The sequence below is a fragment of the Hermetia illucens genome, chromosome 2 (assembly GCF_905115235.1).
Source record: "Hermetia illucens chromosome 2, iHerIll2.2.curated.20191125, whole genome shotgun sequence".
Lineage (NCBI taxonomy): Eukaryota > Metazoa > Arthropoda > Insecta > Diptera > Stratiomyidae > Hermetia > Hermetia illucens.
In genome coordinates, this window is record NC_051850.1 from 73322057 (window position 1) to 73610414 (window position 288358).

General features: G+C 43.6%; 1 protein-coding gene across 5 annotated transcripts; it reads right to left on the minus strand.

Moving 5' to 3' along the window:
• Positions 1–2096: 2096 nt before the first annotated feature.
• LOC119647796 (choline transporter-like 1) lies at positions 2097–160591 on the minus strand. Of its 5 annotated transcripts, none has more exons than XM_038049003.1 (9): positions 160132–160591; positions 109894–109951; positions 109683–109840; positions 109410–109624; positions 80961–81252; positions 2993–3272; positions 2776–2938; positions 2400–2621; positions 2097–2335 (listed from the first exon to the last, which is right to left on the minus strand). In XM_038049003.1, exons 1-9 carry the CDS (start codon positions 160181–160183, stop codon positions 2168–2170), a joined length of 1608 nt encoding a protein of 535 aa, XP_037904931.1. In that variant the 5' UTR covers positions 160184–160591; the 3' UTR covers positions 2097–2167. The 5 variants fall into 5 exon arrangements, with proteins under 5 accessions (XP_037904931.1, XP_037904928.1, XP_037904927.1 ...); XM_038049000.1 differs by having other exon boundaries at positions 109894–110273; XM_038048999.1 differs by lacking the exon at positions 160132–160591 and adding an exon at positions 160048–160113 and having other exon boundaries at positions 109894–110273.
• Positions 160592–288358: the final 127767 nt, after the last annotated feature.

Sequence of the window (288358 nt, forward strand, 5' to 3'; positions counted from 1 at the left end):
TGAAAGACACGATCCACAAAGCGGCCTCTGTAACCTTCCTGGTCACCAAGCCGGGGAAGCGGTACATCAACCGAGATACTTGGCTTTGGAATGATGAAATGAAGGTCCGAGAAAAGAAACGCCTCTACCACAAGTTTCTCGACGATAAAACGCCTGCTAATTGGCAAATTTATAAGAATGCCAACCGGGAAGCAACGAAAGCGGTCGCTGTCACCCGAGCGAACCATTTCAAAAATCTTTACGATAAACTGGACACTCGGGATGGCGGGAGAGATCTGTATCGACTTGCTAAAAGCCCTAATGAACGCACACAGGGTATCGAACACTTCTGTTGCATTAATGACAACAACGGTACTTTGCTTACCAACTGTCGAACCGCAACGAATAGATGGCGTGAATACTTCGAGCAGATTTCAACTGAAGAATTTGCTCATCCTCCACTTCCACAATCATTGCCGACATTTGGAGCAGTTCCACCCGTCAGCACAACTGAAGTCGAGGAGGCAATAAAACAAATGAGCAGGACCTGACGACATCGCATCTGAGCTCTGTGAATTATTCAGGAGGAAAGAACACCATCTCACTGGCAAGAAAGTACCACTGTTCTAATACGGAAAAAGAAAAATAGTCCAGCAGAATATTCAAATTACTGTCCGATCCGGTTACTTTCCCGTACCATGAAGATTTTTGAACGCATTCTTGACAACCGTATTCGCGAAATCGTTGAAATAACCGTGAATCAAGCCGGATTTGTCAAGAACTGCGGAACTACTGACGCAATACACGCTGCGCGGTTACTCAGCGTGAGAAGCATCGCCCTCTTTACATTGCCTTTCTGGATCTAGAGAAAGCGTTTGTCCATGTACCACACGAACTCATCTGGTATGCTTTACGACAACACTTCGTGTCAAAAGAACTCGTGCCCTGGGTTCAATTGCTCTACCACGATCCGAAAAGTAAAGTTATGGCGGGTATATAAAAACCGCTTCGTGTCTCTGTTGGTGTTCATCAAGGAAACGCCCTCTCACCACTCCTCTTTGTTTTTGTTATGGACACCGTCACACGGGATATCCAACGTCCAGCGCCCTACACACTGCTTTATGCAGATGATGTTTTCCTAGCATCTGATAGCAAAAATGATCTCGAGCAACTTGTACAAAAATGCAATGATCGCCTCATGCAACACGGTCTCAGATTGAATCTAAACAAAACTGAATTTTTGACGACCGATCTCCATGAAACAGGCATAATCACTGTCAGCGGCAGTGATCTGGCCAGAACTGAGCGATTTAAATACCTCGGGTCGACGCTATCAGCCAATCGAGAATTGCTTCACGCATTAACGCAACCTGGATGAAGTGGCGTTCCACTACTGGTGTTCTTTGTGATCGACATATCAACGAACGTCTCAAATCTAAAATTTACCGATATGTTGTCCGTCCAGTCGCTCTCTATGGTTCTGAGTGTTGGCCAACTATAAAAGACAATGAACGGCGTATTGCGGTAATGGAGACGAAGATGCTACGTTGGACTAGTGGCGTCACACCTTTAGATCACATCCGAAATGAGGATATCCGTGATCGTTATGGGGTTGCACCGATCGTGGAAGAGCTGCGAGAGAGGCGTCTTCGATGGAATTCGTGCCAACGAGAATTCATTTGCCAAGATTGGTCTGAACATCGAAGTCGATGGTAAACGACCAAAAGGCAGACCTCAACAACGGTGGGTTGATACGCTAGATGGGGATTTGAAAGCCTCGAGATTGCACACAGATCAGGCATTCGATAGAGCCAAATGGCGAAGCCGATCACGACGAACCGACCCCGCTTGTGAACGGAACAAAGGCTGAAGAAAAAGAAGAAGAAGAACTGCTGGATATCTTGCAACTGTGGCAGATAAAATCGTACTTGGCTGAGATTTGTATAACTCGGAAATAATGAAACATAAAGCTTATCAATAAAAATTCCCATGAAAAAAAGCGTCCAAAATAACTTGACTATCGCCTAACTATTATGTGTGAAATGTAGCAGAAGGTTCAAAATAATTTATATTTCATTTAGAAGAAAAACATAAAAGAGATGGTAATGACTACCATATTAGCAATAAACGATTTATTAGAAAACGTACAATTCAGGTTATTTGCTTTACGTAAGTAAAAGACAACTTGTTAGTGAGCCATCATTAATGTCATCTCAAAAGGCGATACTGTCTCATTAGTTCCAACTGCTGTCTCTATTTCAATGGGGCTTACGTTCTTGTTTAGTGGCCATCGTCTAGACTGATTGTTCATAATTTTTCTCTCGCAGTCACATAAGGATAGAGTGTCAATTACAGCCTAGGAAAAAGAATTCACTTAGAAAAAACTTCATATTTAGTTTTTTGACTTTTTCTATACATACCTTATATAATGTCAAAAGCACTTTTCCTATCAAAAAGCCAAGTGCGAAAGAGAAAAGCCAGAGTAGCGATGAAAGATCTGCAATTTTCGAGCCTCGTAGTAGTAAAACGCTCATGAAGCTAGAAAATATTGCTACCAAGAATTTAGCGAGTAGGAGTACAAAATCCGCTATGTGTCGCAGAGCAGTGCTTTCTGTTGAGCCGGATACAATGGAATTCCATGCCTACTTAAAATGAGTTAAATTATTTTCTACATAAACCAAAAACAAAAAAGGTGTAACTAAATCAGATTTGTTGGAGGGATTTTTACTCCATTTAATTGTTGAACGAATTGAACAAACTTGTTTTCAAGCACCATAAAGCTGGTAAGCAACTCACTATACCACCTGCAGGGTAAAGATTTATAGATTCTACTGCAATCACAGCATATGCATCGGAATTTAAATATCTGATAAATTTGTCCAAAACCCAGAAACAGCAAACACAGCTCTGCAACCCACATCCCGCGCATCTAGAACCTTTGATTTGTTTTCTCTTCAATCTGTAATATGTAATTTTCATTATCAGGAACCAGTGATTAATTCATATTTAAAACCTTGTGTATGAATATGTAAGCATAATACGAATTGGTTGGAATATTGTAATTAGCAACGATCCTTTAGCAATAGATCCCAAATGATATTTAATTAAGTTTTTAAATATATGGGTAATGGGTGTTTTCGTATATTTGCCGAAATACCAATGTGCTACAACACCTGCGATGGTTAATTGCATTCCCGCAAAAACAAATTCGATCAGCCAGAATAGCCCAAATATGTAAAACCATATCATCTTTCGGAGACAGTATGCATCAACATAGTCGATAGTGTGTAACGCTGGAAAATATCAAAAATAAAGTACATTTTATAAAGTTGTCCTTACCAAAACTCATTATTATCCAAATTTTTTGATTAAAAAAGAATACGTTTTATACCAAAATGTGGATAAAACTTCATGTACACTATAGTAGATTTACTAAGGATTTTGACCTCGGTTTTGTATATTTCTTCTATAAAGACATTTGAGTGTGCATTTGTCCCATTAGTATGTAGCACGTAATATATATATTTTGTGAGAAGATCCACATTCGGGTGATATTGACATCTAAAGTGTTGATTTTACACAGAAGCGACAACTTTGACCTATTATAACTTTCTTAGTAATAGCGTGATTTCCACTAAACTTGGTAGAATCATGCTCTATATTCTAACCTATATTGTTGTTGTAAACTAAAATGAACTTGCAGCCAATTATTAGAAATTATAGCAATATGCTCACTGTGTGGGTGATCGTTTCCATCATTTCCACCAAATTGCTGGTGACGGACACACAGACAGCGAATCTTACCGCAATAATAAGAGCGGTGCTTGGACTGCCAATGCAACTAGCAAGGCGGCAATATGGGCGTGTGGAAATCGAGCCATTGAAGAAGTAATGGAGTTTCCCGAAGTTGGATTCGTTAGGGCAAAAATAGCTGGTCTCTACATATACAGTTGTTATGCTCCACCAAGCAGGACGATAAAAGAATTCGAGGGAATGCTAGACATGCTAGTCGAACCCTCAAAATCATAGCAGGTAATTTCAATGATTGGGGCAGTCGCACTACGAATACCAGGGGCCACATCCTGCCCGAGGCTTTCGCGGAGCTAGACTTGGTGCTTGCAAATACGGGAAATGTTTCCATTTTTCGTGAGACAGGGTCGGACACAATAGTCGATGTGACATACATGAGTGCCAGATTGGCGAGGAGAATGACATGGTTTGTCAGTGAGCATTATACTCATAGCGACCACCAGGCAATTTTCCTCCAGATCGAATATGGGCCATGCGGCGATGTGCTTTCCCGCGGAGCTGAAAACCAGGGCTGGTCCGTGAAAAGATGAGAAACGGCAAGTATATGTGAAGGGTAGTATAGGCCCTAGGGCGAAGCGTGGATTGGTGCTCACAATGGAGCATAAAACCTGGGAAATGCCTGCTGAACCAACACCAATAGCTCGACTACCAAACCCTATCTCCACCTCCACGCGGTGATCGCTGGGAGTTCTTTCTTCATGAAAAACTGCAAACGGAGAACGATGAAAGCCAGTCTCTCACGCCTAAAAACGGGGGCTGACAACCCTACACGGAAAACCGAAGTTACGAAACCACAATAGGAGCATCGGATAGGATGGATTTCAAAACGACGAACCAGGCAACGACAACGCAATAACGATTTGCGCATTTTCTCAGTGAACGTGCGCTGCCTGTACAGCCCGAATGTTGTTGAGCAGCTAGCCTACATATGCAGGGTCGGAAAAATATATATTCACGAGGCAGTTGAGCGGACTCTCGAAGTCTGTCCCGAGTATGATATCAAAATCATACTTGGAGATTTCAACAGTCAAGTAGGGACAGGCGATACGTCGGCTCGCATAGCTTACATAGGGATACCAATGATAACCGATTGCGAATTATTTAGTTAGTATTATCGCAAGGAATGGTTGCTGGAAGTTACCTCGTTTGCGCGGAAAGTGGTCCACAAACATACGTGGGCCTCTCCAGACGAGATCACTTTCAACCAAACTGACCACGTGCTGATCGAACGCCGCCACCTCTCAGCTTTGATGAATGTCTCGTTGGCATAGTTCTCCGAGCTCGAATCACGACACCACCTACAATCCCATCTGACAGTCATGTGAAATTGAATACTGAAGCCATTCAGAAAACAGCCCTCCTTAACACCTATAAGGGGGAATGGATGCTGCAATAACCGCAGCTAACATATGTCCTGGAGATGAAGCATCAACAAATGATCTTTACAATCACCTGATACGGCCACAAAGATACTTGGCCCTATCCACGAGAAAAGTCGAAACGGAAGAATGTTGCATACCGAGTAATATTGAATTCTCAAAGAATGCAGGCACGCGCAGAGAGTTATCACGAACTCCGTCGAGCGGAGAAGCGACTGCATAGACAAAAAAAGGAAGCCTGGGAGAACCAACCAGTCTGTGAACTAGAAAAGTACAGGGAGCAACCGCACCAGGCGCGGACATTTTACCAACAAGGCAGCAGGATGAATCCCTATACACCTCGATGCTCATCCTGCCGAGACAAAGAGGAAAATCTGATTTCCAACATCGTAGGTTTAAACAGGCTATACGAACCAGCAAGCGAGAATGCTTCAAGGAACTTTGCGCAGAGGCAGATCAAAGCCCCTGGGGAACAGCGTATAGGGTGGTTAAGAAGAAGATGAGACAGCGAACACCACAACTGACCTGCTCGCATCTTCTCCTCGACTTCGTCATGGCGTTCTTCCCCCCGAATAGAGGGTAACGCTAGCAATACAAGTAAGCATTGGATTTCCACACCATACCTGCGGTAACTGATGAGGAACTTGCTAAGCCAGTGGGCGGGTGTCCCTAGTTATTTGACTAAGTCGTCGAAAGTTACCTCTCGGAGAGGAAACTTTGGTACGATACGGACGAGAGATCCAAGCAGTACACCGGGCTCAGTGTTGGGTCCTCTCCTGTGGAACGTCATGTACAATGAGGTCCTTGTCAATCCCGTGCCAAAGGAGCACACGATAATGGGTTTCGTAGATGATATAACTGTGGTTGTCGTCGCGAAACAACCTGAAGTCTAACGAAACCATTAGCGCCATAAAAGCGTGGCTGGAGATAGTTCAGCCTTGCGGAACAAAAGACGGAGGCGGTCTTGATTACCAACCGTAGGAAGAAGAATACGGTTAGTATTCGTGTTGGTGGTCACATCATCACTTCGAAACCGGTTATCAAATACTTGGGGTGATGATTGACTCTAAAATCAACTTCAAGGAACACCTGGACTAAGCCTGTGAGAAAGCGGCAAATACCAGCGTATCATTAGTGTGGTTCGCTCCACACGATTATGCGTGGCACCAGTGTGGGAGCAAACATTAGCGTGTGAGAGTAATTGAAGGAGGGTAAATATGACTTACCGCCTAGCGGCGCTAAGGTTGTGCAGCGCCTTCAGAACAATATCACGCGATGCAGCGTGGGTTATTGCAGGAATGATCCCGATAGACATTCCGCAAGTGAGACACGTTGCCTGTATGAGAAAAGGAAAATGAATTCATATGTCCACGATTTTACTCAGAAGGGAGGAGCCTGGAAGACTCCCTGAAAATCAACCTAAATCCGGAGAACATCGTCGGGGAAATGCTGAAGCCTGAGGAAGTCTGTGCGGTAAACTCCGCAATCAAAAGTATACAGGAGAAACTTAGGAAAACGGAGCGCAAGGAGGACGCGAAGAACGGAAGATTTGGTCGCTTAAAGCGCAGCCCACCCCGAAGTAATGCTTTGCGGCGGTTCCGCGGGGAAGGAAGGAGAAAGTGGGGTGGCTTTAGTGGGTCATAGTGGGTCAGAATCCCACACATTGCTGCAACCTGGCGCGGCAGTGGCTTTGTAAGATTTCCACCTACACCCATAATGGAGGAAGCCTATGCTGGTATCAGCATAGGCGATAATATAGCACATAATTCTGCAAAGTTTGAATGCAATCCAATTATTATTAACAAACTTATAGAGGGTCAAAATTTCGCATTTCAGCTGAATTTATTGCACCCTAACACGTGTATGACGTCATCATTATATAAATGAACTTTCATGAACGGCCATGAGGAAGTTTCAGTTTTCCTTTTTTGTTTTTTTTTTAGTTGTTTGCATATCAGAGTCAATTACTCGCGGGAGACATGTGTATGTATCTGTATGTGTAATAAAGCTTCCGGGTAGTAACCAATATATTATAATACACATTTATGTACCTGGTTACACTATGTAGGAATGGAAAACCATGCATAGAGAGTTTCTCACATAAAACGACCACACAACTTTTATATCCGAAGCATCCAGCTTCCGGTATCCCGACTTGATTATCATTTCTGCTTATTTTTTGAGAATGCTATTACTTTGTCTCCAGTGGTCCACAAATGTTCGAATAAATTTAAATCTGATTAATGTTATTTTTGATAAAAAAAACTGTTTTGCCATTTTTGAACTTCTCCAGTAAATTTTACCAGCTTTTCAAACAGTCAAACTGATAAAATACTGATCACCTAGGGTAGGTGACGTGTGGTCTGTCAATCCTTTTACATATAGCGAATGGTATCATTTTGCACTTGATTTAAGGGGGCTTCCTATACATGCGAAAGAGGTGTGTACACAGAATATGGTCATGTGGGTTATCAAATGAAAGAACTCTATTAGTACTTTTCGAAACTGATTTTTGATCTGAGTGTCATTACGTGGTATTTCTAGCGATTAAATTATTTGAAATAATAAAAACTTGTTTTTCCTATTCGCTAGTGTTATGTTATTCCCTTCAACAAGAATTTTCAGCACTGATGAAGGGAGCAAGTGGTTCCCGAAACATCGGTATTAGCAAAATATAAATAAACACTAGCGAATAGGAAAAACAAGTTTTTATTATTTCAAATGATTTTTGATACTATATGAAACGTAGGGGTGTGAAGACCCCAAATGTGTGTCCCGAAAAGTGTAACAGTCTCGTTCTCAAAACCCATTCAATCGAAAAACCGAAAAATAATCACAATGGGGCATCTATACAAGATCTGGGCCATAAAATACATCCCCCAATCTGCTTAAATAAAGTCAATAATGGCATATAACCATATTTTAAAAATTTACTCCCAAAGCTCTATTCATCACAGTAGCATAAACGGCATCAGTATAAGCGGTCATATGAGCCACAATCCGGAAAATTTGAAGGAAATCGAATTATTATGAATAGAGTTATAGTCGATCACAAAGAACACCAGTTGTGGAACGTCATTTCATCCACGCATTAACGGAACCTGGATGAAGTGGCGTTCCATAACTGGTGTTCTTTGTGATGGACGTATCAATTAACGTCTCAAATTTCAAAATTTACCGCAATGTTGTCCATCCTCTCGCTCTTTATGGTTCTGAGTGTCGGCCGACTACAAAAGATAATGAACGACATCTTCCGGTAATGGTAACGAAGATGCTGCGTTGGACTAGTGCCGTGACACGTTTTGATTACAACCGAAATAAGAATCTTCGCGTTCGATATGGGGTTGCACCGATCGTGGAAGAATTGCGAGAGCGGTGTCTTCGATGTTCCGGTCACGTAATTCGCGCTAACCAGAATTCACTTGCCAAGATTGGTCTGAACATCAAGTCGATGATAAACGACCAAAGGGCAGGCCGAAACACGGTGGCTTGATACGCTGGATGGGGATTTAAAAGCCTCGAGATTGCATCCAGATCAGGCATTTGGTAGAGCCAAATGGCGAAACCGATCCGGACGAGTCGACCCCGCTTGTGAACGGGACAAAGTCTGAAGAAAAAGAAGAAAGAAGAAGTTATAGAAGGTGAAAATTCTATTTCGGGGCGTGTATGACGTCATCATCAATCAGTACCACAATATTTTCGGTTTTTGGCTTGCTTTAATTGTTTGTATTTCATATGTACATGCTAATGAAGTTTGTGGGTAGTGCCCAATTCAGATGAATTTGTATGCACGTCATTACTAGCGGTATTTAATTTACGTTCATATATACGGATGTATGATTTTGGACATGGAATGCAGCGGAAGTATTCAGATGCCTGCGATCAATGTAGGTGAGTAAACCTCTTTTAAGTTCAACCTAAAAGTACAAAATTGCGTCATTTATAAGGATAATATAAGGCATAATCTGGAAAGTTTGAAGGAAATCGAACTATTGGTAATAGTTATAGAAGGTGAAAATTTTCTATTTCATGTGCAATCCAAGGCATGTATGATGTCATCATCAATCAATAGCTCATATGAACGGTCGGCCGCATGGCAGCATCTCATTTCTCGTTTTTAAAGTTTTGTGTAAAATAAAACCTTATTAAAATCGGTTCATTGTGTCTGCCTGTTGGTTTGTCACACGTACTTTTCCCGTAAATGGCTACATCTCAGTAGATCTTGTGTCAGTATACAAGATTTTGTGGGAAGGTGGGAACGGTGAACCCCTACGCATTACATCGTTCTAGGGGAGTGTATTCATTTATGGAAAGATATATGGTGAGGTCTCAAATGAAATGAAAGAGGGACCGAGGGGAAATGCGAGAGCTGGAAAGTGATTATTCCTTTCGCGGACCCATTCTCAGAAACCACGCAACCGAAAAATCAGAAAAAATTCAGGAAGCTGCCACTATACGATCTCTAAAACTCAAAATACACTCCATACCGATACCTGGTTAACCAAGTTAAATAATAGTATGTTACCATATTTATTATAATTACATTAACTAGAATTTTTCTGGAAATCCCTTAAGTTTATTCTAGAATTATCAGTATTATAGACTCTACTATAAAGCATTATTTTATCAAGTGTGGTCGAAATAGCACTAGGTCAAAGTTGTATCTATTGTGCAAATTTATTATATTCCAAGGCTTGGAATGTCAGTATTACATTAAATTGCCAAACTAAATGCGTGAACATTACAAGCGGGCTAAATGCCTACTCAAATATTCTTATAGAAGAAATATAGAAACCCTTTCATACCTGCTTTCCCGACGTATTTGGCTTGATTTAGTTATTTTTATTTCATATGTACGTGGTAATGTACAAGGTAGTGCCCAATTCGAATGGATTTATGGACGTCAGTATGTAAGAAGTCAATTTACGTATGCATGACGCTTTTGCACATGCAATACAGCGGAAGTATGTATATGTATATGGTCTGTACCATCAATGAGATGAGTACATACATTTATATGCACCAGTATGCGGTAATAAAGGATGTTTGTTTTTCTAGGGTTAACATAATATTTATAGCTTTAACATGTATGTACACATGTACATAATTTGGAGTTTAGAAATAATATGACGGAATATTTCGAATTTTTAACTATGCGCGAATAGGAAAATGTGTAACGAAAGTTCCCCACATAAGATAAACACAAAACGTTTAAACCGGAGGTGAATCATTTCTCTAGAGAAACATATAATATAGTTTTCAACAAATAACTGTTATTTTTTAACTACCAGTAGAATTAGAAGGTTGCCATAATTTGGCTTCAAAAACAATATGTGAATTTTTTATCGAATTATATTGTATCTAATGATTTAACTCCTTTTGGATTATATTAATACCCTCTAGAAATATGTATAATGAAAAAATGTTCTTATTAATTTTACACTTTTCTTCTTCTCCCTCAACCTTTGTTTAGTTCGTGTCGGCCAAAGGCCTGATGTGGATGAAGTTTCGAGGCCTTGAAATCACCATCCAACCGATGTTTCGGGCGTCCTTTTGGTTGTTTAGCGCGTGTTGGCACGAATCGCGTGATTACACTATCGAAGACTCCTCTCTACAAATTTTTCCACGATCGGTGCAACCACCTATCCAGCTCCCAAAATACATCCCGCTCTGATGTCTCTACAAATCAAGTTAATAATTAGCAGAATTTAGAAATTTAGCCGGAACCCCCTCCCTCCCTCTAAATGCACGCTGGAAGTACCAAATTTGCCACTTGCATAAGGGATAACGTAACATATAACTTTGGGAAGTTTGAAGTAAATCCAACTACTATTAACAAAGTTATAGAAGATGAAACTTTTACATTGTGTGTAAATTTCGTGCATTTAAAAACGTGTATGACCGAAACCGATCACGGCGAGCCGATCCCGCTTGTGAACGAGACAAAGGCTGAAGAAAAAGAAGAAAGAAGGTGTAAATGAAACTTTGGGATAGTGCTTACTTCAGATAAATAAATTTGTACATTGAAGGAGCGGTTTTCAATATACGTACTTTATATATATGTACATATGCATACTATTGGTATACTATTGTGGAAGAAACCAACGCCCGGAGGCCCGAACAATGGACTAAGGTAAGCAACAAGAGGAAAAAGGACAAAAAGAAGCTTCGCCCGGAAATAATAATTATTTCCAAGAAGAGAAATATGTCCTATGCCGACATCCTCCGAAAGGTGAAGTCAGACCCGGAATTGAAGGATTTGGGGGATAGTGTGAGCCGTATCAGGCGAACACAGAGAGGGGATCTGATGCTGGAGTTAAGTAAATCCGCTGACAAGTCGGCCGATAACTTCCGCGGGAAGGTGGAAAGTGTACTTGGAGAGGAAGCTGAGGTAAGAGCTCGGAAACAGGAGATAGTGGTTGAATGCAAGGACCTAGATGAAGTCACCTCACGGGGGGACATCTGTGCTGCGCTAAAGCAGCAGTTCAACCTTGGCGATATAGACCAGAGTGCCATAAAAAGTATGAAGAAGGCATATGGTGGCACACAGACCGCTATTATTAGTTTGTCGGCGGAATCAGCTATTAAGTTAATTACCGCGGGCAAGGTAAGAGTAGGTTGGGTCGTGTGCAGGCTCAGGGAGCAAATATCTCTAAAGAGATGCTTCAGATGCCTCGATTTCGGCCATTTTGCGGCGGCATGCACTAGCCAGCATGATAGGTCGAGGAGTTGCAGGAAGTGTGGGGAAGAGAGCCACCTCATCAAAGATTGCACCGGAGATCCACGGTGTATGTTACGTAGTGGGAAAGAGGGCGTGGACGGCCGGCATGTTGCGGGAAGCAGCAAATGTCCGGTATATAGGAGGAAACTGAACCGCACAGGCAAATGAGCTTGATACAAATCAATCTCAATCACTGTGAGGCAGCTCAGGACCTGCTCTCGCAAACCATTCGAGAGTCGAATGTCGATGTCGCGGTTATTTGCGAGCCGTACAGAAACTACGGCGGTGCGACTTGGGCGGTGGATGCGTCTGGCAACGACGCAATCTGGGCGTGCGGAAGACAGGCCATTCAGGAAGTCATGGCCCCCCCGGCAGCCGGTTTTATAAGGACGAAGGTCAACGGTGTCCATATTTACAGCTGCTACGCTCCTCCTAGTGCAACCTTAGCACAATATGAGGAGATATTAGACAGTCTTGTGTTGGACGCTAGAGACCGCATCCCTAAAATCATTGCGGGCGATTTCAACGCGTGGGCCCTGGAGTGGGGAAATCGATCGACGAATACCAGAGGTCAAATTCTGTTGGAGTCATTTGCGGAGCTGAACATCGTGCTGGCCAACGTTGGATGCGTGCCCACCTTTCGAGGAAGAGGGTCGGGTTCGATCGTTGACCTGACATTTGTTAGCACTTCACTGGTGAGGGAGATGGTTTGGCAAGTGAGTGAGCACTACACCCAGAGTGACCACCAGGACATCTTCCTCCGCATTGGGAACCGGAGAAGCAGTCAACGACGCTCTGGAGGTGGAAAGGCTAAGGCGGTTGGCTGGTCTATCGGAACTTTCGACGAGGAGACATTCCTGGCCGCATTGGAGGGAGCCCATGATCCGGATGGAACAGCGGTGGAAAGGGTCACACAGCTGTCTCAGCGTGTAACCGAAGCATGCGACGCTACGATGCCACGACGACGTTTGCACCACGGCAAGAGGCCAAACTACTGGTGGAACACGAAGATCGCTGCCTTGAGATCCTCTTGTCTCCGAGCGAGGAGACTTTCCCACAGGACAAGGGGAAGGCCGGAGCACCAGGAGCGTGAGGAGGAATACAGGGATCTGCGAAGCAACTATAAGAAGGCCATTCGGAGAAGCAAGCGCGAATGCTACCAGAAGCTCTGCATGGAGGCTAATACGAATCCGTGGGGTACAGCCTACCAAGTTGCAATGAAGAAGATTCGCGGGCGAAAATCACCTCAGGTGACATGCCCACGGCTCCGGGATTGGACGGAATTCCGAACGGGGCTCTGAAGGTGGCGGTAAAGGCCAGATCAAGGTGGTTCGCAAGCACATTCGAATCGTGCATGGCGGAAGGAGTGTTTCCCGCCCAGAAGGTGGTGTTGCTACCGAAGCCCCGAAAACCACCCGGCGTGCCCTCTGCATATCGCCCTATTTGTCTCTTAGACACCATGGGGAAGATGTTGGAGAGGGTGATATACAACAGGTTGCTCCCGTTCATCGAGCTTGCGGGTGGTCTTTCGGAGCGGCAATATGGGTTTCGGCGAGCCCGTTATACGGTCGATGCAGTAGCAAAGGTCGTGGAATTGGCTCGAAATGCAATGGCCATGGGCAAATGCTGTGCTCTGGTCACGCTGGACGTCAAAAATGCTTTTAACTCAGCCAACTGGGGCTGGATTAAGGGCGCTTTGGCCAAACTGGGTGTTCCTAGAGTTCGAGAGTTACTTTTCGGACAGACTTCTCTGGTACGAGACGGACGACGGGCCGAAGGAGTACATTGTGACAGCAGGTGTGCCTCAAGGTTCTGTATTGGGACCGCTGCTGTGGAACATAATGTACGACGGAGTGCTTGGCCTTCGCGTGCCGGAGGAGACAACGCTGATTGGTTTTGCGGACAACTTGGCGGTAATTGCAATTGCAAAGCATCCCGAGGACGTGGAGCTTTATGCAAATGAAGCCATTCATACCATCAAGTCATGGTTACGAATGGTCATGCTGGACCTGGCGGACGAAAAGACGGAGGCGGTCCTCATTACCAACCGTAGGAAGAACAACACGGTTACCATCCAGGTTGGTAATCGTGAGGTCGTCTCAAAATCGGTTGTCAAATACCTGGGGGTGATGATCGATGCCAAGCTGAGTTTCAAGGGACACTTGGATTATGCGCGAGAGAAGGCAGCAAATGCCAGCTCATCCCTTGCAAGGATGATGCCTAACGTGGGAGGGCCGAAATATAGTCGCAGGCTACTCATCGCGGGAGTGGTTAAGTCGATCCTGCTATACGCGGCCCCTGTCTGGGCGGGAGCGTTGAACCACGCTGTCAACCGGAGGAAGATATGTTCGGCATACCGGCCAATTGCGCTAAGGGTGTGTAGCGCATTTAGGACGGCGTCGACGGAGGCAGTGTGTGTTATCGCAGGAATGATCCCTATAGATCTTCTAGCGAGCGAGGCACACTGGCTCTACGAAAAACGGAAGGCAAATCCAGTCGAGGTGAATGCGGATTTCCGAAAAGCCATCAGGAGAGAGTTGTGTGGCAAGTGGCAACAACGGTGGGATAACTCCGACAAGGGCAGATGGACCATACATTGATCCCGTGTATCGAGAAATGGGTCAACTGAAAGCACGGAGAATTGAATTACCACCTGACACAGTTCCTTACGGTACACCGTGGCTATAGGAAGTACTTGCATCGCTTCGAGTTGGACGAGTCTCCCAACTGTCCTGAATGCGGTGCTACACTCGAGGACCCGGAGCACGTCATGTTCCATTGTCCAAGATTTCTGCAGCAGAAAAGGAGGTTGAACAGCATCTTAGGGGCGGACATCGAGCCCTCCAACCTGGTGGAAGAGATGTTGAAGTCGGAGGAAAACTGGATGGCGGTAAATGAGGCAGTAGCCGTGGTGCAGACAAAACTCCTGGAGTTGGATCGAGCTCGGAAGGCGGCGCGACGGAGACGTGACATGGACGAGCTGGTATAGCGAACCAGAGCCTCCCCCGCGAAGTAATACTTCACGGTGGTCCCGCGGGGAGCGGCGGAAGGGTGGGGGTGGTTTTAGTGGGTGTGAATCCCACACACTGCTGCAACCTGGCGCAGCAGCGTCTTTCTAAGATTTCCACCTCCATCCATAAAAAAAAAAAAAAAAAAAAAATATGTATACTATTACACACAAAGTAAATCCGAAATATGTGTACGATCAATTTATCTACATGCATATATAATACAGTATTCGGTAATAGGCAATGTTTATTTGTTTAGGGTGAGCGTAATATCTATGGCTGTAATATGTAGGTATGTCTCGTAGTTTGGAAAAATATGAAGGAATATTGTGAGTTTTTAGCCATATACAAATGGAAAAACATGCGTAGAAAGTTTCTAACATAAGATGAACACAAAACCTTTATACCAGAAGAATTATTAGCACCTGCAACTCAAATAGTGCATTTCGCAGTCCTCAAAATGAATTCATTCAAATTGATTACGTTCAAAAGTAATTACCGAAAACAAAAAGCGTGGCCAAATGGCAAAAGGCGTAATCTGTCATCAGAACGAACCTTGCTGACGTGGAGACTTTGCCAACCTAAAATCTTTTGTATATTGAAGTTGCGTATGGATCGCAGTTTGTCTCGTGCGCATTACTCCAGCTTTACTCGGATCTTCATTAAATTTTAGCAGAGTAGTTAGAACTGTCAATGCTGTCAAGAAAAGTAAAATAAAAACACACAAGTGTTAGGCTCTGAAAAACGCGGCCGTGCTTTTGTTTGTTACAGTCATGTTGAGACACGTCAATAACCTAACGAATTGTCGTTTACATCCATCATTTGTGTTCTTCCTACCGCATCCTCTCCATAGTTTTCAAAGAAATTTATGTACAAATATAATAAAGATTTACATTAATTCAGTTGTAAATTAAGATTTAGATTCATACCACTCCCCCAGTGACGTCATCAAACATAAAACCAGGGTTTATTAATATTTATTATCTTTTAGATTTAATAATATCATTTTTACAATCATTTAAAATCTACGTGTTTTTGACAAAGAAGGCAACAAGGCTTTGCACTTTATTTCATCCGAATATCAATGTGGAATTATGAGTTTCATCTTGTGTCTGCCTATTAAGTGTTTGTTCCAATTTTGTTTTTTCTTCAGGAAAACCCCTATTATTTAACTAAAATGTGGCAGATTCATAGTAAACAAGTCGGGAAACCGGAAGCTGCAGGCTTTAGGTATGAAAGGTTTTGTGTATATGCATATATTATGTGAGAATAACCACGTTCTTGAATTGGCATAGAAAGGACAACTGTGACCTTTTATAACTTTGTTAGTAATAGCGGGGTTTCCACAAAACTTGGTAAGATCATACACTATGTCATACATGTTATTACATTAATTCAAAATTTCGTGACTCTAGGATGAACTTATCGGGGTGCAGCCAATTACTAAAAATTATAGTAAAATACTACTATATATTATATTATACTATTATATATTTAAGCAGATATGGAGGGTACTTTGGAGCCTAGGCACCAAATAGTGGCAGCCTTTTGTTTCTCAGATTTTTCGGTTGGCTAATTCCTGAGAATGGGTGGGTCCGTTAAAGAAATTATCACTTTCGACCTCCCGCACTCCACCCCTTTCCAGCATAGTCAAAAATGAGACCAACTTCGAAAAGTACTAACCGGTACCTTTCATTTGATACCCCACATGGATATATTTGATGAAAAAAAATTTACACAAGCCTTTTGTATGCACAAATTTGATGTAGAAAAATGTCACTCGCTGAATTCGTGACTGTTCACAGTTCCCACCTTTCCAAATTTTGTGTGAATCGATATAATCGCAAACGAATGAAACCAAACTTCCAAGATAAAAAGGGAATATTTTCGTAGTTACACAAGTGAATACGAACACGACTGTATTCTCTGTATCAGACAACAGATAGACAGATATCTGTGCTTCAAGCAAATAAGTCGTTGGGTAATCGACTCACACAGTATCTGCATTGCCACTTACGAAATACGTGTATTTAAATGATTGATTTTCTAAATGGAGAATAATCCAGCTCACACTGAACACATATATTTGTGCGCATCTTAATTCGCCATTTGCAATCGACACCCTTTGTTTACAAATTACAAACAATCGACCAAATATTTCATTTCGAAGACCAGTTCGCTCCGAGCTCTCGAAGCGATCGGTCATTAAGAGCAGAGCTGAACAAGAATCCAGAAGGAAGTATACGTTCTGGACAGTGGTGCCATTCACGTTCGAAAAAGGGTAACTATTATAAGAACATTAAATTAAAAAAATATTGTTACATTCAAGAGCTGCTGCAAATACGGGTTTGGGGACAGGATGTCCACCAAGAGGTGTAACATGATACACCCCGAGGAGATGTCTTCGGAAGAAGAAGGCGGCTCCCCAGAGCTGCAAGCAATGAACGCGACCCTCCTCGAAAAAATCGAGGGGCTAAAGCAAAAAAAGGCTACGATGGGCCAGCAGCTGGACTGTCAGCAAAAAATTATAAAGCGGCTAGAGGATCGCTTGGCATCCCTCGAAGGGAGGATGCCAATCGCAACGTCGGAGCAGCAGCAATGACATCTGCAAAATGGAGAACGCGAACAACATCATCGTGAACAACGGCAACAACAACAACAACTGAAGGATCAACAACATCATCAAGATGGAAAGATGTGCGTCGTCATCCAAGAAGAGGAAGGCGACGAGTTCAACTTCGTCCAGCGGAGGAAAAAGAGGAACAAAGAAAAGGTGAGTGTAAGTAGAGTTGATGCCCCTCCTGCAAACCCTCAGGAACCCTCCCCCCAGGCTACCCGCCCAAAAAAGGCAAAAATTCCGCCCATCACTGGGTATAAAATCAATGTTCCTCAATTCTTGAGGATATTAAAAGAGAAAGGGTTAAAAGCAACCCTAAAAAATACGAGGGCCGATAGGATCCTCATCTTTGCTCAAAGTCTTGAGGATCATGCAGCGATCTTCAACCTTATTAAGGAAAAGGGACTGCATACCACGACCAGTGCCCCTCCGGCTTTAAGGACTCAGTCCTTGGTCATCCGTGGTCTTCATAGAGAGACTGGCCCGGCTGACATAATGCGCGAGCTCAAGGAAGAGTACCCGCACCTAAAGTTGAAAAGCGGAGGAATATATCCTTCACCAGAAAATTTCGCTTGAGAAAGTCAAGCCGATTTAAGAAGTTCAGTGCAACAACCGCCAAAACTATGGCCATGTTGCCATCAATTGCTCCATCGTACACCGGTGCGTGAGGTGCACGAAAACCCATGTGCGAGGGGAATGCTCAAATCCCACCGCAGACAAACCAACTTGCTGCAATTGCGGCCAGTCCGGACACCCCGCTAACTACCGCGGATGCCCGGCATACAAGGACATGGTTGCCAGAAGGGAAGCTGGCAGGGCGAAAAAAAATGCCGAGACCATGAAAGCCAGACTTCTTCTGTGTTTCAGAGACACATTTAAAAAGCAGGCACAACGTTAATTTGACCGGATATAACATTATCCGGGACGACACCAACAGCGCATTTGAGCATTTGAGGAAGTCTCCATCAAAAACCTGCAGACCTGTTCCGCGGCAGCGGCCTTAGTTAAAACGAACGACAATAGACGCATCTTAACAGCTGCAGTCTACATAAAATGTAACTCTCCTTCTGAACAACTGGGCCAAGACTTACAAATCTTGAGCGATCTCTTTCCAGTCTAAATCTAAATACCTAATTTTTGGTGGGGACTTTAACTCACGGCACACTTCCTGGGGCGATTTGGCAAAAAACCGAAATGGGGTTGCCCTCGAAAAATTGATCCATAATCAAAGTCCATTAAACCAGCTTGAGATAATCTTGCCAGACACACCCACAAGGCCTGCAAGTCAGTCAATACTTGACTATTTTCTAATGTCCGCAGACGCCACTCTCACACTGAAGGTGTTAACGTGCAAAAATTTACCAGGGATGTCCGATCACTTCGCAGTTGAACTTATACTTTCCCTAAACTCTCAACTGCAAAAGCGAGTACCCAGCACAATAAGATCATTCGCCCATACTAACTGGGATAAATTCAGGGCAGAATTAGCACTACAGCTAAACCTGAAGAAAATCACTGTCTCGCAAAACATCGCCATCATCTTGGCTACTGATGCCATCAACTCTGCTACACGCAGAAACACAAAGCTCCACAAAATGGATGAGATTCAGTTCAATAAACTGCCGCACGAGATAATGAAACACCTGAAAGTCAGACAAATCTGGCGCAGAAATCTCAAACGAAACTTCCACAAAAATGGCAACAGAACTAACACGGAATATAAAGTGTTAATTTCGCGGATTAACTGCCTTAGTACATTAATCCGTCAAATGGTGGAACAATTCCGTAGCAAGGAACTCACCCGCAAGCTAGCAGATGTGAAACCCGGATCTAATATGTTCGTACACATAGTTTTTGGAGCCTAAATAGGCTGACAGACCGCAACAGATCCAAAAACTTCGTTCTTACCAAGAACAATGAAAACATCGGCAGTGACGCTAGAAAAGCTCAAATACTCGCGGAGTCTTTCCAAAATCAACTAAACTCTCCTTCACCTAGTAACAACCGAGCCGTCAGTTCGATTGTAGACACGACAATCAAAGACCTTCTTCATGAGCATTCATTCAAACTAACTACCTTCTCCACCTTTAACCCATCCTGCAAACCAAATGACCCAAAAACCTTTTTGAGCTTATCACAGCTGGCAGCCATCACTAAAAGCCTTAACGGCAAAAAATCAACCGGACCAGATGACATAGCAAATATTGTCATCAGAAACCTCCCTAGGGCATCAATGAAGTTCCTTCTTGCAGTCTTCAACAACTGCATTAATAATGGTTACTTTCCCACTTCTTGGAAAGTAGCAAAGATAATCGCCATTAAAAAAAAAGGCGGCTCCCACGAACCACAAAACTTCAGGCCCGTCTCTCTCCTCTCCAACTTGGGCAAGCTCTTCGAAAAAGTATGGACAGTGGGATTAGTCCTACATTGCGATCGGAAAAACATTATTCCGAATCATCAATTCGGGTTCCTGGCAAAGCACGGGACCCAACACGCACTAAGCTACCTTCGCGATTCAGTGAGTAGCAGACTTAACGTCAATAACAAGCCCACAGTAGTGTGTGCATTAGACCTCGAAAAGGCATTTGATTCCGTGTGGGTCAATGGACTTATCTTCAAATTAATCAGCCTTGATTTCCCTATCCCGGTGATCAGACTTATAAGTTTCTTCGAAGATAGGCATTTTTACGTCAGCGTGAGAAATGATTATTCCGATCTCCTGCCGGTCACTTCTGGAGTACCGCAGGGATCCATTTCAGGACCTACACTCTACAACATTTTCACCACCGACGCTCCAATCCCAGAGAGCGGCACAGAACTATTACAGTTCGCTGACGACACGCTTATCTTCTCGTCGAGCCTCCGACTCGGTAAGGCAGCTATTGCTATAGAGAAATACTTAACATATCTCTGCAAGTACTACCTGGGGGATAAAAATCAACGAGGCCAAAACACAGGTATTACTCTTCGGAGAAAATCCAGACACCTGAGATCTAGATCTGTCCACAGAAAAGCTAAACGCTTAAAGCTACGCATCGGGAATACCGTAGTAAACAGTTCACAACAAATGAAATACCTGGGAATGCTATTTCATGAACATCTACGATTCGACCCCCACCTTAATCTTGCTCTCAGCAGAGCACGCGGTGCACTAAATAAAATCTACTCTATTCTTCGTAAAAGACGGCTTGTCGTACAATTGGAAAACCAAGAAGTGAGGCCGCAACGCCGAAGTGTACAGGCGAGCAAAAGTTAAACCTCTTCGAGAGTTCGCTCTCAACCTGTTAGAAAGATTTTTCGAAAGAACGGAGAATCACCCCAATCCACTCATGAGACAACTTTATCTGGAGGGTAACTCCACCCCATTGCCCACATTCTTAAGGCCTTGCCAAATTGTGAGCTCTGCATTAAAACCCGCCATTGTCTCTCTCTTCGACACTCCTTGCCTGGTAGGGGTGCCAGAGGTTAAGCGCGAAATTGTGAGCGCTATAAAAACATTAGTTATAAGAATTATATTTAAGTATTATTTATTAGATTAGATTAAGTTAGAATAAGTAAGTAAATAAGCCTTCTCGCGCTCTAGGTGCAGGCGCAGTTTTTTTCAAATATATGTCCAGTTTTTTAATCATGAATTGTCAAAATCTATGTGTAAAGTAAATACCCCGAAAAAGTAATGTCAGAGAAGGTCGAGCAGGCCAAACATTGTAATAGCCACCCGTTTTTTTTTAATATTTAATTATGATACATAAGCTACATTTAGGCTAGTAATAAGAAACAAGCGCTATGTATTTAATGTAAGACACTGGTTTTTAAATAAATGAAAATGAAATTCATTTCGAATCACCTATGTGCGTACCGTGGGGGGTTGTTTTGCAATTCGTACACATATATGTACATATCTACAAACGTGTTGACCGAAATTGAGATGCGCACAAATGTATGTGTTCACTCTAAGCTGAATTATTCATATATTCAAATTCCAATGAGGTCATTTTACACGATGCTGACATACTCGTTTTAGACTGGGATAAATTCAAGTGAAATGCGGAAATTTAACCTTCTATAACTTTGTTAATAATAAAAAAACTTGACCAAATTGTGTCTTATATTATTGCCTATAACGGTACCAACGAACTTCTAGGGTGAACTTAAGGGAAGTTTTCTTGGTAAATTTCTAAAATATAGTAATATACTATTATTAACTTTCTTTGAGCATATATAGGAATGGCATGTATTTTGAGGCCTAGATTATCATATGGATTGTGTTTTCTTTAAATTTTCCGGTTAGATAGGTTCTGAAAACGAGACCTGTTACACTTTTTATGGCACACATTTTGAGCTCACACCCCCTAAGTTTCACCCAGCATCAAAAATATCATCAGCTTCGAAATATTAATCGAGCCCTTTCATTTGATACCCCCTCGATTATCTTCTGTGAAAACAAAATTAACTCATTCAAACACAACATAAAATGGTGGTGCTATATGTAAAACAATTCACAGATTAGACCTTCTCACCAAATTTCGTGGCAATTGGTTCAACGGTTTCCAAGTAAATCGGGTGTGACAGACGGTCAGGTATACATCGACTCGATTCTAATAAGGTTTTGTTTCACACAGAATCTTAAAACCGTAGACTGCGAGGAGGACGAAAAATTTACTTAAACAAGCGGAGAATCAAAAGCTGGACGATTCAAGTATAAAATGTTTTATATAATACTTACATAAAAATATTTGAGTGGATATTTGTCTTAGTTCGTAATGTAAATGCATATATTATGTAAGACTACTAACTTTAGCAGACTACTAACATTCAAAGTCTTAGATTGCAGTAAATTTACACAAAAAGACAATTTCGAACTTGTAACTCTGTCAGTAATGATAGAATTTCCCCCAAACTCGATAGCATTAGGCTTTATACCATAGTCAATATTAATACCGAAACGATAATTCTAGGATGAACTTAAGGAGAGTTTTCAATCAATTTCCCAAAAATTTTCTAATATATTATTATTAAGTAAAATATTGATTTGAAAGATAGATAGATAGATTATTGGCTAGTAGCAACGTGCAAGTTTCCTTTATTGACTAATAGTAACTTACTACTTGCGTGTCGGAAGCGTGCGTGTGTGAATCGTGGCGGCCTTGACAACGAAAAACAATTTTTCACAGTTAAATAGTTCTCCGGTGTCAGTTGGAGTTCGAGCAGAGAAACGAGAAGGAAGACTCCTCTCAATTTAACCCAATCAATGAATATTACTGACGCCAACCACTGAAGCGCATCGAAAATTCCAGCAATATTTGATAACAGTTGGCGTTTCGTTTGCGTCTGCTGCGGATCATATTTCACCATTTTCAGGCGGAAGTCAACTCTTGTTGGATCCCACATCAGTCCAAGGGTGATAATTTCGGACTCTTGCATGATCTCGTGCGTCCAGATAGCTGAGTGGTTAGAGCACAAGGCTATCATAACGAAGGCCGGGGTTCAAATCGCGCTGGTGGCAGTGGGATTTGTATCGTGACTTGACGTCGGATACAGTCGACTCAGCTGTGAATGAGTACCTGAGTCAAATCAGGGTAATAATCTCGGGCGAGCGCAATGCTGACCACATTGCCTCCTACAGTGTTCTGTAGTGTACCGTTACGGTCTTGAATGAAGTGCTCTAACACACTTCAAGGTCCTGATCCAATATGGATTGTTGCGCCAATGATTATTATTATTATTAACTAATATTAAATTTAAAATCTATTTAATATATAAAATAATTAAAAATAATCTTATTTATCCCATAATTAAAATAAAGTAGTCTTATTTATCCCATACTATCTTCCAATCAAGTAACTTACTATTCGCTAATAAAGGAAGCTATCTTCCAAATCATTTGATTATTTTTTTCCAGATTTTTGGGTTGGGTAATTTCTGACTATCCATATGAAATAACACACTTTCCAACCCAAGCATTCCCCCCCTTTACAAATAACGTCAAAGCTAATACTGTATTTAGAAAATACTAATCAAGATTCATTTCATACCAACAGTTCTATATTTATTTATTTATATGGTGGCAACGTCAGCACCGAAGACGAATCAACCAACAACATCAAACCGCACTGGTCAAACACAAACACGAACAAGAATAAGGATAGGAGAATACAACTTTGAGACCGTTGACAATTTCTTCCTATCTAGGGTCGAAAATCACAACCGATAACAACTACGATGATGAAATCCGCGCACGGTTGTTGTCAGCCAACAGAGCCTATTTCAGCTTACAAAGACTGTTCCGCTCGAAACGTCTCACCATAATGTCAAAGCTCTTACTGTACAAGACTATGATCTTGCCAGTCCTCATGCATTCCTCGGAAACTTGGGTTCTTAGCAAGAAAAATTCCGAACTCTTGGCCGCGTTCGAGAGAAGAATCCTCTGAAGAATTTTTGGCCCCCTACATGAGGATGGACGATTCCGTAGCCTACACAATGATGAAATCTATGAGCGATACCATGACCGTCCGGTTGTGGATAAAATCCGGCTCAATAGGTTACGGTGGGCGGGTCACTTAATCCGTATGGATGAGGATGATCCCGCCCGGAAAGTCTATAAGGGCAATATCTATGTTAGAAAAAGAAGACGAGGCAGACCCTGCCTAAGATGGAGCGATGGCGTGGGTCAGGACGCCAGACAGTTTTTAGGGATATCGAATTGGTGGACCTCGGCGCAAAGCCGGGATGTCTGGAGTTCCTTATTAAGGCAGGCCTAGACCGGATACCGGTTGTTGCGCCGTTGATGACGATGATGATGATTTCTATACTTGATGAAAAATAATTTTACACCTCCCCTTTTGCATGTGTGGGGGAAGCAAAACCAAAGGGCTTCAGGGAATTCTATGAACGAATAGAACAAACCACAGAAGCATCCAGGCTATATAAAGCTGTAGTCAAAGACAAATCTTCTGTCTGTCTGAAGAGGGAGGATGGAACAGTTGCAGAGAATGAGGAGGAGAGGATATATCTGCCCAGTTCTCATGGCGGAAAGCAATAGCATTATTGAAATAATAAAAGTTGAAGAACTTCAACTTGTTTGCACTGATGAAGGGAACAAGTGGTTCCCGAAATATCGGTATTTGCAAGAATAAATACCCACACCAACGAAAAAGAAACAACAAGTTTTATTATTTCAATTAATTAATCGTTGGAAACACCGCATAATTTCACTCTGAATAGCAATATGCCTGACACCCGAACAATGAACAGCAGAGGAAAATTGGAATTGGAAATTAGCGAAAGAGGAATGCTTGGAAGCTACTGTAAGATGGGCAGCGCGAACCTTTAAACCATTGAAATCAATCGGAGTAGATGGCACTTTCCCAGCATTACTCCAGAGAGGCCTAGAAATCATTATAGGATCTCTCCTAAGAGTGGTAAGCGGCAGGATAGCCTTGGGATATATATATATGGAAATGGGTAAGAGTGCTCCTTTTCACCCTAAATCTTTCAAACCGATCACAGTGACATCGTTACTACTTTAGACGGTGGAGAAGGTCATAGACAACTATATTAGAACTAATGTTCTAATACGCAATCCCCTACATCGACGCTTACCTGGGCAGGACGGTCAACCGAAACTATTCTAAATCAGCTGAAATAGCACTGTGTGCATTTTTGGACATCGAAGGAGCGTTCGATAACAAATCACACACAGAGATACGATCCACAAGCGGATGGGCAGAATTTTGGAGAGTAGGCAAATAGTAGTACCGACAAGTGCAAATTCTATTGTGATGAATAGGTATCAAGGTTGACCATTATTACCCATTAATGTGAAACAGGGGTAGTTGAGAGGGCTAACAAACACTGGAGAGCAGGTCTACGTTTACACTGATGACATTGTTTTAATCTGTGAGGTAAACCCTTTGTGGCAGAATTCAAACCGGACTTCGAATCACTAGTAACTGATGCAGAAAGGCGAGGCTGCGCATAAATCCAGCCAAGGCCAATATAGTACCATGCACTAGGAAGCACAAGCTTGATCACCTGCGAGCCATTGGATTACATAGCTGAAATATTTGCGAATTACACTAGACCAAAAACTACTCTGGAAGACACACGTTGAAAACATATGTTGGAAAGCCACAAGGGCTACGATGACTTGCAGATCCATAGCAGGGAAAAAATGGGGGTGCACCCCGAAAATGCTGCATTGGATATACAGTGCAATAGTAAGGCCAATGATTACCTATGAGGCGATAATCTGCAGGAAAGCAGGGGGGTCTTCAGAATGTACCAGTGAGGCGAAGAGCTGCCTAAATTGAAGGAAAGTTTATGATTCTTCTGGGTGGCATCGCGAATTACTGATACCAAGGAATATGATAACACCGAGGTTCCACTTCGATAAGAAGTTTGAAACACGTTGCAGCAACAGGGCGAACTGGGAGAGCATGGCACACTAATCGATCCTTTACGGCAGAGGAAGCAGGGGTCATTGGCTCAACGAAAACACACTTTGAACCATACTTCAGGCTGAAATATACGCCATAAACAGATGTGCCTCCTTCAACCTCGGAAGGAACAATTCGGAGCAGAACATTACTACGGACACCGTTAACACCTCCACACATGTTATGGAACAGTGTCCGGCACTTGCGCAAAGTAGGTTCAGACACCTGGGAGAATACTTAATACCAGATGCCAGATTAAAACACTTGGAACTAGGAAACATAAAGTTTCTGCCGTTTATAGGATTAAATGAGATAATAGTTCTTTGAGGAGGCATTGCGATATCTTTTCATGATACTATTATTGCATAGTTTTAGATACATAATCAATAACGTTCTTGTATAAAAATAACTTAGAAATACTTTTAAAATTAGTTGCTCTGGAGTAACTCCTAAGAAGCCGCTCACTTTTCACTATGATAATGGGACTCATCGCAGCATACCGGAAGCTCGCGCTTTGGGTATAAAGGTTTCGTGTTCATTCTATGTGAGAAATTTCTATGCACATTTGTCCATCCGTATATAGCTTCAAATCCAACACTTTCTTTCATATTTTTCCAAACCGACATAGATATTATCCTCACTCAAAACAAACAAACTGCCTATTACCGATTCTGTACATACACATGCACGTACACAAATTGATCGGACCCATATTTCCGATTTATTTCGTGCACAAAGGCATACATATGTATATATAAAGTACGTACATTGAATAATAATAATAATAATCGTTGGCGCCTGTGTAGAGTTGCCAAATCTCCCATCAGGCGCGTCCCTTCGTGCGGATAAGGGAATGCTCGGCGAATGTGTCATGGGCATGCACATGCACGCATCCGGAGGTGTGCGTGTATGGGCATGCTTATGCGCAGGTCGGGTAGGTGGGAAGTAAACGCCACCCGTGGATAAAAATTGGCTATGGGAAGGACACCCAGAAATTAAACCAAATATGGAAGAGGAGAAAAGTAGTTTTTTTACGGTGCAGGGCTTCGGAAACCCAGTGCCGGCGGTTTTTGGGAGTGAGCAAGCGGGCTCCCGGCCGTCGATATCCAACGACCGCGGTGCCTCAGTAGTGGGAAACTTGGCTACTGTGGCATCTAATGCTACAAGAGATAATGGTGGAGTGGAAATTAGGTCCACACCGGATCCTTTTAGGAGGAGTTCGAAGCTTGGGAGATCACCACCGAGAACAATGGTTCTTTTTGGTAGTCGAGATTCGTCGCGGGATTCTGAAAGAAATACGAATAGTCCCTTAATCGAGATCATTCCTTGTGGCGCAAGGCGCGAAAGCAAACGGGAACATACCGGAATGGCGTTCGTTACACTCGGGGAACGAATAAATGAACTGTGCGAGTTCATCAAGGAGAGGCAGAATATCCACCAAAATATTCGAGCCTTAATAAGAGGCATTAAATTGTCTTATATCAAGGCCCTTGAAGAAAAGAATTCCCAAGCGTCAGTTGACAAGGTCACAAGGGAAACGCAGGTGACGCCTCCCCGTGATAAAGCAGGCGGGAAGACAGGAAAACGGGCTAGAGACGGTACCAGCGAGAATCTTGGACCACAGCAAGTCTCGAAGAAGAAAAAAGCCTCTTCACCAAAGAAGGCGGAGCCGGCGAGGGTACCCGCGAAAGTCGGTAATCTCACGATTGCAGCCATAACACCTACAAAAGTGGAAGAAACCAACGCCCGGAGGCCCGAACAATGGACTAAGGTGAGTAACAAGAGAAAAAAGGACAAAAAGAAGCTCCGCCCGGAAATAATAATTATTCCCAAGAAGGGAAATATGTCCTATGCCGACATCCTCCGAAAGGTGAAGTCAGACCCGGAATTGAAGGATTTGGGGGATAGTGTGAGCCGTATCAGGCGAACACAGAGATGGGATCTGATGCTGGAGTTAAGTAAATCCGCTGACAAGTCGGCCGATAACTTCCGCGGGAAGGTGGAAAGTGTACTTGGAGAGGAAGCTGAGGTAAGAGCTCGGAAACAGGAGATAGTGGTTGAATGCAAGGACCTAGATGAAGTCACCTCACGGGAGGACATCTGTGCTGCGTTAAAGCAGCAGTTCAACCTTGGCGATATAGACCAGAGTGCCATAAAAAGGATGAAGAAGGCATATGGTGGCACACAGACCGCTATTATTAGGTTGTCGGCGGAATCAGCTATTAAGTTAATTACCGCGGGCAAGGTAAGAGTAGGTTGGGTCGTGTGCAGGCTCAGGGAGCAAATATCTCTAAAGAGATGCTTCAGATGCCTCGATTTCGGCCATTTTACGGCGGCATGCACTAGCCAGCATGATAGGTCGAGGAGTTGCAGGAAGTGTGGGGAAGAGGGCCACCTCATCAAAGATTGCACCGGAGATCCACGTGGACGGCCGGCATATTGCGGGAAGCAGCAGATGTCCGGTATATAGGAGGGAGCTGAACCGCACAGGCAAATGAGATTGATACAAATCAATCTCAATCACTGTGAGGCAGCTCAGGACCTGCTCTCGCAAACCATTCGAGAGTCGAATGTCGATGTCGCGGTTATTTGCGAGCCGTACAGAAACTACGGCGGTGCGACTTGGGCGGTGGATGCGTCTGGCAACGACGCAATCTGGGCGTGCGGAAGACAGGCCATTCAGGAAGTCATGGCCCCCCCGGCAGCCGGTTTTATAAGGACGAAGGTCAACGGTGTCCATATTTACAGCTGCTACGCTCCTCCTAGTGCAACCTTAGCACAATATGAGGAGATATTAGACAGTCTGGTGTTGGACGCTAGAGACCGCATCCCTAAAATCATTGCGGGCGATTTCAACGCGTGGGCCCTGGAGTGGCGAAGCCGATCGACGAACACCAGAGGTCAAATTCTGTTGGAGTCATTTGCGGAGCTGGACATCGTGCTGGCCAACGTTGGATGCGTGCCCACCTTTCGAGGAAGAGGGTCGGGTTCGATTGTTGACCTGGCATTTGTTAGCACTTCACTGGTGAGAGAGATGGCTTGGCAAGTGAGTGAGCACTACACCCACAGTGACCACCAGGCCATCTTCCTCCGCATTGGGAACCGGGGAAGCAGTCAACGACGCTCTGGAGGTGGAAAGGCTAAGGCGGTTGGCTGGTCTATCGGAACTTTCGACGAGGAGACATTCCTGGCCGCATTGGAGGGAGCCCATGATCCGGATGGAACAGCGGTGGAAAGGGTCACACAGCTGTCTCAGCGTGTAACCGAAGCATGCGACGCTACCGATGCCACGACGACGTTTGCACCACGGCAAGAGGCCAAACTACTGGTGGAACACGGAGATCGCTGCCTTGAGATCCTCTTAGTCTCCGAGCGAGGAGACTTTCCCACAGGACAAGGGGAAGGCCGGAGCACCAGGAGCGTGAGGAGGAATACAGGGATCTGCGAAGCAACTTTAAGAAGGCCATTCGGAGAAGCAAGCGCGAATGCTACCAGAAGCTCTGCATGGAGGCTAATACGAATCCGTGGGGTACAGCCTACCAAGTTGCAATGAAGAAGATCCGCGGGCGAAAATCACCTCAGGTGACATGCCCACGGCTCTTGTTGCAAATAATTACAACTCTTTTCCCGCAGCAGGAGCAGGACGAAAGAGAACCCCAACTGGCAGCCTCAGCAGGACGTCTTCTCGATCCTTGATGTTACCGAAGAGGAACTTCGGGAGATCTGCAGACGTATTGGGGACAGCAAGGCTCCGGGATTGGACGGAATTCCGAACAGGGCTCTGAAGGTGGCGGTCAAGGCCAGACCAAGGTGGTTCGCAAGCACATTCGAATCGTGCATGGCGGAAGGAGTGCTTCCCGCCCAATGGAAGAGGCAGAAGCTGGTCTTGCTACCGAAGCCCCGAAAACCACCCGGCGTGCCCTCTGCATATCGCCCTATTTGTCTCTTAGACACCATGGGGAAGATGTTGGAGAGGGTGATATACAACAGGCTGCTCCCGTTCATCGAGCTTGCGGGTGGTCTTTCGGAGCGGCAATATGGGTTTCGGCGAGCCCGTTCTACGATCGATGCAGTAGCAAAGGTCGTGGAATTGGCTCGAAATGCGAATGGCCATGGGCAAATGCTGTGCTCTGGTGACGCTGGACGTCAAAAATGCTTTTAACTCAGCCAACTGGGGCTGGATTAAGGGCGCTTTGGCCAAACTGGGTGTTCCTAGAGTTCGAGAGTTACTTTTCGGACAGACTTCTCTGGTACGAGACGGACGACGGGCCGAAGGAGTACATTGTGACAGCAGGTGTGCCTCAAGGTTCTGTATTGGGACCGCTGCTGTGGAACATGATGTACGACGGAGTGCTTGGCCTTCGCGTGCCGGAGGAGACAACGCTGATTGGTTTTGCGGACGACTTGGCGGTAGTTGCAATTGCAAAGCATCCCGAGGACGTGGAGCTTTATGCAAATGAAGCCATTCATACCATCAAGTCATGGTTACGAATGGTCATGCTGGACCTGGCGGACGAAAAGACGGAGGCGGTCCTCATTACCAACCGTAGGAAGAACAACACGGTGCCATCCAGGTTGGTAATCGCGAGGTCGTCTCAAAATCGGTTGTCAAATACCTGGGGGTGATGATCGATGCCAAGCTGAGTTTCAAGGGACACTTGGATTATGCGCGAGAGAAGGCAGCAAATGCCAGCTCATCCCTTGCAAGGATGATGCCTAACGTGGGAGGGCCGAAATATAGTCGCAGGCTACTCATCGCGGGAGTGGTTAAGTCGATCCTGCTATACGCGGCCCCTGTCTGGGCGGGAGCGTTGAACCACGCTGTCAACCGGAGGAATGATATGTTCGGCATACCGGCCAATTGCGCTAAGGGTGTGTAGCGCATTTAGGACGGCGTCGACGGAGGCAGTGTGTGTTATCGCAGGAATGATCCCTATAGATCTTCTAGCGAGCGAGGCACACTGGCTCTACGAAAAACGGAAGGCAAATCCAGCCGAGGTGAATGCGGATTTCCGAAAAGCCATCAGGAGAGAGTTGTGTGGCAAGTGGCAACAACGGTGGGATAACTCCGACAAGGGCAGATGGACCATACATTGATCCCGTGTATCGAGAAATGGGTCAACTGAAAGCACGGAGAATTGAATTACCACCTGACACAGTTCCTTACGGTACACCGTGGCTATAGGAAGTACTTGCATCGCTTCGAGTTGGACGAGTCTCCCAACTGTCCTGAATGCGGTGCTACACTCGAGGACCCGGAGCACGTCATGTTCCATTGTCCAAGATTTCTGCAGCAGAAAAGGAGGTTGAACAGCATCTTAGGGGCGGACATCGAGCCCTCCAACCTGGTGGAAGAGATGTTGAAGTCGGAGGAAAACTGGATGGCGGTAAATGAGGCAGTAGCCGTGGTGCAGACAAAACTCCTGGAGTTGGATCGAGCTCGGAAGGCGGCGCGACGGAGACGTGACATGGACGAGCTGGTATAGCGAACCAGAGCCTCCCCCGCGAAGTAATACTTCACGGTGGTCCCGCGGGGAGGGGCGGAAGAGTGGGGGTGGTTTTAGTGGGTGTGAATCCCACACAGTGCTGCAACCTGGCGCAGCAGCGTCTTTCTAAGATTTCCACCTCCATCCATAAAAAAAAAAAAATAATCGTTGGCGCGACAATCTATATTGGATCAGGGTGTTGAAGTGTGTTAGAGCACTTCACTTATTATGCTCATGCTAAACAACCAAATATTGCCTATTTCCGAATACTGTATTATATATGTATATACATTGATCATACACATATTTCCGATTTACTTCGTGCATAAAAGCATACATATGTACATATAAAGTACGTATATTGAATACCGCTTGTTCAATGTACAAATATATATATCTGAATTAGGCACTACCTCAAGCTTCATTTACGTATCCATATAAACGCATACATACGTCTCGAGTAATTGATATTGATATATAAATGATTAAAAAATTAAAACGAAGTGTTCCCTTGCGACCTCTGATTCACGTGAGCTTACTTTGTGGTGGTAGTGACGAGTTGATATGTTATGATGACGTCATACACGTTTTAGAATACACGAACTTCGCACAAAATGTAAAAGTTTCACCTTCTATAACTCTGTTAATAGTAGTTGGATTTCTTTCACAAAGTTATGTCTTATGTTATCCCTTAAACCAATGCCAATTGTGTACTTCTAAAATATGCTAATATGCTATATGTGCAGATATCGAAACAGGATATATTTTGAGGCTTAGATTGCATTTAAAAACACCACTGTGATTTTTTTTCAGATTTTTTGGTTGGATCAGAAATGATAATCAAGGAATTCTCTGACGAAAACCAAGCACACTAATGTAATCGAAAAATCGTGTAAAGGTCGTATTATTGTTGGGATAGCTTGGGGTATAAAGGTTTTGTGTTCATCTTATTTGAAGAATTGAATATGGGCGGTTTTTTCTTGTACAGCTAAAAATTCAAAATATTCCTTCCATATATTTTCAAACTTTCAGATATACGTACATATTTATGCTCATCCTGAATAAATAAATAAATAGGAGATATATATGCACATACGTACATATATAAATTTATCGCTCGCATTTGAATATCTTCACCTTACTCCATGTCCCAAAGTATACATATATAACACAGTAAATCTAATACCGCTTGTACTAACAGAGATGCATACCCGTCTTGATTACACAATACCCACAAACTACATTAACATATACACATGTCTCGTTTAATACTGATATGCAAATAACTAAAAGAAACCAAAAAAAGGAAAAATTAAATATTACAATGGACCCCGAGTTCACACGAGTTCAGTTTATATGATGATGACGACATACATGTTTTGGAGTGTGATAAATTCACGTAAAATACAAAATTTCGACCTTTCATAACTGCGTTAGTAATAGTTGGATTGTCTTCAAACTTCCCAGAGTTGTATCTTGCATTATTGCTTATAAAGATATTAAACTTCTAAGATGTACTTAAGGGTTTGTTTCACATCAAACCTTAAAAATGAGGTTTGTTTTATATTTTCCTAATAAAAGTTGGTTTCAAATGTAAATAGAACCGTATTTTCTGGTCTACATTATTAATTTCTTGAATATTTAGCAAAAAAGGGGTTCAAATTTTCTAATGTGGGGGCGGCACTCCTTGAATTTGCTTTACTAAAGTCTAGGACCAAGCTGTTCAAGATTCGTTTTGGACTCGTCACAAACGAATCCGTCGTGGGAAGCTGAAACAGCAAATATATGGTTAATTTCTTTTTTCTCACAGATTTGTCTTGCAACTCTTGGGATGACTGGAAATCCCGCTTCAGTGAAAACACTACCTTCCCCAATTTTAACAATACAATAACTTTATTGGATTTCCCAAACCCTGTCACCAGTGAGATTTGAACCGCGATCTTCCGCGACGACAGCCCAGCGCTCTAACCACTTGAGTCTTCCGGATAACTCCTAAAAATAGCTCAGGCAATATATTTGACCCGAAAACAGGCTCACTGCAAAGGTTTACCCTTTGTAAATGGGGGAGTCCCCTTTTGTCAAGGCTTCAATCGTTAGTGATAGCTTATTCTGCCGAAATTTTTGGTAACATACTAAGAAAACATAACTGAATACGCAGGCACAAGAAAAAAGAAAAAAATTAAAAGCAAAATGACTCAGTAATAGGAAAATAAAAACAGTATAAATTTACAATCAAAAAAAGTATGTCAACATAAAAGAATTCTTAGTATGCTATGTTGTCAATGAGGTTTCCCAATCGATGGGTAATATCGACAACACAAGATAGTACCGTTGCATGAGATAATTCAAGCAGTTTATGTAAAATTGTTACTCAAGTGGCCGCGTAAAATAACAAAAGGTGAAAGATATTGTGTAAATCTCGTGATACTTCATTTGAAAAGCGCCAGTTGGTGATTTTTATTTCGGAAAAAAGTTTATCGGGCTACGAAATTGCTGAATTATTGCATATGAGACCATGCACTGTTTATAAGATACTCCGGGCTTATAAAAACGAGGATAGGATTGACAGGAATCCGCGCTCTGGTCGATCAGAAAAACTGTCGTTGCAAGACAAGCGAGTTATCCTTCGAAAAGTTCAGTGTAACCCTAAACTAAGTGCTGAACAGGTTAGTTGAGAATTCACCGGAACGTATTGTAAACAAATTTCGGGTCAAATAACTAGAAACCTGTTGAAAAGTACCGGTTTTAATTTCGGAACCATTCACAATAAACCATACATCTCTCCTCAGTGAATAAGAAAAAGTGCCTCGAGTTTGCAGAAAAGTATATCTTGAAGGATGAAACTTTTTGCAGAACGGTTATCTTCTGGAAGGTAAGAGTCTGGCGAAAATCAAACACTGAATTTAATGAGAAAAATGTGAATATGAACAACAACAATGATGGCCGTTGTTTCGCGGCGTCAGGAGTGGGCGCACTGCAGTTTATTGAAAAAACGATGACTGCCAAAGACTACATCAACATTCTAAAAGAAAATCTCCCCTAGAGTGCTGAGAAACTAAGCACCTTAGGCTCGTTTCAGCTTCAACCAAGATAACAATCCGAATCATAAAGCGTATGTAACCCGGGCATTGCTCCTTTACAACTGTCCTAAAGTATTATCCACCAAGATTCCCCAATCACCGGATCTCAATCCCATTGAAAACCTATGGGACCAATTGTACTATAATATTCATCAGCGCCCACCCGTCACAAATAAAGCATAAATGAGAACGAGACTCTTCGAAGAATGAAGTAATCTTCCCACACATTACCTTCGAACCCTGGTGGAATCAATACCTCGTCGGTTGGCGGATACACAAAGTATTAAAAACTGTTTTGATCCTGTTTTTTGAGGGCGATTGACCTCATTATTTGTCGTGTTGACATACTTTTGTTGACTGTGAAGTTGGATTTTCTTTCATTTTCCTACGGGTGTGCTTCATTTTCCTACGGGTGTTGATTCACTTTTCTCCATCTTTTTTTTTGTATATGTGTATTGAATAACGTTTCTTTTGTATGTTAGAACCAATTCCGGCATAATAACCGAAAATATTTTCCTACATTTCCCGTCATGCTCATTTTATTGAACGCTGTTCCAAATTCTTTTTTGACCACTGTAGGTAAGAATGCAAAGTAGTCCTCCACAAATTGCCAAACTCCAAGCCATACATAGATACCAAAGCCACATAAAAGCCATCCTAAATAAACAAAAATTGTCCATTCTCCCATATTGCTGAATATATATACTCTGTGCACAGAAGCATACACATATGTATGTAAAGTAAATACCGTACTCCCATCTTATTGAATACTACACATGTTCATCTTATTGAATACTACCCGCAAATTTCATTTGCATATACATATTCGTTTACATACACATGCCTGAATCTAGTATTAGTTGACAATGGTATACAAATGACTAAAAAAACAACAAGTCGGAATACCGGAAGCTCGTGCTTCGGGTATAAAGGTTTTGTGTTCATCTTATGTAAGAAATTTCAACGCAAATTTTTCTATCGGTATATAGCTACGAATCCAACATAATCCTTCATATTTTTCCAAACTACGAGACATACGTACATATTACAACCATAGATATTATCCTCACCCTAAACAAACAAACTGCCTATTTCCGAACACTGTACACATATATGCAAGTATATAAATTTATCGTACCCATATTTCCGATTTACTTCTTATATCTATCTGAATTAGGCACTACACGCAAAGTTCATTAGCACGCATATATTATATACCTACATACACACATGTCTGATTGACAAATAACTAAAAAACTAAAACAAAATAATTCTCTGCGACCCAATTCATAAGAACTCATTTCGTTGTGGTATTGACGAATTGATATGTGATGATGACGTCATGCAGGTTATAGAGTGCACGAAATTCACAAAAAATGGTAAAGTTTTACCCCCTATGACTTTGTTAATAATAGTTGTTTTTCTTCGAACTTGACGAAATTGTGCACTATATTCTTCATTATACGCATGCCAAATTTTGTACTTCTGGGATGAACATAAGGGGGGTGCCGGGTAAATTTCTAAAATATGGAAATATACTATTATTAACTTTATTTGTGCAGATATCGGAGCCGGATATATTTTGAGGCCTAGATTTCGTCGGGATGCACCACTATGATTTTTTTCAGATTTTTCGGTTGGATAAGTTCTGAGAACGAGACCTGTTACACTTTTTCGGGGTCATATTTTGAGCCCTCACTCCTCTATGTTTCACCCAACATCAACTATTGAACCAGTTTCGAAAAGTACTAATTGCGACCTTTCATTTGACACCCCGCATGGCTACATTTTGTAGAAAAAAATTTACAACCTTCATTCACATGTATGGGGAGCCCCCCCTTAAACAACACAAGATGGCGCCACTTACGGCATGTAAAGGGAACACCAGATTACATACTCTCACCAATTTTCGTGATAATCGGTCTAGCCGTTTCCGAATAAATCGGGTGTGACAGACAAACAGACAGACGGACAGACAGACACCGTCTCGATTCTAATAAGGTTTTGTTTCACACAAAACCTTAAAAAACGGACACTAAAATGTCCCCATGAACCCCGTTGTACATATAAATTCAATTTATATGATGATGACATCATACACGAGTGTAATGAATTTATCTGAACTGCGAAATTTTGACCTTCTATAACTTTGTTAATATAATTGGTGTTAAGATAAAAATAAAATAAATAGAATAAATTCGAACTATGGGAGTTTTCTTGCCCCAATAATGTTAACCTATCAGAATTGATGCATATAAAGGGTGCGGCAGCATAACTTCCTTTTTTCAAAACTTAATAAAAACTATTGTATGCATCGGAAAATATTTATTTATTTTTTATAATGTAGGTACATGTCTAAAGTTTTTATTTATATTGTTTTGAAGATCAAATCTGTTAGGTGACGTCCCCCATTCTCCATACATTGCGTAAACCGATTTCTGGCGTTTGTCATGACTCTTGTTAGCATAGCAGGCGTTATGTTAGCAATTTCTTCTTGGATGTTGGTCTTCAAATCTTGTAGGGTTCTTGGACGGTTCACATAAACACGGGATTTCAAAAAACCCCATAGAAAAAAATCACAAGGGGACAGATCGGGAGAGCGTGCCGGCCATTCCAAATCGCCTCTAATTGAGATAAGGCGCTCTGGAAAGTGTTCCCTCAAAACAGCCATCGATGCACTTGAAGTGTGTGCTGTTACACCGTCTTGTTGGAGTGTCCCCCAAATCTAAATTTTCTAGCCGTGGGAAAAAAGCATGTAGCATGTTTACATACCGGTCCGAATTCACTGTCACTGTAACCTCATTTTCCTCAAAAAACCAGGGACCAATAATTCCAGCTGAGGAAATTGCACACCACACTGTGACTTTGGGTGAATGCAAAGGCTTTTGATGCAATTCTCGAGGGTTGGTGTCAGCCCAGTAGCGCATCTTTTGTTTGTTAACCGACCCACACAAATGAAAATGGGCTTCATCGCTAAAAAAAACAATAGTACCCTCGGGAACGACATCAAGAAGAAGCTCACACGCGTTCATCCGAGAATTGAAGTCACGTTCTCAAAGTTCCTGCACTATCGCCATCTTATAGGGATGAAAATGAAGATCATCACGAAGAATTCTTCTCACAGAACGATCGGATAGTCCAAGGGCAGATGCGTGTTTGCGCGCAGAACGCCGTGGCGATCGCAACATTGACGCTCTCACTGCTTCAATGTTCTCAGGTGATCTAACGGGCCGACGGATTCCAGTTCTTCCTTTTGTCGCACTTGCAGTTTGTCTGAATATAGTGACCCATGTAACAATTGATTTGCGGTCTGGGACAGGAGCCAACGGAGCTAAATTAAAGCGATTCCGAAATGCACGCTGTGGTGCAATAACCGAACAACCGCTTGAAAAGTAAACCTCAACGGCAAAGGCACGCTCCTCACTATTCCAACGCATGATGGCGACTGAACTGTGTCGGGACAAAACTTTACAGTATCCCCTCTTGAACGAGACCACTAGTGCTCCGCTATGACATCAACTAACTGAGTGGCGCGCATTTTAAAAAAGGAAGTTATGCTGCCGCACCCTGTACATATCAAATTTCAATTGCTCCGACTAATTTATGAAATGAAATAAATTTGCCGTATTAAAGTAATGCATATTAAATTTCAATTGTGCACTAACTAAAAAGAATGTTATTATTGATGTATGAAATATTTATGATTGGCACATTTTTCGTAGGGTCAGTTGTGTAACAAATTGTTTCTCATGTTATACTTTTAGTGGAGCATTATCATTTTTTCGCAAGAATTAATTTTAAGTACAATATAAATGTAGCGTAAGTCAATACAATTGAACCAATGTGTTTTCAATAAAATACCAATCAACTAACCACCGTTTGATACTTTTTCCTATCCAACCCCAAATATCGGTGATAACCCTACTACCATTGGGCCTATCATCCTACATATCCCCCTATTACTAACGAGATATTAATTTCTAACACCATTACGAATAATATCTTTTTTGCCTTATAGAAGAGCCTGGAGCGGGCCCACTTATAAGGCAAATCTACATTTGGTCCGTCGAGCCGGATTCTATCATTATAGTTTGACTAGGATCAACTTCCTAATAGATCCAAGTCCCTCAATTCAAATAAGTAGACGGAATCCCGGTCTACAAATCATTCACCTACAACAAACTTCATCATGGCGGAGACACTGCTTAAGGAACAAGCAGACATCATTAAGGAGGTTGAGACCTTGGAAAGGAATTACCGCAAGGATGGACTACGACGGAAAACGGTGGAATACTTCAAAAGGAAACTCGAAGAACTGGAGGATCTCTCCAATATTACGTAAACAATCAGAAGCTGATCTGATTACCAAAAGCAAAGGGCCCCGATTCAGAAGCAAAAATCAATGCTGTAAAAGCCTTACTTCAGAAGGATCAAGCGAATGCCATTGGTCGAGCAGCCGAAAATGCAGCGGACATGGCAAACATTGGAATAAGCCGTTCGAATTTCGAACAAGGTTACAGCTCGCAGATGTACGTACCTCAGGAACTACCAAAGTTGCCACCCATTCAGATTCCAGTCTTCGTGGGTCGAAGGCAGCCAGCCAATCAAACAGCACGTCGGGTAATATTAAAAAAATGCAGTACTTACTTGGGTACTTGCAAGGCACCGCCAAGGAGGCCGTATCTTACCTTCAATTGACGAGCATCAACTATGAAGCTGCATTAACCATTCTGGAAGAACGATTCGCGAATAGCCGTCAAGTTGTGACGGAATATATGGACGCGATCATCGATATGAAGAAGCTGCATTATAGATCCGCAGCTGACAACATGGTGATGTACACAACAATTCAAAATTGTCTGGCTGGTCTCCACAAATGGATTCCCGACAGAGTATTGGGATCCGATCATTATAAGCATAACAGTGCGTAAATTTGATAATGAAACTCTGCGCATCTTTGAGGACAGCATGGGAGACCTCAAGGATTTTTCCTCAGTGGGTAAACTCTGTGCATTTCTGTTGAAACGATATCACCTCCTCCTGATCATCAAACCACAAACAACTTCTCAAGCCCCCAAGGAAAAATGTTTCACATTCTTAAAGCCAGGCTGTTCGTACTGCAAAGGGGAACATGCTATATTTGCTGGCGACACTTTCAAAGAACTTTCCGTCGATGGAAGGTGTCAGATAGTCAAACAAAAAAATAAGTAGAAATTGCCTATCCCGCGCTGATTCTAAAAACTGCAAGAGTAAAACCCGTTGCTTCGAGTGCAGTAAATATCATCATACTTTATTGAATTATAAAAAGGACATGAAAGCTAATACCAAATCGGTGGTGTACATACGGCAATCTTCCGCGAAGCAGTTAGTTTATCATAATTATTACGCGTCGTTTCCAATCAACTTTCCACCTTAACGTGCAAGCCTACGTGATGGGTTCCCTAGCCACTCTTCTGCCAAACGTTGATCGTGCATTTAATGTGAAAGCCGACATTAATTTAATATTAAGTGCTGAGGCTTTTGAGGAAATACTCGCACGACGCATCAAAACAGGGAATTCTTTATTAGTACAGGAAACGAAGCTCGGCTGGACACTGTCTGGCAAAATGACGGCTCAGGTGAATCAAGTGGCGGCAGTTCTCTCGAATATATCAACAGTCAATTTCAACCGCGCTCTACAACGGTTCTTTGATTCAGACACACAGTAACTCTACCCTTCAAGGACGAGAAACTCCAGGAACATGCATGTTTCAGGCAATTGGGGGTTGATTTAAAGATCAAAAATCGGATAGGATGACGTCCCCTCGGAACAAATTTTGACGGCCTGGAAACGCCTCGAATCTGAACTACCGCGGCTGGATGCGTGACGCGTACCTCGTTGGATCAGCTCTCTGCAAATGTCGGGAGTGAGCTACACGGCAGTAGTTGTGTATAGCAAGATTATCCAACTGGACGGTCGTAGAATAGTGTCGTTGCTTTGTAGTAAAACTCGGGTAAAGCCATCAAAAGCAAACATGACCTTACCGAAATTGGAGAGCAGCGGTGCATTGCTATTAGGAGAACTGGCAGTCTCCGTAAACTCCACATTGCAGCTAGAAGAAGTACCCGTATATTGCTGGAGTGACACAACAATTGTACTTGCTTGGTTCAAGAGGGAACCGACTGAACTAGAAAATAACGTCGCCAATCGAGCGGCGAAAATTCAGGACATAAGCAAAAGGACCTGTTAAAAAAAAAGTCAAGCGACGACGGCTTTACGGTTTCTTACCAGGGCAGGGGCAAATCGTCAGACGCTGCCTCACCTCTGCCCTGGGAGCAGCGTGACCGTAGCGGCCTGCGGATGTTGAATGCTCATTTATATAATTCGTAGAACATGACATGCCTACGAATTATATTGAGCGCAAATCCGCCTTATTGACCAAATCTTGGCCAGAGCTGAAATATTCGTTTTGAGAATGATGGGGTCCTAAGTCCGCATCAACTTAATGCTGGACCGGACCAAATATTTCAGCTTTGGCCAAGCTCTGGTCAATAAGGCGGATTTGCGCTCAATATAATTCGTAGGCATGTCGTGTTCTACAAATTATATAAAGGAGCATTCAACATATGGGAGCCGCTACGGTCTCCTAGGGCAGAGTTGAGGCAGCGACGATTTGCCCCTGCCCTGGTAAGAAACCGTAAAGCCATCGTCGCTTGACTTTTTTTTTTAAAAGTTTGGGTGCAAGCCCTAAGTGAGGGGTCCGTGGACCAGGAAAGAGGGAGTAAGTTGCTCACCATTTGGTCCGGTCCAGCATTAAGTTGATGCGGACTTAGGATCCCATCATTTTCAAAACGAATACAAAAGGACCTGGATTTGGAGACACGTTAAATCCAAAGAGAACCCTGCTGATAGTGCTTCAAGAAGCATCAGTCCGGGGGAGTTACCAAGACACAATTTGTGTGATCACCGCCGCCGAATATGAGCAAAGTCGGCGAAGAGTACTACGACTTTACCAAGAGTCAGCATTCGCAGGATAAATCGATGCAGTGAAGAAGAATTGACCGCTGGGGAAGAAACTAGTAAAATCACATCTATTTTTTTGATCATCAGGGTCGGCTAAGGGTCGGCGGCAGACTTCGGCATGCAGACGATACTAAAGATCATAAACATCGGACACTGCTGCCTCCAGATTACCACGTTATACAGCTAATCATTCGTGAAGCACACATACACACGCTTAATGGAAACGTTATGGTAGTCCGCAATACATTAAGCATGCGCTTCTGGATCCTGAATGATCAGAAAATAATACGGGATGAGATACATCGATGCCTTATATGTGTACGATACACGTGCCAGCGGAAACAACAGTTAACTAATTAACTGGCGATCTTCTGGCAGTCCGGATCACGGCAATTCCACCATTTTTGCATTGTCGCATAGGCTATGCCAGCCCATTTGAGACATGGATGTCAAAGGGTCGTTCAACAGCAACGCTGAAAGGGTATGTTCCCGTTTGAGTCTGCATGGTAACGAAAGCGGTACACCTGGAACTAGTGAGCGATTTGACGACGGAAGCCTCCTTAGCCCCTTTCAAACGATTTACGGCAAGACGTGGGTTATGTACTGAATTAAACAGCGATCATGGCACAATTGGTGCTAACAGCCAGATCGATAATAAGGTATAACAGGCTATAATATCCGCGTCAGAAAAGGTCGCTACGATGTTATCGAAGGACGGTGTTACATCGCGTTTTATCCCAGTCGTTACGACGCGTTTCGGCGGATTGTGGACGGCAGCTGTAAAGTCTGCCAAACGACAATTGAAGTGCGTTTTCGATGAAGCTCGATTGGTAACAACGTTCGAGGAGTTTACCACAATATATTTCCAGGGGGAAGCAAGCTTAAATTCGAGGCCCCTGGTGACCTCTCCAACAACGCCAACGATTTGGAGACCTTGACACCAGGTCATTTTTCGGTTCACCGCCCGTTAAAAGCTCTACCGGAAGTGAACAGGAGTCAGAGTAACCTGTATGAGCGATGGCAGTAGATAAAGGCTTTGCATCTGGTATTCTGGAAGAGATGGACTCGAGGGGAATACCTGCACCACTTACAAACCCGGTCCAGATGGGATAAGGAGATTCCCAACCTCTAGTTCGGACAACTAGTTGTTATTAAGGAGAGAGAAACACCACCGGTAAAATGGCCATTGGCTCGTATTAGCGCCGATCATCCCCGGAGCGATGGAAAAATACAAGCAGTTACGCTCCGTTACCATGGTTCACTAGAGAAGCAAGTTGGAATCGTGTATCTATACCCACTGCCACTGGAGTTACCAGAAGAGCCACTACCAAAGGAGACCGCCAAGAGAAATCCTGCTGAAAGCACGCTCATGAATGAAGCTTCTAAAAAACGACGAGTTGCAGGATGCACTTGGGCACGTTAACTTCTCAATATTGTGATCCTATTCCAATCATTTGGAAACAATTTGCACAAAACATTTCGGCAGACGAATACGAATTTTGGAAGCCTGAAGTTGGGTACCATGTTAAGAAATTAGGGTAAGTCCGACTCATTCGAGGAAAGCTCTGGATTGAGATGCATTTCCCCGGTTCACGATGTGATCAAGGATCACCGGAATATGAATAATGTTCTAATTCAGTCACAGGCGATGAACAGAGAAGCTGGTTGAAACAACTATCCATTGTGATGTGCTGATAAAACATCTAGATTTCAAATGCAGGGATGTCACCCGTAAGATGGATGAGCTGCTTGACCTCCCGGCGGCGAAAAGGAAAAGAAGAGGTGTTGACAGCTGTATTTGGTGTTAACAAGGTCTAAAACGACATTGAGGACCTTCGGCAAGGGTAACTCGTTGCAATCAATGACCCAGCAGAACGATCTAATCAACGCACGACTAGAAGCCTATAACTCCGCAGTATCGACTCGATTGAAAGAATTCACCAAAAAGTTAAATACAGTTATAGAATCTGTAAAGAGGATGACCGGCTGGTTTATCAGGATGGACTTAGGCGACTGAAATGAGCAGATTGTCTCTACTTTCTTGACAGCAATGAACTACTTTGACGAGTTGGATACAAAGAATAGCCGAATCGCGTCCGCCTTGTACGGTCATGGAGACAATGAAACCCTGACAAACGCGATCACCAATGTCTTGACTAAGATAGCCCCGCTGTATGAGGTCCAGAAAGTTCCACTAGAACGGGTGGTATTGCAAAAAGTAGCAGAACGCGTCCGTGTGTTTGGATATTTCTGCATAATTGGTAGGCACAAGTACGATATATTACACGTGATGGACGTCCCTCCAACTTCATAAGGCGGCCTTGCTAGTACCATGTTTTCAACAAGACAAATCCTTCCTATGTGCACCCAAGGTGACTAACAATATGTACGAGGTACCGAGCTGTGTGCTTGATGCGATCTACGAACGGCTGAACAAACCGGGATGTCACGTTCAAGAGGCCATGTACAACCGCACGGTCTGGAAAGAATTGATGGTAAGAAACAGCTGGCTGTAAGTCACGAGTGCTTCGACCACATGTTCAATAACCTGTAACGGACAGACGCACGAGGAGGTTATGGATGATGTGGGAATAGTACATCCCAGCGACGGATGCACTATTCAAGTAAATGAAGTGTTCCTCTGCTCAACGACGTGAGAGACGAGAAGGACTGTGGAAGCGCCGCAACATCATTTGCATAACCGACCATCATCATCATCATCATCAACGGCGCAACAACCGGTATCCGGTCTAGGCCTGCCTTAATAAGGAACTCCAGACATCCCGGTTTTGCGCCGAGGTCCACCAATTCGATATCCCTAAAAGCTGTCTGGCGTCCTGGCCCACGCCATCGCTCCATCTTAGGCAGGGTCTGCCTCGTCTTCTTTTCCTACCATAGATATTGCCCTTATAGACTTTCCGGGCGGGATCATCTTCATCCATACGGATTAAGTGACCCGCCCACCGTAACCTATTGAGCCGGATTTTATCCACAACCGGACGGTCATGGTATCGCTCATAGATTTCGTCATTGTGTAGGCTACGGAATCGTCCATTCTCATGTAGGGGGCCAAAAATTCTTCGGAGGATTCTTCTCTCGAACGCGGCCAAGAGTGCGCAATTTTTCTTGCTAAGAACCCAAGTTTCCGAGGAATACATGAGGACTGGCAAGATCATAGTCTTGTACAGTAAGAGCTTTGACCCTATGGTGAGACGTTTCGAGCGGAACAGTCTTTGTAAACTGAAGTAGGCTCTGTTGGCTGACAACAACCGTGCGCGGATTTCATCATCATAGTTGTTATCGGTTGTGATTTTTGACCCTAGATAGGAGAAATTGTCAACGGTCTCAAAGTTGAATTCTCCTATCCTTATTCTTGTTCGTGTTTGTGTTTGACCAGTGCGGTTTGATGTTGTTGGTTGATTCGTCTTCGGTGCTGACGTTGCCACCATGTATTTTGTCTTGCCTTCATTGATGTGCAGCCCAAGATCTCGTGCCGCCTGCTCGATCTGGATGAAGGCAGTTTGTACATCTCGGGTCGTTCTTCCCATGATGTCGATATCAACAGCATAGGCCAGTAGTTGGGTGGACTTAAAGAGGATCGTACCTCTTGCATTTACCTCGGCATCACGGATCACTTTCTCGAAGGCCAGGTTAAAGAGGACGCATGATAGCGCATCCCCTTGTCGTAGACCATTGTTGATGTCGAATGGTCTTGAGAGTGATCCTGCTGCTTTTATCTGGCCTCGCACATTGGTCAGGGTCAGCCTAGTCAGTCTTATTAATTTCGTCGGGATACCGAATTCTCTCATGGCCGTGTACAGTTTTACCCTAGCTATGCTATCATAGGCGGCTTTAAAGTCGATGAACAGATGGTGCAACTGTTGTCCATATTCCAACAGTTTTTCCATCGCTTGCCGCAGAGAGAAAATCTGATCTGTTGCTGATTTGCCTGGAGTGAAGCCTCTTTGATATGGGCCAATGATGTTCTGGGCGTATGGGGCTATCCGGCCTAGCAAGATAGTGGAGAATATCTTATAGATGGTACTCAGCAACGTGATACCTCTATAATTGCTGCACTGTGTGATATCTCCCTTTTTATGTATGAGACAGATTATGCCTCGCTGCCAATCGTCAGGCATTGATTCGCTGTCCCATACCTTGAGCACAAGTTGATGAACCACTTGGTGTAACTGGTCGCCTCCATATTTAACCAATTCGGCTGTAATTCCATCGGCTCCTGGCGACTTATGATTGACCATGCGTAACTTTTGTGACATGTCGTAAGATCGTTCATAAGATCCGATTCAGAGGTCAAACTCTAGGATGGAACCTTACGCTACCTCTGTCGTGACGTCCATTCTCGTCTGACCCTCTAGGGTCACATAGAGCAGGGAGAGGTTCCTCAAATAATTCCCCGAATATCAATAAAATATAGCTCGGCATTCGGAAAGTATTCTCATCAAGCGTTACAAGGCGTAACGGTGGCTGTGTGCCTCCGCCCGATGAACCGCATGCAAGCCTTGCAAGACAGTATGAACTGTGAATCTCCTTGTTGTAAAATCGAACCGTCGTGGGGATAGTCTACCGGCAACACATATCGCTTCAACGAGTCTACTTCTGATGAGTTTTTTGAACACTTACCCGACAGTGTCAAGCAGACAAAGTCGCCTTTCCTTTGCTGATCAGCGCGATCCATCGAGAACAAAAATTACCCTCTTTCAGGCAATTGAATACGCCGAGCAGTAAGTCTGGCCGATGTATCAGTTTATGTATCTCCGTCGGGATACCATCGGATGCTTCCTTCCCAATTCTTTTATAGAGGAAATTGGGCAGTACTCGGCGCCATCCACGCTACTGTCATCAACCCGTAGAAGTTGCGCAGCGAATAGTGCCCGTACAATGTTGTCTATTTGCTCGGTCTTAAGCAAACAGGGTTTACGCCGAGTTTTGATCTTTCGGGTTACCAGTTTGTAATCGAGTCCCCATGGGTCCCCATTCACCTCATCGACCAGACCCTGTCAGCAGCGTACTTTGCTGTCTCCTTTTGGCTGATCTGTACTCTGTCATTGTGGTACATGCCTCCTCATGGTCGTTTAGACATTGTGTCAAGTGGTGGAGTTTGTAATATTCCTTGCGGAGTTCTGCAATTTCATAAAAAGCTTGCCACGTCTCATGCATGCCCTCCTAGGCATGCAAGCTCCGCAGGCCGTCGTTATCAGGTTCATAACTGAATTTATAACAATGGCAGCTGCAGCTCCACCATCATCAGGAGTGCTCCCCACCTACTCCAAGAGTTACGACAAATCTCCCGGTGTTATCCTTCGCGACGTTCCACGCACAAAAAGAACGCCGGGGTGGTGCATCCCGAGAGATTGCGTCAAACACTTCGAAGGCAATGTAATCACGGTCGCCTGCCGATAAGTCTTTCAGAACTCGCCAACCGTCACCGATGATTCCAACCTGAAGGTTACGTCGGGATTGTTTCCCTCGCAGCCTGGACGCCAGACTATAGGGGTGGATCCGTTGTTCAAAAGTGCGAGTCTTGTTCTCGCTGCCATTTCGAGAATTCGTTTCTTCTAAAGTCGGAGTGAGGCATCCTCATTGAAGAGCTCTGACATTGAAGTCACTCCCGCTTCTCCATGCCCAAGACCCCAAGACAGCGTTCCCTAGAGCAGAAAGACTGTGTCGAAAGTCCAGCATCGTTTCATTCGGTATTAGATCGATACTGAAACCTTAAACACCGAATCCTGACAAAGTCGTCTCCTCGGCCTTGGACAATAACACCAAGGCGGGTTCCCTCCCGAATCCAGATGCGGTACTTGATCTGACGGGGTTCCATTAAGCTGGTCCCTTATTTCGGTATTACCCAATGATGAGCACTAGACCAGTTTTGATCTCCGCAATGAATTGCGCTAGCAAATCATGAACGATTGAACACCGGTGCATATTGATCTGCAAGATGCGGGTCATGGTAAATCGCGTCCTAGCTCTTTCCAGTTTTGCCCTAAAGACTAGACATGGGCTTGAACCTGCAGTGTACGCAGCGCTCTCATCAGATGTGCCACGACTCCTGCATAGAGCGCAACTCTTCTTTTCGTTGCAGGTATTCGCTTCATGGCCTATCTGAAAATTGTAACATTTGCACCTAGTTCTCCTTCGCCTCCCCAGCTTTTCTTCTGGTGCTCAATAGTTCGCATCTGTCTCAATATTAGGCAGAGGTTTTTCTAACGACGAAGCGTGCTATTGCCTCTTGTCCTTTTTGTAACGCAGTCAACGCAGATGACACTCAAGTGTATACTTGCAGATTTACGAAGTAACAAAGGAGTTCGGGAAGAAAAGGAGGAACACCAAAGAAACTAGCAAGTTCCAAAAAAAACAAAAAGCTGAGTCGGCACTTTTAGGAAGGGGCTAAAACCTTGGTGGGCGGGAAAATAATGTTCAAAAGTTTGACTAAAGTTGAACTAAAAAACGCAACAAAAAAGAAAGAGAAAATGGGATTCCGCCTCGAGGCGATCATCATTTCAACCAGTGGGAGTATATCCTACACAGCCACTGAATACTGAGCCTGACCTCAAAGACTTGCACAGAAAAATCAGCAAGATCGGGAGAAGCGTATGGAGGGGCACAGATGGCGACCATCAGAGACAGGGCGCAAGCTACTGGACTCCGGAAGGTATTTGATCGGTAGTATGTTGCCTTAGAGGGCAGATCTCTTTGAAGAGGTGCTTCGAGTGTACCTAACGGCCAACGGCAGGGGAAAATGAGGTTGATATTGACCTGTAATTGGCTATAATAAAGGAACCCTCCGAAAACCCTCACAATAATGAATGGATTGTCGAACCTGAAGTTGAGGCGGCTTTGAAGATATACGTTGACTAAGCTAAATTGGATTGGTGGTCGTAAAAATATATAACATATACGTTGGTACACTCCTCCAAGTCTGAGGTTGGCTAGATTCGAGGACATGCTGCCGGTGACTTTAATGCATGGGCCACGGAATGTGGAGAACCACTGACGAATGCAAGAGGGCGTTGTCTCTTGAAGATCTTCGCGTAGTAAAATGTATTGGGAAAAGATTGTCAGGTTCATATTTATCGCAAATTAGGTTCCGGTGCGGTTGTGGTCCTGTCCTTTTGTTAGTTTTTCACTAGGTCGTCCTGTCACGTCAGTGAACACTACACTCACAGTGATCACCAGGCAATCATCTTTAATATGAAAAATACGCCGAGCGGTTGGGAACCAACTTCGGGAGCAATTGACGGACTAACATTTGTAGATGTATGGTTAGCCAGTGTACTATAACGGGAGGAGAGAGCCTTCCATATCAGGGAGTGCATCTCGACGACATGCAACTCATCGATGCCGACAGGCTATACTTTCTCCAGCAAAAAGGTTTAACTGCTGGCGAAACAGTGGTTGGGAACTAATGTCAGATTGGCCTGCGGAAGCAACTGGTGAATAAACATCTACCAATCTGTGATTGTACCAGGAGAAGAGAGCCTTCCACATCACGGAATGTACCTCGATGACAATCATTGATATCGAAAAGCTAATTACTGTTGGAGCAGTTATCAAGGTAGACGAGTGGTCCAGAGAGTAATGAGTACACTAGCATGTCTACAAGGAAATTCAAGCCAGCCCTACAGCGAAGCAAGAAGGTCTGCCTCCAACAACTAGTGGCCCAAGGGGTTTGGGAATATTCAAAAGGTCAGGCCTGGCAAGAGTCTCTGGACACCTTTAGATGTGGCTGTAATAACCCCAGTAATGACGGTAAAAGTACTGGAGATTTGTAGTAGGCTGACAACAAAGTACTGGCCCTCGACGATATACCAAACACAGACTTTAAACTGCCTATTAACTCGAGGATATATTTGTGAAGTTATTTGAAGCGTCGCCAGAGGCTAGTGTTGTTGTCCGAAAGTGATAAACTTACTGGCAAACCATCTTCCTACAGATCTACATGTTTATTGGACAATATATGGAAAATGCTGGAGCGAATAATGTACGGCAGATAGCTCCCAGCTGTAGAGTGTTAGAGGGTAATCAGACCGAGAATTCGACTTCCGTCGATCAACCATCGATTTATCTATAAATATAATGCATGGAAAAGCTACTATTAGCGAGTATTAAGCAGAGAATACTTTTGATCTGTAAAACTCAGCCAATTGGAACCTTATAAGGTCAAGTTTGAAGAAAATTCAACTATTATTAACAAAGTTATAGAGAGTGAAACTTTGCCATTTGCTGTAAATTTCGTGCATTCTACAACGTGTATAAGGTCATCATCCCATATCAATTCGTCCCTACCACACCAAAGTCAGCTGATATGAAACATTTTAAGTTTTCAATATCAATTACTCCAGCCAGACATGTGTGTATGCGTGCTAATGAAGTTTGCGGGTAGTTAAGTCAGACAGAGATATTACTATATATGTACATTAAACCAGCGGTATTCAATATACGTACTATATATGTACATCTGTGTGCGTTTGTGCATGAAGTAAACCGGAAATGTAGGTACGTGCATGGATATGTACAGTGTCCGGTAATAGGCAGTTTGTTTGTTTAGGGTGAGAATAATATCTATGCTTATAATATGTTCGCATACCTTGTAGTTTGGAAAAATATGAAGAAATATGTTGGATTTGTAGCCATATACGAATGGAAAAATATGCACAGAAGTTTCTCATATAAGATGAACACAAAACCTTTATGCCCGAGGCGTGAGCTTCCGGTATTCCGACTTATTTGAAGATGTGAACGTGCACGGAGCGGTACACTTCTTTGCTTTGCCGGCAAAGGTGCGGTTATACCATCAAATTGCAGGACCCGTTGAGATCCCTGACGTACGACTACCCGATCGCCCATTTCGGTTAGCAGACTGCGAATAAGTTAGGGATCTACCTCCGGAACGTAAAGCTCCCTCTGTTTTCGCTAGTCTGCTGAAGCTCGGCAGTTTGGCCCGTGGCTTCCCGTGACAGTTCTGCCATGCACCTCGTAGATTTTGTCAGCAGTGTTTGTTAACACTCCTCAAGATCCGGTGTCTGCACAGGCCAAGATGCCCTGGGTGCTTTCTGGAAGTCGTTACGAACACAGAAGCTCAACCCCGCCCAACTGCTTCATCTCACGCAGCAGTTGGCTCGGGGAGCGGTCGTCTAAGGTGAGCTCCGTCAGTAAATGATTCAGCTGTGTGCGTCCGACACGCAAGTTGCTCGTTCCGCCACATGGTTATTCATACGTAAAATAAACAAGTATACACACACTCTCGTTAGTTCACTACGCATTAGCGGCTCAGGAACTTTGGTAGATTGCAGGCGGTGGAGATCTGAGAGGGTTTCTCGTTACCAATGGCAGTACTGTCCGGATAGCTGCGTGTTTAGAGCGCAACTCTCTTGTACGGAAGGTCGCGATTCGAATCTCACTGGTGGCAGTGAGATTTGTATCGTGATTTGACGTCAGATACCAGTTGACACAACTGTGAATGAGTACCTGAGTCAAATCAGGGTAATAATCTCGGGCAAGCGCAATGCTGACCACATTGCATCCTGCAGTGTACCATTACGGTCTTGAATGAAGTCCTCTAACACATTTCAATGCCCTGATCCAATATGGATTGTTGCGCCAACGATTATTGTTATTATTAATGGAAGTGCTCTTCATGAGCTGCTTTATTTTCTCATCCTGGCTGGCACTCAACCGCTCTATTAATTGTTCGCGTAAGAGGCTATATGAGGTATCTGTCACCGGCTTTAAAATTATGTCGCGGACTTCGCGGTGGTGGCACGGCTATGACTTAGAAATATTGCTGTTGTGAGGCTGTTAATCTAATCGGATTTTGGAGCATCACTTTGGAGATTACCAGTTCATGTTAATGGTAGGTAACCGAATTGAAATGAAAACCATGTTTATATATTTGATTTGCTTATTTAAATCCAATATCGATGCTGCTTCTCGTTGTGGCGTTCAAAAACTGAGAGCTGTGAGTAAACTGTTTCTTCTACCCAGTGACTGCTCTAATTAACTCTCTAGCAATTAACTTTTAGAGAGTAGATCACTTTGGTAGAAAGATAATTAAGAGTTGTAATGTCAGGCAGGTGTTTAGAAGTAATTATATACTGCTTCAGAGGTTTACAACTACGTCTACGTTGTAGCTGTCACAGTTAGTCGTCTCCATAATCAACATCTTGGAGAGGTATGCGCAGGAGTTCTTTACCGACTAAACACAAGAGTCGAAACATTGAGAATGGAAAGATGTGTTGCCAACATCATCCGTAGGTATCAAAAGATCTTTCAGTGAAGGACAGATGATACCCTGTTCATACAGAACCAAAGGCGATTTTTTAAAAATCTCACAAACTCAGTATGGTGCCTGTTAGTCAGGCTATCAACTAAAAACGAAATATCTCGACAACCTACAGATTATAAATCAGCCTTTAAGCTCTAATCACATTCGTGGTTACTACAAACATTACGCTTGTATAAAATCAATCCGAATTTTGTTCTTCTTCTGAGAACAGTTGTGGCGCAGCGGGTTTAACAACATTCGAAATTAGTGAAGTTTTTCGTTAACTTTATATTAATAAAATTATTTAAACTGTGCTTTCTACGTTTATTTTAAAATGACCACCGTGACTTCAAAAGGTTCAGTTACCTTGAGAGCAAAAATTTGACGATGTTGGAAGACATTTACGAGGCAGTCTAGGCTCAGTATTTCTCGACCCGTAGTCTTCACCCAGTAAATCGTCAAGAGACTTTCTTTGATGGGATCCAGGTTCAGTGACTTAAATGCCCAAAACGGATTACATAAAAGCGGATCAACAAGAAGCCCCCATGCGGTAGTGCTTCCCTCAAGCATTGAGTGATAGAAGTCCCTACTACAGGCTCCGAATCGAAAGAATCTTACAATCAAGTCACATCAGACTAAACAGTCATGAAGAATTGGAACATGAAGCTACCGCTGTCCAGAAAAACATCAGAATACAGGATACAAATCCGTCGTGGCATTTTCCGGACGATATGAAGCAGACTTGGAGACTACGAAAGATCGAAATAGTCCTAGTGGTGGTTTCACCGACGGGATTAGTCCCGCAAAATTTGCATAAGGCGCTGAAAACACTCGACCTTAGGGCTGGACTATACATGGAGTTGCAAAAAGCGGTCATCCTTGCAACCTGTGCAATAGTCCGAAGAATTCTGTCCGGTACAGTTCGGCCTTGCGAGTTCCAGTCTTGATTTCTACTGTTTTCGATTATTATCAATATATCTCTGAAGCTTGAAGCGTTTGCGACAATCGGGATGTAGCAATACGATTTCCGATAGTCGTACATACTTTTCATTGAAGGTATCATCGCTGTGATGCGGGCCTTTGAATGTTAGCTTCAGTTCATCCTTAGGTCGGTCGCCCCTCGGTTCGGTTGAGCGCGAAGAGCTTTTTACCTATATGGAGTTGCCAAATCTTTTATAAGGCGCGTCTCTTCGTGGTATTTCCATATACACACCAGGAGATGTGGGTGGATACACATGCTTGTGCGTAGGGTGGGGAGCAAACGGCCCCCCATGGATGAAAACTGGCTATGGAAAGGACACCCAGAAATCAAACCACATATGAGGGACAAGAAAGGAACTTTATTTACGGTGTAGGGCTTCGGAAACGATGTACTGGCGTTTTTTTGGGAGTGGACAAGCGAGCTCGGATCCTTTTCGCAAGAGCTCAAAACATACCCCTAAGAAGTCGAGATTCGCCGCGGGTGTGTGTGTATGTATTTGAGGTGGGAGAACACTCAGAACTTAGTGATCCATTGTACTCGATTCTACCGTCTAACGGGATTTCCGATAGTGGATATGATGCTGCCCACTGCAGTTGGAGCACATTAGCACCAAAAATCGGATGTCTGATACGTCCATAGGCGGGACACTCACATAGAAAATGTTCCGTGGATTTCGCTTTCTCATTACAGGATGGACACGTATCATCTTGGATAATTCCCATTCTGAACATATGCCCAGCTAGTGAATTATGGCCAGTTAGAATGCCCACAATACTTCTGCAAGTCTTCCTGCTTTTCGACAGTATGTTTGTTTGGTTCTGACAAGAAAAGTTTGGTTTCTCTAGCAGCGTTAAGGCTTCGCAACTTGTGATTCTGGGAAGTTTGTTCCCAGTTTTTGATAGCATCAGCCAATGCTACCGACACCCCAATTGCTGCTTCCAGTTCATGGCATGAGGAAGGTTGAAGCTTCTTTTGCTAACGCATCCGACATTTTATTTCCCGCTTCACCAATGACCAGGTACCTAGAGTAAATCCACCGTATTGAAAGCAAAGACCATTCAGTTTCCTTGTCTTTGTAAATAATACTATCCTAGTTTTATTTGGATTTACTGAAAGTCCATGCCTGAAATACCAACTGTCAATCAAATCGACGAGGCGTTGTGTATTTCAACACACCATTCCGAGATCTCGACCAACAGTCAGCACAGCCATGTCATCCATATAAGCTTGAACGTGAATTGGCAGATTTTGCAGTTCAGTACAGGAATCGTCGTAGGGCTCGAAAAGGAACTTAGTAGTCGCCGGATCGACATGAATACTGATGTTGTAAAAGGCGAGCGTAGAAGGCAGCACAGTGCAACAGTGTTTGTTTCACTAGGGGAACGCATAAATAAATTCTGTAAGTTCATCAAGAAGTGGAATATGTACTATCATATCAACGATATGCGGCATTAAGTTGTCCTATCGAGAGGAGAAAGTCGACCAAGCGTCATGTGGCAAAGTCACGGGAGAGACAAAGGTGATGCCTCTTCAACATAAGGTAGATGAGAAAGCGGGCAAACGAAGCATGGGCGAAATAAGTGTACCCCTTGGTGCCCAGCAAGTGGCCAATAAAAAACAAGTCAGAACACTACAGTCCAACAGAAGATCGATTTGTGGAAAGAAAACCAATTCATGGAAGTCATATAAAAAATTCGTCGTTGTCAGGGGCTGACATGGAAGTAAATTTTTATTTTTATAAGAAAAATATTTATTTATTGATCAATATTTATATTGTCCCCCTCAAAGTAATCCTTCCTTGAAGCATTCCTAATAAGTACTTTTTGGTATAGCCTTCAGCTCTTCCAGCGATGCAGTCTTTGTCTCGTTAATCGTTGCAAATCCCCATCCTTTCATAGGTCTCTTCAGTTTTGGAAACAGAAAAAAGTCACAGGGTGCCAAATCCGGTGAATATGGTGGCTAAGACATGACTGTCGTTTTGTTTTTTGCCAAAAATCTCTTTTCTTTTGGTCAAAATTTGGCAGTTTTGAAAGAAACTACGCTGCCACACGTCTCATGCCCAAAATATTCGAAAAAACTGTATGACACGAGCCGACTGATATGCCAACATCCTCAGCAACTTGTCTTATGGTAATTGGAAGATTTTCCAAAACAATTTACTTCACAGCTTCGACGTTATTGTATTCGTCATTGATATCTTCTCGGCCATCTTGGATGAGAATGTACCATTTGTAAACTTTTTTGTACTTAGAGTAGATCACCGTATGCCACTATCACCATCTTAAGTGTTGATACAGTAATTGATACTAATATACAAATAGCTAAAAAACTAAATTAGGGAAACCAAAATGCCTCCATGGAACCCAAGCTTCATATAAGTTTACTTTATATAATTATGACGCCATGCACATCTTATGTATTTTGCGGCCTAGGCTGCATATAGATTCACCATTGTGATTTTTTTCAAATTTTCTGAGAACGAGACCTGCTTTACTTTTTGGGGCACATATTTTGAGTACTCTCTCCACTGTGTTTGACCTTATATAAAAAATAAAATCATTTTTATAACGAAGTATTAGGTTGTTGCAAATGAAATGTCGGATTTTTCAATGAAGTGAAGTTAGTTATGATTTTAATGTTTGAAACTGCCGCAAGGTGACTCTGGTGGTATGGGATAATTGAGTATAAATAGTCGTTCGTTCGATCAAGGAGTCATTTCAGTTTCAATCGTCATTGAAGTTCCAAGTAAAACTCAAAGAAAAAAGCATGGAAGGGAGTCAAAAACGTCTACTTTTCCTATATGAATTTAAACTTGGTCACAACGCAGCGGAGGCAACCAGAAACATTTGCAGAGCATTTGGAGCTGACGCAGCAAATGAACGAACGACACAGCGGTGGTTCGAAAAATTCCGATCAGGTGACATGACCCTCCAAAGTGAACCTCGTGGACACCCAGGACCATCGATCGACAACGACGAGTTGCGTTTGATAGTGGAATCTGATCCCCGATCATCGATTCGTGACATTACAGAGAAAATAGGCGTACACTATTCGACAGTATCTCGGCACTTACAACAGCTTGGAAAGGTGAAGAAGCTTGATAAGTGGGTTCCGCATGAACTCAACGAGCAAAACATGGCGCTGCGAATGGAAATATCCAGTTCTCTACTCAACCGCAACAGGAACAATCCCTTTTTGCGCAGAATAGTGACATGCGATGAAAAGTGGATATTGTACGACAACCGTCGCAGATCAGCGCAATGGCTAGATGCCGATAAGCCTCCACACACACTTTACCAAAACCGAGCCTTCACCCGAAGAAGGTAATGGTAACTGTTTGATGGTCTGCATCTGGAATTATTCATTATTCGTTTTTGGAGCGTGGTGAAACAATTAATGCAGAGAAATATTGTGCCCAACTTGATGAAATGCACGAGAAATTACGTGTTCAGCGGCCTAGATTGGTCAACAGAGATGGAGTGATACTGCTCCATGATAACGCCCGACCTCATGTTTCCAGAATGACGGTCCAAAAATTAAATGAATTACGATATGAGACTCTTCCTCATCCACCATATTCACCCGACCTCTTGCCAATCGACTACCACTTTTTTAAGCATTTGGATCACTTTTTGGCGGGGAAACAATTCAGCAATGAAGTAGCTGTCAAAAGTGCCTTTGAAGAATTTCTTAGCTCTAGAAACCCAGACTTTTACGAAACTAGAATAAATGCCCTTGTATCTCGTTGGGAGAAGTTATTTTGACTAATAAAATTAATTTTCATAAAAGTTATAGTTTTTTGAAATTTTACTCAAATATCCGACATTTCATTTGCAACAACCTAATACTTATCGAACCCTTTCATTTGATACATGACTACACTTTGTGAAAAAAATACACCCCCCTTTCGCATATATGGAGATCATATATAACGATGTCCTCAACGTCTCAGTTGCTAGCAAGATCACAATAGTGGATTACGCCGAAGTCATAGCGGTGATTGTTGCAAAAGATCTAGCGGATGTGAAATTATATGCATCGGATGCAATCACTGCTATAAAGAAGTGGCAGAAAGATGCAGGTCTTGCACTCGCGGAGGATAACATAGGGGCGTTGCTTATCACGAAGCGGCGTAAGGAAACCGCTGCTCGTATCAGATTGGAGAAGCATATTGCCGCTGACAAGGTAAGAATAGGTTGGGTCGTGGGGTGACTTCGGGACCAAGTATCTCTCAAGACATGCTTCAGGTGCCGCAATTTCGGTCACTTTGCAGCAACATGTACTAGAGAGTACGATATGTCAAGCAGGTGCCGGAAGTATGTGGATGAGGGTCATCTTATTAATGACTGCACTGATTCAAGATGTGCAAAGGAAAGAAGGGAGTGGACGACCGACACGTTGCAGGTAGTGGCAGGTACCCGGCATATAGTAAGGAGTTGAATCGTAAGGCCAAAAGAGGTTGATATAGATCAACTTCAATCATTCCAAGGCAGCTCAAACCATTGGAGAGTCAAATGTAGACATGGCGGTAATCCGTGAACCTTAAGGAAATTACGATAGTACTACGTAGGTGAAGGACTCATCTGGAAATGCGGCGATATGAGCATGCGGACCGCATCTATTCAAGAAGCAATGGCCTTTACGAGAGCCGACTTCGCAAGGGCAAAACTCAACGACGTCCATATCTACAGCAGTTATGATTCTTCTAGTGCAACATTAGCGCAATATGAGGAGATACTAGACGGTTTCGTGTTGGACGACAGAGACCACAACCCCAAAATCATTGCCGGCGATTTTAACGCATGGGCCTTGGATTGAGGAAGTCGAGTAACGAATACCAGAGGCCAAATCCTGCTTGAAACGTTCGCAGAGCTGAATATCGTACTGGCTCACGTTGGATGCGTACCCACCTTCCAGGAAGAGAGCTAGGCTCAATCGTCGATCTGACTTATTTCAGTACCTCGATGACGAAAAGAATGGTCTGGCAGGTGAGTGAAAACTACACCCACAGTGACCATCAGGCTATCTTTCTCAACATCGAGTCGAGTGAGCCACGCAACTGGGTGGTATACGAGAGCTATCGAAGAAGAGACATTCCTGTCGGCTTTAGAAGGAGGTTACGACCCGAAGGAAACGGTTCTGGAAAAAGTGAGCTAGCTATGTCGGCAGGTAATTGAGGCATGCGACTCTACAATGCCGCCACGCAAATTCCACCACAGTAGGAAACCAAACTACTGGTAGAACCAAGAAATCGCGCAGTTGAGAGCATCGTGTCCACAAGCGACAAAGGACAAAAGAGAAACCGGAACATCGGCAGTTGGAGAAAGAATACCGCGATCCTCGAAATAGCCTTAAGAAGGTTATACGTAAGCGGAATTGCTACAGTTGTGCCTTGAAGTGAATACCAACCCGTGAGGCGCTGCTTACAAGGTTGTAATGAACAAGATTCGTGGACAAAAATTCCTCCGAATGACGTGCCCGCGACTTTTGTTCAAAATAATCGCAATCCTTTGCCTATAATAGAAAGAAAGTGGATTTTAGCCAATGGTTCAACAGAACCTCTTTTCAATCCCCGGGGTGACCGAGGAGGAACTACGAGAAATGTATAAACGAAGTGGGGATAATAAGGCTCCGGGATTGAATGAGATTCCGAAGAAAGCCTTAAAGTAGGCTGCTAAAATCAGGTCCGAATGGTTCATAAGCACATTTGAATCGTGCATGGAAGGAGTTTTTTCCGCCCAGTGGAAAAGGCACAGGTTGGTTCCGCTGCCGAAGTCCCAAAAGCCACCTGACGCACCCTCTTCATATCGCCCTATTTGTTTTTTAGACACTATGGGAAATATCTTGGACATACAACAGGCTGCTTCCGTAGGTCGAGCTAGCGGGTGGCCTATCGGCAGTATGGGTTTCGCAGCGCATGGTCCACTTTTGATGCGAAAGCAACGATCGTGGACTTGGATCCAGTAAGAGTAAGAGCTTCAACCCTATGGTGTAACGTTTCGAGCCGAACAGTTTTTTAACCTGAAATAGGCTCTGATGGGCACCCAACAGCCGTGCGCGGATTGCATCGTCATAGCTGTTATCGGTTGTGATTTTCGACCCCAGATAAGAGAAATTTTCATCGGTCTCAAAGTTGTGATTTCCTATCTTTATTGCGTTCGTTTGACCACTGCGATTCGATGTTGTTCGTTCTTTTGGTCTAGTAGTTAGCAGTTTTGGTGCTGACGTTGCCACCATGTACAACGTCTTGCCTTCATTAATGTGCAGTCCGAGATCTTACGCCGCCTGTTCAATTTGGATGAAGGTAGACTATACACCTCGGGTTGTTCTTTCCATGATGTCGATATCGTCAGCGTAGGTCAGTAGTTGGGTGGACTTGAAGAGGATCGTATCTCCTGCATTTACATCAGCATCGTGAACCACTGTCTCCAGGGCCAGGTTGAAGAGGACGCATGATAAGGCATCTCGTCTTAGACCGTTGTTGATGTTGAATGGTCTTGAGAGTGGTCCTGTTGCTTTTATCTGGCCTCGCACATTGGTCAGGGTCAACCTAGTCAGTTTTATTAATTCCGTCGGGATAGCGAATTCTCTCATGCCCTTGTACAGTTTTACGCTATCATAGACGGCTTTAAAGTGGATGAAGAGATAGTGCCACTGATGTCCATATTCCAAAAGCTTTTCCATCGCTTGTCGCAGAGAGAAAATCTGATCTGTTGCTGATTTGCATGGATTGAAGCCTGTTTGGTATAGGCCAATGATGTTCTGGGCGTATGGGGCTATTCGGCCTAGCAAGATAGCGGAGAATATCATATAGATTGTACTCAGCAACGTGATACCTATATAATTGCTGCATTGCGTGATATCTCCCTTCTTATGTATCATAATTAGATACCTGAAGGTAATGATCGATACCAAGTTGAGCTTCAAGTGGCAGGTGGACTATGCGCGCAAAAAGTCAGCAAAGGTCTCTAGTAAGGATGACGTCACCGGTGGCTTATCACAGGGATGGTGAAATCCATCCTGCTATACGCGGTTCCTGTCTGGGCCGTGCGCACCGAATAACACAGTGAAGCAGGGAAGGGTAACTCCGGCATACCGGCTAATCGCGCTGAAGGTGTGCAGTCCACATAGGACAGTATCCGGCGAGGCAGTGTATGCGAGGATGATTTCCTTGGATTTTCTGGCAAATGGAGCATACTGTCTCTAGCGGAGGAGGGCGAATTCGGCCGAAGTGATAGCCGGTTTCGGACAAGCTTATAGGAAAAATGTCGCTAGATACTTTGATGGAGCACGGAGAGTTGAATTGCCAACTAACACAGCTTCTTACGGCAGACGATGGATACAGGAAGTATTTGCATCGCTTCAGATTGGATGAGTCCCCAGGTTGTCCCGGATACGCTGCTTCACCCGAGGACCCCCAATTAAAAGAGGAAAGCGAATCGACGACCTCAACGCAACTATCAGACATCATAATTTCGTGGAGGAGATGCTGATCTCGGAAACAAGTGCATAAACGCAACAGTAACTGCGATGCAGGAACTGGATCGAGCCCGGAAAGCCCAGCGGACGTGTCACTTAATCGTGCTGGTGTAAACTAGAGCACTCTCCGCGAAGTAATACTTTACCGTGGTCTCGAGGCGATAGGGGCGCAAAAGTGGAGATGCTTTTAGTGGGTGAGAATCTCACACACTGTTGGCGTAGCGTCTTTTTAAGATTTTCACCACCACCCACAAAAACAGAAATAATCTAGTATGCATTAGGTTAATCACGCTCTGTGGTACAAATGCAAAGTCGCGTCCCACCAGGCGTGCGTCATGGGTTCAGGATAAGATGACCCACCGAATCAGCTACGAGTAGAGAGCGGACAAGCAGAACGATTCCATTTGCGTTCGTCTTCTCAAACCTGAGGAAATCGACAAAGGCTGAAGAAAAAGAAGAACTCATGTTCCGGAACAGAACGTCGTCAACCAGTACCGGATGATAGTGAATAACAACTGAGTTGCCCTATCAACTAGGCAACGAACCTTCCAAGAGGTTTCACTTGAGCTCAGTGTGGAGTCATCAGCTTACCAGACTAGTCAAAGGAGCAACACAAGTACTCCATTTGTAAGACATTCTACCAACCGAATAGTCAGCTTAGTAACTGAGGATGTCAACCTAATTTATAATGAGGGTTTGACCGCATCCCAGGTCGCTTTCACAAAATATGCTGAAATTCTTTCAGACGCTAGAACAAAGATCCTAAAGCTAAACTTTACTTCGGCAACTACTAAAATCATTGTTGCCGTTAATAGAATTTTGGCTGATTGGCGAGCGAGATTACTGCTATAGAGATTCACAGCCTGATCTACGTTGCAGCTATCTCCATAATCAACATCTTGGAGCGAATAACAGGGCTACGCGCAGGACTTTACCGTTCTAGGTTTTTCGGCTCAATAAAAGAGTCGAAAAGTTGAAAAAGGATATTGGTCGTGTCACGCAAGCACTTCTTCGAAATTCATCACCAAGAGTCCACAGATGCTTTGCGAACATCATTGGAAACTATCATCTTTCCAATGATGTTCCAATCGAAAAAATCTTCGAGGTGCTGAAGCAGAAACTTGCGAGAGCTTTCAGTAAAGCACAGATAACACCTTGTTCTTCCAGAACCAACGGAGATTTAAAAAAAAATCTCACAAATTCAAGTCGGGAAAATAACCTCGATCTGGATCAGGCAGAAAACTTTTGGAGAAGTGTTTGGAGCGAACCCAGGCATTTCAATTTAGAAGCAGCGTGACTCCTACACCTTATGCGTTCAAGCGAGGCCCTCCCCGAAATGACCATGCCTGACATAACTGAAGCTGACGTATCAGCCCTTGAAAAGGCAGGTAATTGGAAGGCACCAGGAGTTGATACGATTCATAAGTTCTTGCTAAAGCGTTTAAGAGCACTCACAAGGTATTGGCAAATCATTTAAATCATATGATTGCCGAACCTAAATTAGTACCAGAATTTTTCACCGAGGGGATAACTTTTCTCATCTCAAGGAACAACGCTTCTTGCCCTTCAAAATATCGACCAGTTACTTGTCTTTATACAATCTACAAGGTTCTCATTTCAGTTCTCTGCGTAACCATCTCAAAAAACCTTGATGTTCATAAATTGATAGCTAAGAAGTAAAAAGAATGCGCAAAGGACGCCTGATCCTGTAAGGAACAGGTTAAGCAAGCTGTAAACTAAACACGAAATATTTCGACAGCCTACATTATAAATCAGCCATATCACATTTGTACCAAATCAACCCGAATGTCATTCTTCTCCTGAAAACAGTGACGAAAAATTAGAGTACGAAGCTATCAGTATCATGACAAACATTAGGAGAGATATCAACCGGGTGTGGCCTCTTCTAAGGCGAATCTCTAAGCCCGCTGTGGGTTTGTTTGGCTTTGAATCCGTTATTCCACCTTTTGCATGAAAGCAAACGCAGGTTTCAAGTTAAACATAGTATATTGTCGAAATGTACATTAAGTCATTTAATATATATTGAAGACATCAAATTGTATCCTGAAGACGGCAACCAACTTCGCTCCATCCTGGACATCAACATCCACTTCAGCAAGGATACGGCAATTGGGTTTGGAGAAATGTCGCATAAAAGCAATTGTTCGGGGAAAACACATCGACAACAAATTATACAGCCAAAATAACATCCAAATTGAGGGGTATAGATTCGGACGACGTCTACAAATACAATAATTAAATCTAAGATATTGGGGGAGTTTGAACGTCGTCTGGATCTGACTTTCGCCATTCCCATCCTTCTATATACTTTCGATGTATGTGGTGTAATACCGATTTAGAATCTGTCAATAGACGGGTAAGGGTAGTTCTTGCAAACAACAAATTGCAGGATCACCATCCCACGTCATTAGGGAGAAAGAGATACTTGATTTAAAAGCACTGCACTACAATCAAGTGCATTCCCTTCGTGAGTTTTTCTTTGAGTAACAATCCCTTAGCCAATTAAAACCGTCATGACAAATAATAAATTGTCTCTTTTTAACTTAAAAAGCAGAAAATGGGATCCCATGTGGAATATTACTTCAGTCCAACAAAGATCGACCTGTGGAAAGAGACACGGAGGTCATATAAAAAATTTATTATTGCCAGACATTTACATTGAAGCCTCCAGCAAATGGTAGACGAGCGGTGTACAGTTCAGGATGCTTCCATCCCAACAGAAAACTACAAACGGTACATTCTTCACGACTCCTCAATTACCAACTCGAGTTGCAGGTGATGCAACTGTAAAGAGGAGACCATCTAGTATATCTTGAGCAGTACCGAGTACACCAGTCGTCATAACTCCATCTGCAAAATTTTCCAGCAAAAAGTTGCGCTGAAGTATAACTTAGGGGCAAACTTCCATCCAAACTCTGCAGAGAATCTTGGAAATGGTCGGGCCAAACCACTATCGAATCACACTATTGTCGGAATACTGTTGAAAAAGCAAAAGCAAGAAAAAATCCGGAACTACGGTGCCTAGGCGGGCGATATGAAGCAGACTGGGAAATTACAAAGGATCGAAGTAGTCCTAGTTGTACTTTCACCGAAGGATTAGTCCCGTAAAATTTACATAAAACGCTGTAAACGCACGTTCTTAGAGCTGGACTATCTATGGTGATTAAGATTAGGAACATAAATAAAAATAATTGGTTAAGAGTGCAATTTATTCAAACGGTCTGTAGTATAAAACTGACTCACAGTAAGTTTGCAAGACTTGATCATGAAAACAATTAACTTCTCACATTCCGTTCATCGTTCGCGAGTCATTCGAATTCTTTTCTTGTTTTCCATAGCAAAGGTTAACATTCTTTCATCCAATAATGTTTGCGTATGAAAAATTGTTGTGAGCAGAACATTGACCGAGGCATATTGCAGAATTTTTTATAAGCCTAAGTAAAGTGAAAATTTTACGATGTAAGGACAATTTGTGTATATAAGTAACGTTCACTGAAGCAAACTTTTAATGTCAATCAAGTAAGCAAAAACTTCGTTACTTTTAAAACAAGTAATAAATCGGGCCTGACGCTACAGCATCAAATTTCAAAGTTGTAGTTTCTAAGCAACTCAGTATGTCAGAAACAAAGGCGACTTTCATTTAGGGAGGACGCAGAACCTGCAAAAGATTTGCTCAATTCCAGGCAAAAGGCACATCTCCGATTTTCTCAATTAGAAAACGAGAACTTGAGGCAACAATATAAACAGTTCATGGAAACATACATATAGTTGGGACATATGGTCGAAATACCAGCACAGGACAACAATTCGAAGTATAATTACTATTTACTGCTGTGGGCGGGGAAGAAAGTACAACGACAAAATTGAGAGTGATGTTCAATATTCAACGTGGGAAATCACTAAACGATAGACTTCTAATCAGTCTAATAATTCAAAACAACTAAATCCATATCCTGATGAAATGAAAGGCGTACAAATATATCATAGCCGCAGGTGTACTGAAAATGTACAGACAAATACTCATGGCCCCACGAGATCAGGATTACCAACGAATTCTGTGGCGAAGTCATCATTCGATGGTATGGTCGACATACCATCGATATACATAAAGCCTATTCGGTTAATACAAATCAATTACTATTAAAAACGTTATAGAGCATCAAGTTTTCGTATTTTATATGAATTGATTGCATTCTAAGACGTGTATGACGCCATGTTCATATAAGGTGGGTTCATCTGAACAGCAGAAAGCATGTGTATCTTATTGTGATCTTCTTTAACTTTCTTTAGTTATTTGTATATCAGCATCAAGTGCAAGTGTGTATATGCTAATGGAGTTTTGGATAGTGCCCAAATTAAATAGATATACAGCCCCTGTTCATTAAATTAGGACCACAGCGACTTTTTCACATTTCTTCGAAATTTTTGTCGCTGACATTATAATATTACGGGATTTTCTAATAACGGTAATTTTATCTTATTTGGGTGACGATTGTAAGCAGTAGAAAATTATCAAGTGTCTCTAATATCGTTTTTCCTTTTTTCGAAGACTCTTTTTTTCATCCAACTTCCTTTTCGCTTGTCATCCAAAATGTTCACAAATATATTTAAACTTATTTATACGACGTAAATTCCCCATTATTTGGCAGATATTTAAAAGTTTATTACCAGTCAACCACAGAAGAGTGTGTTAAAAGTGAAAAAGAGTAAGTTAAGTGAATTAAAAGAAAAGAAAGTGGTTTTAGTCGGATAAGAATAAACATTTAGAAGTGCTTTGGATTATATATATAAATTCGAAAATGGGTAAACGTAAAGACATTAATTCTGAAAAAATAAGTTCAATAACTTCATTATTGGAGATGAAAATCTTTAGCTTTCGAGATATCGCTAGAAGGGAGAAAGTTTCTCACCAAACTGTTAGCAGAATCAATCAGGCGAATTTGGCTAACAAAGGACAAGTCGAAAACAAACGACAAAATTGCGGTCGTAAAAGGAAAACAACGCCTCGAACGGACCGCAGAATTGTTAATCAAGCTTGCGAAAAGCGTTTTTCTTCCTTGAGGAGCTTACATCAGGATCTCCAAGAGGAAGGGATACATGTTTCGCAAATGACTTTAAGGAGAAGATATTACGAAGCCAATCTTCGGTCGAGAAGGCCTGCAAAGAAGCCTAAGCTGACCGCTGGAATGAAGAAAACCAGGCTAGAGTTTGCAAAGCGTTATCGGCACTATTCCGTTGATGACTGGAAAAAAGTGAATAAGATATAATTTTAATATATATAATCGCCTAATCCCCCAAAAGCATATTTTTAAAAAACAAAACATATTTTTCTCCCCATTTAGGTAGCTTTTAGCGACGAATGCAGGTTGGAAGCTGTTACAGAAAGGCTGCAGTATGTTCGCAGAAGACCATCGGAGCGATATCAGGAAGACTGCGTCGTAAGAACTATCAAACACCCTCCAGCAGCGATGATATGGTCCCTTATCTCAGCCGATGCACCAGGACCGCTATATTTTGTAGAGGGAACAATGGATGCCTGCCAATACCAGTTTTTGATTGACGACATTTTGTGCCCTCATTTTAATTACCTGCGATGCTGCCGACATTCAACAACCTTTATGCAAGATGGTGCACCTTGTCATCGTGCTAAATCTACAATTAATATGTTGAAAAGGTGTGACATTCCGATTCTAGCGTGGCCTGGTAATTCCCCGGACCTCAACCCCATCGAGAACGTTTGGAGCCTATTAAAAGCTAAGGTTTACGCCTCTCCTAATTCAAGTTTAGATGTTTTAAAATTAAAAATTGCCGATTTCTGGGAAAATGACGATGAAATCAAGCAAATGATAGATCGATGCTATGAAAGTATGCCTGACAGAATAAGGGCAGTTATTGACACTAGAGGTAGTTTCACAAAGTATTAATGTTTACGTCAGATTCCTTTTGATTAAATGAATTATATATAAGATAGGGAATCTAACAATAGCATTTTCTATTTTATCTCTATTTTCTGTAATAAGCTTTGGAAGAAAGAAAACCAAATTTCGGAAAAAAGTAGTGCGGTCCTAATTTAATGAACAGGGTCTGTACATATGTACATATTTATACTACCAATGGTATATATATGTATGCATCAATATGTGCTAGTAGAATATGTTTTGTTTATTTAGGATCAGCTATATTTATGACTTTAATATGTACATGTGTATATTTTGCAATTTGGAAGTACATAAATGAGGACTATTTTGAATTTTAACTATGTACGAATGGAAAAACGTGCATAGAAAGCTTCTCACATAAAATGAACAGAAAACCTTTATACTCGAAGCGTCGAGCTTCCAATATTCCGACTTGTTTAATTTGAATTGATACATATTTTGTTTTTTTTCATTAGTTTGAAATAAAAATGTCACGAAATAAGTGCCCACGCAGAGCGATAATGTCCTCCGTAGAAGCGGACTATGTGACAATAAACTTATTAGTGATAGAGAAGAAATGGAAAATATTAGTTGCTCGGAAGACAGTGTAGTTATCCATGTAGATACCTCTTGCAATTTTTTTTTTTTTGTGCTCCGTGTGGAAAATCTTAGAAAGACACGTCCGCCGCCCGAACGGCGGAACTACAGCGGGCGCATGTGGGATTCACACCCACTAAAAACCACCCCCGGTCTCTCCAGCCCCAGCCCCGCGGGACCACCATTGAGGTATTACTTCGCGGGGTAGGTTTGCTCTTAGGCACTCATCCTTCTCCTATTTACAGCTTTCCTCCTTCTTTGTTCCTTCAGCAACTTCTCCTGCATTTGCATGATTGCGGAGCCAACCGCAAGCCACTTCTCCTCACACTCCAGCATCTCAGTAACCAAGCTCTCCGGAATCCCGCCCCTGCCCAGCACCTGGTTTAAGCTCCTTCTCTCCATCGCAAATCGTGGGCAGTGCAACATCACATGCTCTGGATCCTCCGGTATGCCATCGCATCTGGGACAGTTCGGAGAATCATCCAACCCAAAGCGGTGCAGATACTGCCTGTAGCAACCACCGTGCCCCGTGAGGAACTGGGTAATGTAGTAGTTGGTCTCTCCATGTTTTCGCTCAAGCCACACCCTAATGTTGGGAATGAGCCTGTGCGTCCACCGACCTTTCGCAGACTCGTCCCATCTGCGTTGCCAGAGATCATGCGACTCTGACCTTGCCGCATTTCTACGCTGTGCATGCCCCTCCATATGTCTTGCATGGTACACGACACTCATTTCTTTGGCCAGAATGTCAACAGGGATCATGCCTGCAACCACCAATACTGCCTCATCTGATGTGGTTCTAAAAGCACTGCAAACCCTCAAAGCAATCCGCCGGTAAACCGAGTTCACCTGCTTCCGTCTCTGAGAGTTTGCAAGCGCCTCTGCCCACACAGGCGACGAATAGAGCAGATGGAGCGCACCATTCCGGCTAGCACCAACCTCCGGCAATGTTTCGGCCCACCAATATTTGGCAACATTTTTGCAAGTGCCGCGGTGACACTGGCTGGCTTTTGGCATGCATACTCTAGGTGTTCCTTGAAACTCAATTTGGTGTCAATTATTACCCCCAGGTATTTGATAGCCGGCTTTGATACCACCGTATGTCCACCGACCTCCACTTTTACAGTGTTATTTTTCCTGCGTTTCGTTATTAAGACCGCTTCCGTTTTCGCGTCCGCCAAGGTCAGCCCGGCCTTTTCTAGCCAGGACTTTACCGCTCTCACTGTTTCCGTCGCGTAAACCTCCACATTTTCTGGGTGATTTGCTGCAACAACCACAGCTAGGTCATCAGCAAAGCCGTAGTCCCCTCTGGCACGGGAAGAGCAAGCACCCCATTATACATGATATTCCACAACAGGGGACCAAGTACCGATCCCTGTGGTACCCCGGCTGTGACAATGTACTCTTTGGGGCCCTCATCCGTCCCGTACCAGAGAGTCCTCTCTGAGAGGTAGTTTTCCATCAAATTCGCTAAATATCCGGGGACACCTATGTCAGCCAACGCCCGTTTAATTCTATTCCAGTTGGCCGAGTTCCGACAAACCATTGCTGGCTTCGACGATGGGCAGGAGTCTGTTGTAGATGACTCTCTCCATCATCTTCCCCATTGTATCCAACAGGCAGATAGGACGATAAGACGCTGGGTTTCCAGGTGGCTTGCCAGGCTTCGGAAGCAACACCAACTTTTTCTTTTTCCACTGGGCAGGGAATATTCCTTTTTTTAGGCACGCCTCGAAGGTGTTGGCGAAAAGGTCGGGCCTAGTCTTCACTGCCAGTTTCAAAGCTCGGTTGGGGATGCCATCCAAACCTGGGGCCTTGTTGTCACCGAACCTACCACATATTTCCCGCAGCTCCTCCACAGTTACAGGCGGTATTATGCCGTCATTTGGTTGGACAAAAATTTGCCTTCCCCTATTTTCGTGGTGAGGGAACAGAGTGGTAACAATCTGTTTCAGGAGGCGCGGTGATTTCCGCAGCTTTTTTATCACCACTCTGTAAGCCTCGCCCCAAGGGTTTATGTCGGCATGGTCGCACAGCTGTTTGAAGCAGTTCTTTTTGCTCCTCCGAATGGCTTCCTTTAGGCGGCCACGCAATTGCTTGTGTGCCTCCTCTCGACCGTTGCCACCGGGTTTTCCCCTGAGCCTCTGGCAAAGCCTCCTTGCCCGAAAACATGCGGCTCGCAAACTTGTGATTTCGTTGTTCCACCAGTAGTTGGGTTGCCTACTGGGGAGCAATCGCCTTCTGGACATAGTAGCATCGCATGCTGCCGTCACCCATCGAGTGATCTGGGTGGCTTTCTCTCCAGCCGTACCATTCAGGGATATGTCGGATTTGAGCACCGCGGAAAACGTGTCCCCCTCGAAAGTTTTCACTGTCCAGCCAAGCATACCACCCGGCATTCTGCGGAAACTCTTTTTCGAGCTCGATCCGCCCTTGATCTCTATGCAGATTGCCTGGTGGTCGCTGTGAGTATAGTCTTCACTGACATGCCAAGCGATTCTACTGGCTAAAGTGGCACTCACATATGTCAGGTCCACTATAGACCCCAGGCCCCTTCCCTGGAAAGTGTACGAAAACCCAACATTCGCCAGTACCATGTCAAGCTCCGCGAATGCTTCGAGGAGAACACGTCCCCTGACATTAGTTATCCGGCTGCCCCATTCAAGATCCCATGCATTGAAATCGCCTCCTATTATGATCGGCCAACGTCCTCTTGCATCCAAAACAATAGCAGCAAGCATCCGCTCATACTCGACGAGTGTAGCGCTGGGTGGAGCATAGCAGCTGTGATGATGTGGATGCCCTTCACCTTCGCTCTGATGAAGCCCTCCTCCGGGTGCTCCATTATTTCTTGGAAGGCTTGTTCGCCACAAGTCCACAGCGCTGCTTGGCCCGTTTGGTCTTTGACCCAAACGCTACCACCGCGTTTTCGGTATGGTTCACTTAGTATGGCCATATCGATGTTTTTCTCGCGGATGGTTTGCGCGAGTAGATCCTGCGCCGCCTCGCAGTCGTTGAGGTTGATTTGTATCAACCTCATCTGCGATTTGTGCTAAGGGCTCTCCTGTATTCCGGGCACCTGCTGCTGCCCGCAATGTGCCGATGGTCCACACCCTCCTTTCCTTTGCACAGTAGACAATTTGGGTCAGCTCCGCAGTCCTTGCTGATATGGCCTGCCACTCCGCATCTCCTGCATTGCTTTGACCTGTCATTGGGGTTAGTGCATGACTTCGCAATGTGACCAAAGCCAAGGCATCTAAAGCACCGTTTTAACGCCACCTGTTCCCTAAGGCGACACATAACCCAGCCTATTCTCACTCTCCCTGCTTCTAACAGTTTGAGTGCATTCTCCACTGGTAGGCTGATGATGGCGGTTTGTGTTCCCCGATAGGCTTTCCTTAGCGTTTTCACCACTGACTCTTGTAGTCCGGCAAGATCGAATTGTTTCTCCAACGCTTCGCGAACCTTCTCCTTAGTCGTGATTTCATCTATATCTTTGCAGATTATAGTGATCTCCGGCCTGCTAGTTCTTATGTCGGCTTCCTGCCCTAAAGTCTTCCCGATTTGGCCTCTTGCAATTAGTTCTGGGGAAAAGAGAAATGACACATGCATTTTGTTTAGGGTATTTTGAATATAAGAATCGATGCAAATGATTAGTTTTGTAAAGAGCTTCTAATTTAGAAAAACCTATGAAATCCAATCAATGTATCATATTAATATATAGATAGATTTGTTAACACCATTTGTTCTTGATGTTTTACTAATTTCCAACAAGTCGGAATACCGGAAGCTCACGCTTTGGGTAAAAGGTTTTGTGTTAATATTGCAATATGTGAGAAACTCCTACACACATTTTTCCATCCGTATATAGCTACAAATCCAACATATTCCTTCATATTTCTCCAAACTACAAGATATGCGTACATATTACAGGCATAGATATTATTCTCACCCTCACCATCACCTCACCTCACCTCACCTCGCATTCTCACGCTTCCATTCACATGGGGAGCCTTGATTAAACTTAATACAAAATGGTGACACGTGATGCATGTAAAGGGAACAACAGAGCACACACGAATTTTCTTGACAATCGGTCTAGCCGTTTCTGAATAAATCGGATGTGATAGACAGACGGACAGACATCGACTCGATTCTAATAAGGTTTTGTGTTTACACAAAAAAGATTAGAAAACTTTTTAGAGCACACATACAGCAGTGAAAATCTAAATGTGGGCGCCATGGAAAAATCTGAACGCAACTCCGCCATGCTATTAACATAGTATGCTGGTCCCAAGCCCAGATAAAGGAGGAGTGATTGAGGCAACGTACTCTGTACTATCCTCAGTAAAACAAAAATAAAATGCTGAGATCAGGGAAAGAGAGAAATAGAGTATAGTTGGGGTTTTCCACTATGCTAAATCCTACCTGATCTCTCTTGGTGACAGGTCCCGCGACAGGCAGACCAAGAAAATGTATACAATAATGTCGGTACAAACATGATGATCGGATTGAGTCATAAGCCTCGGAGAAATACTAGAGCGTCCACCTCAGTCGACGCCGCAGGACGGGCCCCGGTCCTGTCGAGAAATGGCCAAGGGTTCTTGACGCATGGACGGCGTCAGGACGTAAGCAAGTTAGTTCGAACAAAACGAAAAAACAAATACGTGTCTGTACGCTAAATGTTGGTGCCCTAACTGGAAAGACCGAGGAACTCGCAAGAGCCCTTCGGGAAAGGCGCATTGATATCTCCGCTCTGCAAGAAACCCAATGGTCTGGTGCCGGTAAAAATGGCTATAAACTTCTCTATTTTGGTAACCCACACACTCAAATGGTGTTGGCATTGCCATCTCAGAGGGTTTCCGTGATGCCATAAAAGAAGTTGAACGATTTGAGGATCGGCTGATGAAGCTCACCATTATATCAGCTGATCGTACTATTCACTTCTTCATCGCGTATGCACCACAGACAGGTCGACCTGATGCCGAGAAAGATGCCTTCTGGCAACTTCTCGATGAAAAGACTTGTCATGTGCCTGCTGACGATTATATAATCATTGCCGGCGACCTTAATGGTCATGTGGGTGAAAAGGCAGAGGGTAACGGTGCCATGGGGGCAAGGCGTTCGGAGCGCGCAATGAGGGTGGCGAGCGTATAATCGATTTTACGAACACCCATGACCTTGTCCTTATGAATACCTGGTTCATCAAACGATTGTCTCATCTTCCTACATTTTATATCGATTATATTCTCATAAGACGCCGACATTTTACCTGCTTGCCGGCCGTGATGTAGTAGGCGAATGCTCCAAAGGCCTAATCAGGGCGATCAGACCCGAGGCTCCAAGTGCACTCAACTGAAGTGGCAAATTGGTCACGAAACCTTACCAGGGGTATACTGGAACCAGGGGAACCGGGATAGCCCCTGAACTCTCATACTTCGGATGAACTCCCGTTGTATGTGAGTATAGCTCGGTTGTTTCCGGCTGGCCCCCTAGTGGGAGTTTCATCGGAGTTGTGGTTGTGCTCAAGCGAGAAGAGACCTTCGGGCTTCGGCGTGGTATTGCGTTTCAACACGGGTGCCGCACTCCTTAGTCCGGTAAAGATTTAGATGTGTCTTGCATACACCAGTATGAACGCTAAACCACGCACTTGGTATAGACTGGTATCGTTGTTGCAGTAGGGCTTTGGTTGTGGTTAGAAAATCAGTGAATTCTTTAATCGAGTTATTCAGAAAGAAACAACACCATCTGACTGGCAAGAAAGTACCACTGTTCCAATATGGAAAAAGAAAGAAAGTCTAACCGAATGTCCAATTTACCGTCCGATCCGGTTACTTTCCCATACTATTAAGATTTTTGAACGCATTCTTGACAACCCTATTCGCGATCGTTGAAATAAATGTGAATCAAGCCGAACTTGTCAAAAACTGCGGAACTAATGACGCAATACACGCTGCGCGGTTACTCATGGAGAAACACCGTGAGAAGCATCGCCCTTTTTACATTGCCTTTCTGGATCTAGAGAAAGCGTTTGACCGTGTGCCACACGAACTCATCTTGTATGCTTAGTACCAGAAGAGCTCGTGCGCTGGGTTTAATTGCTCTACCACGATCCGAAAAGTAATGTTCGAAGTGTGGACACCGTCACACGGGATATCCAATGTCCAGCGCCCTACACACTGCTTTATGCAGATGATATTTTCCTAGCATCTAATAGCAACAATGATCTCGAGCAACTTGTCCAAAAATGGTGTTCATTATGGCAGCGCCCTCTCACCACTCCTCTTTGTTCTTGTTATGGACACCGTCACACGGGATATCCAAAGTCCAGCACTCTACACACTGCTTTATGCAGATGATGTTTTCCTAGCATCTGATAGCAAAAATGATCTCGAGCAACTTGTACAAAAATGGAATGATCGCCTCATGCAACACGGTCTCAGATTGAATCTAAACAAAACTGAATTTTTGACGACCGATCCCCATGAAACAGGCACAATCACTGTCAGCGGCAGTAATCTGCCCAGAACTGAACAATTTAAATACCTCGGGTCAACGCTATCAGCCAATGGAGAACTGCGTTATGAAATTGCTTCATGCATTAACGCAAGTTGGATGAAGTGGCGTTCCACAACTGGTGTTCTTTGTGATCCACGTATCAACGAACGTCTCAAATCTAAAATTTACCGCAATGTTGTCCGTCCTGTCGCTCTATATGGCTCTGAGTGTTGGCCAACTATAATAGACAATGAACGGCGTCTTGCGGTAATGGAAACGAAGATGTTACGTTGGACTAGTGGCAAGTTTTGATCACATCCGAAATGAGGATATTCGCGATTGTTATGGTGAAAAGTTGCGAGAGAGGCGTCTTCGATGGTATGGTCACGCAATTCGTGCTAACGAGAATTCACTTGCCAAGGTTTGTCTGAATATCGAAGTCGATTGTAAACGACCAAAAGGCAGGCCTAAACAACGGTGGCTTGATACGCTGGATGGGGATTTAAAAACCTCGAGATTGCACCCAAATTAGGCATTCGATAGAGCCAAATGGCGAAATTGATCACGGCGAGCCGACCCCGCTTCTGAACGGGACAAAGGCTGAAGAAAAAGAAGACGGAAAAATCTGAACGCAAAAGAGGGCATAGCTATCTATGTAACCAAAAAAAGAACCAAAAGCAATCTAAATAATGTTGAAAATGTTGCAAATATATTTGTAAAAGCCACTTAGTGAGGACGGCAATATGTTCTAAATGTCAAATATAAGTAGTTGTAAGAATATTCTAAGGAACTCGCTTTGATTTCGCTAATATTTTGCAGCTATGTTTAGTTTGTCATTTTTAAGGTTTTCTGTGAAACAAAACCTTATTAAAATCGAGTCGCTGTCTGTCGATTCATTCGGAAACAGCTGGACCGATGGTCACGAAAATTGGTAAGAATATGTGATCTTTTATGCCCTTTACATGCGGCAAGTGGCGCCATTTTGTATTAAGTTTAAGGGGGGAGGGGGGCTCCCCATACATGTGAATGGAGGGTGCGAAATTTTTTTTTCATAAAATGTGGCCATGTGGGGTATCAAATTAAAGGGCTCATTTAGTCCTTTTCGGAACTGGTTCCATATTTGATATTGGGTGAAACATAGGGGAGTGAGAGCTCAAAATATGACCCACAAACAGTGTAATAGATCTCGTTCTCAGCACCTATCCAACCGAAAATCCGATAAAAATCACAGTAGTGCATCTCTACGAAATCTAGGTCCCAAAATACATTCCGTTCCGATATTTGCACAAATAAAGTTAATAACAGTATATTTCCACATTTTAGAAATTTACCCGGCAAACCCCCTTATTTTAGAATGAAGTACAACGGTATGGGGATAAGGGATAACACAATGCACAACTCGGTCAAATTTGAATAAAATCGAATTATTATTAACAAAGTTATAACTTGTATGACATCATCATCACATATCATTTCATCAATACCACAACGAAATGAGTTCTTATGAATGGGGTCCCAAAGAATTATTTTGTTGTAGTTTTTTGGTCATTTGTATATGAATATCAATTACTCCAGAGGGGCATGTATGTATGAAGGTATATAATATATGCGTGCTAATGAAGTTTGGGGTAGTGCCTAATTCAGATAGATATATTTGTATTTAATATACATACTATATATGTGCATATGTATGCTTTTGTGCACGAAGTAAATCAGAAATATGAGTACGATCAATTTATATACGTGCATATATATGTTCAATATTCGGAAATGTTTGTTTAGGATGAGGATAATATCTATGGCTGTAATATGTACCTACATTTGGTAGTTTGGAAAAGAATGAATGATGAAGGAACATGTTGGATTTGTAGCTATATACGGATAGAAAAATATGCGTTTCTCACACAAGATGAACACAAAACCTTTATACTCGAAATGCGAGCTTCCGACTTGTTTTTCTATTTCATTGATATCAGCAGAAGATTCTGTTTTGCTTAAGTTCAGAGCCTAATTGAACCTAAAAAGTGTTTGTTTTTGTTTTGTCATTATTTTTTCATATTTTGCAATTATCTGAAATACACACTTAATGAAGATACTCAAAATCGAAGACTGTAAATAATAAGTAACTATCTAATGAAAGATGTATGATAAAGTTATCAAAAATTTGATTTGTATTTAAAAATAGAGATATTTTTTTTTAAATATGCAGATTTTGATCACAGTTTTTATGTATAACACTATGTATTTACTTTTTTCCAATTGGGGTTATTTTGGACCCACGACACCAATTACGTACCCAAAAACACCGACACCAGTTAAGGATTACACAGGAAGATGCTTCCGGACGCCCTAATGCAAGAAGCTACGATCCGAGATGTCGGTTTCAACATACTCTTAAGTTCAAGCTTCGGAGTCTGTGTTCTGGTTGCATAGTCGATTGTAATTGCCCTAGCGCTTGGTTAACATTGCTTGGCTCCAAGCCAGTTTGACTTTGGAAGAGTATCGCCCAAATCAACACTTGGAGACACAGAAAGCGGTCACCCTTTCAACCTGTCTGAAGAGTCCTGTCCGGTAATCGTCTGACCTAGTGGACTCGAGATTCGCACTGCTTTCGGTTTAGCATCTACATATTTCTGTAGATGAGGAGTGCCGCGTCACTGCTTGAAGTTTTTGCAACAATCGGGATGCAGCAATATATTTTCGCATGATCACTCATACTTTGCCTTGTAACCGCTGTAATGGGAGCCTTTGGTTGCCTTCAGCCCATCCATTTGGCTGAAGGCCGCCCCTTCGTCCGATTGGATGGGAAGAGGGTTCGTGGGTTTTATAAGGTTTTGTGTGAAACAAAACCTTATTAGAATCAATTCACTGTGTGTTCGTCTCTCCGTCTGTCTGCCACATCCGATTGTCGTAAAATTTGATGAGGTTTTAAATTGAACCAATTTAATTAAAATACTTTATTGGAATTATAATTTAATTGATTTATGACAACTAATACAGCTTTAAGATTAAAATTGATTTATGACAACTAATACAGCTTTAAAATTAACGCAGTCGAAGCTAGACATCTTTTTTTTTAAGCCATTCCATTTTTCTCTTAAATATGAAATTTTTTGTCACCTACATGGCACTCTGCTCTTCACTCCTCTAGCGAGGTCTAAACTGAGTGGAGAGCGCCGGTGGCGTCATCTGTCCGCTAGTATTCGCAACATTCGAAATAAATTTCGAATGCTGCGAATTCTGCCGCGCCATACATTCTCTTATCGATTGGGAATATCCTCATTTCGGATGTGGTCAAGGAGTGTTACACCACTAGTCCAACGTAACATCTTCGTCTCCATTACCGAAAGACGCCGTTCATTGTCTTTTATATTTAGCCAACATTCTGAATCATAGAGGACGACCGGAGGGACAACATTGCGTTAAATTTTAGATTTCAGATCAAGTCGAATTGTCTGTCTAATGGCGTCACTTAAACCATCAATGGCGACACCGTATTGAATGTGTGACCTTCCAAAATAAAGAAGTTTATAGTCATGTTTACCGCGTTTGCCTTCCATGTACAAGCTTTTATCACCAGACCGTCGGGTTTCCTGTAGAGTGCAGATATCAACACGCGTTTTTCGAAGGGCTTTTGCGAGTTTTTCGATGTTTCCCGTGAGCTTGCCAATATTTAAAGTGCAGACACGTATTTGTTTTGCTCGGACTAATTTACTTACGTTCTGACGCCGTCCATGTGTCAAGAACCCTTGACCATTTCTTGACAGGACCGGGGCCCGTTCTGTCGCGTCGACTGAAGTAAACGCCCTAGCATTTTTTCGAGGCTTATAGCTCAACACGATCGTTTCGTTTTTAACGACATTGGATGCATTTGCTTGGTAGCCCTGTCGCCGGACCTGCCACCAATAGGGATCAGGTAGAATTTGGTATAGGGGAATAATTCCAACTATACTTTTTTTATGTCTTTACCTGATTTCAGCACTCTATTTTTTGACTGAGGATAGAATAAAGGACGTTGCCTCAAATATTCCTTCTCCACCTGGGTGTGGACCAACAACAGGTCAAAAATATTTTGTAATATCTGCCATAACGGTAACCTGATAGAATTGGCTAAGGGATTGTTTTCCACAAAAACTCACGAAGAGAATACACTTCATTGCAGTGCTAGGTTTCGAAATTAAGCACACGCATTAAATGACTCAATGTATATTTCAGCAATATGCCATGTTTTACCCCGTATTTTCTTTCATGAAAAGATGAGATAGCAGATTCAAGGTTTAATTAAACCTCAGCGAGCCTAGTGATTCGCCTTGATAAGTCCTACGTCTGATTAGTAACTTTTCTGATGTTTGTAAAAATATCGATAGTTTCGTGCGTCAATTTTTAATCACTGTCTCTTGGAGAAGAACGACATTGGGCTGGTTTTGTACAAGCACAACATTTGTAGTAACCATGAATGTGATTTGCAGTCAGAGTATGATTTATTAGAGAGAGGGAGGGATTTGTTATCCTGACTGGATGTCGGGCACCATTCAACTCAGCTGTGAATAAGTAGCTGTGTCAAATCAGGGTAATAATCTCGGACGAGCGCAATGCCGACACATTGTCTCCTACAGTGTATTATAGTGTAGCGATCCAATTGGATTGTTGCCCCATCGATTATTATTATTAGCTACAAATTTGTGGATATCAAGATGTTTCGACATGTTCGCACTGAGAACTAAAGTGAATGAGATAAGTTACCCCTTGGTAAAAAAGGTGAAATTAAATCCAGATAAAATGATTTGTCAATACCCTGTGAATGTTCTTGAACAGTTTAAGCCAGAAATTATGGATATTATCAATTCCTGGCTTTGATATACTTTTCACACTTCGAACTTTACCCTTCGGATCTTGATAGAGCAATTTCATCCAGTGCACGAGTTCTTTTAGCACAAGATATTGTCACAATGCATACCAGATGACCTTGTGTAACAAACCGCTTTTGTTTTATACAAAACCTATCAGAGCAAGCATTACATTCTCATCGTTAACGAACAAAACAATAAATAAATTTTGAAAACACAATATCGAACTAGTAAGTGCAAGCACAAATAGACAACTGAGTTAGGTTCTATCAAAGGCAAATCAAAACAAATCTGGCGCTTCGGATATGAAAGTTTCGTGTTCATCTTATGTGAGAAACTTTCTACGAACATTTTTCCATTCATTACCTATATACGCAATTCTATTCACACATACTCACATTTTTTCCAAACTACAAAATGTACGTACATATTACCGGTGTAGATATTATGTTGACCCTAAACAAACATTGTCTATTACCGAATACTGTATTATATATGTACGTATATAAATTAATCATACACATATTTCCGATTTACTTTGTGCACAAACGCATACACATGTACATATAAAGTACGTATATTAAATACCGCTAGTTTCATTATTGCGCATCAATGGCGCAACAACCGGTATCCGGTCTAGGCCTGCCTTAATAAGGAACTCCAGACATACCGGTTTTGCGCCGAGGTCCACCAATTCGATATCCCTAAAAGCTGTCTGGCGTCCTGACCTACGCCATCGCTTCATCTTAGGTAGGGTCTGCCCCGTCTTCTTTTTCTACCATAGATATTGCCCTTATAGACTTTCCGGGTGGGATCATCCTTATCCATACGGATTAAGTGACCCGCCCACCGTAACCTATTGAGCCGGATTTTATCCACAACCGGACGGTCATGGTACCGCTCATAGATTTCGTCATTGTGTAGGCTACGGAATCGTCCATCCTCATGTAGGGGGCCAAAAATTCTTCGGACTGGCAAGATCATAGTCTTGTACAGTAAGACCTTTGAACCTATGGTGAGATGTTTCGAGCGGAACAGTCTTTGTAAGCTGAAATAAGCTCTGTTGGCTGACAACAACCGTGCGCGGATTTCATCATCGTAGCTGTTATCGGTGGTGATTTTCGACCCTAGATAGGAGAAATTGTCAACAGTCTCAAAGTTGTATTCTCCTATCATTATTCTTCTTCGTGTTTGACCAGTGCGGTTTGATGTTGTTGGTTGACGTTGCCACCATAGATTTTGTCTTGCCTTCATTGGTGTGCAGCCCAAGATCTCGCGCCGCCTGCTCGATCTGGATGAAGACAGTTTGTACGTCTCGGGTGGTTCTTCCCATGATGTCGATATCGTCAGCATAGGCCAGTAGTTGGGTGGACTTGAAGAGGATCGTATCTCTTGCATTTACCTCAGCATCACGGATTACTTTCTCGAGGGCGAGATTAAAGAGGACGCATGATAGGGCATCCCTTTGTCGTAGACCGTTGTTGATGTCGAATGGTCTTGAGAGTGATCCTGCTGCTTTTATCTGGCCTCGCACATTGGTCAGGGTCAGCCTAGTCAGTCTTATTAATTTCGTCGGGATACTGAATTCTCTCATGGCCGTGTACAGTTTTATCCTGGCTATGCTATCATAGGCGGCTTTAAAGTCGATGAACAGTTTTTCCATCGCATGCCGCAGAGAGAAAATCTGATCTGTTGCTGATTTGCCTGGAGTGAAGCCTCTTTGGTATGGGCCGCTAGTTTACTGCACAAATATATCTATCTAAATTAGGCACTATCCTAAAGCTTCATTAACATATACATATGTCTGTCTCGAGTAATTGATATTGATATATAAATGACTAACAAACTAAAACCAAGTTTACCAATAATCTTGCCTGACGGTTTCTCCCAGGGCAGAGGCAACTCATCTGACGCTGCCTGGGAGTCTTGAGTCCGCAGAGGAGACCGTGGACCAAAAGAGAGGAAGTAAGTTGCTTCCCAAATGGTCCGGTCCGTCATCAGGTGGATGCGGACTCAGGATTCCCAGCATCCTCAACAAAAAAAAATCATTTCGGCCTGGTCTAGGTTTGAACTTAGGACGGATTTCCCTTCAATATAGTTCACACTCATGTCGTGTTTGCGATTATATATAAATGGAGCGATTATCACCTGTCGCTTCTTTCGGCCATACTACTTCCAGGGCAGAGGTGAGAGGCAGTGTCTGATGAGTTTCGGCTAAATTAAAAATGCCATTAAATATGCCAATATACTATTATATCTCTGTGTATATTGTATATTGATCAGACTAAAAGGCTAGTGACCACGAGATACGAGGAACGCACAAGAGGATATTCCAAACGAAAAGGCGACGACGACCGAAACATTAAGTCAATGGTAGCAAGGCACATGGTGGAAGAGGGTACTACTGTAACGATGGATAATGTGGATGTTTTGAAGCGGGTGTGAAAAGCATATCTTTTGGGTGCAGCGGTAAATTAAATTAAGTATTAGCATGAAGGAGGCACGTGGCCCTAAAAACAACTGTATGCTATAAACAAAAAATACAAAATAAGGGAAGAAAGCTAGTCCTTTTTCAGTTGACAATTTTTTTCCAGAAAACCTTAGAAATTGAAGGTGCGATTTAATCTTGCGGTTTATAGCCCCCACTTCACAATTGTCACTCTACATGATATTCATTTAGTACAAATTTATTTAAAGAAAATATAGAAAAATTATAAAAAACATTCACTGATAACAAAAAAGCTTCTTGTTTTTCTTCAAGCATTTTTTTTATCAAATTACTTAAGTGTAACTGCTATATTTAACGGATACTTACATCTGTAACTTTCCTTCGTATTAAATTTATGTAAATCACTTGAAAAATTTGTTTCATTATCTGCAAGGCTATTGATCGGAATGGTTGATTGGATCTGCGGATAACCAGAGCTTGCTAAACAAGCAATTACATATACTCCCAGGGAAAATAGCATAAATATCATAAGAAGTGCTAAAAAGGGAAGAATAAATATGCTTGGTAAATTAGAAAGACACGTCCCTGCTTTCTCCAGAATTTTTGCCAGTTTTTCTAATTTGGATCGCAGCAAATAAACAATTGTTATCCCAGCTATCTGCAAAGAAAGAGGAACAAATAAAAAAGATAAAAAAAGATATGAAATGAGCAATCCATCTTACGTGATTAGCACGAATAGAAATTTGTGGGCCGGCAATCTATAAATTTTGAAACTACTTTACTTCTGAAACGTAAACGAGTAGGAACTGATATTATGACTATAGCCTTTGTCTATCGAAAACAGTTTAGTTTTAGCGAAAATAGACGCGTACCGGGTAAATTGTTGCTGATAGCTGCCGTCAAGAACATTCTCATCACCTTGTGAGCCGGTCCAGGGTGAGAAGCATAACAATTGTAGTGTATATCAACGGGATCTCTGTTAGAGAGGAGAACATGTCGCATCGTGATAGATGATTTAAATGTGAAGGTGAGCTCTGAAAAGTACCTTGCTCAGGCATATGGTGATAAATTACACACTGTTCGGTAGAGGCACCCAAAAGGTGATCTGAATACCAGTGTTGAATTTGACAACACCTTGCTCGGACATGAGATGGGTGGGCATGGCTTTGGTGGCCCTATTAAAATTCGTGAAAGGTTTGTAGATTTCTACAACTTTCACCGCTTTGTCAGTGGCGACACACTGTACCAGCTTAGGGCCTGTAATAAGGTTAATTAAGTTATTGGCCGGCAATGAACGATCGACCACATCAGGATTAGCAAGATATTAAGGAGTTCCTTCCGATGGCTTTGCATATTCCTAAGTTTGTTTTAATTGTTACTAAAAAGATTATTAATCTTTCACACGTTATTATTAGTATTTCTGTGAGGTATAATGGGGGAAATAAAAGTACAGGATGCGGCAGCATAACTTCCTTTTTTCAAAACTCAATAAAAACTATTGTATGCATAGGAAAATATTTATTTATTTTTTATAATGTAGGTACATGTCTAAAGTTTTTATTTATATTGTTTTGAAGATCAAATCTGTTAGGTGACGTCCCCCATTCTCCATACATTGCGTAAACCGATTTCTGGCGTTTGTCATGACTCTTGTTAGCATAGCAGGCGTTATGTTAGCAATTTCTTCTTGGATGTTGGTCTTCAAATCTTGTAGGGTTCTTGGACGGTTCACATAAACACGGGATTTCAAAAAACCCCATAGAAAAAAATCACAAGGGGACAGATCGGGAGAGCGTGCCGGCCATTCCAAATCGCCTCTAATTGAGATAAGGCGCTCTGGAAAGTGTTCCCTCAAAACAGCCATCGATGCTCTTGAAGTGTGCGCTGTTGCACCGTCTTGTTGGAACCAAGCGTCCTCCAAATCCAAATTTTCTAGCCGTGGGAAAAAAAATTCTGTAACATGTTTACATACCGGTCCGAATTCACTGTCACTGTAACCTCATTTTCCTCAAAAAACCAGGGACCAATAATTCCAGCTGAGGAAATTGCACACCACACTGTGACTTTGGGTGAATGCAAAGGCTTTTGATGCAATTCTCGAGGGTTGGTGTCAGCCCAGTAGCGCATCTTTTGTTTGTTAACCGACCCACACAAATGAAAATGGGCTTCATCGCTAAAAAAACAATAGCACCATCGGGAACGACATCAAGAAGAAGCTCACACGCGTTCATCCGAGAATTGAAGTCACGTTCTGAAAGTTCCTGCACTATCGCCATCTTATAGGGATGAAAATGAAGATCATCACGAAGAATTCTTCTCACAGAACGATCGGATAGTCCAAGGGCAGATGCGTGTTTGCGCGCAGAACGCCGTGGCGATCGCAACATTGACGCTCTCAATGCTTCAATGTTCTCAGGTGATCTAACGGGCCGAGGGCCTCCAGTTCTTCCTTTTGTCGTACTTGCAGTTTGTCTGAATGTAGTGACCCATGTAACAATTGATTTGCGGTCTGGGACGGGAGCCAACGGGGCTAAATTAAAGCGATTCCGAAATGCACGCTGTGTTGCAATAACCGAACATCCGCTTGAAAAGTAAACCTCAATGGCAAAGGCACGCTCCTCACTATTCCAACGCATGATGGCGACTGAACCGTGTCGGGACAAAACTTTACAGTATCCCCTCTTGAACGAGACCACTAGCGCTCCGCTATGACATCAACTAACTGAGTGGCGCGCATTTTAAAAAAGGAAGTTATGCTGCCGCACCCTGTATATGCAAGCCATAAAGGCTCAAAAGTGTCGTATCAGGCGACAAAGCAACGTGACGAAACGACGACCACCGCACCGCACGATATGAAGGGGAGAGAGATTTGGCTGGTGTCAGCGCTTCGGCAGAGAAATACTGACGATATCCACAAGCAAAGCGAATTTGATTACCGGATTATTTACTTTTAGATTTGTTGAATCAGGTACGCGCGATTTAACAGTTGGGCTGAAAAACTCATAGGTTAACTTACTTACGTCACAGTTTTTTATAATACGATTTGTTTTTGGTCTCAAATTAAAGGTTGTTAAAACCGGTTTACTGTCTGTCTATCACACACACTTTTCTTAGAAGCGGTTGTTCTGATTGACACCAAATTTCGTGGGGAGTGGGAACTGTGAACGCTTACAAACATACATCATCCTATGGGCAACTTAAGGGGAGTCTCTATACATGCAAAAGGGGGTGTAGAATTTGTTTCCACCAAATATAGTTATGTAAGGTATCAAATAAAAGGCGTAGATTAGCACTCTTCAATGCCGGCCTCAGTTCTGACACTAAATGCCCAACGGGGGAGGGCGGGGACTGAAAAGTGGTCAATTCATTCGCGGACCCATTTTCAGAACCTACCCAACCGAAAAACCTGAAAAAGCACAAAGCTATTATTGTACCGTGGCTAGGCTTCGAAATACAAATGCAAATAAAGTTAATAATTGTTAATATATTGCTAGAATTCTTATTCACTGCCAACCGTCCTTAAGTTCATCCTAAAATCATGAAATGTCTAAGAGAGGCTATACTATAAAACATATTTCTACAAATTTTGGTGGAAATCGCATTATTACTAACAAAGTTATAGTAGGTCAAAGTTTTCGCTTCAGTACAAAGTCAAAGACTTTGAAGGTCAGTTCCACGTGACAGTTGACATTCCGATATAATATATGCATATACATTTCGTGCTAGGTACAAATGGAGCAAATGTTCACTCAAATATTCCTATATAAGAAATACACGAAACCTTTCATACCTGAAGTGTTCAGCTTTTTTCGTTAGCAACAATTTTTTAAGACCTTTAAACATACTTAACAAGATTCTTAAAAAGTACCTTTCCACCTAACTTTCAATTTAAAAAAAAATCGCAAAAAAGTCTTAAATTTCCCTCTCTACTGTAGTGTAAACCTTTAATAGGCAATAGCAGGCTGTTTTGCGGAAAATACATACTGCTTTTCATTCATTCTACTTGATATAATTGCAGTAATATTAGTTATAAGGATTTATATGATGATGACGTCATACACGTCTTAGAGAGGAATAAATTAACGCGAAATGCAACACTTTAACCTTTTATGACTGTTAATAATAATTTGATTGCATTCATTCCAGAATTATGTCCTACAATGTCGCCTATACTGCAACCAAATTTTGCACTTCTAGGATGAACCTAAGCGGGTTTTTGGGGCAAATTCCTAAACTGCGATAATATACCATTATTAAGTTTATTTAAGCAGATATGGGAACATATATATGCATTATTCTGATTTTTTCAGGTTTTTGGTTGGATAGGTTTTGAGAACGAGACCTGTTTCAATTTTCGGGGCACATATTTTAAGTCCTCACTCCCCTATTTCACCCAATATCAAAAATAATCATTAAATCAATGAATAATATCATATTGAACGAAAGGGCTCAATTAGTACTTTTCGAAAATGGTTCTATATTTGATATTGAAAAGTCTGAAATGAACCCGGGTAGCCCCTTAAGTTCATCTTAGAAATACAAAATTTGGCAACAGTAAGTGATTATTCTCAAAAATTTGAAGTATGAAGTGAAATCATATGAGCGGCAGATGAGAACATCATAGTTTACCTTTTTTTAGCAGCAGGTTCGCGTAGGAAGCGGATGAAATGGACTGAAGAAATGAACCTCTTCATCATCCGCTCCTACTACGAAATAACGGCGGGGGCGGGTATAACACCTTACCGCCCCTTGTTGCACCAGAGATTCGTCGAGCGTTTCCCGCAATTCGCGCACGTGACTGTGCAGCGAGTCGCAGACCAGTACCGCTTCATCACTCGCAGTGACACAATCCCGGCCACCATCAGGGAACGTGTTCGACTTGAAGTCATCGGGGAAACTGGTGACCGAGAGTCGATGGGGGCAGAGGCGGCGGCATCAACAACACCACGCCGCACTGCAGGCAACAGGTTCAGTACTCGCCGAAGCACTCTTCTCCATCGTCCAGCTGAGGTTTCCGCTGAAGTTCGGGACGAATTCCAAAGAGCGTGTATAGAATTCTCGGATATGGATCCTTTGCATAGACCAGGTATTCCCAGGCTCTATGCATCTCCAGCAACTCCGGGAATTCTATCTCAAATCAATGATGAGATTGCATCTCGACTGTGTGCTGATATGTCGCTGCTGCAACTACAATCACTTGTGTATTGTGGTGCAGTTGCGGCTATCAGATTGCACGGTCAGAAGATTCGCTTTCGCGTTATTGGTTTGAGTGACAAAAGAGATCCACCATGGAAAATTCGTCTGGAACGTCGGCGGGACTCACTAAGGCAGGACATTGCTAGACTGATTCAGATCAGCACTGGCAATGCCAGCCGACGGGTGAGAAATAAAGTGCAGAGGGTTTACCGGAACTATGCCATCCCCTGTGAGACACCCGTAGTTGAAATTCTGGACACACTAAAACAGAAACTTTCTGTCATATGCAGTCGGTTACGACGGTATGGCGAAAGTTATTCCAGACGTGTCCAGAATGCAACATACCCGAGGAACCAGCGGAGCTTTTTCAGATCTCTCAACGAATCCCAACAGAGCACCCAGACAATACAGTTCTCAGTGACGGAAGCGAAAGAGTATTGGGGTGGACTTTGGGGGTTACCTGCCCAGCATGCTGAGCATGCTGAGTGGATCACCGCCGAAGCCACCTGCCATGCCAATACACCTGGCATGAATTTCGCGGATGTTACCGAAGAGGAAGTTCGACGAGCTATAAACATCTCGAAGAACTGGAGGGGCCCAGGTCTGGATCGGGTGCAGAATTTCTGGTATAAGAAATTTACCAGCGTACACAGTCGGTTGGCACGCAGTATAAATGAGATCATGAGTCGGCCGGAGGAATTTCCACCTTTCCTCACTGCGGGAATTACCTACCTTATCCCTAAGAAGGACACGGTGCAGGACCCCGCAGACACAAGACCGATCACTTGCTTACCAACCCTCTACAAATTCATCACGTCCATTATTAGTGGAAGGATCAATGCGCACCTCGAGACCAACAACATTCTGTCCGAGGAGCAGAAGGGCTGCCGAATTGGGTCAAGGGGATGCAAAGAGCAACTCATTATCGACTCGGTAGTTGTAGGACAAGCAACTAGAGGCCAAAGAAACCTCTTCAGTTGCTATATCGATTATGCCAAGGCTTTTGATAGCGTTCCGCATACCTGGCTAATCGACATCCTACATCTGTATCGCATTGATCCGAAACTAATAAAGTTTTTGGCGACAGTCATGGAAGGGTGGCATACCACCTTGTCAGTCCGTACATCTGAGGGTGCTAATACCTCAGAGCCCATCCGTATTCGGAGGGGCATCTTCCAGGGGGATTCATTGAGTCCTCTATGGTTTTGTATGGCACTGAACCCCCTTTCATGGCTACTGAATGATGCTAGAGGGCATGGTTTTGCAATAAAATATGGCCTACGTGCTAAGTGCGAACTGACATACTTGATGTACCTAGATGACATCAAGGTGTATGCTGGTACTGACAACCATCTTAGAAGTCTGTTGCGAATAATAGACATGTTCAGCCGTGATATTCGGATGGAGTTTGGATTAGACAAATGTCGAATCCAAGCCATTCGCAAAGGTCATCACGAGCCGCATGCCGGACATAGCATTGGTGACCTCCACATCGAAGCTATGACCGAGACAGACTTCTACAAGTACCTAGGAATTCTGCAAGGAACCCATGCTCGAGTTGGTGATCTGAAGGAAGCTCTGCTGTCCGAATTCCTGCGACGTGTAAAGCTGGTGCTGAAATCGCATCTCTCGGGGAAGAATAAAATAAGCGCGTTGAATGTATTCGCTATCCCTCCACTGGCTTATGCATTCGGAATATTGCCGTGGACGAAGACTGACCTGGAAAACGTCCAGCGGCGGATACGGACAACTATGTCCAAATTCCGAATGCATCACCCAAAGTCTGCCGTGGAGCGGATGAACCTGCCTCGTGACATCGGAGGTAGGGGCGTGGTTGACGTGGCGGCACAACATCATCGCCAAGTCGACTCGCTGCGCGCTTATTTTTACAGTAAAGAGCAGGCGAGCCCCTTGCATGCGGCTGTCTGTAAGGCAGACTGTGGACTGACTCCACTTAACTTGAAGGATCGATCTTTCAATCCTCTGAGTGGGGTGAAGTCGGACCAGGAGCGGATCGAGGAATGGAAGTCGAAGGCAATGCACGGTAAACACGTGAATTGTCTTTGGCAGCCATTTGTCGATTTGCATCTGTCGAACAGGTGGCTGTGTGCTGGGGAGCTCTTTGCTGAGACGGAGGGGTTCATGTGTGCCATTCAGGATGGCGTGGTCGCCACCCGAGCTTATAAAAAGTTCATCATGAAAGAACGGGTGGAGAACGACCAGTGCAGAATGTGTGGTTCGGCGTTAGAGACGTTGGACCATCTCATTTCTGGCTGTACTGTTATGGCACCGGTGCAATACATCACCAGGCATAATGCTGTATGTAAGGTTATCCATCAAAACCTTGCATATAAGCATGGGCTGATCACGGGAACATGTCCGGTTTACCGATATGAGCCGCAAGCAGTACTTGATAGTTCTGCTTACAGCATGTATTGGGACCGGCAAGTTCTGACTGATCGCCATACCGCACACAACAAGCCTGACGTACTGCTAGTTGACAAGACGGGTCGCTCCGCGTATATTATTGATGTTGCTATCCCCCATAATAGCAACATTGAACGGAAATACGTGGAGAAGAAGGTGAACTATGAGCCATTGGCTCGGGAAATCAAAGAAATTTGGCGTCTCGAGCGGGTGGTTGTGGTTCCCATAATATTGGCAGCTACAGGAATTGTACCTAAATCCCTCACGGCTTCCCTTGATGTCCTGGGACTTTCGCACAGTCTGGTTCAAACCATGCAGAAGTACACCATTCTGCATACGTGCTCGATGTTGCGGGGGGTACTCGACGGATTCTCCCACTGACCTACCACCGGCCATCACCACCAGTGCCCCTTTAGTTTTTAAGTAGGTAGGATCGTCCGAGCCTAAATGCTTGGCACTTAGTGGTAGTATTAGGTAAAATCCAGCATCTGCCGAGATTGTGATAACTCGGATATACCTTTTTTTAGTTATTTTTATATTTTTGTACATGATGTTTGTTTTTATTTCTTAATTTCTTCATTTTTAAGATTTTGTGTTAAACTAAATCTTATTGTAATCGATTTAATGTTTGTCTGTCCGTCTGTCTGCCTGCCACACTCGATTTACGCGGAAATGGCTGCACCATTTGTGACGAAATTTTGGAGGAACATTTTGTCTGTGTGCTGCTTTACATGCAGTGAGTAGCATCATTTTGCGTTGGAATTAAGAAGGTGCGCCCCATATATGCGAAAGGGGGTGTATATTTTTTTTTTCACAGAATATGGTCACGTTGGGTGAAGAGCTCGATTAGCTCTTTTCCCTCATTTCCCTTTCATATCCGAAAAAATGAAACAAGTTTCATTCTCAGAACTTATCAAACCGATCAATCTAAAAAATACAGTGATGAACCTATGTAAAACCTAAGCCCCAAAATAGATCACATTCCGATATCTGCTCAAATAAAGTTAATAATAGCATATTACTAAATTTCAGCGATTTGCCTGAAAACCCCCCTTAAGTTCATTCTAGAAGTACAACATTAGGCACGAGTATAAGTGACAATATTTCATAATTCTAGAAAGCTTGAATGCAATCTAACTATTACCAACAAAGTTATAGAATGTCAAAATGTTTTCCACAAGATTTCATTGCACTCCAAGCCATAGGTGGCGTCATCGTTACACAAAGTGAACTTACGATACACACAATTTGAATAGCAACTCGCTCCGTTCTTCAGTAGATGAGGGGCGAAGCATATTAGCTGAAACAAGCCAAACTGCAATCCTGGCGGTTTCGAACACTAATCCATACCTTTGTCGGATTTTGAATTAAACAAAAATAGATCCACCTGTAGACGGTTTCGGTCGCGCTGCTCCTCAAGGCGGAATCGCGAGGCAGCGTCTGATGAGATCGCCTCCACCCTGTGATCGAAACCGACCAGGCACAAGATTTTTTGGGGGTAGTGTTCCATCCAAACGGACATATATACGTTAGTAGCAGCAGTATCCAACTTTTGTACTTATATATGTACATATGTATGCTTTTGTGCATGCAGTGAAGTGAAAGTAATCAGATACGTGTTATCAATTTGAAAATGTGGAAATATATGAAGGAATATTTTGAATTTGTAGCTATCTTGAAAAGAAAAACGTGGATAGAAAGTTCCCACATAAGATTAACACAAAATCTTTATACCTAAAACGCAAAACTTCCGGTATTTCAAATTGTTTCCATTTTTTTTTCACCGAATATGGTCATGTAGGTATCAAATGAAAGGGCTTGATTAGTGCTTTCCGAAGCTCATTTCTCTGGGTGAAACCTAAGCGAGCGAGAATTCAAAATGTGTTCAGCCAAAAAGTGAAGAATCTAAAAAAATTCACAACGTTACATCCCTACGAAATCTAGGCCTCAAACTACGCCCTGTTAAAGTTAATAATGATATATTACCGTATTTTGGAAATTTACTTGAAAACCCCATTGAACTTCATTCTAGAATTACAAAATGTGAAGGCAATCCAATTATTGCTAACGAAGAACTCTCTTGTAGAGGTCAGATATTGCCTTCTATTTGTAGTTAAGTCTAAAATTGATAGAACAGTCGCTTACTCGAAACTACAATTTTATTTTATTGTGTATATATATATTTCGGGAGCAACATACTCCCTTCATCAGTACATAACTACTGAAAACAATTGCGATTATATATTTCTATTTATACTAAAAACAGTAATTACCTAAATTACTTTTTAACAAAAAAAAACATTAAATTATAAGCCTAATTACCTGTTAATTACCGCGGCGAGTCTTATTAATTTTGAGGAGTAATTACCCGAATCTGTATTTAATAACCGCGTCGCGTCTTCTCTTAAAATTTCTAGACTTTCCCAAGAGTCCAAGTTTGTCGTTCGGTTTGTGTGCCGCATGAGTCCAAAATTTTCGCGTTGAATGGTATGGGCTTCCTCGGTTAAGTAACAACACTTAATGTGTATTTGTTACACAGTTGTTTCTTTTAGTACTTCCGTACTGTGATATAGAAACAAGACTATTGTAATATCGAAACAAGACTGAGGTTCCTTCTCGATCATCTCGTATTTATATTTGCTTAAAATTGTTTACATAATATACATATGTTCCTTATCTTCTCTGAAACTATCTAATACATAACACATATTAACATATGGTTCTTATCTACGTAAAATCCTATCCTTTTATTAGGGTCATTCTGAGCAGCGAAGATGCGCAAATGCATCTTCGTTTATTATTCAACAACAGGACATGTTGTGAAAGAAAACATTTGACTTGAGCCGGGTATGACGAGATATGGAAAATGATAAAGACCGAAATATTTATAAGGGTCATACGGAGGAAAGAAGATGCGCAGATGCATCTTCGTTTATTATTATTTAGAACCAGGATTTATGCTGGTCGTTAAAAGATGCCGACGGTGCGGACGGTTCCATAACTCCTCCCTCCTTAAGGTTGTCCTCAACTTTGTCAATTGTTTTCAGTAGCTTTCTACTGATGAAGGGAGTAAGTTGCTCCCGAAATATATATATACACAATAAAATCAAATTGTAGTTTGGAGTACGCTACTGGTCATCTCTTGTAGAGTTTCCTGTCCGTTCCTTAATAGCAAACCTTATGAGCTTGTCGGTTCTTGTGTTTATTTTTGAGAGTTACCGTCTCATAGGTGATCACCTTCCAGCAGTCTGTGGATCAACGTTGAAAGATATTGCCGCCCGAGTTTCTGAGGAGTGTCTTTCCTTACCTTTTTGTGAAATGGTAACCTCTTCATTCAGTGATTGAAAAGTTTAATATTCTTTCTCCTTCGTTGGGATAAGGTGACGTAGGAGATGATACTTTGGTGGAATACGGAGGCAGTCGACTTATGTTGTGCCATTCCTTTCTCAACGTTTCAGGGCTCGTCAAAAGAAAGCGTACTGTCCATGCCGCAGTCCGTCGCGGATTGGTGATGCCAAACAGCATGCAGACTGTTTATAGCGGAGTAGTTATAAAACATACGTACACATTTGCATAAGCATGTACATCGTTGATATCCGATGAAGAAGAATTTCTGTTTTTTTTCGGTATCCATTTTTCCTGTCGGTCGCGAACTCTGTAATTTTTCTAAACGTGTCCACAGTCTGTCGGTGAATCGCTTGCTGTTTGACTAGGATGATGCAATATTTCATAATACAGAGTTCGCGACAGTCTGCCCTGTGCGCGCGGACACTCCGCTTTCTGTTTGGCGCGCCATCTCATCCTAACTTTGTCCACGAATTTAAAACAAAGAAGGTTGAATTATCGGGATTCCTTTTTGTTTTGATTTTATGTATCTAGTACTCTGCGACGAGGAGCAATTCGATTAATATTTCTCCATCTGATAATGCAATGGGTGCAACAGTTTTCCTCCGCATTTGCATACAAATTTTGGGCACGACATTTTGGCTTTCCGTGAATTTTGCACATGGGAGATGAAAATCTAGGGATCTAGGATCCTTAAAGTTCATTAGACTTCTAGAAATATCACAACGGCATCATCTTTTTCCCTATAACCAGCATTGCCTTTCTGCAGCATTTTCGTCACGACAATAGAGATCTACTGAACTTGACGTTTCACCTATGGAGACAACTGACGGTGGCACGAAGCCACGAGCAAACATCAGGCGTGCCCTAGGCTCTGATGCCTAAAATGTCGAGTTCCAGAACCTAGACAAAGTCATCAGAGCGCTCTTGCATCGCACGCATGCGACTGCGTGGATATTGCAATGCCGTAAATCCGAAAGTTATCGTGTTAAAGCGGTTCAACTTCTCGACTGTAACAAAAACGGATTGACAATTTCGGTTCTGGCACCATTGCACTGCAACAATATGGAAAGATCGGAGAAAAAACCAAAACGCTCTACACTTTGCTTACATCAGCATTGGCAGCGAATAATGTACAACCGCCGTCCCTACTACTCTATTGCTCTCACAAATTGGCCAAGCCATGATATGCGCCCATATGCGGACGTCATAGTTTTAGGGGAACGTGCTTCCGGATTGATTGATATCGGAGCTACCATAAGTTGTTTTATTTCGGACTGTGCTGGGAAAATCATTAACAAAGGTTGGTACACATGGGGTTAGCCACTCAATGGTAAGCAGAATGTCGACTGAAATCACCTTCCGTGATCTGATGGAATCGATGTCGTTCCTTCTTATCCCGTCCTTAACGCAGAATTTAAACTTTGAGGCTGATTTTGTGTGCAAATTTCAACTCAACAATACTTATTTGCACTTTCAGTTTGTTCTATGGATAATGCCGTGCAAGGCTTGGTCTTGTTCTTGATAGTTTTCCGTTTCTCGAGTTTTATGATACACATCATCGATGTCGGTGATAATTAGCCGATTAAGCAGGAACACTTCTCAGTTTCTCGCGCCTCCTACCTTTAAACAGATTGATCGGATACTTTGCCAAAACTAGTATGCCTTCCTGTAGTTGCTTTCTTTGTATACTTGCATCTTTGTTTCGTGGATGAAGCTTTTGATAAGTGGGATCACGTGGTCAGTACTCTTGGATTAATTTTTTTTTCACCTAAGATATATTAACGGCGGCTTTAGTTTTTAGATTTGCACTAAGTAATGCAAACCTATTTGGGCTTGGAAGTTTGGGCGTGCTCTTCACTGCGGAAGATCGCGAGCTTCTCCTATGCTTCCAAATGAGAATGTATCTGTCCAGACCAGTCTGCATTTTCGTAGTCGAGCTCATTTTAACATTTCCAATAACTTTTCAACTTGTGTTCTGTACATTCAAAATGTTTCGGTTCGAAGTTTAGTTATGATGAGCCTTTGTTGATTTTTTTTAGAGAATTTTTTTAAAAGCTTATCTTGCACAGTTCGAATTTGCAATTGTTTCAGATTGCTAAAAATAAACGCTGCTCTTCACGATTCTACACAGAACATGCTGCATGCGGTGCCCGAACTATGTTTACAAACAAGCTTAGTGATTTTTGATTTCACTGATCACAAATATCGGTTTTTCAGTTATGTGATTATGTTTCACTTAATTTTTTGCGACATCCTCCCACGTAAAATGTGTGATACTTTACCTTATTTGCAAGGAAAAATTTGTGTGCCTTTTCTAAATAAGCAAATTTATTTTACTTTCAATCGGTCAAAATCGAATTCCGTTTATTTCACATGGCACTAACATGTCCTTTACATCGACATTCGAGATTCGTTGAAGTTAAATATCTTGTTCGATGTTTCAAATAAAATGGTCGATTCAGATATGACAAGTTTTGTATATTTGTTATGTAAAAATATTTGTGTAGAAATTTGTCCAATTAGTACCTAGCACAATATTGTCAGCTACAGGCATTGTACCTAAATCGCTCACGGCTTCCCTTGATGTCCTGGGACTTGTGCACCATTCTGCATACGTGCTCGATGTTGCGGGGAGTTCTCGACAGATTCTCCCATTAACTTAACACCGGGCACCAACATCAGCGCCCCTTTAGTCTAGGCGCCACGACGACCAGGAGCATTGCTCCACCTGCTGCAGCTGTTTCCCCACAATCTGTGGCGACCACTTCAGCAGGTTCGCGTAGGCAGCGGATGAAATGGACTGAAGAAATGAGCCTCTTCATCATCCGCTCCTACTATGAAATAACGGCGGGGCCGGGTAAAACATCTTACCGCCCCTTGTTGCACCAGAGATTCGTCGAGCGTTTCCCGCAATTCGCGCACGTAATTGTGCAGCGAGTCGCAGATCAGTACCGCTTTATTACTCGCAGCGACACAATCCCGGCCACCATCAGGGAGCATATTTGACTTGAGGTCAACGGGGGCAGAGGCGGCGGCATCAACAACACCACGCCGCACTGCAGGCAACCGTTTCAGAGCTCGCCGTAGCATTCTTCTCCACCGTCCAGCTGAGGTTTCCGCTGAGATTCGGAACGAATTCCAAAGAGCGTGTATAGAATTCTCGGACATGGATCCTTTGCATAGACCAGGCACTATGCATCTCCAGCAACTGCGGGAATTCAATCTCAAATCAATGATGAGATTGCATCTAGGCTTGTGCTGATATGTCGCTGCTGCAACTACAATCACTTGTGTACTGAGGTGCAGTTGCGGCTATCAGATTGCACGGTCAGAAGATTCGCTTTCGTGTTATTGGTTTGAGTGATCAAAGAGATCCCCCATGGAAAGTTCGTCTGGAACGTCGGCGGGACCTCACTAAGGCAGGACATTGCTAGACTGTAGTTGAAATTCTGGACACACTAAAGCGGAAACTTTCTGTCATATGCATTCGGTTACGACGGTATGGCGAAAGTTATTTCAGACGTGTCCAGAATGCAACATACGCGAGGAACCAACGGAGCTTTTTCAGATCTCTCAACGAATCCCAACAGAGTATCCAGACAGTGTAGTTTTCGGTGACGGAAGCGAAAGATTATTGTGGTGGACTTTTGAGATTACCCGCCCAGCATGCTGAGTGGATCACCGCCGAAGGCACCCGCCATGCCAATACTCCTGGCATGAATTTTGCGGATGTTACCGAAGAGGAAATTCGACGAGCCATAAACATCTCGAAGAACTAGAGGAGCCCAGGTCTGGATCAGATGTAGAATTTCTGGTATAAGAAATTTACCAGCGTACACAGTCGGTTGGCACGCAGTATAAATGAGGTCATGAGTCGGCCGGAGGAATTTCCACCCTTCCTCACTGCGGGGATTACCTATCTTATCCCTAAGAAGGACACGGTGCAGAACCCCGCAGACACAAGACCGATTACTTGCTTACCAACCTTCTAAAAACTCATCATGTCCATTATTAGTGGAAGGGTCAATGCGCACGTTGAGACCAACAACATTCTGTCCGAGGAGCAGAAATGCTGCCGAGTTGGGTCAGAGAGAGCCCATCCGTATACGGAGGGTCATCTTCCAGGGGGATTCGTTGAGTCCCCTTTGGTTTTGTATGGCACTGAACCCCCTTTCATGGCTACTGAATGATGCTAGAGGGCAATAAAGTATGGCATCCGTGCTGAGTGCGAATTGACACACTTGATGTACTTAGATGACATCAAGCTGTATGCTGGGACTGATGACCATCTTAGAAGTCTGTTGCGAATCATAGACATGTTCAGCCGAGATATTCGGGTGAAGCTTGGATTAGGCAAGCGTCGAATCCAAGCCATCCGCAAAGGTCATCACGAGTTGCATACCGGACATAGCATTGGTGACCTCCACATCGAAGCTATGACCGAGACAGACTTCTACAAGTACCTAGAAATTCTGCAAGGAACCCATGCTCGAGTTGGTGATCTGAAGGATGCTCTGCTGTCCGAATTCCTGCGACGTGTAAAGCTGGTGCTGAAATCGCATCTCTCGGGGAAGAATAAAATAAGCACGTTTAATGTATTCGCTATCTCTTGACTGGCTTATGCATTCGGAATATTGCCGTGGACGAAGACCGATCTGGAAAACGTCCAGCGGCGGATACGGATAACTATGTCCAAATTCCGAATGCATCACCCAAAGTCTGCCGTGGAGCGGATGAACCTGCCTCGTGACATCGGAGGTAGGGGTGTGGTTGACGTGGCGGTACAACCTCATCGCCAAGTCGACTCGCTGCGCGCTTATTTTCATAGCAAAGAGCAGGCGAGTCACTTGCATGCGGCTGTCTGTAAGGCAGACTGTGGACTGACTCCACTTAACTTGAAGGATCGATCTTTCAATCCTCTGAGTGGGGTGAAGTCGGACCAAGAGCGGATCGATGACTGGAAGTCGAAGGCAATGCACGGTAAACACGTGAATTGTCTTTGGCAGCCATTTGTCAAACAGATGGCTGTGTGTTAGGGAGCTCTTTGCTGAGACGGAGAGGTTCAAGTGTGCCATTCAGGACGGCGTGGTCGCCACCCGAGCTTATAAAAAGCTCGACCAGTGCAGAATGTGTGGTTCAGCGTTAGAGACGTTGGACCATCTCATTTCTGGCTGTACTGTTATGGCACCGGTGCAATACATCACCAGGCATAATGCTGTATGTAAGGTTATCCATCAAAACCTTGCATACAAGCATGGGCTGATCACGGGAACATGCCCGGTTTACCGATATGAGCCGCAAGCAGTAGTTGATAGTTCTGCTTACAGCATGTATTGGGACCGGCAAGTTCTGACTGATCGCCATACTCTACACAACAAGCCTGACGTACTGTTAGTTGGCAAGACGGGTCGCTCCGCGTATATTATTGATGTTGCTATCCCCCATAATAACAACATTCAACGGAAATACGTGGAGAAGAAGGTGAACTATTAGCGATTGGCTCGGAAAAGCAAAGAAATTTGGCATCTCGAGCGGGTGGTTGTAGTTCCCATAATATTGTTAGCTACAGGTATTGTACCTAAATCGGTCACGGCTTCACTTGATGTCCTGGGACTTGTGCACAGTCTGGTTCAAACCATGCAGAAGTTCACCATTCTGCACCAGCGCCCCTTTAGTTTTTAAGTAGGTAGGATCGTCCGAGCCTAAATGCTTGGTACTTAGTGCTAGTTTTAGGTAAAATCCGGTGCCTGCCGAAATTGTGATAACTCGGAAATAATAATAATCGTTGGCGCAACAATCCATATTGAATCAGGGGCTTGAAGTTTGTTAGAGCACTTCATTCCCCTTAGGAGCCAATGTGGTCAGCATTGCGCTCGCCCGAGATTATTACTATGATTTGACTCAGGTACTCATTCACAGCTGAGTCGACTGATATCCGACGTCAAATCACGATACAAATCCCACTGCCACCAGTGAGATTTGAACCGCGACCTTGCGTACGACAGCATTGTGCTCTAACAACTCAGCTATCCGGACATGCATATATGATGTTAAAATATTCACTTTCGTGTGCAAGTGACAGTCAGAATCTTAGAATTTGTACTGAAGCGATAATTTTGATCTATTATAACGTTGTTGGTAAAAGTGCGGCTTTGACCAAACTTGGTAGGATTATTCTTATGACGAACCAGGTAAAACCCTTCCTGGATGGTTGGGCCCTATAATTAATGTACTGAAATCAAAATTAGGTCCTTCTCCTTGTCTCGAATCCGACTTGAATAAAGAGCAATAAAAAAAAGAAACAAGTTGAAATACCCGAAGCTGGGTGCTTCACGTATAAAGGTATTGTGTTGATTTCATGTGAGCAACCCTGTAAGCATGTTTTTCCATTTTTACATAGCTTAGAACTCAAAATATTCCTTTATATATTGCCAAACAGAATATGCATACAATGAGAAAAAGTGAAATCGGGACAACGTCGTACAAAATACATAAGTGTCCATAAAGGGTAAAAGGAGTTGTATGTGTTTTGTTTTTTTTTTTGCCTGTTGGATACAATGCGAAAATTGGAAAGAATTCCAGCCGAGTATGCCCAACGTTTGGTTAAATTCATGCCACTGTCCAGTGAAGTGAACTTGTTGAAACAATAACTTTATAATCAATCAGTTATTATTAAACTATTATTTCTATGATAAATGAACAGTTAACCATAACGATTATTTAGGAGAACAGTAAACTATTATTTTTATTATAAACGAACAGTTAACTATTTACTTAAGTCTCCTTAACTTGCATGTCCCCCCTGACTTACTCCATCCTGCACTGGCGCCCAAAAACAATTTCCGCTGTCAAAAATTGTGTTTTGATGTCATGGCCAAGTTACCCGCTCCGTCACAAAGTGTTTGAACATGAATAACTCGAAAACCACTACTTGTACGAAAAAAATTCATATTATATTTTTTGCTTAGAACTGACCATTTAAGGGGGTCATCCTGTGTGTCGGATCCGCGGAATTGAATTTTTTTTGTCATCAATTGTATTTAAATATAGTGTAGAATATATGGTGATTTTGATATTCGGTGTCGTTTGGAAATTATAGTGTTAAACACGTGATAAGTCAGATGTCAGATTTATGTCGATCGTCGTAATAAAGCGCGTATTTATCGGTCCGAATGGTGTTCGAATGACTTAAAACGCTAAAAGGACAAGGATTGAAATCAAGGCTCTACTGGTGTTTTTTCAAGAAACCTAAGATTTATCGACTAGGTATAGCAAAATAATGGTTAATTAAGGTTTTATGGTCAAAAATCGCATTCTACTTTTTAAATTTGTTTTTCTCGAAACCACATGTCCAAAATTGGGTGCCACCATAGTCCAAAAGTTATCAAACGAAATTCTTTGAAATTTTCACGACTTATTCAGAACATATTTCTACGGTCCGCAAACTAGGATAATTGCGATTTATTCGGTAGTTCTTTTTTTATTCATTGAAGAAGCCGTGAGAAAACACCAAACTTCACAATAAAAAGTTTAACACGGCACCAAAAATTTAGCTTTAAATATTTTTTAATAATCCTAGTTTGCGGACTGAAGTTAAGTCTGTACGTTGAAATTCTGTTTACTTTTTTTCTTTAAGATGATCGCAGCGCCCTATAGCGTGGCAAAAGGGAAAAACCTTTTTTTGGAGATGAGTGTAGAAATTGCTTTGTATTTCAATAACCAACTATGCGATCAGGCTGAAAAAAATACTATGCATGCTCAAGATATTAATAAATCTATGGTGAAAAATTTGTATTTGTATCTTTATTCAGTTATTCACAAACAATTTCTGAAAAAAGCGAAAAAAAATGGTCTTCACACAGAATGACCCCCATTATCGATTTCTGCGGTTAATTCGAGAATAAAAACTTGGAACGTAGCCAATAAATTTCATGCTAAGTAACCAGTCGACAACATCTGTTAGTATACAAAACGAAAGTGTTGATCGTAATCTTGATATTTTATACGGCTTTGTGGTGTGTCATGAGTTGTTAAAACTACTTTTTTTGATGAAACTATCAACAACAGTTCCAGTCACCGCGGTTAGTGATGAAAGGTCATTTTCAACATTAAAATATACTAATACATTTTTGAGAAATCGTCAAGCCTAAGAACGAATTTCCGATCCTGCTTTAATTTTCATTGAAAAGGATCTTCTTCTTTTTCTTCAGCCATCGTCCCGTTCACAAGCCGGGTCGGCTCGCCGTGATCGGCTTCGCCATTTGGCTCTATCGAATGCCTGATCTGGGTGCAATCTCGAGGCTTTCAAATCCACATCTAGCGTATCAAGCCACCGTTGTTTAGGTCTGCCTTTTGGTCGTTTACCATCGACTTCGATGTTCAGAGCAATCTTGGCGAGTGATTTCTCGTTTGCACGAATTGCGTGACCATACCATCGAAGACGCCTCTCTCGCAATTTTTCCACGATCGGTGCAACCTCATAACGATCGCGGATATCGCATGTGATCTAAATGTGTGACGCCACTAGTCCAACGTAGCATCTTCGTCTCCATTACCGCAAGACGCCGTTCATTGTCTTTTATAGTCGGCCAACACTCAGAACTATAGAGAGCGACTGGACGGACGACATTGCGGTAAATTTTAGATTTGAGACGTTCGTTGATACGTCGATCACAAAGAACACCAGTTGTGGAACATCATTCATCCAGGTTGCGTTAATGCATGAAGCAATTTCATAACGCAGTTCTCCATTGGCTGATAGCGTTGACCCGAGGTATTTAAATCGCTCAGTTCTGGGCAGATCATTGCCGCTGACAGTGATTGTGCCTGTTTCATGGGGATCGGGAATCTTCATGGTATGGGAAAGTAACCGGATCGGACAGTAATTTGAACATTCTGCTGGACTACCTTTCTTTTTCTATATTGGAACAGTGGTACTTTCTTGCCAGTCAGATGGTGTTCTTCCTTCCTGAATAACCCGGTTAAAGAATTCACTGAGCCACAGTGTTGGGTCCCACCTCTTCGCTTTCCACAGCTCAGATGCGATGTCGTCAGGTCCTGTTGCTTTCCCCGATTTCATTTGTTTTATTGCCGACTCCAGTTGCGCTGACTGGTGGAAGTGCTCCAAATGTCTGCAATTATTGTGGAAGTGGAGGATGAGCAAATTCTTCAGTTGAAATCTGCTCGAAGTATTCTCGCTATCTATCCGTTGCTGCTCGACGGTTGGTAAGCAAAGTACCGTTGTTGTCATTAACGCAACAGAAGTGTTCGATATCCTGTGTGCGTTCATCACGGCTTTTAGCAAGTCGATACAGATCTGTCTCGCCATCCTGAGTGTCCAGTTTATCGTAAAGATTTTTGAAATGGTTCGCTCGGGCGACAGCGACCACTTTCTTTGCTTCCCGGTTTGCATTCTTATAAATTTGCCAATTAGCAGGCGTTTTATCGTGGAGAAATTTGTGGTAGAGGCGTTTCTTTTCTCGGACCTTCATTTCAACATCATCATTCCAAAGCCAAGTATTTTGGTTGATGTATCGCTTACCCGGCTTGGTGACCCAGAGGGTTGCAGAGACCGCTTTGTGGACTGTGTCTTTCATTTGGTTCCATGGTTCTTCCACATTCGTAATGGTTGGCAATCGTATGAGTGAGATCGTTTCCTCTTGCTTCTCAACAAATCGCCACGATTTAATGCGTCGCGGGTCAGTGCGCTTCTCACACTGTTTTATCGGTGGTTTAATTCGCAGGACGGCAAACAACGGCCGATGTTCAGCTGCGATGGTCTCATAGGGAACGACTTTGCAATCAGTGACAGTGGTAAAATGTCGGCGTCTTATGAGAATATAGTCGATTTGCATTTTACTGTTGCCACTATAAAATGTAGGAAGGTGAGACAATCGTTTGATGAACCATGTATTCATAAGTACAAGGTCATGGGTGTCCGCGAAATCGATTATACGCTCGCCACCCTCATTGCGCGCTCCGAACCCCTTTCTCCCATGGCACCTGTCACCGTCTGCCTTTTCACCTACATGACATGAGTACGTTGCCTCAAACCCTGCTCCTTTACCTGGGCAGGGGACCAGCAAACTATGTTAATAGCATGGATATTCTTATACAATTGCGAAAATTGAATGATTTTTTGATAAAGTAATTAAGAAATTTTTGTATAAAGAACGGTACGTAGATTTAGAATACTAGCGACCAATATTTGTTCGACTACCTCTCTATAAATTTATTTATTAATTAATGATTGTTTATAGTTTATCCGTTTTGTTGGTTTTTATATATTTTCTTCTCCTTCTCTTTCTTCAGCTTTTTTCCCGTTCACAAGCCGGGTCGGCTCGTCGCGATCGATTTCGCCATTTGTTTCTATAAAAAGTCCGATCCAGATGCGATCGCGAGGCCTTTAATTCCCCATTCAGCGTATTAAGCCTCCGTTGTTTCAGCCTGCCTTTTGGTCGCTTACCATGGACTTGGATAGTCACACCAATCTTGGCGAGTGAACTCTCTTTAGTAGAAATGACCATACGATCGAACACGCCTCTCTCAATTTTTCCACGATTGGTGCAACCCCATTTCGATCGCGGATATCCTCATTTCGAATGCGTTCAAAGCGTGTCACGCCACTAATTCAACGCAGCATCTTCATCTCTATTACCGCAAGTTGCGGTTCATTGTCTTTTATAGTCGGCCAACACTCAGAACCATAGAGAGCGACAGGACGGACAACATTGAGGTAAGTTTTAGATTTGAGAGGTTCGTGGGTTCATCGATCACAAAGAACACCAGTTGTGGAACGCCACTTCATCCAGATAGTGGTAATGCGTGAAGCAATTTCATAACGCAGTCCTCCATCTGAGATATTGACTGTGATTGTGTCTGTTTCATGGGGATCAGTCGTCAATCTGAGACCGTATTGCATGAGATAATCATTCCATTTTTGGACAAGTTGCTCGAGATCATTTTTGCTATTAGACACTAGGATAACATTATCGGCATAAAGCAGTGTATAGGGCGCTGGAACGTTTTATCGTTCAGAAACTTGTGGTAGGGGCGTTTCTTTTCATGGACCTTTATTTCAACATTGTTGAAGAACCGCTTATCTGGCTTTGGGACCCCAAGGTTGCATAGGTCGCTTCGTGGATCATGTCTTTAACTTGGCATGACGATTCTTTTGCAATTCGTAATGGTTGGTAATGGCGTAAGTGAAATAATTTCTTTTTTCTTCGCAAGAAATCGCCACCATTTAATGTGCAGCGAGCCATTACGTTCCAGCCAGTCAGTGCCGGTGGTAAAATGTCAGCGTCTTATGAGAATATAGTCGATTTGCGTTTTACTGTTCACACTATAAAATGTAGGAAGATGAGACAATCGTTTGATGAACCATGTATTCGGAAATACAAGGTTATGGGTATCTGCAAAATCGATTATACGCTCGTCACCCTCATTCCAAACCCCTCTCCCCCATGGCAACTATTGCTGCTACCCTTTCACCCACGTGGCCATTAAGATCAACTGCAATGATAAAATAGTCATCAGCGGGCACGTTGCAGGATTCTGCAAAGAGAAGTTAACAGAAAACATCCTTTTCGGCATCAGGTCGAACTGTCTATGGTGCGCACCCGGCAAAGAATTGAATTGTGCGATCTGTTGATATAATTGTAACTTTCATCAGCCGCTCATCAAATCGTTCGACTTTTTAATGACGTCACGGAAACCTTCTGTGCTAACAATGCCAACGGCTAATTGAGTGTGTGGGCTACCAAGATAAAGGAATTTATAGCTGCGTTCGCGTTCTATGTCGCAGCTTTTGTCACCATCTCATTGGGATTCCTGTAGAACGCGGATATCAATGCGCGTTTTTCGAAAGGCGCTTGCGAGTCCCTCGGCTTTTCCAGTGAGTGGGCCAACATTTAACGTACAGACCCGATTTCCTCGCCGTCCATGCGCCAAGAGCCTTTGCCTATTTCTTGACGGGACCGGGGCCCGTCCTGCTGTATCGCATGACAAAACGATTATGGAGTACATAATAGGAGGAATTAGTAACAATGCTAGAAAGCGGATACTTCTGGCAATAACTTTTAGCTCATTACATGATTTAATGCAGAAAGTTAAAAACCATTAATAACAGAGAAAGCAGATTGGAATAGGGAAATTTTAGCTACCACCCACTAGCAGTAAAAACGAGGCGTAATGACAACACCAAAGGCAACAAGGATATTGTATGTAATGCTACAAATATTCAAAGGCTGGTAATTTTGCAAGAGCCTGTAAATAATATTCGTTGGCGCAACAATTCAATTGGATCAGGGCCTTGAAGTGTGTTTGAGCACTTCATTCAAGACCGTAACGGCACAATACAAGATTAGAGTACACTATAGGAGGCAATGTGGTCAGCAGTGGGATTGAGAATGTAAAGCCACCACTGAAAAGCTATCAAATATGATGAATATCGCCCATTCATAAGATTGGTGAGGAGGTTATTCAAGCGTTTCTGGATTTTGGTAGCGACTGTTCCACAATTTGTGTAAAAAGTAGTAATCAAAAATGCGTGGCCAATAATTCCAGGTAATCATGAGTTAAGGGGTTTTGTTGAATCAAAGATACGATCAACAGGAATAATTCGCAAAACCGTAAATTTTGACGGCATCGAACTAAATATTGATTTAGTAGTAATACCTAACAGTGTACATAAATTTTCTGTCACTCCGACATAACCCTGCAACGGGCCGGTTCTTTGTTCGATGGTAAGAGGCTCCCTGATCCAGTTGCGGAAGATGCCTCCCATGTCCCGGTTCTTATAGAGTCCCACATTCTACTGTTTTTGAAGGGGGTGGAGGTGGCTGAAGGATTCCTTGCGCAGTACACGCAGCTCAGGCGGGTGATTTCCGGTTCGGACGAAGTTCCTGGTTTGAATGTCACCACTGTTCATGTGTCTATGAAAGAGTTTAAGCAGAACCTTAGGAACTTTTGGGGCATGCCCTTCAATCATGATGGAGATGACAGTCTTGAGAAGGAGAAGTGTGGACGACTTTATCAAACGAAGCATTATCGCGACGACAACGGACGATACGTAGCACCCATTTCTTAACGGCAGGGAAATATCAAGCTCGGAAACTTCTCATCACAAACCAGTTTTGCAGTTTCTCGGGCAAGAGAAGCTGAAGAACACTGTCGACTCTGGGCACATAAGAGAGGTTCCTCAGGAATTTCGAGAGGATACAAATGGGGAGGTCTACTAAATACCCTTTCTGAGTGTTATTCACAAGGATGCCGCAACCACTAAACTCAGGAAATAGTTTAATGCCTCAAGCCCATTTCCACCGGCCCGAAGCTGCAAACTTGCATGTTTCACATGGTATGTAATCTCCAAGGACATAAATCCTTTTGAAGCCCGAGGATCAAGTCAAGCTGATGATTCTGTAGAGAAGCGATCCTTGGGAGGCCATTACAGAGTATTTTATTGAAACCGTTCCTTACGGAACGGATTGTGCACCCTGGCAGGCGATCAGGACACTTTATCAGGTAGCTAAGGATAACATCTCGGATTATAATAATAATCGTTGGCACAACAATCCATATTGGATTAGGGCCTTGAAGTGTGTTAGAGCACTTCATTCAAGACCGTAACGATACACTAGGAGGCAATGTGGTCAGCATTGCGCTCGCCCGAGATCATTACCCTGATTTAAATGGATACTCATTCACTGCTGAGTGGACTGGTATCCGACGTCAAATCAAAATACAAATTCAACTGCCACCAGTGAGATTTGAACCGCGACCTTTCGTACGACAGCCTTGTGCTCTAACCACTCAGCTATCCGGACACGCCCCCGATGAGAAGACTAAATGAGTAATTAAGAATGCTTTCTATATGGATGACTTATTGGAAGCTACTAAAACGATAATTAGGAAGGTGACAGTAACGTTGGAGCAGGGAAAATTGAACAAATTGGCCACTAACCGTATAAGGACGAGACCGTACACAACGCATTAAATATTGCTGCTTCCTTGAACGATCCCATTGGATGGCTGCTTTTTATTATGATGAAGCTGCGAATGCATATTCGGCAGTTGTGGCAGGAAGGGCTCGATTGAAATGTTAAGGTTATTCTTAAAGTCATCTTTCCGATCGAAATCCATCATGGTCGGTCAAAGTGGATCCCAACTGACTGTGTGTCTCGAGATATAATAATAATAATCGTTGGCGCAACAATCCATATTGGATCAGGACCTTGCAGTGTGTTAGAGCACTTCATTCAAGACCGTAACGGTACATTAGGAGGCAATGTGGTCAGCATTGCGCTCGCCCGTGATTATTACCCTGATTTGACTCAGGTACTCATTTACAGCTGCCGCAAAAGTTTGTATCTCATGAGTTGTGGCACATGGCAAATGATAATTGCGGTACCGGGCTGCCCATGCCCATGGTAGGGGCTGCAAGGGTATTATAGGAAGCATGGCAACAAGTGTCAGCCAACCTCGAACGAAGTCTAGCGCATTACCGTATTATTTGGCATCACAACCATCCGAGAACTAGCCATTATGGAGGGTTCAATTTTTGACGATTTTGGGCGAATATCTAGTGTACTTGCAAAAACCGTACAGGTGGAAGAATCCGGGGTAACAGCTTAAGCAAGGGGACCTGGCCCTAATCAAGAAGAAGGATCACAGCCCGCTGAACTGGAAGAATAGCTCCAGTAGCCGAAACCTTCCCTGATCTCGTTGGAATTGCGGGGCAGATTAAGTTTAGAACTGCACCGTGCCGTTCATCAATTGGTAACGCTTCTTCCCGACGAAGGGGACTACTGTGGGGAATGCGGTAGGGTTCCCGTCCGCGTACACGAGCTGAATGGAAAACATGATGAAGATTACTGACTTGCGTAACTTTAGCATTATGCTTGGTTCTTCTTCTCTCCGAATCAGGCTCATGATCAATGATCCAATATCAGATAATAAGGTAGTGGATATTTGCGAGGTTCAGCTTAAGGTGTTTGAATTTAACGGCCGACTTACAAGTTATCTCGCAACAGATGGTAAGGTTAGGGAAGATTTGCGATCGGCAAAGCCAGCAGGACCTGTTAGAGCACTATCAGGCAGCCAAAGTTAGCTATAATAGAACCTGAAAGCCACCTATAGGATAAGCCGAAATGATTCCGCTAATCGTCAAGCAATCCGTAAAGCTGGAGATCAAGTACAGGTGCAGTGGCATACATGCGGTACCAAAATATTGTAGTCGACAAGGAAAGGCTATGCGGCATCAGAATGCGCAGACTTGGTTTTCCGTAAGAAGATGGGGAAACGAGTCCTACATGGTCCGCATAAAACCTCAGTTGTTGTGTTTAAAGGACAAGTGAAATCAATTTCCTTTTTTTTGTAACAACACTAAATTGGAGCTGCGATTCCCTCTAAATTCTAGACGTAGCTAGCTTTAATATAAGGAAGTTACCCCGAAGGAAGGTGATGAACTGGACTCAACAATACGAGTCAGTGACTCTTAGCTTCCGTCAACCGAAGAATCTCGATGGGGCGATAGGAAAATTACAACGTTTGCGCGGCTAGTTACATCAGTCACCTATCTCTAGAGGATAGGAGGCGGGGAAAATAATCTCTGAGGCCCGACCAGATGGAAATGCCGCCCATCAGCAGTATAATTAATAAAGTGTGTACTATCATAGTAGGTGCTATATTTAAAAGAAATCTCTTTTTTCGAACCCACTTCTGTCCAAAACAAGTTCGAAAAACACATGTATTTAAAAACAACAAACCATTCGTTTCATGTAACTAACCTACCTACCTACTCATCATTATGTGCATATTTAAAATGAAAAGTATTCATTACTCACTCATATTAGATACATAACCAAACCAAACCAAAAACATTCAAACAATGTAAGCACAGAATGCCTTAGCATGTTTCTTACATAATCTGTTGATTGTCTTTTATAATCGGTCATCACTGAGAACTATAGAGAGCGACAGGACGAACGACATTGCGGTAAATTTTAGATTTGAGGCGTTCGTTGATACGTAGAACACAAAGAACACCGGTTGCGGAACGCCATTTCATCCAGGTTGTGTTAATGCGTGAAGCAATTTCATAACGCAGTTCTCCATTGACTGATAGCGTTGACTCGAGGTATTTTAAATCATTCAATTCTGAGCCGATCATTGCCGCTGACAGTGATTGTGCCTGTTTCATGGGGATCGGTCGTCAAAAATTCAGTTTTGTTTAGATTCAATCTGAGACCGTGTTGCATGAGGCGATCATTCCATTTTTGTACAAGTTGCTCGAGATCATTTTTGCTATCAGATGCTAGGTAAACATCATCTGCATAAAGCAGTGTGTAGGGCGCTGGACGTTGGATATCCCGTGTGACGGTGTCCATAACAGGAACAAAGAGGAGTGGTGAGAGGGCGCTGCCATGATGAACACCGACAGAGACACTTTTCGGATCGTGGTAGAGCAATTGAACCCAGCGCAAGTTCGTGTGGCACACGTTTCTCTAGATCCAGAAATGCAATGTAAAGAGGGCGATGCTTCTCACTGTGTTTCTCCATGAGTAACCGCGCAGTGTGTATTGTGTCAGTAGTTTCGGAGTTTTTGACAAATCTGGCTTTATTCACGGTTATTTCAACGATTTCGCGAATACGGTTGTCAAGAATACGTTCAAAAATGTTCATGGTATGGGAAAGCAACCGGATCGGAAGGTAGTTTGAACATTCTGCTGGACTACCTTTCTTTTTCCATATTGGAACAGTGGTACTTTCTTGCCAGTCACATTAGGTGTTCTTCCTTGCTGAATAACTCGATCAAAGAATTCACTGAGCCACAATGTTGGGTCCCAGCTCTTCACTTTCTAGAGCTCAGATGCGATGTCGTCAGGTCCTGTGGCTTTCCCCGATTTCATTCGTTTTATAGCCTCCTCGACTACAGTTGCGCTGACGGATGATCCAAATTCCGGCAATGATTGTGGAAGTGGAGGATGAGCAAATTCTTCAGTTGAAATCTGCTCGAAGTATTCTCGCCATCTATCCGTCCCGGCACGACGGTTGTTAAGCAAATTACCGTTCTAGTCGTTAACGCAACAGAAGTGTTTAATATCCTGTGTGCGCTCGTTTCGGCTTTTGATAAGTCGATGCAGATCTTTCTCGACATCCCGAGTGTCCAGTTTATCGTAAAGATTTTTATAATATTCCGCTTGGGTGACAGCGACTGCTTTTTTTGCTTGCCGGTTGGTATTCTTATAAATTTTACAATTGGCCGGTGTTTTATCGTCGGGAAATTTACACCGAACATGGAAAATTTACGAGAGAGGCGTCTTTGATGGGATTGTCACGTAATTCGCGCCAAACAAATTAACTTGCCAAGATTAGTCTGAACATCAAAGTGGATGGTAAGCGACCAAAATGCAGGCCGAAACAACGGTGGCTTGATACGCTGGATGGGGATTTAAAAGCCTCGCGATTGAATGCAGATCAGGCATTTGATAGAACCAAATGGCGAGACCGATCACGACGAGCCAACCCCGCTTGTGAACGGGACAAAGACTGAAGAAAAAGAAGATTGGTATATATGCGGGAGATTAAAAATTCCATTCTGCAACTTAAAATTGTCTGTACAAATACAATTATGAACTACTATTAGCACAATGTCACCGTGTCAATAAAATGAGTGGCCATAATGGGTACATATTCGTACATTCAAGTAATAGTGACAGAAACTGAAGACGAAAGTTGTTGATTTTCTTAATAATAAATTACTACAAAAGGTCTGAGAAGAAAACAATTAATCCGTGGTAATGTCGTAGTAAACATAGTAAAAAAATTAATTGTCTTACTTACCATTACAATAGTCGAAAGCGCTGATAATACAAATATTCCAATTTCATTCTGAAAGTTCGCATGCGATCTATTTTTCCGATCATTTGAGTCAGTATAATATGTCCACCAAAGTAGTGCATTGAAAAAGAAAACAGCAGTAATAGTAGAACCGCAAATACACCAGGAAATAATGCTGGTCAACCAGTATAAACAAGCAATTATTAAAGAAGATAACACTGTTGAAATTGAAAAAAATATTAGAAATGTTTATTTCATCTATAAAAACAACATTACCTGAAGCTAAAATAACGATTAATATTATTGATATCCAATTGTAATAGAGATCAATTAAGAAAAAGTCAATAATACTCCAAGAGTTAAACATTTCACGCTTAAAATGTTCTTCCGTAACAGTATCAAGTTTCGGAATGCATTTATGCAATATAACATGACTAAAATGTGGACAAACATTTATTACTTATAGCTGATTGCGTTTATCAGTTACCTTTCATAGACAGGAAGCCTTGGGCAGGGCCCTAAGTTGTTAAAGTAGTTTATGTTGTCTGAAATTGGCAGAGACAGGTAGCTCGCATTAAAGTCGTATCGACATAAGTTATTTTCGGAACGAATGTGATATCTATGTAGATCTCGGGAGTTGGTAATATTTTTCTCTGGACAACTTTTGACGCAAATTTTTAGAGCTTTCTTAAAATCTTGAAAATCAAGAAAAAATAGATCCGGCCTATCAATCATATTTAGACCCGACAAAGGATTTTTTTTATATTTTTCATTATGTGAAACACCACAGATATTTCCAAATGAATCAGTGCCCTTTAGAATCCTATGTGGGCTTCCATATACAAAGGAGAAGATGGCAACGACAATCTGAAAAGAAAGGAATAATGAAAGGCATCAAAATAAACAAAACTAGATAAAATAGGGACTAACGTTTTCGTCCAGGGCAAAGGCAACTCATCAGACGCTGCCTCACCTCTGCCCTGGGAGAAGCCTGACCGTAAGTGACAGCAGATGGAAAACGCTCCTTTATATATTCGCAAAAACACGCCAAGGGTGCGAATTATATCCAAGTGAAACCGGAAATAGTTTGAGCCTAAGCTAGGCTAAAGCTAAATTATCTATCCTATCCTAAACAATAGATAAAATAGTTTTTTTTTTAAAATATGTTTCACGAATACGCTTCACATCGATTAAGCCGATTTTTTCCCACATAAAGACATGGGCGGGTGACAGGAGCCATTATATATTTAAGTCGTAGGTTCATTCGCCGAAACTAAACCAAAAAATCTAGGAAGGAATGACTTCCAGGCCTAGAAATGCCCCCTCATCCCGATATCTGGTTAAAGTAACAATAGAAAGTTAATAACATATGATTGTCATAGGGTTATGTGGTCATAGAGCAGCAAGTATTGATTCGTGCTATTGTACTATTAGTGCTATTGTATCCACTTTAGGTTTGTTGATTTTTCTTCAAGAATACTACGCCCGCTTCAGTCAATTTTGACTGACGAGCCCACACGTACGCAGTCGAGTTGTTCTGTACTCCACGGTACAGCCTACCCTCGTATTCCGAATTTCACAGCTCTACTTTTCCGTTCCTCTCCAAAACGCTGAATAACTTAAACTCTTTTCGCGTGCAGTGTGTAATGTCGAGAAATTCCAATCGTTGCTTCTTTCACAATGTTTGAGCGATTTCCCACAAGCAATCAATCGCGTAAGTCCGCATCAACAGCGTCAGCAATCATCGGCAGTGATTGCTGCAAGGTCAGCGTGCGTTGCTGACTGATCAAGTATCATAACAAACAACAGCAACCTTGCCCATGTGCTAATGCACAACATGCACAAGTGCTAATGTGCAACATGCAAGCGATTCCGTGTTCCGGCTTGCTACTGAGCGATGTCGTCCCCAGCACCATAGCATATGGGAATATTCTGACGACATCGCCCAACGGTTGACTGTTGTGTATACAGTGTTTTGTTTGGCCGGACTTTACAAACAAAGCTAAGTTCCGGGTTGCTGCGAATGGACTTGGCGTATTTAAACTGCAGCGAGGCGGAAATGAAAGGGAGTCGTGTTTTTTATCGGATAAGTAGTATTATTGACGGTGGAGTCTTTTTCATCGAATTGAAGTATTTTTAACGGAGAAGTTTGTTTATTGGAAGTTGTTCGGAGTACTGTTGCAGAATTGTTCGTTGAACTAAGCGTAGATGTAATTAAAGTTAAATAAACGTGCGAGTGAAAGTAAAAAAGAAGTGTTTTCATTTTGAGCTCATTCATTGGTAAGAAAGAAACTTTTTCTCTACAATTAATTATCTCCACAGCAGTATTCGCAGGAGCAACAACTATATAAAAAGGCCAGGACTCCATCGCTCCCAAGGGATAAGCGCGCCAAGTTAAAATACTGCGCTGGACTTGGGTGCGATCTGCGCTCTATCAGGAGACTTCTCAAACAATTGGTCCGTCGAGCCGGATTAGGCATCCTATACAATTGGTCCGTCGAGCCGGATGGGATACCAAATTAGGATCCTTCAAGTAAGTATCTATAAATTAAAATTTATAAAATAGTGAATTTTAATAAAATTTTTGTGCAAATTGTTGTTAATGAGTGCGTAGTTTACAAACGTGTTAGTGTTCCGCCGCGACAATACTGAACGGTTCATATAGTACATCGGTAAAATTATCGGTGATTTGTCTGTGCTGGAACAACATAGAAACGTTCAGACCAAAGGAAAGTTCCTTGTCTTTACAGTGTTGCGCTTCCCACGTATTCAGTGCCCCGTTCAGAGTGCGGAGTGGAAATCACTTATTATCGTTGAGGCGCTCAAAATTTAGGGCGCAAAGTTATTGTTGTTGCGGCGCTCAAATTAAGAGCGCAAAATTATTGTTGTTGCAGCGCTCAAATTAAGAGCGCAAAATTGTTATTGTAACGGCGCTCAAACTTAGGGCGCAGAATTATAATCGTTGAGGCGCTCAAATTTAGGGCGCAAAGTTATTGTTGTTGCGGTGCCCAAATTAAGGGTGCAAAATTGTTATTGTTGAAGCGCTCAAACTTAGGGCGCAAAATTGTTATTGTTGAGGCGCTCAAATTTAAGTTGCGCAAAATTATTATTGTTGAGGCGCTCAAATTTTAGGGTGCAAAATTGTTATTGTTGAGGCGCTCAAACTTAGGGCGCAGAATTATTATCGTTGAGGCGCTCAAATTTAGGGCGCAAAGTTATTGTTGTTGCGGCGCCCAAATTAAGGGCGCAAAATTGTTATTGTTGAAGCGCTCAAACTTAGGGCGCAAAATTATTATCGTTGCGGCGCTCAAATCAAGAGCGCAAAATTATTGTCGTTGCGGCGCCCAAATTAAAGGCGCAAAGTTATACTATCGCCGCGGAGTTCGGTATTATCGCAATCTTCAAATTTAGCCAGAATGGAGGTTCAGGCAATTATTGATGCCCAGCAGGAAAGGGTCGCAAAACTTGAAAGTGTGCGGGAGTCCCTAGTCAAACTCCGGCAAGAAAAAAGGACGCGAGAGCGTTTTGCTGCGGCATGGGAAGAAGTGCAACAGCTTTATTGGGATTTCCTCGCCGGCCACAGCCAACTTCTTCGCCAAAACGCTTCTAAGGACATCGTCTATTTTCGGGAAAATAAACTATCCGTTATGATCGGTATTTACGATGCGACTAAGGAGCTGATTGGGCGTGTTCTCATTCTTGAAAGCTCTCCCGTCGATGTAGAAATCACAGGTGGAAGGGCAACATCAAGTCATCGCCCCGGACCTTCAGTCAAGCTTAATGAAGCTCAAGGGGAGTCGGAGGACGCGACAAAACAGCCGGAAAACTTGTTCTCTAGAGAATGGTTTCCCAGGGTTCGCGATGAATTGAACATACCTTTTAGTGACATACCGTTGCCGTCAAGAGGCTTCGGGCTAAGAAGCTCCGAGACCGAAGGCATTCCTTATTGGAATCGCGGCCATAGACCTCGTCCTTGTCTACCAGTCCCTGATATTCCTTCGTTTGATGGGGACCTTCGTCACTTTGAGTCTTTCCGTAGTATTTTTCAATCAGTCTATGAAGGATCTGATATTGGGCGAGCTGAAAGGGTAATGATGCTGCAGAGCAAATTAAAAGGTGATGCGAGGAGAGTCGTAGAACACTTAGGAGTGCATGGGGAAAACTACGATAACGCCTGGGAACTTCTGGAACGACGATACAGTAATCCTCGGGCGCTGGTTGAAAAGGAGATCCAGGCCCTCATAGATCTTCCCCAGATAGTATTACAAGACCCCAGTACCATTGGAAGGGCACTTGACACAATGCGCTCAGTGGTTCAAAATCTGAGGAAGGCTGGGTTCATTTGTGATCAAGGTGTACCTTTCATACCTTTTATCCTTACCCGTAAAATGGATGTCTCCACCCGACGGGAATTTGACTCATTGCTTAAGCAGCCAAAACTTCCCGTAACAATTGATGACATTGATCTATTCCTGGAAAATAGATACATAGTTATGTCTCCCAATTGGGAGGGGTTGGGCGGACTCGCGAAGATTCAAGCAGAAGAACATTCCGTTGCTAAGAAGGCAGAGACCTTAGGTGGACGAAAAAAACCGCATAGGGAAATTTCCCTTGCCGCAAAAGCACAAGGGGGAAAAATAAAGCGTTTTCCATGCTACATTTGTATGGAAGATCATCTGGTATTAAAATGTCCACGGTTAATAAACAGCAAGGAGAAAAGGGATCTGCTCCGGCATTATAGTATATGTGTCTTCTGTGCCTCCCATAAGTACAAAAAAGATACGGAATGTCAAAGGCGTAAGTTTTTGAAATGCGAGCTTTGTCATGGGCAGCATGAAACAGTATTGCATCCCGGCAAAGATCGATCGAGCGGGTCATACATGCAAGGGAGCATTTCTCATCGCGCAGATAACTCTACAAAACTTGCCCATTCCGAAACTATATTGCCCACAGCTGTAATAAAGATAAAGGCAAAGGATAGAAGTGTAATTTCAGTTCGGTGCTTGGTCGACCAGGGTAGCCAGAGCAGTTATATCACTGAGGAGTTAGTTCAAAGGCTGCGACTAACTAAGAAGAGAACCAATGTGGAAGTATCCGGAGTGGGAGGAGTATCCGCAGGAAGAGTGTCTTCAATTGTCGGGTTGACTCTTAGTTTAGAGGATGGTTCAAACGTGGAAACGAAGGCGCTAGTAGTCAAGCGAGTTACCAAAGGGGGTCTTCCTCGTCCACCTAGGGGAATAAATTCATTGTTCCCAGGGAAGAGGCTGGCAGACCCGGTTACAGATCACGTTTCGCATGTTCCGGTTCTTCTAGGTTCCAATGTCCTGCCTCAATTATTTTTGGAAGGAGTGGAAGTTGTGGAAGGATTTTTAGCGCAAAATACTCGACTTGGTTCTGCAGCATTGCCTGCTTCTAAAGTTACGGCCTCATATGTTTCCTTGGAGGAACTTGAGCAAAACCTAAGGTCTTTTTGGGACATGCCCATTGACAAAAATGAGAGCGTTGAATTGGATGGAGAGCGATGTGAACATATATTCCAATCACAGCACTATCGAACTGAAGACGGTCGGTATGTTGTACCAACCCCGTGGCGTCAGGAGGATGTTCAGTTGGGAAACTCGTTTAGCAAGGCAGTTCAGTATTTTCTCGGCCAGGAGAAACGGTGGTTAAAGAACGCCGAACTCAAAACGAAATCGGACGAGTTCATGTCAGAATATCGGGACTTGGGCCATATGGAAGAAGTCCCTACTCAACTCCGAGGTGATACTAGTGGAGACGTTTATTACATACCATACCTGAGTGTGATTCGCAAGGATGCTACCACATCGAAGCTCAGGAATGTTTTTAACGCCTCCATCCCGAGTCAATCAAGCAATTCTTCCTGGACCAAAGTTACAAACCCACATCTTTGATATTGTTACCCATAGTCGGAAATTTGAGTTTGTCTTCTCCAGTGATATTACTAAAATGTATCGCCAGATTTTGCTAAGACCAGAGAACCAGTTAAGACTGAGAATCTTATCTAACCCGAAGGAACCTATTCAGGGGTATTTTCTGAAAACAGTGACCTATGGGATTGATTGCGCTCCCTGGCAGGCGATTAGGACACTTCATCAGGTAGCCGAGGACAACGCGCCCGATGAGGAGACAAAATGGGTAGTAAAAAACGCCTTCTACATGGATGACTTGTTGAATCGGGCAACAAGCATTGGTGCTGCCAAGGAAATGATTAAAAAAATGTCGGTAACATTGGAGAAAGGGAAGATGTCCCTAACGAAGTGGGCCAGTAACCATAGGGAAGTGTTGGAAAACATAGATAGATCGCGGCAAATTGATTCCTTTGTAGAATTGCAAAAGGCCGAGAGTGACTTAAAGATCCTGGGGTTGCACTACAATCCTCAAAAGGATTGCTTTAAGTATAGTATCAAGGTAAGAAAAATTACTATGTTCACTAAAAGAAACATCCTGAGTGTGAGTGCATCTCTGTTGGATCCCATTGGCTGGCTATTGCCCGTTATTATGAAGCTACGAATCGAAATTCAGAAGTTGTGGCAAGAAGGGTATGGCTGGGATGAAGAGATTTCAGGAGTTGCCCAAGAACAAATAGAAAAAGTGTTTGCTTCATTAGGAGATTTGAATCAGGTCCAAATCCCTAGGTGGATTGGATACGGTAATGAGAGCCACGTCACTGAGTTAGTTGGTTTCAGTGATGCTTCGGGGGATGGATACGCTGCCGTTATTTATAGTAGAGTCAAGACACATCGGGGGTACGTCGTCCGTCTTATTGCATCAAGAGGGCGAGTTACCCCTCTGAAGGCCCGGGTTGGTCAAGCCGAAGGGCTTTGTACCATTCCCAAGCTCTAACTGGAAAGCGTGGTATTATTAGTCGAATTATTAAGGGATGTCAAAAAAAGCTTAGGGGCAATTCCACTAAAGTGCTCAGCCTACACTGATTCTGAGGTAGCCCTCGCTTGGATCCGGAGTCAGAAGGAAATTGAAAATAAGGCTGTAAAGCGTAGGGTCGCATCAATTAGAAAGGTTCTCGCTCCTTCCGAAATTCATTATGTACAGTCAAAGTTAAACCCGGCTGATTGTGCATCAAGCGGAATGCTCCCCCGGAAATTTGTAAACCATAGGCTATGGTTTGAGGGTCCTCCTTTTTTGCAAGGGATCTACCTGTCACTCCCTTTGTGATAAAAAATTCAACAATAAGTTGCGTCTCTTTAGATTATGGGGAGTCGATGGGCTTTACCGATTTTAGTACCCGGTTCTCGTCGTTGACTAGACTGATCAACACCGTTGTGTGGTGCTTGAGGTGGAGAAACAGGAAATCGGGCTTCCTTTCGGCCATGGAGTTAAAACAAGCAGAAGTCGCGACGACTAAATGGCAGCAAATGGAGCTATTTGGAAAGCAAATTGTGAGGTTGGCACACGGGCTACCCGTGGAAAGACATCATTGGCTAAGTACGCTCGACCCCTTCTTGGAGGAAGGAAGTGGTCTTCTCAGGGTGGGAGGACGGTTGAGCAACGCTCCATTACCATTTGAGCAGCGGCACCCCATCATTTTAGGAAAATCTCATTTGGTGGATCTCCTCATTAGACAGGTTCATGAGGGCAATGATCATTGTGGGATTGGAGTCACCATGACTATAATTCGAGAAATCTATTACCTGTCCTACAGCAAAGGGTTAAAAAATGAATAAGGACGTGTACCAAATGCATTCGTATGAAAGGTCTAACAGTTACCCCCAGGATGGCAGATCTCCCAGTAGAACGGACAGCAGCTGAATTTGTGTTTGAAACCGTTGGGACTGATCTCTGTGGCCCATTTCAAATCAAAGGTGGCCCGTTGCGAAATTCAAAAACAATCAAAGTATACGTGGTTGTGTTTGTGTGCATGGCAACCAAGGCTCTCCATCTAGAGTTTTGTTCCGACCTCAGCACCAATGCCTACCTTGCCTCCTTCCGTAGATTTGTGAGTCGAAGGGGGCAGCCGAGATCGGTTCGGTCAGATAATGGCACGAACTTGGTCGGCGTAGCTAAAGTATTGACCAATGCTTGGCAGCAGGTGTTTGCCGAAGTTGGGAAAAGTTTAGCACAAAAGCGGATAGTTTGGCACCACAATCCGTCAAGGGCAAGCCATTTCGGGGGGTTGTTTGAAGCTGCAGTGGGAAGCTTCAAGCGTTTTGTGAGAAGGATGCCAGCGGTTGTTAATCTGTCATATGAGGATTTCCATACCGCTGTATGTACTTGGGAAGCCATCCTTAACAGTAGACCAGTATACCCGTTGTCAGATAATAGTCACGATTTGCAGGTGCTGGCCCCCCACATTTTTTAGTCCAGCGGGGATTATTAAATCCTCCGATGGGGAAAGGTCTCAGGGAAGATCTTCCTGCAACAAGGCGGTGGCTGCAGGTCCAGGAATTACAGCATCAGTTTTGGGTAAAATTTGAACAAGATTACTTGGGCCATTTACAGAAACGATACAAATGGAAAAATCCAGGGCGCCAGCTAGATCAGGGGGATTTGGTTCTAATAAAGGAAAAGGATCATAGTCCCCTGAATTGGAAGGCGACACGGGTCGTTGAGACGTTTCCGGATCCCAACAGTGTGGTGAGGCAAGTGAGATTAAAAACAACTGAACGGGATAACGTGAACCGTGCAGTGCATCAGCTTGTCCCATTACTACCGGAGGATGGTAAGCTGCAACCGGATTTGTCGGCAGATAGCAGGCCTAATCCGGGAGGCGAAGCAGCAATCGATGATCCTGCGTCTAGAACCCGTGGAGCCGTAAAGGTTAAAGGAGGTTTTCTGGCTCGAGCTGCCTTGATTTTGCGTTTGTTCTTTCTACCCGGCAGTTTGACCTCCTCATCGGTGGAGCCGGTGTTAGAATCAAGGAGTATTCATTTAGGCGATGTTCAAGTTAAAGTACATGGTAGCAACCTCAGTAAATTTAACCGCCGATTTAGAGGTCATAGCAGATCAAATGGAAAAATTTAAAAAAATATGCGCCAGACAAGTCAAACAGGACATCGAGGAACATTGCGGGACTCTGTTAATCGCTAACGAGCAACAGACTAAGGTCGTAAACCAGAACCTTATTACCGCTTATAAACCCAATCGAGCTATGCGGGCCCCAAGCGTGGTTCTGTTTATAGTAAAGGAGGCTGCGAAACTAGGGGTTAAGTACTTGCCAGCTGTGTTTGGCACGGGGGCAATGGTATACATGGGTTATCGAGATGTCGTGATCGGTAATGAGATACAGAGCTTGCAGAATCAGCAAGCTAAAATCGCATCCTTGATGCTTAATATCACGGATCTCGAGTACCATTAGGTTGAGGGGCAGATTAATGGTGTTGTGGAGCGACAGGAAGTAGCAATGCTCCAACAAGAAATATCAGAATACTCAATGGAGTTACAATCCCTAATAGCAGGGATATGGGCCAAGCATCAACAGTTGAGTAAACTGAGACCAATAGGAGAGCTTACATAATATGTAAAGCGAATAAATAAGGAAGTTCCAGGGATGACCTTACCAAATTTGGAACCTCCGGAGAGCATCTTTGACATTCATCCTCCTTCTGCATGGGTAAAAGACGATTTAGTTACTATCGAATTTTTAATCCCTCTGGCTTACAAAGAACGGTTTGCCCACGTAGCAGTAATTACTACCCCCGATCATCAGAGCCTTACGTGGGATTTGGGGACGGCTGTCCCGTTTCGGGGTTTATTCATGGGGCCTGGGAAAAATGACAAATTTTTCTTTGAGGAAGATGCAGTGGAGATTCTACCCGGATTCTTTGAAACTAAACTTGTTCGATCAGGACCATCCTGCGCGCGTGAAATTGCAAAAGGAACAAAAATCTGCGAGAGTGGTGTTCTCTTAGGAGGTGGAGTAATGGCACTTTTGTGGCACGTTTAAAACCACAACTTGGGACAGTGTTTAAGAGTCAGGTGAAAGAAATTCCAATAATCTGTAGTGAAACTTCTTTAGAGCTTCGGTTTCCAGTGTCCTTGATAGACTTGGCTCACTGCACACTTGACATGGCCATGTTCAATATCACAGGGACTCCTCATACCGTAGTATTGAATTGGACAGCAAAATTTGAGGCAGTGACTCCTCGATTTCACCAATTAGATAAGTTGACAGTGGCCGCAAACATTTCTGTAGACAGGGATATTGGTATTTTGCGGCAGGAATTAGAAGCAACACTTGGACCGGAATTAGATTTTCGGCAATACATCCCACACGGATTAATTGGAGGAGGTTTGTTGTTAATCGCAATCATTATCGCTGGTTTAATTTGGGTGTGTGAGTCACCTATCCTTGGAAGATAGAAGTCCAGGGAGTTGGCGAGAGTCAGGGGAACAAACCAGGGGTGAAGGAATCACCATTTCAATTGTATAAGAAAATTTATCAAGAAGGCGCACTGTATATATGTATTGGATTTGTAAATATAGTAGTTGAAGTGAGTATCAATCAATGTAAATATATTCCATGTTACGAATCAAGGTTCATGAATTAGCTTTCACGGCGATGTAAATAAAACCCATGCCGCGGCCTAAGATTCATGATCCTTACTGTGTTTAATTTAATGCATGTATGACTTTAGTCTTGTTGTTGGGTGATTAACAAAAATATAGTAGGAATAGTTTACTAAACTAACAAAAGTAGTAGCTGAACGAAATAACGTTATTTGGGGAGCGCCAATAAACCGATGTTGAAAAATTGTAAAGTAACTTCCATCTAAAAAATTGTAAGGAAGTTACTAGTAAGTTCAATTGAATTAATATTATTACTTTGTAAAGTTACTTCCATCTAAATCTTGTAAGGAAGTTACTAATCAACAGAAAGTTAAATAGAAACTGTTGTTACGCTGTAAAGTAGCTTCCATTAAAAAAAAAAACTGTAAAGAAGCTATTAATGAACAGAAAATTTTAAAACAATCATTACCGTAACTGATAAGCATCATGTAAAGATTTTTGTAAGCTTGATAAAACTATTATGTATATTCCGGCTGTAACATTAGAAAATAAGTGCGAAATTAAAAAAAAAATCTTTTGTAATAATAGGTTTTAAGTTCAACGACCACAGGATTATTCATCTGGCACAAGCAGATCATCAGGATTAACCGAAGTTACTATGACCGTCATCAAAATGCTCCGACTCAGCAGGAAGCTTTCTCGGGTGAGAGAATGTTTGAGCGATTTCCCACAAGCAATCAATCGCGTAAGTCCGCATCAACAGCGTCAGCAATCATCGGCAGTGATTGCTGCAAGGTCAGCGTGCGTTGCTGACTGATCAAGTATCATAACAAACAACAGCAACCTTGCCCATGTGCTAATGCACAACATGCACAAGTGCTAATGTGCAACATGCAAGCGATTCCGTGTTCCGGCTTGCTACTGAGCGATGTCGTCCCCAGCACCATAGCATATGGGAATATTCTGACGACATCGCCCAACGGTTGACTGTTGTGTATACAGTGTTTTGTTTGGCCGGACTTTACAAACAAAGCTAAGTTCCGGGTTGCTGCGAATGGACTTGGCGTATTTAAACTGCAGCGAGGCGGAAATGAAAGGGAGTCGTGTTTTTTATCGGATAAGTAGTATTATTGACGGTGGAGTCTTTTTCATCGAATTGAAGTATTTTTAACGGAGAAGTTTGTTTATTGGAAGTTGTTCGGAGTACTGTTGCAGAATTGTTCGTTGAACTAAGCGTAGATGTAATTAAAGTTAAATAAACGTGCGAGTGAAAGTAAAAAAGAAGTGTTTTCATTTTGAGCTCATTCATTGATAAGAAAGAAACTTTTTCTCAACAATTAATTATCTCCACAGCAGTATTCGCAGGAGCAATAACTATATAAAAGGGCCAGGACTCCATCGCTCCCAAGGGATAAGCGCGCCAAGTTAAAATACTGGGCTGGACTTGGGTGCGATCTGCGCTCTATCAGGAGACTTCTCAAACACACAAAGTATCCGGAAGTTGAATCATAAATTTCTAAACGGAATGTAAGTTCCTTAAGTCACAGAAAAGAAACAAACGATGTTTCGATTGTTGCCCACTGCTTTTATTTACCGAGAATTCACACTCAAAGTTGGAAAGTCGAAAGTAAAGCACTGACTGTCTACCGCGAATGCTGGAGCAGAAGAGACCGGTTGTTCTCCATGCGGTCCCTCTACCTCCAACCAGCGGCGCCTCTTCACCGCTGGCTCCCCACTCCTGTGGCGAGTTCTAAAACGCGTGGAGAGCTCGCATTCGCAATATTTGAAATAAATTTCGAATGCTACCAATCCTGCTGCGCCACATCACTCCGCCCCCAGATGAAACCTATTGGTTTCAGCGACCGAATCCGGAACTGCGTTCCCCATCAATCTGCGAAGCGCACGCGACATTGTTTTGGGGCGCACACGGGCTTCAGCCTGGACAGGGAGGCCGCCTTTTTGTGTTCACCGGTCTCGAGCTGGAAGAAATGTTCTCCCCGCACAAGAACGCGGTACGGGCCTTCATATGGAGGCTGCAGCGGCTTCCGGACGGCATCCGTTCTGACCAGGACGTTCCCAGCTCCCCGGGAGCGCAGGCAGGTGCGGACGAGTGTCGAGTGGGAGGTGTGGCTTTAATGCGGCGAAGGTTGTCTTTCAGCAGACGCAGCAATCCCGAATCTGTGATATCCGATCTCTTGTCGAAGACCGGATCATTTGGGAGCATTGGGCATACCAGCTCCGCGGGGCTGGCAGCAAATTCCTCTCGGTGGGTTGTACGTAGGCCGAGTAGGACGACAGGCAAGACCTGAGTCCAGGACGGATCGTCGCGAGCCATAATGGCGGCTTTCAACGTCCGGTGTCAATGCTCTAGCATCCCATTGGATTGCGGGGTAAGCCGTAGTTCGGCGGCGTTTGAACCCCAGGAGTTTGCCTAACTCCGAGAAAAGGGTGGACTCAAATTGCATTCCCCGGTCAGTGATGACCATTGCAGCGACGCCAAAGCGAAGTATCCACTCTCGATAGAGGGCTACGGCACAAGATTGCGTCGTAATGTCTTTCAGAGGTATTGCCTCAGGCCACTACGTAACCTTGTCGATGATTGTGAGGCAATACTTGTAAGCGTGTGAGTCTCGCATAGGTCCTACTATGTCGAGATGTATTGTGTGGAACTGCTCGGTAGTGCGGGAGAATGAGCCCACTTTTTTCCTTACATGCCTGGAGACTTTACACTTCTGACATCCGATGCACTCTCTGGCCCAGGAGTTGACATCCCTGTTCATGGAGGGCCAGAAGTACTTCTCGGTGATTAACCGATTTGTTGTCCTGATGCATGGATGCGCTAAGTGGTGAACTGCGTAGAACATTTCCTTGCGAAACATGGCCGGAATGTATGGCCGAGGCCCCTTTTCCGAGTCTTCGCAGCAGAGAGAGAGGTTCGAGCCGAAGATGGGTAACCCCCCAAACTTGTATTTGGGGCTGGATTTGAGGCTCTGAAGTACTGCGTCATCCTCATGCGCCTTGGCAATAGCCGAGAAGTCGAGTGAGGCGGGGATGTTAACCTCGGAGATACGAGACAAAGCGTCAGCAATTATGTTGTCCTTGCCGGACACGTGCTGCATGTCTGATGTAAACTGGCTTATAAAGCTAAGGTGTTGTAGCTAACGAGGAGACGCTTTGTCGGGCTTTTGTTTCAAAGCATATGTGAGAGGCTTATGGTCCGTGAACACTGTGAACGGCCTGCCTTCAAGGGAGAGGCGGAAGTATTTGATGCTCAAGTATGCGGCGAGCAGTTCGCCATCGTAGGTACTGTAGTTCCGTTGAGCGATGTTCAACTATTTAGAGAAGAAGCTCAAGGGCTGCCAGACTTGATTCACCTTTTGGTGACGAGCAGCATCTACTGCGATGTCAGAGGCATCAACAAAAATGGCTAGGGGTGCATCTTGGAAATGCCAAGAGTGTAGCGTCGGCCAGTTGTTGCGGCATTTGTCAAACGGGCGGATAGCCTCTTCAGACCACACGTGTGTCCTTTGTTTTGGGGCCAGACAACTACGCGTTCAAAACAGACTGGTGTTGGACGGCCTTGGGCAGGAAACGACGATAGAAGTTTAGCATGCCCAAGAACCTCCTCAACTCCTTCACTGTCTTCGGACACGGGAAACTTATAATCGCTTGCACCTTGTCTGGGTCGGGCTGTATTCCTTCAGGGGAAATGGAGTGACCGAGGAATCTCACCTGTGTTTGAAGGAACTGGTATTTCTCAACGTTTAGAACTAAACCGGCCTCAAGGAGACATTGAAAAATGCACTCGAGATGGGCTAAGTGCTCAGACTCAATGGAAAAAGCGACCAAAACATCATCCAAATATACGATACAGAAATCGAGGTTTCGCAGGGCTGAATGAATGAACCTTTGAAAGGTTTGCGCCGCATTGCAATATCCGAAAGTCATTCGGGTGAGCTTGAAAAGTCCAAAGGGTGTGCATATTGCCGTCTTTGGTATGTCTTCTGGAGCAACAGGGATTTGATGATAAGACTTGGCTAAGTCCAAGGTCGAAAAGAGGCGGTAATTTACGAGATGATGCGCGAAGTCGTGGATGAGCGGAATAGGATATCGGTCAGAAACAGTCTGTGCATTTAGCCTTCTGTAATCCCCACAGGGGCTATCTCAGGGACTGTCCACGATCCTTCATGGGTCGTTTACGATGCGAGGAGTGGCGTTCCTGAGGTGCCTGAGCAAGTAGTTCTGAACCCCTAGCTGGTATAATACTTGGGTCCTAGGTAGTAGCCTCGAGAAAGTTTCTCGGTGAAGAGCGAACTGCTAATGACCGATATACGCCGGGACACACTGGGAGTCCCCGGAGCCGTCGACAACTCCTTGTCGACGTTGATGGGCTGATGTGAGCTTAGCTCTACCAAGGTGGTAGGTATGGCGTGTATCAGGAGCCAGCCCCTTCGGGACCCTGGTCGGGTAGTGTGCAGTGTTAGTAGACCGCGTTGCCCCGAGCGAGCGCTGATCCGTCCGTGAATTCCGGGAACAGTTAAGCGTAGGTCAGGCCTCAAGGAACTGGAGTAGGGGCTGTGTCCCCGAGGGTATACCCATTCCTGACTATTGCGGCCCATTCCCTTGCACACGATGCGCTGGTAAACAACTCAAATGGAGAATGAAAATAAACGAAACGAGGAGATAGTGGAAATGGAGAGTGAACTGGCTGCGTTTATTCGCAGCCCGAAAATGAGCCGTTCGCCCCAGCGCCCAGCGAAGGACTGAAATACCCGACGAGACATCGGGACGCGCAGACGGAGAGAAAGGCTCGCAAAGTAATGCGGCACCTGCAACGCAGATAGGAACCCAGACCATACCACACAGTGCTATAATTGCGGAACGACGCACAGTGGAAACTGACGAAACTAATCAAATGGTTTCGAATATAAGCCGAGTGGGAGGACTGTCGACTACTCTGGCGCAAGCTTAAGAGGAAAGGCTTATTAAGAAATGCATGGCAGTTGTGAAGCACATGCGATCTGCGACGTTCCTCCAGAAAAACGTCGACAAGGGGGTGAAAAACGGGCTAATGGAACTGGAGGAGCTCCTGGACAAGATTTCATACTATAGGCGAACATGGAAAGTAAGGCAAAATCCGCAGGAAGCAGAAACAACTGCGTTTTCCGACGAGAACACCACAAATACCAAATGGATCGCTGACAGGCCATTTCAGAGCGAACTTGGTAAGAAACGAAAGGAGGAAGGGACATCTGGAGGAGGCTTCTCTCAAGTACTCTCCAGGGCTGAAAAGAAGAAGGCGAAGAGGAACAAAAGACAACAACACGTCGCGCCATCAGAAAAACCTCTGCCTAAAACTAAGGCGGACACGAAGGACGGAGCACCAAAAGAAAAGGTGGGGAGACGAAGGAGGACTAGATCGCCAGCTTTGCTTATTAAGCCGATGGAAGGCAAGATTTTCGCGGAAGTCCTCAGCGAAATCCGTTACAAGATTAAACACGAAGATAACGGAGCAGAAGTGTCTTCCATTCGTAAAACGAAGGGTGGTGGAGTCTTAGTCGAACTAGACCCGAAGACTATAAATAAAGTCACGTTCTATGAAGCAGTCAAGGGGCTTCTGGGATTAAAAACTTTGGTTTCCACCTGGAACCCACGTGTTCTTTGGAAATCGGAGACCTTAACCGTCATTGGTTTCCAGCCTGGAACCCGCGTGTTCTTTGAAAATCCGAGACCTTAACTGCCTCACGGAAAAGAATGAGGTAGAAGAGGCCATCAATCGCGAATGTTCGGATTGGTATCATCTCCGCGAACTCCCGAGGCCAAAAACTCGCTGTCGTGGAAGTTGCCGAGCAATCCGTAGGATACGAATCCGGGCCGCCCAAACCAAATGGATTATGGACACACATCTGCAAACTGTCGGGGACCAGACAGAAGGGCAACATGCCGTAAATGCGGTCAGCCAGGCCATAAAGCGAACACCTGCAATGAAAAGGAAAGCTGCGTCCTATGCAGGGACCGTGGCGCGACTGATGAGAGTGTTGCGCACACTGCGGGATCGGGGCGATGTCCAGTTTTCAGAGCAGAACTGGAAAGAGCTAGGACACGGTCAACATGATTCGCATCCTAAAAATATGCCCCGGAGTGCAACCGCTCACGAGTGGCTAGCGCAGTTCGCTGTGGAGACCAAAGCTGATTTAGTACTTATCAGTGAGCAGTACCAAAACAAGGGCCTAGCTTCATGGCACTCTGACATATCAGGTACCGCTGCCATCTGGGTTCGTGACGGCACCCTCCTGGGAGTTCTTGCCCAAGGCCGAGGGGACGGCTTTGTCTGGATTCGGTGTTCAGGGATAACGTTTTTTAGTGTCTATCTTACGCCGAATAAGACGATGTCGGACTTTCGTCGGAGGCTTAATGCTTTGGAGGACGCTATCTTAGGCGCGGATCCTAGTCGGGGGTGGCTTCAATTCTACGGTACTTGAATTGAGCATGCCACACAGAGTCCAGAGGGAAACGAGTTCTGGAAATGGAGGCGAGAACAGGACTGGTAGTTCTAAACACCGGATCTACCCCAACTTTCTGGCGCCCGGGCTGCGAAGGAAGCATTCCAGACGTAACCTTCGCGTCGGAATCACTGGTGTCGCTGGTGGACGGGTGGCGAGTTCTGGAAGACTTCTCGGCAAATGACCACCAATACATTGCTTTCGAAGTGGCGGACACAAACTCTCGGTGCATCGCATCTCGGCGATCTTTCTGTGCATGGAACGTGGCGAAAGTGAACACCGGGAAGTTTGTCGAAACTCTGGGAACAGGGAGGAGGGTACTCCTGAGGGCGGTGGCGCCGCAGCTGACACTGTCGTAAATTCAGTTATGAACCTGATAACGATGGTCTGCGGAGCCTCCATGCCCAGGAAGACATCGAGGCGCGGTAAACCTTCCATGTATTGGTGGACAGTGGAAATCACAGAGCTCCGGAAGGAGTGTCACAGGCTCCGCCGCTTAACACAACGTCTAGACGACCGGGAGGAGGCATATACCATAATGATGGAATACAAATCAGCCAAAAGGAGACTCTGCAGCGCAATAAACAAGAGCAAAGTTCGCTGCTGGCAAGATCTGATCGACGAGGTGAATGGGGATCCGTGGGGACTCGGTTACAAACTGGTAACCCGAAAAATCGGGGCTCTGCGGAAACTCTGTTCACTTAAGGCCGAGCAGATGGACTGCATTGTAAGGGAACTCTTCCCTGCCCGACCCGTATGGGATGGTGACGTTGGCGCGGAGAGCGCAGAGGACTGTCCACTTTTCTCTATAAAAGAGTTGGAACAGGCAGTCCTCTCCATGAAAAACAAGAAGGCGCCAGGACCCGATGTTATTCCAGGAGAGGTATACAAACTGGTATTCCAACACCGGCCAGACCTACTGCTCGACGCATTCAACGCTTGCCTGAAAGAGGGGATTTTCCCTGCTCGTTGGAAGGTTGCGAGGCTTGCGTTGATTCATAAAGGGAAAGACGACTCCGAATTGCCGCCTCCATACCGCCCACTATGTATGCTTGACACTGCTAGGAAAGTGCTCGAAAAGCTCATCAGAAGTAGACTCGCTGAAGCGATGTGCGCTGCCGGAGATTTATCTCCCCGGAAGTTTGGTTTTAGAGCAGGGAGATCGATAATTGATGCTGTCATGCAAGTCGTGGACGCCGTTCGACGAGCAGAGGCACATAGCCGCCGAACTCGACAGGTGGTGCTCTTCGTAACCCTTGACGTCAGAAACGCTTTCAATTCCGTAAGATGGAAAGACATTCTAGGCACACTAGACAATACTTTCAACGTGTCGAACTATCTCTTACGGATATTGAGGGACTATCTGAGGACCCGCTCCCTGCTCTATGAAACACTAGAGGGTCAAAGGTGGATGGAGGTCACGTCGGGGGTAGCACAGGGATCCATCCTAGGGCGGGACCTCTGGAATGCTACCTATGACAGTCTACTAAAACTCGACATGCCAGAAGAGTCGCGCCTGGTCGGCTATGCAGATGATGTTGCAGCGCTGGACGCACTGTCGAACAGGCGCAAAGCAGACTCGGCATGTTGATGCGACTACTCATGGTTTCAACCTTGCACTGGAAAAAACTGAAGTAGTCATCCTGACTAAAAAGAGAATTCCGACCCTGCGTCCCATATCGGCGAGTCGATAATCGAGTCAATAATAATAATCGTTGGCACAATAATCCATATTGGATCAGGGTCTTGAAGTGTGTTAGAGCACTTCATTCAAGACCGTAACGGTACACTACAGTACATTGTAGGAGGCAATATGGTCAGCATTACTCTCCCCCGAGATTATTACCCTGATTGGACTCAGGTACTCATTCACAGCTGAGTCGACTGGTATCCGACGTCAAATCACGATACAAATCCCACTGCCACCAGCGAGATTTGAACCGCGACCTTCCGTACGACAGCCTTGTGCTCTAACCACTCAGCTATCTGGACACAAATCGAGTCAAAATCAGCGGTAAAGTACCTCGGGTTGACTCTTGACTCAAAGATGAGCTTTTCTGAGCAAATCCAAGCAGCAGCGAACAAGGCCGCGGCTGGAGTTTCGGCGTTAAGTAGGCTAATGGCAAACATTGGGGGTCCTACGTCGAGTAGCCGACGTCTCCTGATGAGCTCAACGCAGTCTGTCCTGCTCTACGGCGCAGAGGTATGGGCTGGCGCTCTTAACAAGGAGGTATATCGTAAACGCCTCGCGCAAGTACAGAGACGGGGAGCTTTGCGGGTGGCGTCAGCGTACCGCACTGTCTCTGAACTGGCCGTGATGGTGATCGCGGGAGTGATCCCCGTTGCCCTTCTTGCTAAGGAGCGTCAGGCCATATACAAGTGCAAGGGAGGTGGTTACTCGCGAAGAACGGCAACGCACTCTAGACGAGTGGCAGCTCTCGTGGCAAAATGAAACTAGAGGCAGATGGACTGCGCGGCTCATCCGCAACGTAGGTGCGTGGCTGCATCGGAAGCATGGTGAGATTGACTATTTCCTTACCCAATCTTTAAGTGGACATGGAGGTTTTCAGGCTTACCTCCGGATTGTGTGTTTTGCAATGGAGTCGTGGACGACGCCCACCACACTTTTTTTTCTTGTGGAAGGTGGAATGGGGTTCGTCAGCAGCTCTATTTAAACAGAGGATCTCTCTCCAGACAAAATTGTCGAAGAGATGCTGAGGACTTCTGACAGGTGGAACCGTGGTGCCCATTACGTTCGGGCCCTTCTCGTTGCTAAGAAGATAGAACTCGACCGGTGAAGGAGCCGGATGGCAGGGGGTTCCTTGAACTGACAGTTCCCTTCCTCCTCTCCCCTCCCGTTGGTGAAAGGAATTCCTTGATTTGAAGGCTCCGCAAGGCGGGAGAGTTCGGGGACTAGCCCGAAGTAATGTGACAAACGGTTCCAGACTAGCTCTCTGACGATGGGGAGGTGTTTAGTTGGTAGTCAGACGACGTACCGAATCGGGAGTTTGGCTTAGGGACCATATGCAGTGAGGAAGACCAACAGCTGCCCTGTTGAACAAGTTGTTCAAATTTTTTCCGCCAGTTCCTGGGGTGGTAGAGGACGCACCTTCGAGAAGATCGGGGAACCAGTAGCCTTAGTGTGGTGCTGCACATTGTGCTTCACTGGTTTAGAGAGACTACACTCGGTAGTCATCTTGCTGAACTTTTAGAGAAATGTCCGAACACGAGAGTCGGTAATGTCTTTTAAAAGTACGGAAAGAGTGTTGTCTGGGTGAGATGTCATTTGCCCCGACGAATTAAGGTTGGTCGTGGGATCTATAAGAGACTTGTTTTGCAAGTCCACCAGCAACCCATAGTGACACAAGAAGTCTGCGCCTAGCATGGTGAAGCTGACATCCGTCAGGATGAAACGCCACGAAAACGTCCTACGCAAGCCAAGACTCATACTCACTCCACTTGCCTATACATTTAGGTGTTTATACGGGAGCAATTAATGGTTGTGGAAATAGTCGATGGTGCCGGAGTACGGGAAGAACCGAAACTTCCGCACCAGTATCCATGAAGTAGTTACGCCTGTTAAAAAATCGTTAGACGATGTGGCGCTGCGTTCTGGGTAGCCGGCGCCAGGACCCTCGCGGACCTAGTTTTTTGTTGAAGGCGCGGATTTACACGGGAGCGTACATCTCTTTATCATCGAACCTACGAGGGTATTAGCAAATGCCTCGGTCCGTAGGCTGTCCTGACGACCTGCTACTCGATCGCCCGTTTTGAGCGAGCTCGCGACCTGGCGCCCGCACAGTGAGCGTCTAGCGTCGCCCGTATTTCGGCCACACTGGCTGTTAAGGCTGCTATCTCGCGCCTTAAGTCGCCCACTTCGTCTGACGGCTTTTGAACGGCCAGTATGGTCGAGCTTGCGTGCACCTTGTCGGCCGCAGCTGTCAGTGCCTCCAATGAACCGGAGACGCACACGAGGACCGCCTGGAAGTCCTCCGGGAGCCGACGCAGCCAGAGCGACTTCATCAGGTCATCGTTGATCTTGTTCCCACCCAATTGCCTCATTTCTCGCAGCAATGGGCTGGGAGTTCGATCATCCAATGTTAAACCTGCCAGCAGGTGATCCAGTTTTGCCGACTCACTTACCGACAGGCGCCTGATTAATTCGGTTTTCAGCAGCGTGTATGAGGCCGATTTCACCACGTCGGACACCAGTAGGATGCACTCCTCGTCCAGACCGACCACCGACAGGCGCCTGATTAATTCGGTTTTCAGCAGCGTGTATGAGGCCGATTTCACTATGTCGGACATCAGTAGGATGGACTCCTCGTCCAGACCGACCACCGCGTAATTGAAACGGGTCGCATCCGCCGTTATACCGGACATCTGGAATTGTTCTTGTTCTTCCGCTAAAATGGAGGAACACGTACGGCGAGGGCGGTCACTTGCAGGTCCGATGGGCCTCCCGCGTCTTTATTGTCCACAGAGATTCCAAAAAACGAATGCTACGACGCGAGTTTCGAAGACGTGGCGATTCCAAATTCTTCAAGGCCCTAAATTTGACCACGGCAGGCCGCACCCACAAATGTCCGCACGAGCAGAGAAGAAGAAAAATAATCCACCGACGCTCCCCGAAGCGGACGCTTGATGCGCATACCGAAAAGAACCACAACCAAAATACCTCGCCAAAAGAATGGAAAAACCCGCGACGCAAAGTTTTTACAAACATGACGACGCCATCTTCTGCAGCGGCTTTCATTATTATTTATTTCCGAGTTATCACAATCTCGGCAGATGCCGGATTTTACCTAATACTAGCACTAAGTGCCAAGCATTTAGGCTCGGACGATCCTACCTACTTAAAAACTAAAGGGGCGCTGGTGGTGGTGGCCGGTGGTAGGTCAGTGGGAGAATCCGTCGAGTACCCCCCGCAACATCGAGCACGTATGCAGAATGGTGTACTTCTGCATGGTTTGAACCAGACTGTGCGAAAGTCCCAGGACATCAAGGGAAGCCGTCAGGGATTTAGGTACAATACCTGTAGCTGACAATATTATGGGAACTACAACCACCCGCTCGAGACGCCAAATTTCTTTGATTTCACGAGCCAATGGCTCATAGTTCACCTTCTTTTCCACGTATTTCCGTTCGATGTTGCTATTATGGGGGATAGCAACATCAATAATATACGCGGAGCGACCCGTCTTGTCAACTAACAGTACGTCAGGCTTGTTGTGTGCTGTATGGCGATCAGTCAGAACTTGCCGGTCCCCATACATGCTGTAAGCAGAACTATCAAGTACTGCTTGCGGCTCATATCGGTAAACCGGACATGTCCCCGTGATCAGCCCATGCTTATATGCAAGGTTTTGATGGATAACCTTACATACAGCATTATGCCTGGTGATGTATTGCACCGGTGCCATAACAGTACAGCCAGAAATGAGATGGTCCAACGTCTCTAACGCCGAACCACACATTCTGCACTGGTCGTTCTCCACCCGTTCTTTCATGATGAGCTTTTTATAAGCTCGGGTGGCGACCACGCCATCCTGAATGGCACACATGAACCCCTCCGTCTCAGCAAAGAGCTCCCCAGCACACAGCCACCTGTTCGACAGATGCAAATCGACAAATGGCTGCCAAAGACAATTCACGTGTTTACCGTGCATTGCCTTCGACTTCCATTCCTCGATCCGCTCCTGGTCCGACTTCACCCCACTCAGAACTATCAACTACTGCTTGCGGCTCATATCGGTAAACCGGGCATGTTCCCGTGATCAGCCCATGCTTGTATGCAAGGTTTTGATGGATAACCTTACATACAGCATTATGCCTGGTGATGTATTGCACCGGTGCCATAACAGTACAGCCAGAAATGAGATGGTCCAACGTCTCTAACGCTGAACCACACATTCTGCACTGGTCGAGCTTTTTATAAGCTCGGGTGGCGACCACGCCGTCCTGAATGGCACACTTGAACCCCTCCGTCTCAGCAAAGAGCTCCCTAACACACAGCCATCTGTTTGACAAATGGCTGCCAAAGACAATTCACGTGTTTACCGTGCATTGCCTTCGACTTCCAGTCATCGATCCGCTCTTGGTCCGACTTCACCCCACTCAGAGGATTGAAAGATCGTTCCTTCAAGTTAAGTGGAGTCAGTCCACAGTCTGCCTTACAGACAGCCGCATGCAAGGGGCTCGCCTGCTCTTTACTGTAAAAATAAGCGCGCAGCGAGTCGACTTGGCGATGATGTTGTACCGCCACGTCAACCACGCCCCTACCTCCGATGTCACGAGGCAGGTTCATCCGCTCCACGGCAGACTTTGGGTGATGCATTCGGAATTTGGACATAGTTGTCCGTATCCGCCGCTGGACGTTTTCCAGGTCGGTCTTCGTCCACGGCAATATTCCGAATGCATAAGCCAGTGAAGGGATAGCGAATACATTCAACGCGCTTATTTTATTCTTCCCCGAGAGATGCGATTTCAGCACCAGCTTTACACGTCGCAGGAATTCGGACAGCAGAGCTTCCTTCAGATCACCAACTCGAGCATGGGTTCCTTGCAGAATTCCTAGGTACTTGTAGAAGTCTGTCTCGGTCATAGCTTCGATGTGAAGGTCACCAATGCTATGTCCGGCATGCGGCTCGTGATGACCTTTGCGAATGGCTTGGATTCGACATTTGTCTAATCCAAACTCCATCCGAATATCACGGCTGAACATGTCTATTATTCGCAACAGACTTCTAAGATGGTTGTCAGTACCAGCATACAGCTTGATGTCATCTAGGTACATCAAGTGTGTCAGTTCGCACTTAGCACGTAGGCCATATTTTATTGCAAAACCATGCCCTCTAGCATCATTCAGTAGCCTTGAAAGGGGGTTCAGTGCCATACAAAACCAAAGAGGACTCAATGAATCCCCCTGGAAGATGCCCCTCCGAATACGGATGGGCTCTGAGGTATTAGCACCCTCAGATGTACGGACTGACAAGGTGGTATGCCACCCTTCCATGACTGTCGCCAAAAATTATTATTATTATTATTAGTGGTTATTTATTATTATCATTGATATAATTGCATATAAAAGCAACGGCTGCGGTGGCGGCGATGGCTGCGGCAGCGACTACGGGGGGATGATGGCGACGGCTGCGGCGTCTGCTTTATTTCTTCACTCCGATGGTCCAAGTTCTACGGGGTCACCAATGTATTATAAATCCACTTTAGTTTTGTTGATTTTATTTTTAAGAATACTATGGCCACTTCAGTCAATTTTGACTGACGAGCCCACACGCACGTAGTCGTGTTGTTCTGTACTCCACGGTACAGCCTACCCTCGTATTCCGAATTTCACAGCTCTACTTTTTCGTTCCTCTCCAAAACGCTGAATAATTAACCACTTTTCTCGTGCAGTGTGTAATGTCAAGAAATTCCAATCGTTGCTTCTTTCACAAAGTATCCGGAAGTCGAATCACAAATTTCTAAATGGAATGTAAGTGCCTTAAGTCACAGAAAAGAAACAAACGATGTTTCGTTTGTTGCCCACTGCTTTTATTTGCCGAGAATTCACACTCAAAGTTGGAAAGTCGAAAGTAAAGCACTGACTGTCTACCGCGAATGCTGAAGCAGAAGAGACCGGTTGTTCTCCATGCGGTCCCTCTACCTCCAACCAGCGGCACCTTTTCACCGCTGGCTCACCACTCCTGTGGCGAGTTCTAAAACGCGTGGAGAGCGCAGGTGGCGCCATCTAACCGCTCGCATTCACAGCATTCGAAATTTATTTCGAGTGCCAATCCTGCTGCGTCACACTATCATTGTCAGTTTCCATGGAGGCATAGGTTGTAGACATACGTATATGTTTTAACATGTTTCAATTCTCCCGAAGATTTTTCCACCGCTTGACATCGATTAAGCCGTTTTTTTCCCGACATGTCTCTTCCATAAAGCCATGGGCGGGTGACAGGGGCCATTACGTATTTAAGTCGAAGGTTCATTCGCCGAAACTAAACCAAAAAATCTAGGAAAGAATGACTTCCAGACCTAGAAACGCCCGCTCATCCCGATATCTAGTTAAAGTAACAATAAAAAGTTAATAACATATGATTGTCATAGTGTTAAGTTGTCATAGAGCAGTAAATATTGATACGTGCTATCATTGTCGGTTTCCATGGAGGCATAGGTTGTACACATACGTATATGTTTTAACATGTTTCAATTCTCCCCAAGATTTTTTCATGTACCCAGGTAGCCCTCGGTGACGCCTGGTCGGCCATCTTGGAATACTGGATTCCATTGCAATGGAAAGCCCATAATGTTATCTTCGCGCTATCTCAATGTATGACTACACTACAGCTTACGCCTTCTGATCAACATTTCACCGGGTATCTGTTCTTAGTCTGATATCTGAAGCCAGGGTTCATAGATTGTATGACGAAAGTATGAGTTAATCTGCTGCTCCTATATAACAATTTAGAGAGAATCTTGACTCAGGACATCCTAATAGTAATAATAATCGATGGCGCGACAATGCAAATGAATCAAGGCCTTGAAGTGTGTTAGAACACTTGATTCAAAACCGTAACGATACACTACATGATAACCGTACCCCGTAAGAGACAATGTGGTCATCATTGCCCTCGTCAGTGATTATTGCTCTGTCAAGGCACAAATTCCACTATAGTCAGTGAGATTTAAACAGCGACCTTCCGTTCGACAATCTAGTGGTAGAACCCCCTAAACTTTATGTTAATGTTGAGAGAGTTGCATCTCCAGATATCGCACAAAACAGGCAAAACGGAGCTAATGATGATAAAAAGCCACGGAACTATCAGCAGAAATAACTCTATTCAGATCGCAAATTTGTCAACATTCTCGCGTAGTCCTATGACTTCAAATTCCTCTCTACCTTGTTTGAACATTTATCATTTAGCGCCGTTACGTGCCGTCCTTCTGACAGCTATTAAGCTTCACAGGAGGCTCACTACATATAGCACTCCAGATACACTTTACCACTTTCGAAAGTTTTTTCGTAATCGATGAAGCAGCGATGTAAACTCAGCACAGAAAGATACCTTCAGACATCGTCAGTGATCCTTAACGAGTAGCTTACGACAGGAGAATTTACGACCCCGAGGTGTTTTAGAATATCTCTCGATGAAAAGCGAACTGCTAATGACTGACGTCGATGGGGTTATGTGAGCCTAGCTCTGCATAGGTGGTAGTTGTGACATGTATGATCAGCCAGCCCTTTTGAGACACTGGTTGGGCAGTGTACATTGAACCCGTACGCTGAGGAGAGTACGAGCGAGAAGCGGAAACAGCCAGGAGAAAGAAAAAGGAGAGCACAATGCTGAAACGCATCACATGGGACAACGTAGAAGTCATCAAGGAATGCGGTAACAGGAGGAAAGTGGACGCGCAAGAGAGCTTGGCGATCCTAAGAGAACCAGAAGGGAACAGATTGAACCACCAATCGAAGCTTCAGAGGGAGGTGACAAGAGTGACATCGGGCAACATTAATTAAGTAATTTATAGCATAGATTAAGAATCATTATCTTAGTTGATGAGGTACTGAAGAAGGGCATAACTTGCGCTCGAAATACATATATACTAATAAATAATTTATCCTTTTTGAGGAAAAAATCAAATGCATTTTATTTTATTTAGATTCCATCATCATAGCATATACTTATAGGGAAACTTCAACTGAAAACCAACTACTTAAAGCTTAAATTTAAACTTTAATCGAACAAATATTTAAAATGAAAATTTAACTTATTATAATAATCTACATACATCAGTTAAAGTGGAAAAACTTCAACCTACATGCGTCAGCGGCAAAAGTCTCTTTAGCCTTACCACTGCCGTTGAGAATGGTGACGTGCTGAAACCAACCTAAAAACACTGATAACTCACTATTGGCAAGCCCTCGCAAACAAGTAAGCCATCTGGTCCTTCGGGAAACGAAGCACCATAACAAACCAGCAGTTTGGGAAACAGGCTGTTTAGAAAACCGAATCGTGACTCCGCGCTTCTCGGAGTAAAAAGGGCGTAATAACAAAAACGAATAATACAAACCAAACTAATAACAAGTCGGGAAACCGGAAGCTGGGCGCTTCAGGTATGAAAGGTTCTGTTTGCTTCTCCTGTGAGTATATTTGAGTGTAGAACTATCCCATTTGTACGTAGCCCGTTAAGAATATGCATTTCGCATATAAGATTTAGTACTTCGGGTTGTAAATTTACACGGTAAAGACAACTTTGAGCTACTGTAATTTTGTTACTAATAGTATAATTTTAATCAAACTTGGGGATAATGTGCTTCCTATTATATTTCATAATACTACCAACTTTTATAACTCTGAGTTTTACTCAATTTTCCCAAAAATATGACATGACTATATTTGGTGAAAAAAATGTTTACACCCCCTTTTATATGTATGGGAACCCCCCCTAAATCTCAACGTAGGAGAATATCACTGACTGCATGTCTGGGGGTCCACAGTTCCCACCTTCCCACCAAATTTCGTGTCAATCGGTATAGCCGTTTCTGAGAAAAGTGCCTGTGACAGACAGACGGACAGACAGATAGACAGACATTGAACTGATTGTTTTGCCTTAAAAACAAATAATACATATTACGCGCAGAGACTTATCACGAACTCCGGGGGAGAAACGACTTCACAGACGGAAAAAGGAAGCCTGGGAGAACGAATAAGTCTGTGATCTCGAAAAGTACAGGGAGCAACCGCACCAGCCATAGAAGGCGGGAGTTTTACCAACAAGTCAGTAGGATGAAGGCTTATAAACCTCGACGCTCATCCTGTCAAGACAAAGAGGGAAATCTGATTTCCAACAGAATGGGCATATTAGGGCGATGGGTTGAATACTTTGATGAACTGCTCAACAACCAAAATATCGATGAGTTGAAGGTCCCACCAACTGAAACGACGGACAAATACTGCCACCACCATGTATAGAGGAAACAGTCCATGGAATTCATTGGCTTAAAAATCATAAGTCGCCAGGAACCGATCAAACGGGAAGAATAAAGATAGGAGAATACAACTTTGAGACCGTTGACAATTTCTCCTATCTAGGGTCAAAAATCACAACCGATAACAGCTACGATGATGAAATCCGCGCACGGTTGTTGGCAGTCAACAGAGCCTATTTCAGCTTACAAAAACTGTTCCGCTCGAAACGTCTCAAAGCTCTTACTGTACAAGACAATGATCTTACCAGTCCTCATCTATTTCTCGGAGACTTGGATTCTTAGCAAGAAAAATTGCGAACTCTTGGCCGCGTTCGAGAGAAGAATCCTCGGAAGAATTTTTGGCCCCTACATGAGGATGGACGATTCCGTAGCCTACATAACGACGAAATCTATGAGCGATACCATGACCCTCAGATTGTGGATAAAATCCGGCTTAATAGGTTACAGTTGGCGGGTCACTTAATCCCGCAAAACCGGGATGCCTGGAGTTCGTTATTAAGGTAGGCCTAGACGGGATACCGGTTGTTGCGCCGTTAGTAGTGATGATTGATGACATTTATGATAAATTAAATTACTTGTTAAATTGTCTAAACACCAAATTTCTGCAAGACCCACATTGTGAATTACATTTTCAATTTAATCCGATCCGAAATGAAATTCTCCTCCCTCTGTTAGAAACTTCATAAAATTTCTTATGAATGAATATGGACATTTTTTCGATTAAGGAATATTAAGCATTAAGTGGAAGAAACTGTGGTCTTGACATGGAGCAAATTCAACAAGTTGTGAAAGCGGAAGCTCGGCGCTTCAGGTATGAAAGGTTTTGTTTGCTTCTTCTGTGAGTACATTTGAGTGCAGGACTATCCCATTTGTACGTAGGCCATTATGTATATGCATTTAGCATGTCAGACTACACACTTTAGTGGGATATTGATATTTGGTTACAGTAAATTTACACAATAAAGTCCACTTTGAATTACTGTAACTTTCTTAGAAATAGTACGATTTGGAACAAACATGCTTCATATTATATTCTATACTACTACCAACTTTTATAACTCTGGGTTATACTTAAGGGGGGTTTTTCTCGACTTCCCCAAAAATTTGGTAATATACTATTATTAACTTAATTCGAGCAGATATCGATATGGAGAGCTTCATGATTTTTTTTCAGATTTTTCGGGTGGGTAGTTTCTGAGAATGGATTCGTTAAAGAAATCATCATTTTCCACCCCTGCCACTCTCCGCCTTTCTAACAAATCTCAAAACTAAGACCAGTTACTAATCGAGACCTTTCGTTTGATACCCAACATGACTACATTCGTTGAAAAAGAAATTCACACCCCCCTTTTGCATGTTGCACCCCCTTAATCCCAATGTAGAAGATATTACTCACTGCATGTCTGGACGTTTATAGTTCCCACCTTCTCACCAAATTTCGTGTTAATCGCTATAACTGTTTCTGAGAAAAGTTTTGCAAACAAAACCTTAAAAATGGTGCTTTCAAATGTGAACAATGGAAAATTCATGCGCCAAAATACGAGGACTACCATATTTAAGGGGGTCATCCCGTGTGTTGGATTCGCGGAATCGAATTTTTTTTTTGGCATCAATTATATCTAGATATAGTGTGAAATATATGGCCAAAGTGATTTTTTTGATATTCGGAGTCGTTCGGAAATTATAGAGTTAAACAGGTGATAAGTAACATGCCAGATTTATGTCGATCGCCGTAATAAAGCGCGTATTTATCGATCCGAATGACGTTCGAATGACTTCACTAAAAGGACAAAAATTGAAGCCAAGGCTGTATATGTTTCTTGAAGAAACCAAAGTTTTATGGATTAGGTATAGCAGATTAGTGGTCAGTTATCCAACCAAATTCTTTGAAATTTTCGGGACATATTCAGAACATTTTTCTACAGTCCGCAAACTAGGGTAATTGAGATTAATAGGAAAACCCCCCTTAAGTTCATCCTAGAATCACAAAATTTTGCAGCAATGTAGGCTACAGCATAGAGAATAATCCTGCCAAATTTGGTGAAAATCACACTATTACTAACAAAGTTATATTAGGTCAAAACTGTCGCTTGCTTGCAAATTCAAGACTATGAATGTAAAAAAAATGGTATTTGCATCTTTATCCCGTTCTTCACAAAAAGTTTCTAAAAAAAGCCAAAAAAACGGCCTTCACATGGGATGACCCCCTTAACTGATTTTTTTCCACATCAAGACCAGGTTTTCTCCCATTTAATACGTAATATTCCTCAATTTTAGATCCGATCCACCTATGAATTATAGTTAGCGGACCAGCCATCCGATCTACTTATGAATTACACCAAAGTGCATTCATCATAGAAATTGCATTCGGCCGACGTTGCAACTTTTAGTTCCCATAACATATTTTCTTAGAATTTCTACTTTTTTCTAAAATTTGATATATGAAAATAAAGTGTCGTACACGCATTAACGCAACCTGGATGAAGTGGCGTTCCACAACTGGTGTCCTTTGTGATCGACGTATCAACGAACGACTCAAATCTAAAATTTACCGCAATGTCGTCCGTCCAGTCGCTCTCTATGGTTCTGAGTGTTGGCCGACTATAAAAGACAATGAACGGCGTCTTGCGGTAATGGAGACGAAGATGCTACGTTGGACTAGTGGCGTCACACGTTTAGATCACATCCGAAATGAGGATATCCGCGATCGTTATGGGGTTGCACCGATCGTGGAAAAGTTGAGAGAGAGGCGTCTTCGATGGTATGGTCACGCAATTCGTGCAAACGAGAATCCACTTGCCAAGATTGGTCTGAACATCGAAGTCGATGGTAAACGACCAAAAGGCAGACCTAAGCAACGGTGGCTTGATACGCTGGATGGGGATTTGAAAGCCTCGAGATTGCACCCAGATCAGGCATTCGATAGAGCCAAATGGCGAAGCCGATCACGACGAGCCGACCCCGCTTGTGAACGGGACAAAGGCTATAGAAAAAGAAAGTGTCGTACACAATTAACTTTTGTTTTTAAGGTTTTGTGGGAAACAAAGCTTTATTAAACTGGCTGGCTGTGTGTCTGTCACACCGGATTTGCTCGGAAACGGCTGAACCGATTGTGACGAAATTTGTTGAGATCATGTGTACATACAGCGAGTGACGCAATTTTGTATTTAGTTGTGTTTGCGAAAGGAGGGATACGGCCATATGGGGTTCAAATGAAAGGGCTTCATTAGTACATTTCGGAACTAAATATTGTTTCTGATATTGGGTGAAACATAGATGAATGAGGGCTAAAAATGTGTTTCTCAAAAAGTGGAACAGGTCTCGTTCACAGAACCTATTCAACCATAAGATCTGAAAAACATAGTGATGCATCTATACGGAATCTTTGCCTCAAAATACATCCCGATATCTGTACAAAAAAAGTTAATAATAGTAGACTGCCATATTTTACAAATTCACCCGGAAACCCCTCTCGAGTTCATCCAGAGGTACAAAATTTGGCAGTTTAGACGATAATATAGGGCATAATTCTGGAAAGTTTGAACGCAATCCAACTGTTATTAACAAAATTATTAAAAATCAAAGTTTTGCATTTCACGTAAATTTATTGCACTCTAGGCCATGTATGAGGTCATCATCATATGTATAAAGCAATGTTGCGCATATTTGTATTCGTAAATAAGAATACGAATAATTTTGTACGATGATTTTCTATGAATAAGAATTCGAATTCTGTCGAATTAATATTTCTAAGTACAAATATGAATTTTTTCTACTGAAATGTTAGTATTCGCCTGGATAGCGAATATTAACCCCTTAGTTATCTGATTATTTTGTAGGGTAGGTGTAGATAAATGTCTGCGCCTGTATTAGACATAACACAGCAAAGCTATGTGTCAGAGAAATGTCTGTTTCTAATAAATGTTGGTTTCCGGCAACGCTTGCTTCTGTATCATGCAAATGTCTGAGGCTGCCTCAGTAATATGTCTGGTTCTGTCCCAGACATCAGACGGACTGTATTAGACAACAGGCAGAGAGATTATGGTGTCTGAAGTAAACAGGTGGCTGGGCAATCGACTCACGCATTACGTGCATATAAATAATTTCCACTTACAAAACACGCATATATAAATATTTAAGTTTCTAAATAAAGAGTATTTTAGCTTACAGTGGTCACTTAAGGATATCTGTTCGCATCTCAATTCGCAAATTCGGCTTGCAGGCACTCTTGTAGATATGTACATTCAAGTGTACGAATTGCAAAACAACCCCTCACAGTACGCACATAGCTAAACAAAGCGTATCGGTTGCAAGCCGAAATGGCGAATTGAGATACGTGCAAATCACAGACACAAGCACAGAAGAAGAAAAATATGTTATATCTTTCCAAGCAATTCTTCAGGTTGAAAATATCTTTCAAGTTTATACATACTTTTTTATCTACACGATCACATCACAGCAGCGGTCCTAATACAGAACCTTGAGGCACACCTGCTGTCACAATGTACTCCTTCGGCCCGTCGTCCGTCTTGTATCAGAGAAGTCGGAAAGATAACTCTCGATTAGCCGAGCCAAGTAACTAAGAACACACAGTCTGGCCAAAGCGCCTTTAATCCAGCCCCAGTTGGCTGAGTTGAAAGCATTTTTGACGTCCAGCGTCACCAGAACACAGCATTTGCCCATGGCCATTGCATTTCGAGCCAATTCCACGGCCTTCGCTACTGCATTGACCGTAGAACGGGCTCGCCGAAACCCATATTGCCGCTCTGAAAGACCACCCGTAAGCTCGATGAACGGGAGCAGCCTGTTGTATATCACCCTCCCCAACATCTTCCCCATGGTGTCTAAGAGACAAATAGGGCGATATGAAGAGGGCACGCCAGGTGGTTTTTGGGGCTTCGGTAGCAACACCAGCTTCTGCCTCTTCCACTGGGCGGGAAATATTCCTTCCGCCATGCACGATTCGAATGTGCTTACGAATCCTTGGTCTGGCCTTTACCGCCACCTTCAGAGCCTTGTTCGGAATTCCGTCCAATCCCAGAGCCTTGCTATCCCCAGTAAGTCTGCAGATTTCCCGAAGTTCCTCTTCGGTAACACCGAAGACGTCCTGCTGGCTGCCAATTGGGGTTCTCTTTTATCCTGCTCCTGCTGCGAGAAAAGAGCTGCAATTATTTGCAACAAGTGCCGCGGGCATGTCACTTGAGGTGATTTTTGCTCGCGGATCTTGTTCATTACAACTTGGTAGGCTGTACTCCACGGATTCGTATTAGCCTCTACGCAGAGCTTCTGGTACCATTCCCGCTTGCTTCTCCGTATGGCCTTTTTAACGTTGCTTCGCAGATCCCTGTATTCCTCCTCACGCTCCTGGTGTCCCGGCATTCCCCTTGTCCTGTGGGGAAGTCTCCTCGCTCGGAGACAAGAGGATCTCAAAGCAGCGATCTCCGTGTTCCACAGTAGTTTGGCCTCTTGAAGTGGTGCAAACGTCGTCGTCGCATCGTAGCGTCGCAGGCTTCAGTTACACGCTGAGGCAGCTGCGTGGCCCTTTCCACCGGTATTCCATCCGGATCATAGGCTCCCTCCAATGCTGCCAAAAATGTCTCCTCCTCGAAAGCTCCGACCTGTTTATCTCCAGAGCGTCGCTGATTGCTTCCTCCGTTTTTAATTCTGAGAAAGATGGCTTGGTGGTCACTGTGGTTGTAGTGCTTACTCAATTGTCAAGCCATCTCCCTCACCAGTGAAGTGCTAACAAATGTCAGGTCAACGATCGAAACCGACCCTCTACCTCGAAAGGTGGGCACGCATCCAACGTTGGCCAGCACGATGTCCAGCTCCGCAAAAGACTCCCAAAGAATTTGGCCTCTGGTGTTCCTCGATCGGCTCCCCCACTCCGGGGCCCATGCGTTGAAATCGCCCGCAATGATTTTAGGGTCGCGGTCCAATACCACACTCTCTAGTATCTCCTCATATTGTGCTAAGGTTGCACTAGGAGGAGCGTAGCAGCTGTAAATATGGACACCGTTGACCTTCGCCCTTAAAAAACCGGTTGCCGGAGGGGCCATTACTTTCTGAATGGCCTGTCTTCCGCACGCCCAGATTGCGGCGTTGCCAGACACATCCATCGCCCAAGTCGCACTGCCGTGGTTTCTGTACGCTTCGCAAATTACCGCGACATCCACATTCGACTCTCGAATGGTTTGCGAGAGCAAGTCTTGAGCTGTCTCCCAGTGATTGAGATTGATTTGTATTTGCAACTTCTCGATGCTCTTTCCCACTACACAGCATACACCGTGGATTTCCGGTGCAATCTTTGATTGGCCCTCTTCCCCACACTTCCTGCAACTTCTCGACCTATCATGCTGGCTAGTGCACGCCGAAGCATCTCTTTAGAGATATTTGCTCCCTGAGCCTGCACACGACCCAACCTATTCTTACCTTGCCCGCGGTGATCAACTCAATAGCAGATTCCGCCGGCAAAGTAATAATAGCGGTCTGTGTGCCGCCATATGCTTTCTTCATCCTTTTTATGGCACTCTGGTCTATATCGCTAAGGTTGAACTGTTGCTTTAGTTGGTCACCTCATCTAGGTCCTTGCATTCAACCAGTATCTCCTGCTTCTGAGCTCTTACCTCAGCTTTCTCTCCTAATGCCTTTTCCACCTTGCCGCGGAAGTTATTGGCCAACTTGTCGGCGGATCTACTTAGTTCCAGCATCAGATCCCCTGTCTGCGTTCGCCTGATACGGCTTACACTATCTCCCAAATCGATCGGTTCAGGGTCTGATTTCACTTTTCGGAGGATGTCGCCATAGGATATATTTCCCTTCTTGAAAATAATCAATATGTCTGGGCGGAGCTTCTTTTCGTCCTTTTTCCTCTTGTTGCTCACCTTAATCCTCCGAGCGTTGGTTTCTTCCACTTTTGCATGTATTGTGACTGCAATCGTGAGATAACCGCTGGTATTCTCGCCGGCTCCACCTTCTTTGGTGAAAAGGCTTTTTTCTTCTTCGGGACTTGCAGCGGTCCTAGAGGCTCACTGGTACCGTCTCTAGTCCGTTTCCCCGCCTGCCCTATCTTGGGGAGGCGTCCCCCGTGTTTCCCTTGTGACCTTGCCACCTGACGCTTGGGAATTCTTTTCTTCGAGTGCCTTGATATAAGATAATTTAAGGCATCTTATCAAGGATCCAATATTTTGGTGGATATTCCGCCTCTCCTTGATGAATTCACACAGTTCATTTATTCGTTCCCCGAGTGTACCGACCCCATTCCGGTATGTTCCCGTTTACTCTCGCGTCTTGAACCACAAGGAATGATGTCGATCAAGGGACCATTTATGTTTCTTTCAGAGTGGTGATCAGCCAAGCTTCGAACCCCTCCTAAAGGGATCCGGTGTGGACCATTATCTCTTGTAGCATTAAATGCCACAATAGCCAAGTTTCGAACTACTGAGGCACTGCGGTCGTTGGACATCGACGGCTAGCAGCCCGCTTGATCACTCCCAAAAACCGCCGGCACTGGGTTTCTGAAGCCCTGCACCGTAAAAAAAACTTCCTTTCTTCTCCTCCATATTTGGTTTTTTACCGCCAATTTTTATCCACGCGTGGGCGTTTTGCTCCCACCTACCCGGCCTGCACATAACTATGCTCATGGGCACACATCTCCTGATGCGTACATGTGCATGCTCATAACACATTCGCCGAGCGTTTCCTTCTCCGTACGAACGGAAGTGCCTGATGGGAGATTTGGCAACTCCACAATCTACTGTGCATCTACTACTAGCGCCATCTTGTATAAAATATGTGAACTGAAGTTGTCTGTTCTTTACACCTTTATCTATGAAAATAAATTTGAGTCTTTTCCTCGTCTTCACTGAGGCACGTTGTTTTAATTATAGGTTATGGGCTCAGACCGCTCCTGGCTCACAGAAAGTTCTCGCGACAGGATAATTATAATTCGTTGTAAAATACGTGATATATCATAATTCGTGGCAGAATAGAACTAAGTGTGTTAGTTGAACAATTTTTTTTTGTTCTTGTGTTATCGCGTGGCATCTAAAATAATGGTGTGCAGTTCGAACTATCTCATCAGTGTACCGAAATTGAAGGGGCCGGAAAATCACAGTGATTGGTGTTTCGCAGCAGAAAATTTCCTTGTATTAGAGGAAATGATTGGATGTATCAAACCTGAACACAATGTTACTCCAGTAGCTGCAGACGATGCAAAAACAAAAGCGAAGTTGATTCTAACAATTGACCCGACTCTTTATGCACACGTAAAGAACGTCGCAACATCGAAAGAATTGTGGAATAAACTGAAGATGTTATTCGATGACTCGGGATTTACAAGAAAAATAAGTCTTCTGAGGAATTTAATATCTATTCGATTAGAAAATTGCACTTGGATGACGGCATATGTAACACAAATTGTTGAAGCTGGTCAGAAGTTATAAGGTACGGGATTTGGCATAAACGACGAGTGGATTGGTTCGATCATGTTGGCTGGATTATCTGAAAAGTATATGCCGATGATAATGGGAATCGAGCATTCCGGCGTTGTAATCACGACCGACGCCATTAAAGGGAAATTAATGGATATGAAACCGGAAGACAGTGATGCCAACGGTGCGTTTTGCTTGTTTCCGTAAGAAGCATTCATTCATCAATAAGTCAAAGAGTGTACAGTCTATGGCCAAGAACGATGGCGGAAATGCACAAGTGTCAACATCTATCAAAGGGAAACAAAACGTCAAATGTTATAATTGGCCACTACCGCAATCAGTGTACTTTTAAATGCAACAAGGATCCAGAAAATAAATCGTTAAAAACGAGTAATGCATTTAGTGCCGTGTTTTTTAACAGAATATTTGACAGGAATGATTGGTATGCCGACTCCGGCGCTAGTTCGCATTTGACAAGCAATAAAGATTGGATAATTGACGCATATTATTCTGGGTTTACGAAGGAAATCGTGGTGGCTAACCAGAATAAAATCCCAGTGGTATGTTGTGGAAACATAAACCTAAAAACGTCAACTGAAGGCTGTGACTATACCATAACTGTGGAAAACGTTTTATGTGTGTCGTCTACTAACCTATTGTCAGTAAGCCAGTTGACAAGATATTTAATAAACAGGACACTCTAGTAGCCACTGCATCACTTGTAAATGGAGTCTATAAACTGAATATTTCTACTTGTTTGGTGGCAGCAGTAGCAGAGTCTCCAGAGGTTTGGCATCGTAGATTGGGGCACGTCAACAGTTATAACATGAATAAAATGCAGGATGCTGTGGAGGGGGTCAAATTAACTGAGAAGACAGACATTAACAAGTCTAATTGTTTAGTGTGCTGTGAAGAAAAGCAAAGTCGCCCTTCAATAACAAAGGGAACAGAAATACTAAGCTATTAGAAATAGTACACATTGATATATGTGGCCCAATGGAGAATCTATCCTTAGGAGAATCAAGGTACTTTCTCATCTTTGTTGATGATCACAGCCGCATAACATGTTTATTTGTTTAAAAACAAAAATGAGGCTTTACAATATTTTAAAGAATATAAAGCAAGAGTTGAAAACTTGACGTCAAATAAAATACAAGTACTGAGAAGTGATAATGGCAGAGAGTTCTGTAATAGAAATTTTGATGTTTATTTGAAGCAAATGGGTATAATTCATCAAAAATCAAATCCTTACACCCCTAAACAAAACGGGCTCTATGAAGCCATTAACACAGCTGTCTATTTACAAAATAGAATTGTAAAAAGTGGATTGAACGACTGTACATCGTATGAGTTATGAACTGGAAGGAAACCTAAAGTAAGTCATTTAAGGATATTTGGTAGTACTGTAATGAGACATATACCCAAAGAAAGAAGACATAAGTGGGATAAGAAGTCAGAACAATGCATACTGGTTGGTTACTCTGAGGATGTTAATGGGTACAGGTTATACAATCTTTCAACAAAGCCCATTTTAACCAGTCGAGATGTTATCTTCATAAACGAAAAAACATCTCATCAGGAAAACATGACTCAAATAAAAGTGATAGAAGACAAACCAACAGAGAATGGTTCACATACATCTTCAGTGGGAGAGCTCTCATTTCCACGAATGATTCCATGGATGAAACCTATGTACCAGATGAGACTATGACATCTGATGAAGAGCAGCAATCAGAAGCCATATTAAAAACATTACCACGATGGACAGAGACAAAAGCCAGACAGATATGGATTCATGTGCACAGAAGAGTGTAATGAATATTTTCGCATTGAACTGACTTTAGAAGAAGCACTTCAAGGGCTCGAGAAGGACCAGTGGGAATAGGCAGTCAAAGAAGAGTTGAAAAGCTTTGAAGACAACAACACGTGGGAAGTTGTTGATGTTCCTGCAAGTGTCAATATAGTTAAGTGCAAGTGGGTCCTAAAAAAGAAGTGTGATAGTGAAAATAATGTTAGTTATCGAGCCATATATATAAAATATATATATATATCAAAAAGCCCACGGACCCTCTTCCCGCCCAACCGGACCGAGGGGCGACCAACCGAAGGATGGGCTGAAGGCAACATCCAAAAGCCCGCATCACAGCGATGATGCGTTTTAACGCAAAGTGTGTGCGACCATGCAAAAATGTACTCCTACATCCCGATTGTCGCAAACACTTCAACCAATGACGCGGAGGTTCTACACTACAGAGACATGGAGTTTAAGTCGAAGACAGTGCGGATCAAGACTGAAACCCATTAGGTCAGATTGTTACCGGACAGGACTCTTCGGACTATAGTACAGGTTGCAAGGATAACCGCTTTTTGCATCTCGATCGAGCGTTTTCAGCACTTTGTGTAAGTTCTGCGGGACTAATCCCGTCGCTGAAATTACTACTGGGACTACTTCAATCTTTTGTAGTCTCCAAGTCTGCTTCGTTTCGTCTGCCAAGGGACCGTAGTTTGGGATTTTTTCGTGCTGTTTTTCAAGTGTTCCAGTCCAACGGTACGGCTACATCGATTATGAAGCACGCTCATTCTTCCTTCAGAAGCAGAACTAGATCGGGTCTGTTATGATTAACACTGTGGTCGGTGGCAATAGTGTGATCTCACAGTAGTTTGACAAGATTATTTTCGAAGATTCTCTGCGGAGTATACTTATAGTAAGGATGGTAGGTTGCCACTAAGTTATACTTCAACGCAAGGTTTTGATGGAGAATCTTGCAGACGGAGTTATGACGATTAGTGTACTCGGTACTGCTCAACATCCTGCACGCATATGTTATGTACTGGATGGTCTCCTCTTCACAGTTTCATAGCCTACAACTGGAGTTTGTGATTGAGGAGTCGTGAAGAATGTACCGTGTATAATTTTTTGTTGGGAGCGAAGCATCCTGAATTGAAGTTAGGAATGCTTCGGTCTAGAACAGTACACCATTAGTCAACCATTTGTTGGAGGCAAGCTCGTTCTTCCTTCAGAAGCAGAACTAGATCGGGTCTGTTATGATTAACACTGTGGTCGGTGGCAATAGTGTGATCCCACAGTAGTTTGACAAGATTATTTTCGAAGATTCTCTGCGGAGTATACTTATAGTAAGGATGGTAGGTTTCCACTAAGTTATACTTCAACGCAAGGTTTTGATGGAGAATCTTGCAGACGGAGTTATGACGATTGGTGTACTCGATACTGCTCAACATCCTGCACGCAGATGTTATGTGCTGGATGGTCTCCTCTTCACAGTTGCATAGCCCACAACTGGAGTTTGTGATTGAGGAGTCGTGAAGAATGTACCGTGTATAATTTTTTGTTGGGAGCGAAGCATCCTGAATTGAAGTTAAGAATGCTTCGGTCTCATAGAAAAGTACACCATTTGTTGGAGGCTTCGATGTCAATGCCTATATATACCAGGTTTATCCTCACCTGAGTTGCAAACGCAGAGTTGCATGCGACCAGGCGCGTGTCATGGGTTGCGGATAATGACATGACCCACCGGGTCAGCTACGAATATCGCAAGTTAATCTTGTAAATAAGTAGCCGCGGACAAGCAGAATGTTTCCCTTTGTGTTCGTCCTCCCTTACCGATTCTTCCCGTTCAGGGGGAGTAAACCTCCTTAACAAATCCGTAATCCGGGGTGAAGGAATCGACGCGCCTATCGGATGAATTGCAGTGACGTTACACTGTATTTCAGCGGCTCCCCTCCAAATAACTTCCCTACCTTTGGAGGTAACCATGCATTGCAACATTAGGGCTCTGTTGCAGGGTTGACTGCTTCCCCAATACTCGTGGGAATAAAATTGAGGAAAACAATTGAAATTTTTGAATGGGACCCCAGGGAGACGAAGACAGTACTCAACACGGTTAAGGGTCGTTCAACAACATCAGAGCGGCTCTTCGCCCTTGGATGTTTTGGCGGTTATGCCGTCAACCACCAGGGACGGGAGATCTAGGCGTCGTATTGTTTGGACGAACCAACTCAACGAATTTATCGTCCGCGCCTATTACCGTGTCACGGATTCGGAACGGAATCCATCAGGGTACAGACATCGACTACATGACGCGTTCATAACCCGATTTCCGGAGCTAAGTCATGTTCCGGAACAGAACGTCGTCAACCAGTACCGGGTGATCGTGAATAACAACCGAGTTGCCTTGCCAACTAGGCAACAAATCTTCCAAGAGCTTTCACTTGAGCTCGGGCTGGAGTCATCAAATTACCGGACTAGTCAAAGGAGTAACACAAGTACTCCACCTGTAAGGCACTCCATGAATCCAGTAGTCAGGAGAAGCTTAGTAACTGGGGATGTCGACCCAATTTATAATGAGGCTTTGACCCCATTCCAGGTCGCATTCACAGAGTATGCTGAGTTTCTCCCAGACGCTAGGCCAAAGATCCCAAAACTGAAGTTTACTTCGGCAACTACTAACATCATTGCTGCCGTTGACAGAATTTTGGGTGATCGTTTGGCTAGCGAGATTACTGCTACAGAGGTTCACAGCCTGATCTACGTTGCAGCTGCCACGGTTATTCGTCTCCATAATCAACATCTTAGAGCGAATAACAGAGGTATGCGCAGAAGGACTTTACCCTTCTGGGTATTTCGACTCAACAAAAGAGTCGAAAGTACTCCTTGGAAATCCATCACCAAGAGTGCACAGATGCGTTGCGAACATCATTGGAAACTACCATCTGTCCAATGATATGCCAATCGAAGAAATCCTCGAGGTGCTGAAGCAGAAACTTGCGGTATGCGCCAATCGCATCCGTAGGTATCAGAAAAGCTTTCAGTGAAGGATAGACAACACCTTGTTCTTCCAGAACCAACGGGGATTCTACAAAAATCTCACCAGCTCAGATAGGGAAAGTAACCTCGATCTGGATCAGGCAGAAGACTTCTGGAGAAGTGTTTGGAGCGAATCCAGCCGTTGCAATTTAGAAGCAGCGTGGCTCCCACCCCTTATGCGTTCATGCGAGGCCCTCCCCGAAATGACCATGCCTGACGTAATTGAAGTCGACGTTGAAGCAGCCCTTGACAAGGCAGGTAACTGGAAGGCGCCAGGAGTTGACAAGATTCACAACTTCTGGCTGAAGCGGTTCAAGAGCACTCACAGGATATTGGCAAATCAATTTAATCAGATGATTGCCGATCCTGATTTAGTTCCACCATTTTTCACCAAGGGGATAACTTTCCTCATCCCCAAGGAACAGGGTGTCTCTTGCCCTTCAAAATGTCGACCAATTACTTGTCTTCCTACCATCTACAAGGTCTTCACTTCAGTTCTGTGCGCGAACATCTCAAAACATCTTGATGTTCATAAATTGATAGCTGAGGAGCAAAAAGGATGTGCAAAATGCTCCCGAGGCTGCAAAGAACAGCTTATAATCGATACGGTAGCTGTAAAGCAGGCTGTCCACCAAAAACGAAACATCTCGACAGCCTACATCGATTATAAATCAGCCTTTGACTCCATATCACATTCGTGGTTACTACAAGTGTTACGCTTGTATAAAATCAATCCGAATGTCGTTCTTCTTCTGAGAACAGTAATGAAGAATTGGAGCACGAAGCTATCGGTATCCTCACAAACATCAGGAGAGATACCAATCAGGCGTGGCATTTTCCAAGGCGACTCTCTAAGCCCACTGTGGTTTTGTTTGGCTTTGAATCCGCCATCCCATCTTTTGCATGAAAGCAAATGCGGGTTCCAAGTCAAGCATATTGTCGAAATGTACATTAAGCCATTTAAAGTACAATGACGACATCAAATTGTATGCCAAAGACGAGAACCAACTTCGCTCCTTGCTGGACATCACCATCCAGTTCAGCAGGGATATCGGCATGCAGTTGGGTTTGGAGAAATGTCGCATAAAAACAATTGTTCGGGGAAAACACACCGACAACGAAGGATACAGCCAAAATAACATCCGAATTGAGGGCATGGATTCGGACGACGTCTACAAATACCTCGGCATATTGCAAGCAACAACACCTGCTGGGGTAGTTTTTGCAAACAACAACATGCATAATAGAGCTGCCGAAAAATTGAGGATCACTATCCCACGTCATCAGGGAGGTACTTGATTTAAAAACCTTGAACTACAATCAAGTGCATTCTCTTCGTGAGTTTTTCTATGAGAAACAATCCTCTAACCAAATACATCAGGCTACCGTCATGGCAGATAATAAATTATCTCCTTTGAACTTGAGAAGCAGAGAATGGGATCCCATGTCGAATGTTACTTCAGTCCAACAGAAGATCGACATGTGGAAAGAGAAACCCATTCACGGAGGTCATATAAAAATTTTGTTGTTGTCAGGCATTGACATCGAAGCCTCGAACAAATGGTTGACTAATGGTGTACTGTTCTATGAGACCGAAGCATTACTAACTTCAATTCAGGATGCTTCGCTCCCAACAAAAAATTATAAACGGTACATTCTTCACGACTCCTCAATCACAAACTCCAGTTGTAGGCTATGCAACTACGAAGAGGAGATCGTCCAGCACATAACATCTGCGTGCAGGATGTTGAGCAGTACAGAGTACACCAATCGTCATAACTCCGTCTGCAAGATTCTCCATCAAAACCTTGCGTTGAAGTATAACTTAGTGGCAACCTACCATCCTTACTATAAGTATACTCCGCAGAGAATCTTGCAAAATGATCGGGTCAAACTACTGTGGGATCACACTATTGCGACCGACCACAGTGTTAATCATAACAGACCCGATCTAGTTCTGCTTCTGAAGGAAGAACGAGCTTGCTTCATAATCGATGTAGCCGTACCGTTGGACCGGAACACTTGAAAAACAGCACGAAAAAATCCGGAACTACGGCCCCTTGGCAGACGATAGGAAGCAAACTTGGAGACTACATAAGATCGACGGGATTAGTCCCGCAGAACTTACATAAAGCGCTGAAAAGGCTCGATCTTAGGGCTGGACTATACATGGAGATGCAAAAAGCGGTTATCCTTGCAACCTGTGCTATAGTCCGAAGAGTCCTGTCCGGTAACAATCTGACCTAATGGGTTTCAGTCTTGATCCGCACTGTCTTCGATTTAAAATCCATGTCTCTGTAGTGTAGAACCCCCGCGTCATTGGCTGAAGTGTTTGCGACAATCGCGATGTAGAAATACATTTTCGCATGGTCGCACACACTTAAAACGCATCATCGCTGTGATGCGGGCCTTTGGATGTTGCCTTCAGCCCATTCTTAGGTTGGTCGCCCCTCGGTCCGGTTGGGCGGGAAGAGGGTCCATGGGCTTTTTTACATATATATGTGCCTGCGCGGAGTTGCCAAATCTCCCATCAGGCGCGTGCGGATAAGGGAACGCTCAGCGAATGTGTCATGGGCATGCGCATTCACGCATCCGGAGATGTGCGTGAATGGGCATGCTTATGCGCAGGCCGGGTAGGTGGGAAGTAAACGCCCACCCGTGGATACCCAGAAATTAAACCAAATATGGAGGAGGAGAAAAGTAGTTTTTTTACGGTCCAGGGCTTCGGAAACTGTGCCGGTGGTTTTTGGGAGTGAGCAAGCGGGCTCCCGGCCGTCGATGTCCAACGACCGCAGTGCCTCAGTAGTGGGAAACTTGGCTACTGTGGCATCTAATGCTACAAGAGGTAATGGGTGAGTGGAAATGAGGTCCACACCGGATCCTTTTAGGAGGAGTTCGAAGCTTGGGAGATCACCACCAAGGACAATGGTTCCCTTTGGTAATCGAAATTCGCCGCGGGACTCTGAAAGAAACATGAATAGTCCCTTGATCGACATAATTCCATGTGGCGCAAGGCGCGGAATGGCGTTCGTTACACTCGGGGAACGAATAAATGAACTGTGGGAGTTCATCAAGGAGAGACGGAATATCCACCAAAAATTCGAGCCTTGATAAGAGGCAGGTCTTATATCAAGGCACTCGAAGAAAAGAATTTCCGAGCGTCAGGTGGCAAGGTCACAAGGAAAACGGAAGTGACGCCTCTCCATGATAAAGCAGGCGGGAAGACAGGAAAACGGAGTAGAGACGGTACCAGTGAGCCTCTAGGACCACAGGAAGTCCACAAGAAGAAAAAAGCCTCTTCACCAAAGAAGGCGGAGCCGGCGAGAGTACCCACGAAAGTCGGTAATCTCAAGATTGCAGCCACAACACTTACAAAAGTGGAAGAAACCAGGCCCGAACAATGGATTAAGGTGAGCAACAAGAGGAAAAAATGCAAAAAGAAACTCCGCCCGGAAATAATAATTATTTTCAAGAAGGGACATATGTCCAATGCCGACATCATCCGGAAAGTGAAATCAGACCCTGAACTGATGGATTTGGGGGATAGTGTAAGCCGTATCAGGCGAATGCAGAGAGGGGATCTGATGCTGGAATTAAGTAGATCCGCCGACAAGTCCGCCGATAACTTCCACGGGAAGGTGGAAAAGGTACTAGGAAAGGAAGCTGAGGTAAGAGCTCGGAAACAGGAGATAGTGGTTGAATGTAAGGACCTAGATGAGGTCACCTCACGGGAGGACATCTGTGCTGCGCTCAAGCAACAGTTCAACTTTAGCGATATAGACCACAGTGCCATAAAAAGGAAGAAGTAGGTATATGGTGGCACTAAGACCGCTATTATTAGTTTGCCGGCGGAATCAGCTATTAAGTTAATTACCGCGGGCAAGGTAAAAGTAGGTTGAGTCGTGTGCAGGCTCAGGGAGTAAATATCTGAAAAGAGATGCTTCAGGTGCCTCGATTTCGGCCATTTTGCGGCGGCATGCACTAGCCAGCATGATAGGTCGAGAAGTTTCAAGAAGAGTGGGGCAGAGGGCCACCTCATCAAAGATTGCACCGGAGATCCACGGTGTATGCTATGTAGTGGGAAAGAAGGCGTGGACGACCGGCATGTTGCGGGAAGCAGCAAATGTCCGGTATATAGGAGGGAGCTGAACCGCACAGGCAAATGAGATTGATACAAACCAATCTCATTCACTGTCAGGCAGCTCAGGACCTGCTCTCGCAAACCATTCGAGAGTTGCATGTGGATGTCGCTGTCTCAGCGTGTAACCGAAGCGTGCGACGCTACGATGCGACGACGACGTTTGCACCACGGCAAGAGGCCAAACTACTGGTGGAACACGGAGATTGCTGCCTTGAGATCCTCTTGTCTCCGAGCGAGGAGACTTTCCCACAGGACAAAGGGAAGGCCGGAGTACCAGGAGCGTGAGGAGAAATACAGGGATCTGCGAAGCAACCTTAAAAAGAAGAAGAAGTAAGCGGGAATGCTACCAGAAGCTCTGCATGGAGGCTAATACGAATCCGTGGGGTACAGCCTACCAAGTTGTAATGAACAAGATCCGCGGGCAAAAATCACCTCAAGTGACGTGCCCACGGCTCTTGTTGCTCTTTTCCCGGTGCAGGAGCAGGCTGAAAAAGAACCCCAATTGGCAGCTCAGCAGGACGTCTTCTCGATCCCTGATGTTACCGAAGGGAACTTTGGGAAATCTGCAGAAGTATTGGGGACAGCAAGGCTCCGGGATTGGACGGAATTCCGAACAGGGCTCTGAAGGTGGCGGTCAAGGCCAGATCAAGGTGGTTCGCAAGCACATTCGAATCGTGCATGGCGGAAGGAGTGTTTCCCGCCCAGTGGAAGGGCAGAAGCTGGTGTTGCTACCGAAGCCCCGAAAACCACCCGGCGTGCCCTCTGCATATCGCCCTATTTGTCTCTTAGACACCATGGGGAAGATGTTGGAGAGGATGATATACAACAGGCTGCTCCCGTTCATCGAGCTTGCGGGTGGTCTTTCAGAGCGGCAATATGGATTTCGGCGAGCCCGTTCTAGGGTCGATGCAGTAGCAAAGGTCGTGGAATTGGCTCGAAATGCAATGACCATGGGCAAATGCTGTGCTCTGGTGACGCTGGACGTCAAAAATGCTTTTAACTCAGCCAGGTGGGGCTGGATTAAAGGCGCTTTGGCCTAACTGGGTGCTCCTAGCTACTTGGCTCGGCTAATCGAGAGTTACCTTTCGGACAGACTTCTCTGGTACGAGACGGACGACAGACCGGAGGAGTACATTTTGACAGCAGGTGTGCCTCAAGGTTCTGTATTGGGACCACTGCTGTGGAACATAATGTACGACGAAGTGCTTGACCTTCGCGTGCCGGAGGAGACAACGCTGATTGGTTTTGCGGACGACCTGGCGGTAGTTGCAATTGCAAAGCATCTCGAGGACGTGGAGCTTTATGGGAATGAAGCCATTCACATCATCAAGTCATGGTTACGAATGGCCAAGCTAGGCCTGGCAGACGAAAAGACGGAGGCGGTCCTCATTACCAACCGTAGGAAGAACAACACGGTTACCATCCGGGTTGGTAATCGTGAGGTCGTCTTAAAATCGGTTGTCAAATACCTGGGGGTGATGATCGATGCCAAGCTGAGTTTCAAGGGACACTTGGATTATGCGCGAGAAAAGGCAGCAAATGCCAGCTCATCCCTTGCAAGGAGGATGCCTAACGTGGGAGGGCCGAAATATAGTCGCAGGCTACTCATCGCGGGAGTGATGAGGTCGATCCTGCTATACCCGGCCCCTGTCTGGGCGGGAGCGTTGAACCACGCTGTCAACCGGAGAAAGATAAGTTCGGCATACCGGCCAATTGCGCTAAGGGTGTGCAGCGCATTTAGGACGGCGTCGACGGAGGCAGTGTGTGTCATCGCAGGAATGATCGGGCGGATTAGGGGCGGACATCGAGCACTCCAACCTGGTGAAAGAGACGCTGAAGTCATAGGAAAACTGGATGGCGGTAAATGCAGTAGCCGTTAAAACTCCTGCAGTTGGATCGAGCTCGGAAGGCGGCGCGACGGAGACACGACATGGACGAGCTGGTATAGCCGAGCCAACCTTTTCGCCAACACCTTCGAGGCGTGCCTAAAAGAAGGAATATTCCCTGCCCAATGGAATAAGCAAAAGTTGGTGTTGCTTCCGAAGCCTGACAAGCAATCTGGAAACCCAGGGTCGTATCGTCCTATCTGCCTGTTGGATACAATGGGGAAGATGATGGGGAGAGTCATCTACAACAGACTCCTGCCCATCGTTTCCGACGCGCCCACTCTACTACGGTAGACGCAATTAACATGGTGGTAAACCTGGGAAAAGGTGCACTGATTTCTGGCGGCTGCTGTGCCGTGGTGGCGTTGGATGTCAAAAACGCGTTCAACTCGGCCAACTGGAATAGAATTAAACGGGCGTTGCCTGACATAGGTGTCCCCGGATACTTAGCGAATTTGGTGGAAAACTACCTCTCAGAGAGGACTCTCTGGTACGGGACGGATGAGGGCCCCAAAGAATATATTGTCACAGCCGGGATACCACAGGGATCGGTACTTCGTCCCCTGTATAATGGGGTGCTTGCTCTTCCCGTCCCAAAGGGGACTACGATTGTTGGGTTTGCTGATGACCTAGCTGTGGTTGTTGCAGCAAAACACCCAGAAGATGTGGAGGTTTACGCGACGGAAACAGTGAGAGCGGTAAAGTCCTGGCTAGTGAAGGTCGGGCTGACCTTGGCGGACGCGAAAACGGAAGCGGTCTTAATAACGAAACGCAGGAAAAATAACACTGTGAAAGTGGAGGTCGGTGGACATACGGTCGTATCAAAGCCGGCTATTAAATACCTGGGGGTAATAATTGACACCAAATTAAGTTTTAGGGAACACCTAGAGTATGCATGCCAAAAGGCAGCCAGTGCCACCACGGCACTTGCAAAAATGTTGCCAAATATTGGTGGACCGCAACATTGCCAGAGGTTGGTGCTAGCCGGAGTGGTGCGCTCCATCCTGCTCTACTCGTCGCCTGTGTGGGCAGAGGCGCTTGCAAACTCTCAGAGACGGAAGCAGATGAACTTGGTTTATCGGCTGATGGTTTTGAGGGTTTGCAGTGCTTTTAGAACCACATCAGATGAGGCAGTATTGGTGGTGGCAGGCATGATCCCGGTTGACATTCTGGCCAAAGAAATGAGTGTCGTGTACCATGCAAGACGTATGGAGGGGCATGCACAGCGTAGAAATGCGGCAAGGTCAGAGTCGCAAGATCTCAGGCAACGCAGATGGGACGAGTCTACGAAAGGTCAGTGGACGCACAGGCTCATTCCCAACATTGGGGTGTGGCTTGAGCGAAAACATGTGGAGACCAACTACCACACTACCCAGTTTCTCACGGGACACGGTGGTTGCTACAGGCAGTGTCTGCACCGCTTTGGGTTGAATGATTCTCCGAACTGTTCCAGATGCGATGGCATACCGGAGGATCCAGAGCATGTAATGTTGCACTGTCTACGATTTGCGATGGAGAGGAGCTTAAACCAGGTGCTGGGCAGGAGCGTGACCCCGGAGAGCTTGGTTACTGAGATGCTGGAGTCCGAGGAGAAGTGGCTTGCGGTTGGCTCCGCAATCATGCAAATGCAGGAGGAGTTGCTGAAGGAACAAAGGAGGAAAGCCACAAATAGGAGAAGGATGAGTGCCTAAGAGCAAACCTACCCCGCGAAGTGATACCTCAATGGTGGTCCCGCGGAGCTGGGGCTGGAGAGACCGGGGGTGGTTTTTAGTGGGTGTGAATCCCACACGCGCCCGCTGTAGTTCGGGCGTTCGGGCGGCGGACGTGTCTTTCTAAGATTTTACACCTCCCTGTGCGCACAAAAAAAAATGTATATATACATACCCCCCCCCCCCTTTCCAAAAAATATATATGAAAAGTAAGGCCACCTTCAGAAAGTACCAATCGAGACCTCTCATTTGATACCTCACATAGCTATATTTGGTGAAAAAAAAATTTACACATCCCCTTTGCATGTACGGGGACTTCCTTAAACTTGACATAAAAGGATGTAACTCACTGTATGCGTGAGTATTCACAGTTCTACATTTCCAAAAAAATGGTGTCAATCGCTATAACCGTCTTCGAAAAAAATGCCGGTGACGAACAGACTGTAAACCGATTTTAATAAGGTTTTGTTTTACACAAATCCTTAAAAAGCGAGGAGACGAAACCTAAAATGTCCCCATGGATTGCGCTGTTCATATAAGTTCGCTTTATATGATGATGACGCCATACACGTCTTAGGGTGCAATAAATTAACCTGAAATGCGAAACTGGGCATCTGTAGCTTTGATAATAATAGTTGGATTACCTTCGACCTTTCCAGAATTACGTCCTATGTTATCGCCTATGTTTCGCCCAAATTTCGTAAATTTCCAGAACATGATAATTTTATTTGTGGAGGTTTCGGAACGGGATGTAATTTGAGGCCTAGATTTTCAATATGCGCATCACTGTGATTTTTTTAAAATATTTCGATTGGATAGATCCTGAGAACGACATCTGTTTCTTTTTGCAGCACACGCATTGCCTATTTCCCTATACTAATGGACACATATATATGTACGCATCTAAATTGATCTAACACATCTCCACATCTTTTTCTCCAGCCTTTGTCCCGTTCATAAGCGGGATCTGCTCGTCGAGATCGGTTTCTCCTTTTTGTTTTACCAAAAGAATGATTGAGGCTTTCAAATTCCCATCTAGTGTAGCAAGCCACCGTTGTTTCGGCCGACCTTTTGGTCGCTTACCATCGACTTCAATGTTGAGACCAATCTTGGCCAGTAAATATTCATTGCCGCGAACTAGCCTCTTAGTTTAGAAGCGTACATATATATGCATACATAGTCACGCGGTAATAGGCAAAGTTTATTTATGATGAACACAGTATTTATGTCGTTGATTTGTATATATGTACATATGTGAATCTTGCGGTTCGGAAAAATATGACGGAATATTTTATATTCTTAACTATGTACGAATGAAAAATCGTGCATAGCCAGTTGTAATATGTATAAGATTTTTATAACTGAAACGCCCGGCTTCCGGTATCGTAACTTGTTTCAGTTTTTGATGCCATTGTTATGATTTTGTAGCTCTGTCTGGGGTCCAATTTTGCCTACGAAAATTAAGTTTCTTTTGTAATTCGCCCTCAGTAAAATTCATGCAACACTTTTTACGCCTTTACTGAACACTTGAAATGCGTTGCTCTAATTGCAATTTCGTTCACGGTATGCATATGTACATAGAGCAAATTCAAAAGCGTGTGAATAAACGTTTGTCACAGGCTGAATTGATAATAAGTTAATATTACAAATATATGTATACATACGTTTATCGTAAGTCCTCTTAAAATGTGGGCGTACATAGTATATGTCCCCATTTGTCTAATTCGCATATATAAATATATACGTACCATTGCAAACCAGAAAAAGATAAAAATCACAAGCCACGGAGTGTCCGTGCATTCATTCACCACCGACCGTCTTTTTTCCAAAGGCGTTTTCGCTGTTTCAAACTTCATAATGCACAATTATCATTTCACAAAACATTGAAATTTGACGGAACGAAACAACTTGTACACTTGAAGCGCACAAACCCGTCGAAAGTTTGGCCGCAAACAAGAATTTTAGATATGTGTAAGTCGAAATCAATTAGCAGTTACTAACTGTGTCACCTAAATACTATGTGCACCTTTCCTCATGCACTTTTCTTTTGGTAAGCATTATAGGCATTTTTGCCTTATTTGCAATTTCCTATAAATTAAGACATGAAATTTCCTAGATTAGGATCACGGCTAAGAAATTTAATCCTCTCAACCTCAACTCCGAGTCATTTAAACCTGATGATTATACTGACGTTTCAACACTACCTTTACAACTTAAAGCCGGAGTACAATTGACCCGAGTGAGCATGCGGACTGCCCACCCGAACCATATGACAGTTCGGTTTCATACGGTATACAGTGTACACAAACTAGACAAGGTAATATCATCCGAATATCATGTCCGCCACATTTGAATTTCGTGACGCCACTTGGGTCATGATTTTGGGGTAGTCCCTTTCGGTTTGAAAATCGATGGAAATATTTTATTGAGAAGTGTTAAAAGTTGTAGTTTTAATTGTTCTATCAATTGTGTTTAAGGCAAAATTAAAATTGAAAATGGTTAGGTCCCTGAGATTCTTTCGTTTTCCGTGAAAAGTGTTTCCTACACTTCGGCTCCCATGGGTTCAAAACATTTAGCGCAGGGCGATTATAAACTCCAAGACATACCTCTAGAGACTGTGGAAAGCGAATATCAGTTAAAGGACGACGCTGTTCCGAGTCAGTATTTACGGTAGGGTAAAACGACAGCTCCAAAAGAGTAAAGCTCAGAAGATAAAAAAAAATGGTACAAGATGCTGCATCATCTTTTGAGACCTAAGATGTTATTCATCTTTATCTTCAAAGGGAAAAAGGCTAAATGTTTTCATTCCTGATGGAGGTATAATTCATCAGACGCTACCTCGCTTTCATCTTGTGAGCAGCACGACAGAAAAGCAGTAGCTAGGCGATTCGAAATAATTAAGACTTGCTTCTTTCTATTCCCTAGTGATATTTATTAATCTTGCAAATGCCGATATTTCCTGAACCACTTGTTCCCTTCATCAGTGCTAGCAAGTCTGCTCTTAAATGGGTTTATTAACTACTTATATACAATTCTAAGTCTTTAATACTATTCTAATTAATTAATTGCTAAAATAGTTCTTTAAAGACTTCTTTCAATATCCTGATAAAGAAGAAATATTTTATTACACTTCAAAGACTTATTTGTATACCCCAAAATAAGAAGAGCTTTTATTATTTTTTTAAATAACCGGGAGTAGCAATTACCTTGATCTGAATTAATTTAGTGTTTGCTAGCTGTTTGCTAATGAATAATGAATCGTAGGCGTCCAGCTAATTAATTTTTCTGTTTTAGTACTTTAAGATCTTCGGCACTTATTTTTGTGGATTTTCGAGGGCACCTGGTAACTCTGCCTCCTTCATATGCTCGCTAAATCTGGTGGTTACCAGCCTTTTCCTCCTTCCTTTTTCTCCTATACACCTTCGGACAATCTGAGCAAACGATTTTATACATATCGCTCATCTGATCTACCGTTTTCCGGTCCTTTTCTCTAGCAAACTGAGATTTTAGCTGGTAGATACGACTTGGTCCTACCAGTTGTATGTCAAACTTTTTCAGTGTGCATTGTGCATGCTTTGACAGATTTGAAAAGGTGATGCTTGATCTTTTTAATGTGGTAGAAGTCGATTATTGACTGTAAAGTGTACTGAGGTTAGTACTTTCTATCCTTCGTGCATGTCTTTGGATCGTCGTATCTATGGTATCTTGTCCGCGCATAAAAAGTGGCACAGCAAGTTGCTGTGTACTTAATACAGTCCACCATTAAATTGATGGTGGGCTTAGACTCCTCAAATAAATAAAGAAGTAAATCCAAATTTAATTTCCAATGAATGCGAAGTAGAAAGTATATCACCTGCTGAATCGACTCGAAAAGACGCCGAGGTTCAAACACTGTAATTTAACATTAGAGTGGAAGTACGTTTGTTTGGCTAAATTAAATAAAATGTTTAAAACAGAGTTGACCATGATTGTACCAAAAAATTGGATATATTGAATCTACAACAGGAAAACAGGCACCTCAAAACTCGCAATAAAAATACTTAGACGTATACAAACAGCAGAACGTACTATTTCTTCGTGGAAGGGGGAAATCCTAATAGAAAGATGCGCTGGAGTAGTGAAGATTTTTCTCCTGCCATTTCTCTTTACTCTATTGGACCCCAAGCATGCAGGCTTCTATACAAGAGGAAAGTAGCACTACCCCCACTAAAGAAATGGGCTGCAAAGATAAAACTAAATTCTGAAATCGAGGATTCTGTCTTACAACTACTATCAAAATCAAAGTAAGGCATTAAGGAACGACTGTGTGTTTTATCTTTTGACGAGATGAAGATCAGAAGTACTTTTGAGTATGATGAAATCAACGACTGGCACCTAAATTATTTACTTCCACAAACGGTAATTAAAAAAAGAAAAATTACTAAGAATATTTATTAATTTGATGCACCCATATTACGTTTATGCTCTTTACTGAACATAAATATGATTAACTGATTTTATTATCAATGAATTTTGGAAATTTTTTTTCGAATTTCTGAAAGTGATGTCTTCTGTTGTTTGTAATTGAATGCAAAATTCGATTTACTAACAATAAATTTTAGTTATCACTTCATTTTAGTCGTAGTATTAATAAATCTGTGATCATCTTGCCAATTGGAATTTCGTTATGGAATATCTCTGGGACTTTCCTACTGATTTTCATAAATATGGACTTTATTCATAGATATCTGCAAATCTTAATTCATAACTTTCCTTTAGCCTTATGGCTAGTTCCAGAGATACAAGATGTTCATTAAATTTTACTATCCATTATATCGGTACAAGTTGCGTCATCAGAAATTTGATGTTTCGTATCCATTGTACGCAAACTAGGTACACTGGGTCTCACAGAGAGTGTAATATGCAGCACTGCCGCTCGTTCGATTCAGACATAAAATGTTTTTCATAAGCAACTTAAATATATTTGAGTGCGTAACTTTTCCATTTGTATATAGCCCGTCATGGATAGGCATTTAGTATGTCAAGCTACTGACTTCAATTTAATGTTGATATTTAGTGCTTTAAGTTGCGTTAAATTTACAAGGAAGAGACAATTTTGAGGTACCAGAACTTTGAAACCTATATGGCGATTTTTACCAAACTGGGGGATACCATGCTCATACTATAGCCTGTATTACTACTCCTTCATGACTCTAGGGAAACTTAAGACAATTTCTTGTCAACTTCCCAAAAACAGACCTTAAAAAGTAATATACTATTATTAACTTAAGGGGGTCATCCCGTGTGTCAGGTTGGAGAAATCGATTTTTTTTTTGCATGAATTGTATCTATATATAGTGGAGAATATGTGGACAAAGGGATTTTCCGATATTCCGAGTCGTTTAGAAATTACAGTGCTAAACAGGTAAGGAGTTTGCAGCCGCGGCTAGAGTACTCGATGAGAAAGAGCATCGAATCTTTTTTTACCTGGTAGTTTTTTACCTGAACATTATAAATTCGAACACAGGTATAAATATAAAAAGATGGAAAACCAATCAATTGTCTAAACTTATTTGCTGTTTGGAATAAAAAGGATAATCCAGTCTAGAGTGAGCACTCAAGTTCAAGTTATACTCAGTTATATTTTGTTGTAAGTATTGTGCTGTTTATGTGTTCAGTGATTTTTTTAAATGGATCGTATGAAGGGAGATCGTTTTAACGTTCAACGCCATGCTCGCACTAAAAAACGAGTATTTCATGGGAATCGATAGTTATCAGAGAAGAAAAAGGACTTCGCATCAACATCAGCAAAGAAACTTTTAGCAAGCATGAACATGGATGTTCCAATTGCAGCAAGTTTTGTATATTGTATATTGGATTTTGCTGGAGTTTTCTCCGGTAATTCTGTAAATAATAAAATATACGTAGTAGTAGATAAGGAATGCCTAGAACATGTCGAGAAAAGAATGGCAACGCGGCTTAGAAATGCAAAGAAGAATCACAAAGGCATTGGTGGAAAAGGGACTAGAAAACTCACTGATAAAGTTATCAACGACCTCACTACATTTTTTGGGCTAGCTATTCGTCGACACGCCAATTCGATAGAAGTAATGAAGCAAGAAATTTGGGCAACTTTTTTCCATAAATGTTCTACAGACGAAAATCCTCAGCATCAAAATTGTCCAGCAGGCGAGAAGAGTTGGTGCAAATGGCACAAAGCTAAAGGAGAACTGGATAGTTTCCATCACGAGAAGGCACCTTTGACTGAAGAAATTCAAACAGTCATCAAACCAATCTACGAAGATTTGTCACGAGATGATCTCTTGAACAGATGTTTAGGAGCAGAGACCCAGAATAACAATGAGTCGTTAAATGCATTGATCTGGATTTTCGCTCCTAAACACCTTCATTCTGAAGCCAAGTATGTATAAATAGTCACTTTTCTGGCTGTAATTATTTTCAATGAAGGATTCAATGGCATTCTCAAAATCCTAGTGACAATGGGATGTCAAGTTGGTCACATATGACAGGTTTATGCCGACCGCCTAAATGAAGCGCGAATTTGGCGGTCCGAACAACGATCGACTGACCTCTCTAAAAGACCCAGAATTGAAACCAGAGAGCAACAATCGGTTTTACAAGACTTTTTTGAAGAAACGGAGGGTGCTCTCTATGGACCAGCTGTAGCAGATTAATGCTAAGTTAAAATTTTACTGTTGATAATGACATTTAAATTTTCAAATGCGTTTTTCTCGAAACTGCATCTTGAAAATCGGCTGCCACCGTAGCTCAAAATCTATCCAACCAAATTCTTTGAAATTTTCACGACTTCTTTAATACATATCTCTACGGTCCGCAAACTAGGATAATTGCAATCGGACTGGTCGTTTTTTTTATTCGTAAAAAAACGCCGAAATTCAAAAAATTAAGTTTAAAAGCCCACCAAAAATTTACCTTTTAATATTTTCTAATTATCCTAGTTTGCGGACCGTAGAATATTGTCCACATTAAAATGCCGTTTAATTTTTTTTCTTCAGATGAACACAGCGCCCTCCAGCGTGGCAGCGGAAAAACACTTTTTTTGGAGATGGGTGCATAAATTGACAAGTATTCCGAAAACTAGCTTTGATATCAACACTAGAGATATCAATAAACATATGGTGAAAAAATCACATTTCTATCTTTATCCAGTCCTTCAAAATAATTTTTGAAAAAAGGCAAAAAAAACGGCCTTCGCACGGGATGACCCCCTTAATTTGGGTAGATATCGGTATGGAAGGTTTTTTTAAGCTTGGATTTTTCGGCTGGATAATTTCTGAGAACGGATTTGTGAAAGAAATTGTCACTTTATAGCCCCGCAATCCCCGCCTTTCAAACAGATGTAGAAACTAAGACCGGCTGCAGAAAATGCTAAGCGAAGCCTTTCATGAGTATATTTGGTGAAAAAACACACCCTCATTTTCTATACATTGGAACCCTCCTTAAATTCAACGTAAAAGAATGTAACTCACGCCGTTCACAGTGTCCATGCTTTCATCAAATTTCGTGTTAATTGGTACAACCGATTCTGAGAAAAGAGCGTGTGACAGACATTGAACCGACTTTTATATGCTTTTGTTTTACACAAATCCTTATAAAATGAACTTGACAGCCAAGTAAAAAAAAATTGTAAAATTAAACTTTTCTGGTTCGACAGCGCGATAAGTTTTGATGACAGTCACATCGTTCGTAATTCGACCTGCGCTTTAATTGTGTGCAATTTGTTTTTAAGATATTGTGTAAACTAAAATCTTCTCAAAATCGGTTTCTCAATAACGACTATTTTTATTGATATGTACTTCAGTGTGAAGCGCAACATCGTTCTACTTACGTTGGGTTTAGGGGGAGTCCCCGTATACGCGAACGGGGATGCAAATTATTTTTCACTGAAAATAGTCTTGTCAAAAGAAAGCTCAAAAAGAAAGGTGACTCAGTTCTGTCATTTGATGCAAAATGGGGGAGTGCGGAGCTGAAGGAGGATCATTTCTCTCAGCAGCTACCCAACCAAAAATTAAAAAAAAATATCAGAAAGCTGCCACTATAAGCCTCAAAATAGTCGTCATACCGATATCTGCTCAAATAAGGTTGATAATAGTATACATTGAATATGTTTTTCAGAAATCGACTGAAAACCACTCTTGAGTTCATCCTAAAATCAAGTGCAATAATGAACATGATAGTATCAAGGTTATTGGAAATTATCAGCCTCAAAGTTATATGGGTGAAAGCCATAGTTTTTGCCAATTTACTTCAATCTAGTTAATACGACCCCAAAGTGAATAATCTAACATCATATACAGTGTAGGAAATCGTCGTAGGAAATACAAAGTGTTCAGAAAAGAAGTGAAATCATTTTTGTTTTGTTTTCTTTTTTTTTACAAAAACCTAACGTACAGTCTGTTGGGTACAATACCAAGAGAATTAAGGAAAAAAGATAAAATAAAACCCTTGCTGAGAGTAAAAAACAAAAGAAACTCGTAGGCAAAATTGAAACAAACCTGAGGCAAAAAATTTTAATAATCACATTAAAAATTCAAAAAGATGACTAATTACTACCCCGTTTGGAGACTTTCAGAATCATATATAGCCTTGACTTGCCAATGGCATGGATTCGATCAAACATTGAATACATTCGACTGGAGTTTTCCCACTTTATTCGGGACGAAATTCCATCAAGTATATTTCCCCTCCACGAATACCACATCACCCACGCCGTCCGCTATGTAACAGCCCCACACCATAACAATTCCACTTTATTCTGCTTTTGAGATTTTTCGGCTCCAGTTGTGTTTTAGGCTTTCTTTACGCTTTTACTTTAAATTGAGTTTGGCCAGCAAATAGGCATGGATAATGTGGTAGTTTTGGAGGGGAATATATCATAGATGGGAAATTTAAAAAAAAAAAGTAATCTTCATGCCAGCTTAGAAAAATTGAGAATTTGTCAAACAACAAGATATACTGAGACAGTGAGCCGAATATGTCCTACGTTTGGTCGAACCCAGTGAAGGCTATATATGATGCTAAAAGTCTCTATACAGTGTATTAACTAGGCATTTTTTTGAGTTTTTTATGTCATTATTACGATTTTTTAGCTTTGTCCGCATTTCAATTTTGCCTACGAAACTAGAGTTTCCTTTACTTACCATCATCGTGCCATATGTAAGGCAGAAAGTGCGACGACAATTCTCAGGATGGTGTTCAACGCGTCATAAGTGGTTGATGCAGAAAATCAGTGAACGATCTTTTGCTGATTGGGGCCACTTTGTAGAAAAACATTGCTCATATCTTGATGAAATGGCATAAGTTCAAGTATATGATTGCTGAAGACATGGAGAAGATTTAACGACAGATCGGTGTCCATTAGAAAGACCAAGACGACGCATCTTGCGGTGGAACTATCCGTCCGAGACACTGAAACATTAAAAATTGACGACTATTACCTACGGAGCAATTAGCGCCCTCTACTTAGCTATTCGGACCCCACAACAACTAGCAAAGGATGAACGCTTGAACTTTCCCAAAGCGCGTCAAGTTCTAGAAGAAGATTTCTATATTGACGGTGTTCTGTCCGGTGGTGCAATCATCGAAGAAATTAGTCAACTACAACAGGACCTTATAACGATCCTCAAAAAAGGGGGTCTCAAGTTGCGTAATTAAAGTGCAAACAACAGTGCAGTAATTGAAACGATTCCAGCATGTGATCGAAAAGTCCAATTGCCTCTATGTACAGGGTGCGGCAGCGTAACTTCCTTTTTTCAAAACTCAATAAAAACTGTTGTACGGTCCGAATTCACTGTCACTGTAACGCTTTCTAATAAAATCTAAAATACAACACACTTTGTCTTCATGGACAATGGTGAAAAAGGCATTTACATACATACATGAAACGTAGATTATTCTCAATCTTGTCCGTTAACATGTTACTCAAAAAGGATGAAAGGAGGGTTCCCCATTCCCTCCCCTCTGGCTCCTTTGTAGAATTTCCCTCTGAATATCAGGTAGCTCTCCGACATGCAAACATTAGTGTCACCATGACTTCTAATTAAGTAATCTATTAGTAATTATAGGAATCCAATATTTATAGAGTATAATATGAATTAGTACCTTAATTGATTATATACTGAAGAAGGCCACAACTTGTGCCCGAAATAAATAAATAAATAATATAGTCCGTTTCAGGAAAAAATCAATTGTATTTTATTTTATTTAGATTCAATTAGAAAGCGTGGATAGAAGCGACAAAATTAAAATTGATGTTTACCATAGCGTTCGAGTCGATGTCGACATTTAATCAAATCTCGAAATACAAACAAGTCGGGAAACCGGAAGCTAGATGCTTCAGGTATGGAAGGCCTTATGTATTTCTTATATAAAGATTTTTGAGTGTGCATTTGCCCCATTAGTATGTAGCACGTAATAAATGTATGCTTATGTTATTTCAGGTGATATTGATATTCGCAGTGTTGATTTTGCAAAGAAACGACAGCTTTGACTTATTATAACTTTGTTAGTAATAGTGCGATTTCTACCAAACTTGGTAGGATCGTGCTCCTTATTATAATGCGTGTGACGGACAGACAGACAGACAGTAAACTACTAAACTACTTGATACAGATGCGAAAATGCTAATGATACTTCCGGAATTCGTAGTGAATAGGTCCAAACAAATATTCAACAAGGACCAAGAGGAACTATTAAAGATCGGCTTAAACTTCTAAGTCTACTGAAGTAACAAACCGTCATCAATATTGAGGCAGGCATTCAATTTTAAAGTAACGAATTGCAAGAAGCAATCCGTAATAATATCGCATAATGAATCTGCCCTCAAGGAACGAGAGACAGCGCAAAGAAGGAACTACAAGAAAAACCGGTATTCTGTTTAAAAGCGGAAAAAGGAAATGCGGCCGTAATAGGATAGAGTATGGGCTACGGCGGGCTAATGTTCGAAAAACTTCGGACGGGAGAATACTTCGAATTGAGAGAAGACCCTTTACCGGATTACATTAAACGTGGGAAAAAGAATTAAAGATATGAGGCAAATAAGATTACCTCTTTCAAATATTAATAAATTTTATTACTTTTCCAACTTAATTTAAATTACAATGTAAAGTAAAAAGAGAGCACTAACCTCTCTCCTCCGGCTAATCTTGTATTGTCAAAAATTATTTTTCGATGTAATGGACACCAGGATTATCACTTGCGTGCGTCCGACACGCAAGTTAGTCGTTCCGCCACAACACTTCACCCCCGGCTAACGCCAAAAGGGCATTTGAACGAGGCTTCGGCTGCCTCAAGACTTCAGTCGATTCAAGAAGACCCATTTGGCTGTGTTACATGTATTTCATACACATTTAAATATTTAAATTTCGATATTGCACAAAAATATCGGTATTTGCGCATCTTGCCTTGCTTTAACACTTGCACATGATACGCGAATCACATTTTTAAGGTTTTGTTTGCAAACTTCTTCTTCGTTGAGATTTAGGGGATCCCCATAGATGTAAAAGGAGGGTGTAATTTTTTTTTCCACCGAATATAATCATGTGCGATATCAAATGTAAGGTCTCAATTAGTACTTTTCGAAGCCGGTATTAGTTTTGAGATAGAAAGGCGGGGAGTGGGAGGGGTGGAAAGTGATAATTTCTTTAACGGACTCTCAGAAACTACTCAACCGAAAAATCTGAAAAAATTCATGAAGCTGCCTTTATATAGTGCCTTGGTCTAAAAATGCTCATATCGATATTTGTTCAAATTAAATTAATAATAGAATATTACCATATTTTTGGGAGAATTGAGTAAAACTCCCCTTAATTTTATCCCAAAGTTATAGAAGTTGGTAGTTTGATCAAAATCATACTATTAGTGACAAAGTTACAGTAGCTCAAAGTTGTCTTTACAGTGTAAATTTACAACCCGAAGTATTAAATCTGACAGGCTAAATGCATGTACATAACGGGCTACGTACAAATCGCATAGTTCTACACTCAAATATACTCACAGAAGAAGCAAACAACACCTTTCATACCTGAAGCGCACAGCTTCCGGTTTCCCGACCTGTTTTTTCATTCATGGAAAGAATTCGCAAGAACAGACTGCGAACGTTACATCTTTTCTTGTAAATTCTTTGGGAACATAATAGAGTCGTCCTTACGTAATTTGATCAAAGGGTCAAAGGGTGGTATAGGTCCCAGGGCGAAACGTGGATTGGTACCCACGATGGAGCATAAAACCTGGGAAATGCCTGCTGAACCAACACCAACAGCTCTACTATCAAACCCCATCTCCATCTCCACGTGGTGATCGCTCGGAGTTCTTTATTTATGAAAAACTGCAGACGGAGGAGGATGAAGGCGAGTCTCCCGCGCCTAAAAACTGGACAAAATGTACCAACTGGTTCTCCAGGTTGGGGGTTGGGTAGGGCTGACAACCTTATACGGAAAACCGATGTTACGAAGCCACGAAAGGAGCTTCGGACAGGATGGATTTTACAACGACGAACTCGGCAACGACAACGGATTTACGATTTGCGCATTTTCTCATGGAACATGCGCTCCCTGTACAGGCCGAATGCTGCTAAGCAGCTAGTCGATACCCTACCCCAATATAAGGCTGATGTAACAGTGTTGCAAGAGTTTCCTGGAGAAGAGTAACTACACCATATATTATAGCGGCCATCCTTTAAACCATGTGCTGGGAGTAGGTTTCTTTGCCAGTCAAAAAATGAAACCTGCTTTGAAAACATAAGCGAAAAGCTAAACACTCTGCGTTTGCCAGGTAAGTTTAGAAATATAAGCCTCATAAACGTTCACACCTCTACAGTGGAGACGGATACCTTCTACGAGGCAGTTGTGCGGACCCTGGAAGCCTGTCCCAAGTATGATATCGAAATCATACTTGGAGATTTCAATAGTCAAATACGGAGGAAGCTCGTATTCAGGCGGTACGTAATACTGAATCCATCAACAACGAAGCCTTCCGTGATATCTATAAGAGGGAAATGGATACCGCAATAATCGCAGTCAACAGAGATCCTGGACATGAAGCACCAACAAACGATCTTCACAACCACTTGTAGAACGTTATCATTGTTATGGCCCCAAACATACTTAGCCCAAGTCGCAAAAAAGTTGGAACGACTGGTTTGACGATGAATGAAGCTAGTTACAGAACGGAAGGATGCCGCATATTGAGTAATGTTGCATTTTCAAAGAACGCGGCCAGGCACGCGCAGAGACTTATCACGAACTTCGTCGAGCGGAGAAGCGACTCCACGGACGGAAAAAGGAAGCCTGGGAGAACCAACAAGTCTGTAAACTAGAAAAGTACAGGGAGCAACCGCACTAGGCATAGAAGGCGGAAGTTTTACCAACAAGTCAGCAGGATGAAGCCTTATTCACCACAATGCTCATCCCGCCGAGACAAAGAGGGAAATCTGATTTCCGACAGAATGGGCATATTAGAGCAATGGGTTGAGTACTTTGATGATCTACTGAACAACCAGAACATCGGCGAGTTGGAGGTCCCACTGAAGACGACGGACAAATACTGCCACAACCAAATATAGGAGAAACAGTCCGCACAATTCATGGGCTAAAAAATCATATGTCGCCAGGAGCCGATAAAATTACAGCCGATTTGGTTAAATATGGAGGCGGCCAATTACACCAAGTGGTTCATCAACTTGTGCTCAAGGTGTGGAACAGCGAATCAATGCCTGAGGATTGACAACGAGACATTATCTGTCTCATACATAAAATGAGGGATATCACACAGTGCAGCAATTATAGAGGTATCAACTTGCTGAGTATCATCTATAAGATATTCTCCTCTATCTTGCTAGGCCGGATAGCCCAATACGCTCAGGACATCATTGGTCCATACAAAAGAGGCTTCACTCCAGGCAGATCAGCAACAGATCAGATTTTCTCTCTGTGGCAAGCGATGGAAAAACTGTTGGAATATGGGCACCAGTTGCACCATCAATTCGTCGCCATTCAACTGTACATGAGAGAATTCGGTATCCCGACGAAATTGATAAGACTGACTAGGCTGACCCTGACCAATGTGTGAGGTCAGATAAAAGCAGCAGGATCACTCTCAAGACCGTTCGGCATCAACAAAGGTCTACGACAATGGGATGCCCTATCATGCGTCCTCTTTAACCTGACACTCGAGAAAGTAATCCGTGATGCTGAGGTAAATACAAGAGGTACGATCCTCTTTAAATCCACCCAACTACTGGCCTATGCTGACGATATCGACATCATGGGAAGAACCACCCGAGACATACAAACTGCCTTCATCCAGATCGAGCAGGCGGCGCGAGATCTTGGGCTGCACATCAATGAAGGCAAGACAAAATATTTGGTGGCAACGTCAGCACCGAAAACCAACCAACCAACAGCATCAAACCGCACTGGTCAAACGGGAAGAATAAAGATAGGAGAATACAACTTTGAGATCGGTAATAATTTCTCCTATCTAGGGTAGAAAATCACAACCGATAACAGTTACGATAATGAAATCCGCGCACGGTTGTTGTCAACCAACAGAGCCTATTTTAGCTTACAAAAACTGTTCCGCTCGAAACATCTCACCATAGGGTCAAAGCTCTTACTAAAAAAGACAACGATTTTGCCAGTCTTCATGTATTCCTCGGCTTCTTAGCAAGAAGAATTGCGAATTTTTGCCCGCGTTTGAGAGAAGAATTCTCCGAAGAATTTTTGGCCCACTACATGAGGATGGAGCCTACAAAATGAGGAAATCTATGAGTGATACCATGACCGTCCGGTTGTGGATAAAATCCGGCTCAATAGGTTACTGTGGGCGGGTCACTTAATCCGTATGGATGAGGATGATTCAGCACGGAAAGTCTATAAGGGCAATATCTATGGTAGAAAAAGAAGACGAGGCACACCCTGCCTAAGATGGAGCCAGACAGCTTTTAGGGATATCGAATTGGTGGACCTCGGCGCAAAACCAGGATGTCTGGAGTTCCTTATTAAGGCAGCCCTAGGCCGGATACCGGTTGTTGCGCTGTTGTTGATGATGATCAGATGGATTCGGCCTCTTTTGCTATAAGAAGTTGGAATATAAAGTTCATTTTATATAAATTGTCCATATTTTTCATAAGATTTAATTAATCTTATTACGTATATCCACTACTAATTCAATTCTAGTTTATTTGAAATTCGGATGGATATAAAATTTAATGAGTCCGGTTCTCGAAGATGAATACTACGTGGTTTTTCACGTGAGTAAATTTCTATTGGCAAAATTGTAGAAAAGAAAAGTGGTAGGCAAATTTGGATCGAAAAATCTATGTATTAATAATTAATTTACTGCGTGCGTCAATTATTAAGTCGATTGGAGCTGATGGTAACAATTAAGTGTTCATTGCGGTTTCATACATTTCGATTGTGTCTTTTGTTTTTGTCGATGGAAGGTGGAAAGTTTCAAAAGTTACCGCAGGCTCCTGCCACGCGGTTATGTGGGACTCTTATCCACTAAAACCACCTCCTTCTCCTTCCAATCTCCCCGCGGGAATCCCATTTGGTACTACATCGCGGGGCTGGATCAGAATTTTTTCTGCTCTCGTGTTTTTCTGGCGTTCATTCTTTCGGATGATTTCTTCCTACCCAAGCTTCTTTTTGATGGCTGCAATCATGTTTTCGACTTCGGTCCGTATCCCTTTTGCTTTCACCATAAGTTCCATAATTTTTTCGAGCGAAAAGAACTCCCCGTTTGTAGCTTTCAATGTAGCCTTTTGGACTTCGAATCTGGGCAATTGAAAAAACGTGTTCTGTGTCCTCTGCAGTATTTGGGCACTTTGGCAATATGGCGATCATCATGCCCAAATTGGTAAAGATATGCTCGATAGCCTCCGTGTCCGCTCAAGAATTGAGTTAGGCCGAAATCTACCTCACCGTGGGGTCGCTCAATTCATTTCCGGATATCCAATATGATTTTGTAAGTGCAGCGGCCTTTTTCTGATTCGTTCCACTTCTCCTGCCATTCCGCGACAGTTTCAGTTCATGCGGAGTGTCGCCGACGGGCAGGAAATTCTCCGGTGAGATACACTCGATCGTAAAGTCGTTGTCTTTATTTCTTCATAATCACATAATCTCGTTCCTGCTATCACGCAAGCTGCTTCATTGGATATTGTTCTGTAAGCGCAACATGTTCGGAGTACACTTATGCGATACGCAGCTCCAATCTTTCTCTTATTTGCTATATTTTCCAGTACATCTGTCCACACTGGGGCTGCATACAGTAGGATCGAACTGACCGTCTTCAAAATAAGGAATCGACGGCTAGGCCTTGGACCACCTATATTTGGTAGCATTCTCGCAACCAGCGAATGAATTGTTTGTGTTCCAACCTTGATCTTCATTTAAGTGTATTTTCTCCACTTGGTAATAAGTACTACTTCCGCCTTATGCTCTGCGAGCTGTAGATCAGCATTCTCTAACCAGGATTTAATCTCATAGACTGCTTCATTTGCAAAAAGCTCGACTTCTTCGAGAAATCGTGCAACAACCGTCATACCAATATCGTCCGCGAAACCAATGGAGGGCACACCGGTAGGAAGGTCTAGCGTCAAATTTCCGTTATATATAATAATCAACAATAGTGGCCCTAGGACAGATCCTTGTGGAACTCCGCATGCCGCGTGGTATAATTTCATTCCTCCATCTGATTTGTAGCACAGAACCCCATCGATTAGGAAGTCGGCAACGATACGCACCAGGTACTTTGCCACGCTTAAGTTGATGAGGGACTCAAGTATCTTGCCCCATCTAGCGGAATTGAAGGCGCTCTTCACATCGAGTGTGATCATTGCATAACATTTGTCCTCGTCAAGTGTGGTCTTAGCTATGTTAGCTACTAGGACAACTGCGTCTGCTGTAGACTTCCCCTTTCGAAAACCGAACTGTTTCTCGGAGATACCGCCATCCTTTTCGGTAATTGGAAGTAATCTGTTATAGATTACTCGTTCGAATAGTTTGTCAGTTTATTTAGAAGGCATATCGGCCTGTAAGACGAAGCTTCACCCAAAGGTTTGTTTGGCTTGGGGACTAGTATTAATTTCTGCTTCTTCCATTGTGTAGGAAATGCTCTTTCTTTAAGGCAAGTGGTGAACGCCCTGGCAAACATATTTGGAGCTATTTTCACTGCTGCCTTGAGAGCTTTATTGGAGATGCTATCCAAGCCATGTGCTTTATTTCCAACAATTTTGTCCGCAGCTTCGAGGACCGTCTGTTTACTTACCGCGGGAACTTCGGCGGTGTCTATCTCGACAGTGGGTATGTTAGCAGTACTCACGTTCTGTGGGGAAAGATCCGTTACTATTCCATTAAGCAGACTAGAGCAAGAAATTGGTAGGGAGCGTTTACCTTTGACTTTCGATATTATTGTCTTATAGGCGCCACCCTATGGGTTCATGTCAGCTTCCTTACACAGTCACTAAATGTGTTCGCTTTTACTTTTTATTATGGCCACATGTAATTTCTTCTGATCGTTTTCGTATTCTTCATGTAACTGCTCATATCCAGGTCGGTTTCTATTTCGCTGACTGTACCTTCTGGTCTTGAAGTAGGCTTTGCGACATTCTCCGATTTCACAGTTCCACCAAAAGTTTGCAACTCGCCTCTGGGATATAACACACCTTGGCATGGAGGCATCACATGCTCGCCGCAACTTTTCACCAATCTGTAAAGCTTTTTCTTCTGCGCTTCCTTCAAGCGCTGTATTTTGGGCAGAACTTCTTCGAAAATCTACTCGTCAAATTTATTAGCTGCCCACCTTTCAGCATGATTTAAAAAATGATGGCCTGGTGGTCGCTATGTTTATATTCTTCACTGACATACCATTGCAGATCCTTAGCTAAAATATCGCTAACAAAAATGACATCGATCGATTTTATTTTCCAATACTGTCTGGGAGAGCAGGTCCTGAGTCGCTTGGCAATGGTTCAAGTTTAGCTGTAGGAACCTCAGTTGCGCATAGTGTTCATTGCCTTCATATACACCGGACATGTGCTGCTGCCGGTGATATGGGCGCTGTCAATGTTGTTTATTTTGCCTGCAGAACAGACAATTGGGTTTTCCTTCGCAGATTTTTGCCTTTCTTTTTGCATTTACCACACAGGTCGGACTTATCGTGAATTAGGGTATTTTTTCGCCGCGTGCTCCAATTCCATACACCTGAAGCATCTTTTCAGAGTTATCTGCTCTCGTAGTCGACAGGCGCCCCAACCAATCCGAACTTTACTGGCAGTGATAGCCTTTTTGGCCGCTTAAGTGTTAAAGTTATGGCCGCAGTTTGTGTGCTGCCATATGCCTTCCTTAGCCGTAGAATATCTCGCCCCTGGACCGACTGTATTTTCAGCTGGGATCGTAGTTTTTGACAAATTTCTTCCTTCGTTGTAATCTCGTCGAAGTCCTTACACTCAATAACCACCCGATTTTGACTGAGCTGCACTTCTGCTGCCTCATCGAGGCATTTTTTGTCTATAAGTCTTTTTTATGCTGTTCACACTTTCACCTAGCTCTATTAACGAGGTGTCTGTTTTGACCTTGCGCAGAATATCAGCGTAGGTAAGTTCACTTTCTTTTTTTTTATTATTAGCGCTTCGGGCCGGCTTCTCTTCTGTTGCTTTTTTTCCACCTTAGTCCAAGTGGAAACTTGATTGCAATTACCATCTTTCGCCATAGTCTTTCATGTGCTTGCTTACATATTTACCGTGGAGGCGTTTTCTCCATTTTGCGCTTTTGGCTGCGTTGAGGAGATTCCGGTTCCCCATTACACTCTCTCAGGCTTTTACGGAACTCCGGAGTTTCCTTCGGGCCCATACTTTGTCTGTGTGTCTATCACACCCGGTTTATTCGCAAACGGCTGGACTGATCGTCATGAAAATTGGTGAGAGCGTGTGGTATGTTGTTCCCTTTACATACAGCATTTTGTGTTAACTTTAAGGGGTACTCCCCATAGATGTGAATAGCGGATGCAATTTTTTTCACAGAATGTGACTATATGGGATATCAAATTAAAGGGCTCAACTCGAAATAAATTTCGAATGTTGTTAATCCTGCTGTGCCACAAGCACATAGGAGTTGCACTCTCGCAAGAAGAGGAAAAAGGAGTTTAGAGACTAATACTGTTCATTAGCCGAACCCTCAACAAAGCCGAGTGAAATTGCCCAACAACCAAAAAGGAGTGTCTTGCTACCGTTTGGGGAACTAAACAATGCAGACTCTACCTCTGCGGAACAAATTTTATAATACGTACTAACCATCAGCCTCTCATCTGGCTTTTCAATGTTAAAGACTCAGGAAGTAGATTGGTGCGATGGCGATTAAAACTACAGGAGTACTCCTACACCATAGAATACAAAAAAAAAAGAAAAATAACGTAATTGCAGATCAAATGAGCAGAACTCCTGGAGTAAACTTCATAAATTCATAAATTCTTGAGAAAACTTCATGAGAAAACCATATAAGTCGAAAATATGCCAACTCTGCGAACAATACAAAATAACTAGGCAAATCTTCAAATCACTAATCGTTATAGAACAATTGAAACTGACCCCTTTTGAAAGAATTCAAACAGATATAGTTGGCCCAATAAGAATCAAATCTCGCGAACAAAAGTTAATAACTATTCAGGATAATTGCACCAAACAAGCAAAATGTATAGTTCTCGATAACCTTAAGGCAAAATAAATAGTGTACCGACTAATAAATGACTGGCCCAGAATTTGCAAATAACTTTTAAGTAAATTGTGCATTAGGTATTGAACAAAAATTCATTAGCATTATCATCCAAAACCGAATGGATCAACCGAAAGTATTCATGCCATTCTAAAGTAATATATCGGCATCGTAGCTAATGAAATCGAGGGAGATATAAATTTGCCTCTTTGTATCTAAATCAGTCGATAAATTGATCAATAGGCTTCTCCCCACAATAATAACTTTTTGTTGTCAAAGCAACGTTAATGGAGGAATCCACTGGAACTGAATTTAAGAAGGCGCAAATGAGGATGGAGTTGACTTACGATTAAAAGAGCTGCCATCAATTAGAGAAATAGCGAGAAAGTTCAACTGGGAATATAAAACAAGCCATAGCCATAGCCATAGACATTACACTCACCCTAAACAAACAAACTGCCTATTTCCGAATACTGTACACATATATGCACGTATATAAAATGATCGTACCCATATTTCCGATTTACTTCTTATATCTATCTGAATTAGGCACTACCCGCAAAATTCATTAGCACGCATGTACTATATACCTACATACACACATGTCTGGTTGGAGTAATTGATATTCATATACAAATGACTAAAAAACTAAAACAAAATAATTCTTTGCGACCCCATTCATAAGAACTCATTTCGTTGTGGTATTGACGAATTGATATGTGATGATGACGTCATACAAGTTGTAGAGTGCACGAAATTCACGAAAAATGGTAAAGTTTTACCCCCTATAACTTTGTTAATAATGGATGGACCAAACCAAATTGTGTATTATGTTCTTCGTTATATGCGTGCAAAATTTTGTACTTCTGTGATGAACATAAGGGGGGTGCCGGGTACATTTCTAAAATGTGGAAATATATTATTATTAGCTTTATTTGTGCAGATATCGGAACCGGATATATTTTGGGGCTTAGATTTCGTAGAGATGCAACACTGTGATTTTTTTCAGATTTTTCGGTTGTATAGGTTCTGAGAACGAGACCTGTTACACTTTTTGGGGGTCATATTTTGAACCCTCACTCCCCTATGTTTCACCCAATATCAAATATTGAACCAGTTTCCCCCCTTAAACTTAACACAAAATGGTGCCACTTACTGCATGTAAAGGGAACACCAGAGTACATACTCTCACCAATTTTCATGACAATCGGTCCAGCCGTTTCCGAATAAATCAGGTGTGACAGACAGACAGACAGACAGACAGACAGACATGCAGACAGACAGACAACGTCTCGATTCTAATAAGGTTTTGTTTCACACAAAACCTTAAAAAAAGCGAAGGAAGAGTATGTTCAGAAAAATAGTACAGAAATAAAAGTTTTTAATATTGGTAATAAAGTGTGGATACGAGCATTTTAAACAAGTCGGGAAACCGGAAGCTTCGGAACGTCTCAAATCTATAATAAAATTTACCGCAATATCGTTCGTCCTGTCGCTCTCTATAGTTCTGAGTATTTGAAGATTATAAAAGACAATGAACGGCGTCTTGCGATAATGCGTTGGACTAGTGGCGTGACACGTTGCGATGAATGCATGGCCGTTCCGTGTCACATAGTCAAAAAGGAAACTGTCCTCTATTTTTTAGAAAGCGATTTAAATAAATCATTTATTGGAAAGCCCTGTATCGATAATAGACAATCTCACACGCTTCACACTCTGAGTCTAATATTATTAGCAAATGCGAAGAATTTAATCCACAACAGATACAAACAAGTCGGGAAACCAGAAGCTCAGCGCTTCAGGTATGATAGATTTTGTTTGCTTCTTCTATTTATCATTTAGTGCAGAACTATCCCATTTGTATGCAGCGCGTTATGCATATGCATTTAGCATGTCAGAATATTCACTTCAGCGTGGTATTGTTATTTAATTGCAGTAAATTTACACGGTAAAGTCAATTTTGAGCTACTGTAACTTTGTTAGTAATAGTATGATTTTGTTCAAACTTGGAGATAATATGCTTCATATTATATTCTATATTATCTTCTATACGACTGCCAACTTTTACAAGTCTGAGATAAATTTAAGGAGGGTTTTACTCAATTTGAGCAGATTTCCATATGGAGAGTATTTTGAGGCCTGGACACCGTATAGAGACAGCTTCATGATTTTTTTCAGATTTTTCGGGTGGGTAATTTCTCAGAATGGGTTCGTTAAAGAAATCACCATTTTCCATTTGGCTTAGGATGCGGTAAACTCACACTAAATTGATAATTTGGAACTGATATAACTTTGACACTAATAGTCGGATTTTCATAAACTCCGCCATGCTGTTAATATAGCATGCTGGTCCCAGGCCCAGGTAAAGGAGGAAGGTTTGGGGCAACGTACTTTGCACTATCCTTAGTAAAACAAAAATAAAATGCCGAGATCAGGGAAAGAGATAAATAGAGTATAGTTGGAGTTATTTCACTATGCTAAATTCTACCTGATCTTTCCTGGTGACAGGTCCCATGACAGGCCAATCAAGAAAATGCATACAATGTCGTTCGTTGTACACGATGATCGGATTCAAGCTTGTGAACGCAATAAAGTTGTGTATGCACGAGATTGTCATCTATGCCTGTGCAATTTAGTACTGCTAAGATGAACTTAAGCGGGGTTTTTCAGTCAATTCCTGAAAGTTGTTAATATACTATTAGTAGGTTTTTTTGAGCAGATATCGGAATGGGACATCTTTCGAGTTTTAAATTTCACATAAGTGTTTGGCACAAAATCTTAAAAAGGGCTGGGGAGAAGTAGATTCTTCATAAATGCGACTCATATATTTCACGCGAATGTTAATTATTCTTATTAATTATGATGTCAGCATCTTATTTGCATGGCTTTAGAAGGAGTAAATTCGCGCGAAAGTTTGAACTGTTATAACGTTCTATGAAATTTGGTGTGTGTTTGCGAAATATGGTTCTCTATTCTGGTGCAATTTGGTAGTCCTAGGATGAATTTAAGAGGGGGGGTAAATTTCTAAAATTTGGTAATATACTATTAGTAAGTTTATTTGAGCAGATGTCGGAATAGGACATACTTTGAGGCCTAGATTTCATCTGAGCACATTTTCCTGATTATTTTCGGATTTTTGGGTGGGTAGGTTCCGAAAATGAGTCCTATCTCACTTTAAGTGTGAACATTTTGACTCCTCACTCGCGCGCTTTGCAATTCAAGCCAAAACTAATAGCAGTTAGAGCTAACTCCACCTAAATTTATGTCACTCACTGTATGCATTTTTCCACAAAATTTCGTTCAAATCGTTTTAGCTGTTTTGGAGAAAAGTGCGTGTGATAGACAGACAGAGAGACAGCCAATGAATCGATTTTAATAAGGTTTTGTTTCTACAAAACCTTAAAAACTGAGATGGACCAGAAACTGTTATTGCTAGTACAATACATGCTGTACAAGTAAATAAGAAAAAGAATCCGTGGATCAATAAAAGTGATGTTAAACCATATATTTCAGGTGGTTCCTTTCCATCCACATCAGCACAGGCACAGCACTGTAAGGAAGCTGCTGTAACCAGGAATTAACATATCTGAGAATTAAGTTTCGTCGACCAACAAATCAACCTAATCAAAATTGTAGACATCGAAGATTTGTAAATAGAATTAAATTCTATTAAACCCTTAATAAGAGAGATAAATTATATTTGTACTAATACATTAAATCAATGTAATAATTTGTAAGTGAATAGTGAACTGCAACTTAATCAACTAAACCACAATTTAGATACGGTATATGGTTTATTAGAAACCACACCAAATATACGTTTAAGGCGGGAAACGAGGTGTGATGAACTATATTGGTTCTGGGTTAAAAATGCTATTCGGCACCATAGATGATAACAACGCTGAGAAAATTAAAGAAATCATTGATGCGGTAGAGAAAAACGTAAACGACATAAAAACAGGAATGATAAAGAATTTGGTATTGATGACCGAAATTAACCGTCATGCAAAATTCATAAACTCTGAGGAGAAATCTATTAAATCGAAAATTAATGAGATTATTAATGATATAGACTGAATTAATAATATTACAAATGAACAGAAAGTCTCTTAGTCTGCAGGTGTACTATGAACAATTATATACTAAAATAACCCATAAAAGCCAGATTAACGTTAAAATTGAAATTTTGCCAGATAGTTTCTTGTTTTTACAATCTGGCATCTTGCATCCACCCGTGTTTGAAACAGAGCAATTAATTAGCAAACTAAATTACTCAAGGAGATCATCCCGTGTGTAAGCCGTTTTTTTCGCTTTTTTTTAGAATTTTTTTTTGTGGAGAACTGTATAAAGATACAAACACGAATTTTTTTTCACCATAGATTTATTAATATCTTGAGCATGCAATATGTAATAAGTTTTCAAGCCCGATAGCATAGCTTATTATTGAAATACAGAGCAATTTATACACCCATCTCCAAAAAAGGTGTTTTCCTGCTCCTAATGAAAAAAAGTAAACGGCATTTTAACGTACAGACTTAACTACAGTCCGCAAACTAGGATTAGCAAAAAATATGAAAAACTAAATTGTTGGTGCCGTGTTCAACTTTTCTTTGTGAATTTTGGTGTGGCAATGATCCTAGGTTGCGGACCGTAGAAATATGTTCTGAATAAGTCGTGAAAATTTCAAAGTATTTCGTTGGATAGATTTTGGGCTATGGTGGCTGCCGATTTTCAACATGCATGTGATGTGTGTCATAAAATTTTAACTGATCATTAATCTGTTATACCTAGTCCATAAACTTTAGGTTTCTTCAATAAACACATGTGCAACTTTGGGTTCATTTCTTGTCCTTTTAGCAAAGTCATTCGAACGTCATTTGGACCGATAAAAACGAGCTTCATTACGGCAATCGGCATAAATATGGCATGTGATTTATTACATGTTTAACACTATAATTTTGCGAACTACTCCGAATATAAACAAGTCGGGAAACCGGAAGCCTGACGCTTCAGGTACGAAAGGTTTTGTGTATTTCTTAGTACGTAGCACGTAATACATCCATATATTATGTCAGAGTATCCACTTTCGGGTGATATTGACATTCATAGTCTTCAATTTTCAAAGAAGCAACAATTTCAACGTATTATAAATTTGTTAGGAATAGTGCGATTTCCATTAAACTTGGTACGATCATGCTCTACGTTATAGCCTACATCACTGCAGAATTTCGTGCCGCTAGGATGAATTTAAGGGGGGTCTCTAGCTAATTACAAAAAATTATAGTAATATACTATTATTAACTTTATTTGAACAGATATCGGTATGAAAGGTATTTCGGAGCCAAGGCACCATATAGTGGCAGTCTCCTGATTTTTTTCAGATTTTTCGGTTTAGTAGTTTCATCTACTAAAAAATCATAAGTCGCCAGGAGCCGATGGAATTACAGCCGAATTGGTTAAATATGGAGGCGACCAGTTACACCAAGTGGTTCATCAACTTGTGCTCAAGGTATGGGACAGCGAATCAATGCCTGACGATTGGCAGCGAGGCATAATCTGTCTCATACATAAAAAGGGAGATATCACACAGTGCAGCAATTATAGAGGTATCACGTTGCTGAGTACCATCTATAAGATATTCTCCACTATCTTGCTAGGCCGGATAGCCCCATACGCCCAGAACATCATTGGCCCATACCAAAGAGGCTTCACTCCAGGCAAATCAGCAACAGATCAGATTTTCTCTCTGCGGCAGGCGATGGAAAAACTGTTGGAATATGGACAACAGTTGCACCATCTGTTCATCGACTTTAAAGCCGCCTATGATAGCATAGCCAGGGTAAAACTGTACACGGCCATGAGAGAATTCGGTATCCCGACGAAATTAATAAGACTGACTAGGCTGACCCTGACCAATGTGCGAGGCCAGATAAAAGCAGCAGGATCACTCTCAAGACCATTCGACATCAACAACGGTCTACGACAAGGGGATGCGCTATCATGCGTCCTCTTTAACCTAGCCCTCGAGAAAGTGATCCGTGATGCTGAGGTGAATGCAAGAGGTACGATCCTCTTCAAGTCCACCCAACTACTGGCCTATGCTGACGATATCGACATCATGGGAAGAACCACCCGAGACGTTCAAACTGCCTTCATCCAGATCGAGCAGGCGGCGCGAGATCTTGGGCTGCACATCAATGAAGGCAAGACAAAATACATGGTGGCAACGTCAGCACCGAAGACGAATCAACCAACAACATCAAACCGCACTGGTCAAACACAAGCACGAACAAGAATAAGGATAGGGGAATACAACTTTGAGACCGTTGACAATTTCTCCTATCTAGGGTCGAAAATCACAACCGATAATGAAATCCGCGCACGGTTGTTGTCAGCCAACAGAGCCTACTTCAGCTTACAAAGACTGTTCCGCTCGAAACGTCTCACCATAGGGTCAAAGCTCTTACTGTACAAGACTATGATCTTGCCAGTCCTCATGTATTCCTCGGAAACTTGGGTTCTTAGCAAGAAAAATTGCGAACTCTTGGCCGCGTTCGGGAGAAGAATCCTCCGAAGAATTTTTGGCCCCCTACATGAGGATGGACGATTCCGTAGCCTACACAATGACGAAATCTATGAGCGATACCATGACCGTCCGGTTGTGGATAAAATCCGGCTCAATAGGTTACGGTGGGCGGGTCACTTAATCCGTATGGATGAAGATCATCCCACCCGGAAAGTCTATAAGGGCAATATCTATGGTAGGAAAAGAAGACGAGGCAGACCCTGCCTAAGATGGAGCGATGGCGTGGGCCAGGACGCCAGACAGCTTTTAGGGATATCGAATTGGTGGACCTCGGCGCAAAACCGGGATGTCTGGAGTTCCTTATTAAGGCAGGCCTAGACCGGATACCGGTTGTTGCGCCGTTGATGATGATGATGATAAACAACAAGCGACAATTAACGAAGAATGTATTTCTTACACTTCCACTTATCACATTTTCGACTTATAGTATGGTATAATTCTATATCAAATATTCATGGAACCAATTAACGTGATAAGTCGAGGTATGCCTGTACTCTGTTTGCCATACACTTTTCGAGTTGATTTCTTCTTCCGGGAATGGAGGTGTGGCGCGGCAGGATTGGCAGCATTCGAAATTTATTGCGGAGCTCGCCACGGGAGTGGAGGACCGGCGAGAAAAGTGTGCCATGAGTTAGGGGCAGAAAAGAAACACATGAAGCCAGAATCTCTTCTGCCTCTAACGAGCAAACAGTGACAGTCACACAAATTATTTAATAAAGTCTAATGGTTAAATCTATCGAGTATTGATTGTAAAAACCCAGTCTATGTTCCGGTGTACCTAAAAGTGTGGTTTGCAAAGAAATTAATAAATTATAATAAAAGGATGTAACTCACTGTGTGAGCGTTCACAGTTCCCACCTTTCTACCAAATTTGGTGTCAATCACTATAACCGTCTCCGAGAAAAATGCGTGTGACGGACAGACAGACGGACAGACAGACAGACAGACAGACAGACAGACGGTAAACCGATTTTAGTAAGGTTTTGTGTTTACACAAAACCTTAAAAACTTACTTTGTCCATATATGCTACATTATATCTAGATACAACTGATGCCAAAAAAAAAATTCGATTCCGCGGATCCAACACACGGGATGACCCCCTTAAAGGAAAAAGTGGTTTAGTAGTCTTATTAACAATTATCAAGATATCACTAAAGATTTAAACCTGAAGGCATATGTTAAAGAAAAGAAAATTTTCATGTTAATTCACTACACCACAGGAGTATGAAATATATGAAGTTTTGATATTTCCATATATTCGAGAAAATAATATTGTCACACTGGAAGATCTTAATAAATACTTGATTGTATCGAAGGTTAAAGAATTTTACACAAATGTAAATGAAATAATTTGTAAAGCAATTGGCAACAAACGAATCTGTAAACCCTTACCGTTAAATTCATCATTTAAAGCAAACAGTATTTCCAAAATTTTTTTCAAACATAGTGACAAATTTATACCCGCGCTTCGGGTATAAAGGTTTTGTGTTCATCTTATCTAAGAAATTTCAACGCACATTTTTCTATCCGTATATAGCTACAAATCCAACATAATCCTTCATATTTTTCCAAACTACGAGACATACGTACATGTTACAGCCATAGATATTGCGCTCACCCTAAACAAACTGCCTATTTCCGAATACTGTACACATATATGCACGTATATAAATTGATCGTATCCATATTTCCGATTTACTTCTTATTAAGGTTTTGTGTGGAACAAAACCTTATTAGAATCGGGACGGTGTCTGTCTCTCTGTCTGTCTGTCTGTCTGTCTGTCTGTCACACCCGATTTATTCGGAAACAGCTGGACTGATTTTCATGAAAATTGGTGAGAGTATGTAATCTGGTGTTCCCTTTATATGCAGAAAGTGGCGCCATTTTGTGTTAAGTTTAAAGGGGGCTCCCCATACATGTGAATGGATGGTGAAAATTTTTTTTTAGAGAATGTAGCCATGTGGAGTATCAAATGAAAGACCTCAATACTTTTCGAAACTGGTTCAATATTTGATATTGGGTGAAACATAGGGGGGTGAGGGCTCAAAATATGACCCCCAAAAAGTGTAACAGGTCTCGTTCTCAAAACCTATCCAACCGAAAAATCTGAAAAAATCACAGTGTTGCATCTCTATGAAATCTAGGCCTCAAAATATATCCGGTTCCGATATCTGTAGAAATAAAGTTAATAATAGTATATTTCCACATTTTACAACCCCCATTATGTTCATCCCAGAAGTATAAAATTTGGCATGTGTGCAATCAAGAACATAGTGCATAATTTGGTCAAGTTTCAAGAAAATCCAACCATTATTAACAAAGTTATAAGGGGTAAAACTTCACCATTTTTCGTGAATTTCGTGCACTCTACAACCTGCATGACGTCATCATCACATATCAATTCATCAATACCACAACGAAATGAGTTCTTATGAATTGGATCGCAAAGAATTATTTTGTTTTAGTTTTTTAGTTATTTGTGAACTAGACATGTGGGTTCCGAATTCCTGCAACGTATAAAGCTGGTGCTGAAATCGCATCTCTCGGGGAAGAATAAAATAAGCGGGTTGAATGTATTCGCTATCTCTTCACTGGTTTATGCATTCGGAATATTGAAGTGGACGAAGACCGATCTGGAAAACGTCCAGCGGATACGGACAACTATGTCCAAATTCCGAATGCATCATCCAAAGTTTGCCGTGGAGCGGATGAACCTGCCTCGTGACATCGGAGATAGGGGCGTGGTTGACGTGGCAGCACAACATCATCGGCTAGTCGACTCATTGCGCGCTTATTTTTACAGCAAAGAGCAGACGAGTCCCTTGCATGCAGCTGTCTGTAAGGCAGACTGTGGACTGACTCCACTTAACTTGAAGGATCGATCTTTCAATCCTCTGAGTGGGGTGAAATCGGACCAAGAGCGGATCGATGAATGCAAGTCAAAGGCAATACACGGTAAACACGTGAATTGTCTTTGGCAGCCATTTGTCGATTTGCATTTGTTGAACAGATGGCTGTGTGCTGGGGAGCTCTTTGCTGAGACGGAGGGGTTCAAGTGTGCCATTCAGGATGGCGTGGTCGCCACCCGAGCTTATAGAAAGCTCGACCAGTGCAGAATGCATACATCACCAGGCATAATGCAGTATGTAAGGTTATCCATCAAAACCTTGCATACAAGCATGGGCTGATCACGGCAACATGTCCGGTTTACCGATATGAGCCGCAAGCCGTACTTGATAGTTCTGCTTACAGCATGTATTGGGATCGGCAAGTTCTGACTGATCGCCATACTCCATACAACAAGCCTGACGTACTGTTAGTTGGCAAGGCGGGTCGCTCCGCGTACATTATTGATGTTGCTATCCCCCATAATAGCAACGTTGAACGGAAATACGTGAAGAAGAGCCATTGACTCAAGAAATCAAATGAAATTTGGCATCTCGAGCTCTGGAAAGCAAAGAGCTGGGACCCAACACCGTGGCTGAGTGAATTCTTTAACCGGGTTATTCAGGAAGGAAGAACACCATCTGACTGGCAAGAAAGTACCACTGTTCCAATATGGAAAAAGAAAGGTCCGATCCGGTTACTTTCCCATACCATGAAAATTTTTGAACGCATTCTTGACAACCGTATTCGCGAAATCGTCGAAATAACCGTGAATCAAGCCGGATTTGTCAAGAACTGCGGAACTACTGACGCAATATACGCTGCGCGGTTACTCATGGAGAAACACCGTGAGAAGCATCGCCCTCTTTACATTGCCTTTCTGGATCTAGAGAAAGCGTTTAACCGTGTACCACACGAACTCATCTGGTATGCTTTACGACAACACTTCGTGCCAGAAGAACTCGTGCGCTGGGTTCAATTGCTCTACCACGATCCGAAAAGTAAAGTTCGAAGTATGGCTGGTGTATCAAAACCGCTTCGTGTCTCTGTTGGAGTTCATCAAGGAAGTGTCCTCTCACCACTCCTCTTTGTCCTTGTTATGGACACCGTCATACGGGATATCCAACGTCCAGCGCCCTACACACTGCTTTATGCAGATGATGTTTTCTTAGCATCTGATAGCAAAAATGATCTCGAGCAACTTGTTCAAAAATGGAATGATCTCATGCAACACGGTCTCAGATTGAATTTAAACAAAACTGAATTTTTGACGACCGATCCCCATGAAACAGGCAAAATCACTGTCAGCGGCAGTGATCTGCCCAGATCTGAGCGATTTAAATACCTCGGGTCAACGCTATCAGCCAATGGAGAGCTGCGTTATGAAATTGCTTCACGCATTAACGCAACCTGGATGAAATGGCGTTCCACAACTGGTGTCCTTTGTGATCGACGTATCAACGAACGTCTCAAATCTAAAATTTACCGCAATGTTGTCCGTCCAGTCGCTCTCTATGGTTCTGAGTGTTGGACGACCATAAAACACAATGAACGACGTCTTGCGGTAATGGAGACGAAGATGCTACGTTGGACTAGTGGCGTCACACGTTTAGATCACATCCGAAATGAGGATATCCGCGATCATTATAGGGTTGCACCGATCGTGGAAAAGTTGCGAGAGAGGCGTTTTCGATGGTATGGTCACGCAATTCGTGCAAACGAGAATTCACTTGCAAAGATTGGTCTGAATATCGAAGTCGATGGTAAACGACCAAAAGGCAGACCTAAGCAACGGTGGCTTGATACGCTGGATGGGGATTTGAAAGCCTCGATATTGCACCCAGATCAGGCATTCGATAGAGCCAAATGGCGAAGCCGATGACGACGAGCCGACCCCGCTTGTGAACGGGACAAAGGCTGAAGAAAAAGAAGAAGATCTCGAGCGGGTGGTTGTAGTTCCCATAATATTGTCAGCTACAGGTATTGTACCTAAATCCCTCACGACTTCCCTTAATGTCCTGGGACTTTCGCACAGTCTTCTCCAAACCATGCAGAAGTACACCATTCTGCATACGTGCTCGATGTTGCGGGGAGTTCTCGACGGATTCTCCCACTAACCTACCACCGGCCACCATCACACGCCCCTTTAGTTTTTAAGTAGGTAGGATCGTCCAAGCCTAAATGTTTGGCACTTGGTGTTAGCATTAGGTAAAATCTGGCATCTGTCGAGATTGTGATAACTCGGAAAAAATAAAACTCCGCCGAAGGCGGTCCCAAGCCCGGTTGTGAAAGGATGGGGGATGGATAGCTTCAGTCTGAATGGCTGTACGCCCCCGCAGCGTTTCAGGGGGTAGGTGAGGAAAGTGCAGGAACTTTGCAGTCTTGTAGATTACTCACTAAGGAAGCTATCTCAACACATGGCAGCTAGGGATAAAATGCACCACCAAAAATGAGAAGAAGGAGAAATTTAAGGTCCGGTACGGATAACCGGCGGGAGTCGTCTGACTTGGTGACTAGGTCGGTCTCTCGTAATGGACAGCATGGCGTCGAAGTCGCTAGTCGTGGGGCGGTTCGACGTCTAGGCGCCACGACGACCAGGAGCACAGCTCCGCCTGCTGCAGCTGTTTCGCCACAATCTGTGGCGACCACTTCAGCAGGTTCGCGTAGGAAGCGGATGAAATGGACTGAAGAAATGAACCTCTTCATCATCTGCTCCTACTACGAAATAACGGCGTGGGTGGGTACAACATCTTACCGCCCCTTGTTGTACCAGGAATTCGTCGAGCGTTTGCCGCAATTCGCGCACGTGACTGTGCAGTGAGTCGCAGACCAGTACCGCTTTATTACTCGCAGCGACACAATCCCGGCCACCATCAGGGAGCGTGTTCGACTTGAAGTCATCGGGGAAACTGGTGACCGAGAGTCGATGGGGGCAGAGACGGCGGCATCAACAACACCACGCCGCACTGCAGGTAACAGTTTCAGTACTCGCCGAAGCACTTTTCTCCATTGTCCAGCTGAGGTTCGAGACGAATTCCAAAGAGCGTGTATAGAATTCTCGGATATGGATCCTTTGCACAGACTAGGTATTCCCAGGCTCTATGCATCTCCAGCAACTCCGGGAATTCAATCTCAAATCAATGATGAGATTGCATCTCGACTGTGTGCTGATATGTCGCTGCTGCAACTACAATCACTTGTGTATTGTGGTGCAGTTGCGACTATCAGATTGCACGGCCAGAAGATTCACTTTCGTGTTATTGGTTTGAGTGATCAGAGAGATCCACCATGGAAAATTCGTCTGGAACGTCAGCGGGACTCACTAAGGCAGGACATTGCTAGACTGATACAGATCAGCACTGGCAATGCCACCAGACGGCAGCAGAAATAAAAAGCAGTGGGTCTACCGGAACTATGCCATCCCCAGTGACACCCGTTGTTGAAATTCTGGACACACTAAAACAAAAACTTTCTGTCATATGCAGCCGATTACGACGGTATGGCGAAAGTTATTCCAGACGTGTCCAGAATGCAACATACGCGAGGAACCAGCGGAGCTTTTTCAGATCTCTCAACGAATGCCAAAAGAGCGCCCAGACAATACAGTTCTCGGTGACGGAAGCGAAAGAGTATTGGGGTGGACTTTGGGGGTTACCTGCCCAGCATGCTGATTGGATCACCGCCGAAGGCACCCGCCATGCCAATACGCCTGGCATAAATTTTGCGGATATTATCGAAGGGGAAGTTCGACGAGCCATAAACAGCTGGAAGAACTGGAGGGGCCCAGATCTGGATCGGGTGCAGAATTTCTGGTATAAGAAATTTACCAGCGTACACAGTCGGTTGGCACGCAGCATAAATGAGATCATGAGTCGGCCGGAGGAATTTCCACCGTTCCTCACTGCGGGGATTACCTACCTTATCCCTAAGAAGGACACGGTGCAGGACCCCGCAGAGACAAGAACGATCACTTGCTTACCAACCCTCTACAAATTCATCACGTCCATTACTAGTGGAAGAATCAATGCGCACCTCGAAACCAACAACATTTTGTCCGAGGAGCAGAAGGGCTGCCGAGTTGGGTCAAGGGGCTGCAAAGAGCAACTCATTATCGACTCGGTAGTTGTAGGACAAGCAACTAGAGGCCAAAGAAACCTTTTCAGTTGCTATATCGATTATGCCAAGGCTTTTAATAACCTTCCCCATACCTGGCTAATCGATATCCTATATTTGTATCGCATTGATCCGAAACTAATAAAGTTTTTGGCGACAGTCATGGAAGGTTGGCATACCACCTTATCGGTGCGTACATCTGAGGATGCTAATACTTCAGCCGTGATATTCGGATGGAGTTTGGATTAGACAAGTGTTGAATCCAAGCCATCCGCAAAGGTCATCACGAGCCGCATGCCGGACATAGCATTGGTGACCTCCACGTCGAAGCTATGACCGAGGCAGACTGCTACAAGTACCTAGGAATTCTGCAAGGAACCCATGCTTGAGTTGGTGATCTGAAGGATGCTCTGCTGTCCGAATTCCTGCGACGTGTAAAGCTGGTGCTGAAATCGCATCTCTCGGGGAAGAATAAAATGAACGCGTTGAATGTATTCGCTATCCCTTCACTGGCCTATGCATTCGGAATATTGCCGTGGACGAAGACTGACCTGGAAAACGTCCAGCGGATACGGACAACTATGTCCAAATTCCGAATGCATCACCCAAAGTCTGCCGTGGAGCGGATGAACCTGCCTCGCGACATTGGAGGTAGGGGCGTGGTTGACGTGGCGGCGCAACATGATCGCCTAGTCGACTCGTTGCGCGCTTATTTTTACAGCAAAGAGCAGACGAGTCCCTTGCATGCGGCGGTCTGTAAGGCAGACTGTGGACTGACTCCACTTAACTTGAAGGATCGATCTTTCAATCCTCTGAGTGGGGTGAAGTCGGACCAAGAGCGGATCGATGAATGCAAGTCGAAGGCAATGCACGGTAAACGCGTGAATTGTCTTTGGCAGCCATTTGCCGATTTGCATTTGTCGAACAGATGGCTGTGTGCTGGGGAGCTCTTTGCTGAGACGGAGGGGTTCAAGTGTGCCATTCAGGATGGCGTGGTCGCCACTCGAGCTTATAAAAAGCTCGACCAGTGCAGAATGTGTGGTTCAGCGTTAGAGACGTTGGACCATCTTATTTCTGTTATGGCACCGGTGCAATACATCACCAGGCATAATGCTGTATGTAAGGTTATCCATCAAAACCTTGCATACAAGCATGGGCTGATCACGGCAACATGTCCGGTTTACCGATATGAGCCGCAAGCCGTACTTGATAGTTCTGCTTACAGCATGTATTGGGACCGCCAAGTTCTGACTGATCGCCACACTCTACACAACAAGCCTGACGTACTGTTAGTTGACAAGACGGGTCGCTCCGCGTACATTATTGATGTTGCTATCCCCCATAATAGCAACATTGAACGGAAATACGTGAAGAAGAAGGTGAACTATGAGCCATTGGCTCGAGAAATCAAAGAAATTTGGCGTCTCAAGCGGGTGTTTGTAGTTCACATAATGTTGTTAGCTACAGGTATTGTGCCTAAATCCCTCACGACTTGCCTTGATGTCCTGGGACTTTCGCACAGTCTGGTTTAAACCATGCAGAAGTACACCATTCTGCATACGTGCTCGATGTTGCGGGGAGTGCTCGACGCATTCTGCCACTGACTTACCACCGGCCACCACCATCACCACCCTTTAGTTTTTAAGTAGGTAGGATCGTCCGAGCCTAAATGCTTGGTACTTAGTGCTAGTATTAGGTAAAATCCAGCATCTGCCGAGATTGTGATAACTCGGAAATAATAATCGTTGGCACAACAATCCATATTGGATCAGGGCCTTGATGCATGTTAGAGCACTTTTTTCAAGACATTCTCACGAAATTGACACCTTTTAATCCGTCGCCAACCAGTGCGTTCCTCTCGCTGTTTTATCGGTGGGTTAATTCGCAGGACGGCAATCAATGGCCGATGTTGAGGTGCGGTGGTCTTATAGGGAACGGTTTTGCAATCATTTGCGTTTTACTGCCCCCCCCCCCCCCAAAAAAAAGAAATGAATATGAGACAATCGCTTGATGAACCATGTATTCATTAGTACTGAGGTGACTCATTGGGCGCGAGCTGGAAGTGTGTAACCGATATTGTGATAGAAAGTGCAAGCTTTGTATTACAATATGCGGAACATACTTGTCGGTCAGTATTGTGTTGTAGAATGCTGATTTTTTGCATAACAGCACTGACCTCTTAAACATGTTTTGAGGTAATCGTGGGTCGGCAAATGAGAATAAGAAAGTAGGTTAAGGTAGGTCTAGAATAAGCATAAGGAAATGTTAGAGTTAGTTGATTTTTAAAAGCAAATCCGCAAGGTAGGAAAAGTTCAAGTAATGTAAAGTAACGTAAATGTAAGTGTAAATGTAAATTAAGTGTAGTGAATAATAAATTTAAGTGTAATAAATAATAAAATTTCATTAGAAACGGAAATAAAGAGTTTGAGTGTTAAAAAGAAGTGGACAGTGAAAGTGGAGGTCACGACATTTGGCGCAGCTTCCTTATTCCTTATTTTAAATAAATTATAAATTATATCTTAGAATAATTGAGTGAATCCTGCGTGGGGAAGTTAGTGTGCCGTTAAATTTAGTGTGACATTAAATTTATTGTGGCGTTGAATTGTTGCACGCAGGTTATTGTGCCGTTGTGGAGTCCTGAGGGTGGGACTAAATGACCAACGTATTGGCAAAAGATTAGCTTGCTCTTTTTCAATCGCTGCAAGTCGAGAAAGGTTTGTGGGCTTTGTGGCTCAGCTGAAAAAGGATCAGGCGGACACAATCAAAAGGCTTTTCCTTTTTGTGGAGCAAATAGAAACCGAATTAAGGGCTCGGGGGAGCAAGTAAATATAAAGAGTGATACTCTTAGTGCGGTGGAGGTTGTGGATACTTTACTATCTAGCCTCCTAGAAAGTGTACAGCATAGGGAGGAAGGATTGGAGGGGAAATTAGCGCAAAGGGATAAAGACGTGGAACAATTAAGCAAGGTAGTGAGTGAACTAAAGCGGCAATTAAGGGAAGCAGAAGAGTGCAACGTGGAATTGGAAAAGCAGCTAGACAGAAAAAGCGTAAATATTGAACAAGGTGTTCGCTGAAGTAATGGATTGAATAAGTACGAAAGGAGGAAAAGTGTCAGTGGCGTGAGTGGAACAGAAAGTGCTGGTGTCACTTCATTGAAAACGCGCGAGTTACGTCAACGACCCCATCATAACCACCCGATGCCAATACATGGTCCACGCCAACGACCCCAATGCGAACTTCGATACCAACACATGCCATGCTAACTCATCAGATTGCCACACATGCCATGCACTCTACTTTTTTCTAAATATAATATGTTAACGCACCCCACGCACATGCACCTGAGTAAGCATTATTGTAATATTATAAATGATGCACTCAATTAACGTAAGTGCAGTTATTGTATTGTATTGCATTCGCATTGATATGCATAAACGTCTAAAAATAAAATCATTTAGTTTTTTTTTTCGATGTCTATGGAACAAGTTCCATAACTGGCGCAGTCGACGGTTCGGTTTTCTTTTTGCGAATCCTTCCAATCCAAGTATCGAAGGATTATCGGTAATTTATTCGGAAATTCGCATAGTGGAACGAGAGAATATCGTCCCCGGAGAACCGGTCAACCTACAATATCTCAACTAATTTTAGAATCAGTGTGTTGTGTGTGGAAAGGTTAAGGACCAGTTGCTTACATCGGTTACCAAGGAATATGATAGCTCTCTCGCTGACGTTGATGTATGTGGATATCTCCTTGTCTAACCCATCCTTCTCACTCCTAGATTTAATGCTATTATAGTTTTTGTGTGAAAACATATATAAATTGTGAAATCGGAAATAATAATTAAGTGAAATTCAATTCAGCAAGTACAATCGCGACTGAGTGATCTCGAGAAGTGAATTAATAATTAGATCTCTAAAACGAAGTCTTTGAACCATCTTATTAGACGTTGTTATACTCAATTCGTTTAGTCAGAATGGCAACTAACGATAACGGTAGCAACCAACAATGTTATCACTGCAAAGGACATTTGTGAGGCTTTACGCGTCCCGGATGCGATCAAAGATCTACCAAAGTTCAGTGGTAATCCGAAGTTACTTTTTGAATTCCTCAATAATATTGACGAAATTCGCTCACTTATTTCGTGTACAGAAGGCACTCCATATGGGAACCTACTATTACGATCTATCAGAAATAAAATTGAGGGATCGGCTAACGAAATTTTAAATATGTATGGAACCCCACTTGACTGGGCAACCATTAAACAAAATCTCATTCATCATTACGCCGACAAACGTAATAAAACTTCGTTAATTAGAGACCTTCGCGGTATCAAACAAGGTAACAAACCTGTTGAAAAATTCTACAACGAAATTATAGAAATATCTGCAACCATGACAAACTATGTTCAAATTCACGAACATAATAATAATAATGTAATGTAGTGAAAGCAAAACAGAGCTTATACACCGAAATGTGCCTAAACGCATTTCTAACAGGTCTAAAAGAACTTCTTGGTGCAACGGTACGAGCAATGAAGCCTGATATCCTGGCAACAGCATTTGCCTATTGCATTAAGGAGCAGAACATATCTTACGCAAGGTACGATGACTCTGTACTCTGCATAACGCAATACGTCAGACCTACTAATAGAACACATTTAGCCCAAAACAAACACATTGAATCCAACCTTTAGACAGATAGCTGGCAATCCAAACTACAGGACACCAATGATTTCGAACCCCAACAATTTACCCTAGGCAACGAAATTTCCGCAACATTATAATATACAAGTTAACCAATCGCTGCCCCAAAACCCCAACTATGAATTTAATAGGGCAAACATTTCACAACTACCCAAAACAAAACCATGGAAATTGGATCTGCTAATACACGTCAAACTCGATCTCAAAACTCCAGGCAAAATGAATACCCACGGAACAATTTTTTCCACCTAACAGGACCAGCAAATTTCGTTTCTAAGGAACTATTCAATGTTTCTTCCTTAGAAAACTCAAATCCAAATATGAGCTCTAACGTTCAGGAACCAACACACTGTCGCGACGAAGAACCCGATCAACTTTTCGTAAACGAAAATCAAGACTGGGACCTTTCACAAGATTTTAACCAATCACCTGAGCAAAATCCTTGTTACGAAATTGACGATCAAAATTTTTGACAAATAGCCTCAACGAGCCAATCGGCTACTTAGACGTCAATAAACATGGATCAGTCCTTCCATATATAAGTATAGCATCTCCATTCGGTCGTCCCTTAAGATTTTTAATCGATACAGGAGCATCAGCTTCTTTCCTAAATCCAGAATTTGTTCGGTCAGAAGATTTGGAGGATGTCAATCCAGTATCAATAACGACAATTTTCAATCAACATAAACTAAGCAAACGAATTACACTACCCAACTTCTTGGAATTTAACCAATATGGTGAGTGTAGTTTCCTCATTTTTAAATTCCACAAATATTTCGATGGACTGTTAGGACTGGACATACTTTCTAAACACGGAGCCAAAGTTGACCTTGAGAACAAGACACTCATAACAAAAAACGCAATCATACCTATTCTTTATAAACCCAACTTTGCATCCGCTAAATATACAGTACCAGGAAATTCAAAAATTCTAGCCAAATTGCCCGTAGAAGTAAAGGAAGGAGAAGTGTACTTGCCTAAAACAGAAATCCCCAAAATCTAACTATTTCCCAAGGGATTTATCTTACACAAAATTGGTTTAACATTGTCGAAGTAACCAACACATCGGATCTCGACGAAATTTTGTACTTGGACAAATTGCAAAATTTAGTACGCTTAAATTTTTTGACCAGATACCGGAATAGGACATCTCTTGAAGATTAGATTTCACATAAGTGTTTTACACAAAATCTCAAAAAGGGCTGCAGATAAGTAGATTCTTCATAAATGCGACTTTAATATTCCACGCGAATGTCAATTATTCCGGGTAATTGTGACGTCAGCATCTGATTTGCATGGCTTTGGAAGCAGTAAATTCGGGCGAAATTGGTACGTTTAAACTGCTATAACTTTGGCGTTAATTGCCTGATTTCCATGAAATTTAGCACATATAAACGAAATATTGTTCCCTATGCCGGTACAAAATTCAGAAGTGCTAAGATGAATTTAAGGGGGGCTTTTCAGTAAATTTCTAAAAAGAAGTAATATACTATTAGTAAGTTTATTTGAGCAGATATCGGAATGGGACATATTTTGAGGCCTAGATTGCGTTTAGGCGCACCACCCCGATTTTTTTCGGATTTTTAGGTTGGGCAGTTTCCGAAAATGAGTCCTGTCTCACTTCAAGTGCGTTCATTTTGACTCCTTACTCACGCACCTTGCAATCTATGCCAAAACTAATATCATTTTCGGAAAGTACAAATCGGGACCTTTCATTTGATACCCTACACAACTATATCCGGTGAAAAAAATTTTTGAATCCCCCCTTTGCATGTATGGGGAGCCCCCCTTTAAACTCCACATAAATTTATGCCACTCGCTTTATGCGTGGGACTTCGTAGTGCCTATCTGTCCACCTAATTTCGTTCGGATCGGTTTAGCCGTTTTGGAGAAAAATGCGTGTGACAGACAGACAGACAGACAGACGGCCAGACAGACAGACATTGAATCGATTTTAATAAGGTTTTGTTTTACACAAAACCTTAAACCTTTTGTTTTACACAAAACCTTAAAAAGGGCTAGGGAGAATTAGATTCTTCTTGAATGGAATTTTAATATTCCACTCGAATTTCAATTATTCTCGTTAATTATGACGTCAGCATCTTATTTGTATGGCTTAGGATGCTGTTAATTAGCACGAAATTGATAAGTTTGAACTGCTATAACTTTCCCAATAATAGATCGATTTTCATGAAACTTGGCATGTGTATGCACGAGGCTGTCGGTGCAAAATTTAGTACACTTAGGAGTAACTTAAGTGGAGTTTTTTAGTCAATTTCTAAAAGTTGATAATATACTATTAGTAAATTTTTTGACCAGATACTGGAATAGGACATCTCTCGAAGATTAGATTTCACATAAGTGTTTTACACAAAATCTTAAAAAGTGCTGCAGATAAGAAGATTCTTCATAAATGTGACTTTAATATTTCACGCGAATGTCAATTATTCCGGGTAATTATGACGTCAGCCTCTGATTTGCATGGCTTTGGAAGCGGTAAATTCGCGCGAAACTGCTAAGTTTGAACTGCTATAACTTTGGCGCTAATTGCCAGATTTCCACCAAATTTTGCATGTATATACGAAATATTGTCCTCTATGCTGGTACAAAACTCGGAAGTCCTAGGGTGAATCTAAGGGGGGTTTCTCAGTAAATTTCTAAAAAGTAGTAAAATACTATTAGTAAGTTTATTTGAGCAGATATCGGAATGGGATGTATTTTGAGACCTAGATTTGATCTAGGCGCACCACTCCGATTTTTGCCGGATTTTTAGGTTGGGTAGTTTCCGAAAATGAGTCCTGTCTCACTTCAAGTGCGTACATTTTGACTCATTACTCACGCACTTTGCAATTTATGCCAAAACTAATATCAGTTTCGGAAAGTACAAATCGAGACCTTTCGTTTGATACCCTACACAACTATATCCGGTGAAAAAAAATTTTGAACCCCCTCTTTGCATGTATGGGGAGCCCCCCTTTAAACTCCACCTAAATTTATGCCACTCACTGTATGCGTGGGATTTCATAGTTCCCATCTGTCCACCAAATTTCGTTCGGATCGATTTAGCCGTTTTGGAGAAAAATGCGTGTGACAGACAGACAGACAGACCGACAGACAGACAGAAATTGAATCGATTTTAATAAGGTTTTGTTTTACACAAAACCTTAAAAAGGGCTAGGGAGAAGTAGATTTTTCTTGAATGGAATTTTAATATTTTACTCGAATTTCAATTATTCTCGTTAATTATGACGTCAGCATCTTATTTGTATGGCTTAGGATGCTGCTAACTACTACGAAATTGATGAGTTTGAACTGCAATAACTTTGACACTAATCTTTGGATTTTCATGGAACTTGGCATTTGTATGTACGAGACAGTCCTCTATGCCGGTGCAAAATTTAGCACACCTAGGATGAACTTAAGGGGAGTTTTTTAGTCAATTTCTAAAAGTTGATAATATACTATTAGTAAATTCTTTGACCAGATACCGGAATAGGACATCTCTCGAAGATTAGATTTCACATAAGTGTTTTACACAAAATCTTAAAAAGTGCTGCAGATAAGAAGATTCTTCATAAATGTGACTTTAATATTTCACGCGAATGTCAATTATTCCGGGTAATTATGACGTCAGCCTCTGATTTGCATGGCTTTGGAAGCGGTAAATTCACGCGAAACTGCTAAGTTTGAACTGCTATAACTTTGGCGCTAATTGCCAGATTTCCACCAAATTTTGCACGTATATACGAAATATTGTCCTCTATGTTGGTACAAAATTTGGAAGTCCTAGGATGAATTTAAGGGGGGTTTTCCAGTAAATTTCTAAAAAGTAGTAAAATACTATTAGTAAGTTTATTTGAGCAGATATCGGAATGGGATGTATTTTGAGACCTAGATTTGATCTAGGCGCACCACTCCGATTTTTGCCGGATTTTTAGGTTGGGTAGTTTCCGAAAATGAGTCCTGTCTCACTTCAAGTGCGTACATTTTGACTCCTTACTCACGCACCTTGCAATTTATGCCAAAACTAATATCAGTTCCGGAAAGTACAAATCGGGAACTTTCATTTGATACCCTATACAACTATATCCGGTGAAAAAAAATTTTGAATCCCCCCTTTGTATGTATGGGGAGTCTCCCTTTAGACTCCACATAAATTTATGCCACTCACTGTATGCGTGGGATTTCATAGTGCCCATCTGTCCACCTAATTTCATTCGGATCGGTTTAGCCGTTTTGGAGAAAAATGCGTGTGACAGACAGACGGACAGACAGACAGATGGACAGACAGACATACATTGAATCGATTATAATAAGGTTTTGTTTTACACAAAACCTTAATAACGGAAGATAATCTAAGGCTAATTAAGGAGGCTAATGATTTGCGTAAATTGGACCCATTAAACATTTTTATTATCCGGAAGATACGAGAGGATAAAAACATTAATGGTGAATTAGGAAACAGGAAAAATTGACTTTTTGGGTTAATTAGGTAACTAATTAAATTAACTAGTAAGTATGTATTTAGGTACTTAAAGACAAACTGGTCCATAAGTAGTTCTGAAAAAACTCACTGAGGAGGAAGAGACAACTGGTCCTCGCAATACCGGTATATGGGCAATAAAAACTTTTTATTCGGCACTTAGAAAATCAAATTTGGTCTTTTCTTTCTCACTATAAAATAACCCGACAGAACGACATACAGAACTGAAGAAGTATTAAATTGGTTATAGACAAGATGAAGAAAAATTCCGGACGGTGAACGGCGGCAAAACTGTTTTTTATTTGTTTTTCGGGAAAGCTTGCTCAAACGGAAATTAACTCATTTACAATCGTGCCGGTGATTTCCTACCTAGCAAAATAGCGGAGAATATCTTATAAATGATATTCAGCAACGTGATATCTCAATAATTGCTGCATTGCGTGATAACTCCCTTTTTATGTATGGGGCAGATACAGCCTCGTTGCTAGTCGTCAGGCGTTGATTCGCTGTCCCACACCTTAAGCATAAGTTGATGACCGGCTTGGTGTAATTGGCCGCCTCTATATTTTACCAATTCGTCTATAATTACACGGGCTTCTGGCCACTGACTTTTAAGTGGATTGCATGTCTTCTATGGTTAGCAGTATTTGTCCGTTGTCTTCATTTGGCGGGATCTCCAACTCGCCGATATTTTGTTTGTTGAGCAGTTCATTAAAATACTTAGCCCATCGCTCTCCGTGCGTGCTCGCATCCTTTGAAACATTACTCGGCATGCTGCATTCTTCCGTTCCATTCCCGTTCCGACTCCTTTTGTGGCTTGGGGCTCGACCCAAGCATTTGTGGACCTATCTTCATAGGGCTTTAAGAGGTTTAAATTATGCAAACGGAAAAAAATAAAATATTAAATATAAATAGGGATGCATCTTTTATCTTTTCAGAATTTGCCCGCAGATTTCAGAAAAAATAGTGTAATACATTATGGAATTTAACGAAAAGCCAATAGGCAACCATAGACAAATGCTTTTAAAGGAGCTATTTACATTGAACACCGACTCTATTAACTCAGTTTTGCATCATTTCAAACCTCTTTAACTTTAATATTAATTTCTTTGCAAACCACACTTTTAGGTACACCGGAACATAGACTGGGTTTTTACAATCAATACTCGATAGATTTAACCATTAGACTTTATGAAATAATTTGTGTGACTGTCACTGTTTGCTCGTTAGAGGCAGAAGAGACTCTGGCTTCATGTGTTTCTTTTCTGCCCCTAACTCATGACACCCTTTTCTCGCCGGTCCTCCACTCCCGTGGCGAGCTCCGCAAAGTGGATAGATCCGCGCCATCTATTCGTTCGCATTCGCAGCATTCGAAATTTATTTCCTGCCGCGCCACATCACTCCGGCCCCAGATGAAACCTAGGGGTTTCGGCGACTGATCCCGGAACTTCGTTCGCCGTCAATCCACAAAACGGACACGACGCTGCTTCGGGGCGGACACGGGTTTCAGCCTGGACAGAGAGACCGCCTTCCTGTGTCCACCGATCTCGAGCTGGAAGAAATGTTCTCCCCGCTCGAGAACGCGGTACGGGCCCTCATATGGAGGCTGCAGCGGCTTCTGGACGGCATCCGTCCTGATCAGCACGTGCGTGCATGTGCCCAGTTCCTTGGGCGAACAAGCAGGTATGGACGAGTGTCGAGTGGGTGGTGGCGCTCTGATGCGTCGGAGATTGTCCCTCAGCAGACGCACCAACCCCGACTCCGTGAGACCCGATCTCTTGTCGAAGACCGGATCGCTTGGGAGTCTTGGGTTCTCCCCGTATACCAGCTCTGCGGGGCTGGCAGCAAATTCCTCTCGTCGGGTTGTACGTAGGCCGAGTAGGACGAGAGGCAAGACTTGGGACCAGGACGGATCGTCACGTGCCATAATGGCGGCTTTCAGCGTCCGGTGCCAACGTTCTAGTATCCCATTGGATTGCGGGTGGTATGCAGTAGTCCGCTGGCGTTTAAAACCAAGGAGTTTGCCTAACTCGGAGAAAAGGGTGGACTCAAATTGCATTCCATGGTCAGTGATGACCACTGCAGGGACGCCAAAGCGAGGTATCCACTCTCGACAGAGGGCTTCGGCACATGATTGCCCCGTAATGTCTTTCAGAGGTATTGCCTCAGGCCACCGCGTAAACCTGTCGATGATTGTGAGACAATACCTATAACCGTGCGAGTCTCGCAAAGGCCATACTATGCCGAGATGTATCGTGTGGAAACGCTTGGTAGTGCGGGGGGAATGAGCCCACTTCTTTCCTTACATGCCTGGAGACTTTACACTTTTGGCATGCGATGCACTCTCTGGGCCAGGAATTGATATCCTTGTTCATGGAGGGCCAGAAGTATTTTCCGGTGACTAACCGGTTTGTTGTCCTGATGCCGGGATGCGCCAAGTCGTGAATTGCGTGGAACACTTCCTTGCGAAATGTGGCCGGAATGTATGGCCGAGGTCCCTTTTCCGAGTCTTCGCGGCAGAGAGAGAGGTTTGAGCCGAAGATGGGCAACTCCCGAAATTTGTATTTGGGGTTGAGGCTCTGAAATGCTGCGTCATCCTCCTGCGCCTTGGCAATAGCCGAGAAATCGAGTGAGGCGGGGATGTTAACCTCGGAGACACGAGACAAAGCATCAGCAACTATGTTGTCCTTGCCGGACACGTGCTGGATGTCTGACGTAAACTGGCTTATAAAGCTCAGATGACGAAGCTGACGAGGGGACGCTTTGTCGGGCTTCTGTTTCAAAGCATACGTGAGAGGCTTATGGTCCGTGAACACTGTGAACGGCCTGCCTTCTAGGGAGAAACGGAAGTATTTGATGCTCAAATACGCGGCGAGCAGTTCGCGATCGTAGGTACTGTAGTTCCGTTGAGCGGAATTCAACTGCTTCGAGAAGAAGCTCAACGGCTGCCAAACTTGATCCACCTTTTGGTGAAGGGCAGCACCTACTGCGATGTCAGAGGCATCAACAAAAACGGCTAGGGGTGCATCTTGCAGAGGGAATGCCAAGAGTGTAGCGTCGGCCAATTGTTGACGGGATTTGTCAAACGCGCAGATAGCCTCTTCAGACCACACGTGTGTCCTTAGTTTTGGGGCCAGACAAGTACGCGTTCAAAATGGACTGGTGATGGGCGGCCTTGGGCAGGAAACGACGGTAGAAGTTCAGCATGCCCAAGAACCTCCTCAACTCCCTCACTGTCTTTGGACGCGGGAAGCTTGTTATCGCTTGCACCTTGTCTGGGTCGGGCTGTATTCCTTCAGGGGAAATGAAATGGCCGAGGAATCTCACTTGTTTTTGGAGAAATTTGCATTTCTCAACGTTTAGGACTAAACCGGCCTCAAGGAGACGTTGAAAAATGCACTCGAGATGGGCTAAGTGCTCAGACTCAGTGGAAGAAGCGACCAAAACATCATCCAAATATACGAAACAGAACTCGAGGTTTCGCAGGACTGAGTGAATGAACCTTTGAAAGGTTTGCGCCGCATTGCACAATCCGAAAGTCATTCGGGTGAACTCGAAGAGTCCAAAGGGTGTGCATATTGCCGTCTTTGGAATGTCTTCAGGAGCTACTGGGATTTGGTGATAAGCCTTGGTTAAGTCCAAGGTCGAAAAGATGCGGAAATTCGCGAGGTGATGCGCAAAGCCGTGGATGAGTGGAATTGGATATCGGTCAGGAACAGTCTGTGCATTTAGCCTTCTGTAATCCCCACATGGGCGCCATTCGCCGTTTGGCTTAGGGACTATATGCAGTGGGGAAGACCAACAGCTGTTTGAGGGCCTGCAGATACCCTGTTGAACGAGTTGTTCAAACTCTTTCCGTGCAATAGCCAGTTTCTGGGATGGTAGAGGACGCACCTTCGAGAAGATCGGGGAACCAGTAGTGATAATGTGGTGCTGCACATTGTGCTTCACTGGTTTGGAGAGACTACACTTGGTAGTAATCTGGCTGAACTTTTGGAGAAGTGCCCGAACACGAGAGTCGGTAATGTCTTCTAAAAGAACGGAAAGATTATTGCCTGGGTGAGATACCATTTGTCCCGACGAATTAAGGTTGGTCGTGGAATCTATAAGAGACTTGTTTTGCAAGTCCACCAGCAATCCATAGTGACACAGGAAGTCTGCGCCTAGTATGGGGAAGCTGACATCCGCCAGGATGAAACGCCACGAAAACGTCCTACGCAAGCCAAGACTCACGTCCACTTGCCTATACCCGTACGTGTTTATGCGGGAGGAATTTGCTGCCGCAAGTTTGAGCGGTTGTGGGAAAAGTTGATGTTGCCGAGGTACGAGAAGAACCGAAACCTCCGCGCCAGTATCGATGAGGTGGCTGCGCCTGCTGAGGGGGTCGAAAATAGTTAGGCGACGTGGCGCTGCGTTCTGGGTGGCCGTCGCCAAGACCCCCCGCGGACCTAGTTTTTTGCGGTAGGAGCGAATCTACACGGTAGCGTACATCTTGTCGCTTTATCCCCGAATCTGCGGTGGTACCAGCAAATCCCTCGGTCCGCGGACTGTCCTGACGACCTGCTACCTGATCGCCCTTTTCGGGTGGCAGACCGCGAGCGTGCTCGCGATCTGGCGCCCGAACGCTGAGCGTCCAACGTCGCCCGCATCTCGGCCACACTGGCTGTTAAAGCGGCTATCTCGCGCCTCAAGTCACCCACCTCATCCGACGGTGGTTGAACGGCCGCCAAGGTTGGGCGTACGTACACCTCCTGCACCTGGTCGGCCGTCGCTGCCAGTTCCTCCAAGGAACCGGAGACGCAAGCGAGGATCGCCTGGGTGCCCTCCGGGAGCCGTCGCAGCCAGAGCGACTTGATCAGGTCATCGCCAATCTTGCTCCCACCCAATTGCCTCATTTCGCGAAGCAATTGGCTGGGAGTTCGATCACCCAACGTGGTCTAATTTTGCCGACTCGCTTGCCGACAGACGCCTGATCAACTCGCTCTTGAGCTGTGTGTACGATGCCGACTTCACTACGTCGGACACCAGAAGAATAGACTCCTCGTCCAGGCCGACCACCGCATAGTTGAAGCGGGTCGCGCCCGATGTGATGCCGGACATTTGGAGCTGCGCTTCCAAATGCACGAACCACAGCTCCGGGCTCCGCCGCCAAAACAGAGGAACGCGTACGGCGAGGGCGGTCACCTGCGGGTCCGATGGGCCTGCCGCGTCTTTACTGTCAAACGACATCTCGAGTAACAACAAAAAAAAGTAATAGTTTTCAATGAACACGCGGTGAGTTTGTGATGAAACGCGGTGAATTTTGCTCCGACACGGCAGGCCGCACCCACAAATGCACGCACGAACAGAGAAATGACGACCGAAGCGGACGCTCTCCAGCGCAGACCAAAAACACCACCAAGGAAACGGAGAACCCGCGATGTGAAACACCTAACGCCGTCTCTTGCAGCGATTTTCAATTATTATTATTGCAATATTATCACAATTTTAACTTAACTTTTAACTTAATCTATAACCTAAGTTGCTGCTGCCAATGTTGAAAGGTGGTCGCGCTCGTTGAATTTCTGATGCGGCAATAATGCTGGTGTCAGTTACGTTTGAGATGGTGATGGCTGCGGCTGCGGCGGCAACGATGGTGGCTGCGGCAGTGATGCTAACGTCTGGCACTGCGGTGCTGGCGTCTGGGGCTGCGGTGCTGATGTTTGGTTAACTTGATAAAACGCGCTCGAGATCAGAGGAACAGAACGAGTCATCTGAGGTATCGGCTGCACAGGTTGTTCAATAGTTATGTTTACAGGTGAGGGTCCAGCCTCTCTTTCTTCACTTTGGATACTGATAGTAGGGGGCTTTGTGCTCTTCGGGGTCACCAATTTAACTTTAATATTAATTTCTTTGCAAACCACACTTTTAGGTACACCGGAACATAGACTGGGTTTTTACAATCAATACTCGATAGATTTAACCATTAGACTTTATTAAATAATTTGTGTGACTGTCACTGTTTGCTCGTTAGAGGCAGAAGAGATTCTGGCTTCATGTGTTTCTTTTCTGCCCCTAACTCATGGCACACTTTTCTCGCCGGTCCTCCACTCCCGTGGCGAGCTCCGCAATAAATTTCGAATGCTGCCAATCCTGCCGCGCCACACCTCCATTCCCGGAAGAAGAAATCAACTCGAAAAGTGTATGGCAAACAGAGTACAGGCATACCTCGACTTATCACGTTAATTGGTTCCATGAATATTTGATATTGAATTATACCATACTATAAGTCGAAAATGTGATAAGTGGAAGTGTAAGAAATACATTCTTCGTTAATTGTCGCTTGTTGTTTATCATCATCATCATCAACGGCGCAACAACCGGTATCCGGTCTAGGCCTGCCTTAATAAGGAACTCCAGACATCCCGGTTTTGCGCCGAGGTCCACCAATTCGATATCCCTAAAAGCTGTCTGGCGTCCTGACCTACGCCATCGCTCCATCTTAGGTAGGGTCTGCCTCGTCTTCTTTTTCTACCATAGATATTGCCCTTATAGACTTTCCGGGTGGGATCATCCTCATCCATACAATGCTATTATATCGTCTAAACTTTCCACCAACGGCTTGAAAGTTCGACGCAGACACCATGCTTTAAAGGTAGCATTTAGCAGTAGGAATACCACTTTCATATGTTAATCGTTTTGGTTGAGAATTGCAGGATGTTCAGGAGCATTATCGACTAATAGCAACGCCTTGTGTTGTTCTTCCTACAGTATTCTTTGACTCCTGGAAAAAGATCATTTCTAAACCATTCAGTGAATAACGCCGAAGTTACCCAAGCCTTTTTATTATGCCTCCAAATAACTGGCAGCGTGATTTTCAAAATATTTTTAAGGCCCTTAGGTTTTCCGAATGGTACACCGGTAGAGGCTTCAGTTTGAAATCCGCCCAAACCAAGTGTCAGCCTGTCTTCGAAGGCTTTGAAGCCTGGTGCTGTAGCTTCTTGCTTGGAAATAAATGTACGTGATGGTAAAGGCTTCCAGTAAAATTCTGTCTCATTGACATTAAAAACTTGTCTCGGGCTGTAACCGCCTTCATCAATAATACTTTTAAGCATGTCGTGAAATTTTTTCATCATCATCATCAACGGCGCAACAACCGGTATCCGGTCTAGGTCTGCTGTAATAAGGAACTCCAGACAAACCGGTTTTGCGCCGAGGTTCACCAATTCGATTTTCCTAAACGCTGTCTGGCGTCCTGGCCTACGCCATCGTTCCATTCTAGGCAGGGTCTGTCTCGTCTTCTTTTTCTACCATATATATTGCCCTTATAGACTTTCCGGGCTGGATCATCCTCATCCATACGGATTAAGTGACCCGCCCACCGTAACCTATTGAGTCGGATTCTATCCACAATCTGACGGTCATGGTATCGCTAATAGATGTCGTCGTTATGTAAGTTACGGAATTGTGCATCCTCATGTAGGGGGCCAAAAATTCTTCGGGGGATTCTTTTCTCGAACGCGGCCAAGAGTTCGCAGTTTTTCTTGCTAAGAACCCAAGTTTCCGAGGAATACATGAGGACTGGCAAGATCATAGTTTTGTGGAGTAAGAGCTTTGACCCTATGGTTAGATGTTTCGAGCGGAACAGTTTTTGTAAGCTGAAATAGGCTCGGTTGGCTGACAACAACCATGCGCGGATTTCATCATCATAGCTTTTATCGGCTGTGATTTTCGACCCTAGATAGGAGAGATTATCAGCGGTCTCAAAGTTGTATTCTCCTATCTTTATTCTTCCCGTTTTACCAGTACGGTTTGGTGTTGTTGGTTGGTTGGTTTGGTTCTGACGTTGCCACCTTTGTCTTTCTTTCTTCTTGATTTGAAATTGCCGAACCATCCGCGACTTAAATTAAATTCGAAGGCTTCGTTTTCTCTTCTGATGATATTGAACAAACTCTTCGTCTTTTCTTGGATGATTCAGTTGAAATTGGTATGTTTCTCTGGTTCATGTCGAGAGTCCGGGCATACAGCAGCTTTTCCATCTTCTGGTGTTATGTTATCATGGTACTTGCTGGTGAAGAAATGCCCGCCTTAATATGCTCGCGAATTTTTTCCCTATTCCTTCTTATCTGTCTGATAGCAGATGCCTTCAATCCTAAGAAAAGAACAATTTGCGCGGTTCTCTCTCCTTCGTCAAAACGTATAATTGTATCCATTTTTGTTTTTAAATTAATAACTTCACTCTGCCTCTTCTTTTTAGAGGAGCTGTATCTTTTATCTATACTGCTATGTGGGTTTTTGATCCTTTTTCTGTTGAAATAACTTTCTCGTTTAGAATATGAGGGCCCGTTTAAAAAGAAAGTTTCTTACCAAGTATAAGTCGTTACTTTCTTACTCGAAATCAAATCAATATTAGGCGTCCTGTAATCTTGAGTCATACTGGCAAGATTGACTAACGAGGGTTCTTTTATTTATGTATCAGATAATTATGTACATAGTTGAATGGATTTCAATATTTCCAACGGCCGATTCTTTCAGGCTTTTTTTTTTGAACAGATTGCTTACATGCAAGGGATCCTTATCCTAACTCGCTTTCAATGTATATCTAACAATAATCTTCTACTGTCCCTCCATTTTTAAGTAAATTTGGATAATAAACCAAAGTAATTTGTTCAGATGGTTCCTTTTGTTCTTCCCTTTTAACAAATATGTCAATACCTTACTAATTAAGGATCTGATCTCGAATTACGACACCACCAACAATCTCCTATGACAATCAGGTGAGAGTGAATACTGAAGGCATCCAAAACACAGCCCTCCGCGACATCTATAAGAGGGAAATGGATGCCGCAATAACCGCAGTCAACAGAGGACGTGGAGATGAAGCATCAACAAATGATCTTCACAACCACCTGAAAAACGTTATCCTTGATACGACCACAAAGATAACTGACACCATCCGCAAAAAAGTCGAAACGGCTGGTTTGACGATGAATGTAAGCTAGCAGCGGAACGGAAGAATGCTGCTGAGTAATGTTGCACTCTCAAAGAACGCGGGCACGTGCAGAGATTTATCGCGAACTCCGTCGAGCGGAAAAGCGACTTCACAGACGGAAAAAGGAAGCCTGGGAGAACCAACAAGTCTGTGAACTAGAAAAGCTCAGGCAACAACCGCACCAGGCATAGAAGGCGGAAGTTTTACCAACAAGTCAGCAGGATGAAGCCTTATACACCACGATGCTCATCCCGCCGAGACAACGAGGGGAATCTGATTTACAACAGAATGGGCACGTTGGAGCGATGGGTTGAGTACTTTGAGGAGCTACTGAACAACCAGAATATCAGCGAGTTGGAGGTGCTGCCAACTGAAGACGACGGACAAATACTACCACCACCAAGTATAGGAGAAACAGTCCGTGCATTTATTGGCTTAAAAATCATAAGTCGCCAGGAGCCGACGGAATTATAGCCGAAGTAGTCCATCAACTTGTGCTCAAGGTATGGGACAGCGAATCAATGCCTGACGATTGGCAACGAGGCATTATCTGTCTCATACATAAAAAGAAAGAATGAATATGGACAACAGTTGCGAAAAGTCTATAAGGGCAATATCTATGGTAGAAAAAGAAGACGAGGCAGACCCTGCCTAAGATGGAGCGATGGCGTAGGTCAGGACGCCAGACAGCTTTTAGGGATATCGAATTGGTGGACCTCGGCGCAAAACCGGGATGTCTGGAGTTCCTTATTAAGGCAGGCCTAGACCGGATGCCGGTTGTTGCGCCGTTGATGATGATCATGATGATAGTATAGCCAGGGTAAAACTGTACACGGCCATGAGAGAATTCGGTATCCCGACGAAATTGATAAGACTGACTAGGCTGACCCTGACCAATGTGCAAGGCCAGATAAAAGCAGCAGGATCACTCTCAACACCATTAGACATCAACAACGGTCTATGACGAGGGGTTGTCCTATCATGCGTCCTCTTTAACCTGACACTCGAGAAAGTGATCCGTGATGCTGAGGCAAATGCAAGAGGTACGATCCTCGTTAAGTCCACTCAACTATTGGACTATGCTGACGATATCGACATCATGGGAAGAACCACCCGAGACGTACAAACTGTCTTCATTCAGATCGAGCAGGCGGCGTGAGATCTTGGGCTGCACATTAATAAAGGCAAGACAAAATATTTGGTGGTAACGTCAGCACCAAAAACCAACCAACATCAAACCGCACTGGTCAAACGGGAAGAATAAAGATAGGAGAATACAACTTTGAGACCATTGACAATTTCTCCTATCTAGGGTCGAAAATCACAGCCGATAAAAGCTACGATGATGAAATCCGCGCACGGTTCCTGTCAGCCAACAGAGCCTATTTCAGCTTACAAAAACTGTTCCGCTCGAAACGTCTCACCATAGGATCAAAGCTCTTACTCCACAAAACTATGACCTTGCCAGTGCTCATGTATTCCTCGGAAACTTGGGTTCTTAGCAAGAAAAACTGCGAACTCTTGGCCGCGTTCGAGAAAAGAATCCCCCGAAGAATTTTTGGCCCCCTACATGATGATGGACAATTCCGTAGCTTACATAACGACGACATCTATTAGCGATACCATGAGAGTCAGGTTGTGGATAAAATCCGACTCAATAGGTTACGGTGGGCAGGTCACTTAGTCCGTATGGATGAGGATGATCCAGCCCGGAAAGTCTATAAGGGCAATATCTATGGTAGAAAAAGAAGACGAGGCAGACTCTGCCTGAGATGGAGCGATGGCGTAGGCCAGGACGCCAGACAGCGTTTAGGAAAATCGAATTGGTGGACCTCGGCGCAAAACCGATATGTCTGGAGTTCCTTATTAAAGCAGACCTAGACCGGATACCGGTTGTTGCGCCGTTGATGATGATGATGAAAAAATTTCACGACATGCTTAAAAGTATTATTGATGAAGGCGGTTACAGCCCGAGACAAGTTTTTAATGTCAATGAGACAGAATTTTACTGGAAGCCTTTACCATCACGTACATTTATTTCCAAGCAAGAAGCTACAGCACCAGGCTTCAAAGCCTTCGAAGACAGGCTGACACTTGGTTTGGGCGGATTTCAAACTGAAGCCTCTACCGGTGTACCATTCGGAAAACCTAAGGGCCTTAAAAATATTTTGAAAATCACGCTGCCAGTTATTTGGAGGCATAATAAAAAGGCTTGGGTAACTTCGGCGTTATTCACTGAATGGTTTAGAAATGATCTTTTTCCAGGAGTCAAAGAATACTGTAGGAAGAACAACACAAGGCGTTGCTATTAGTCGATAATGCTCCTGAACATCCTGCAATTCTCAACCAAAACGATTAACATATGAAAGTGGTATTCCTACTGCTAAATGCTACCTTTAAAGCATGGTGTCTGCGTCGAACTTTCAAGCCGTTGGTGGAAAGTTTAGACGATATAATAGCATTGGATAAAGGTAGGCAATTATCAATTAAAGAAATCTTGAAAAATTTTGATATTCTCAAGGCTGTTGAAAATATCGAAACTTCTTGGAAAGATGTAACTAGTGGCACAATGGCGTGAAATCTGGATTCAGAAATCAGCAGAGAAATTCCTGAGATTGCGAAAATTATAGGCTTTGACGAAATCGATAAAGAGTATATATTTGACGTAATTAATACTCCTGAAGTGCCACTTTCCAACGAAGAATTGTTGAATACTGTAACAGATGACACAGAATTTATACAAGAAAATTTAGACGAAGGAGAGTTTTAATCCAAGCAAAAAAATTTCCAAATTTTTGGAACACATTGAGAAGGCGTTTGAGTATTTGGAGACAATGAAAGAAGGTAGACGGTGTCCTTTTTAATAAGTAGAAGTGTCGAATGTTATCGGGGATTGTACAAATCGAGAGAGCTTAAAGCAAGTCAGACTTTAACTTTAACTAAATTTTTCAAACCGTCAACATCTGGGACAGCTTCTCAACTGGAAACCTCAGCAGGGATTCATCGTGATTTGTCATCAAGTGATGGGGAGTGACTCATAAATATTTATATTTATATACATGTGTACTTTTATAATCATGTGTACTTTTATGATATTTTCTAATAACTCCTCTTCATTTTGATAGTATAAACTAAAAACGTTTACATTTTTGTACGTGTTTTGAATTGATTCTTAATAGGTGCTATATGCGAAATGTTAGTTTTGGTACTTCATAAGCAACAACTCGAAACGTCTCACCATAGGGTCACAGTTCTTACTGTACAAGACTATGATCTTGCCAGTCCTCATGTATTCCTCGGAAACTTGGGTTCTTAGCAAGAAAAATTGCGAATTCTTGGCCGCGTTCGAGAGAAGAATTCTCCGAAGAATTTTTGGCCCCCTACATGAGGATGGACAATTCCGTAGCCTACACAATGACGAAATCTATGAGCGATACCATGACCGTCCGGTTGGGGATAAAATTCGACTCAATCGGTTACGGTGGGCAGGTCACTTAATTTGTATGGATGAGGATGATCCCACCCGGAAAGTCTATAAGGGCAATATCTATGGTAGAAAAAGAAGACGAGGCAGACCCTACCTAAGATGGAGCGATGGCGTAGGTCAGGACGCCAGACAGCTTTTAGGGATATCGAATTGGTGGACCTCGGCGCAAAACCGGGATGTCTGGAGTTCCTTATTAAGGCAGGCCTAGACCGCATACCGGTTGTTGCACCGTTGACGATGAGCTAAGAGTGCAGAAAACAAGGAATCAATAAAACAAATTCACACCTCTCAAATATTTCTAATAATCGAAAATGCCGACCACTTGTGTGAACATTCACAGCTATATTCAATACATATGCCCCAACTACGCCAGTAATTGGAAGAAATGTTTTAACTTAAACATATTATGCACATTGCCTCCAATCCTCCGACCATGAAAGTGTGTAGAATTAAAAGTATGTATTCATATAGTGCTAAAAATTGTGTGGTAAGTCGAAGCAAAAACGTGTTAACTCGAAGCATGTTCCTTAATTTTCCGGGTGTTATAAGGCAAAAATGATAAAGTCGAAGTGTGATAACTGGAGTATACCTGCATAATTATAAATTCATAAATCGATTAAGGTGGACGGGTGGCATCATTGATTATTATCATTTACCCGAAATTTTATCCGAAATGAAAAGTTTTAAAAAAATAACTTAAAGACGTTGAAATTATTCAGGCAGACATCCTCAAACTTGGTCTTTTAAAAGCCAAATCTTAGATGTGCTTTAATAAATACTGTGAATATAAATATGTATCTGCTGAAAAAGAAAATGAATGAATAAAACAGAAAATATATAAAGATTAAATAATCGTTTATTTTTGATCGCATTAATTAATTACATTGCTCTTTTATTTCTTTATAAACACAAAGTATTAAAGTATTCAGTAACGCTATAAAATATTGGAATTTCGTAAAAGAATTTGGAATAATTATCATGAACGTAAAATGCTCACCATGGTATAATGGAGTCTTCGTCTGGCGGTTTCATGACGTTCTTCACTCGGCACTTTGTGAACTATTTATTATAACATAGTATTCACACTTTTTGATGATATGTTGTTGTGGTACATAATAATATTAAAGAACAGCATCTTCTCATGCAGCTTGAAAAGCTCAAGTGTCTGCAATTGGATACTGCCCTCATCCACAGCAATTTTTTATTTTCACAAAAGCTCGAACTGATTTGCGGGTACAAAATCTCTAGTTTCCTTTTTGAGCTAGTTTAGATAATTGAAAATTGCACACCCCCTTGAATAATTTGCCGAAACCGTCTATGAAGATGCAAAATGATGCTGGATCAAAGCACACAACTTTTCATTTCTGGCATCAGTCTAAGTAATAGGTGTACTTTAACAGAATTTGGTCCACCGGCACTGAAGATTTCCTTTCTTGTTTTCTTCCGGTTTTTTCAAACAGAGCTCCTTGCAACATTCCCTTACATTCTCTTACGTCGAATTTAAGGACGGGGGGGAGGGGCATACATACAAAAGGGGGGTTTAACATTTTTTTAATCAAATATAGTCATGTGGGGCATCAAATTAAAGGTATCGGTTAGTACTCTCCGAAACCGGTATTAGTTTTGACATTTGCTGGAAAGGTGGGGAGCGCGAGGGGTTGAAAGCGATCATTTCTTTAAGGGAGCCATTCTCAGAAACTACAGAACCGAAAAATCTAAAAATCAGGAGGCTGCCACTATATGGTGCCTAGGCTCCGAAATACCTTCCATACCGATACCTGTTCAAATAAAGTGAATAATATGATAGTACATTACTGTAATTTTTAGTAAATGGCTGCAAAACCCCCCTTAAATTCATCCTAGCATCAGTAATGTAGGCTATAATGTAGAGCATGATCTTACCAAGTTTGGTGGAAATCGTACTATTACTAACAAAGTTAAATTAGGTCAAGTTTGTTGCTTCTTTGCAAATTCAAGACTTTGAATGTCAATATCACCCGAAAGTGGATACTGTCCCATAATATATGCATATATTACGTGCTACGTACTAAGAAATACACAAAGCCTTTCGTACCTGACGCGTTCAGCTTCCGGTTTCCCGACTTGTTTAATTTTAAACAAACAAACAAATGTAGTTTTGAAGCTGGATGTAAAACATTTTCCTTTCCTCATGGGCGGCCCACCCCCACCTAATTGTTTGCCCCCTGTCACTTTAAATATAACGGAGGGACCCTAAATACATGCGGGAACTGACGCTTCCTGAGAGAGGGTTAGAGAAAAAAGACCTCAGTTCAAAACATTATAATAATTGTCAAATTATTATTTAAATTTCTCAATTAATATACTCTGAATAAGCAGTTACTTGCTCGAAAAATGATATAATACACAATTAGCTCTGAGTGTGTAAATAATTTTTAAAGATTGTACTTTTTTAGATGAGTTGGGTTCTGGAGTCCTTTCCAATTTTGAAATGGGCATATTCAAATCAATGCTTCAAAACCAGATGACAACTCAATATGATAGAACATCAAATAGCTTTTAGATAAATTCTTACATTCCTAATTATATTTTGTTCCAATGAGAGAATTCATCTGATTGTACATAGGTTGGTTATCTTTCAAAATTATCCCAAAAAGATATCATTCCGGAAATGCGGAGTTAGATCTAGCCCGGTGCAGATACCTTGCGTTTCCCATATAGCAAGATTTCATTCTTTCACTTCTTATAAATTCCTCTTTGCACATTTAGATTCGAATTATGCGACCACAAAGCAAAAGAAGCGTTGATATATGTAAATTATAAAAGTCTTCTTGCTTTTTATGTTTCTTTCAGGCTTTTAGTGTACGGACAATTTCGAATATTAGTATAAATTTGAATCTTTCGACTTAGTTGAAGCTTATTGATAATATGAACGGTGTCAGCAGGAAGACGATAGAAGGAACAATTAGTAAACAATTCAGAATATCGAACAACTTGTCATTTCTGGCATCCGTCTAAGTAATAGGTGTAATGTAACAGTATTTGTTTTACTGGCACAGCAGGTTTCCCTTCTTTCGCCGCTTCGGGAATTTGTTGCTGTCAGGTTTCATCAAGAACAAATGTAGTTTTGAAACCGGAACATTTTATTTCGGCTTTTGTACTCAGTTTTCATCTCGACGACTACATAAATTTCCTCCTGCTAAATACGCGATTATTCAAATACACTTTTCTGTATAAACTAGCAATCTACGTGATGATTCAGGGAAAGTCTTAGATTTTGTTCCTTGCAGGGCCAGCAAAGATATATACAACATTAATTCCCACCGGTGGTTGAAAACGCACTCTGTTATCTTTTGAACTTTGAAAAAAATGTATTTACCTATTACAACTTCGCAATGCTGTTAACATAGAATGGTCCCAAACCTAGGTAAAGAAGGAGGGTTTGAGGCAACGTACTTGGTACTATCCTTAGTAAAACAAAAATGAAATGCAGAGATCAGGGAAAGAGATAAATAGAGTATAGTTGGAGTTATTCCACTATGCTAAATCCTACCTGATCTCTCTTGGTAACAGCTCCCGCGACAGGCCGACCAAGAAAATGCATACAATGTCGTTACAAACAATATGGATTGACTCATAAGCCTCTGAGAAATGTTAGGGCGTTCACCTTTGTCGACGCGGCAGGACGGGCCCCGGTCCTGTCGAGGAATGGGAAAGGGTTCTCGACGCATGGACGGCGTCAAGACGTAAGCAAGTTACTCCAAATAAAACAAATACTTGTCTGCACGCTAAATGTTAGTACCCTAACTGGAAATACCGAGGAACTCGATAGGGCCCTTCGGAAAAGGCACATTGATATCTGCACTCTGGAAGAAAGCCGCCAAAAGCTGCGACATTGAACGCGAACACGGTAAAAATATCTATAAACTTTTTTATGTTGGTAACCCACACACTCAATATGGTGTTGGCATTGCCATCTCAGAGGGTTTCCGTGATGCCATTAAAGAAGTCGAACGATTTGATGATCGGCTGATGAAGCTCACCATTATATCAGCTGATCGCACTATTTACTTCTTTACCAGGTGTGCACCACAGACAGGTCGACCTGATGCCGAGAAAGATGCCTTCTGGCAACTTCTCGATGAAAAGACTTGTCACGTGCCTGCAGACGACTATATCATCATTGCTGGCAACTTTAATGGTCATGTGGGTGAAAAGGCAGACGGTAACAGGTGCCATAGGGAAAGGGGTTCAGAGCGCGCAACGATGGTGGTGATTTTATACTTATGAACACATAATTCATCAAACGATTGTTTCATCTTCCTATATTTTACAGTGGGGACAGTAAAACGTAATTTTCTCATAAAACGTCGACATTTTACCACCGTCACTGATTGCAAAGCCGTTCCTTATGAGACCATCGCACCTCAACATCGGCCGTTGATTGCCGTCCTGCGAATTAAGCTACCGATAAAACAGCGTGAGGAACGCACTGCCCCGCGGCGCATTAAATGGTGCCGATTTGATGAGAACAAAGAAGAAATCGGGGAAAGCCACAGCACCTGACGACATCGCATCTGAGCTGTGGAAAGCGAAGAGCTGGGACCCAACACTGTGGCTCAGCGAATTCTTTAACCGGGTTATTCAGGAAGGAAGAACACCACCTGACTGGCAAGAAAATATCACTGTTCCAATATGGAAAAAGAAAGGTAGTCCAGCAGAATGTTCAAATTACCGTGCGATCTGGTTACTTTCCCATATCATAAAGATTTTTAAGCGCATTCTTGACAACCGTATTCGCAGAATCGTTGAAATAACCGGATTTTTCAAAAATTGCGGAACTACTGACGCAATACACGCTACGCGGTTACTCGTTTAGAAACCCCGTCATCATCATCATCATCATCAACGGCGCAACAACCGGTATCCGGTCTAGGCCTGCCTTAATAAGGAACTCCAGACATACCGGTTTTGCGCCGAGGTCCACCAATTCGATATCCCTAAAAGCTGTCTGGCGTCCTGACCTACGCCATCGCTCCATCTTAGGCAGGGTCTGCTTCGTCATTATTTGTCCGTCGTCTTCAGTTGGTGGGACCTCCAACTCGCCAATGTTCTGGTTGTTCAGTAGCTCAACAAAGTACTTAACCCATCGCTGCAATATGCCCATTCTGTCGGAAATCAGATTTCCCTCTTTGTCTCGGCAGGATGAGCATCGAGGTGTATAAGGCTTCATTCTGCTGACTTGTTGGTAAAACTTCCGCGTCTGGTGCGGTTGCTCCATGTACTTTTCTAGTTCACAGACTTGTTGGTTCTCCCAGGCTTCTTTTTTCCGTTTATGAAGTTCTTTGAGAGTGCAACATTACTCGGTATGCGGCATTCTTCCGAGCCGACCCCGCTTGTGAACGGGCTGTGAAGGCTGAAGAAGAGGAAGTATTTACCTATTACAATGAGAGTACGACTTTGTATCACCATGGCATCAACACTCTAATTTTCCAGACTGCCCTGACGGGGAGCAAAAGAGATAAACTGCCTAATGGCCTAACAATTAGACTTGTTAGTACTGATAAGGGAACAAGTGATTCCCGAAATATCTTCATTAGCAGGATCTATAAATAACAGTAGCAAATACAACAAGTCGGGAAACCGGTAGCTTGACGCTTCAGGTATATAAGGTCGTGTGTTTCCCTATGAGAGGAGCATAACGCAGTTCTCCATTGACTGGCAGCATTGACTCGAGATATTTAAATTGCTCAGTGCTGTCAGCTTCCGTAACCTGTCCAGAACTCAATGCATTAAATATCCCGGGTCAATGTTATCAACCAATGGAGAGTTGCGTAATGAATTTGTTTCACGCATTAATGCGACCTGGATGAAATGGAATTCCACAACTGGTGTTCTTTGTGAATGACAAATCAGCGAACGTCTCGAATCTAAAATTTATCGCAATGTCGTCCGTCTGCCGCTCTCTATGGTTCTGAGTGTTGTCCTACTATAAAAGACAATGAACGGCGTCTTGCGATAATGGAGACGAAGATGTTGCATTGGACTAGTGGCGTGACACGTTTTGATTACATTCGAAATGAGGATATCCGACCAATATGCTGTTGGACCGATCGTGGAAAAACTGCGAGAGAGGCGTTTTCGACCACGTAATTCGCGTTAACGAGAATTCACTTACCAATATTGGTCCAAAAGAGCGGCGGAAACGATGGTGGCTTGATACGCTGGATGGGAATTTTAAAGCCTCTCGATTAAAATTAAAATTCCATTGCCTTCTATTTTTTAGAAACCGATTTAAATAAATCATCTGATGGAAAGCACTGTATTGATAATAGTCGACCTCATACGCTCACACTCTGAGTTTAATATTATTAGCATGTGCGAAGAATTTAAACTACATCAGACATAAACAAGTCGGTGAACCTGAAGCTGGGAACTATCCCATTTGTACGTAGCCCATGATGTATATGCACTTAGCATGTCTGACTACCCACTTTAGTGTGATATTGATATTTACGAGTAGTTGCAGTAAATTTACACGGTAAAGTCAACTTTGAGCTACTGTAACTCTGTTAGTAAAAGTATGTTTTTGATCAAACGTGTGGATAATGTGCTTCATATTACATTTTATGCTACTACCAATTTTTATAAATCTGGGATAAGGGGGGTTTTACTCGATTTCTCCAAAAATATGGTAATATAGTATTATTAACTTAATTTGAGCCGATATCGTTATGGGGAGTATTTTGAGGCATTGGGACCATACACAGGTAGCTTCATGATTTTTCTTAGATTTTCCGGTTGGGAAGTTCCTGAGAATGGGTCCGTTAAAGAAATCATCACTTTCCAGACATCCCACTCCCCGCCCTTCTAACAAATCTCAAAACAAATACCGACTTCGACTTATTGAGGCCGTTCATTTGATACCCTGCGTGGCTATTTTCGGTGAAAAGAAATTTTACACCCCCTTTTACATGTATGGGGACCCCCCAAAATCTCAACGTAGAAGGATATCACTCACTGAATATCTAGGCGTTCATAGCTCCCACCTTCTCACCAAATTTCGTTTCAATCGGTATAGCCATTTCTGAGAAAAGTGCGTGTGACATACAGGTAGACAGACGGACAGACAGACAGACATTGAACCGATTTTATTAAGGCTTACCATGCTGTTAACTCGCACGAAATTGATAAGTTTGAACTGATATAACTTTGGCACTAATAGTTGGATTTTCATGAAACTTGACATGCGTATGCACGATACTGGCCTCTATGCCAATTTAGTACTCCAGAATGAACTTAAGGGGAGTTTTTCAGTCAGTTTCTAAAATTTGGTAATATATTATTAGTAAGTTTATTTGAGCAGATTCCGATGAATGGGACATCTCTCGAGGCTAAGATTTCACATAAGTGTTTTACACAGAACCTTAAAAAGGGCTGGAGAGAAGTAGATTCTTGATAAATGCGACTTTAATATTTCACACGAATGTCAATTATTTTGGCTAATTATGACGACAGCATCTTATTTGCATGGCTTTGGAAGCAGTTAATTCGCACGAAATTGCTAAGTTTGAACTGCAATAATGGCCAGATTTCCATAAAATTTAGCACGTATATATGAAATATTGTCCGCTCTATGCAACAAAATTTGCCAATGATAGGATGAATTTAAGGGGGTTTTTCAGTAAATTTCTAAAAGTTAGTAATATACTATTAGTAAGTTTATTTATTTATCCATGGCTTTGGAAGTAGTAAATTCGCGCGAAATTGCTTTGTTATAACTTTGGCGTTAATGGCCAGATTTACGTGGATCAAAAAACGTGGAAGTAAGTTGCTCCACATTTGGTCGGGTCCACCATCATGTGGATGTGGACTTAGGATCTCGCATATCCTAAACAGCTACTGAGTGATGCTAGAGGGGCATGATTTTGCAACAAAATATGGCCTACGTGCTAAGTGCGAACTGATACACTTGATGTATTTAGATGACATCAGGTTGTATGTTGGTACTGATGGCCACCTCAGAAGTCTGTTCCGAATGGTAGACAAGGCATCCGCAAAGGTCATCACGAGCCGCATGCCAGACATAGCCTTGGTGACCTCCACATCCAAGCTATGACCGACATACTTCTACAAATACTCATGCTCGAGTTGGTAATCTGCTGTCCGAATTCTAGCGAAGTGTAAAGCTGGTACTGTAATCGCATTTCACGGGAAAGAATAAGATAAGCGCACTGAACATATTCGCTGCTCCTTTACTGGTTTATGCATTCGGAATATTACCGTGGACGAAAACCGATTTGGAAAACGTCCAGTGGCGAATACAGATAGTTCTGCTTACAGCATGTATTGGGATCGGCAAGTTCTAACTGAACGCCATATTCCACACAACATGCCTTATGTCCTGTTAGTTGACAAGACGGGTCGCTCCGCGTATATTATTGATGTTACTATCATAATAGCAACATTGAACGGAAACACGTAGAAAAGAAGGTAAACTATGAGCTTCTGGTTGGGGAAATCAAAGAAATTTGGCGTCTCGAGTGAGTGGTTATAGTTCCCATAACATTGTGAGGTACGGGTATTATATCTAAATCCCTCATGGCTTCCCTTGATGTCCTTGATGTCTCAGAAAGTCTGGCTCAAACCGTGCAGAAATATACCATTCTGCATACGTGCTCGATCTTGCGGGGAATCCTAGACGGATTCTTTCATTGACCTACCACCGGCTACCACAACCTATATAATTTAAGTAGGTAGGATCATCCGAGCCTAAATGCTTGACACTTCGTGCTAGTATTAGGTACAATCCGATAACTATAAAACATGCTGCAGAATACATAACTGTCTTTGCACGAATAAACATGTACGAAGCAGTGGAAAATATGAGGTTCGCATTTCCTTAGGGAATATTAATTATTAAAAAAATAAATATTCAATATAAATAGGGGTTTTATTATTTTATTTTTCCAGTATTTTGATCACAGATACTGTCAAACGTTATGGAATTTAACAAAAAACCGGTTGTTGTCGACGCCCAGTTTATAGTTGGTCACGATAAGCAAATGTTTTGAAAAGAGCTTTTTACATCGAACACTGACTTTATTAATTCAGTTTTGTACCATTTCAAACTTCCGTTCCCGGAAGAAGAACTTAACTCGAAAAGTGCATGGCAAGCAGATTATAATTATAAATGGATCAAAGTGGTCCGTTGGCATCATTGATTATTATCATTTACCCGAAATTTTATCCAGCCTAGGTTGGGGAAACGAAAAGTTTTGAAAAAATAACTTAAAGACTTTGCAATTATTCAGGCAGACATCCCCAAACTTGATCTTTCAAAAAAGTGTAAAACAAATTGTGTGATACATGGGGAATCGCCAAATCTTAGATGTGCTTTAAAAAATACTGTGAATATATATATGTATCTGCTGAAAAATAAAATAAATGAATAAAACAGAAAATATTGCTTTTTATTTAAGTTTTTATTGTAGATCGGATTAAATTTCTACATTGCTATTTTATTTCTTTATAAACACAAAGTATTAAACAGTACATTAGCGCTATAAAATATTGGAATTTCGTAAAAGAGTTTCGAATAATTAGCATGAACGTAAAATGCTCTTCGTGGTATAATGGAGTCTTCGTCCGGCAATGATGTTTTTCACTCGGTACTTTGTGAAATATCTATTTTAACATAGTATTCTTTCACGCTCTCTGATGAAATGCTATTGTGGTACATAATAACTTCATCAACTTATACAGTTTGAAAAGCTCAAATGTCCGTTGAGGATGCTGGGAGTCCTGAGTCTCCTCCCACTTGGTGACGGACCGGACCATCAGTCAACTTTGGATGGATACTGCCCTGATCCTCAGCAATTTTGTATTTTCACAAAAGTTTAAACTGATTTTCCGGTAAAAAAATCTCCAGTTTCCTTTTTGAGCTTGTTTTGATAACTGAAAATTGCACACCACCCTGAATAATTTGTCGATGCTGAAAACCGTCCATGAAGATGGAAAATCATGCTGCCCTTTCATTTCTGGCATCCGTCTAAATAATAGATGTAATTTAACAGCATTTGTTCTACCGGCACTGCAGCTTTTCTTTCTTTTTTCGTTGCTTTGCTTAAAAAAAACCTAATTAAAATCGGCTTACTGGCTGCCTGTCTGTCGGTCATACGCATTTTTCTCGAAGACGGTTATAATGATTGACATCAAATTTGGTGAAAAGCTTTTCAGTAATTGGCTGGAAAACCACCCTTAAGCTCATCCTAGCACCAAGAAATACTCCAGCTGGCTATAAAATAGAGCATAATCCCACCAAGGCTGCTGGAAATCGCACTATTACTAACAAAGCTATAATACGTCAAAGTGGTCGCTTCTTCTCAAATTCAGGGCTTTGAATGTCAGTTTCACCCGACATGGGCATTCTCACGTAATAGGTATATGCATATTTTGCGTGCTAGGTAGAAATGGTACAAATGTCTTTATAAAAGACAAAAAACCTTTGATACCTGAAGCGTCCAGTTTCCGGTTCCCCGACTTGTTTAATTTCTTACTGCTAGGCTTCATCATGAAAAAATGTAGTTTTGAAACTGGATGTAAAACATTTTATTTCGGGTTTTTATACTCAGTTTTCATCTCGACGAGTATATAGATTTCTTCCTGTTAAGCACGTGATTCTTTAAATATACTTTTCTGAATAAAGTAACAATCTTAGTGTCATTCCATATTATCATAAAATGGTAATTGGCTTAGGAAATGTCTTAGATTTCGTTCATTACGACAGCAATAATACGCACAGTTGGTTGAAAGCGCACACTGTTATCGCTCCTTATTATTCATAAATACGGACGAATTATTCAGTAGGGACTTTTGAACAAGTCGGGAAACCGGAAGTTTGACGCTTCAGGTATAAAAGCTTTTATGCTTCCTTATATGAGGAGCATAACACATTATTATTATCGTGTTAAGGGAAAGTCGCACCGCGTTCATGAAAAACTATTGTGCCCCTTTTACTGGTTATAGTGTACCTATTGATCATATTATCTCCAGCAGGTCTATAACCGTTAGGAACTTTAGTATGTTCCCTACTTCCAGATCTTTCAGCTTTGCATCTGGTATTAAATGTTCTCCCAGATGCCTCGACCTACTTTGCACAAGTGCCGGACACTGTCCCAGGACGTGTATAGAGGTTTCGTCCTGCTCCTCACAAAACCTGCAGGCAGGGTCCGTAGATATCTCTAGCTTCCCTAGGTGATAGTTCAGCCGACAATGACCAGTGAGAATCCCCACTATGATTCGGGGGTTAGTTTTGGTGAGGTTTAAGCAATCCTTTGTGCGTATGGGTTCGTGTCCCCCAATAAGCACCCTGGACTACTCCATCCCTGCTAGGCCCGCCCAGAATAGTTCCCCCAACCGTTTCTCTCCATTTCTTAGATTCATAGCCATGAAACCGTTTCCGATTCCACAGATGGGTTTTGGCCCGTCTAAAGGAGTCCCTGCTCTCTTCTTGGCTAGTTCATCCGTTGCCTCGTTGCCTCGTTGCCTTCCAACCAAGCATGGCCTGGAACCCAAAGTATCCAGACCTTGTTGGACGAGCCGAGTGTATTCAATCTCTCAAGCATTCCCATACCAGTTTAGAGGTCACCTTGATCGCTGCTTGACTATCGGTGATAATAGCTATGTTCTGCCCCCTGTAGTTCCTTTGCAGATTAAAGGAGGCACATTTATCTATGGCATATATTTCCGCCTAGAATATGCTAGTGTACCTGCCCATTGGCTCAAAGTATATTTTCCTTGGACCAATGACACCGGCACCCGCTCCCTCTTCTGTGAGGGATCCGTCAGTGCACCAAGTAATCAGTTGCTGGTTTAAGCCGTATGTCGCAGCCACGCTCTCCCGGTTTGCCTTGTTACTCCAACGTGTTTCAAACTTCTTATCGCAGTGGTATCAGTAATTCGGGATACCGCTTGGAAAGGATATCAATCTTCCTTCGATTTAGGTAGCTCCTCGCCTCACTTATACTACCGGCCATCCTGAATATTGATCTCCTTGCCTGCATTTGTATGTACAGATGGAGAGGGGTTAATCCCAGAAGGACCTCCAGGGATGCCGTTGGGCATGTCCTCATTGTCCCACTGATACACACGCAAGCCAGTCTTTGGAGCTTATGTAATTCCCCGGCTTGTGTGCTGAGTTGGGTTCTTTCTGCCCAGATTATCGCTCCATAGGTAATCATTGACCTTACTATTGCAGTATATATCCAAAGTAGTATCTTCGGGCTGCAACCCCATTTTTTTCCTGCTATGAATTTGCAAGTCATCACAACCCTCGTGGTTTTCCGACATGTGTCTTCCAGAGTAATTGTTGATCTAGCGTAATTCCAAAATATTTGAACTCTGTTTCTCGTTTCACCTCCATATCATGTAATGTTATGACTCTCAGGTGATCCAGCTTACGCCTCCTAGTGAATGGTACACTGGTGGTTTTGGTTGGGTTGATCCACAGTCCCACCTTCCTGCACCAGGCACTAGTAACCCTTAATCCAGTTTGGATTCTATCACATAGGGTATCTTCATATTTGCCCCTACAGATTAAAACAATGTCGTCCGCGTAACCCTGGACTTATATTTCAGTATTTGTTAACACGTCCAGGAGTTCATCCACCATACTCCACATCAGCAGCGATAGTATCCCACTCTGTGGACAGCCTGGAGTGGTGTTCATGATTATAGAATTTGTACCTGTCGGTACCTCTATTTACCTGATTTCTAGCATTTTGCCCATGCAGAATGCCAGGGTGTTTCCCACTCCTTTGTAGCTCAGGGCATCTTGTATCTCTGTGTGCGATGTGTTGCCGAATGCTCCTTCGATATCCAAAAACACGCATAGTGCAATTTCTTTTGTTTCTATGACGTCCCGTAGTACCTCTGTCAGCTGATACAGAGCAGTTTCAGTTGACCGTGCTGCTCGGTAAGCGTGTTGACAATGATGTAGGGGATTACGCTTTAGAACGTTAGTTCTAATATAGTTGTCTATGACGGTCTCCACCGTTTTGAATACGAATGATGTTAGGTAAATTGGGCTGAAAGATTTAGGGTGAAAAGGATCCTTTTTACCCGCTTTCGGAATAAAGACCACTTTCGCCCGTCTCCATGCCCTTGGTATGTATCCCAGTGCTATGCTCCCCCTTACCACCCTCCGATGAGACCCTAAGGTAATTCCTAGGCCTCTCTGGATTAGTGCTGGGAAAATGCCATTTACTCCGGGAGATTTCATTGGTTTAAAAGTTCCCACTGCCCATCTTAGCCTAGCTTCTGAGCATACCTCTTTTGCTAGTTTCCAGCTCTCCTTCCTTCCCTTTTTATTCGTGGTTGGTGTGTCAGGTAGAACGTTATCGCCTGCCACCGTGGAGTAGGACCCCGGGAAATGAGTTCTCAGGAGCAGGTGTGCCCTGTCCTCCTCATTGTCAGTGAATGTCCCATCTTCCTTTTTCAAGCAGACAGAGGATATTCCCCCCGTCTTTGGCTACAGCCTTGTACAGCCTGGTTGCTTTTGTGATCTGTTCGATCCCTTCACTGTTCCGTTTCGTTTCCCTGATGGCATTGCTATACGCAGTCAGTGCATTTTTATACCTCCGCCACTCCCCGGTTTGTTTTGCCCGGTTAAAGAGTTTTAGTACCTCTGTTCTCATTCTGACTAGGTTCTTGTTCCACCATGGTACATCCCTTGATGACTTGACTGTCTTAGCCGAACAGCTGGCGTCATATGCGTCAATGACGATTGTGTTGAGGTTTTCCACCACCGTTTCTAATTCTAGTTCGCTCCTGATGTCACCGCCCCCTTGAAGGTGGGCAATGTTGTTGCTCAAGTGCGTTGCGCAGGATTCCTAATCTGTTCTCCTGGGATTCCTTTGTCTATTATTTCAATTTCGGAGTTACCCTCAATGTCGAATCTGATTATCCTGTGATCAGACATAGTGGGTTCATCCGACACCCTCGAATTCCTGTTCATCCCGTTCATTAGGGTATTTCCTAGAGTTATATCTAGTACCTCTTGTCCGGTGTATACTGTATATGTATATTTCTAACTTATTGCTAAGAATAAATTCAAGAAGGTACTCACCTCTACGATTGGTGCCGCTGCTTCCCCAGACTTCGTGGTGGGCGTTGGCATCGCAGCCGGGAAGAAGTGGTAACGCCATCTCCTCGCAATACTTCGTCAGCTTTGCGACTTGTTCCGGTGGAGCCCCGCTCTCGTCTCCTGGGAAGTATCCCGATGCAACAACTACCTCCCGAGTGCTCCTGCCGGCTTCCAATGAGACTTGGATAGCCACAACGTCCCCGGTTAAGAACTCTGAAAGACATATGTATTTTAAATTACGTTTAAGAATTATGCAAGCTCTTGGTTTTTCACAAGAGGAGTCCCAAATTACCTGCATTGCAGACCGCGGATCTGGCCTCGGTACACCCAGGGCTCCTGAGCCAGCACTATTCCAATGTTCTCTTTAGAACTTGTCGTTGTAATCACTGCAGATGCAGCTCTCGCATGGTGGAGGTTTATCTGGGCTATCTTAGTGCTGGCCATTGGCTCCGTTATTGTTTGGAGGTCTTCTCCACTGTCGGAGTGTCACCCTCCTCCTCCGACATGGCGCTTTCTTGCGCATCGCTGTCCACCCTGAGCCCTAGGAGTCCTAGGTCTAGGTCGTCCAGCTTCTGCTCTTCACTGGGCAGCAGGTCTATTTCCCTGGTTGATCCAGTCCTTTCCGCCTCTATGGCTTCCGAGACTTCTTCAGGGACCTCGGTAAGTTTTTCACCCGATGCCTCCTCCGAGGTCTCTTTCCTCGGCTTTTCCCTGTGCACATGCACGGCTATGTTGCCAATTCGGTAGTTAATATGACACCTCCGACGTTTAATTGCCTCCAGGGATCGGTCATCTACCCCGATGGTGAGGAGTTCACCCTTGCCCCCCACCTTGCTTCTGAAGACTCTCCATAATCGAGTATGTAGATCTTCATTCTGAGCAATTAGGAGGGTCATATGGTCTTCAGTTTCTATTGCCGCGGCCTTTGACAGAAAAACTGTCAGCATGTAGGCTCCTGGTATATCATCCCCAGCATATGTTGACAGTTCCACCCCTTCCCAGCTTGTCAATCTAGGAAATATGGATCTAACCCATTCTACGGTGTCTTCCGTCACGCAGTCCACCAGTATAAGGCCTGGTCGAAAGCGTATCCCGGTGAACAACAGGTTAGACGTCCAACCCTTGATCATCTGCTTGACGACAAGTTCCTCAATGATTTCCTGTTCCTCCCGAGTGAGTATTTGCTCGGGAAACCGTTTTGGCAGTATGGCCAGTCGAATGCCCTTGACCGCACTAGCATAGCTAATGGCGGGCTTCCTGGGTCCTGCCTTCACCCCTGACCTGCCCGGGTTTTCTCCTCCCTTGGGTTCAGGTTTGGATTTTTTGAGAGCATTCCTCTCATGCGGGTTGTTCGGCTGCTCGGCTGCGGTAGAGATGGCTTAAGTCTGTCCTGAGGAACAGGAACAGAGGAAAGGAACAGTGGTGTTCGTTGGCTGTTGTCCACGCAGTATCCCAATGTTAACCTTGGATTCACTGCTTGACGTCCCAACTTCTCCCTTCTTGGGTATAATCACCTGGCTCTCAGTAATTCGGAGATGTGCCTCCGCCTGATTAACCAGTTTTTGTGCGGTACGGGGCCCCGCTTGTTTGGTTTTCCTTTTCGTTTCTTTTTTTGTACTCATTTGATTCCCACGAATATGGGGGTTAAGAGGTCCGCCGTGCCATAGCCCCCCATAGCTCGGTAAGGTCTAACTTTCACCGAGGCGACCAGGTAACAGTGAGGCGTGCCAGCGAAGCAAGAGGAAATGCTTTAAGGAGCTCTGCTCAGAAGCGGACATCAACCCGTGGGGGAGTGCTTATAGAATAGTGATGGGACGATTCAGAGGCCGCTCCTCTCCGCAGATCACGTGTCCCACCCTCTTACTGAAAATCATCCTAGGGTTATTCCCCCAGCAAGAGGAGAGCACCGACATATTCCAACCACCTCTAAATGTGACAGCAATTCCTCCAGTCACCAGAGACGAGCTGCTGGAGATCTGCGGCAGAATAGGAGACAATAAAGCGCCGGGCCTGGAGGGAGTGCCGAATAAGGCCCTTAAGCTTGCCGTGAAATCCAGGCCGGACATGTTCGCTGAGTTGTTCGAAGCGTGCATGTCCGAAGGAATATTTTCGGCGGCTTGGAAGCGACAGAAGTTGGTACTTCTGCCTAAGCCTGGTAAACCACCAGGTGAACCATCGTCATACCGACCCATATGTCTTTTGGACACGGTGAGGAAAATGTTAGAGCGGGTAATCTATAATAGATTACTCCCGGTTGTTGAGGGCCAAGGTGGCCTTTCAGATCGGCAGTATGGGTTCCGAAAAGCCAGATTAACCATTGATGCCATCAAATTGGTTACTGGCTTGGCCGAAGATGCAATTCACGGAAAGGGTAGTACCAGCAAATATTGCGTGGTAGTAACCCTGGACGTGAAAAATGCATTCAATTCGGCCAATTGGAATCTAATACGCAAATCCCTAGCGAAGATTGGTATTCCCGCCTATCTCGCTGCTATCGTCGATAGTTACTTAACTGAAAGGAGGCTATGGTATGATACTGATGACGGACCGCAGGAGTACGTTGTTTCCGCCGGCGTCCCTAGCTCCGTATTGGGCCTACTACTGTGGAACATCATGTACAACGATGTACTTAATCTTCCCCTTCCGGAGGAAGCCACAGTGGTGGGTTACGCTGACGACATAGCGCTGGTTGTTGTCGCAAAGCATCTTGAAGATGCTGAGTTATACTCAAGCGAGGCAATCAGTGCTGTCAAATGCTGGTTGGAGAGTTCTGGTTTGACGCTTGCGGAGGAGAAAACAGAAGCGGTCCTCATCACGAAGCGCCGGAAGAGAAATTACGCCTGTGTTAGAATCGGGAATCATATTATCACTTCCAAGCCGACCATCAAATACTTAGGGGTGGTGATAGACAGGAAGCTCAGCTATCAGCAACACTTACGGTATGTTTGTGATAAATCATCCACTGCTAGTATGGCCCTGGTGAGGATGATGCCAAACGTGGGAGGGCCACGGCATACCTCTAGGTTGCTTATAGCCAGGGTGGTGACCTCGATCATGCTCTATGCGACCCCAGTTTGGAGGGAGGTGTTGTGGATGTCAGGGAATGCTACCAAACTGAGTTCAGTCTACAGGAGGACAGCCCTGAGGGTATGCTCTGCCTTCAGGACTGTCTCAGATGATGCAGCCCAAATGACAGGTCAAAGCAATGCAGGAGATGCGGAGTGGAGGGCCACATCAGCAAGGACTGCGGAGCTGACCCAAATTGTCTACTGTGCAAAGGAAAGGAGGGTGTGGACCATCGGCACATTGCAGGCAGCAGCAGGTGCCCGGAATACAGGAGAGCCCTTAGCACAAATCGCAGATGAGGTTGATACAAATCAACCTCAACCACTGCGAGGCGGCGCAGGATCTACTCGCGCAAACTATCCGCGAGAAAAACATCGATGTGGCCATACTAAGTGAACCATACCGAAACCGCGGTGGTAGCGTTTGGGTCAAAGACCAAACGGGCCAAGCAGCGCTGTGGACTTGTGGAGAACAATCCTTCCAGGAAATAATGGAGCACCCGGAGGAGGGCTTCATCAGAGCGAAGGTGAAGGGCATCCACATCTACAGCTGCTATGCTCCACCCAGCGCTACACTCGTCGAGTATGAGCGGATGCTTGCTGCTCTTGTTTTGGATGCAAGAGGACGTTGGCCGATCATAATAGGAGGCGATTTCAATGCGTGGGCTCTTGAATGGGGCAGCCGGGTAACTAATGTTAGGGGACGTGTTCTCCTCGAAGCATTCGCGGAGCTGGACGTGGTACTGGCGAATGTTGGGTCTTCGTACACTTTCCGGGGAAGGGGTCTGGGGTCTATAGTGGACCTGACATACGTGAGTGCCACTTTAGCCAGTAGAATCGCTTGGCATGTCAGTGAGGACTATACTCACAGCGACCACCAGGCAATCTGCATAGAGATCAAGGGCGGATCGAGCTCGAAAAAGAGTTTTCGCAAAATGCCGGGTGGTATGCTTGGCTGGACAGTGAAAGCGTTCGAGGGGGACACGTTTTCCGCGGTGCTCAAATCCGACATATCCCTGAATGGTACGGCTGGAGAGAAAGCCACCCAGATCACTCGATGGGTGACGGAAGCATGCGATGCAACTATGCCCAGAAGGCGATTGCTCCCCAGTAGGCAACCCAACTACTGGTGGAACAATGAAATCGCAAGTTTGCGAGCCGCATGTTTTCGGGCAAGGAGGCTTTGCCAGAGGCTCAGGGGAAAACCCGGTGGCGACGGTCGAGAGGAGGCACACAAGCAATTGCGTGGCCGCCTAAAGGAAACCATTCGGAGGAGCAAAAAGAACTGCTTCAAACAGCTGTGCGACCATGCCGACATAAACCCTTGGGGCGAGGCTTACAGAGTGGTGATGAAAAGGCTGCGGAAATCACCCCAGGTGACCTGTCCGCGCCTCCTGAAACAGATTGTTACCACTCTGTTCCCTCACCACGAAAATAGGGGAAGACAAGTTTTTGTCCAACCAAATGACGGCATAATACCGCCTGTAACTGTGGAGGAGCTGCGGGAAATATGTGGTAGGTTCGGTGACAACAAGGCCCCAGGTTTGGATGGCATCCCCAACCGAGCTTTGAAACTGGCAGTGAAGACTAGGCCCGACCTTTTCGCCAACACCTTCGAGGCGTGCCTAAAAGAAGGAATATTCCCTGCCCAGTGGAAAAAGCAAAAGTTGGTGTTGCTTCCGAAGCCTGGCAAGCAACCTGGAAACCCAGCGTCGTATCGTCCTATCTGCCTGTTGGATACAATGGGGAAGATGATGGAGAGAGTCATCTACAACAGACTCCTGCCCATCGTCGAAGCCAACAATGGTTTGTCGGAACGCCAGTTTGGTTTCCGACGCGCCCACTCTACGGTGGACGCAATTGGCATGGTGGTAAACCTGGCAAAAGGTGCACTGATTTCTGGCGGCTGCTGTGCCGTGGTGGCGTTGGATGTCAAAAACGCATTCAACTCGGCCAACTGGAATAGAATTAAAGGGGCGTTGGCTGACATAGGTGTCCCCGGATACTTAGCGAATTTGGTGGAAAACTACCTCTCAGAGAGGACTCTCTGGTATGGGACGGATGAGGGCCCCAAAGAGTACATTGTCACAGCCGGGGTACCACAGGGATCGGTACTTGGTCCCCTGTTGTGGAATATCATGTATAATGGGGTGCTTGCTCTTCCCGTCCCAGAGGGGACTACGATTGTCGGCTTTGCTGATGACCTAGCTGTGGTTGTTGCAGCAAAACACCCAGAAGATGTGGAGGTTTACGCAACGGAAACAGTGAGAGCGGTAAAGTCCTGGCTAGAAAAGGCTGGGCTGACCTTGGCGGACGCGAAAACGGAAGCGGTCTTGATAACGAAACGCAGGAAAAATAACACTGTAAAAGTGGAGGTCGGTGGACATACGGTCGTATCAAAGCCGGCTATCAAATACCTGGGGGTAATAATTGACACCAAATTGAGTTTTAGGGAGCACCTAGAGTATGCATGCCAAAAGGCAGCCAGTGCCACCACGGCACTTGCAAGAATGTTGCCAAATATTGGTGGGCCGAAACATAGCCGGAGGTTGGTGCTAGCCGGAGTGGTGCGCTCCATCCTGCTCTACTCGTCGCCTGTGTGGGCGGAGGCGCTTGCAAACTCTCAGAGACGGAAGCAGGTGAGCTCGGTTTACCGGCGGATGGCTTTGAGGGTTTGCAGTGCTTTTAGAACCACATCAGATGAGGCAGTATTGGTGGTGGCAGGCATGATCCCGGTTGACATTCTGGCCAAAGAAATGAGTGTCCTGTACAATGCAAGACATATGGAGGGGCATGCACAGCGTAGAAATGCGGCAAGGTCAGAGTCGCTTGATCTCTGGCAACGCAGATGGGACGAGTCTGCGAAAGGTCGGTGGACGCACAGGCTCATTCCCAACATTAGGGTGTGGCTTGAGCGAAAACATGGGGATACCAACTACCACATTACCCAGTTCCTCACGGGACACGGTGGTTGCTACAGGCAGTATCTGCACCGCTTTGGGTTGGATGATTTTCCGAACTGTCCCAGATGCGATGGCATACCGGAGGATCCAGAGCATGTGATGTTTCACTGCCCACGATTTGCGATGGAGAGAAGGAGCTTAAACCAGGTGCTGGGCAGGAGCGGGACCCCGGAGAGCTTAGTTAATGAGATGCTGGAGTCCGAGGAGAAGTGGCTTGCGGTTAGCTCCGCAATCATCCAAATGCAGGAGGAGTTGCAGAAGGAACAAAGAAGGAGGAAAGCTGCAAATAGGAGAAGGATGAGTGCCTAAGAGCAAACCTACCCCGCGAAGTAATACCTCAATGGTGGTCCCGCGGGGCTGGGGCTGGAGAGACCGGGGGTGGTTTTTAGTGGGTGTGAATCCCACACGCGCCCGCTGTTGTTCCGCCGTTCGGGCGGCGGAGCTGCGGCGGACGTGTCTTTCTAAGATTTTCCACCTCCGTGTACGCACAAAAAAAAAAAAAAAAAAAAGATGATGCAGCATTCGTCATCTCTGGAATGATGCCGATTGACATCTTGGCAGATGAGATGGCGAATATATACAATGCAAAGCCAACCTCTTCCTCATCGCGGACGAAGAACGCTGAGAGGGAGAGATCCATAAATAGATGGCAAGAGCGGTGGGAACGCTCGGGAAAGGGCCGGTGGACGCACAGGCTCATTCCTGCCATCAAGGAGTGGTTGGAGAGACGACACGGTGAGATTAATTATAATCTCACCCAGTTTCTCACGGGATACGGAGGATATCTCCAATACCTTCACAGGTTTAAATTGGAGACCTCACCCGATTGTTCAAATTGCAATAGAGTCCCAGAGGACCCAGAGCATGTATTCTTCCACTGTCCGAGATTTGTGGAAGAAAGGAGGAATCTAAAAGAGACTCTAGGAGAGGTGCTGGTACCAGAAAATCTGGTACCGAAAATGCTAGCACATCAAGAGAATTGGGATGCGGTCAACTCCATGATCGCATCTATTCAAGATAAATTGCGAAAGGCAGAGGAAAGGAGAAAAGCGCGGTCACGTGCGCCGCGTATAGAAGGAATTTGACAAAGCTAGAGTGAGCTGACTCCGCCCCGTGATGTAATACCTTATGGTGCTTCCGCGGGGCAGGGAGGGAGTCGGGGGTGGTTTTAGTGGGTAAAAATCCCACACGCTGGTGTGTCCAGACCAGTGTCTTTTTGAAGATTTCCACCTCCTCAAAAAAAAAAAAAAAAAGGTATCAGTGAGGCTCCGTTCGAATAGAGTCAGTTACCCCCGACTGCAAACTATCCAATGGGCACGGTTCGCATAATACGCTGGATTGGGGGAGGTGTTGTTCGACTTCCCAGTCTAGATCCGTAGCGTTTTGTTAATAGTAGGGTTACCTCGTACAGAGTGTGGTTACCACCACTTACTAACGGCCTTGGTAGACGAGAGTCTTGGCCCCTGAAAAACTACGCACCATCCCAGAAGAGAGACAACTCATCCCCAGAGAGAGATAGGTTGGCCTCAGGTAGCTATGTTCCGCGTCAGTCTATCCTGCAGTGCAGTGCTTGACCCCGGTTTGTCTGCGGCGGTGACCTGCCCAGAACTAAGCGATTTAAATATCTCGGGTCAATGCTATCAGCCAATGGAGAACTGCGTATTGAAACTGCTTCACGCATTAATGAAATCTAAATGAAGTGACATTCCACAACCGGTGTTCTTTGTGATCGACGTATCTCTTTACTTCTGAGTGTTGGCCTACTATAAAAGACAATGAACGGCGTTTTGCGGTAATGGGGACAAAGATGTTCTTTTGGACTAGTGGCGTGACACGTTTTGATCACATCTGAAATGAGGATATCCGCGATCGATATGGGTTTTCGATGGTGTGGTTACGTAATTCCCGAAAACTAGAATTCACTCACCAATATTGGTCTGAACATCGAAGTCAATGGTAAGCGACCAAAGGCCGGCCGAAACAATGGTGGCTTGATACACTGGAAGGGGATTTAAAACTCTCGCGATTACATCCAGATCAGGCATTTAATAAAATAAAATGGCGAAACTGCTCTCGACGAGCCGACCCCGCTTGTGAACGGAAAACAACGGCTGAAAACGAAGAAAATGTGAAGAGTGACGAGCACATGACAGCTCCGTATCACATAGCTAAAAATTCCATTGATCTCTATTTTTTAGAAAGCTATTTAAATAAATCTTTTGATGGAAAGCCTTGTGTAATAACAAAGGTTGGATGGTCGGATCGCCTAGTAATGTTGAAGGTTGCAGGGTAGTAGAGCTGTTGATGGAGCCGTCTGAGTCATCCTCAGATGCTGGTAGGGAGCTAGCGAGAGAGTTCGACAGTGAAAAGGGAACAAAAGGAATTTAACGTTCCTTACCTAACAAAGCGGTGAGACCGCACATAGAATGGCAATATGTTCATCCCTGAACACTTGCCGTGGTTACTAATGGTATCTTATGATCTATACCTTGCCGCAAGGATACGGCATGCAGAAAGTAAACTGCCCAAAGTTAGAATCAATAAGAACATTTATTTCTTCTTTTCATTCTCTTTTATACAATTTCTTAAACCTAAAATAACCCTAAATCTACCAACAACAATATTGACCTAATTGGTTCGAAAGTAATTCAACACCAAATTACTTCGAACACTGCACTTACTAATAATTCTCATAAGGCGCGTGCTCTCAAATCTCACATTTCATTCCATGTGCCTATGCATTACTCATATCCATATGCACACATTTTGTTCGAGCTAGAAATGCATGCAAGAAATGCAATGCATGTGATTTATTCACACTGGCGTTTTTTAGAATATTTATTTCTAGGTCGTATCGAGTTCAAATACCTTGGAATGCTATCTTGTAAAGTTTTGTTTACTCGATTACGTAATTTATTGTTTTGATGATGACGCGGGTTTGAATGAATGTTTATGATTTGATAGCTTACAGTGCACGGTAATATTATTGCGATAGCTTGTAGTACAGTACACTACACCTCTACCCTTTTTTGATTCGGCTTATAAGTGTTGCATTTAAAACGAATCATGAAATACATTTCATATATGAATATCTTATCTATAAATCTATCCTTATGTAGGTATATGTTATGTTCCAAACTTTGTTATTACATTGATTACATTGATAATAGTCAACCTAATACGCTTCATACTCTGAGTTTAATATTATTAGCAACTGCGGAGAATTTAACCGACTTCAGATATAAACAAGTCGGGAAACTGGAAGCTAGACGCTTCAGGTATGAAAGGTTTTGTGTATTTCTTTCATGAAGATATTTGATATTTGTGTGTTTGTCCCATTAGCATGTAGCACGTAAAATACGAATATACATGGTGCGGCAGCATAACTTCCTTTTTTCAAAACTCAATAAAAACTATTGTATGCATCGCAAAATATTTATTTATTTTTTATAATGTAGGTACATGTCTAAAGTTTTTATTTACATTGTTTTGAAGATCAAATCTGTTAGGTGACGTCCCCCATTCTCCACACATTGCGTAAACCGATTTCTGGCGTTTGTCATGACTCTTGTTAGCATAGCAGATGTTATGTTGGCAATTTCTTCTTGGATGTTGGTCTTCAAACCTGGGGTTCTTGGACGGTTCACATAAACACGGGATTTCAAAAAACCCCATAGAAAAAAATCACAAGGGGACAGATCGGGAGAGCGTGCCGGCCAGTCCAAATCGCCCCTAATTGAGATAAGGCGCTCTGAAAAGTGTTCCCTCAAAACAGCCATCGATGCTCTTGAAGTGTGTGCTATTGCACCGTCTTGTTGGAACCAAGTGTCCCCCAAATGCAAATTTTCTAGCCGTGGGAAAAAAAATTCTGTAGCATGTTTACATACCAGTCCGAATTCACTGTCACTCTAACCTCATTTTCCTCAAAAAACCAGGGACCAGTAATACCAGCTGAGGAAATTGCACACCACACTGTGACTTTCGGTGAATGCAAGGGCTTTTGATGCAATTCTCGAGGGTTGGTGTCAGCCCAGTGGTGCATGTTTTGTTTGTTAACCGACCCACACAAATGAAAATGGGCTTCATCGCTAAAAAAAACAATAGCACCCTCGGGAATGACATCAAGAAGAAGCTCACACGCGTTCATCCGAGAATTGAAGTCACGTTTTGAAAGTTCCTGCACTATCGCCATCTTATAGGGATGAAAATGAGGATCATCACGAAGAATTCTTTTCAAAGAACGATCGGATAGTCCAAGGGCAGATGCGTGTTTGCGCGCAGAACGCCGTGGCGATCGCAACATTGACGCTCTCACTGCTTCAATGTTCTCAGGTGATCTAACGGGCCGAGGGATTCCAGTTCTTCCTTTTGTCGTACTTGCAGTTTGTCTGAATATAGTGACCCATGTAACAATTGATTTGCGGTCTGGGACGGGAGCCAACGGGGCTAAATTAAAGCGATTCCGAAATGCACGCTGTGTTGCAATAACCGAACATCCGCTTGAAAAGTAAACCTCAATGGCTGTTTGGGAAGTCTCCTAATAGAGTGTGGTTCGCACCCAAGTCCAGCCAAGTATCCAACTGGGCGCGCTTATCCCTTGGGTGCGATGGAGTCCTGCTTCTTTTATCCCTCGCTGTCAAGTGAGGCTGTGGAAAGAACTAAGTTAGGGTCTTACCAAATTGTTTCTGAAGTTCCAGCGACTCCAACAAAGACACAAACACTCTTTTCGGGTTTCTTGAATACTTTATTTAATTTATCACTAACTTTCTACCTATCCTAGCTATTGTTCCAAACTTAAATAACCAAAAAATCTCCGCTCCATGAGAACTCCAACTCGAATCCAACAGAACTTCCGACGCGACCCGACTCCAACGCGTTTGACTTCCCCACGACTAGACTTCCACACGTAAGACTCCAACCACGGCTCCACTCCAACACACCTGACTTCCATACGTTTCCGCGTTGCTGCAGTTTAAATACGTAAAGTCCATTAGCAGCAACCCGGAACTTAAGTTTGTTTGAAAAAGTCCAATCAAAACAAAAACTGCACACACAACAGTCAACCGTTGGCCGATGTCGTCAGAATATTCCCATATGTTATGGTGCTGGTGACGACATCGCTCAGTAGCAAGCCGGAACACGGAATCGCTTGCATTTTGCACATTAGCACATGTGCATGTTGTACGTTAGCACATGGGCAAGGTTGCTGTTGTTTATTATGATACTTGATCAGTCAGCAACGTACGCTGACCTTGCAGCAATCACTACCGACGATTGCTGACGCTGTTGATGTGGACTTACGCGATCGATTGCTTGTGGGAAATCGCTTAAACAATGGCAAAGGCACGCTCCTCACTATTCCAACGCATGATGACTGAACCGTGTCGGAACAAAACTTTACAGTATCCCCTCTTGAACGAGGCCACTAGCGCTCCGCTATGGCATCAACTAACTGAGTGGTGCGCATTTTGAAAAAGGAAGTTATGCTGCCGCACCTTGTATTATGTGAAAATAGCCACTTTCAAGTGATATTGATATTCTTAGTTTTGAATTTGCAGAGGAGCGACAGTTTTGACCTAGTATAACTTTGTTAGTAATAGTGCGATTTTCACCAAATTTGGATCATGCCCTATACTATAGCCTACATAGTTGCAAAAATTTGTGATTCTAGAGTGAACTTAAGGGGGGTTTTCCTGTCAGTTACTAAAAATTATAGTAATGTACTATTATTAACTTTATTTGAATAAATATCGGTATGGATATGGGTATTTCGGAGCTTAGGCACCATACATTGGCAGCTCCCTGATTTTTTTCAGATTTTTCGGTTGGGTAGTTTCTGAGATCGGGTTCGTTAAAAAAATGACCACTGAACCTCTGAACCCTCTGACCCTCTGAACTCCTCACCTTTTCAACAAAAGTCAAAACTAAGACCGGCTTCGAAAAGTACTAGCCGAGACCTTTAATTTGATACCCCACATGACTATATTTGATGAAAAAAAAATTTACACCCCCCTTTTGCATGTATGGGGACCCCCCCTTAAATTCAACGTAACTCACTATATGCGTGAGCGTTCACAGTTCCCAACTTTGGTGAATTTGGTGTCAATCGCTATAACTGTCTCCGATAAAAATGCGTGTGGCGGACAGACAGACAGACTGACAGACGGACAGACAGCGATTAATCGTTGACTGGAACGGGAGTGCATTGCGAACGCTCGCAAATCAAGAAGCAAAAAAGGCAAAGACATTCAGTGAAAGTTGTGAACTAAACTGCCCGAAGGTCAAAAGTGCGGGAGTAGTTAAAGGTGAAGTGAGATCGGTGGCGTTTCTTACGTGAAACTTATTTAAATAACAAGTTTTATCTTCCCTTTGTTCTCTTCTCCGCTGAATCGGTCATTTGGATTGTCGTTTATGAAATATATCGGCGGGAGTTAGCTGGTAATGTCCAGTAACTAATATTGAAAAAGGAGGTAGAGCGTCGAGGATAAACTCGTGGGAGCGCGCACGTATAGGAAATTCTTCTTTTCAATTTTTTTTTATATTCAAAAAATAATAAAAAAATTGTTTGAATTTAACCGAACCAACACGGCGGAACACTTAAGCTGCAAATAGGATTTTTTAGCTGGTTAATGATTGCTGATCGAAATAGGAACAGGTTGGAGTTTGACTCTTCCCCTTTATTCATTTCTCTCGCTGAATGCTGAATTGGACTTGCTTGCTGACAGCACGCTTGCTTCACATCACGCGTGATCTGGGGTCAATTCTCGTTTCGAGCGCGGAAGGTTTTGTTTTTTGCATAATATATAACAAATAAATTTAAATTTAAATTTCCAATTAAACGGTTGGTGAGTGAAGCCCGAGTTCGATCCTCACGTAAAGCGGATAAGATTTTATAAACTACATTATTATAATTTCACTTTTTTTGAGTTAAATTACTGTAAGCAGTGGAGGAAGCGGAGGACTCCGGTGGCCTTCCCACTAGCAAAATGGCTAGTGGGGAGTCTCCATTGTTACCTTCTAGCGCGAGTGATCACTTCAAGCGGAGCGCAAAATTAGTGCGATCACCGGCAACGAATTCGACGGAAAAACGCATATTGGGCCATAAGAGTAGCAGCAGTGTAGTTACTGCTGAAGCCGAAGGTGACGCATTTACGAGGCTGGGATCGATGATCAATAATCTAATGGAGTACGTTAACCAACGCAATAATGTACATCACGCGATTAAAGATCAGGTGCGATCTATCAGGGCAACATACTTCAAGGCCAAAGAGGACGTGAAAGCACGGGCAGAAGGAGCAGTGCCGATAAGCCAACAAAAACCGATGGTTACCGTAGCAACCCAAACCACGCAGGATTCATCTCTTCTGTTGTTCGAACTTAAAATTGGTGACGACGGAGGCGAAAACCTACGGAAGAAAATTGAAGCATCACTAGGTGAGGCTGCGGCTATAAAAATGAGTAAGGATTCGGTGGTGATCGAATGCAAGGATTTGGATGAAGTCACCACAAAATCTGAGATCTGCGAGGCCTTGCAAACCCAATTGGGATTACAATCAGTGAGCGAGTCTAATGTACTACGACTTAGAAAAGCGTACGGCGACACGCAGATAGCGTCGATAAGTCTTCCTATTGAAGCAGCGAAAAAGGCGATTGCAGTGGGCAAAGTACGTATTAGATGGGTGGTCTGTCGGTTACGGGAACAGAATCCAGTGCATAAATGCTATAAGTACTGGCAGGTTGGTCATATAGCGAAAGCTTGCACTAGCTCGCAAGACAGATCAAATCTGTGCCGCAAATGTGGAGAACAAGGCCATCTGGCAAAGGACTGCAACGGAATGCCCAAGTGCGTATTCTGCGTCGAAGCAAAAAGTAGTGACAGCGCCCACATTGCAAGAAGCAGTAAATGCCCAGTATTCAGAAAAGCGTTCATAAATAAGTACAAATGAAGTTTATGCAACTAAATCTGAACCACGGTCGAGCCGTCCAAGACCTGCTCTCCCAGGTCTGTAATGTCATCACTGAAAGGCAAGCGCTCCCCACCTATTACTTGTCCAAAATTACAACAAAACCTAGTGGACACTCTCTTCCCAGAGGATGTGAACTACACAAATCTGCCTCAAGTTCATGTAAACCCCGACGAAATTCCTGAAGTGGTAGAAGAGGAAATTTTTGATGCAGCAAGGAAGTTCGCTGAAAATAAGACCCCAGGGCCAGATGGAATCCCGTATATCGTCCTGAAAGTGACAGTCAGGTTAGCATCAGGTATGTTTGCCAAAGTTTTTACGGCATGCCTTAGAGAAGGAGAATTCCCCGAGAAATGGAAGCTGCAAAAGTTGATACTTATTCCGAAGCCAGGTAAACCATTGGGAGACCCCTCCTCATATCGACCGATATGTTTGGTCAATACCATGGATTTTTTTTTTATGGATGGAGGTGGAAATCTTAGAAAGACGCTGCTGCGCCAGGTTGCAGCAGTGTGTGGGATTCACACCCACTAAAACCACCCCCACTCTTCCGCCCCTCCCCGCGGGACCACCGTGAAGTATTACTTCGCGGGGGAGGCTCTGGTTCGCTATACCAGCTCGTCCATGTAACGTCTCCGTCGCGCCGCCTTCTGAGCTCGATCCAACTCCAGGAGTTTTGTCTGCACCACGGCTACTGCCTCATTTACCGCCATCCAGTTTTCCTCCGACTTCAACATCTCTTCCACCAGGTTGGAGGGCTCGATGTCCGCCCCTAAGATGCTGTTCAACCTGCTTTTCTGCTGCAGAAATCTGGGACAATAGAACATAACGTGCTGCGGGTCCTCGAGTGTAGCACCGCATTCAGGACAGTTGGGAGACTCGTCCAACTCGAAGCGATGCAAGTACTTCCTATAGCCACGGTGTCCCGTAAGGAACTGTGTCAGGTGGTAATTCAATTCTCCGTGCTTTCGGTTGACCCATTTCTCGAGGCACGGGATCAATGTATGGGTCCACCTGCCCTTGTCGGAATTATCCCATCGTTGTTGCCACTTGCCACACAACTCTCTCCTGATGGCTTTTCGGAAATCCGCATTCACCTCGGCTGGATTTGCCTTCCGTTTTTCGTAGAGCCAGTGTGCCTCGCTCGCTAGAAGATCTATAGGGATCATTCCTGCGATAACACACACTGCCTCCGTCGATGCCGTCCTAAATGCGCTGCACACCCTTAGCGCAATTGGCCGGTATGCCGAACATATCTTCCTCCGGTTGAGAGCGTGGTTCACCGCTCCCGCCCAGACAGGGGCCGCGTATAGCAGGATCGACCTCATCACTCCCGCGATGAGTAGCCTGCGACTATACTTCGGCCCTCCCACGTTAGGCATCATCCTTCCAAGGGATGAGCTGGCATTTGCTGCCTTTTCTCGCGCATAATCCAAGTGTCCCTTGAAACTCAGCTTGGCATCGATCATCACCCCCAGGTATTTGACAACCGATTTTAAGACGACCTCACGATTACCAACCCGGATGGTAACCGTGTTGTTCTTCCTACGGTTGGTAATGAGGACCGCCTCCGTCTTTTCGTCCGCCAGGTCCAGCTTGGCCATTCGTAACCATGACTTGATGGTATGAATGGCTTCATTTGCATAAAGCTCCACGTCCTCGAGATGTTTTGCAATTGCAACTACCGCCAAGTCGTCCGCAAAACCAATCAGCGTTATCTCCTCCGGCACGCGAAGGCCAAGCACTCCGTCGTACATTATGTTCCACAGCAGCGGTCCCAATACAGAAACTTGAGGCACACCTGCTGTCACAATGTACTCCTTCGGCCTGTCGTCCGTCTCGTACCAGAGAAGTCTATCCGAAAAGTAACTCTCGATGGGCCGAGCCAAGTAGCTAGGAACACCCAGTTTGGCCAAAGCGCCCTTAATCCAGCCCCAGTTAGCTGAGTTAAAAGCATTTTTGACATCCAGCGTGACCAGAGCACAGCATTTGCCCAGGGCCATTGCATTTCGAGCCAATTCCACAACCTTTGCTACTGCATCGACCGTAGAACGGGCTCGCCGAAACCCATATTGCCGCTCTGAAAGACCACCCGCAAGCTCGATGAACGGGAGCAGCCTGTTGTATATCACCCTCTCCAACATCTTCCCCATGGTCTAAGAGACAAATAGGGCGATATGCAGAGGGCACGCCGGGTGGTTTTCGGGGCTTCGGTAGCAACACCAGCTTCTGGGCGGGAAACACTCCTTCCGCCATGCACGATTCGAATGTGCTTGCGAACCACCTTGATCTGGCCTTGACCGCCACCTTCAGAGCCCTGTTCGGAATTCCGTCCAATCCCGGAGCCTTGCTGTCCCCAATACGTCTGCAGATTTCCCAAAGTTCCTCTTCGGTAACATCAGGGATCGAAAAGACGTCCTGCTGAGCTGCCAGTTGGGGTTCTCTTTCGTCCTGCTCCTGCTGCGGGAAAAGAGTTGCAATTATTTGCAACAAGAGCCGTGGGCATGTCACTTGAGGTGATTTTCGCCCGCGGATCTTCTTCATTACAACTTGGTAGGCTGTACCCCACGGATTCGTATTAGCCTCCATGCAGAGCTTCTGGAAGCATTCCCGCTTGCTTCTCCGAATGGCCTTGTTAAGGTTGCTTCGCATATCCCTGTATTCCTCCTCACGCTCCTGGTGCTCCGGCCTTCCTCTTGTCCTGTGGGAAAGTCTCCTCGCTCGGAGACAAGAGGATCTCAAGGCAGCGATCTCCATGTTCCACCAGTAGTTTGGCCTCTTGCCGTGGTGCAAACGTCGTCGTCGCATCGTAGCGTCGCATGCTTTGGTTACACGCTGAGACAGCTGTGTGACCCTTTCCACCGCTGTTCCATCCGGATCATGGGCTCCCTCCAATGCGGCCAGGAATGTCTCCTCGTCGAAAGCTTCGATAGACCAGCCAACCGCCTTAGCCTTTCCACCTCCAGAGCGTCGTTGACTGCTTCCCCGGTTCCCAATGTGGAGGAAAATGGCCTGGTGGTCACTGTGGGTGTAGTGCTCACTCACTTGCCAAGCCATCCCCCTCACCAGTGAAGTGCTAACAAATGTCAGGTCAACGATCGAACCCGACCCTCTTCCTCGAAAGGTGGGCACGCATCCAACGTTGGCCAGCACGATGTCCAGCTCCGCAAATGACTCCAACAGAATTTGACCTCTGGTGTTCGTCGATCGGCTTCGCCACTCCAGGGCCCACGCGTTGAAATCGCCCGCAATGATTTTAGGGCTGCGGTCTCTAGCATCCAACACCAGACTGTCTAACATCTCCTCATATTGTGCTAAGGTTGCACTAGGAGGAGCGTAGCAGCTGTAAATATGGACACCGTTGATCTTCGCCCTTAGAAAACCGGCTGCCGGGGGGGCCATGACTTCCTGAATGGCCTGTCTTCCGCACGCCCAGATTGCCGCGTTGCCAGACGCATCCACCGCCCAAGTCGCACCGCCGTAGTTTCTGTACGGCTCGCAAATAACCGCGATATCGACATTCGACTCTCGAATGGTTTGCGAGAGCAGTTCCTGATCTGCCTCACAGTGATTGAGATTGATTTGTATCAATCTCATTTGCCTGTGCGGTTCAGCTCCCTCCTATATACCGGACATCTGCTGTTTCCCGCAATATGCCGGCTGTCCACGCCCTCTTTCCCACTACATAACATACACCGTGGATCTCCGGTGCAATCTTTGATGAGGTGGCCCTCTTCCCCACACTTCCTGCAACTCCTCGATCTATCATGCTGGCTGGTGCATGCCGCCGCAAAATGGCCGAAATCGAGGCATCTGAAGCATTTCTTTAGAGAGATTTGTTCCCTGAGCCTGCACACGACCCAACCTACTCTTACCTTGCCCGCGGTAATCAACTTAATAGCTGATTCCGCCGGCAAACTAATAATAGCGGTCTGTGTGCCACCATATGCCTTCTTCATCCTTTTTATGGCACTCTGGTCTATATCGCCAAGGTTGAACTGCTGCTTTAGCGCAGCACAGATGTCCTCCCGTGAGGTGACTTCATCTAGGTCCTTGCACTCAACCACTATCTCCTGTTTCCGAGCTCTTACCTCAGCTTCCTCTCCAAGTACACTTTCCACCTTCCCGCGGAAGTTATCGGCCGACTTGTCGGCGGATTTATTTAACTCCAGCATCAGATCCCCTTTCTGCGTTCGCCTAATACGGCTCACATTATCCCCCAAATCCTTCAATTCCGGGTCTGACTTCACCTTTCGGAGGATGTCGGCATAGGACATATTTCCCTTCTTGGAAATAATTATTATTTCCGGGCGGAGCTTCTTTTTGTCCTTTTTCCTCTTGTTGCTCACCTTAGTCCATTGTTCGGGCCTCCGGGCGTTGGTTTTTTTCACTTTTGTAGGTGTTGTGGCTGCAATCGTGAGATTACCGACATTCGCGGGTACTCTCGCCGGCACCGCCTTCTTTGGTGAAGAGGCTTTTTTCTTCTTCGGGATTTGCTGTGGTCCAAGAGGCTCGCTGGTACCGTCTCTAGCCCGTTTTCCTGTTTTCCCGCCTGCTTTATCACGGGGAGGCGTCACCTGCGTTTCCCTTGTGACCTTGCCAACTGACGCTTGGCAATTCTTTTCTTCGAGTGCCCTGATATAAGACAATTTAATGCCTCTTATCAAGGCTCGAATATTTTGGTGGATATTCTGCCTCTCCTTGATGAACTCGCACAATTCATTTATTCGTTCCCCGAGTGTAACGAACGCCATTCCGGTATGTTCCCGTTTGCTTTCGCGCCTTGCGCCACAAGGAATGATCTCGATTAAGGGACTATTCGTATTTCTTTCAGAGTCCCGCGACGAATCTCGACTACCAAAAAGAACCATTGTTCTCGGTGGTGATCTCCCAAGCTTCGAACTCCTCCTAAAGGGATCCGGTGTGGACCTAATTTCCACTCCACTATTATCTCTTGTAGCATTAGATGCCACAGTAGCCAAGTTTCGCACTACTGAGGCACTGCGGTCGTTGGATATCGACGGCCGGGAGCCCGCTTGCTCACTCCCAAAAACCGCCGGCACTGGGTTTCCGAAGCCGTGCACCGTAAAAAAACTACTTTTCTCCTCTTCCATATTTGGTTTAATTTCTGGGTACCATGGGTAAACTATTTGAACGAGTATTATACAACAGGCTGATCGCTGTTGCGGAAAGGGAAGGAGGCCTATCCGATAAGCAATTCGGGTTTCGTAAGGGGAGATCAACCATCGATGCAATCAACATGGTGACTGGCCTGGCACGCGCTGCAATACAAGATGACAAATGCTGCGCAGTGGTGACACTCGATGTAAAAAATGCATTCAACACTGCAAAGTGGACAAAAATCGTAGAGGCTCTAACCAAACTACAGGCTCCAAAGTACATTGTACACATCGTTGTTGCATTTCTTTTTGGAAGAAGATTATATTGCGACTCGGACGATGGAGAGAAATTATTCCCAATGACGTGCGGCGTACCACAGGGGTCTGTCTTAGGTCCCTTGCTGTGGTTAATTATGTACAATGGAGTGCTGACGCTACGCCTTCCTAACGGCGTGACAACTATTGGCTTTGCGGACGATATCGGGGTAACAATAGTGGCAAAACGCTTAGACGAGATCGAAATCTATGCAAATGAAGCGATATGGGAGATCAATTCCTGGTTAAAGAAGAACATAGAACGGAACTAGTGCTAATCAGCAAAGGAAGGAAAGACTCGACCGTGAAAATTAAAGTTGGTGAAAAAACAATTTACTCCCAAGAGTTGCTTAAATATTTGGGAGTAATGATTGACAAAAGACTCAATTTTAAAAAACACATTGAGTGCTCTGCAAATAAAGCATCTTCCATCGCTGTAACGATCTCGAGGATACTACCGAACATTGGTGGACCAAGACAAAGTCGACGTCGTCTTATTTCAAGGGTAATTAGTTCCGTGCTACTCTACGCAGCTCCAGTTTGGGCAACCGTTCTGGAAAACAAATCAAACTGCGGAAAACTAGGAATGGCGTATCGACTAAGTGCACTCCGGGTATGCAGTGCTTATCGAACGAGAAGCAGCATATGTACTGGCAGGGACAATCCCCATAGACATCTTGGCGGATGAAGGTCGGCGCCTCTACGATAAAATGTACGCAATCGGGGAGTCTATTGTACATCGGCGGCAACTAGCACGGCGAGAATCCATCGCAAACTGGCAAAAGAGATGAAACGAGGCTTAAACTGGCCGTTGGACCTACCGTATCATTCCACACATTCGAAGATGGATGGAAAGGAATCACGGGGAACTAAGCTACGAGCTAACACAGTTTTTAAGTGGACATGGAGGTTATCGGGCCTTCTTTATCGATTTGGACACGACGAGTCACCATGGTGCCCAAGATGTGGTAACGTGGCTGAGAATGCGGAGCATGTTGTATTTGAGTACCCAAGGTTTACAACACACCGAACTAGGCTGGAGGCGATCGCAGACAGGCGTTTGACACCTGGAAATATAGCAGAGTTTATGTTGAAATCAACGGAGACTTGGAATCAAGTGGTAATTGAGCTGAAAATGATTCATCAACAGCTAAGGCATGAAGAACTGCGAAGAAAGCAAGAAAGGGAGCGAAAAATAATGCGCCGCAGTTAAGAACTGATCCAGCCCCACGATGCAATGCTTATAGCATTCCCGTGGGGAGAGTGGAAGAAGAAGGAGGTGGTTTTAGTGAGTAGAAATCTCACATAACTGTATGGCAGGAGCCAGCAGTAGGTTTTTGAACCTTTCCACCTTCCAACGATGAAAAAAAAAAGACGGACAGACAGACAGACAGTAAACCGATTTTAATAAGGTTTTGTGTTTACACAAAACCTTAAAAAGGGTTGGGGAGAAATAGATTCTTAATGAATGGAATTTTAATATTTCACTCGAATGTCAATTATTCTCGTTAATTATGACGTCATCATATTATTTGTATCACTTAGGATGCTGTTAATTCGCACGAAATTGACAAGTTAGAACTGCTATAACTTTGGCACTAATAGTTGGATTTTCATTAAGCTTGGCGCGCGTATGCACGATACTGCCCTCTATGCCGGTCCAATTTAGTATTCCTAGGATGAACTTAAGGGGTTCTTTTAGTCAATTTCTAAAAGTTGGCAATATACTATTAGTAAGTTTATTTGAGCAGATATCGGAATGGGATATCTCTCGAGGCTTAGATTTCACATAAGCGTTTTACACAAAACCTTAAAAAGGGCTGCAGATAAGTGCATTCTTTATAAATGCGACTTTAATATTTCACGCGAATGTCCCGTTAATTATGACGTCAGCATCTTATTTGCATGGCTTTGGAAGCAGTTAATTCGCGCGAAATTGCTAAGTTTGAACTGCTACAACTTTGGCGCTAATCGCCAGATTTCCATAAAATTTAGCACGTATATACGAAATATTGTCCGCTCTATGCTGGTACATTTGGCAATGATAGGATGAATTTAAGGGGGTTTTTCAGTAAATTTATAAAAGTTAGTTATATTATTATTATTATTCTGTTAAGGGAAAGTTGCACCACATCCTTGAAGAACTATTGTGCCCTTTTTACTGGTTATAGAGTACCTATTGATCCTCCTCCTCACAGAACTTGCAGGCAGTGTCTGTAGATATCCCTAGCTTCCCTAGGTGATAGTTCAGCCGATAATGACCAATGAGAATTCCCACTATGATTCGGAGGTTCTTTTTGGTGAGGTTTAAGCAATTCTTTGTACGCATGGGTTCGTATCCCCTAATAAGCACCCTGGACTGCTCCATCCCTGCTAGGCCCGCCCAATATAACTCCCTCAACCGTTTCTCTTCGTTTCTTAGATTCATAGCCATGAAACCGTTTCCGATTCCACAGAAGGATTCTGGCCCGTCTAAAGGCGTCCCTGCTCCCTTCTTGACTAGTTCATCCACTGCCTCATTGCCTTCCAACCCAGCATGGCCTGGAACCCAAAGTATCCAGACCTTGTTGGACGAGACGAATGTATTCAGTCTCTCAAGGCATTCCCATACCAGTTTAGAGTTCACCTGATTGGACCTAAGTGCCTTGATCGCTGTTTGGCTATCGGTGAGAATAGCTATGTTCTGCCCCCTGTAGTTCCTTTGCAGATTAAAGGAGGCACATTTGTCTATGGCGTAAATTTCCGCCTGGAATATGCTAGTGTACCTGCCCATTGGCTCAAAGTACATTTTCCTTGGACCAATGACACCGGCACCCGCTCCCTCTGCTGTGAGGGATCCGTCAGTGTACCAAGTAATCAGTTGCTGGTTTAAGCCGTATGTCGCAGCCACGCTCTCCCAGTTTGCCTTGTTACTCCAACGTGTTTCAAACTTCTTATCGAAGTGAAACCTCGTTGTCATGTTATCCCTCGGTATCAGTAATTCGGGATACCGCTTGGAAAGAATATCAATCTTCCTTCGATTTAGGCAGCTCCCCGCCTCACTCATACTACCGGCAATTCTGAATATTCATCTCCTTGCCTGCATCTCTATGTGCAGATGGAGAGGGGTTAATCCCAGAAGGACCTCCAGGGATGCCGTTGGGTACGTCCTCATTGTCCCACTGCCAGCCTTTGGAGCTTATGTAATTCCCTGGCTTGTGTGCTGAGTTCGGTTCTTTCTGCCCAGATTACCGCTCCGTAGGTAATCATTGACCTTACTATTGCAGTATATATCCAAAGTAGTATCTTCGGGCTGCAACCCCATTTTTTTCCTGCTATGGATCTGCAAGTCATCAGAGCCCTCGTGGCTTTCCGACAAGTGTTTCCGACATGTGTCTTCCAGAGTAATTTTTGGTCTAGCGTGATTCCCAAATATTTGAACTCTGTTTCTCGTTCCACCTCCATATCATGTAATGTTATGGCTTTCAGGTGATCCAGCTTACGCCTCCTAGTGAATGGTATAATGGTGGTTTTGGTTGGGTTGATCCACAGTTTTTTGTTCTTTGTCTTTTGTTTCTATGGCGTCCCGTAGTACCTCTGTCAGTTGATACAGAGCAGTTTCAGTTAGTTATATACTATTAGTAAGTTTATTTGAGCAGATATCGGAATGGGGCATATTTTGAGGCGCAACCCTGATTTTTTCGGATTTTTAGGTTGGGTAGTTTCCGAAAATGAGTCCTGTCTCACTTTAAGTGCGTGCATTTTGATTCCTTATTCACGCACTTTGCAATTCACGCCAAAACTATTGTCAGTTTCGGAAAGTACAAATCGAGACCTTTCATTTAATACCCTAGACGACTATATCCGGTGAAAAAATGTTTGAATCCCCCTTTTGCATGTATGGGGAGCCCCTCTTTAAGCTCCACCTAAATTTATGCCATAGTTCATAGTTCCTAACTGTCCACCAAATTTCATTCGGATCCGTTTAGCCGTTTTGGAGAAAAGTGCGTGTGACAGACAGACAGACAGACATTGAATCGAGTTTTAATAGGGTTTGTTTTACACAAAACCTTAAAAAGGGCTGAGAAGAATTAGATTCTTCTTGAATGAATATTTCACCCGAATGTCAATTATTCTCGTTAATTGTGACGTCATCATCATCAACGGCGCAACAACCGGTATCCGGTCTAGGCCTGCCTTAATAAGGAACTCCAGACATCCCGGTTTTGCGCCGAGGTCCACCAATTCGATATCCCTAAAAGCTGTCTGGCGTCCTGGCCCACGCCATCGCTCCATCTTAGGCAGGGTCTGCCTCGTCTTCTTTTCCTACCATAGATATTGCCCTTATAGACTTTCCGGGTGGAATCATCTTCATCCATACGGATTAAGTGACCCGCCCACCGTAACCTATTGAGTCGGATTTTATCCACAACCGGGCGGTCATGGTATCGCTCATAGATTTCGTCATTGTGTAGGCTACGGAATCGTCCATCCTCATGTAGGGGGCCAAAAATTCTTCGGAGGATTCTTCTCTCGAACGCGGCCAAGAGTTCGCAATTTTTCTTGCTAAGAACCCAAGTTTCCGAGGAATACATGAGGACTGGCAAGATCATAGTCTTGTACAGTAAGAGCTTTGACCCTATGGTGAGACGTTTCGAGCGGAACAGTCTTTGTAAGCTGAAGTAGGCTCTGTTGGCTGACAACAACCGTGCGCGGATTTCATCATCGTAGTTGTTATCGGTTGTGATTTTCGACCCTAGATAGGAGAAATTGTCAACGGTCTCAAAGTTGTATTCCCCTATCCTTATTCTTGTTCGTGCTTGTGTTTGACCAGTGCGGTTTGATGTTGTTGGTTGATTCATCTTCGGTGCTGACGTTGCCACCATGTATTTTGTCTTGCCTTCATTGATGTGCAGCCCAAGATCTCGCGCCGCCTGCTCGATCTGGATGAAGGCAGTTTGAACGTCTCGGGTGGTTCTTCCCATGATGTCGATATCGTCAGCATAGACCAGTAGTTGGGTGGACTTGAAGAGGATCGTACCTCTTGCATTCACCTCAGCATCACGGATCACCTTCTCGAGGGCCAGATTAAAGAGGACGCATGATAGCGCATCCCCTTGTCGTAGACCGTTGTTGATGTCGAATGGTTTTGAGAGTGATCCTGCTGCTTTTATCTGGCTTCGCACATTGGTCAGGGTCAGCCTAGTCAGTCTTATTAATTTCGTCGGGATACCGAATTCTCTCATGGCCGTGTACAGTTTTACCCTGGCTATGCTATCATAGGCGGCTTTAAAGTCGATGAACAGATGGTGCAACTGTTGTCCATATTCCAACAGTTTTTCCATCGCTTGCCGCAGAGAGAAAATCTGATCTGTTGCTGATTTACCTGGAGTGAAGCCTCTTTGGTATGGGCCAATGATGTTCTGGGCGTATGGGGCTATCCGGCCTAGCAAGATAGTGGAGAATATCTTATAGATGGTACTCAGCAACGTGATACCTCTATATTGCTGCACTGTGTGATATCTCCCTTTTTATGTATGAGACAGATTATGCCTCGCTGCCAATCGTCAGGCATTGATTCGCTGTCCCATACCTTGAGCTCAAGTTGATGAACCACTTGGTGTAACTGGTCGCCTCCATATTTAACCAATTCGGCTGTAATTCCATCGGCTCCTGGCGACTTATGATTTTTTAGCCGATGAATTGCACGGACTGTTTCTCCTAAACTTGGTGGTGGCAGTATTTGTCCGTCGTCTTCAGTTGGCGGGACCCCCAACTCGCCGATGTTCTGGTTATTCAGTAGCTCATCAAAGTACTCAACCCATCGTTCTAATATGCCCATTCTGTCGGAAATCAGATTTCCCTCTTTGTCTCGGCAGGATGAGCATCGAGGTGTATAAGGCTTCATCCTGCTGACTTGTTGGTAAAACTTGCGCGCCTGGTGCGGTTGCTCCCTGTACTTTTCTAGTTCACAGATTTGTTGGTTCTCCCAGGCTTCCTTTTTCCGTCTGTGAAGTCGCTTCTCCGCTCGACGGAGTTCGTGATAAGTCTCTGCGCGTGCCCGCGTTCTTTGAGAATGCAACATTACTCGGTATGCGGCATTCTTCCGTTCCGTTGCTAGCTTACATTCATCGTCAAACCAGCCGTTCCGAATCCTTTTGCGGCTGGGGCCAAGTATATTTGTGGCCGTATCCATGATAACGTTCTTCAGGTGGTTGTGAAGATCATTAGTTGATGCTTCATCTCCAGGTCCTCTATTGACTGCGGTTATTGCGGCATCCATTTCCCACTTATAGGTGTCGCGGAGGGTTGTGTTGTGGATGGCTTCAGTTTTCACTCTCACCTGATTGTCAGAGGGGATTCTAGGTGGTATTGTTATTCGAGCTCGGAGCACCATGCCAACGACATAGTGATCCGAGCCTATATTGGCCCCCCTATATGTTCTGACATTCATCAAGGCTGAGAGATGGCGGCGTTCGATCAACACGTGGTCAATTTGGTTGAAAGTGGTCCCGTCTGGAGAGGCCCACGTATGTTTGTGGACCGCTTTCCGCGCAAACCAGGTACTTCCAACAACCATTTCGTGTGACCCTGCTAATTGAATAGTCCGCAGTCCGTTATCATTTGTTGTTTCATGTAAGCTATGAGAGCCAACGTATCGCCTGAATACGGGCTCCTTCCCTACTTGGCTGTTAAAATCCCCAAGTATGATTTTGATATCATATCTGGGACAGGCTTTGAGGGTTCTTTCTACTGCCTCGTAGAAGGTATCCTTCTCCGACTCTGCAGTCTCCTCTGTAGGGGCGTAAACGTTTATGAGGCTTATATTTCTAAACTTGCCTCGCAAGCGCAGAGTGCATAGCCATTCGCTTATACTTTCAAAGCCGATAACAGCAGGTTTCATTTTTTGGCTGACTAAGAAACCTACTCCGAGCACATGGTTTACTGGATGGCCGCTATAATATATGGTGTAGTGGCTCTTCTCCAGGAAACCGATCCCTGTCCATAGCATCTCTTGCAACGCTGTTACATCAGCCCTATATTGGGACAGGGTATCGGCTAGCTGCTTATCAGCTTCATCTCTGTACAGGGAGCGCACGTTCCATGAGAAAATGCGCAAATCGTTGTTCCTTTGTCGTTGCCGGGTCCGTCGTTTTAAAATCCGTCCTACCCGAGGCTCCTGTTGTGGCTTCGTAACAAGTTGTTTTCCGTGTAGGGTTGTCAGCCCTACCCAACCCCCAACCTGGAGGACCAGTTGGTACAATTTGTCCCGTTTTTAGGCGCGGGAGACTCGCCTTCATCCTTCTCCGTCTGCAGCTTTTCGTCAAGAAAGAGCTCCCAGCGGTCACCACGTGGAGGTGGAGATAGGGTTTGGTAGTAGAGCTGTTGGTGTTGGTTCAGCAGGCATTTCCCAGGTTTTATGCTCCATCGTGGGTACCAATCCACGTTTCGCCCCGGGACCTATACTACCCTTTGACCATCAGCATCTTATTTGTATGGCTTAGCATGAAATTGATAAGTTTGAACTTCTATAACTTTGAGACTAATAGTTGGATTTTCATGGAACTTGGCATGTGTGTGCACAAGACTGTCCTTTATAATAATAATAATAATAATCGTTGGCGCAACAATCCATATTGGATCAAGGCCTTGAAGTGTGTTAGAGCACTTCATTCAAGACCGTACGGTACACCACAGTATACTGTGGGAGGCAATGTGGTCAGCATTGCGCTCGCCCGAGATTATTACCCTGATTTGACTCAGGTACTCATTCACAGCTGAGTCGACTGATGTCCGACATCCAATCACGATAACAAATTCCTCTGCCCCCAGCGAGATTTGAACCGCGACCTTCCGCTACGACAGCCCAGCGCTCTAACCACTTGAACCATCCGGACATCCAGACTGTCCTCTATGTCGGTGCAAAAGGAGGTTTTTCAGTAAATTTCTAAAAAGTAGTAATACACTATTAGTAAGTTTATTTGAGCAGATATTGGAATGGGACATATTTTGAGGCCTCGATTTCATTTAAGCGCACCACTCTCATCTTTTTCGTCTGTCTCACTTTAAGTGCGTACTTTTTTACTCCTTACTCACGCACTTTGTAATTCGTGGCAAAAATAATGTCAGTTTCGGAAAGTACAAATCGAGATCTTTCATTTGATATCCTACACGATTATATCCGGTGAAAAAATGTTTAAATGTCCCCTCTGCATGTATGGGGAGCCCCCCTTTAAACTCCACCTAAATGTATGCTACTCACTGTATGCATGGTATTTCATAGTTCCCAACTGTCCACCAAGTTTCGTTTGGATCGGTTTAGCTGTTTTGGAGAAAAATGCGTGTGACAGACAGATTGACACACATTGAATCGATTTTAATAAGGTTTTGTTTTACACAAAACCTTAAAAAGTGTATATACTGGGTACTTATTACGATGATAGTACGACTTTGTATCACCTTGGCGCCAACACTGTCACCACGGCAATCACCCAAACTCCCTTGGCAAGGGCAAGGGAGATGAACTGCCTAACGGCCTAAAAAGGGAGGGGACAAAATCAAAAAAACTTCCGCGCTGAGGAATCGACGGGGAAGAATTAGCCTTGGGTTGATTTACTCGACTACGCAAGGAGTGGCAACCCGACTTCATTTCTTCTTCAAGAGTGCGCCCCACCCCACCCTAATTAGTTGTTTCAAATTTAACGGGAGGACCCTAAATACATGGTTAGAGAAAAATTTGCTGTGTAAATTTACTATGTGTAAAAAAACTTTTTTCTTAGATGAGTTGGATTCTGGAGTCGTTTCCAATTTCGAAATGGGCATATTAAAATTAATGCTTCAGCAACAGATGACAACTCAATAATATGATTATAATAGAATATCAAATAGCTTTTAGATATTGTAAATTCTTGCATTCCTAATTATATTTTGAACCAATGAAAGAATTCACATGACTGTACATAGTTTGATTATCTTTCAAAATTCTCGGAATAAGAAAACATTTCGGCAATCTGGATTTGCAAATTTAAAATTAAACTCAATCAAATACAATAATTGTCTTCCTCCTTCCGTCATTTCTGTATCTCGAGTTATCAATTGACTATGTTTTCTAAATTTTTCCTAAACGATGGGAATGAAATCTTACTGTTTTTTAAATTTCTTTGGCAAATTTTGTCTAGATTTCCAGTGTGGGTGCAGACTTGCAAAGTCAAAAAAATTTATCACTAATTTAAAATAAATCATTATGTCTTTGTGTATCCTCTGTTGCGTTCTTATTGCACATTCTTTCTGAATAATTGTGTTCCTTTTCAATTTATTGCAATCACTCTCGCCTTGATTATTGAGAATAATAAATAATAATATAAGTCATTCCACAAAAAAAAATGTTTATAATATATTGAAATTTCAGAAATAGAAAAAAGTGACTAACCTACAGCTATAAAACGATATAATGAGCTTCAAACTCGACACGGTAGAGTTATTTGTGACCCGGTGCAGATACCTTGCATTTTCCGCAAGATATTCTGATTTCAATTCATTCTTTTACTTTTCATAAATTGCTTTTTGCAAATTTGGATTCAAATGATTTGACCCCTTGTTGTAATCTCTTTAATCACTCTATTCGTTGTTTACTCTTTCTCCTGTTTAGTTCTTTATTTACACTTATCTCTATACAATTCATTTACTAACAATCACTTTTAGTTTAGAACACTAACTTACACCCGGCCTCTGCCAATTCCCTTCGTATCCAACTTGACATTTCTTGCAGGTGACTCTTAACCTACGCTGATCTACTATCTCATTATGTCTTAACCTACCTTAATCTACTTCTCTACTTTTTAGACTGTAAAATGTAAAGATATTGAAATATAGAACGCTATGCATTCTACCGCACAACACCGACCCAAAAGCTCGCGCTCCACATGACACTGCAAAGTTCGCACTTTACACCATCGTAGCGCTCACCTACTTGCTAGTCGCAATCAAATAATCACTTCATCACTCCTACCCCAGATGAAGCTATCACCATTCTGATATCAAGACCACAGTAGATCTACTATAGGCAGTACCCTTACAAAAATGACCCCACTTGCAAATGTGCTTGCAGAAGCTTATCTGTACACATCAGAGACGCTAAACAAGGAAAAGGCATAATCTTCGTCAAATCGTATTGGTAAGAGAGAGATCGGTGAGCTTTTGCTATTCTGGTACTACGGCGTGCTCACCCATATAGTAAAAAGTTGTTTCACGTATTCACTTATACATAGGCAAAAACTTGCCAATCTCATCAATACATTGGCAAGTCCGGGCGGTATGTCAAACACAGCTGATCGGGTTTTCGGTACATCTCGCTCATGCTCAAGCGCAAAACAATTTGAAATCGTGTGTACTCGCACTGATTTCCCCCCTTGAGGGGCAAGGGGGAGTGAGGTAGCTGTCTAGTATCTAACTGTGATCAAGACTATCTTGAATCTGCCGACTCAGCTTACTCCCAATCATAAAAACTATGTCTACCTTCTTAACTAAATGGTGCCCGTCTCTCATTTCTAGATTAATCTAAATAGTGACTGATATGCGGACAATACGGTTGGGCCATTTATGTTGTTATAATATTCTTTCTTTCAAAATGGAATTCGAACTGAACGTCTTCTTTTCCGGTAAGTCTTGCGTATGTTAATGTCGCCACTGTAATGACAAAAACAAATGCCTATCGTACTTGTTGAGATGGACATATGCAGTCTACCATTTGCCTGATGCCGTCGGTTGATTTCCTCCTCCTTGGTCCAACTAGCTAGCTCTTCCACCGCTCGACCTACTCTGTGCCACCGTTCTTTTAATCCGTCAGCTCCCAATACATGCAAGGCTCTTGTCTAATTAAGCTGTACAAGTTCTCGGACCCCTTAGGCATCAATTGAACTGCATCACAGCAGCGACCGGTTTTTATCGTCACCTGCTTTCCAACTACGTCCTGCGATGTTAAGCGGAAACCATCTGCGTGCAATATGCAACGCTCTGCAAGCATCAAGACTATTAAGGGTAATATCTTCACCCTTGCTATCTGAGTAGTGAAGTGTAACTGCCACTTCTTTACCCAGGATAAAGAGCCAGTGACTGCTTGCGTTCATTTTCACCAATCCCTTTCACGGATCCACCCAAGTGCCACGGCATTTTTCTTAACCAGATTTGGCGATAATACTAGTCACGCACATCTTTTCCGGTGATAAAATAATGGGTATTTAATTTTCGCATGCAAAACGTGTTTCATCCGTTCAAGGTAAAATTTGGGCACAACCCATAATTTCTCCCCCTATTTATCAGAGCGAAATAATCCGCTTCCAACCGCGTACACTCGGAAAAGCTGGAATGGTCGCTTCTCCAGCAGTGGCGCATGTAATCTAAAGAGAAAATAACGACTGTCACAACCTTCATTAATTGCTCCAACAACTGATGATCCAAGCGCACAGCCTCCACATTCAGGAGATGCTGATTCGGTAGTCGCTTCAATAGTGTCAGCAGATCCTTGTTATAGAGTAAACCTAGGTACAACCTCCCATGTTTCGCATTCTCCACGATTCCCTTTAGGTCCACTGCCGGTCTAGTAGAAGCTGGATCTCCAACTGAGCCAACAAAAAGACCGAAGAGCTTGACCGTTGTTAAAGTGGTATGTAGCCACATGGTACGCTTCCTTTCCTTCGCCTCCTGTACCCGGGTCTCGTTGAATAACTCATAATTAGACTGCATTACACTCACCTACTCTTCAGGCAGGTGGCAAATTCAGTTCTTCTTGGGATCTAATTCCGACAGTTCACCAGTAATGCGTTTTTTATCTGTGGAGTCCAAAGAGAGCCTTGCTCATTCTGCCGATATCATCATAAAAAGATCACATCACACGCCGGGGAGCTTCCACAATTAAGTGGAGAAGTTGCCTCCTTTCAGATGCATTTCCCTTGCTTTGTTCCTATCCTCTAGCTGGATTCACGTCAAGATGGACCACCGAGACGCAAAGAAATTCGCTCGCTCCACTTCCTCGAACAGGGCCCCCGTGGGTTCCACCTGTTTCACTTGTCGTACTCCGCCGCAAGCAAGGTCCACCACCAAGAAGCAAACCTAAACACGCATGTCGTCACTTAGTAGTCCGACTTTAAACTTGAAGCAATTGTTTCTAATACCATATTTTCCGTATTCCCTACCTTCCTTTTCACTTAGTTGTAAAACAAAACCTTATTAAAATCGGTTTACTGTCTGTCCGTCACACGCATTTTTCTCGGAGACTGTAGTAGCGATTGACACCAAGTTTGGTGGAAAGGTGGGAACTATGAACGCGCACGCATACAGTAAATTACGTCATGTTACGTCGAATTTAAGGGGGGTGTAAATTTATTTTTAACCAAATATAGTCATGTGGGATGTGGAATGAAAGGTCACGGTTAGTACTTTCTGGCTGGCCTTAGTTTTGACATTTGTTGGAAAGGCGGGAAGTTTGGGGGGTCGAAAGTGATCATTTATATAACAGGACCATTCTCAGAAACTACGCAACCAAAAAATCAGCAAAAAATTAAGAGGCTGCCATTATGGTGACTAGGTTCTCAAATACCTTCCATATGGATATCCCTTCAAATAAAGTTAATAATAGTATATTACTATCATTTTCAGTAATTAACTCCGCCATGCTATTAACATAGTATGCTGGTCCCAAGCCCAGGTAAAGGAGGATGGTTTGAGGCAACGTACTCTGTACTATCCTCAGTAAAACAAAAATAAAATGCTGAGATCAGGGAAAGAGATAAATAGAGTATAGTTGGAGTTATTCTACTATGCTAAATCCTACCTGATCTCTCTTGGTGACAGGCCCCGCGACAGGTCGACCAAGAAAATGCATAGAATGTCGTTACAAACATGATGATCGGATTAAGTCACAGGCCTCGGAGAAATGCTAGGGCGTCCACCTCAGTCGACGCGGCAGGACGGGCCCCGGTCCTGTCGAGAAATGGGCAAGGGTTCTTGACGCATGGACGGCGTCAGGACGTAAGTAAGTTATTCCGCACACAACGAACAAAACAAATACGTGTCTGCACGCTAAATGTTGGTACCCTAACTGGAAAGACCGAGGAACTCGCAAAAGCCCTTCGGAAAAGGTGCATTGACATCTGCGCTCTGCAAGAAACCCGATGGTCTGGTTCCAAAAGCTGCGACATTGAACGCGAACGCGATAAAAATGGCTACAAACTTCTCTATTTTGGTAACCCACACACTCAATATGGTGTTGGCATTGCCATCTCAAAGGATTTCCGTGATGCCATGAAAGAAGTCGAACAATTTGATGATCGGCTGATGAAGCTCACCATTATATCAGCTGATCGCACTATTCACTTCTTCACCGCGTATGTACCACAGACAGGCCGACCTGATGCCGAGAAAGATGCCTTCTGGCAACTTCTCGATGAAAAGACTTGTCACGTGCCTGCTGACGATTACATAATCATTGCCGGCGACCTTAATGGTCATGTGGGTGAAAAGGTAGACGGTAACAGGTACCATGTGGGAAAGGGATTCGGAGCGCGCAACGAAGGTGGCGAGCGTATAATCGATTTTGCGGACACCCATGACCTTGTACTTATGAATACATGGTTCATCAAACGATTGTCTCATCTTCCCGCATTTTATAGTGGGAACAATAAAACGCAAATCGACTATATTCTCATAAGACGTCAACATTTTACCACTGTCACTGATTGCAAAGTCGTTCCCTATGAGACCATCGCACCTCAACATCGGCCGTTGATTGCTGTCCTGCGAATTAAGCCACCGATAAAACGGCGTGAGGAACGCACTGGCCCGCCGCGCATTAAATGGTGGCGATTTGGTGAGAAGAACGAAGAAACGGTCTCACTCATACGATTGCCAACCATTACGAATGTGGAAGAATCATGGAACCAAATGAAAGACACGATCCACAAAGCGGCCTCTGCAACCCTCGGGGTCGCCAAGCCGGGTAAGCGGTACATCAACCGAGATACTTGGCTTTGGAATGATGATGTTGAAATGAAGGTCCGTGAAAAGAAACGCCTCTACCACAAATTTCTCGACGATAAAACGCCTGCTAATTGGCAAATTTATAAGAATGCCAACCGGGAAGCAAAGAAAGCGGTCGCTGTCACCCGAGCGAACCATTTCAAAAATCTTTACGATAAACTGGACACTCGGGATGGCGAGAGAGACCTGTATCGACTTGCTAAAAGCCGTGATGAACGCACACAGGATATCGAACACTTCTGTTGTGTTAATGACAAGAACGGTACTTTGCTTACCAACCGTCGAGCCGCAACGGATAGATGGCGAGAATACTTCGAGCAGATTTCAACTGAAGAATTTGCTCATCCTCCACTTCCACAATCATTGCCGACATTTGGAGCAGTTCCACTTGTCAGCGCAACTGAAGTCGAGGAGGCAATAAAACAAATGAAATCGGGGAAAGCAACAGGACCTGACGACATCGCATTTGAGCTTTGGAAAGCGAAGAGCTGGGACCCAACACTGTGGCTCAGTGAATTCTTTAACCGGGTTATTCAGGAAGGAAGAACACCATCTGACTGGCAAGAAAGTACCACTGTTCCAATATGGAAAAAGAAAGGTAGCCCAGCAGAATGTTCAAATTACCGTCCGATCCGGTTACTTTCCCATACCATGAAGATTTTTGAAGGCATTCTTGACAACCGTATTCGCGAAATCGTTGAAATAACCGTGAATCAAGCCGGATTTGTCAAGAACTGCGGAACTACTGACGCAATACACGCTGCGCGGTTACTCATGGAGAAACACCGTGAGAAGCATCGCCCTCTTTACATTGCCTTTCTGGATCTAGAGAAAGCGTTTGACCGTGTACCACACGGACTCATCTGGTATGCTTTACGACAACACTTCGTGCCAGAAGAACTCGTGCGCTGGGTTCAATTGCTCTACCACGATCCGAAAAGTAAAGTTCGAAGTATGGCTGGTGTATCAAAACCGCTTCGTGTCTCTGTTGGAGTTCATCAAGGAAGTGCCCTCTCACCACTCCTCTTTGTCCTTGTTATGGACACCGTCACACGGGATATCCAACGTCCAGCGCCCTACACACTGCTTTATGCAGATGATGTTTTCCTAGCATCTGATAGCAAAAATGATCTCGAGCAACTTGTTCAAAAATGGAATGATCGCCTCATGCAACACGGTCTCAGATTGAATTTAAACAAAACTGAATTTTTGACGACCGATCCCCATGAAACAGGCACAATCACTGTCAGCAGCAGTGATCTGCCCAGATCTGAGCGATTTAAATACCTCGGGTCAACGCTATCAGCCAATGGAGAGCTGCGTTATGAAATTGCTTCACGCATTAACGCAACCAGGATGAAGTGGCGTTCCACAACTGGTGTCCTTTGTGATCGACGTATCAACGAACGTCTCAAATCTAAAATTTACCGCAATGTTGTCCGTCCAGTCGCTCTCTATGGTTCTGAGTGTTGGCCGACCATAAAAGACAATGAACCGCGTCTCGCGGTAATGGAGACGAAGATGCTACCTTGGACTAGTGGCGTCACACGTTTAGATCACATCCGAAATGAGGATATCCGCGATCGTTATGGGGTTGCACCGATCGTGGAAAAGTTACGAGAGAGGCGTCTTCGATGGTATGGTCACGCAATTCGTGCAAACGAGAATTTACTTGCAAAGATTGGTCTGAACATCGAAGTCGATGGTAAACGACCAAAAGGCAGACCTAAGCAACGGTGGCTTGATACGCTGGATGGGGATTTGAAAGCCTCGAGATTGCACCCAGATCAGGCATTCGATAGAGCCAAATGGCGAAGCCGATCACGACGAGCCGACCCCGCTTGTGAACGGGACAAAGGCTGAAGAAAAAGAAGAAGACTATCATTTTCAGTAATTGCAATGTAGGCTATTTTATAGCTTGATCATACCAAGTTTGGCGGTAATGGCACCATTTCTAACAAAGTTATAATAGGTGAAAGTTGTCACTTCTTTAGAAATTCAAGATGTTGAATGTCAATACCACCCGAAAGTGGATATTCTCAAATAATATAAGCGTATATTACATGTTACGTACTAATAGGACAAATTCATACCTGAAGAGTCCAAGTTCCTGTTTCCCGACTTGTTTTTTCTTGTACTACAATGTTTTATTTTACTATTATACAATCTATTATACTAATAACAACCCTGGCCTCGCCCAAACTACTGATGGGAGTAGCAACTGTTACCTGAAAAGAGAAAGTGCGAAACTTAACTATGCTTTATTAAAGAGGGGTAAATGGGAAATGATTGTATTTAGCCACCGTAAATACAGCATCCATTGGAAGTCCATACGCTCGCCTATTCACGAAGTTTTCCGTTCACTTGGTTAAGAAAATCGCACTATTATTTTTTTGCCTGACTTTATTCCCGTGAATTCTTTGCAATTTCCCATTTACCAGAAGAGATATATTCTCGGGGGAATGGACGTTAATAACCCCTTACGGTCCACGGAAAATAGCATCTAACTTACTAGACCTTCGGGTATCCCTCAGCAGGAAAGGTTTTATCTTCTTGTTATATTCCCTCTTAGATACCTCCTTCGTATGCTTTCATGCTGTTCATGGTGAACCGGCTCCGGGGCTCTCTTGAAACTGCTAGGTATATCCGACACAAACCTGAAAAGAGTTTCCATTCGACAAAACCCCGTTCCTGAATGAATCATTCTGTAGTATGCGTGGGCCGCCGTCCTGAGGTATTCGTCCCAATTTCTAGGTGCATCATCCACAAAACATCTCAAGTAATTTCCGAGGGTCAAATGCTGCCTTTCACCAGCATTAGACTGCGGATTATACACTGTCGTTTTTTACAAGCAAAAGCTTGCATAATGATTTGAAAATCTCACCTGTGAAGTTTGCCCCTTGATCCGTCACAATAGCCTGTGGTAACGAATACCGACTAATTATTTCGTCAAACAACCCATTGTCCATTGTGCCCCCTTCCTGATCAGGGCTCGCCCTGAATTTCACAAACCTCGTCAACCTCGTACATTAACAGAATGTACCTGTTACCTCTCAAGGTCTCCAGTAGCAGTCCAACCAAAACAATATATATCTTATCGAATGGCTTGTCGGGTACCGAGGTTACCACAGAGGGCATCTTCGTTCGACAATGGTGCTTGTTTTTCTAGCTTTTCATACACCGGGCCACATAGCGCTGAACGTCCTTCTTCATTCCCTTCCACCTGAAAAAAATCCTGATTCTAATGGAAGTTTTGCTGACGCCGAAGTGGCCCCAAACCTCGAGTCATGATAGTCTCTAAGGGCTAGCCACACTTCTTCCGGACTCTTTATGACTTGCACTCCTTGCCTCTCTAGTACCATGCCAATTCCAGCCCCTTTTCTGGTGCGTTACTTTCGACGATCACTTCACCATCTGCCTCGATTCAATGCTTAGACCGCGTTACCACTAAGCAATCAGACTCTGATCAGATCCAATAACCCTTCCTGCTGATCTGCTCTACTCAAAGCATCAGCGTTGCCTATTGTACGACCGGACCTATATACCGACTCGTAGTCATACTCAGATAACTTTTGCTGAAAGCGAAGCATCCTACTTGTGGTGCCTCTTACTTTTATTATTCCCTTTAACGGTTTATGGTCCGTAAAAATCTTAAATGGCCTCCCTAGCAAATAACAACGGTAAATTTTTGTCGCCCACATTAAAGCAAAAAGTAGGAAATGGAGTAGTTTCTTTTCGCCTGGTGTAGCATCCGACTCGCATATCACACTGGGCGTCCCTCCTGTTCTAATACGGCACCCAGAGCCTCACCACTAGCATCGGTCACTAAAACGAACTCCTTATCGAATTGTGGGTACGCCAAGACGGGGGGAGCAACCAATTTCTCTTTCAATAGCCCAAAAGCAATCTCACATACTTCCTCTAATTTAAACTTTATCTTTTGTCTCACCAGTCGGTGCAAAGAGGCCGCAATATTCGCAAAACCGGGTATAAACCTTCGATAGTAATTGGCCAACCCAAGCAATAATTTGACTTGGAATTCCTCGGCGGCAAAAAATTCCTCACTTTTTCTGTCAGTCTGGGATCGGGTCTGATTCCATCTTCCGAATTCACGTCACTTCCTTCCACAGGAACTGGCGCTTGGCTGGCTGCAATCTCAAATTAACTTCATCGAGGCTTTTGGCAAATACCACAGATGATGTATCTAGGTATACGAAACACTGACAAGACATAGTTCAGAAAGGACTGAAAAAATGTCAGAGCTGTCTTAATACCAAAAGGTAATCTCTTAAACTAGGGAAGTTGGTACGAAAAACTGAATGCAGTTTTACGCCTATCCTCCTGATCAATCAGAACCTGATGATCGCCTTAGTCAAGAGTGAAGACATGTCTTGAATTTCCAAGTTCACCCAAGATATCATCAAACCGCAGCAGTGGGTATACCATAGACATCACTTTTGTATTCAGGTCCCGGAAATCAACACATAGACGAAAATTTTTTATTCTTACCATGTTCACCTCTTGGCTCCGCCTTTTTTTTTGACCGCCAAAGTCCATAGTCTGATAACTTTTGCAATTCCGGTCTAAAATTTCGAAGACCCGCTTCATCTTCGTTTACATTCCCTTCTGGTTCCCCTTGTCTGGAATTTTCACGATCGCTAAATTCTTTCATGTTGTGGCTTTCTTCCTCCTCTCACATCCTTCCAGTATTTCAAACCACGACACCCGCACTCACTCCGTGCAGCACTTTTAAGCTTGATCGAATATTGGTCAAAGGATAGTATAGGTCCCAGGGCGAAACGTGGATTAGTACCCACGATGGAACATAGAACCTGAGAAATGCCTGCTGAACCAACACCAACAGCTCTACTACCAAACCCTATCTCCACCTCCACGTGGTGACCGCTGGGAGCTCTTTCTTAATGAAAAGCTGCAGACGGAGAAGGATGAAGGCGAGTCTCCCGCGCCTAAAAACGGGACAAATTGTACCCTGTGTCCTCCAGGTTGGGGGTTGGGTAGGGCTGACAACCCTACACGGAAAACAACTTGTTACGAATGCACAACAGGGGCTCGGACTGGACGGATTATACAACGACGAACCCGGCAACCACTACGAAATAACCATTTGCGCATTTTGTCATGGAACGTGCGCTCCCTATGCAGAGATCAAGCTGATAAGCAGCTAGCCGATACCCTGTCCCAATATAGGGCTGATGTAACAGTGTTGCAGGAGATGCGTTGGACAGGGACCGGTTTCCTGGAAAAGAGCCACTACACCATATATTATAGTGGCCATCCAGTAAACCATGTGCTCGGAGTAGGTTTTTTAGTCTGCCAAAAAAAAACCTGCTGTTATCGGCTTTGAAAACATAAGCGAATGGCTATGCACTCTGCGTTTGCGAGGCAAGTTTAGAAATATAAGCCTCATAAACGTTTACGCCCCTACAGAGGAAACTGCAGAGTCGGAGAAGGATATCTTCTACGAGGCAGTAGAACGAACCCTCGAAGCCTGTCCCAGATATAATATCCAAATCATACTTGGGGATTTAAACAGCCAAGTAGGGAAGGAGCCCGTATTCAGGCGATACGTTGGCTCCCATAGCTTACACCAAAATACAAATGATAACGGACTGCGGATTATTCAATTAGTAGCGTCACACGAAATGGTTGTTGGAAGTACCTGGTTTGCGCGGAAAGCGGTCCAAAAAGATACGTGGGCCTCTCCAGACGGGACCACTTTCAACCAAATTGACCACGTGCTGATTGAACGTCGCCACCTCTCAGCCTTGATGAATGTCAGAACATATAGGGGGCCAATATAGAGCGGATCACTATCTCGTTGGCATGGTGCTCCGAGCTCGAATAACAACACCACCTAGAATCCCCTCTGACAATCAGGTGAGAGTTAGCACTGAAGCCATCTACAACACAGCCGTCCGCGACACCTATAAGAGGGAAATGGATACCGCAATAACCGCAGTCAACAGAGGACCTGAAGATGAAGCATCAACTAATGATCTTCACAACCACCTGAAGAACGTTATCATGGATACGGCCACAAATATACTTGGCCCCAGCCGCAAAAGGAGTCGGAACGGCTGGTTTGACGATGAATGTAAGCTAGCAACGGAACGGAAGAATGCCGCATACCGAGTAATGTTGCATTCTGAAAGCGACTTCACAGACGGAAAAAAGAAGCCTGGGAGAACCAACTAGAAGGCGGAAGTTTTACCAACAAGTCAGCATGACACCTCGATGCTCATCCTGCCGAGGCGAAGAGGGAAATCTGATTTATGACAGAATGGGCATATTGAAGCGATGGGTTGAGTACTTTGGTGAACTACTGAACAACCAGAACATCGGCGAGTTGGAGGTCCCGCCAACTGAAGACGACGAGCAAATACTGCCACCACCAAGTTTAGGAGAAACAGTCCGTGCAATTCATCGGCTAAAAAATCATAAGTCGCCAGGAGCCGATGGAATTACAGATGAATTGGTTAAATATGGAGGCGACCAGTTACCCACAAGCAGCAGGATCACTCTCAAGACCATTCGACATCAACAACGGTCTACGATAAGGGGATGCCCTATCTTGGGTCCTCTTTAACCTGGCCCTCGAGAAAGTGATCCGTGATGCTGATGTAAATGCAAGAGTTACGATCCTCTTTAAGTCCACCCAACTACTGGCCTATGCTGACGATATCGACATCATGGGAAGAACCACCCGAGACGTTCAAACTGCCTTCATCCAGATCGAGCAGGCGGCGCGAGATCTTGGGCTGCACATCAATGAAGGCAAGACAAAATACATGGTGGCAACGTCAGCACCGAAGATGAATCAACCAACAACATCAAACCGCACTGGTCAAACACAAGCACGAACAAGAATAAGGATAGGGGAATACAACTTTGAGACCGTTGACAATTTCTCCTATCTAGGGTCGAAAATCACAACCGATAACAACTACGATGATGAAATCCGCGCACGGTTGTTGTCAGCCAACAGAGCCTACTTCAGCTTACAAAGACTGTTCCGCTCGAAACGTCTCACCATAGGGTCAAAGCTCTTACTGTACAAGACTATGATCTTGCCAGTCCTCATGTATTCCTCGGAAACTTGGGTTCTTAGCAAGAAAAATTGCGAACTCTTGGCCGCGTTCGAGAAAAGAATTCTCCGAAGAATTTTTGGCCCCTTACACGAGGATGGACGATTCCGTAGCCTACACAATGACGAAATGTATGAGCGATACCATGACCGTTAGGTTGTGGATAAAATCCGGCTCAATAGGTTACGGTGGGCGGGTAACTTAATCCGTATGGACGAGGATGATCCCACCCGGAAAGTCTATAAGGGCAATATCTATGGTAGAAAAAGAATACGAGGCAGACCCTGCCTAAGATGGAACGATGGCGTAGGCCAGGACGCCAGACAGCTTTTAGGGATATCGAAGTGGTGAACCTCGGCGCAAAACCGGGATGTCTGGAGTTCCTTATTAAGGCAAGCCTAGACCGGATACCGGTTGTTGCGCCGTTGATGATGATGATGATGAATATTTTCTGGCCTCTTATTATAGTCTTTCATCTTCCGATGAGTCATTCCCTGTACCGTCTTCACCAAATAATAATCGAAATGACGGCTCACCAATATCTTCACTTTCACTTGCTTCATCAGCTTTCCCCGTCCTTTGAGAATACCCCCGTTCTCCAACATGATGGATATCAATCTGTTTGCTTATTTTCCTCGACACCGCTAAAATCCCAGAAATTTAACACCAACAACGTTAAAATTGCAATGGTGCCATCCTGCACCCAATTCCACTCGACCCTTACAGGTACCAAAGATTTTTCTTTCTTGGCCAAACAGTCGACTTATTCTAATTTGGTGTCCAAAACTGCTTCTTCCTTCACCCCAGATTTTTTTCCCAAACTACATGCTGCCCCTATGTCTACCAGTAATAATAGTTTTTTTTTCAATCCCTTTATCAGTGGGAACTTGAATCATTCCTTTACAGTCCACTCCAACTTCCGAAAATTCCCCTTCCAGCTTTTACCACAATCAAGGACGGCTTCTACTCTGTTTTTGAATTTGAAGGGTCGTCATCACCTCTAGCGCAAAAGTCGCAATAGAGTGTTGAGCCCTGCTCGTTGACATGCGACTCCCAACATCCGGTTCAACAAGGTTTACATTGCGTCGACCCTGCTAGGGCGAACGAGGAGATTTCTGTCAAGAGCATTGTCCCGAATTATGCCCATACTTTCGGCACAGGACGTAGAAAAGCTCAAACTATCTCATCCTACACTCTCTTGCACAAAGCTCGAACATCCCACAATTAAAACACTCAACACTCAAAACAGTCAACATTTTTCCCTTTTCTGCTAGAGGATGGATTTTGCACTGGGGTGGGGGTATTGAAAGTCGACGGGTACAGTACACGTCGGATATGGCACACTTCCGAAAGGAACTTTGCTGTAAGACTCACAGCTATTTGCCGGGAATTGCCCGAACGGACGATCACAGAAAGGCGAGGAGCCCATAAGCCTTCTTTAATCGTCCTTATAACACCTGGCATCCGCTTACGCTTGTTCCAACGCCGCAAAACTTCTACTCACCAGATCTCTTCTTGTTCACCTATTTCGAAGGCACTTATTCAGTCCAGGGTACTTCACACTGATGGCGTCCGGCGTCCATTTAAGGAACAGACTAATCTTCTGCGTATATTCTTCTAGTGCTTCCCCAGGGCGCTAGCTGCATATTCTCAGTTCGTCTCGCAGCTCATCCAACGATCTCTTTGAAACTTACGCATTGCTTACTGCCAATTCCATGTTTTCCATCGTTCTGCAACCTGACGTGGATATCAAATAATAGGCATCTCTCATCAGCCTATATTTAACGCTATCCAACAGATCTGACTTTTGTTTCTCCAGGAAACAATTTTGAACCTCAACCATACAGTCCAAAAAATTATCTTTATCCCTATGCTCTAACCTTGAAAACAAATCTTCCTCCCTTTCCCGTACAAGTTCCAGTAGGCTACCCAGCAAAGTATCCACCACCTCGATCGCACTAACAGCGCCACCTTCTGTCTTCACTTCCTCCCCTCGAGCCTTTAATTCAGACTCTATTTGCTCCGCGAAAAGAAACAGACTTTTGATGGTGTCTGCCTGATCCTTTCTCAACTTGGCAATAGTGTCTTTACACAAGGGCAAGCTCTTCCTTTGTTAGCATGTTAGTTATCTAACACACAGAGACCGTACAACTGCACAATACCAAAACTGTGCCGTGCCTGTAGGAGGCAATGTGGTCAGCATTGCGCTCGCCCGAGATTATTATCCTGATTTGACTCAGGTACTCATTCGCAGTTGAGTCGACTGGTATCCGACGTCAAATTACGATAGAAATTCCACTGCCACCAGCGAGATTTGAACCGCGACCTTCCGTACGACAGCCTTGTGCTCTAACCACTCAGCTCTCCGGACGCACCGCACAAAACCGATCCAAAAGCCCGCGCTTCACATGTAAAGTTCATACTATAATTACGTGTTCTTGCGGTAAGGTAATTAATTTTCGCTGTACAACTACTGAACTTAGACTGCCTTCTTAAAACTAAAATGCATCTTATTTATATTATATATTCATTTCATTCATATATATTATTTCACATATTTTTTTCAAAGATTGGGAATCTATTTTGTCTTCTAAAAGACCGAAACAAAAAGGGTAATATTATATTTATTTTCTTAACAACAAATTCGTATCATAAACATATTTATTTTCTTCACGACTGGATGCACATGTGCATATTTATTTGCACAATTTGATGGCAGGACTCGTCGCTCGCTAGTAAGTAACTAAATTAACTAGCAATTAAGGTCTAGATTTAGGTATTTAAGGATATGCTGGTTTATTCGGAATTTAGAAAATAAAACTTTGTCTTTTTTAAGGTTTTGTGTGAAACAAAACCTTATTAGAATCGAGTCGATGTCTACCTGTCTGTGGCATCCGTTTTATTCGGAAACGGTTAGACCGATTGTCACGAACATGAGTGAGAGCGTGTGATCTGTTGTTCCCTTTACATGCAGTAAGCGGCACCATTTTGTGTTAAGTTTAAGGGGGCTCCCCATACATGTGGATGGCCGGTGCAAAATAAAAGGGCTCAACTAGTACTTTTCGAAACTGGTTCCATATTTGATTTTGGGTGAAACGTAGGAAAGTGGGGGCTCACAATATGACCCCCAAAAAGTGTAACAGGTCTCGTTCGAACCTATCCAGCCGAAAAATCTGACAAAATTGCAGCAGTACATCTCTATGAAATCTAGGCTTGAAAATACATCCAGTTTCGATATCTTCACAAATAAAGTTAATAATAGGATATTTCCATATTTTAGAAATTGACCCGGGAGCCCCCCTTATGTTGATCCTAGAACTACAAAATCCAGTATGGGGATAAGGGATAACATATTGCACAACATTGTAAAGTTTAAAGAAAAACCAACTATTATTAACAAAGTTATGGGTGGTGAAACTTTGCCATTTTTCGTGAATTTCGTGCATTCTACAACTATATGATGTCATCATTACATATCAATTCGTCAATACCACACGAAGGGAGTTCGTATGAATGGGGCCGAAAAGAATTATTTTATTTTAGTTTCTTAGTCATTTGTATTTGAATATCAATTACTCCAAACAGACGTGTGTTTGTGTATATAGTATATGTGTGTAAATGAAGTTTACGGGTAGTGTCTAATTCAGATAGATATATTTGTACATTAAACCAATCATATTTAATATACGTACTATATATGTACATACTGTCTTGCACATATGTATGCTTTTGTGAACGAAGTAAATCGAAAATATGGGTACGATTAATTTATGTACATGAATGTGTGAATACTGTAGGAGATAGGTAGGTTGTTTGTTTAGGGTGAAGATAATATCTTTGGTTTTAATATGTACGTATGGCTTGTAGTTTGGAAAAATATGAAGGATTATGTTGGACTTGTAGCTATATACTTTCTTACATAAGATGAACACAAAACCTTTATACCCGAAACGTAAGCTTCCGGTATTCCGACTTGTTTCATTATAAAATAAACCGACATAAATATACTATATATATAATATATATGGGTTCTTAGCAAGAAAAATTGCGAACTCTTGGCCGCGTTCGAGAGAAGAATCCTCCGAAGAATTTTTGGCCCCCTACATGAGGATGGACGATTCCGTAGCCTACACAATGACGAAATCTATGAGCGATACCATGACCGTCCGGTTGTGGATAAAATCCGGCTCAATAGGTTACGGTGGGCGGGTCACTTAATCCGTATGGATGAAGATGATCCCACCCGGAAAGTCTATAAGGGCAATATCTATGGTAAGAAAAGAAGACGAGGCAGACCCTGCCTAAGATGGAGCGATGGCGTGGGCCAGGACGCCAGACAGCTTTTAGGGATATCGAATTGGTGGACCTCGGCGCAAAACCGGGATGTCTGGAGTTCCTTATTAAGGCAGGCCTAGACCGGATACCGGTTGTTGCGCCGTTGATGATGATGATATAATATATTAAATTTGTTATAGACAAGATAGAGGAAAATTCTGGAAGGTGAGCGGCGGCAAAACTGATTTTCAAGGTTTTATGTAAAACAAAATCGTATTAAAATCAATTCACTGTCTGCACTTTTCTCCGAAACGGCTAAATTGATCCGAACGAAATTTTGTTGGCCACATGGGAACTGTGAAATCCCACGCATACAGTGAGTGACATAAATTTAGGTGCAGCTTAAAGGCTCCCCATACGTGTAAAGTGGGGATGTAAAAAATTTTTCATCGAATATAGTCATGTAAGATATCAAATAAAAGGTTTTGATTAGTACCTTCCGAATCTGATATTAGTTTTGAAGTGAATTGCAACGTGCGCGAGTACGAAGTGAAAATGTACACACTTAAAGTGAGGCAGGACTCATTTTCGGAAACTACCCAACCCAAAAATTCGAAAAAAATCAGGAAGGTACGCGTAGACTGACTCTAGACCTAAAAATGTCCCATTCCGATATCTGCTCAAATAAACTTACTAATAGTAAACTACAAATTTTTAGACATTGACTGAAAAACCCCTTTAAGTTCATCCTAGGAGCACTAAATTGTGAAATATTAAAATTCCATTCATCAACAATCTAGTTTTTCCCAGCCTTTTTTAAGGTTTTGTTTAAACATAAAACCTTTTGTAATTGGTTAGAAACCCCCCTTAAGTTCATCCTAGTACCATGAAATTTCGCAGTGATATAGGCTATAGTATAGAGCATGATCTTACCAATCGCACTATTACTAACAAAGTTATAATACCTCAAATCTGTTGCTTCTTTGAAAATTGAAGACTATGAATGTCAATATCACCCAAAACTGGATACTCTCACATAATATATGGATATATTACGTGCTATGTACTAAGAAATACACAAAACCTTTCGTACATGAAGCGTCCAGCTTCCGGTTTCCCGACTTGTTTTGGATTTATTGTAGTTTAAATTATTCACATTTGCTAATAATATTGAACTCCGAGTGAGAAGCGTATAAAGATGACTATTATCAATACAATGGCTTCCATCAAACGATTTATTTAAATGGCTTTCTAAAAAGTAAAGAGCGATGGAATTTTTAACTATGTGCACAAGGAACTGTCATGCAGGCATCGCTCCTCACATCTTCTTCCTTTTCTTCAGCCTTTGTCCCGTTCACAGGCAGGGTCGGCTCGTCGTAATCGGTTTCCAGCGTATTAAGCCACCGTTGTTTCTGTCAGCCTTTTGGTCGCTTACTATGACTTCGATGTTCAGACCAATCTTGGCAAGTGAATTCTGGTTAGCGCGAACATCTTCGTCTCCATTACCGTAAGACATCGTTCATTTTCTTTTATAATCGATCAACACTCAGAACCATAGAGAGCGACAGGACGGACGAGACGTTCGCTGATTTGTCGATCACATAGAACACCAGTTGTGGAATGCCACTTCATCCAGGTTACGTTTATGTGTGAATCAATTTCATTACGTAGTTTTCCATTGGCTGATAGCATTGACCCGAGATATCTAAATCGCTCAGTTCTGGGCAGGTCACTGCCCCTGACAGTACTGACCGATTTAAATATCTCGAGTGAATGCTATCAGCCAATGGATAACATCATGCTCCCCACATAGGGAAACAAAAACCCTTTTATACCTCAAGCGTCAAGCTTCCAGTTTCCCGACTATATCTAAATCGCTCAGTTCTGGACAGGTCACTGCTGCTGACAGAACTGACCGATTAAAATATCTTCAGTCAATACTATCAGCTAATGGAGAATTCCGTTATGCTCGCCAGATAGGGAAACACAAAACCTTTTATACCTGAAGCGTCAAGCTTCCGGTTTCCCGACTTGTTATTTGTTTTTCGAGTAAGTTTGCCCAAAGGGAAAGTAAGTCGTTTACAAGCGTATTTGGTGATTTTAAGGAGTATTGCAATTTTATTCAATCACCAGGAATAAAGATCTCAGATTCAATGTGGGTAAACTGGAGATATTTTGACGAAAATCTAAACGTGCTCCCGCACATTAACATTCCCGTTGCGGATACACAATTGCCTTTGCACGAATAAAACTGTACGAAGCAGTGGAAAATACGGGTATGGCTAAAACTTCTAAATGTATATGTATAAAATTTAAGGGCATAACAAGGAACATCCAAAATCTTTGGCAATAGAAGAAGCTGAGCAAGCAAATTGCACGATTATACAGTATGAGAATAAAATTAAGCGAAAACGAGTAGGAATTGTTATAACAGAACCGCAGAAGAAAAATCCGGCATTTACTTCTAATAATAGAATTTTTATGAATAATAAATCATCCTATCCATACGGCTTTAATAGAATATTAAATATTATTCTTTTATTTTTTCAGTATTTTCATCACAGATTCGGAAAAAATAGTGTAAAACGTTATGGAGTTTAACAAAAAGCTGGTTGTTGTCGATGATCAGTTTATAGTTGGTAACAATAAGCAAGAGGTATTGAGGTATCACGTTGCTGAGTACCATCTATGAGATATCGTCCTCTTTCTTGCTAGGCCAGATAGCCCCATACGCCCATACCAAAGAGGCTTCACTCCAGGCAAATCAGCAACAGATCAGATTTTCTCTCTGCGGCAAGCGATTGAAAAACTGTTGGAATATATACATCAGTTGCACCATCTTTTCATCGACTTTAAAGCCGCCTATGACAGCATTATTATTATTCTGTTAAGGGAAAGTTGCACCGCGTCCTTGAAGAACTATTGTGCCCCTTTTACTGGTTATAGTGTACCTATTGATCATAGTATCTCAAGCAGGCCTGTAACCGTTAGGAATTTCAGTATGTTCCCCACTTCCAGATGTTTCAGCTTTGCATCTGGTATTAAGTGTTCTCCCAGATGTCTCGACCTACTTTGCACAAGTGCCGGACACTGTCCCAGGGCTGATAGTTCAGCCGACAATGACCAGTGAGAATCCCCACTATGATTCGGGGGTTAGTTTTGGTGAGGTTTAAGCAATCCTTTGTGCGTATGGGTTCGTGTCCCCCAATAAGCACCCTGGACTACTCCATCCCTGCTAGGCCCGCCCAGAATAGTTCCCCCAACCGTTTCTCTCCATTTCTTAGATTCGTAGCCATGAAACCGTTTCCGATTCCACAGAAGGGTTTTGGCCCGTCTAAAGGAGTCCCTGCTCCCTTCTTGGCTGGTTCATCCGTTGCCTCGTTGCCTTCCAACCAAGCATGGCCTGGAACCCAAAGTATCCAGACCTTGTTGGACGAGCCGAGTTTCAAACTTCTTATTGCAGTGGTATCAGTAATTCGGGATACCGCTTGGAAAGGATATCAATCTTCCTTCGATTTAGGTAGCTCCCCGCCTAACTCATACTACCGGCAATCCTGAATATTGATCTCTTTGCCTGCATCTCTATGTGCAGATGGAGAGGGGTTAATCCCAGAAGGACCTCCAGGGATGCCGCTGGGCATGTCCTCATTGCCCCACTGATACACACGCAAGCCAACCTTTGGAGCTTATGTAGTTCCCTGGCTTGTGTGCTGAGTTCGGTTCTTTCTGCCCAGATTATCGCTCCGTAGGTAATCATTGGCCTTACTATTGCAGTATATATCCAGAGTAGTATCTTCGGGCTGCAACCCCATTTTTTTCCTGCTATGGATCTGCAAGTCATCAGAGCCCTCGTGGCTTTCCGACAAGTGTTTCCGACATGTGTCTTCCAGAGTAATTTTTGGTCTAGCGTGATTCCCAAATATTTGAACTCTGTTTCTCGTTTCACCTCCATATCATGTAATGTTATGACTCTCAGGTGATCCAGCTTACGCCTCCTAGTGAATGGTACACTGGTGGTTTTGGTTGGGTTGATCCACAGTCCCACCTTCCTGCACCAGGCACTAGTAACCCTTAATTCAGTTTGGATTTTATCACATAGGGTATCTTCATATTTGCCCCTACAGATTAAAACAATGTCGTCCGCGTAACCCTGGGCTTGTATTCCAGTATTAGTTAACACGTCCAGGAGCTCATCCACTACCATACTCCACATCAGCAGCGATAGTATCCCACTCTGTGGACAGCCTGGAGTGGTGTTCATGATTATAGAATTTGTACCTGTCGGTACCTCTATTTACCTGATTTCTAGCATTTTGCCCATGCAGAATGCCAGGGTGTTTCCCACTCCTTTGTAGCTCAGGGCATCTTGTATCTCTGTGTGCGATGTGTTGCCGAATGCTCCTTCGATATCCAAAAACACGCATAGTGCAATTTCTTTTGTTTCTATGACGTCCCGTAGTACCTCTGTCAGCAGATAGAGCAGTTTCAGTTGACCGTGCTGCTCGGTAAGCGTGTTGACAATGATGTAGGGGATTACGCTTTAGAACGTTAGTTCTAATATAGTTGTCTATAACGGTCTCTACCGTTTTGAATACGAATGATGTTAGGCAAATTGGGCTGAAAGATTTAGGGTGAAAAGGATCCTTTTTACCCGCTTTCGGAATAAAGACCACTGTCGCCCGTCTCCATGCCCTTGGTATGTATCCCAGTGCTATGCTCCCCCTTACCACCATCCGATGAGACTCTAAGATAATTCCTAGGCCTCTCTGGATAAGTGCTGGGAAAATGCCATCTACTCCGGGAGATTTCATTGGTTTAAAAGTTCCCACTGCCCATCTTAGCCTAGCTTCTGAGCATACCTCTTTTGCTAGTTTCCAGCTCTCCTTCTTTCCCTTTTTATTCGTGGTTGGTGTGTCAGGTAGAACGTTATCACCTGCCACCGTGGAGTGAGTTCTGAGGAGCAGGTGTGCCCTGTCCTCCTCATTGTCAGTGAATGTCCCATCTTCCTTTTTCAAGCAGACAGAGGATATTCCCCCCGTCTTTGGCTACAGCCTTGTACAGCCTGGTTGCTTTTGTGATCTGTTCGATCCCTTCACTGTTTCGTTTCGTTTCCCTGATGGCGTTGCTATACGCAGTCAGTGCATTTTTATACCTCCGCCACTCCCCGGTTTGTTTTGCCCGGTTAAAGAAATAAAAACTTGTTGTTTCTTTTTCGTTGGTGTGGGTATTTATTCTTGCAAATACCGATATTTCGGGAACGACTTGTTCCCTTCATCAGTGCAAACTTGCGGAATAAATACCCACACCGACGAAAAAGAAACAACAAGTTTTTATTACTTCAATTAATCAATCGTTGGAAACACCGCAAAATTTCACTCCGGTTAAAGAGTTTTCGTACCTCTGTTCTCATTCTGACTAGGTTCTTGTTCCACCATGGTACATCCCTTGATGACTTGACTGTCTTAGCCGAACAGCTGGCGTCATATGCGTCAATGACGATTGTGTTGAGGTTTTCCACCACCGTTTCTAATTCTAGTTCGCTCCTGATGTCACCGCCCCCTTGAAGGTGGGCAATGTTGTTGCTCAAGTGCGTTGCGCAGGATTCCTAATCTGTTCTCCTGGGATTCCTTATTATTCTTTCTATTTCGGAGTTACCCTCAATGTCGAATCTGATTATCCTGTGATCAGACATAGAGGGTTCATCCGACACCCTCGAATTCCTGACCATCCCGTTCATTAGGGTATTTCCTAGAGTTATATCTAGTACCTCCTGTCCGGTGCTGGTCACAAATGTTGGAGTGTACCCTACGTTGTATATTTCTTATTCTTATTCTTCTTATTGCTAAGAATAAATTCGAGAAGGTACTCACCTCTACGATTAATATCGCTGCTTCCCCAGACTTCGTGGTGGGCGTTGGCATCGCAGCCGAGAAGAAGTGGTAACGCCATCTCCTCGCAATACTTCGTCAGCTTTGCGACTTGTTCCGGTGGAGCCCCGCTCTCGTCTCCTGGGAAGTATCCCGATGCAACAACTACCTCCCGAGTGCTCCTACCGGCTTCCAATGAGACTTGGATAGCCACAACGTCCCCGGTTAAGAACTCTGAAAGACATATGTATTTTAAATTACGTTTAAGAATTATGCAAGCTCTTGGTTTTTCACAAGAGGAGCCCAAATTACCTGCATGCCTCCTCCTTGCAGACCGCAAATCTGCCCCCGTACACCCAGGGCTCCTGAGCAGCACTATTCCAATGTTCTCTTTAGAACTTGCCGTTGCAATCACTGCAGATGCAGCTCTCGCATGGTGGAGGTTTATCTGGGCTATCTTAGTGCTGGCCATTGGCTCCGTTATTGTTTGGAGGTCTTCTCCACTGTCGGAGTGTCACCCTCCTCCTCCGACATGGCGCTTTCTTGCGCATCGCTGTCCACCCTGAGCCCTAGGAGTCCTAGGTCTAGGTCGTCCAGCTTCTGCTCTTCACTGGGCAGCAGGTCTATTTCCCTGGTTGATCCAGTCCTTTCCGCCTCTATGGCTTCCGAGACTTCTTCAGGGACCTCGGTAAGTTTTTCACCCGATGCCTCCTCCGAGGTCTCTTTCCTCGGCTTTTCCCTGTGCATATGCACGGGTATGATGCCAAATCGGTAGTTGATATGACAACTCCGACGTTTAGTTGCCTCCTGGCATCGGTCATCTACCCCGGTGGTGAGGAGTTTACCCTTGCCCCCCACCTTGCTTCTGAAGACTCTCCATAATCGAGTATGGAGATTTTCATTCTGAGCAATTAGGAGGGTCATAAGGTCTTCAGTTTCTATTGCCACGGCCTTTGGCAGAAAAACTGTCACCATGTAGGCTCCTGGTATATCATCCCTAGCACATGATGACAGTTCCACCCCTTCCCAGCTTGTCAATCTAGGAAATATGGATCTAACCCATTCTGCGGTGTCTTCCGTCACGCAGTCCACCAGTATAAGGCCTGGTCGAAAGCGTATCCCGGTGAACACCAGTTTCGACGTCCAACCCTTGATCATCTGCTTGACGACAAGTTCCTCAATGATTTCCTGTTCCTCCCGAGTGAGTATTTGCTCGGGAAACCTTTTTGGCAGTATGGCCAGTCGAATGCCCTTGACCGCACTAGCATAGCTAATGGCGGGCTTCCTGGGTCCTGCCTTCACCTCTGACCTGCCCGGGTTTTCTCCTCCCTTGGGTTCAGGTCTGGATTTGTTGGGAGCATTCCCTTCATGCGGGCTGATCTCTGCTGCTCCCCGCATTCTCGGCTGCGGTAGAGATGGCTTAAGTCTGTCCTGAGCCTTCATAAGGGTCTCTTCTGGTTTCAGCCCTTCCTTCAGATAGCGCAGGTACCATTTAACACCGGCGCCACTGAGACCTGTCTCCTTCCTGACGTCTGTTATATTTATCTCAGACGTGCTTTTGCTGGTCCCTGCTCTTTGAGCAGTGGTGTTCGTTGGCTGTTGTCCACGCAGTATACCAATGCTCACCTTGGATCCACTGCTTGACGTCCCAACTTCTCCCTTCTTGGGTATAATCACCTGGCTCTCAGTAATTCGGAGATGTGCCTCCGCCTGATTAACCAGTTTTTGTGCGGTACGGGGCCCCGCTTGTTTGGTTTTCCTTTTCGTTTCTTTTTTTGTACTCATTTGATTCCCACGAATATGGGGGTTAAGAGGTCTGCCGTGCCATAACCCCCCATAGCTCGGTAAGGTCTAACTTTCACCGAGGCGACCAGGTATCAGTGAGGCTCCGTTCGAATAGAGTCAGTTACCCCCGACTGCAAACTATCCAATGGGCACGGTTCACATAATACGCTGGATTGGGGGAGGTGTTGTTCGACTTGCCAGTCTAGATCCGTAGCGTTTTGTTAATAGTAGGGTCACCTCGCACAGAGTGTGGCTATCACCACTTACTAACGGCCTTGGTAGACGAGAGTCTTGGCCCCTGAAAAACTACACACCATCCCAGAAGAGAGACGACTCATCCCCAGAGAGAGATAGGTTGGCCTCAGGTAGCTATGTTCCGCGTCAGTCTATCCTGCAGTGCAGTGCTTGACCCCGGTTTGTCTGCGGCGGTGACCTGCCCAGAACTAAGCGATTTAAATATCTCGAGTCAATGCTATCAGCCAATGGAGAACTGCGTATTGAAACTGCTTCACGCATTAATGAAATCTAAATGAAGTGACATTCCACAACCGGTGTTCTTTGTGATCGACGTATCTCTATACTTCTGAGTGTTGGCCTACTATAAAAGACAATGAACGGCGTTTTGCCCTATCATGCGTCCTCTTCAACTGGCCCTGGAGAAAGTGATCCGTGAGATAAATGCAAGAGGTACAATCCTCTTTAGGTCCACCCAACTACTGGCCTATGCTGACGATATCGACATCATGGGAGAACCATCCGAGACGTACAAACTGCCTTCATTCGGATCGAGCAGGCGGTGCGAGATCTTGGGCTGCACATCAATGAAGGCAAGACAAAATATATGGTGGAAACGTCAGCACCGAAAAACAACCAACTAAGAGCATTAAACCGCACTGGTCAAACGGGAAGAATAAGGATAAGAGACTACAGCTTTGAGACCGTTGATAATTTCTCCTATCTAGGGTCAAAAATCATAACCGATAACAGCTACGATGACGAAATGCGCGCATGGTTATTGGCAGCCAGCAGAGCCTATTTCAGCTTACAAAAACTGTTCCGCTCGAAACGTCTGACCATATGGCCAAAGCTCTTACAAGACTATGATCTTGCCAGTCCTCATGTATTTCTAGCCGACTTGGGTTCTTAGCAAGAAAGATTGCGAACTTTTGACCCTGTTCGAGAGAAGAATCCTCCGAAGAATTTTTGGCCCCCTACATGACGATGGATGATTCCGTAACCTACATAACCACGAAAATTATACAGATACCATGACCATCAGCTTGTGGATAAAATCCGGCTCAATAAATTACTGTGGCCGGATCACTTAAACCGTATGGATGAGGATGATCCAGCCCGGAGTTCCGTTGATGATGATGAACAATAAGTAAATGTTTTTAAAAGAGCTGTTTACATCGAACACTGATTCTATCAGCTCAGTGTGATATCATTTCAAACCTCCGTGCATGGATGAAAAGCTAAACTCAAAAAGTGCATGACAAATGGATTATAATTAATAATTCATAAATGGGCTACAGTGGCCGGGTGGCACCATTGATTATTATCATTTACCGGAAATTTTATCAGACCTAGAAGGTTCAGTAATATATAAAAATATCCTGAAGGCGTTGAAATTATTCAGGCGGACATCCCGAAACTTGGTCTTTCAAGAAAGTGTAAAACAAATTGTATGATATATGGAGATTCGCCAAATACTAGATGCGCTTTACAAAAGTACTATGATTATATATATACATGATGAATTGCAGTGACGTTGCACTGTATTTCAGCGGCTTCCCTTCAAATACCTTGCCTACCTTTGGAGGTAACCATGGGACATTGAAACATTGGGCCTCTGTTGCAGGGTTGACTGCCTCCCCGGCGGTAATAGGCGCGGACGATAAACTTGTTAAGTTGGTTCGTCCAATCCATACGACGCCTAGGTCTCCCGTCCCTGGTGGTTGACGGCATAACCGCCAAAATATCCAAGGGCGAAGAGCCGCTCTGCTGTTGTTGAACGACCCTTAACCGTGTTGGGTACTGTGTTCGTGTCCCTGGGGTCCCATTAAAAGAATTTGAAATATTTTTTCCAATTTTGTCCCCACGAGTGTTGGGGAGGCAGTCAACCCTGCCACAGAGCCCCAATGTTGCAATGTCCCATGGTTACAAAGGGAAATGTTCTGCTTGTCCCTGTATATATATATATATATATACGTACCCTGGCGTACCAGGTTTATCCTCACCTGAGTTGCAAACGCAGAGCTGCATGCAACCAGTTGCCTGTCGTGGGTTGCGGATAATGACATGACCCATCGGATCAGCTGCGAGTATCGCAAGTTAATCTTGTAAATAAGTAGCCGCGGAGAAGCAGAACGTTTTCCTTTGTGTTCGTCCTCCCTTACAGATTCTTCCCTGTCAGGGGGAGTAAACCTCCCTAACGAAACCGTAATCCAGGGTGAACGGATCGACGCGCCTATCGGATGCATTGCAGTGACGTTACACTGCATTTCAGCGGTTCCCCTCCAGAAACCTTCCCTACCTTTGGAGGTAACCATGGGACATTGCAACATTGGGGCTCTGTTGCAGGGTTGACTGCCTCCCCAACACTCGTGGCAACAAAATTGGGAAAAATATTTCACATTCTTTTGATGGGACCCCAGGGACACGAAGACAGTACCCAACACGGTTAAGAGTCGCTCAACAACATCAGAGCGGCTCTTCGCCCTTGGATGTTTTGGCGGTTATGCCGTCAACCACCAGGGACGGGAGACCTAGGCGTCGTATGGTTTGGACGAACCAACTCAACGAATTTATCGTCCGCGCCTATTACCGTATCACAGATTTGCAAAGGAATCCATTAGGGTACAGACATTGACTACATGACGCGTTCATAACCCGATTTCCGGAACTAAGTCATGTTCCAGAACAGAACGTCGTCATCCAGTACCGGGTGATAGTGAATAACAACCGAGTTGCCTTACCAACTCGGCAACAAATCTTCCGAGAGGTTTCACTTGAGCTCGGTCTGGAGTCATCAAATTACCGGACTAGTCGAAGGAGTAACACAAGTACTCCACCTGTAAGGCATTCCATGAATTAAGTAGTCAGGAGAAGCTTAGTAACTGAGGATGTCGACCCAATAATGAGGCTTTGACCGCATTTCAGGTCGCATTCACAGAATATGCTGAGATTCTCCCAGACGCTAGACCAAAGATCCCAAAACTGAAGTTTACTACTAAAATCATTGCTGCCGTTGACAGAATTTTGGCTGATCGTTTGGCTAGCGAGATTAGATCTACGTTGCAGCTCCCACGGTTATTCGCCTCCATAATCAACATATTGAAGCCAATAACAGAGGCATGCGTAGGAGGACTTTACCGTTTTGGGTATTTCGGCTCTATAAAAGAGCCGAAAAGTTGAGAAAGGAGATTGGCAACGGGTATTGGCAAATCAATTTAATCAAATGATTATCGATCCGGAATTAGTTCCACCATTTTTCACTAAGGGGATAACTTTCCTCATCCCCAAGGAACAGGGTGCCTCTTGCCCTTCAAAATGTCGACCAATTACTTGTCTTCCTACCATCTACAAGGTCTTCACTTCAGTTCTGTGCGCGAACATCTCAAAACATCTTGATGTTCATAAATTGATAGCTGAGGAGCAAAAAGGATGCGCAAAAGGCTCCCGAGGCTACAAAGAACAGCTTATAATCGATACGGTAGCTGTAAAGCAGGCTGTCCACCAAAAACGAAACATCTCGACAGCCTACATCGATTATAAATCATCCTTTGACTCCATATCACATTCGTGGTTACTACAAGTGTTACGCTTGTATAAAATCAACCTGAATGTCGTTCTTCTTCTGAGAACACTAATGAAGAATTGGAGCACGAAGCTATCGGTATCCTCACAAACATCAGGAGAGATACCAATCAGGCGTGGCATTTTCCCAGGCGACTCTCTAGACCCACTTTGGCTTTGTTCCCTTTTGAATCCACTATCCCATCCCCCATGAAAGCAAATATGGGTTCCAAGTCAAGCATGGCATATTGTCGAAATGTACATTAAGTCATTTAACGTATATTGACAACATCAAATTGTATGCCAAAGACGAGAACCAACTTTGTTCTTTGCTGGACATCACCATTCAGTTCAGCAGGGATATCGGCATGCGGTTGGGTTTGGAGAAATGTCGCATAAAAACAATTGTTCAGGGAAAACACAGCGACAACGAAGGATGCAGCCAAAATATCATCCGAATTGAGGGTATGGATTCGGACGACGTCTACAAATACCTCGGTATATTGCAAGCAACAACACCTGCTGTGGCAATTATGAAATCTAAGTTGCTGGGGGAATTTGAACGGCGTCTGGATCTTGTCCTTAAAACTGAGCTGTACGGCAAAAATAAAATTATGGCAATCAACACCATTACCACTAGGACTACTTCGATCTTTTGTAGTCTCCAAGTCTGCTTCATATCGTCTGCCAAGGGGCCGTAGTTCCGGATTTTTTCGTGCTGTTTTTCAACAGTGTTCCGGTCCAACGGTATGGCTACATCGATTATAAAGCACGCTCGTTCTTCCTTCAGAAGGAGAACTAGAGCGGGTCTGTTATGATTAACACTGTGGTCAGTGGCAATAGTAGTTTGACCCGATCATTTTCCAAGATTCGCTGCGGAGTATACTTATCGTAAGGATGGTAGGTTGCCACTAAGTTATACTTCGACGCAAGGTTCTGATGGAGAATCTTGCAGACGGAGTTGTGACGATTGGTGTACTCGGACTGCTTAACATCCTGCACGCAGATGTTATATGCTGGATGGTCTCCTCTTCGCAGTTGCATAACCTTTTTTTTTTTCTTAACACATTCAATTTATTTTGTTTGATTTTGTTACAGGCAGTTTATGACTAAAATTAATACTAGACTTATCTCTAACAGCTTAACTTTACCTAGAGACTAACATTTTGCTTAATACTAGACTTAATTTACGGTGGTATTAATTTATCCTATGGCTAATGCTATAGAGAGGAAAGTCAGGAAAAACCCCTCTTATGTTGTTGTTTGTTCGTTGGATAATTGTGTTGCATGAATGGATGGAGGAAGGATACATATTGGGGAAGGTGGTGTTATTGGGCGGTGGAGTAGACGAGGCCAGGGCGATGTCGATCGTATGGGCGGTTGAATATGATCATCTTCCCGCCGCGATAACTGCTGTTTTGGGCGGAAAGGGTTAGGAGGTCTGAAGGGAGGGGATGGTGGCGGTATGTGGGGTTAGTGTTATGGCTGCGTATGTGGGAGTAAAACTGGATGAGGTTGTTTTCATGGGCTTGACACTTGATGAGGAATTTGGTTAGTGAGGTAAGGAGGATCTGGTCTATGCGGGAGCACTTTACCTCGTCGTAGACAGCTTGGTTGGAGTGGATATTGAACTGGGAAAGGGAGAGGCGGAAGAACCTCCTTTCGCGTACCGGAAGGCGCTCCATTTGAGCTGAGGAGACGTCACACCATGCGACGAATCCATATGTAATTAAGCGACGGATTAGCTGCTTATAGCAGTAGAGTTTCACTTTGGGGAGGATGGCGGAGTCTTTCCTAAGGATGGGCCATAGGGTTTTCAGTCCTGTAAGGGTCTTTGACATGATGGAATTCACCTGGGGTATGGGTGATAGGCGGGTATTGAGGGTTATTCCCAGGTATTTAGTGGATTGGACGGAGGGAATGGTGGAAGGTCCGATCTTGATAGTGAGGTTGCGGGTGTCGGCCAGCATCTTGCGGGTAAAGGTGGCTCTACCGCGGAAGACGATGGCTTCGCATTTGCAGGGGTTGAGTAGGAGTTTCCAGGATTGGAGGAATTTGTTGAGGGTTTGGATTGAGGTATTGATGCGGTTTTGGGCGGATTGTATTCTCCGGGAAGAGGTGTAGAGGATCAAGTCGTCAGCGTATTGGATGGTTTTGACGGCTTGGGGGGAGTTGCATAACCTACAACTGGAGTTGGTGATTGAGGAGTCGTGAAGGATGTACCGTTTATAATTTTTTGTTGGGAGCGAAGCATCCTGAATTGAAGTTAGGAATGCTTCGGTCTCATAGAAAAGTACACCATTTGTCAACCATTTGTTGGAGGCTTCGATGTCAATGCCTGACCACAACAAATTTTTGATATGACCTTCGTGAATGGGGTTCTCTTTCCACATGTCGATCTTCTGTTGGACTGAAGTAACATTCGACATGGGATCCCATTATCTGCTTCTCAATTTCAAAGGAGATAATTTATTATCTGCCATGACGGTAGCCTGGTGTATTTGGCTAGAGGATTGTTTCTCAAAGAAAAACTCTCGAAGAGAATGCACTTGATTCTAGTACAACGTTTTTAAATCAAGTACCCCCCTTCCTCCCTGAAGACGTGGGATAGTGATCCTTAATTTTTCGGCAGCTCTGTTGTGCATATTGTTGTTTGCAATAACTAACCCCACCCGTCTATTGACAGATTCTAAATCAGTATTACTCCACTGTATCACACCGAAAGTGTAATAGAAAGACGGGAATGGCGAAGGTGTTGATTGCCATGATTTTATTTTTCCCGTACAGCTCAGTTTTAAGGACAAGATCCAGACGCCGTTCAAATTCCCCCAGCAACTTAGATTTCATAATTGCCACAGCAGGTGTTGTTGCTTGCAATATACCGAGGTATTTGTAGACGTCGTCCGAATCCATACCCTCAATTCGGATGATATTTTGGCTGCATCCTTCGTTGTCGCTGTGTTTTCCCCGAACAATTGTTTTTATGCGACATTTCTCCAAACCCAACTGCATGCCGATATCCCTGCTGAACTGAATGGTGATGTCCAGCAAAGAACAAAGTTGGTTCTCGTCTTTGGCATACAATTTGATGTTGTCAATATACGTTAAATGACTTAATGTACATTTCGACAATATGCCATGCTTGACTTGGAACCCATATTTGCTTTCATGCAAAAGATGGGATAGTGGATTCAAAGGGGAACAAAGCCAAAGTGGGTCTAGAGAGTCGCCTGGGAAAATGCCACGCCTGATTGGTATCTCTCCTGATGTTTGTGAGGATACCGATAGCTTCGTGCTCCAATTCTTCATTAGTGTTCTCAGAAGAAGAACGACATTCAGGTTGATTTTATACAAGCGTAACACTTGTAGTAACCACGAATGTGATATGGAGTCAAAGGATGATTTATAATCGATGTAGGTTGTCGAGATATTTCGTTTCTGATGGACAGCCTGCTTTACAGCTATCGTATCGATTACAAGCTGTTGTTTACAGCCTCGGGAGCCTTTTGTGCATCCTTTTTGCTCCTCAGCTATCAATTTATGAACATCAAGATGTTTTGAGATGTTCGCGCACAGAACTGAAGGTAGGAAGACAAGTAATTGGTCGACATTTTGAAGGTCAAGAGACACCTTGTTCCTTGGGGATGAGAAAAGTTGTCCCCTTGGTGAAAAATGGTGGAACTAAATCAGGATCGGCAATCATCTGATTAAATTGATTTGCCAATATCCTGTGAGTGCTCTTGAACCGCTTCAACCAGAAGTTGTGAATCTTGTCAACTCCTGGCGCCTTCCAGTTACCTGCCTTGTCAAGGGCTGCTTCAACGTCGACTTCAGTTACGTCAGGCATGGTCATTTCGGGGAGGGCCTCGCATGAACGCATAAGGTGTGGGAGTCACGCTACTTCTCGACTGCAACGGCTGGATTCGCTCCAAAACACTTCTCCAGAAGTCTTCTGCCTGATCCAGATCGAGGTTACTTTCCCAATCTGAGTTGGTGAAATTTTCGTAGAATCCCCGTTGGTTCTGGAAGAACAAGGTGTTGTCTGTCCTTTGCTGAAAGTTCTTTTGATACCTACGGATGCGATTGGAGCATACAGCAAGTTTCTGCTTCAGCAACTCGAGGATTTCTTCGATTGGCATATCATTGGAGAGATGGTAATTTCCAATGATGTTAGCAACGCATCTGTGCACTATTGGTTCCAAGAAGTGATTACGTGACACGACCAATCTCCTTTTCGACTGTTTTGTTGAGTCGAAACACGCAGAACGGTAAAGTCCTTCTGCACATACCTCTGTTATTCGCTCTAAGATGTTGATTATGGGGACGAATAACCATGGCAGCTGCAACATAGATCAGGCTGTGAACCTCTGTAGCAGTAGCCTCGCTAGCCAAACGATCAGCGAAAATTCTATCAACGGCAGCAATGATGTTAGTAGTTGCCGAAGTAAACTTCAGTTTTGGGATCTTTGGTCTAGCGTCTGAGAGAATCTCAGCATACTCTGTGAATGCGACCTGGAATGCGGTCAAAGCCTCATTATAAATTGGGTCGACATCCCCAGTTACTAAGCTTCTCCTGACTACTGGATTCATGGAATGCCTTACAGGTGGAGTACTTGT

What these genes read in the sequence shown, in the direction of transcription:
- LOC119647796 (XM_038049000.1), bottom strand. Translation starts at nt 160,239, where the DNA reads ATGAAGTTTGAAACAGCGAAAACGCCTTTGGAAAAAAGACGGTCGGTG. An exon ending in CTTACATATTCATACACAAG is followed by an intron (nt 2,939 to 2,992) that starts GTTTTAAATATG and finishes TACATATTACAG; the next exon opens with ATTGAAGAGAAAACAAATCA. An exon ending in TGCTTTTGACATTATATAAG is followed by an intron (nt 2,336 to 2,399) that starts GTATGTATAGAA and finishes TCTTTTTCCTAG; the next exon opens with GCTGTAATTGACACTCTATC.